The following is a 285,954-nucleotide window of genomic DNA, read 5'->3' as shown; positions in this document are numbered from 1 at the left end:
GAGCTCCTACAAAGCTGGGGAGACCTTGCTGAAATTTTCCCCCAGAAGAGCAAGAAGAAAAGGTGGAAAAGGAGCCCAGCAAAAATGTTCCTCCAAAAAAAACCCACATACTTCAGAATCTGTGCCAAAAAAAAAAAAAAAGCTCTCCTCTGGTTTTGCACACATGTTCTCTAAACCACAAGTCTTCTCATATAAATCCTATATGACATAATCATTCTCCATTTAAATCCTGCATGAGAGTGTTCACTCGTTTAATGCTTTAGATTAATCCAGAAGACTGTTGTTTTAATACTTTTCTCTTCTTGTCCTTGGAAACTTCACAAGAACTTCATTTTTGGATTTCATTTACTCTGCATAAATGGAGTAATGCGTTGGCAAATATCTTGTGTTGCCTCCATTCCCTAAAAGGATTGTGGGGCATGGGTAGGGGGTGTCTATATCTGGTTAGAAATCAGAACAGTTTTTCCAATGCCACTTAGTTATTTGTGGAGGGCCAGGTTCAAAGGATTGCGATGCATTCCATTTTTTGGAAGAACAAGAGCCTGTTCTCCTCAAAGCCTGTCCCCAAAAATGTCAGCAGTGAGGAGGGATGATACAGCAGCAACACACATTGTCTGTCCAGCACCACTGCTAAACACCTTCATGTTGTGTTTGGAGAACTCTGACAAGCTCACCTGGATCCAGGATGACTCCAAGCACGTGGTGAACCTGAGACATGGAGTAGGTGAAGATGGCAGTGAGCTGGCAGATATTGGCTTGTGTTCTGCATTAATCTGGGCTTTTAATAACTCCAGTGTTTCCCACAAGGCTGCTGCAAATGGAGGAGCTCTAATCTTATACAGTTGGGTGATATGAGCACATTTGCGGAAAAAAAAATCTTTACTGGTTCCTACATGACAAGAATCAGTGGAAGACTGTGGAAGACTGAGGGGCTCTTTCCTATGACTGATCTGACATTCCAAGATATCTCTCTGAGCTGGGCCACCTCCAGGACCTGCCAGCGCACATCCTCCCCCTGTTTTGGTTTAGTTCTTCCTAAACTGAAGAACCTGGCACCTGAATCCCACCGTTCTGTGGCAGTTCTTCAGCTAGGAGAGGGTAATGGCTAACAGACCTTGCTGTGTTCCTTCACAGCACACTTCTGGCTGTGCCTTGAGGTTATGAAGAAACAACAGGAAAGTAATAAAAAAGCAATAGTTATGTCTCTGAGGACCTTGTGCCCCCAACCCTGGGTTGGGATTACACAGATAAAGCTCATTTTCATGGGCCAGGATAACGAGGCACTGACTTGAGCATCCCCAACACCACATGATTAATGTTGCACAACTTCTTCCCTTGGGACTTTGTCATCTTTACAAGTAACTAATGCCCACCCTAAACAGAGAGCATAGAGCATGTATTTGGCATCATTTTACTGCCTTCAGCCACGGTCCAGACCTACCATTCTCCATGGGAGCCAGAGGGTTAGTTTCAAAGTCTGCAAAGAGCTGAGAAATTTCCTTCCCAGATTATTTTAAGATATTGAGACTCTGTTTCCACATGTTTGCAGTCAATGCTGCAGGTGGGTCCTTCCTTTCTGAGCATTTCCATGCTGCTCTGTCAGAGTGCACTCCAGATCCTGGTACCAAAACACAGAATAAAACTGCAGCATTGCAGAGATTACATGAGGGCAAGGATGAGCTCTGCATAGATAGATGCTCAGGTTAGCATGTAGCCCCTGGTGGATTTTCATGGCTTTGTTTTTGCAAAGTTGAACTCAGACATGGTCAAAAGTCAGGTTGGAGCTGAATCCAGTTTAGGAAGCATGCCTGAGAGACCCTGGAAAACATGGGTTGGTTTGGGTTTTTTAAAAAATTTGGTTTTCTTTAACACTTCAACAGAAGCAAGTAAGTGTTTGGAATTGGTCTCTCACTTTTAAATGTCTCTCTCAGATACATTGTTAAAGCTGGCTGCAGCAATTTGCAAGTTTTAGGTCCTCATCAAAATACGCACACACAGGTCAGGTGTTATTATTACTGTTATTATTATTATTATTGCTTGAAAACCCTTTCAATTAAAGATTACTTATAGATGAGATGAATATTGAATAAATGTAATCCATGGATTAATTAGCTAAAGCCCTATGTTAATCAGAAAGCAAGAAAGGGAGAAACACTAGCTCATTAAGCATTTACAAGTATGTTGTATGTGCTTCCAGGATTCAGTTACCCTCTCTCCATAACACAACTGTTTTTTATTTAACACTTGGATGTGTGTGAGACACCCAATGTCCTCCTATGCTAAAACTCAAAACTGCCAAATTATATAGTGTTAGTCATCACCAGTGTGAGAAGAAAAAGACTAAATAACACAGTAAATAATATTTGTGCCACAACTCCATAAATTGCATACACATGATATTTACATAAGTAATGGCTGAATTTGTGGCTGTGCATTACTTATTCACACCTTGTGTGGAATAACTCAAGAGGTAAAAGACTCATCCATTAATCTCCTCCCCCCAATCTATAATCCTAAGAAATCCTAAGCCCTGCAAGACACTTGATCCTCTTAGGAAAATCAGGCTCCTGTGCTGAGGATGGTGCTGTGCTTGGTGCTGAAGCACTGCTGATGAGCTCCCCATTCATTGTATGGCTATGCAAGTCCTCTGGGCCCTGCATGGGTCTGTCACCTGTCTGATGGACACACACAGACATGGAAAGTCCTCGTGTGCCCCCTCCCTCACAGCCCATGAAGTGTTTTGCCGCCCTCTCAGGCCTGCTGTGCTGGGGTCTCATTGTAAAATTTTTGTGCATATTTTTCCTTTAATGGAGCACCTTCTACCATCAAAGATGAGTGTCAAACGGATGAAGTGCACTTTTCTTACTTCACACACAGCATTTTGTAGAATATCCCACCATAAGGATTTTCTCCATGAATAATTCCATGCTGCAATATCTTTTTTCCTTTAAAATTTCTTTTTGTTTTTTCACCAATGCTATTCAGTGTCCACAAACTGCAAGCAGACTATCACACAGGCAAACCCAGCCCAGAGGCACAACAAGCCTAAATCTGGGTGGAAATTACAGATTTCTCTGCACTTACCAAAAAACAAGGCAAACAAGGCTGGCAAGACAACCTTTAGCATTTTGCACTTTTTCTTGGTCTCATCTTACATGATACCACTTTGTTGCACTGAGCCCCACTCCTCTCCTCCCCAGGCTGTGCTGCCCAGCCTTCCTCTGCATTACAGCCTCTAGCACTGCCTGGCTACTCCAAAAGTGATGGTTGTTCTGCAAGTCTGCCACATGTTCCCCCAAGGACACGTACCACAAGGAATCAAGATTCCAAGGTTTCTCATCATGCTTGTGTGGCTGCACATCAGCCTCAGGGGGACCATCACTTCCAGAGGAGTGAGACAGCATCAGATGGAGGAGGTTATTTATTTCTCTTGAGGCTCTAAGGCAAAGGGAGCAGCCTGTCATATGCAAAGGGTCTGTTGCACCACAGGCTGAGTTGGAAAGGTAATGTAGGGATTTCTCCTTAGGGGTAAGTTCTTGGGCAGACACTTTAATAACACTCTTCATTAGGAAATAATTGCCAGGCACTATGCAACTCCCTCCTCTCCATGAGAGGGAGTCCAACAGAGTCAGAAGTGTGAAAGATAAAGGTCCCTACCTATGCAAGAGTGAAATTCTGCCACCCTGCCTGTAACAGCACAATTTTATCATGGCCAGTCCTATGACCTTTGGCAGTGCAGGTACAGGGCAGCAAAGCAACAGCCAAGCAGAGCTTATTGCAAATATGCTCCTCCATACTGACCTGTTACTTCATGACAATAATGTGAAACAGCCCCCGTTCCTGCTCTGTCCCATATGCTGGCACCCCTCAGCTGTCACCCCCTCTGTGAGGGCACTCTTGTCCCTCCATGTGGCCAGAGCTGCCCAGGGCCTCTGTGGCTGCTGTGCAAACACCACACCTTGCTCCCACTGCTGTGAGCAGACAGTAAAATCAAAGAGCAGATGTTTCATCTCAGGGCAGCAGACAGGAGTATTACCTGGCCACACATTTTGGTAGTAAAATGAACTTACAGACTCCATCACTTTTCAAAATCACATACTTTATGTGATTGGTACCTATGGCATGCTGAGTGGCACAAGCAGCTTTGGAGCTTGCAGCTGTCCCAGCTCCAGTGCAGATCATGGGTGAATCACTGACTCTGTGGTGGAGTGGAAACTAGGATGCTCAACTCTGCCTATGAGACGCCCACATGAACAGGCCTTGAGCATGCAAAAAGCATCTGAGCATGCCTTGGTGGGAAAGAAGGGGTAAGGTCCATTAAAGGACAAGGGGTAATAGTTTTAAACTAAAAGAGGGTCAATTTAGGTTAGTTACAAAGAAATTTTTGACAATGAAGGTGGTAAAACAGCGGCACAGGTTGCCAAGAGAGGTCGTGGATATCTTATCCCTGGAAACATTCAAGGTCAGTTTGGATGGGGCTATGAGCAATCTAGCGCATGCTCATAGCCCCATCCAAAGAAGGGACATGAAGATGTCCTGGCTCGCTGCAGAGGAGTTGGAATAGATGGCCTTTAAAGGTCAGTTCTTGCCCAAACCATTCTGTGATTCCATGAGGCAGAAGCAGTGCTATCAGTGAGTACACTACCTGGGGGTGGAGGGTGGGGGTGTGATGAGCATCCACAGCCTTTTTGCCTCCTGCCACACGATTCTTCACAAACTTGGTCTTTATTTAACTAGAAGGCCCCTACATCCTCTGTTTGGGATAGAGATGCTTGGCACTGAGGCAACTGAAGTATCCTGCAGAAGATCTGTTCCAGCAGCCTCCAGCAGTTGGGAATTTCTTCCTTTTTTCCTGGAGCAGTATTAATTCAATGACCTAGCAATCACATTGGAAACAAACCACATAAACATATAGAGTTACAGGTGAAACTCATTCACTGGGAAGACCTTCAAAAGGCACTGTCACTGTCTTCAGACCCAGTCAAGCCTACTGGTGTGGGGAACACACAGTGAAAATGCCCTGTGCAATGAACTTGTAGGGTTAGAGCTGTTAATAATGTATGGGCCTATACCATGCATTATGTATTAAGCTCAGGAGAGCTGAGCTAAAGTCAAACATAGATCAGACAATCCATGGGATTGGATTTAAAGTACTTGAAAGGTGCCCCTGGACCCAAATGCAATGAGAAAAAGCAGCAATTGAGAGGTTCAGACGGGCATCCCCTCAGTCACTACCCCTGATCCACAGCAGGAGTCTTCAGCACATGCCAGTGGTGGCAACAGCCCCAAGCTGCTCTCTGCAACAGTTCTCTCTTTTGGGAGGGAAAGGAAGGAATTAACGCTCTCACTGATAATCCTTGGAAAAAGCCATTGTGCCAGGTCCCCGAGAGACGCCTGTGCAAGCCAGGGGTCTGCAGTATGTTTCATAGATGGTGTGAGGGTAAACTCTCCTTTTTGGAGACCAAGAGAACCCCCACACTGTGAATGCACCCTTGGGCGCTCTCTGTGGAAGCTACAGCTCAGGCAGACAGGGCAGGTTTTACTCCAGACATCACTCAGACAAAACTATTCTCGGCCCACTGAAAAACTGCAAGCTGCAGAATGCAATACAATACTTTGTGGTTCTAAAGGACCTTCCAAATGAGGGTCTCACATTAATTAATTAAGCCTCAGAGCACCTAGAAGGAAAATCTATCCTATTTTACCAGCAAGTGGAATGAGTATGCAAAGGTCACACAGAATAGAGGAGCAAAGGAAAGAGAGATCCTGGTATCCTGACTCCTGACTCTTTGCTGCATCTATTAGCTCATGAGTCCCCTCCAAGGGACACACATGGAGGACAAAAGGTGACCCACAGCTGTGTCCCAAGGGGCACTGGCTGAGAGATTTAATAAGATGCAGGAGAATGACTAACGGGGTTACACAGATTGTCGCAGGTCAGTAAAGAATATGGCATTAAGAAAATTGATCCTTTGAAAGCCTCCAGCCACATGCTTATGTCAGAACCAGACGTGACTTGTGTCTGTGTTTCATACGACACCACCAAGTGCCCACCAAAGGGCTTTCCTTCATGTATAAATAATGAAATGCAATGCAATGCCAACAGGTGCTTTTTTCACAGGGAGAAGGGAGAAGAAGGGAAAGTGTTTGGGTAGGCTGAGGCAGAGCCCCAGTTCTCCCTGCCTCTCCCACCCCTCCCTGTCCTCATGGCTCATGAGCAAGAGGTCACTGACGGCTGGACGTGCCCATCTGCCTGCAATGCCAAGGAGACAAGCACATGGGCACTGGAAGAGGGAGTGAGCTGTGTATGACTGGGGTGTGTGTGCAGCGCAGCAGCCACCGTGTCTGGGCTATAGACGGGAGCCTGCCATGGGGAAGAAAAAGAAAAGCTCTCTGCAGGTCATCCTGGAAGATGGTTGGTATCACTGTGAGATCATTTCAGTTTGCATGCTGCCAAATACTTGACTAAACCTCTCGGGGCTTCCTGAGCACACCATTTTGTATCTCTCGAAGACCATACAATTTCACGTTGCTCGGGCAGGGGACTTTCATCAGTCTGCCAGACTAAAGTAAATATTAAGAGCATCTCTGTAGGGAAGGAATATAATGTATAATCAATGAGAGATATTCTGCCAAGCTCAGCTGGAACTTAAGGGTCAGCTGTGTCAAGCATCACACGTGTAAATTCCAGTAACAAATGCAATTACTCCTCGTTCTTTGTTTTGCAGCCGGAATAGAGTTTGATGGAGAAGTGGAAACTGACACAGAGAGTGAAGGTAATGTAGAGATTAACAAATGTGGTCCTGTTTGAAATACAAGAGGTGATACCTTTTCTGTTTCTCTCTGACTTATGACTTGCTCTACAACACAAACTCTTTCATGAGCTTCTTGCAAGCAAGCAGATTTTTCCCTTGAGGTTTGACTTATAACAGTGATATTTAAAGCGCCATTCTTAAGCAGTCTGTCCTGTTTTATCCATGTTCCCAGAGCTGGAGGCTGTCAGAGCCCACATCCCCTGGGAGTCAGCCCCTAGTAAATCAGGCACTGCAGTAAAGCACCACCCTGTGCAGGGCTGGGGCTGCTTTGCGCTACACTGAGGTCCTGCTTGCCCCCGTAATGCTTGCTCAGACCATAACACACTGGGATCTTCATCAGTCATGGCTGCAAGACGATAATGATGAAAATGGATTGAAGGGAGACTTATGGCTGTGAGAGAAACCAGGAAAAGCCATGACAGGACTAAAAACACCTTTAACTCTGCAGGTATAGTATATCTCAAGTGAGAGAGCTAAGAGGTAAGACCATAACAGCACTGGAAAGGTGATACAAATGTAGCTGTTACTGCAAAAACAGTTCACAACTGTGTCTGTATTACTCACAGAATATGAGAAAGTAGTTTACTTTCTCATACTACAGCAAATTACCAGAAGTTATTTTATTAAAAAAATCATAGCTGTCTTTTCCATGTAGGCAAAAGAGGCAGTAAGATAAAGGTTACAAATTAATGCTTCATAATTAGCCTAATACTTGAGAGATTGCAAATAAAAAATCCCCTATATCATCAGCTGTCCAAAATGAACATTTTCCCAAAAAGAGCAGGTGGTCCTTTGATCTATATGATTGATCAAAATTCAGTTTAGATGGACCATTACATAGTAACTGAAACCTGCATGATGCCTCCTGAGAAATTAATTGGAAGCTCCTTCTCATTCCCAGTGTCAAATGTGACAACCACTGCCTACTAATTTTTTACCACTAAAACCCAGAAACTATTTGCTTGTCATTAATTTCTAGATTTTCACCAAACCAAAAATGCAAATACTCATTTTTTATTTTTTTTTTGCTTCTATTTTTCTCACCTTTTAGGCTCCTCATTTTACACTCTGGATCCCATTCCATCACAATTTCCTTCTTCTATTAAAATATCTCCAACTCTTTACTTTCATCAGACAGAAATTTTGGAAAATAAGCCAGAATACTCTGGAAAACTTACTATTAATTTTAATGGGCTTGGTAGTGAAAGAGATGGAGACACTTGGGGACTTTTGAAAAATTTTTCCCCCTTTCCATAAAATTCTGCAATTAAATCATGCTCTACTTCAATACTTTAAGCTGGAAGCATTTCTGACTTCTGGAAAGAGGAGGTTTTTAGCTTGCAATGCCAGTAAGAAGGAAATGTGCCTCGGAGACTGTCTGGTTTTTTCTTCTCTGAATAGAGACCATCCAATATAAAAGAAAACTGAGAGAGAGAAAGAAAACCAGATACTGCCTGTGCTGTGCCTTTTCTCTCTATAAATAGAAGAACTCCATTCCCAGCCTTGAAAAGTAAACATCTTTCAAGGACATTGCATCAACAAGCAAACTACACATTGTGTGACAGACTGCAATTTCTGTTTCCTTTGTTCTGGTGTGTTTACAGGTCAGGGAGATATCTGTCTGTGCTGCCTGATGGATGGGCTTTTGCATTTGTAACTAATTTCCAATCTTCTTATGGTCACATATAAGTCACTGATGTGCTAAATTGTGGTGTCCTAAATGGGAGTTGCACAAGCAGAATTCCACCTGGTTCTTGGACAGGGCATAACACAAAGCCCATCGAGATCAACAGGCACCTGCTCTTTGAATTTGCCAGGGTTTGCATCAGGTGTCCTGTCTGCCCATGCTCTTCTGATGAATCTTTATTCTGCCAGCATGGATTTCCCAATGTAACTGTTTTTTATCACTTGCAGAAGATGAAGCAAAGGACAAGAAAACTAACAAACAACGCCTTAGGGAAACTGGCAGAGCAAGCACACTTCAAAGCAAAAAGCAAGAGAAAGACAAAGAAGAAAAAGAAGAAAAAGAAGAAGATGAGAGCAAAGAGGAAGACAATGGCAGCCAACAAAACAGAGTTTCTAGGAGAAAAAATTACCAAAGGAAAAACAGAAATGGAAAAAAGGCAAGAGAAGAAGGAAGCCAGAAGAAAGACAGAGGCAAAACGGCTCCTAACAAAGATCAAAAGGAATCAGAAAACAAAGAAAAGAAAACAACCAAGAGAGGGAAGGAGGGGGAGAATAAACAGAAGAAGGGCAGGAAGAACAGGTAATTAAACAATCCCTGACTACTGTGCCTTGTTCAGACTGGCAGCGATATTGACATGCCAGCGGCATGTGGATCAGAATGGCAAAACCAATAGACTGCAAAAAACTTCCGGCTCTCCTTAAAGAGACACAGTGGAAAACAGTGTAAAATTCCACAAAAACAAACTGTTTCCAAGTCATTATAATTTCTCAACCAGGATCAGGTCTATGCATGTAGTGGAGTCTTAGTACCTACAGCCGGGGGTAGAAAAGCACCCGTAAAGAAAGTATCTTGAGAAATTTGGGCATGGAGACCTTTTTTTGGTTGGTCTATGGAAACGTTCCAGATAAAATGTATCCCTTGTGTTTTCAATTCTCTTCCTCTTCCAAATCTTGCTTGTCCCAACCTTTGTCTTCTATCCATATCTCTCCCATTTTGTTATGAAGGCATGAAAACCATTTTTCTGGAGCCAGCTGTAGCCCTGGAAGCTGTAGGCAATGTTCTTTAGCTGATATGTGGCCCAAAGCACAATATTGAGTAAATTGTAGTGGGGCAAAACTGGCTCCTCACTATCCTGGCTGGAAACAGCCTTGCTCCGAGTGTGATGGGCACTGGCATCACACTGAGCCAGGGGATGTTGAGGCACTGTGCCCACACTGGAGTGGAATCCCCAGGACCAGCAGCAGCAGTCCGCCTACCCCAATCAAGGTCTTCCCTCTAACCCCTGTGAGGTTTTCTGTGTCCTTTATTTTGTGTGTCTTCCAGTACTTCTTCAGCTTCCTCCAACTCCTCTGATGAGGAGTCACTGTCAGAGGAAGAGCTCGCCATGCTGAAGGAGCAGGTGGAGCAAAAGAAAAAACTGATTTCCACCATGAGGAACAAGCCCTGGAGGATGGTGAAGAAGCTCTCGGTGCTCAGGTACCCATCAAAATGGGAACCCCCCTTCCTGGGCTCTCTGCTGACTGTTATGAGGTGCACTGTGTCTTTCCTTGAAATTACATATTTGCTGCTGCTGTAACACCGTAGTATCAGAAATAGTGACTGGCATAACCTGGCCAGCCTGTCTGGCTAAAAATGACCGGAGTTAAAATATGCAATCTGATTTTCCCCCTCTGTAACCAAAGAACAGACAAAGTGCAAATCTGTTCAACTGATACCCACGGCCAGGACATTCTAGCCTCGTATGTAAAACCAAATGACTCACTACAGTCAGGCTGCTTGTTAAAGCAAACTCGGTACCCTGGCTTGCTTATTCATGTCTTTTGTCAGACAGAAATCAGAGCAGCCCAGTGCCCTGTTAGTGCACAGTCCTGAGATGGGGCTGCTTGGAAAAAATGCTGTATTATTTTCAGAGGTTTATGGAGCAAAGAGAAATCTGCCACACTGACCCTGATGAAGGTGGGAACAACTCAGGCAGCAGCAGAGACCCCTCAGTGCTGGGCAATGGGGGACAGTGGGGCAGAGCTGACCAGAGAAATCAAAACCCATGGGTTGGTAGGGAACGGCTCACAACAAACCATTCCCCTGTCAGGGCAATGATTCAGCTCCCAGCTCTACTGCTTAAGGAACTTCTGAAACCCCTTTCTGCCAGGAGAGATTTCAAAATAGCATTGCAAAGCACACATACATTTTCTTTTTAACTAAAAACCAAGCTATGTTAAACCATGACACAGCCCCAGAGGGAGTGGTGATGCCCCAGCTCTGTATTTGCTGAGAGGTTGCTCAGAGCTGCAGGGACTGTGCTATCAAAGCTGACAGTCACCATGTGTCTTTGTGTCTCTCCTTTATGCCCTGAAGGCCAAGACCTGTTCCATCTTCCAATAAAATCAGGAATCATGAACACTGCCAATTACTTCTGAAAATCTAGACAAAGATCTATAACAGGGAAGCTGTGTTAAAGTAGCTTTTCCACCTCACAGCTGTGCTATGTGTCTGAGCTCATAACAAATAAATTCTTATGGCCCTAAAATTACAAATTTCTGTAAGAAAAAAAAAAAGGAGCAAAGCAGAGTTATTTCTGATGCATTTTTTCCCCTGTGGTGTAGGATACTGACTAAAATTCTGCTTATGATCATGTTTACAATGTCCTTCCATCCTTTCATCTTATTTCTGAGCTACAGAAATCATCACTACCTACTAATGAACCTCAACAAAACTGTTGCACATGTTGTGCAGGGGTCTCCAGAAAGGCTCTCAGCACACTGTACACCCATTAGATATTTTTGGTTGCATGGACTCAACCCTGAGAGAAGAAATTATGAGCCACATTGCACAGATGAGGGGTGTAAAACACAAAGAGAGCAAAACAATATCTTCAAGACTTAGAAATCTCACTTTAGGTTTGCAAATGGAATCACAGGTGATTTTCCCAAGGTTACAGGCTGACCTAGCCAACTATTTATACCAAGTGGAAGTCCATCTTCCCACAGGCTTAGGATGGCATAAAACCTCCCAGCTCCTGAGATTTAATCTCTTTTCATTGGCAATGCCAATATACAATATAATTTTATTCACAAGCTCAGCATAACAGCATCTACCTAGACTATTTTCCTCTGTATTTCCCTTAGATATCCTAGTGTAAAACTAGTTTCATTTTGCAGCTTGATTTTACTCCTGACTAGCATACTCTCATTCCTCTGGCACTGAGATTATCCCCTTGGGCTGTTTGCACATCTCTCATATTTATCCTGGGAGGTGTTCATAAAAGGAAGCTCTGCATCCTCTTGGAGTTTATTTCACTAGGCAATGTTATTTTCTCCTTGACCAATGCATCAGGAGAGAAAAATTATAACAGACACACAGGCTGAGAGAGCTCTGCAGCGAGAGAAACGGGCAGGCTTTTAGTTTGCACCCAGGGAGAAGTGTGGAGCAAGATTTGGGGCACTAACAATACTTAAAGCTAATATAAAACATTTCTATATGGATGTGAGTGCTTTGGGGACCTGACAGCTAATCCTGTGTGGGTGTCTGAGCTCTACATGGCACAGCAACTGATCAGCAGAGAGCAGGTGGGGAAAGACACCAAGTCCCCACCTCACTATGAGCACGGTTGCTTTTCCCACTGGTGCAGGCAGTGGTGAAAAGCTAAAGACCCCTCTGCTGCTTTAACAACCTGCTTGTTTTTATTCCAATTAGGGAGGCACAAGATTTTGTAGAGAAGTTTGAAGGAGCACTGGGAAAAGGAAAGGGCAAAAAGTTGTATGCATATAAGATGATGATGGCGAAGGTAAGTGCTACAGTGATGCCAGAGAAAGGCTTGGGTGCTCAGTTGTGTATTCAGCACATTTCTGGGTTTATTGACCTCTATTTGGTGAAAGAGGCACAAGGAAGTCAGAATAAAACTTCCTGCCCACATTCAAAAAAATACTAGCTGGCTTCAAATCTACAACTAATGCAGAAAGAACAGGGGGAAATTCACACCTACCTGAACCTGATTGTGACCTTTCCTGAAGCAAAGGAGGGTTTACAGGAGCAGGGAAAACCATGGCTTTCTGGCTGCAATCTCCAAAACCTGGATATGTAAGAAAAGACATCCCTAAAGGGAAAAGAGGCCCTGCCAAACTCTTGCCCTGCCCCTCATCCTGTAAAATTTCATCTTCTCCAGTGATGAGGAGATAACAGGGAGAACGATGGCTGTGCTTTGAAGTTGGTAGCCAAGTTGCATGTTGTCATGGAGATTACATTGAGAAGTGCAAAACAGAGCCAGACCTGAGATTATGAAATCAATGGGAGTTTAGCTGCTGGCCTTGGGAGGAAAGATTCAAGCTCAGTGTTTTATCAAACTAAATGTTGTTTTAAGTAGAGTTTGTTCTGAACCAATTCTTTCAGTCCAGAGGCAGGTCTGAATTTCCCACTCTTATACAATCTGATCAAGCCATAGTACAACTGCAGCTTTCCAAAAGCCTGAAAAGGTTAAAACTCTTAAAACTCAAATCATAAATGTGAACACTTGGGAGTGGGAGGGGCGGATTTTTGGTTGAAGGGAGTTTCTGAAATAGTCCAAAAGATAAGACCCAGACCAGAGCTCCTGCTTTGGACTTTACACCCACACCTAATCATGCTATCAAACTCTGATATTAGAGAGCCCTGCTTAAGAGCAGACCCCCTCTTCACACCTCTCTGCTCACTGCAATGTTGTCTTGTTTCAGAAATGGGTGAAATTTAAGAGAGACTTTGAAAATTTTAAAACTCAGTGCATACCCTGGGAGATGAAGATAAAGGAAGTGGAGAGTAAGTTGAAGTTGCTGTGTGGTGGCAGTGGGACATTTTCTAAGATTGCCTTGTCTTCCCTACAAGCAATGTTCCAGCTTCCTGATCCACAGTCTCCACTCGCCCTGGGCATCAGTGCCAGACAGGGGCACACACCCCTGGCAGCTCCAGGTGCTGCTCTCTCCAGCAGCTGTGGGGACTCCTGGGAGGCTCATGGGGAATCTCTCATGGGGAGACCTGAGGGTAAAGGGCTGCTGAGGACTCTTCAACCCTCCTAAACTCCTAACCATGAAATGTCTTCTCCTTTAAGGTCACTTTGGGTCCTCTGTTGCTTCCTACTTCATATTTCTGCGCTGGATGTATGGAGTAAATCTTGTCCTTTTTGGGTTAATATTTGGACTGGTTATCATTCCAGAGGTAAGTGCTTAATTCTCCTTTCAGGAAAATCTTGCCCTTTGCTTGACACAAACATGGCATTGACAGGACAAATGCCTTATAACAGGCATCACTTCAGATAAATGAAATGCCTGAGGACAATTATTTACAAAGAGTTACTGACACAGGAGCAGAAGTCGGATTGATATCAGGAGACATCAAATGCTATCAGAGATGCTGCTCATCCAGCAGCTGAAACAGGGGCTCAACAATCAATCTAATTCAAGGCTAGTTTTACATTTTGAATAAAGTGAAGAACATGACATTCCAATCCTAGGTACAAGATCTGGTCTGCACGAGCCACAGGAAATGGATTGTGCTCTGAAAATAATTAAGTGCCCTCAGTTTTGGGCATGGCCATGGGGCAGCAGCCATGGCACAGCCCCTCGGGGAAGAGACAACTTCCCAGCACTCTGCCAACTAACACTTGCTTGGGAAATAACCCTTTTTTGTACTTCCAATTCATATGATTCACAAGCAATTGTTTTATTTTTAGTTTTTCTATTTCTCACTCTTCTTGGAGAATGAAAAAGATCTCATAGCCAACTTTATATGATCGTTTATTGAAGAATTTTTTAATGTAGCCATTACAGCTCTGGCTAAATTACTCAGTGCAGTATTTAAAGGCTGTGCAATCCACAGACAGTGGCATCTGTTCTGTTCAATGCAGAATTTTATGGAGCAAATATGCACTGCAGAATGTCTCCTGAGGACCATGCTTTTGTTCCTCTTAATGTGCTTGCTCACACTATGGAAAGGGAAAGCTCAGTTTCCCCTCAGGATGAGGAGACATAACCATTAGCACTGAACAATACAAATGTGTTTGGTTAGGAACTCTGCATATGGCAGGAGCTCTCCTCTCTGAAGTGTGCACACTGTTACTCACTGCCTACTGAGCTGTTACGATACGGGAGAGTAGCTGGGCAATAAACATTTAATCATAAATTATTTTGAGTGTAATTAGATAGCCCTAAAAAATAAGTGATAGATGATATGCCTTTCTAGGCTATGAATGCTAATGAGATATTTTGGTATTGGCACCAGTCAGCTTGTAAACATAATAATTTTCCATAGCCCTTAGCATTCTCTGTCTGGACTTCTACTGCTGCTCCAGCTGCAAGACCTGCTTTGCATGGAGCCATCAGGACAGGCTGGGCCATGAAAACTATTTTTTGCATCTTTTTGTCATACTTTTTTTTCCCCCAAACCTAATTGCCCTTTACCTCACCTTGAGAACATCTTTCAATTCAGGACTGAAAAATACAAATTATATTGCAAGCTTGACCCAGTGCTCTTGACTTCTCTCAGAGGAGTAGCTCTGCATAAATAGATGGAGCTAATCCCTTTACTGCATTAGACCCATGAAGTTCAAGCAAAGAACTCCTTGCCAAACTAAGGACATTTCAACTGCAGATGTTCCTTGAGGGTACAGTTTCTCCAAAAAATATTTCCTGTGCAATGGATATGTCCAGGGAAAGGGAAGTCCTCTGGTTATTTGTGTGAAATTAATACTAAGTATAAAAAATAAATGTAATACTGTACATTATTAAATATACTTAGTACTAAATAGTAATAGATATAATTGATACTAAATAATTATAAATTAAATTAATGCTAAGCAGTTCTTTAAAAACTGCTGCTCTAGCATTAAGAAATAAAATACATATCAAAATCAACAGGAAAGGAAAACCAACCAAAAGCAAAACAAGACAGACTCATCAAAAAAAAAAAAAAACCGTTAAAAACTCTTTGGTGTTTTATAGTATACATGCATGATTGTTATGAATGTTCTCCAGGTCCTGATGGGAATGCCTTATGGGAGTTTGCCAAGGAAAACTGTACCCCGGGCTGAACAAGCAACAGCTATGGATTTTTCAGTACTTTGGGATTTTGAGGTAAGCATATAAGTGTTAATCATAAAAGATCATTTGAATACCTCCTAAACCCCTCTGAAGTTAGTGATGCTACAAGGACGATTTTGTTCCAAGCCTAAACCAGTGGAGCACCTATTTCTTCCAGAAGAAGTCTGGAAAGCCTTTAGTTGCAACATAATCTTGGTGGATGCTGAGATTTCTGCCCAAAGCAGCATGTCCACGAGCAGACACCTGCATATGGATTTGAACCACTTCCATGTACAAATGTGCTGCCTGGCATGCATCATGTGTGTGCAGCCGCAAAAGCCACTTTGCTTCCAACTGGAAAGGCAGCAAGCACACAGGTGAGAGGCTGGAGCTGCTCCAAACCCAGCAGCCAGACAGAGACTTCAGCTGCAGACCCCCTTCACAAGCAGGGATCACCTTGCTAGACCGCTGAAAGTGCTTGGAAAGGGGGTTCCTCCCCATGGGCCTGCCCTCCCTGTTTCCCTGAAATATTTACATGAGCCTGAAGTGCAAACAAAGGTTTAGGACTTGTACCCAAAGGAAATATCCAAGTTTCCAGCCATCTCTGGGTGATTGCCTGCAATACCAATCCACCTCCCACCTCAGTTACTTTGAAGATTTAAGCCAAAGGGATTAAGTGTTTTTAGGTGACAGCCCAAGAACAGGTATGTGCAGGGGGTGAAGACTTTCGGATGTAACTGGTGCCTTGGGATCTGACTTTCAAAGTAGTTACTTCTGGAAATGTTTTTTTAAATTTTATCAGCACTGGTCCACATGCTACAAGCATGGGACCACAAGCTAAAGTCCTTCCGTAATAAACCCCTTTGCAATTTCTTTAGCTAAAAAAAAAACCAAACCAGCGAAACAAAAAGCAACCAAACAAAAAGAAAAGCTACTTTCTTGTAAACCAGATTATTTAAACTAATCTATTAATAAGGCTTCAAATACTGGTGTCCAGGAACCTGCCAGGGCCAGGTCTTCATTTACTGCCCCCCCCCCATAATCTGCTGAGGATCCTTTCAACTCTTCCTCTCCCTGCACTTTCCCTCACTGTCAGAATCCAGAATTCAGAGGTGAATTAGGGAGATTTTTAATACAAGTGTAAGGAATGAAAAACTAATTAGAGCAGTGCACAGCAAAAATATAAGAGGTAGTATTTAAATTCATTAAGCCAGAAGAATAAAAAGCAAAATAAAACCCCAAAACAAACAAACCAAAAATTCTGAAGGAGTGCTGATTAAATGCAGCTGCTGATTTTCTCTGGGAGACCATAAGTAATAGACCCATCAGTAAGGAAACTTGTCTCTGGATGAGGCTGCATGCTTCCAGGAAATGCTTACTTCCATGACCTGCCGGTCTCCTGCCTCTGGCTTGGTACACACATCTACATTCCCCTGCTGTCACTGAGGAGTTGGTGCTCTGAACCCCTCTGCTGTACAGGTCCCCATCCAGCACCCATTCCCTTCCTGTCTGACATCAGGGAATGATATTAAAGCTCAAGAAACACCTCCAACCATGGGGCAGCCCAGTACACCAACACCCTCTGCAGCCAGGAGAAGTCAAATGAAGCCCTGTGCAGAGGTTTTCCCCTTTGAAAATGAATAGAAGCTTATTCCAGCATGCTCCACAGGAGAGGTGCAGGGGGGAAATATAAATCAGAGTAGGCATAAATGAGGAGTCAATGCTGTTACCCTGAAAAATACCTTTCAGGAGACAGGAGCTGGGGAAATGTATGCTTTGGCAGGAAGGAGGTCACATCACAGATTTCTAGAGGAGTAGAAAGGAATAAATCTCACTTGGGCACCAGACACCATGTCTCACAAATGGAGTTTAAAGAGCATACTGGATGATGTGAGCAGAGAAACTCATTTTTCAGTCCCTGGCATCTGATGAATCGGGAAGACAAAGGTTTGGAATTACAGCTTGAGAAGCAAACTTCACTAGCGCCTTCCAGGGACATTATATCTCCCCAGGCTTTCTTCCACCACTCCTCCCCAGCAGATACTGTGTGCAGCAAGCCCCAGGCAGCCGTGCTGGGCTGTGCCAGCCACAGGCTTGCTGCCCTGGTAGAAGCACACACAGAGTGGTCCTGGACCTGTGGCAGAGCCCTTTGTGCAGGGCAAAAATGCAGCATCTGTGGCACCTGGGGGTACCAAAGCTTTTTATTAGTCTAGGGATAAAAAGTCAAGAGTTTTTGGGGGAGCTTAGTTTGATTGATCAAGGGAAGGTGGTCAAACACTGGATGAGAGGCCCAGAAAGGTCGTGGAAGTTCTGTCCTTGGAGATTTTCAAAGCTCAGTTGGACATAGCCCTGAGCCACAATACTTCCTTTTCCAATTAGCTCTGCTTTGAGCAGGGGGCTTGGTTAGACAGCCCCAGAAGCCCCTTTCCATGTAAACCCTTCAATATCTCCAGACAAGATCCATTACTCAGGCTCTGATACAAGCTTCAAGTCGTGTCTTTCCAAAGGCTTGATCAGAGGGGAGCTTGCTCAACTATCATGGCCAGACTGATTAAGTACACTGAACTTAGGAGCTGAAAGACAAGGAGCAAAAACCAGAGAAGGACAATGTGCAGTGATACACATCAACTTGGATGAGATATGACAGAAAACCAGGGAGAGATTGCTAATGCGGATTAGGTGATCTGCATTCTCGTTGAATGCCCAACAGATTGCACAGCAAAAAAAAGATTACTTGAGACAACATGGTTGATATTGTGTCTGAGCTCTGCTTTCCTCAGGAAAGTAATGCTTTGATTTCACTCTTTAGTTATATTTGCTCTGCAGGTGGCAACCAGTAAAAGGAACTAAATCTGCAAGGCACTGAGCATCAGCTGCCTCCTACCTGAAAGGAAAAGTTTCATATCATGGCAGGAAGGCCCTTTGCTACTGCTTTTATACTAGATCTGAGTGTTTGATTATTGGCTTAGAGAAGCAGGTGGGCTGCAGCCACAAAGAACAATAAGGATGTTTTTCTAGGAGGGATGAAACAGTGATGAATCAAAACCACATTTTAGTTTTAAGCCACTATCCTCTGACATGGTCTCCCTCATCTTACCTCTCTTAGGAAGATAAACTCTTAGGAATATGGCTTTCAAAGGTGCCAGAGCAGCAAACAGACAAGAATGAGACTGTAAAAACTTTTCCAGGGTGATTTTCCTTGTTTTAAATCTTCAGTTTTCTCTAGAAACCCCTTTCCTGCAGAGAAGAAGCTGCACAGCTTACACAGGATTTCTTTTGCTTTCCCTCCAGGGCTACATCAAATACTCAGCGCTCTTTTATGGCTACTACAACAACCAGAGGACAATTGGCTGGTTGAAATACAGGCTGCCAATGGCATATTTCATGGTTGGGATCAGCGTATTTGGCTACAGCCTGATGGTTGTAATAAGATCGTAAGCGCAGCCGACAACTGACCCCTCTGCAAAATCCACCCAGATGTGTCTCACAGCTGGCTCCCCTCCCTGGGCACCCAGACTTGGTCCAGCCTTGGCTGGATGGCTGGGGGAATGTGGGTAAAGGAGGGTGTGTGCCTGCTGCTTTCCTGCACTCAGCATCCCCATCCACCACCCTGGCTCTGGTGGGCAGAGGGCACCGGGCACTCCCCTGCCTCATCTGTGTGCCCATGTGCACTATTCTGAGCCCTTCCTACTCCAGCCATCCTCTTCCTTCTCCTCCCCTCCAGATCTCTTTAACCCTTCCTCCAACATTACTACAGAGCCACCAAACAGGTAGATTTTGTAAATGAAGGAGGATTTTACTTGCAGTAAATTTCAAATGTTCCTTTTGCGTGCTTTCATTGCAAATTAAACATTCCTGAAAGACAACATGTGTCCCACAGACAGTGCAAGGGTTGCAGAAAAGAGCCAAGTGCTACCAGACTGTGTTTGTTGAGTCCCTAAATTAATCAGTGGAGTTTAAAAGTGGCCACAATTTCTGTCTCTTTTGCACTGTCCCCAGCCTCAGTGAGGCTCCCACAACCAAAGCACTTGTCAGTGCTGTAATGGTCTCTGCAAAGTTAAAAATAAAAAAATAAGCCCCTCTATCTCTGCCTGAAGGACATGCCATGAAAAGTTCTTCCTTTCTTTGGAAGAAAGGATAAGCCCAGAGATTTGTATAGCTTCCTGAAACAGGCCATATTGCCGTGCAGCAGAAGGAGCTACTTGAGCCTTTGGCTGGAGTGGGACATGGGGATTTGCTGTACATTTGCCATGAAATTGCAGCATCTGTTGTCTTGCCTTCCTTGAGGGACTAATGCTAGAAACTCTAGGGGCACTTACAGAAGGATTTCAGGGATCAAATAATAGAGAGGAAACAGCAGAAGCCATATCTGCTCCTATGCTGATTAACAAGAATAATCCTTTCTCCTTCCCTGCATGACTTCCTGCAAGCTCTTTGGCTCCAGCATTGTGCAGCAAGTGAAGTCTCACTAAACCTTTGTGCTGCAGTGTATTGGATAGGACATGGAGGTTTTGACTAAATTTAACTAACTAAAGGTAGCCATAACCATATACTGCAGCCTAGGACCCAGAAGCACTGTGAAAAAACTTTCTTCAGGCACCAGCTGGACAAAGCAATCCTTAACCTCTTTTATCACCTGTGCTAGTTTTTTTCTGTATCACTATTTTTAATAGAAGGCCCTGCCAGTTCAGTCCTCCTTAGACCTAAAGTCCAGTGGCACATTTTAGTCATTCCCAAGCCCCAGGAATGGTTGCCCCACTCCATCTTACCCAAGCTGTGCAAAGCTGAATTGTGTATGATGGCTCTGTGGAGCACTGTCTGACCTTGTCACTGCTCACACCCTCACGCAGGATGGCTCGCAATGCCAACGAGAGCACGGCAGATGGGGATGATAACAACTTCATTTTCAGCTGGAAAATGTTCACCAGCTGGGACTACCTCATTGGCAACCCAGAGACAGCAGACAACAAGTTTGCATCCATCACCACCAGCTTCAAGGTACACCTAACTGTCCTCTGCCTGCTCCTGGAGACACTGCCAGCACCTACCAATGGCAGAGATTTAAGGGGAAATCTGGATACCCACTCAGCATCTCTCCAAAGGAACAGGGCATGGTGCTGATCCATGGCAGCTCCAGCTTCTGTGACCCGCATTCCCTAACTCCCTTTTTTTGGCCTTTAAAAGAATTTGTAGTAATTATGAGTGTAGTTCCCCTGGGATATCTCAGGCTCTTTGCCATTTGATGCCTCTATGGAGGTTAGTTTGAATTTAACCAAAACTGCCAAGTTGGATCTAGCCAGAATAGAAGAAGATTGAATTTCATAGGGTGAAAAACCTTGTGATGTCACCTCATGCATGGTGGTACAAGATATCCATCCCAATTTCTTAGGCACCCCTCCTGTTTTTTTCAGGAGTCCATTGTAGATGAGCAAGAAAGCAACAAGGATGAGAATATCCACCTGAGGAGGTTCCTGCGGGTTTTGGCCAATGTCCTCATCATATGCTGCTTGTGTGGGAGTGGCTACCTCATTTATTTTGTGGTGAAACGCTCCCAGACATTTTCCAAAATGCAAAACGTTGGATGGTATGAAAGAAATGAGGTAAGGAAACTTTGCTTCCAGTTTTCTTTTAGGATAATTTCCTTTGGACGTCAGCAAATTAATTGTCACAGGTTGAGGACAGCATCCAAGGCAGGGGGATTCCCTAGCAGGGCCCAGGAGTGCCCTTCAGTACCTTTGCACGGGTTGTAGCTGCAATGCACATCGATCTCCCTGAAAGTTCCTAGGGCAAATTAACAACTACTGCAGAGAAGGGAAAATACTCTTATAATAAATCACTAGAAAAGTCAATGCTTTTCAGCACTTCCAATACCAATCACCATCTTAAGAATCAAGTTGCATCATGACACTCCCAAACTCTGTTGTACTAGAAAGCTCCCTGGGTGTTAGAAATGTTTGTAATCAGACTTAACTCTAAAATCAAATCTTTGTCATTCACCTTGAATAATGGGAATAAAACTTTAGAACCTGCAAAAAAATGTCAACTGTCAAAGTTTCCCTTGTCTGATTTTGGAATGAGAAGTTCAAATCTTTAAGCTCTTCACATACAGCAAAAAACATTTCAACCTATGCAAAGGTTTAATTTCAATGTCTACTACATTAACATGTATTTATATATCAAAGCCAAATTAAATCCAAAGCCATGCATTTTTAAAATTCATTCAGAAAACTTTAGAAAGACAGCACTTGCTTACCAAATGCTTTATCACAATAGATTTTTACCAAAGAAAAAAAAATCTTATTAAAAAAACTTTAATGTCTGAGCTTTTCCTGGTGATAACGTGAGATCTGAACAAATATAGTGCTGGGTACTGTTACTTCTCCTGGAAAGAAAAGTACAAAGAGGAGTCAGAGACTACCTGCACCTGTACAGATGCAGGCCATGGGCCCAAAGGGCTATAAAAAAATTTAAAGCCTTTAAGTCATGCCTGAGCTAACCTTAACTGGCCAATGACCTCGTTGACTACAGTACAACTTAGTGTCTGGCATCATAAAGAGGCACAAAGATACCACTGGGACACATTTTCTTGAGCTGCAAAACTGAGATCTTGACGTGCTTCTGCTCAAGTCTGTAAATGCCTTCTGCAAAAGCAAAGGTGCTGAACGTGGAAAATAAACATTAGCATTGACTAATTATCTTTATGCACACAAGCCAAGTCTTGCGCTTCCTCTGAAACTAAAATAAGAACCTTGGAGCTGATGCAAGCAATACTGCAAGGTACTTGAGGAACCTAAATATTCATGAGTCTGGACTGACAGGGAGCAAATTCTTTGGAGCTCATCCCTTTGAGATAAGAGCAAAAATGCTCCTGCAAGAGCAAGTCTTGCAGCCTGGCCCTGAAGTCTGACGCTGTGCTGCCTGCACGCTGAGTGAAGCCAGAAGCTGAGGTTGTTTTGACTCCCTCCCCTTTATAAATCCTTCAGAAATATCCAACCAGTTGCCAGCAGCTCCTGCTCTGCCCAAAGTAAGATAGTCACTGTTGTTACTATGAGCAGTTATCTCATTTTCCTCACGTGGCAGGTTGAAATTGTGATGTCCTTGCTGGGCATGTTTTGCCCTCCACTGTTTGAGACCATCGCTGCCCTAGAAAATTACCATCCCCGCATCGGGCTGAAGTGGCAGCTGGGGCGGATCTTCGCGCTCTTCCTGGGAAACCTCTACACGTTTTTGTTGGCCTTGATGGATGATGTCAACGAAAAAGTAAGAGCTGAGCCAAAAAGCCACGGTCAAATAGCATTTCCCAGAGCTGAGGGTGAACATACTCTGTCCTCACAGCCAGCAGGGACAATCACCCCTTCTGCAGCAGGTGCTTGCTCTGTCCCCAGTCCTCTTGAGCAGTGCCCCAGGGAGACTCACCAAGCAGAGTCCCTGGCTTCTCTTTACAGACCTGAAAAGAGCATAGTTGTTGTCTTCCTAAAATCACAGCATGTTAGGGCAATTCTATTTTTTTTTCTCCATCTGACATTGTTTGCAATTTCTATTACTGCACACCCTGAGGATACAATTTATAATCCTCTTCCCCTGCCTCCCCTCTTTAACATTATCCTGGTAGTATGTTGTGGACAGATAACTGCAGGAAAGGATAAATGTCTAACTTATCCACAGAAAAAATTACTCTGTTTTAAACGGGGAAGAATTAGAAGAACCAGGGCGGTTTGCTCTGCCCTGAAAAATTATGAATAATGTGGAGGAGGAGGACTGGGTGAAGGCTACATCTGCATACAGGAGTCTTGAAGGAAGTCTGACTCCTCCATGTGCAGGGAGCATGCTGCTTGTTCCCCAAAAACTCATGGAGACTTGACCCACTCTCAGCTGTTCCCCTGCTCCAGGCAAAAGAGGAGTTTCTGTGCTACTGCCAGCACTGGGACTCCACTGTGAACAGGTATTTGTACACGGGGTGGTAACTGCTAAGGAGCAGGATTCTTCAAGCACCTCCATGTTTTCTATTTTCTGATGGTTTTGTCTGGGGGGGCTGTGGGTGTGTCTGTTCATTGCAGCTGGCAGAAGAGGATGTGGTAAAAAACATCACCCACTGGACACTGCTTGGTCACCACAACTCGTCTGCAGGGAATGACAGCGCTGTCACCCCCGCTCCCCTTGACCCTGCAGACGTGCCCAGGGGACCCTGCTGGGAGACAACTGTTGGCATCGTAAGAAATCCATTTTGCAGCAAGCCTCTGTGTTGGTTTGGGATGGTCCATTCACATTTTTTCCATTGATGCCTTTAACATTTCCAGGCTTGAAGTGTTCCTCACAAAGAGCAGGTCTTTCCCCCACTCTCAGGCAGCATCACCAAGGCAATACCAGCCCTTTGCCATGGTTCTCAAGCCATGGTGGTGAAATCCTCAGCTGGAAGCAGCCAGGGCATGCACAGCTCTGAGGCACAAAAGGCCAGGCAGTCTGCAGCCACACCTGCACCATGTTCTTGTTCAGATCTTGCTCACATCTCCTTTCTCTACACTTACACACAGCTCTTGTTTACAACTGAACAATTTCCTTAGGAGTCCACATGAAAGTCAGGAGGCTGAGCCATACCAGAGCAATGCACAGTCAAACCAACTGAGGGCATAAGTATATTTTACAGCAGCACTCCTGCAGCATTAGCATTCTGCTCCCACTTTCTGTGCTGCCACAGCATGCAGTGCAGTCAATAATGCCAGCAGCAGCTATCAGATCTAAAAGCTGTAACAGAGCTCGTAGCTCCCAAGCACAGAGATAAAGCTTAGGCCCTGCACAGTTTGAAAACAGGCATGGAGTTTGCTCATGGCATGCTTTCCTGAAGATTGCTGTCATATAGAGACAAATAGCTTAATAAAAAATACAGTCCTGAATGTGTTACTGAAATTATAGGAGTTAAATGGGTTTTTTCCTTCTTTTAAATTGCAGGAGTTCGTGAGGCTCACTGTGTCTGATATCCTGGTGACCTACATAACCATTCTGGTGGGAGATTTCATCCGAGCTTGCTTTGTCAGATTTGTGAATTACTGTTGGTGCTGGGACCTAGAGGCTGGATTTGTAAGTATCTTATAGCCCAGTCAGTATCTTATAGCCAAGAAGATAAAAGTAATTTAGGGCCATTTGGTAAACACTACAAATGACTTTGTTTTGAATGCTTCCAGTGGCCCTCTGATCTTGCTGCATAATTGGTATCCATAGTCTGCATCACTTTTCTGGGTCAATCAGCTTCATCCCAGTAAGAACTCTACAAAAATGCAGTTCTCCTCCCCATCTGAGAACTTTAAGACATGAAGCTGACTTAAGAAAGAAATAATATGGTGTTCATTCAGTTGCTAAACCCCGAAACCTTGGGCTCTTCTATATCCCCTTTCAAAGCCCCAGACCTTCCTGTTCATTGGCCACCGTGTAGGCAGGAACCTGCTTTTCTCACAGCAGTGTCTCCTGATTGCTCCTGGAAACTTCTGCTCCAGAAGCTCTAGAAGCTCCAGGTTGCTCCTGGTGTTTCTTCTGCTGCAGTGGAACAAAGAACATTTCCTTCCCCTCTCATGTGCGTGTAACACACAACAGCGCTGGACTCTGGTATTCATAAAGGCTGCATTACCAAACAGTCAGTACTGGAGCTGCACAAAATACCAAATCAAATAATGGGGGGGATGGAGGGAAGTCCATTGCTTCACAGGAGAGGAAACAAAAGCAGATGGATTCAGAGATGAAAATACCTTGCAAGATTACAAGCAGATCAGCGCACCCACTGCCTAGCTGTCATAGTGGGAGGGTTCCCAGGAGTGGTTTGGAGAAGAGCAAGAAGGAGGGCTTTGGTCCAGGAAGAGCAGGCAGGGCACAACAGGCATTCTGCTGCTTGTGCAGCTCTGCGTTTCTTCTGAGGGAGGCAGAGGACATTTCCCAGGGTGGCCTAGGAGGGTCCCCCTAGCAGCCAAGCAGCACGAAATTACTTCCATTGCTTGTGCAAAGATGGTTTGCTGATGGCCAACTAACCCAACCCAGCCAGGGACACCAGCACAATTTTCTGTGTGTTTTTCTAATGCAGATAATGAATAAGCTTCTTGTTTAACCCAGCCTTCTCACCTAGGAATACTCAAGGCAAAGGACAGCAGACACTGAAAGTAGGGTTATTTTCATGCGAAAAAGAAGCCAATATTAACTTCTAGCTGAAGATTTAAAGTAGAAATGGACCAGAATCAAAAGAACAAAAAAAACCCCAGTGTTTACAGCCATCCCTTCCCAAAGGTGTAAGCAGTCAGCAAAGCAAGACTCTGACTAGACTCCCCTTAAGTTTTCATCATAAAGCACAAACATCTTCAACTTTATGAATTGCTGACAGTATTAATAAATGCAAATGGCATAAAAAACAGACATACTACATAGGATTCCAAAGATATAAGAGCATCACTTACCATTTCTTAGAATTCTGTTTCCTGCATTGCAGTTTAAAAAAAATAGCTTTTTTTCAAGAAAACATAACGTGAAAATCTTTACACAAAATTTCATCTGCCAAAAATCACCTAAGTTTTGTGCACACAAAAGTAGATATATATATAGAAGAAGTAGCTTCATCATAGGCAAATCTAACAAAATAATAATTTATAAAGCAACAAATACTGCCAGTAGAAAAGACCAGCCTGTTCTGGACCTGCCACCATTAGCACCCACATCAGATAGCTAAAATAACTAAAATACTGCTTTATATGGAGCAATATATCTGCTAGCACAGAGTAAAATGCCACCTAATACCCATCAGGTCATATATTCCCTTGTATTTCTCTCCCTTTTCCCTGTGTTTCTGCTCTTCAGCAGCTTGGACCCAGGGACACGGACATAATCCAGCATAGCATTTGCCTTCCAGCTCATAATTATCACTGCTTCAAGATTCAATATTTTACCAGGGTGGAACTGTAAGTCCATGACCAGGCACCAGCTGGAGTTTAAATGTGGTCCCGTGCCATGCTCACAGCTGGTGTCATATTAGCAGGGAGAGAGAAACACAGAGCACTCTAAGCACCACCATCGATCTTGGCAGCTTTCTGGAAGCCAAGACAGAAGCAGCAGTAGCTCCAGTTCTGCTTTCCCCACCCTGCTGCTGCTCATTCAGGCAGTGTGCACGCAGCAGGAGCCCTCCCAGGAAGCCCTGCTTGCCAGCTTTGAATAAGCATCATGCACCCAGCAGAAACCCAGCAGGTACCTCCAGCAACAGCACACTCTCCTTTCTTTCCCCACACAGCCATCCTATGCAGAGTTTGACATTAGCGGCAACGTTTTGGGTCTGGTGTTCAACCAGGGAATGATTTGGTAAGATATTTCCTTTTATTTTATTTTTCATGTTATTGAGGAAACCTGTTAGTGGAGTTAGAGAGCTTCCAAGCCAACTAGATAAACCTCTGGGTTCTGTTTTTTCTGATTTGCTTTCTGTGCTTAACTACAAAAGTGTGTTTCTACTCTGGTTACATTCACCTAACATTTTCCAAGCCATCTCCAAGAAATTTTTGTCACAAACTGAAAAACTTTGCAACCCCTGAGCAGTCTGAGGCCTTGCTGCCCTCAGTGAGGGGCCCATACCATAACCACGGGTGCAGGTGACTTCTGCTGTGGGAACACATGGGTAGCACCTATCAGCCCGCTCAGCCTTTGTTTGTGAACAAACTTGTCACCACACAAACACCTCCTTTTCTGTTCTTGAAAAGGGTAAAACCTTCCAGTCTGTCAAAAAACAGCTCCTGTCCTTCTCTTTTCCTTTTCAGGATGGGATCCTTTTACGCCCCAGGGCTCGTGGGTATAAACGTGCTGCGCTTATTAACCTCCATGTATTTTCAGTGCTGGGCTGTCATGAGCAGCAATGTCCCTCATGCAAGAGTCTTCAAAGCATCCAAGTCTAACAATTTTTACATGGGATTGCTGCTGCTGATCCTCTTCCTCAGCCTCCTGCCTGTGGCTTACACCATCATGTCCCTGCCTCCCTCCTTTGACTGTGGACCTTTCAGGTACTGCCAAAACACCAAAAAGGATGTTTTTGTTCTGTGGTACACGGGAAGAAAATTTTCATTTTTGCTTTCATGTTTTGAAAGCAAAATTCTCATATTTTCATGAAATTAGAAGGACGGAACTCCAGCAGAGATGGAGTCTCAGTCCCAGAAAAAAATCCCCAAAAAACCCAACTGGAGTGTCCTAGAGGCTCTTTGGAACATTGAGGAAACAAAATGAGTCCAAAGGATGTATTTTATATGTTGACTTTAGTTGGCAAATAGCAGGAAATGGATAGGGGTGAGCCTGTAAAACTACTGCCTCTTTTTTCCCTTCTTCTTTGGTGTTTGGGGTTTTTTTAAATGTTGTGGGAAATTTTTTTTGTCTTTCAATTAGGACAGAACCAGCACTGCACAAAGCATTCAGTGGACTGGATTAACGTGCCAATAAAGTCTAATTTGATTGAATAACGCCATTTCCTGGGCTTGCTGAATCTGACTCAGCAAGGAGCCAGCTTGGAACAAATTGTTCTTGTAGATGTTTTGGGTTATCTGCTTGCTGACGGAGAATGACATCAGAAAGCTCAAAGGCTCAGGGGAAAGGCAAGAGACCAAAATACCCTCAGTTCCCTAACAAGGACAGGTGTCAACGAGTAATGTCAGAAGATCTGACAAGTAACTTGTTGCACGCACGCTATCATTGGGAGATGACTAATCTGCAATGTGAAAGAGCTATTTCAATTCCCAATCAACCCTTCAAAAGCCACTCAGCCTGATTCAGACCCTTGGCAGCTCGACTGAAAGCTCAGCTCTCCTGAGCTCCTGGCAGTTGATGAGGTTGGGATACTGTTTATCCAAGTTTTCTTTATTGGCTCTCAACATTGAGATAGAGAGTCCAACACCTTCCTGATGGGAATTCTGCAAGCTCCCAGGAAGCACTAAGCCTAAATGGGAGGAATAGCCCTGATGGTGTTGAATTCCCAGACCCAGAGATGCTGGGGAGAGAAGAAGGTCAATTATATAATCCAGCCCTTTTCAGATTTGTTCTTCTTTCATACAGAATACTCTCATCTGCTTTATCAATCCCGTTTGAAATTACTCTTTCACTGAGTCTCCTATTAAGCAATAATCACAGCTTTCTATTTTTGTCATTACTTAGCAGCTCTTCAAGTTGGCTCATTATTTCAGAAAGCTGGAATTTGCATATGGAAAGTCATCCCTACCATGAAAAGGCAAAACTTAACAAGATATTCATCAGAAATATGTAGTTACTGCAGTCTGTAGGGTTTTATCTATTTCAGAGGGGTAAATAGTCAGGACTCATAAAGGAGTCAAGCATGGAAATAAATGTATTGACTCCAGGAGCAAGTTGGCCTAGCAAAGATTAATTGTATAGTCAATGAGGAGAGAGAGTGAGGGAATGAATGAACCAATAGATAATTTCAAATAAAGGCATTTTAAACTCCTTTGTGGCCTTCAGCAAGCTGATGTTCATTGAAAGAGAGGTGAAGCATCTTGCTTAGCACCATGAGACTGGGGCATTTTGTCCCTCCAGAGGATACCTACACTCCTTAACTGGCTGTTTGTCTTCCCAGTGGAAAGAAAAGGATGTATGATGTCATTCAAGAGACCATCGAGCTCGATTTTCCACTTTTTGTTGCCAAGATCTTCAGCTATTTGGCAAATCCAGGACTGATCATACCTGCAATTCTGCTCATGGTGTAAGTTTTCATTGCAATATTACATGCCTGGCTTGGGGGAGAAGGTTGGAAAAAAAATTCTGGTATATTAGTCAGGTCTAAATTCAGGTTCTGCTGAGATAACAGCGTGGATTAGAGCAGACACATACTCCCTACCCCCTTTGCCTTTGCCTAACCCAATTTCCCAAAATTTAATTACCTGACCCAATTAAACACAACTTGGTGGATGAAATGCATTGCTGACAGAGGCCTTGTAGATATCTAAGCTGTCACAGCTTCCATATGAAAAATTTTCTGTAGCCAGCAGGAAATAAATGGTCAGTCTCAGCCTGGCGCCTTTTGGAGAAGCAATTTCTGTCACAGCTGGTGGTATTTAGAGCACAGCCAAGACAGGGCATTCAAAAATTACATGTTCCAAAAATATGCAGAGTTGTGAGCTTTGTTTGGGTTTGGGGGGTTTTACTTCTTCATTTTCCAAGTAATACATCTGGTATTTGTTTTAGTGCCGTTTGATCATTTCAGCTTTGAAATCAAACTTAAATCCCCAGCACCTTCAGCAGTATTAGGATTAGCTCTCCTTTTATTTGAAAATATATTTTTGGCACTGTTCTTGAAGCTTTACAAAGCTATCAAAATGAGTAGGAGGGCTGTGGCCAAATTCTGTAGGCAGTTCTGAGCACTTCAGACTTATCTATGGGAGATGGGGACAGAGCTGGGGAGCCTGATACATACAGAGATTCCTGTTCTGACTCTTTCTGGGCTATCCACACATTGGAGATGAGCCTCTGGGCTGATCCTTGGGCACTGTGATGCTTCATCCTGCATAGCTACACTGAAGGTAATGCCATTAAATTGTATCCAATACTAGTTCCATACAAAGTTTCTTATACAAACAACCTGAGAAAAATCCTAAATAAACTGAAAGTGACATGTCATCCCTCTACCTACCTCAAACTACTTGCTCTTTTTAACTCCTAAAGGATGGTCAGGTACTGTAAATTCTGCAGGCAGATCCTACACCTGTACAGACCAGATCAGATCTGTGCAGGAGACAAGAAGTCTCACAGCACACCCCAGCGTAGCCAAGCATAGATTGAATTAGAAACTCTGGTCCTGTGGGCTTCACAGCAGCACTGGCAGGTGCTACTGCAAACACAAAATGGAGACTGCAGAACACCCCAAATGGCCACCTTAACAAAAGGGCTGCAGGCCATGTTTCTGAGGCTTTGATGCAACCCTGAAAAAAGCTGATGGGAGAGAGCAAAAATAATGTTTTTTTCTTTCCAGTCACAATCTCCTGCCCTTTCCTCCACTGACAGCTGGGAAAAGTAACAGCACAAATTCAGTTTATTTGTTGAAGAGACACCTTTTATCACAACTCCCCAGTGCTGGCTATTCCCTCACCACAGCTTTACCATCAGTCCAACTCTCCTCAAGACACATTTTTGTCTCTGCCCCGACTCCCCTCTGAGAACTGAGAGGTGCCTTATGCCCATTTTACCCAAAACATCCTCACTTTCCAGCCAGATACACTGCCTGTATGGCCTGTATGTATTACACACTTTTATTTCCAGCTGTTCAGCTCCCAGGAGAGTCACAGCCCTAAAGAAGTGGCTTCCCCCATGGTGCCTGGACCAGTCAGACCCATGTCCCCTTGGCAGCAGCTCTCACATGCCCTGAGAGCACTGGGTGCCTTGCAGAGGCATTGATTGTTATCTACGTGCTCTCCTTGCCTGTGATAATCCCAGACAAAATCACAGTGAACAAACAAGGTTGTGTCTTAAGGCTTTGGCCCTTTTCTCTCCTCCTTTTCAGTCAAGTGCCCAATTTCGTGCCTTGTCTCTGAAAATCTTCAACTTCTCCTATGGTGCTGACAGGCAGACAGGGTTAAGCTGGAACTAGTCCTTGTGATGAACCCCATCCAGTTTGCCAGGAGATTTAAACCAGGGAAATGCAAAAGCGTCATTTAGTCCTGATGAGCATGGAGCCAGAAGCTCTCAAAGCAGCAGGCAAGGCAACCTGCAATCCAGCCATACTAAAAATAGCCTCTACAAAGAGCAACAGGTGGATCATAAATGGACAGTCTGTTGATTTTGATTGCAGTCCCTCAAAAAAATGTGTTTTCCACTTACTACGGACTGAATTAAGTAATTTTCTCTAGTCATGATAACCACTTCTCTTTTATCCAGGTGCAATCCAAAATGCATCTTCTGCTTATTTCGGTTCTTAGCTCCTGGTTCCAAACAATGATGGGGTCCAGTGAGTGACATGGATGTCAAGCTTACTGTCTTGCTTTTAACTGCTCAAGGACAAGGGAAATAGGAAATACAGAGAAAGAAGAATGAAAGATATGGTGCCCATGGGCACATCACCTAATCCCACTCAGGCAGAGAGTAGGATTTCAAGCTGTGGCCTGCAGAGCTTCCTGGCAGAAGACAGAAGCATTTTACAGTATCAAGAAGGGGGAAAAATTAAAATTCCTCTGCAGGCTAGAAAAGGACAGTGACCCACACTCTCCCCAGAACTGAGAAAGCAATACATCAAAAAAGAGGGGTGCCAGGGTGTCATGGTTTAAACCCACTTGGAAATTAGGCACTACCTAGCTACTTGCTCAGCCTCTTCTCTCTCTCTCCAATCCTGGTGGAATGAGGAGGAGAATCAAAGAAAAACCTTGCAGATTGAGATAAGAGTAATTCAATAATCAAAACCAAAGTAAAATATAATAATAATGGTAAATGATAATAATAAGGGAAAAATAAGTGTCACACAATACAGTTGCTCACCACCACTGGCTGATGCCAGACCCCCCCTTGCCAAAACCAGACCAGCCCCTGTTAAAGGTAACTCCCCCCTATTTATACACCAGGCATGACATTCTATGATGTGGAATATCCCTTTGGTCAGTTCAGGTCACCTGTCCCACCTATGCCCTGTCCCAGTTTCTTTTGTGTCACTGGCAGAGCTTGAGACAAAAACAAAGGTCCTTGCTCAACTTAGGATAAACAAGAATTAGCAAAACGAAAATATCAGTGTGTTATCAACATGATTCTTATTCACAGCTCTGATTACAAAGTAGTATTCTCTAGACAATGAGCTTGATAACATAAAAGAAATAAAACCATCACACCTTTACAGAAGAACAAAAAGAAAAACAATTTCCAAGAGGATTTGCAGGACAGAGAGCCTAGATTACCAAGACTGAGTTTTGGGTTAATGTTAGACAAAAGGAAGCTAATGTGTTTCCTCTAAACAGACCCCCTAAATAGCCTCAAGAAAGGCAATCCTAAGCACCACTTCCTGATCTTCCACCTGGAAACCCTCATGGTGCCTTGCTGGGCTTAGGACCAGGCACTCAATTGATGAAATCCTTGAGTCTGGTTTGAGTTTGATGAACCTGGGCTGGAGCAACACACATAGGTTTTGAACTTTCTGGAAACCATTTTTCTTTCCCTACCTTTGTTTTCCTTCTATAAGAGAATTTTCTACTTTATTAAAAAAAAAAAAAAAACAAAAAAAAAAAAACAACAAAAAAAAAACCCAAAACAACTATAGCAGTGAACTGAATGGCTGGTACTTTTCCTGGAAATGGCTTGGAGTCCCTGAGCAGATGATGGTGATAACTCCACAAAAGCAGGAGGGGACTATTTTTTACCACCAAGATATTACTGGCTGGTGAGTGTCAGAGGTGGCAAGACAGGCCCAGACATCTGGGCATGTTCTAAAGCACAGCCTCCCTGTGTGCCAGAGGCTGGCAGACAGCATGCCCTCTCCCATCCCCACTGGCCTCTCAGTTCCCTCCAGCTTGGCTCAGTTTTCCCCTGGCTTTGGTGTGCCCTTTTTGAAGAAGAGAGGATCAAAACAAAAGCCCATGGCTCTGCTCCAACCCGGCTTCAACCTTGCTCCCTTCCAGGGATAGAGGATGCAGCTGGTCCTGGAAAAGGGGGAAGGACGACTGTTCCTTGAGCACTGCTTTTCAGGAGAGGTGTCAAGGCCCTATTCTACCACTATTTCCCTGGTTTTCCAGTTTTTCCTGAGGTCCCTGTGTTATGTGGTGGCAGTTCCATCTCAAGGCTGGTGCCTGGTTTCCCCAAGGTTGGTGCAAAGGAAGCAGAGAGAGCCCATAGCCAGCCAAGGTGGAGACACGAGGGCAGGCTGGTCATTTTTCTTCTGTTTGAGTAGAACTGAGCTTTGGATGGGCTCAGCCTGTTTTGGCTAACCCTGCCACAGGCAGCCCAAATTTTTCCTAAACCTTGAGCTTCTAAAAGAAGGTGGGAAAATTAGGAATCAGAGGGTTACATGTTCCTTCCTTGTGAAACTCTTTCCCCTGATCCTATTACTACAGCACCATGTTTTCTTTTCTAGCCTCACCATCTATTACCTGAATGCTGTGTCTAAAGCATATCAGCGTGCCAACGCAGAGCTGAAGAAGAAAATGCAAATGGTAGGTACTGATCTGGCAAAACCACCTTTGAAATACCAGGCACTTAAATCTTGATGCAGAGCGTATGCTTTAAATCACTCTTCACTTTGGTGACACAAGAAGATTATGTATTTTATGCTTGCTCAGTCGCCTCTGATGGTATTTAATGTCTAGCTGTGCAGAGTGGTCATATCCCATAATAGTCTGCTACTTCATACATCAGAACTACAATTGGCTTTGCCATAAACTGTGGTTTTCATCTACAAAAGTAAGCTACCTCAAGGTTCAGACAATGCTTTGGTGTCTGAGATTTCCCAGGAAAAATGACAAGCCCGTGGAAACCAAACCCATTTCACGGGCACAGGACAGAATCCAAGCCAAGGAAGCAGTGCCACATAAAGCAAAACATCACATAAAGCAGAGATTGGTGCAACATTAAAAATGAAGATGTGAGCACTGATAAATGGGACTCCACAAATTACATTCAAATGCTCAAACTCAGAATCAATCACTCAGCTTAAAGGAAGTGTCCTGGTGCAAATGGCACCCTTGAGTACTGCAGGAGATGAACCTGTGTTACAGCACTCTCAGATTTTGGGGCATTCTATTTCACACTGCACAACCTGGCTGGAATCAGGGCTAAAGGGATCACAAAGCAGGACTCAGCCCTATCCAAAAGTACAGATTCCCTCTACTATCCAGAAGAGAATCTTTTGCAGCCCTAAATGTATGCAAGTAACGCCAGAGCCAGCCCTGCAGCCCATCCCTGTGCTGCCATACCCTCTTCCTCTGGCATTTATCCCTGACACCCTCTCTCATGAGATGCTCACATTTAAAACTAACCAGTACACCAGTGAGGGCAGATTGGTAGCTGTAGGAGCACACAGACAGCCTGATGGACCTAAACCATGTTATATACAAGTGCTTTGCTCTAACAGGAGCAGAGCCACTGTTTTCCAGTCCTGCCTGGGATGTACTTTCTTTCCTGGAAACCCCTGATCACCACACCAGGATTCAGCACCTTAATAAAGAGATTCATTCATACCAACAAACACTTAGCCAGGCAAACACAACACAAGGCCACCATTTCCCAGATTACACCTGCAGTTTTTAACTAAACCAAATGTTTTTTATTGATGCAGCAACGAGAAGAGGAGAAAAACAAGAGAAACAACAAAGCCAGTACAAACCCTATGCTGCAAGATCTGGAGGATTTACTTACACCAAGTACGAAGTCTGAAAGTCCCCCCAAACAAGCAGAAGGTAAAAATTAAAACAATCTCCCCATAACACTTCCAAAAGGGCTCATTTATCCACCAAAGTGACTGGTAGGATTGAAAAACGGGAGGGATACACCTTAGCAAGGGATTGGATGAGTATCACTAGCACAGATTTTGTCCTATCTCAGAAGTCCACCTGCCAATGGACACTCAGGAAGGGCACATTTTTAGACTGGATTATATCTCACACAGGCTTGTCACAGTGGGAATTGTAATCTAAAATTATGATTCACATCCCAACTATTAACCATGCTGTTCATGAAACCAGCAATTTATTCTGGGAATAGTGTTTAAACTCAGTGTTGTTTCAGGGCTAGTGAGTTGAGTCAGACTTTTTCTTCCTGAGTTGAGCTTTTCATTGGAAAATTCATCATGAATGAGGCAGAAACTTTTCACAGGATTGGGTTAAGTCTTAGAGTAAATAAATGTGTGCTCTAAGATCTGCTGAAGTCTTAGAGTAAATAAATGTGTGCTCTAAGATCTGCTGTGGAGGTGCATGGGCAGAAAGAACCAGGAGGAGGCATTAGCACCAGGATTGGGCCATTTTCAAAGAAAATGGATCCTCCAGGCTCAATCTCAACCAGCCACTTCCTGACTGTCAGAGCCTCTGGCTCTCACTCGTGAAAATCACCTGAAAGATTTTGATTTTATCCTGGTACTTGTGAGAAAAGCAGACTAGTGCCACCATAGCTCCCATGAATTTGAAGGGATGAGACAAAACTGGAAGGCTCAGAGCAACCCAGGTCAGATCCCCTCCAAAGCAGACTCAAGGCATTCATTTAAATGGATATAGTGCTGGCAGTGTTTTGAGTGCACTGAAAATAAAAACTAAAATCCGGAATTACCTACCACCACCCCATGCCTAGGTGTGTGCCAGCATGGCTGGTAGGATTATTGTGTCTCATCAATGCTTCTGTAAGAAGCTGAAAAGAGGGGTTGGGCAGCAGAGACATGAACTGGCTGTTGAGTTGGGGGAAGAACATTCTTGTTCCTGGTTCCTTCACTCAGATGCTCAAACACAAATCCCCAGACACTCTGGTTATTGCACAGAGAAGAAACAGCAGCCACTGGGGAGAGGACAAAAGGCAGTGCTTGCTACAAAGAAAATAACATTCATAATCTTTGCTCTAGACAAGAAAACAGAGTCTCCAAATGGATCCAGCCCTGCCAGGAAGCTGGGCAGAGGAGAAGGCCTGGCTGGCAGCCCCATGGCCGGCGGGCGGGGAGCAGCATTCACCGCACCATCGCCAGTGTTTGTGACACAGCCACGGACACTGGGCGCTCGGGCACCCTACCCTGGCCAGCCCAGGCCGTGGGGACATCCCCTGGGACCAGTCCCTGGCAGAGGCAGAGGGCAGCCATGCTTCCCACGGGCTGCTGCTGCTCGGTAACCTCAGCAGAGTTTCTCCTGCGCTGCATGAACTGCTGTAGCTTTGGTAGGAAATGATTCCTGCATGCTGGACATCCCCTCGTGGTGCTCTCTATCTGCCCAACACTCTCTAATACAGATTTGTTTAGACACTTAGTAGTGATTCTGAGTTGTTAACCCCAAAGGCTGTGCTGATTTTGATCCCAAGGGAAATGGGAGGTGATCAGAACAAAAATCAGCCGTGACATTGCTGGAATGCTTCACACAGCACGCACCCTGTGGCCACCAACTTGCTCTGTGGAGCAAGTGCTTGCCACTACTTTCAAAGGCTTCTTTAATCAATAAAAGTGGTGTGACTTTACCTGTCATTTAAACAGAGGTTTGTGGTGGGTTTTTTCTTTGTTCCTCTGCCTGAAGAATTTAGTGTTCTTATAAAAAATTGAGTGTCCCTGCTCAGCCACAAGGCAGCTGCTACTAGCAGTAGAGGATTCCTACCAGAGGGAATGTTTTTCAGCTGCATTTTGTCCCTTGTCATAGCTTTCCTATAGTCTACCTCCTCCAAACTTCCATCTTTCAATCTCACCTCCCCTTTCTCTAGGTTCCCACTCCACTCCTCTTTTCACAGTCTGTTGACAGCAGCTTGCACCATTATTTCAATCCCTGTATATGATTCCTAGTCTAGCAACATCACCAAGCACAACTGAGAGACTAACAGTGCCTTGGCCTAGTTTCTGATTATAACCATTTAGAAATTCCTGTTGCCATTTAAGAACAGTAGAGAATTACTTCCAGGAGATGCAAGCAAGAGATAAATAAAAGGAGACTTCAGAATTTCTTCAAAAATTAAATCATTGCATTTTGCTTTCAAATACAGCAAAGTCAATGGGTTGTTTCTAGAAGCAGCTGTTCCTGGTGCACAGCTCAAAGTCAGTTTGGCTGTTCCCAGGACACTGCTGTGGTCAGGGTTGGTCATTCTCCCATGGAGCCTCCATGTGAGAAGCTGCTCATTGGATTTATTTCCTGGGCTTGGAGGGACATTTCTCTGATCTGGGTCCCACAGAAAATGTCTTGCCTTGCCTCTTTACTGTTAGAGTTGCTGATGCAACACTGCTGTGGTGAGCTCTCTGCAGAGATAGCCATTCACTGAACTTGAGAAAAGTCAGACAAGAGAAGGCCTTTTCCAGGGGACATCCTTCCTCGGAGGTGTCCATACTGGTCAGCAAGTGCTGGGGGAAGGTGTTACCAGCCTGCCAACCCAGAAGGATATCACAGAAACAACACAGCGCCCTGATTTTGGCACAGCCTGTCCACCCTGCAGACTCTGGTATCTTAGGGACTGGTTGCATATCAAGGAAGAGCACTCTCCTCCTCTTCACTCCTCAGCTCACACGGAAACACAATTTGGAAAGGGGAGAACGTGGCTTCAGATCTCACTCACTTCTGCTAGCCAACTGAAAGAGGCTGGAAGCTTGTGTGTGCATACGTGCCTGCACACATATAAAGGCAACAAGAAGCATTATCAAGAAGCCATAAAGAACTCCAGACAGGTTTTGAAAACCAGAGAAGGAGAGGCAGACTTATACCAGATTAGTAACTATTACAAGATCTGGATACTCTCTGAATCAGGCCCCTGCATCAGACCAGCAATAATATGGAGCATTCTAAAGCACTGTGGCATCTCTGGAGCACACAACTGCCCATTAGCTAATTACTCCTTCTAGGCTTGTTTATCTCTAATTATAATACATTAGGTTCACCCATTGATCAGTGTCTGTTGCAGGCTCAGAGACTCCAGGATACAAGGGTGATAACATCAGCCAGACAACTCCTGCAGGCCAGTGGCAACTCTCTGCCCCAATCCAGTCCATTATGGGATCCTCTGTCAGAGCACAGGAGTCATGAAAGGTGTAAAAATGCCAACCCTCAGTCTTCATATTGACTGAAATGATTATTTATCTCTTGGAGCTTTGAGTACATTTTCCAGTTATTCACATGCAACTGAAGGTTAAACTCCACAAATCACTGGAATATTCAGTAGTGTTTGGTTTCATTCCTATTTTTCTATTGCTAGAAACAGCAAAAAGCCCTTGCCTGAGCATTGATTTCCAACCCCCTAACATTTGTTGAAAGACTGTATCTCATCCCAATCTTCCTCCAGGGCTCAGTCTAACTTCAAGAGGAAAGAGGAAAACAAAAAAAAAAGGAGAAAAGCTCAGTGGTGAGTACTGGGAACCTCCTAGTAACATCTCTCACAGCTCTCAGCTTGCATTCACAGATCACTGAAGAGCCCTCTGCACTGCAAATTTTTCACATCTTGTACTGCCACTAGCTCAAATAGTGTAGCCAAGAGGTTTTGGTAAAAAAAACACAAGGAAATAACAAAGCTTAATCATTTTATTATTTTTCTCATCAGAGATTTGTTTTTAAACAGGCAGCTCTCATGGGCATCAGTTTTTAGTTTGCATGGCAAGGCAGAGCATCTGCTCAGTGTTACTAATAAACAGGAACCTCAGCAAAATAAAAAAATTTAAAGGGCAATTTTGCAAAACACATGGCTAAACATGAGCTGTGAAGGGGATAACAATGTGGACCCCTCTCTTTTAGGGTCGAAAACATAATTCAGACATTTCTATTATAAAGAGCCCAGCTGTATACAAGATAAGGTGCTTTCTGTACTCTCAATGAGCAGAGAACAGCAGACACCTTTAAGCAAGTTTGCTCATAAAGCCAGAAAAGAATGCAAAGAATACACTGATTTTGTATTTGGTACCAAGGCACCTTAGGTTCTCCAAAGCAGAAAAATCAGCTTTTTGCTGCAGAAGAACAGTAAGTGTTCTTTTCAAAAGGGAACCTTGAAATACCTCAATTTGTATTTTCAGGTGGCCTTTATAAAGCTTTCCAAGAAGAGAAAGGGAAACAAGCACTGGGTGCCACCATTACTGACAGCACTCCTTTTCCTGATAACCTCACATATCCTAAACAAGCAGCCAAGATCATCTTGAGCTTTTATCCTCTTCTCCTATAGCTAACCCTGCACTATGACAAACCCATTTATCACACATTCTGAACCTCCACAGAAATAGAATTGTCACCTTGCTTGAAAATGTGAGCTACAGAGGTCTTGCATGTCACCCACCTCTGCTCTTCTTCGGAATCTTTCTCTGCTCATGGACAGGGGAGAGGGTTTTCCCATACCAGCTAACAAACCAGAGCTCTGGAAATGGATTTTTAGTTTCTTTCAGGGTGCTGAGGAGATTTTTCTGCTGCACATCCAGACTAAAGAAACCTCTCACCTACAAACTGGCTCTAGCCAGCACAAGAGCCATTGTAGGGACAAAGAATACAGGCTGCACTGGCACCAACACCAATTTCTCAGATCTACCCTAAAAAACATCCTCTGACAAATCCAGGTAAGAAAGACAGCCAAAAGCCACTTTCCAGAGAAAATTCCTGATGATGGAGACTGGGATTTTATCAGTTTATCCTGTCCCACAAGCCCCACGAGCTCCTGTCTGGCTGGGCCTGAGCTCTGCCAGTGCCAGTCTGGGAATGTTCACCTTCAGGGAGCTGAGCAAAGGAGTCTGGTTAGGTCAGACACGAGATAAATTCTAAAAGGATTCTGATTTAAAGGTCTAAACCCAAAAAAACCACTTAAGTATCTGTTTCCTCACAGGAATTAAGAGCTTAAATACTGTGTTGTGCTCATTTGTAGAGACCTAGCTCCTTTCTTTACATCTTTGGCTTATAAAAGGCACCAGAACCTTAAAAAAACCCCTCAGGAAATACAAGCAAGAGACAGATATAAAAGAAACTTCAGAATTTCTCCAAAATTCAGGTGGTTGAGTTTTGCTTTCAAATACAGAAAAGCCAAGAGGCTATTTCTAGAAATAGCTGCCCCACTCAAAGGAGGACATTCACACACTGGCACTGGCAGAAGTCCAGTGAGGCAGGAGGGCTCCTGCCAGTGTCAGGAGCACCAGAGCAGCTTCTCTGTTGGTGAAGATGCCCTAAGAATTAATGGAATGTCCTGTGGATCCTTGCCTTGACCCCAGCAGGCCATGGGTGCAGCAGGTCTCCCACCCAGCATGTTCAGACCTCTCCCTGCACTCTCTGCAACCACGAATCAGTGCTTTTGCTGACACTGAAGTAGGTCAGACAGGGACCTTTGAGCCTCGCCCCACCACCTCTCTAAATCACATCCCTTCAAAGTAAAAATGTCCTGGATAAAGAAAAAAAAAAAAAAAAACCTGAGTGCTTGCCAAAAGACTTGAAATTAGTGATTCCCCCCATTTTTGATTCATCTTGCACGCAATGTTATCAGCTCTCCAGCCTGACAGCCATGGGGATTTTTCTGCTCTCTGTCATGGTTTTGCCTGAGCCCTGAGGCAGCAGCTTGTCCTTTGGCAGGTGGCAGCCTGGCTTCATGTGCAGCCAAGGCTTTATCACTCCCAAATGCTCAGATTCAGTGTTCCCCTGGGGAAAAAAGTGACTCTGAAACCCCAGGATTTTAGGTCCTGGCCCATTTCTCACAGAACATAGTCATCAGTGCTGAATCAGAGCCCAGCCTTGTGTTTTAAATGGACTGTACCAACACAATGCTGGGCTGCGCTGAGCTAATGCAGGGAGGCTTGGCTCTGCCACAATCACAGGGCACAACTCCCTGGGGTCCCCTTCCATTCCAACACCCATAAACATCCAAACCCAGTTGTGAGAATTGTCTCTAAACCTTCAATTGGTACCACATGGTGCTACTCAGAGAATACCCAGGCTCTCCACGACCTCAGCAAACAAAGGCCACCAACCTTCCTCATATCAGGAGACAGTCTGTGTGTGCATGTATCCACACAGGCCCCGAGATCAAGAGGAGTGGATTTTTTAAATGTTTGAGAATTTATATTATTTTCTGCACCTCTCCTCCATGATTGACAGCAGAACCAGAAAGCACTGAAGCACAGAGATTTCTCTCTGCAGCTGCTGCTCCAAGCACGCAGGTGGAGGGAGGAGAGCTGACAGGCACCCAGGGATGGTGGATAGACAGATGCCATTTCCCAGCAAAGCTTTATGTGCATCAGCATCAAACCTCCATGGAAAGACCCAATGGACAAAAGTCACTTGAAGGTGGCAGAGAAGCCAAGGAGAGGAGAGGGACAATAAATAAGAGTCTTCCTCACCTCCTGGGGACCAGACCAGGCAGGAGAGCAACAGAGGGGGACACAAGAATCCCCAGTGCTGATCTCAGCTGTGCTCCCTGGAGGCTCATGCCCGAGGAACAAGAGTGGGATTTAACCTTTAACCATCCTTTAACCCTGCTCACAGAGCTGGGAAATCAGGAGGGTAGGAAATTCAACAGCCCTGCACCTGCCTTAGGGCCAGCGTGGGGGTAAGGGCACACTGCACCCACCACTGCTTCACAAGGCAGTGAAAAAGCTGTGCAAGGAAACAGCTGCAGGATATAAAAGCAGCAGAGCTTCTCCATTAGGAACCCAGCAATGCTTGCAGAAGCTGCCAGTGTCATCCCTCTCCTGGCAATGTGGGAGGGAGAAAAAAAATAACTCCAGCTCAGTTGAAAATAAAATGAAAACAACCATAGCAGCACAGCACTGTTACCTGGACTGCTTGAGGATAGACAAAACACCACAGTGATCAAGGGCACAGATCAGGTTAGTAGGAGGTGGAACATTATTTTAACAGCATTACTAACTCATTTTTCCAGGGAAGAGCAGCAGCAGAAACATCCCAAGCAGCTGAGTTCTCCCCCTTCCTCCATTCTCTCTCCCTCAAAGCAAAGCTGTTTGGGGGAGCCAAGGCTTACCTCCTACAAAAGCCTGCAGATCCAAACCTTCTTCTAATTAAGAAACATTTCACACATATGGGACTTCTGGGTTTTTTTGGATAGCAGCAGCAGTAAATAATTCAGTGCCTTGGCAGATATGTAGGATCTTCCAAATATGAAGGCTATTATCAGATTTATTTTAATAAGGTGCCTGGAGGGCTCAAGGCCAGGAAAACAGAAAAAAAAAAAAACCCACAATAATAAAACCCATGTCCTTTTCATTAGCCAGAGCACTTTACTACAGCAGCTTGGACAGAGCAGCACAAACACTGCCTGAACACCAGCAGAGCTTCGCTGCCACCACAACAGCACCACTGCAGCTTGCAGGTCCCCAGCTCCACCTGCAGCTGCTGCAGTGGCCAGGGCTGCAGGGCTTTTGCACGGGGCCCTGGCAAACTCAGCTTCTGCTCCCCAAGAAGCCCTGCAGTTTTTGGAGGAAAAGGCTGCAGAAGCATTTTGATACTGCATTTGCAAATATAACAAATGAGCCACTGGCAAGGTTTTCTTCTCAAGCAGCTGCAGCTCTGCCTGTGGAACTCTCCACAGCTTCTGCTCAACTTTCCCCACCTCTGCCATCACACCCACATAGGATGGGGTTGTGCCACAGCCACAGAGACCAACAGTGGGGAAACATCTGCCTTAGCACCACCCTGAGCATTGACCCATGGACAAAAGCAGTTCCTTTGTGCAGAAGTGGTGGAAATCCCTTGTAATCCATCTCCAGGGAAGGCCCAGCATCATGAACATGCCCTTTCAGCACTTTATGTCCTCCTCAGCACCTATGCCAGAAACAGGGAGGGTAAGTAGCTTCTAAAGACCTTTAGCTGGCTCTGAGGAGCTGAACTAGTCCTGCTGGAACAGCACGAGTCACCACTTGGGTATGCCACACTACCACAGTGCCACTGAAGCCAAGTACTGTACTTGAACTGGTTATCCACCAAACAGCCAAAACCATCCCGTTGTTGGGGATGGGTCAGACACACATTGCTCACAGTACTCCTCCAACCCAATGTCCAGAAGGAAAAACAAATCTCCACCTAAAATAAAGGGTTTCCTCTTTCCTGCTACCACCAGACCTTGATTTCAGAGGAAAGACTATAGAAGGCAAGGCAGAGCCTCTGAAAGTAACATCTGTTTAAACTATTTGTGAAACTGCTGTTCCACCTGGCCCTCCAGGTGAGCAGGGAGCCCCCGGGCAGTTTTGGGGGCTCCACAACACCCAGATGCATCCTAGACAGCATCCCTTAAATCTCATCTAACCAGGAAGATGTGCCAAGCACACGTTTGCCACAGGGGTCCCTGTGGTACCAGCAACTACTGCCTGAGCAGCTACGCCAGCTGCTGAGCTCACCCAGCCAGGAGAGCAAGGAGGCAGCTGCTCCGTGCCTGGTGCCCACCCTGCTCCCCTCTGGCTCACACTGCACCGTGGCAGGAACTCATTGCTCGCCTCTGTATTTTGTGTTGCAATTATCTTAACAGCAGAAAAACAGTACCTACCGAATTGACACTAGAAGGGAAGGTCAATCCACTATTCTTGTAATGACAGAAGATTTAAGATAACATTTAAAGAAAGCTTGACACTTACCTTAAGAGAGCAAGCTCCATCCTTGAGATCCCAGCGGAGACAACACAGGCCACAAAAGAATGGCTTCACAGAGCACTCATCCCACCTGGGGACCATGCAGAGTTGATAACTTGGCTCATTTTAAATCACTAGTTGCAGATTTGACATTTTAATGAAGTTCCTTTTTCTATATTCAAGGTATGGTTTGAGAAATCCCAGTTCTCATTTTGAAACAATAAACACAAACACGTAGCTTTCACAGAACAAAAATAAAATCTAAAATGAGCACAGGCAGCATAGGAATCAAGCAGAAATCCAAGACAGGCTTAGGGAAAAGAATTATTACTTAAAATTTGTCTCAAAATTTTTCAAAGGACTTGAGCCCTTGAAGTCAGAAAAACAAGTTGCTAGACTTCTCAGCCCTACTGAAAAAGCTGATGAAGAACCGCTACCTGCTTACAGCGCACAAAGTGGGTTTGCCTCACAAGCCAAGAAGAAAAGCCAACAAACAGCACATTCACTCCTTCCCCACACCAGCCTTTGTGAGAAAATGGTAGGAGACACTTCAGCCCGTGGCACCTGGAGCTCGTAAAACCTTACCCAGCTGGGAGCAGGAATGAGGCTTAAAGGAGCCTTCTGAAGACGTGCTGCAGAGAGGGAAGTTGTGGTGTCTTTTTTTTTTTTAATCTTTCCTCTCAAATTAGAGCCTTTAACAGCAAAATAACAAGTGAGAGAAAACGGTTCACACCTGATTCCCTCTCTGCATGTGCTGCTTAATTTTTTCGTATATAAACAAGGCCAACAGGTGCAGTGAATTGTATACCTGGGAGCTTTGGGAGTACTAGGGAGAAGACGAGCCATTCTAGAAAATGCTGGAAGCAATAAGCCAAACAGGAAAGATGAGTTAGAAACATGGCTTTCCAACACGGAGTTTCTTCAACTTGGGACACTCACAGCCAGTGGCATCCCACACTTGCTCCCGTAGAGAAATTACAGTCAAGATCAAGGTTTGCAGCTCAGCATGGAGGCAAAAAGTTTAACACTCAGACACTTGGGGAAAAATAGTAGGGTTTCGGTCGTTTGAGGTTTTTTTCTGTATCCTATTGTCCCGGTGAGATGGCACCATTCTGGTACAGGGAGTCAAAAAGCCAGGTGAGGGACAGCTTTGTTCCCTTCCCGGGTGTCCGCTCTGCCCAGCCCTCCTGCCACGCGGGGAAAGCAGGAAGCACACACAGCCCCATCTACTGGGCACTGGGAAGGATTCCCGCACTCGTATTTTGCACTTGTGCAAGGCACCGCCACCATCCTCCTGTCACCTGCCCGCGGGGAGCGATGCTGGGGTGCTGGCCTGCTCGCGGAATGCCACCATGCCGGTGTCTGATGGAAAATACTGGCAGCATCGTCCTGACCTGGTTCAGACCCAAAAGGCAAACACTGAGACCATCTCCCTCACTCTGAGCAGCCCCTGGGCTCTTAAGAAGGTGGCAAACACTTTAGAACCAGTTCCTTGAGCAATGCTAATTAATTCAGCACTCCAGGTGAGAACCCGAGCTTCCCAGCAGCTTTCCCGTCTGTGTGGCTGCATCCCAACATTCCCAGCTGCAGCGCAGGAAGGAGCAGTGCCAGCACGCCCTCGTATGGCAAAAGCTTGCCGCAGTCTTTGGCTCAACTGTGCCCCGTGGCAGAGCAGCTCTTGAGTTTTGAACTGTGCCACACCTGCCATGCTGAGCTCCCTGCTCTGCAAAACCCTCAACCTGACTAACCCACATACCTGGTGGGAGGGTGCACAGTCCCATTGAACAGCCAAATGTTGTTTCAGTCCTCAGCATCCAGCTCTGACCCACGCAATAGACACTGTTCCCCTGCTTCTGAGCTGCTAAAACCCAAGCTCCATACCGGGGGTAGTGGGCACAGGCTGTCCCCGTGCACTGTGGTGCTCCATACCTTGTGATTTCTCATGGGCAGCTTTTTGCAGCACTGACTCCTTGTCTCTCACAGCACAGCCAACGAACTTCAACTCTCTCCTCAGCTAACTCACTCTTTTATAGCACTCTTCTTACTGGACACAGCTGTAGCCTGTTAAGGGCAGGCCTGTTCCTAATCTTTGGTGATTAGTGCAGCTGCAGCTCCTCAGGTGGGAGACTGCCTTCTGCACTTTCTTTTCTTACATTCTATCCCTCCACACTGTGGTACCCCTTGTCCTGCCCCAATGTCACCAGCAAGCCAGTACCAAAACAAAGAGTGAGCTTGTGACTCAACCCCAGAAACCCTTCTGCATGTGGTGCAATGGCATTTAGCATGAAGAGAGAGATTTTCTACCAAGGCAGGTTTCTCTGGCCTTCAAAGCATGGTTAGGGAGCCATAATTTCTGAGTATGCATCTTGCATCCCTTTATAATTTATTTTATTCATGCTTCAAAAGAACTAATAAAAGCAATCTTGTAGCCAGTAAAACAAACATTGACAGAAATATTTAGGACTCCATCACATGAGAAGACATACCAGGCAAACTAAAGTCTTTATTAACACTTGATGAACTGAGGGTTTAAGCAGCAGCCCAGAAAGGACATGTTCTTTCAGCTATAGAGATATCAAAAATGTATCTTCATTATGTAGTTCTTTTCAACAGTGACTACTGAGTGTATAAATGAACAATGTAAAAATGAAAATTACATGCTTCCAAAGTTGGACAGCACAAAAATGGCAGTGAGTATTCTTATAATCATAAGTATTAAAAAACTAAATAAAAACAGGTTCAGAAACCAGTGCCATATAAAGCAAGAAATTGAGAAAATCAGTGTTGTGACATAAGATGGTACCCATCATGCCCAAGGTGTTTATCACAATCTGCCTCTGTGCAGAGCTGATGATCAGTGATGTTCTTCATTCCCAGTGCTACACACAACTGTAACACTGTTCTACCTTTACCCGTCATACAGACTCAATGCAGATCAGGTTTTCACCAACTCTGAGGCCTTGTGGTTTCCACAAGCTTTAGGCTGCAAGGGCTGGGAGCTGGTAGTGCCAAGCACTAGCTAGAGAGAAAAAACTGCCTGAAATGCTGGCTGATGTCTCTTTGGAAGCTGCAGGGTGCAGTGGGAACAAGCTCTAGCAACACCTTGGTCCTACAGCAATAATGATGCAAATCTGGAATGCCTTTTTTTTTCTCCCTCTGCCAGGGAGAAAATATATTCAAGATGCCAGGCTTCATCTGTCCTAAGAAGGTACAAGATACACAACTTTGGAGAGTGCTGCATTTATTTTGCAGATTTACCATGTGCTTTACTCCATGTAGAGTCTATCTGCATCAAGATGCTAGTAATCCAAGAAAAAAAAAATTGTTCCAAGATCCACTCCAACTGCATCCAGCATGCTCCCAGTGCTGGCTGGGGAAGAAGCCTCCTAAGAGGAGCAGTGAGGTGAATTCATCACACACATCTCAGTTTCCTTTATATACTTATACAGTTCACAGATTTGAATAAACAGGCTGACAATATGAGTATATTATACTCCTAAAAGTCAGCATCAAACATCCTATAGCCATTTTCAGTTTCACAAAGTAAAACAGACTACAGATGCAAAGAGTGGAACATCTCTTCAGCTGTGCATAAAACCCTTTGCTTCCTGCAACAGAAAAACCTTGGTGTAATCTGACAATACATGGATACTAAAAATATGGTGATTATTTAGGCAAAGAAGTGACTGGAGAGGAAAAGGAACATCTGTGAATGGTGGCATACCATTAGAGAGGGAACTGGAAAGCCTGCATGTATGAGACATTCATAGATCACACAGTACCATACTGGCAAGGACTGCAACAGCTCATTTGTCCCGAGGGGTTCTACGATGCTCAGAAACCACAGGCAGCTCCTGCTGAGACCAACTCTGGAAGAAGGCTATCCCTAAGAAGTTCACCCAGCCCCATTCAACCCAGTTCTGTAAACCCAAATCAAATACAAAGAGAAGGTCACAGAGAAAGGAAACACTACCATGACCTTCAATGGAAATTGCCACTATATAGAGACCTCTGCCTAAGCCCTTTTGGGTCAAATCAGATCAGTCCAGAGCAACACTTACAATTTTTTCAGTGTTCTTATTCAACATCAACACTGCACCTACCAAAAAAAAAAAAAAAGCAATAATGAACGAGCCAGTGTCTCTGTAGATTACATCTCCCAGGTATTCACAAAGGAAGCTCTGGCAGACACAGGATCTTTTGCTACATCTCTGCTGCTGTCTCCACGCCTGTGGCACCCTGTTCTTCTGGCATGCTGAGGATCACAGAGTTCCTGCAATGAGTGCTCTGCTGTCACAGCCAAGGCTGCCTCCTTTCCCAAAAGGCTGCTATTCACCCCCGCTGCAGTGCTGCAGCCACTCTACCCACTGCCCCACGAGGTGATTCTGAACCCACATGCAGAGATCTGTCTCCTGACCGGGCTGTGCAGACCCACCTGCCACTGCCAGCCCTTGGTTCCAAGAATGAGAATCATGAAAGTCAAAGTGATACTTTAGGAAATACTTAAATGAAAACAACCACATTGCAGTAACATGCCAGGAATATTTCAGCAGCAATTACTCAGAACCAATTGATTTAAAACAGCACCATCACCCACACAGGAGCTGTCTGATGACTTCTACATACTCATTAACAGGAACACATTCACAGGAAAGAAGTTACACAACTGATAAAAGGGGCAACGGTGAAACAGCAACGGTAACAGCAGAGATTTAATGTATCAAGGGGTAAGACTGTGCTCCAAGTTTGGAAATTTTTGAAGGGGCAGAGTGAAAAACAGATCCAGGCCAACAGATCTTTTGGGACAATCTCAGATCTGGGGAGTCAAGTGACAGACCTCAGGTGGCAGGAAGGAGCCTCCCCCTGCTGGATTCTGCAGAGTAGCAAAGGATGTGCCACAAGCACACTTCTGAGGAATGCAGTGAACAGAGCTTCTCTTTCTCTTTCAGGAACAAATGGTGAAGTGCTCACCTGTTCATTATTAACAAACCTTTTAGTCACCTTGCATGTAATAGGTAAAGACAAGAGGAAGAAAGATCAGTCTCCTTTGGACAGATACTGTGCAGTAATATGCATAACTTGCTTTAGGTTTTTTACTGCTAATATGCACTATTACAATAAAATTAAATGAGCACATGCACCAAGAGAAAACATTCTTTACAGGTTAATTGGCAGTGCTGAAGGTACAAAAAGGAGCATCTGCAACCACACCAATATGGGAAAATTGATCCAATCTGAACAATCTTCACCTCCAACATGCAAAACCGCATTTTCTTGGTCTACCTCCCATTATTGCTAATAATCACAGCAATATAATCTTTAAGAACTAAAGCAGATGAATTAATATGTTTTTTTCCTGAACATTACTGCAGTATTTTTGAGGAAGGAACTGGCAATACTGATGCTAAAGCTGGGATTCCATCAGAGGAGCAGCTCCCAACTCAAGGACTCTGTTCACCACACTGTTCAGTCAGGCCACCACCCACACCTGGTCCCCAGAACCACCCTCATCCTGCAAACTTGTGAAACCCCAGGCAGAGCAACAAAATCATTTGGGTGGACCCAGACAGCTGCTATAAAAAAAGCAAAACCGAAAGCAAACTGCTCTGCCTGAGCACACACTGCTGCCTCCTCAATGGGGCAGAGCCAGGGAAGGCAGGAATGTGAGACCAGCTTCACACTGAGAAAGACAGGAGGGACAATCCAGTGAGCTGCTGCAGGCAGGGACAAAGTCCACAGCCCCCAGCTCCATTTAAAAGGGTGTAACAGGCATGCCCTCTCTTGCCTGAGGACCGTGTCCCATGCTACCCACGTGTCACCAGCCAGCAACTTTACAAATGCAGCACCAGCACAGCGCGTACTAAACCAGCCTTTATTTCTCTCACAGTACAGCAGGGCTGAAGTTAAGACCATTCCGTGGCAGTGCCAACCCACTCAGTAGCCTGGGCAGTGGGAGCTGCTGACCAGTCCTCGGTGGCAGGCTGAGCACTCCAGTCCTCTGCAATCACAAACACAACAACACTTAGTGCTCCCCAGCTCCTTCCACCCACGACACCCCCCACTCCTCCCCACAGACACTCCCTGAACTGACCTGTGGGGAACTGCTGGATGGGCACGGATGGGACCTGCACTCCCTCAGACCAATCTGCAACCTCGGGCTGAGGAGGAGCAGTGAATTCAGGTGCTGGGGCTGTCCATTCAGTCTGGAATTCCTCCTTTGTGACTGCTTTCTCAGCAGCTGCCTGCTCCTCCTTTTCAATCTGCAATGGAAGAGCCCAGCCTGAGTCTCCCAGGAACACATCCCGGAACACAACACTTACTTTCAAGTACCAGGCAACAGGTACCAACTGGGAATACAATTAACCAACCACCACAGCAGAGTGTGAAGTGCCATCATTACACTAGCAAAACCTGTCCATGACAGCAGACACACAGGACCATGGGATATGTGCACAAGCAGAACATCCCAGAGAGACACACTCCCTGTCATGAGGATTCCTACCTCCTCGGGATCCCTGTAGAAGTACAAGTCAGGCATGACTTCCCACGGGTGCTCACGGGAGATGGTGCCACGCATGCGCAGCACCTCCCGAGCCAGCATCCACCACATCAGGCCCACCGAGTGCGCTCCCTGGAACACAAGAAAGTAGACAAGAGCTGGCTGTAAAGCTAAACCTTTCCAGAAAGAGCAGCAGACCTATCTGTACCCCAAGCTTGTGCTTGGTGAAAGACATTACTTGCCAATGCCAGACTTAAGTACTTGAACATGAAAAAAAAAAGGTAACTTTTCAAGTTTCCAGTGACATTTTCAGGTCTCTGCAGAAATCATGATGCCATTACATCACAGCCTCAAGTAAGTCTCCTGTTATGGAGTTTCACGTTGCTCATCACCCTCATGTTGAGTCTCATCCAAAAGAGAGGGATGATGTTCACCACATACTCAAGAATGAAGAAACTGAAAACTTGACAAAATAAACAAAGCTTACACACATCCTCACATGTGGCTTACATTAGTTTTGTTGACTGACACTTCGATAGAGATCTAAGATAGATTCTCATCTTCCCAGACTTTACCTTTCAGGTGATTTCTGCCAAGGTAATGTCTCAGAGAAGTTTCTCCAGGAGTTCATATTATCTTTCATTCATATTCATGATCTGTGGCAAGAATGACTATCAAACTCCACTCATTGGGTCACAAAGACCCTCATGGCGTCAGCGAAAAATCCTGCCAGGTTACTATAGCACACGTCCTACACTTGAGAGTTCCTTGGCCAGAAACCAGCCTCAGCTCCAAGCTCCAACTGTGTGCAGTTTATTTTCTCCTCCCCACCCACCTGCAATAGACATTCATTAGCTCATTTCCCCAAGGTACACGTGAGACACGAGCCAACCCTCCCTTGCAGAAAGCATCCATCTTGGAAGCGCACGGCACGCTCCGGAGGAAGCTGACAGGAGCACCGCAGGGAGGCGTTACCTTGTTATTGCAGGGAATGGCGATATCCACGTAGCGCAGCGGGGAGTCCGTGTTGCACAGGGCGATGGTGGGGATGTTCACGTAGGATGCCTCGGTCAGGGGCTGGTGATCCGCCCGCGGGTCCGTCACCACCAGGAGCCGCGGCTCACGGAAAGCTGCTTGGATCTGGTTTGTGAAGGTGCCAGGGGTGAAGCGCCCAGCAATGGGAGTAGCCCCAGTGGCAGCAGCGAACTTCAGGACTGCACGCTGCAAAAGGGACACAGCACAGGTGAAACAGGAAAACTGTATTTCAACAAAACCAGAAAAGTGCATTTCAGCCACATCATCCAGGCAGTGCCAGTGAATTTGCATGAAATTTAACTGAACTATTTGTTTCCATTCCTGTGAAATCAGGGCTCACCACCTCAGAAAGAGACAAAATAAAAATCTTATTGAAAAGAGCTACACCATGAGTTTAAAAACAGTAAGTCAGAAAATTAAAAAAAGCCTTCTCTTCCCCCCAAGTTATTGGCAAGCTCTACTCCAAATTCTCATAATCAAATCAGGGAAGGGTGAATTAAACAAAAAGCTTACAAAAAAAGCAAAGCAGGTTTTCTTTTATTATTTCTACATCTTTTTGTTATCCAGGAACTTCAAGTACACAAAAACTCAGTAATAAATACACACAAATTGTAACTTTGTGCCTTGAAATTGCAGTTGGCAGTTCTCATTTAATTTCAACAGCTTCCAACCTGTCAGGCATGTGGCAGGGCCTACTATCAAACTCCAATCCTAGAGGGAGCCCCTCTCCTGGGGTTAGCGAAAACCCTGCCATCCTTTGCTGTCGCACACTTCCGACACTTGAGAGCTCACTGGCCAGAAACTGACCTCAGCATCAAGCTTTAATAGTGTGCACATCAAGCCCACCTTTTTTCCTTCAGAAATCTACCCCTGAATCTCCCTATACGTCTGTGGCCCCACCTGCAGTTACCTGAACAACCTAACCTCACAAACTCCAGTGACTAATTAAAGGTTATCACCTTCTACAACAGAACATTTTTGCTAATTTAAGAGTCAAAATTACAAATATACTGGCTACTATACCTTGCTCAATGATAGAAAATTTCTTCTTTGACAACTTTCATCTCAGGGGCTTACTGTCCCCAGAAAATCACTACCAATTAAACACAGTAGCTCTGGGAGGAAGGGGTCACCAGGGGACTGACCACTAATATGACAGAAATCCAACAGGAAGAAGGATATGGAAGAAAAACAAGTTATCAAATGCCTGGAAATGGGGAGTGGGTTTCAACTAATCTGTTTAAAGCTGCCAAGTGCAACACAAAAACCATGTTTACAGAAAGCACTCCTACAGTTAAAACTAGTGTTACTGCCTATTATCACCAAGCTGTCACTGGCAGGCAGTGATGCACGCAAGGCAAGGGAGTCCTGCTCCCAAGACTGCAGGCCTCCTTATGTCCATACCTGTCCAGTGTTCCTGGAAGAAATGACGCTCACATCAGCTGGGTTCTCAATGGCAACAATGGCACGAGCTGCCAGGAGCAGCTTTTCCCAGGTCCTCTTCAGATTGATGATGTAAATACCTGCCAGCAACAAAAGGCTTTAGAGGAACCAGCAAATAAAAGATTCTAAAACAGGATAGCACTCCTCTGCCATTAAACCTGCCACATGGCTGTGGTTACTCCAAAATTCATAGAATCAGCATTGTATTCAGGTTCCTCAAACACAACTGGGCAACCTATTCCACCTGTCTGACCATCCAAGCAGTGAATTTTTTTTTATATTATCTAATCTGAATCTCCCTTATCTTAAGCCCATTTCCTCGAGTCCTCTCACTGCTGGCAGGCAGAAAAGGGTGACTTTCTTTCAAGCAGCTGTGGAGAGCAGTGAGATCCCCCCTGAGCTGCTTCTTCTTAAGACTAAACAAATACAGCTCCTTCAGTCATTCTTCATGACATTTTCTGAATCTTTCAAAAGCTTTGCTGCCCTTCTCTGTACATGCTCAATCACGTTAATGTCCTTTATGAAATAATGACACTCTAGTCTCATTCTAGCTAATGGAAAACTATCCTAAAGAAAATTCTCCCCTTATGGTTCTAATGTCACACACTTCCAGCATTTATTATCAAAAACCTAGTTCTCATATGAATTTTAATCTTGTAAACAGGGCAGCTTATATTTAAGACCAATACAAACAAGGAGAAATCGTTACTGAGATACTAAAACCATTTTATTAATATAGTAAAGAACTAGCAAAATTACTGAAACCAGGTGTGATTGATTTACCAGATTAAAGATCAAGATAGTCAAGAACTAGTACAATTGTTCCAAAATCAGTATTTTATTCTACTTTGAGTTAAAACTGGTATGCATAGGCCATGGGGAAACCATGCTAAAGAGATCAAGCGCTAGCGCTTTTCTGCTCGTCCCAGATGTGCCCACAAGATCCCAGCTGCCCAACCCGGGCCACCCATCCCGCCTATTTACCATCGCTCTTCCTTTTGTAGATGTACTGCTCCATCTGGAAGTCCAGGTTGGTACCTCCCAGGTGGGTCCCGGCAGCGAGGAATTTGAGGACATCCTCCTCCTTCATCTGCAGGACATCGAGGCCTCCGGACATTGTGGGGTTTCCCTTGGGAAGCAACGACAGGGAACCTGCGGGCACAGGGACGCGGCTCAGCCCGGCGGGGACGCGCCACGAGGTCCGGCCGCCCCGGCCGCCATCTTGGGCCGCCTCCCGCGCTACAAGCGGCAGGCCTCGGCCTTCCCCGCAGCCCAGCCCGGCCCGGCCTGGCCTGGCCCGGCTCAGCCCGGCCGCCGGCGGTGCGGCGGATGCACAGTGGCCCCCGGTGCTATCGCAGGGCGGGGAACGCGTCCCCGCCGCCCCCGCGCCCCCCGCCCGGCGGCCCCGACTCACGCTGACAACGCCGTATGGAGGCCCGGGCGGCGCGGAGCCGAAAGAGAGCCCGCCCCCAGCTGACGGCCATATATAGGCTCGGCAGCCAATGGGGCGCCTCGGGGGCGAGGCTCCGCGGCGGCCACGCCTCCCCGGCATCCCCGGGCCGCGGCCGCCTCTCCGGCCCCTTCCCGAGACCGGCTCTGAACGAAGCTCGTGGGATTTGTGGGATTGCGGATCCAGAGAAGGGGAAAAAAGCTGGTGAAGGGTCTGAAGTGTGAGTCCTGTGAGGAGCGGCTGGGGGAGCTGGGGGTGTTTAGCCCAGAGAAAAGGAGGCTCAGGGGTGACCCCTTACCGCTCTCTATGGCTGCCTGGAAGGAGGGTGTAGCCAGGTGGGACCGGCATCTTGTCCCTGTCAGCCAGCGACGGGGCGGGAGGACTCTGGTTTCACCAGAGGAGGTTTAGGTTGGACATTAGGAGGAATTTCTTCACCGATGGAGTGATTAGACTTTGGAATGGGCCGCCCGGGGAGGTGGTGGAGTCACCGTCCCGTCCCGTCCCGGGAGGTGTGTAAGGGAAGACTGGACGAGGCACTCAGTGCCAGGGTCTGGTTGACAAGCTGGTGTTTGCTCATGGCTTGGACTCCAGGATCTCAGAGGCCTTCTCCAACTGAACTGATTCTGTGGTTCTGTCAGTCTGGAGCTGCTTCACAGCATCCTGATGCTTTTGCTCCAAGCAACATCCAGGCTGTTTTTGAGGTCCTGAAGGGAACAGAAAGCAGAGATTTATTTTAAACATTTTACAATTCCATTTTCCTGCTGAAAGTGAAATATATGCTCTTAGGGCTGGTGATTATTTCATGGATTATATCTAGGCTCTAAATTACCTGCTGTGGGGGGAAGCTTCTAAGGAGCTGCAGCATCTTCCCTGCACCCAATGTCCCCTCCCTGCAGGGGCACTGCTCTGGCACCACGCAGGAGAGCTTGAGCAGCCAAGGCTGTTCCTGTCCTTTGCAGAAATGACAGTAAAAAGACGTGAAATTGACACCGAACTTACACATCCTTGTTCTGCCGTAGACATTCTTGTGGTACTTGCCCCTTTTTTTTGTGTGTGTGTTGTTTGGTTTAGGATTTTCTTGTTGTTTGCTTTTAAAAAACCACAGAAAGTGATGAGATTTAAGAATCTTCATGGTCTTTCTCATTTTCCTTGTCCTATTCTCAGATACAGGCCTGAGAAAGGAATCTCTAGAAAAAAAAAAGTAGTGATACTTACTTTGCTATGCTTGCTATCATCAACATCTGGATACATTTCTGGACAGATTTCTGGACTGTGCAAATACTATTGCCAGTGCCTTCTGCAAGGGATAATTCATCTTCACATCTTTCCAACAACAGTGCTCCTTTAGTTTTCTCCCTTCTATTTTAACCTCATATAACCACATCAGTATGACTGGGCGTGGACTCTCCTTTTCCATGTCTGAGCCCTGAGTTACTCTAGGGAAGAGTTGCTCAAGTAGCAGGTTACAACATCATCTCATGTATGTTCTTTTTCTGCTGGAAAATGGCTCTCTATCCTTCTTTTCTTTGTGCTTATTAGGTGGTGTTAATTAGAGAGATTACAAAATCAGCTGTAGAATATGCTGTAAGAGAGTAATTCAAACATTTGCCACATGGTGGTGACAAAGTAGGTAAAATGAAACTCAGCAACAGGTTAGTGTGCCCTCAGCCAGAGTGTGATCTGTTACTGCCTGAGAGATTACAGACATCTGTGGCACGTGGGTAAGTGCACTGTGGATGGTGAGAGCTGACCTGATGGGGCTGAGTACAAGCTGTGTCTCTCCTGAGGAGACAGGAGCAGGGTGAATATTAGCTTGGGAAGGAAGAGAAGAGGTGGTGGTGATGTCACCATGCTGTGGGTAATGGATTTTGCCTGGAGAGTTCTTCTGCACAGTTGAAACCCATCTGTATTAAAAATGTATTGAACATAATGATTGTAAATTTAGTATTGAATATTGCAGAAAGTATGATGTTATCAAAAGAGTGCCACTGGTCAGTGTTATAGACTCCTTTGGCATCACTAATACTTCATTTATTTTTTATTGTTACGCGTATGGGTCCTTTCTGGTACATGAGGCCCACAGCCCATGAGATGGTTTGGAAAAGTGGTGATGAAGCTGGACAATAAAGTATTTCTAATTATTTTCTTAAATAACTTGAAAGCTTGCCTTTATTTTTTTATCTGCATGCTGAGACAGTTTAAAATAATGTTACTAATGGACATGTCCCTCAAGTGAAAGTGTATCTATCTTATCACATGTTTTAGCCAAGGTTTCCTTTGTCCAAAGTTCACACTGAACTCTGTTACACAATTACATGCAGAGCTGCTGGCAGCTCCTGGGAATAGCCTTGCTCTGCAGCAAGCAAAGCCAGGAAAGGTGGATTTGAGGCACCGGCCCTCCTGAAGAGGGGACTTGGGGCCCACAGGTGCAGAGAGAAGTGTCACTGAGCTACCACCAGCCTTTGGGGGCTACACTGAGGACCTCAAGTAGGTGCCTGGGGTGGTCACAAAGCCCCAGAAGGAGCATCTCCCAGCCAGCCAGCCCAGCTGCAGCAGAGCAGCAGCCCTGGCCAGAAGCCTCTGAGCAGGGGGCTGTACCAGGGCCCCAGTGCTGGGAGAGAGGGCTCCTCACAGGGATGCAGAGGAGGTGTTCTGTGCTGCCAGGACAGGCCCTGCAATGAAGGGGTTGGGTTGTGTGTCTGGGGAGGACATGCAGTATCTATCCCACCAAACATGTCAATGGGGGTGTCACCCAAGAGATTGTGTAGCACCCTGGAGAAGGCAAAGAAGAGCTGTGAAGATCAACCCACTTTCAGTGTGCCTCCCTTTAAATTGCATTTTGGCTTGTGTTTTAAAGGTTTGTTATTACTTCTCACACGTTTTGGGAAAACATGTTTTGGCACATTTATTTCTAGTTCTACAAAGTTAGAATTGCCTAATGCCTGTTACAAAAACTTGCAGAGGTCACATTTTAACCTCTCATTGGGATTTTGTCATTTTTACTAAAACTCCTTAATGCATTATGATAAAGACTACTAAAGCATTTTACAGTGCTAAAATTACAAATTAAGCAACTGCAATGTGGAAAATCATCTTGCTATTTTGAAATAAGCACCAAAGCCAGAAGGGATAAGCATATTCAAGAAACCCACATGGAGTTCACAAAAGTACACACATATATATATGCCTGTGTGGGATGAGGAATCTTTTCTGTGCAATTCTGGCATCAGTGGTTATGTGTGACACCAAACTCATTGAAATTAAAAAAGCAAGCAAAAGGTTTGCCCATTTTTAATGAGGGAGACCTGTAACTCAATGTTTTGTTAAAACCTTTAAACTTTCTATCTTCCCCACCTTCTATCACCCAGAAGGGTTAGGGATCTTGTCTGCTATCTCTTCTCACAGCTGGGGCAGCTGTCAGCAGCGTGGATGCCAACACCCACTACACAGGAGGTGGTTCTTCAAGGCAGCAGGAGAGCTCTGGGGAGCCCTGTGTGCAGGAGCAGGCACTATCCCAGGCCTAACTTGCTACCAGGAACCTGCACAAGCAATTTAGGCTCAGCTGGCACAAGGCCACACCTCAGCACTGTCTGGTAGGTCTGCCACACACAGATAACCCTCCATGTGAGAACGTATTATCTAAGCAAGTAACGAGGCTTGGGATCTTCACATCTGGAGGTGCACATCTCACTATCAACAATGTTTTGCTTAGCACAACCTGCCTGCCATTGAATCCCAGGACCATACTGTGACAGCAAGAGGAGATTCCAGCAATCCAGCATTCCCTTGCATTATGCCTTGCAGGAGACAATTGTGTCCCAGGCACAATTTCTGGTCCCCTGCTGAGATCAGACTGCCTGAGTAGCAGAAACGTGCTCAGCAGGAGACTAAAAACAGTTTCTCCCTGGAGAGCTTAAAACCCCACTGTCCTGAAGGCAGGTATTTCACCAGCTAGTACAGGGATTCAACAGCCATCTGTCTTTACACACAGCAGGCAGGCAGAGGAAGCTGTGTAAAACACAACATTCCCCAGTGTTGTGTGGTTTCTCCATTTACGCAAAGTTGATTTAGGTTGTACTAGCACAACCTGTGCATATTATACACCACAGAAAAAGAGAATATTCCTTGCCTTTTATGGGCTCTGAACACATGCAACAGTCCTGTCCTCTTGGGAAACTCCTTTTGCCTTCTTAAGTCTCTACTCCCTCCAATCCCTTGTGCATTTAATCAGTTTGGGGCATGTCTGTTTGGGTTCTTTAAAAGAAACACTGAAGAGATTACATCCTTAATTTTAGCAACCAGTTTTTAATAAAAACATATATTACATCTTTTCACATAAATATTTTATATAGATACATACTATATAGACTCACAATACTCAAAGCTATGCAATGTTTCAAAGCTCCAGTTCTGAGGAGACTGAGAGAAAAAACCCAAACAAATCATCACACAGGAGAAGTGGAAACATAAAGTTTCTAAAGCATGAATAATCAGACTATTTCTCTTGTGTCCTTACAACTCACTTAAACACTGCCTACCTCAACATGCCAGCCAGCTGTGTCCTTAGCCACAGCTGCAGGGGCAAGCAGAGACAATGCATGCAGAACAGTGCACTGCCAGCACCAGAGGTCATTCCAAGAGGGATCCCACTGCCATCCTGAAGTGCACAGAGGGAGCACACCCTTGTCTCTGGAATCCAAGCCAAGATGGCTTTAGAAATGATTATCTGACAAGACTGTTAGTGCTGAACTGCTGGCACAATGGAGGTAGGTGATTAACTACCTCTGTCCAGATCTTTTATTTTATTTTCTTTACCTTTAGGCTGTACAGTGACAATTTGCTGTTAAGTATAAGCATTAAACCTCAAGGGGAATACATCTAAACTTCAAGTCCATGCACTTGATTGTCTTGACTTGCTATAGCTATCAAGAAGAAACTTCAATAAATCACTTCAGAAACAGAATGTTTTTGAAGAGGCAAAAGGGTGAAGGACAGTAAGGATCAGAGCTGAGAAATAGTCTTCTGCCTGACCATGTGATAAAGCTTTCAGAACAGAGTGAAGCAGAACTTCAGGCTTTCCCTTCTCCCATATATGAAAGCTGTCAAAAGAAATAACAAAGGGAAACAAACAAGCTTGCATCACAGAATTCATTCTCCCCAACTCACAAGTAGACAAGCTTTTGGATTTGCAGCACTCATGGTAGATAAAACACAGTGCAGTTTAGATTCTCTGTTTCTTAAACCCAGAGGAGCCCAGGTTAATCCACAAGCCAAAAACCATACAGTTTTTCACTCTTCTCCAATAACAAAGCACCAGAGCAGAATGGAAAAACCTTCCCAAAGTAAAAGCTAACACTGCTTTAGGCCCGATTAAAACAAACAAACAAACAAACAAACAACCTCACAGTAGACCTTAAAACATTAGCACATGGAAATAAACTCTCTACTTCTTTTGTTACTTGACCAGGGAGAAGTACAGAGACATAAAAGCCACCAAAGTGTTCCTGAAATTGAGGTTTCTGTTGAGGACTTTATTTAATTCCAGATTACCTCGCATTCTTTGCTTGCCTGCCTCATTTTTAAGAGCTTAAGTTTCTGTCTGCACAGGTTGCTCATTGCTTTGGCACTGCTAAACCAGGAATGAAATATGTGTGAAGAACCTTGCAGGTGACCCCACACACTGCACTTGGCTGCCACAGCCCAGGATGTTCAACAGATCCAACTCACACACCAGATTTATAAAGCACCAAATAAATAAATTCAGGCTCCAGCACAATTCTGGCTTGATCCCATACACAGGGGAATAAAGGACAAATGAGGTAACTCATCTGATTGCCACCTTATTCTGCCAGGTCAGCAATCCCAGACTGTGTGACAGTAGTGCTCAGGATAGCAAACAAGCAGGATGTGCAGTTACCAGGGTTTCATGCACTCTCACAAGTTCTGGTCACTAAGGGCAGAAGGAGCAGCAAAAGAAAGGAACAGGTGTTCACACTTAGGATTTAGCCAATAACGTGCCACATGCCTGATTTGATGCAGTGCTCTGTTGCTAACACATAGATGTGCACACAGAACCCTCCACCACCATTCTTGGAGACTTCTGCACTGCAGAGCACCAGCCTCCCCTCACAGATGGGCTGAGTCTGAAAACAGGCAGCACTTTCCAAGCCTCCATTCTGTCCTCTTACACTTCCCTCAACTTTTACATCAGTCATCAAGCATTCTTGGAGTTGAAATCTGGTAAGGAACACATCCCACATCCCCTCTGTTCTTGCACTCGGGAAGTTGCCTGGGCAGGCAGTGACTGTCCAAAATACAATTTAAAATTTATGAACAACAGGTAGGTAGCACTGGTTGTTCATACAGCTACAGTTTTGTATCCTCAGGTTTAGAGACAGGTGCTCTGGTTCCAAAGTGAATTGCAGTATCCTTAGATATTTAAGAAAATAAAAGCCAAAGCTAAGTCTTCTGCAAGGCACTACAGAACAGGATGCACACTTCCACACCAGCTTCATGGCTATGCTAACAGAGCTGCAAGGGACCCAACCCATCACAGAGGCACAAGTGGAGGGGGGGATCAGGCTGCACCTGGCACACACTGTGAGGTCTGAGTAACACAGCAGGAAAGAATAAGAAGGCACAGAGGATGAAAAGTGTATTTAAACTCAGGCATACTCGAACGTGGACTACCTGATAAGAGAAAAGGATCAGCCAGGAAAATGGGAAGGGTCTGTGTGGAGCCCTAAGGGAATTAAAGGTCACTACCAAGCACCCACAGGATTCAAACCTTGGAGAAAGCTTACAGAAATAGCAACCTTTTCTTTCCAAACCAAAGCATACTCCACATGCAATCAGCAATGTTTTAAGGGAAATCTGAAGTGCTAGTATCTATATCTGTTTCCACTATACATTTATGCATTATGAGCCAAGGCCCTAAAAGCTACATCTAAAGACCAGTTCACACTGAGGGTGTTGATCGGGGATTAACAAATAAAGAATAAGAAGCAAACAAGTCTGTATGACAACTGCATTAAAAATCCAACAAAACCAACTTGAGTGTTTCTGCTGCAGTTAGACCAGCAACTTTTCTTGTTTTTCAGAGAACAAGTAGAACTTTGGTAGCAATCAATTCTAAAGTGCCTTATGCTTCTTAATTACTGTGCAAACTCTGCTGTAGAGGCAGAAGGACATTTCAAGAATGTTAAGGTGCTCAATAACATAACACAGAACACAGCAAGGTGGGTCCAGTTAGTCTGTGATCAACCACAGTACAAAAGTGATGGCAGAGACCATGTTTGTAGCTTTTCCTCTGCACTTCATTTCTCTTCCACCCATGCCCACAATGCAAGCATCACGACACACATCCAGTTTCCCACCAGGGCCTAGTGCTCCCCTGTGAGAATAAAGCACATGAGGAAGGAGAATCTATATCAGGTGGTGGTCACTGTGGCCTTTCTGGCCATGCCCACAAGGAACAGGCTGGCAGGTTCTGCCATCACTGTTTTCTCCTCAAACACTTTTGCTCTAATATTGTCTCATTGCATAAAGGTGGTGAGCACAGAGTTATTTTTAAAAGGGGCTTCTCAGCATAGTTACCAGGCTGTGAAAACCCTGCCATTTCCCATGGCAGTCTGCAAGCTCAGTCCTTCTGGAATGCATTGATCAAACAACACAAAGATCCAATCCTTCCTTTCCTCTACTTGCCCAAAGGCCAAATGCCCTGTCTCAGAAGGGCTTCCTTCCTGGCTGAGGAAGGCTTATTCCTCTGTGGAACTGGGAACTCCTCAGTGCCAGTTGATCACAACAAGCGGGAGAAGGAGTGAAGCTGGTCCTTTCTCGTGCAGCTCAGTCAGGATTTCAAGCCCATTTTTTCCATCATCTGTTCATACACCGTCCATGCCATTGCTGCCATCAGAGTGCGCCTGAGAACTCGGGGCACACCGCCTCGGAAAAAGCCAACTAGCCCAAAGTCCTGCAACAGGAGATAAACAGCAGTTCATCCCAATCTGCCTAGAGGGCTTTAATTTCTCATCATTTATTACATGGAACAGCACAGGATGTATTTCAGCTCAGACCCAGATCTGTCTCTAAAAGACCCAGGCTTAAACAGCTTTTAGTGTTTAGGAAGAACCTGTAGCATTGCACTACTGCAGGGCTACCCAGCAAAGCAGGAAGACCAGTGAGTGGGAAAAAGAAAGGCCAGGATGGAGACAACAGCTGGAGAAAGCCACAGTCAAGTCCAACAAAGAGAAGGCAAGAGTGTAATCATTTTGAGACACTACAGTAAAATAACTAGTCTTTGTTTTAGACCTTTGTATTTACAGAAATCTCCCAGCTATTCTGAGATTTCTAAGTATTGAAGCAAGAAACATTATGATTTGAGGGAAAAAAAGGTACACAAAAATGCATACACAAATAAACACATTACTGCTTAGGAATAGAGTTCAATATGGAAACGGCGTGAATCTGCCAAGATCTGCCCTTCTAACAGCAGGAAGGGAAAGGTGGGCTTTGACTACTTCTCCACCCCATTCCTGCAATAAAGACCTGGGCATTTATTTCTCTTCTGATGCCTAAAGAGCAAAGAATTATTTTGTAGCTGGTTTGTATCTGAAACCAGAATTTCACACTGCACACTATAGTCTTGGTCTACCACAGCATGACCCCCTTCACCATCTTGAAAATGCCGACACTGAATTGTCCAACTGCAAGAGCAGATGAAGCACTGACATTTGTTCACCTCCTTTCAAAGGCAATGACTTCTCCAGCAAAGCTGTGCTTTGAGCAAGGGGATCAGAACTGAGGACGTGGTTGTGCATGTCAGAAGGGATTCACCTCACCTTGTAGATAAAGGCAATGGCCTGGCTTGTCCTGTGGTACTTTTGGGGTGACAGCTGCATGTGTGTTTTGATGACATCAGCAGGCTGCGTTGCCAAAGAGGCCAAAATCCCCGCCAAGATCCCACAGCCAAAATTCAGCAAGGGCATGAACACTGAATCCAGCTGGTCTGTAACAAAGCAAAGGGAAGGCACTCAGACACCACTCAGGCCAGGAACACTCATGCTGTGTGACAAAGTGAAAGCCATTGAATGGTTAGATCAACAGCAGAACCTAAGAGAAGTTAAAATCCATGCAGCTAGAGAAACCTTTCAAGGGGAAAAGTGGCTACTAGTCAAAAGTTAGAACTATTAAGAAGCCCCACTTGCTGGGGAACTGAATTTGACAGAAAATCAGAAAAGAAAAAATTGTACAGAAGTTGCCCCAGAGAGTTCCAATATCAGAGAAGCCTCAGTTTAGTGGAAACTGAGCAGTAAGCAAGACAAGCAGAAGCAGCAAGCAGTGCTTAAGGCACCCTGTCTTTCAACTGTTCACTAACCCAGTTATGCATCAGCCTTCATGGAGACAATCAATCAATTTAGAGCCAGTCTCCATTTCTGCACTGACCTCAGCTATAGGTCTACAGTTCTCCACAGGCACATGTGAGTGAGTGAGTGACCCAAAGCCCTAAAGGAGACTAATTTAACTTCTGAAGTGGAGGGCAACAAGCAGAGCATGCAGGCTGTCAGCTGCAGGGCAGGATCTGAGAAGAGGAACGTTTTCCACTCCAGCATCCAGCATTCAGCCTCACCCTGAGGTGTGAGGTTTTTGGTCTGTGTGTAGAACATCAGGTAGATGCCAGAGAAGGGTGCGTCCCGCAGCAGCGTTGCTGTGAGCCCACTGAACATGCCACGAGGCCCCTCGGTCTGATAGATACTCTTCAGGGCTCCATACACACTCCCATAGCCAAATCTTCCACTCTGCAAGAGCAGACAAAGGTCAGTCATTCATGTGCCAGGCACAGGTTGAGGAGCCCTACACACACCCTGAGGATATAATATCCAAATTGTGAGTTTAACGTGATGCCCAAGATGGCAACACAGAGGACAACCCGAGGCAAAAACTGGGTCTCACCTAACTCAGCCTTTAAAAGAATCCTTCAGAGAGGTAACATATGGAAGATGCTACACAAACATTGCATACAACTGCAACTTATAAATCTTAGGGTGAATTCTATTTCATCTTCTTGCCCAAATTTCATTTCCTGCACAATGTGTGAACTGAGGTGAAATCAGGGCTACATTCCTGGCTGTACCCAAGTGCAGCAACCTTCTCCAGGCAGAAGGAATTATTTTGCATCACAAGGAAGGTGTGTGACTCCATTAACAGGGGACTAACTGTAAAGTCATACCTCATATCGGGTCTTCACCACAGTCACTGGCAACATGCAAATCCCAGAAACTGCACGAGCAGCGGCACCCAGGAAGACAGACTCCAGGGCTGTGGGTGAACGGTCCACAAGAAACTTTTGCTTCATCACGTACAAAGTGCTGAAGTAAATCCCAACCCCAGGAATACATCTTGCAAAGGACTTCAGGAGAAACGGAAGCAGATGAAGAAAGGAAAAGCTTACATAAGACAAAATGTACTACAGAACATTTCTGAGACTGTTCAACTTGACAGGAAGCTTTGTAGAAGACAAACATATCACTAAAGCTAACATGCTGAGGAAAGAAAATAAGGTAGAAATCATTTATGCCACCAACAGACAAATTATTCAAATTATGTCAGGATTTATTGCATTCCTCAATGTCAGTTTTCTAGGAACAAGATATTCCAAACCAAAATGAAGTTCTTGCAGTTGCCACACCACATTTGCAAAAGTATTCAAATGTTCAGCTGCTCAGGACTGTCACAACCAAATCAAAGAAATTCACAACATTAATTCCTTAAAATAGAATGTAATCTTAATTATGTCATTTCCCTCATAATTGTACAAGAGTTGGCTATTAAATTCAGGCAGACATAATTAACAATAAACAGTGAGCTTATCTATTTACTTATTTTTACAGGTCAGAGTTAAACCAGCCACTTACTGGAGAGACACCCTTCCAGAGCCCCAGAATACTCTCAGTACGAACAACCCTAAAAAGCAGCGTCACCATCCCAGCACGACCAGACCTGAAATAAAGACAGGAACTGAAGAAATGACCTGCTTCTGATCCTTGCCAGATCAGCCACTCCTTTCACTCATCTGTGCATTAACTCATCACCTCCAAGGTGCTCTTCCTCATCTCAGTCTGCTTTTCTTGGTCAATCTTTCCAGGGCTTCTCCATCACCTTCTGTGTTACAAGTTGTGTATCTCACAACTTGTAACACCCATTAGCATTTTTAGTTGCTCACTCTCTTTGTTAGCAGCAGCAGATTGTAGGTTGACAATAGCAAGCGGCATGCATGAAAAATTACCTGACAACCACACAGGATTTTTTTCAGGCAGAGGATACCCCATAAAACTGCATGGTAGCTACTCCAGCAAACACCAGTCTCTCAGATGAGAACAAATGTTCAGGTTACAACTTATTCCAGTGGCATTCATAACCACTCACAGATATTTTTGTTCTTCTGGAGCAAAATAACAATCCTTCTCCATAATATAAAAATACACCTCCTCTTTTACAAAGCCTCATTTCCCAGATTACAACTCTGAAATCCAAGCCCCAGCCAGCAAATAAGGCAGAAGCCTATGGCAGAGCACCTCCAGGCAGACACATCCCCCTCCTCTCACCCATTCACAGAAGGCTGCAGAGCTTGCAGACGTGTTTTCAGCAGGTCAAGGGGTTGGAAGAGGAGCGTGGAACAAGTGCCACTGATGGAGCCGCACACAAAGGCCTTTAGGACTGGATGCATCTGGAAGAGGAAGAATAGAACTTTAAATGGCCATTTAATTAAAAATGGCACAAGAGGAAACATTTCAGCTAATACATGGCATGCTATAGGAAAGAAGATGTGCTGATCCCAGATGCTAAGGTCAGCTGCTTAAGGCACAGGAAGCTTTTCCAGACCTTTTCTGAGACTGATCAAGTTTTATTTGTGGTTTTTGAGTTCTCTGCTTTTTCTGAGAGATTGTTCCAGAATCTCCCTGATATTCGGTGGTTGGTAAGAGTCTTCTGAACACCATATCTACTACCAGCCATTAGGCTACCCTTTGCCACGGCAAGTGAAATAGGTGTCCCCTTCCCACCACCCACCTGTACCTTGGCCGCACTCCCATCCACCTCGGCTGGCAGCACCTCCAACCCTTCCCTCCCACGCCCACACCGCGGTCCCCCCGCTGCCAGGGGCACTGGCGGGGAACCCTGCCCAGACCCAGACCCAGACCCGAACCCTGCTCAGACCCAGACCCGAACCGTGCCCAGTCACAAACCCGAACCCGGCCCAAACGCACTCAAAAGCCCCGCACGGCCTGCTCAGCTGAGGCTGCCTTTGCTGCCCACAGCGGCACTTCTCGGGAAATAATACCGCAGGAGGCACAGAGCCCACTGCAGGGTGAAGATTTTTAGGTGTTTAGAGAGGGTTTATATACCACAAACATATAACGGTGTTTGCTAATGAAGAACGAGTTTCTGCGCGAATCACGACAGACTAGAAAGCACGGACAGATCAGGAGCAGTGTGGGGCACGCTCCGAGCCAGCAGTGGTGGCCCCGAGGTCCGCCCTGACCCACCGTCACGGACCCGTCCCCTCGTACCCCCGAGGCCGCGGAACACGGCGCAGCAGCGCAGGGGGTGCAGCGAGCCCCCTCGCCTCCCACGGGGGCGCTGCCCCAGCCTCTCCACGGCAGAGCGAGCGAGGAGGGCCCGGCGCAGCGACCCGACCCGGCCGGGCCCGGCCCGGCGCAGCCGTACCTCCGCCTCCCGGCCCGGCATCCCAGCGCCGCCCGCAGCCCCAGAGCGCGGCGGGCAGCGGCGAGGTCCGGCCCCGTGCCAGCCCCGAGCCGGCCCCGCCCGGAGCACCGCCCACCCAGCGCATGCGCTTCCCGTAACCCTTCGGTCGCCGCTCCCTCGCTCTGCCGCGGCCTGGAGCCGGGTCCCGTCTCGCCGCTTCTGCCCCGCATCGCGTGTTTGTCACGGCTTTTGGACGTTCTACATAGAATCGTAAACGGAAAAGGGGTGAAATGGATCTCTGAAGTTCATCTAGGTCCAGCCCCTGGGCTACGAGAGGGGACGCCTCCCGCTAGACCACACTGCTCAAGGCTACATCCAGTGTTGCTTTGAACACTGCTTGGTGTGGGGGCATCGACAGCTTCTCTGGACAGCCTGTTCCAGTGTCTCGCCACCCTCACAAAAAAAAAAAAAAAAAAAAAAAAAAATTCTTCCTAATAACTAAATAACTAACCTAAATTTCCTCTCTTTCAATTTATACCTGCTACTCCCTGTCCTATCATTGCAGCTCCCGATGAAGAGTCCCTCTTTGGCTTCCCTGTAAGGCCCCCTCCAGATACTGGAAGCCTTCTATGAGATCCCCACAGAACCTTTTCTTCTCTAAGCTGAACAGTCCCAATGCTCTAAGCCTGTCTTCATAGAACAGGTGCTCCAGCTTTGTGGCCTCACCTCCAACAGTTTCATGGCCTGAAGTTGGCGTTGCCAGAATTTACTCAGTTCCAGCAGCTGTACTCTATATTCCAGGGCTTTGTGCTGTATCCAGCAACTGAGCCCCAGCGCACTCTGTCAGACATGGGCAATGGGAAGGGTCAGTTCATAACTGACAGCTTTCATGTCTTCCCTCAGTTCACACCTCCCACATCCCCACAAAACCAGCTTCCTATGGGTACCCACAGTGTTGTTCAGAAACCTGAGATGCACACTGATGCATCCTTACCCCTGTTGCTAGTGTTTCCATTTGCTCATCCACATCCTGGGCCCAGAGCAGAGGTAGGCTGGCTTTCCAGAGCATTGAGGAAGTGAGCACCAAAATGAAGAGTTTCAGTATTAGACCTGTGCCAGCCCTGAGACTGTGGCTTTGCAGTACATGCAGAGCCAGACACTGCTTATCAGCAACAAAACTGGAGGAGCTGGGAGGAGCAAGTTAAGGCTTTGGAAGCTGCTTTTCTCAGAATTGCCTGTTTGCTGGGCCTTGGCCAAGTAAGGAATGACATGTCCAGAACGTCATGCTCCAGGTGTTCCGAGAAAGAAAACCCTGTGTGCAGCAGTAACCATTATGCATAAACTACTTCCTCTCCTGTGCTCACTTTGCCTTGTGGCAGTCCCTGAAGAAAGAGAGAACATACTTCTCTGAGAAAATGTAACACACAGGCTCACAAAAGCACTTCCTTATGGACTCCCTCTTCCCTTTGACAAGCTCCTTTCTTGTTAAGCAGTTCCCTCCTTGGGTGAGTGAATGCCTTTCATTTCATTAACTAACTTTGTCTGCTGACTTATGGAAAAATTCAGCTTGTCCCCTTCCCTCCTAGTGCTTCTTTCCCCACCTTACATCTTGCTCCACTGTGCACTAACACAGATACAACATGCATCCTCACAGGCTGCATAGGAATCTCTGCTCCACTGCCTGGAGCGCCTCCTTCCTCTCCATCTTCACCTGCTGTGGGCTCTGCAGGGCATTTCTTTCACATATTCTCACTCTGTCACAGCTGCTGCTGCTGCACAGTGTTTCTGAATCACAGAGGCACTACCAATATCACCAATGGGCACAGCTTTGAACAGCGACAGGGCCGTCTTGGAATCAGCTGGGACTGGCTACTGTTGAGAGTTTTTTGCAGGACAATGGGCATATGCAACGTATGCACAATCCAGCCTTCATAGAAACTGAGTAAGGTCACAATGCCCTTGAAGGACACGAAAGAAGAAGAACACACTCAGAAGCAGATGGTTCAGGATGCAAAGGCAGGCAAGAAAACCGCAGCGAGACACATGAAGAAGAAAAACTAACTAAAATTAACTGAAGTATTAAAATGCTTGCGTAGAAGGATTTAACCAATCATTTATTAGCTTGAGGCATGAACAATAGAGAACAGTATAAATACAGCTTGCTTTTTGCAATAAATCAGCTTCACTTGATCATTTTGATCATGGTGTGATGTCCAATTACTGATCCTCCACAGGGTACTACCACCACGGGGCAGATTCTGGCATCTTCACACATCAGGCAGCCCTGCATCCCTCTTGCTACCAAAACTTTTCTTTTTAAGCCCAATCTGTTATACAATTGATTGTATAAGGAAGCTGTCTGGGATATATGTGTCATTTTGAAAAAGCCCCTTTGGCTATTTCTTTTGGCGTGTTTCTGGCTGTTCTGGATGGGATTGGGTAAGTAGATTATTTAGAGGGGTAAGCTTAACTGTATTAAGGCTGACAAACTCAAGTGATGCATTTGAAATGTTTCTATATGGAACTGGGGATGGTGTGGCTAGATTCACTTCCTCCATATCTTTGGGTAGAACAACAATTGACATTTTTGTAGTTTTCTGAAGCCAGATGGGCTGCAACAATATTGACCAAGTGGCTTGCATCCCAAGAAAGAGCTCATCCAGCATGAAACCCTGGCAGCAACAGCAGTCTCCGGGTTATTACCTTGCTGTGGAAGCCTTTTCTTCCTTAAAATAAGCCTCATGATGAACGAAGAGGTGAAACAGAGCTGCTGATCTCACACATCTCTGCAGGGATGTGCCTCAATTCTGCAGGGATGCCCAGCAGAGGGAGCCGCGTCCCTGCATGTCGCTGTCCTTGTGCTCTGATAGCCTGTCATCTCTATTTAGGAGATGAAAGATGAGAGGCACAGAACTGCCAAATCCCCGTTTGGTGGACACATCTTTTTCCACATTGAACAATTCCTGGTTGTTTTCTTTTCCACTTTAATACCAAGAGAGTTGTGAGTGCCGTTTTAATCCTGCATTAGGGCAGTGGAGATCAAGCTTCAACACTGCCAGCAACTGCCTGTAACACTGCCTGTAACAGAAGATTGTGTTTCTGGTTTTAATTCCTAGTTTCAGATTTTGTAAGAGTTAATACCCAGCAGAGCTTGGCTGTCATGGCTTGACTCACATGTAAAACTTTGACCTAATGTCACACTGCCCACCACGGCTGAGGAAAGCCATCCACTGCTACACATGCAATAGTTGCAGATTTTCTTGGTTCACAGAAATTTATCCCTCTGCCTTTGGAGCGATGGTGAGTGAAGGTGGACATCCAAAGAGTTTGAGAAAGGGTTTGAATTTCCATTTGGAATGGTTTGTTGAGAAACAAACCATTCCAAATGGAAATTCTAGCATCGCATCTACGGACTGATGCCCAGTGAGGTACTCTTTGTTCAAAAACAAACAAAATGATGATATGACTTGTTGCAGACAGGTAGAAATATTATAAAAGAAAGGTCTTTTTAAATGTGGTTTAGGCCCTGCTACTCTAGTTAAGCTAGCAGTAGCTTCTAAGTTCCCATAAGGAAAAGTCGTGAGAATGAAGACAGCACAACAACCTATTCTAGTAAGAAAAATAAATTTGCACCTGTATAAACAATAGATCTGTCCCAGGAGAATCAGTGAAGAAAATATGTCAACAATCCAAGAATAGAGAGATTTGATGGAAAGGTAAAATGCCAGTTATTAACTAATTAATTGAGCAAGAAAACTAATAGCCAATTGGAGTTGAGCACAAGGTCTGTGAAAAGTGTATAAAAATGAATTATATTAATAAAGAATTGGCTTTTTCTGCTTGAGGAAACTGAGTCCCATCTGTTTATTAATGCAACATGACTTGCCTGAATTTCAGTAATGCACCAAGCTCTAGTGAGGAGCAGCAGTATTTAAGGAGATAACACACACTTCAAATGCTCCCTGTTGCTCAGTAGGGCTGCTCCTTCCCCTGTATCTTGTGTTGTGGGGAAGATTAGGGACAGCTGTGGGATGGAGGCTGTGTTGGGTCTGGATGTGGTTGCAGTGGGTATGTGGTAGGGTTGGTGAGAATTCAGGGCTGTGCAGGGCTTTATTTCAGTGTTAGTCTGTGAGAGCATCCTGCAGCATGCGCGTTCTGGGAAGAAAGGTTCAAATGTACTTGGCAGTGTTAGGATTACAGTTGGACTCAGTGATCTTAAGTGCCTTTTCCAACCTAAATAGCTGTGATTCTATGATCATTTCCCTTAGGTATTCCTGTCTGTGCTCGGGTGGGTGCGGGGGGAAGGTGCCTTCCAAGGACAAATGAAATGTTAAAGCAAACATGGGGCCCTTTGCCATTGCAGGCTATTGGCAGCATTGGGCCATCCCCGTCAGCCATCTTCACCAAAAACCCTAGGAGCAGGGCAGAGACAGCACTACTTACTCTCTCCTAGACACCAGAACTTCAGAGCAGGGACAGCAGGTGCAGGATATGCAGGTGGGAGACAGGAGCACTTCAAAGATGTGGAGGAAATTGCAGATCTCTTCCACTGAAGAATGTAAATGCTCAAAATGAAAACTGTGATCATACAGAAGATAAAGCTGACATTTCCGTTCTGTGGGTGTTAAGTACAGAGGCTGAACTCACTGGCTTGAGGTTTCATACATCTTTAATGTAGCAGTGGTCACACAGGGAAAGCGACTTTAGGACTGTGCACTGCCACAGTAAGGACCTTACCTGCAACTTGGAATTGCAGCATAAGCTAAGGTAAATATTGCCAGCCTATATACACAAAGGTATGCCTGCTGCTTAAAAATACGTGATATAAAGACAGGTTTTTGCACTGTTTCAGACACAGAGTTGGATTATGGAGCAGAATTTGACAGACCTGCTGGGCAGCATTGGCTCTGAGGACATATTGGTGAGTCACTCCCTGCCGGGCTCTCTCCTGCAAGCTAGGGCCATTAGCACATTTTAGAGGTTCAGTTTTTCCTATGGGACACAGTACTGGTGGAGATAGTGGGCATTCAGAAGAAATCAGTGTGATTGTTGTTCTCTGGAAAGAAACAAAACACAGGGTGAAAATATCTTTAGCTGATGACACTGTGCTTGTGGAAGAAAAGTGTCCTTGAGGGTAGAGGTAGTGCTAGGAGTGTCCTATGGAGGACATCCTGTCAGGGACGCTGCTATCCATCTTCTTTAATTGTTTGCTGTCACAAGTACTGCCCTGGGGGGTGGGCGAGCTGCGAGGGGCTGGTGAACAGGAAGGGGATATGCCACTGCTGCTGATGCATCCCATTTCTGGCACTCAGCTAACTGGAAACAAAGCTTTTGGGAGATGAGTGTTAATATGTCAGTTTCTCCCTGGGCCATGCTCCCTTTCCCCTTTCAGAAGGAAACATAAAATAGGACCCCAAAACCCATATCAGGGGCTCTCAGCCTCCTGGCCATGCCCATGTTGTTGCTGGTTTGAGGATGGTCCCTGTCTCTGGCCTCAGTACCCTACCTGGACTCAGGCATGGGCCATGGCCCCACATGGTGGCAGCAGGAGGATGCTGGTAATCTCTACTACCACCACAGCTGTGTTTTCCTTGATCTCCTCTGCCCCTGTGATGCCCCAGGATTCATCCTGGGTCCTACAGGGGGATGGCCAGTCACTCGTGTTCATTGCTCATTATACCACATCTGTGGCACATCTGTTTTGTCCTCATGTAGCTTGGTGTGAGCTGACTCGTGCCTGGTATATCTGCTAATGTGGGATTTGGCTCATATGAATTTCGTTGTCCTTGAACAGATGAGTTACATCTCACCAACACCTAACTCCTCTGCAGCCTATGAATATGCCTTGTACTACTCAGAACTACACATCATCTGCAATCCTGAAGGTATTCCAGCATTTGCATCTACCTTATTTCCAGTGCTGTACTCCATACTGTTTGTGGCAGGCCTCGTGGGAAATGCTTTGGTTGTTTGGATTCTGACAGTCTCCATGAAAATCAAGACCATGACTGACGTGTATCTGCTGAATCTGACTGTCTCTGACCTCCTCTTGATATTCTCCCTGCCCTTCTTGGTTCAGTACTCCATTGTGAGCCAGTGGACTTTTGGAAATGCACTGTGTAAAATTATCAGCTCAGTTTACTTCATTGGTTTCTACAGCAATGTCTTCTTCATAACCATCATGAGCGTTGACAGGTACTTGGCCATAGTCCACTCCCTCCAGGTCCAAGGGATTCGGACAACTGCCATTGGGTTTATCACCAGTCTGGTCGTTTGGGCAGTTGCCATTTTAGCATCAATGCCAGACTTACTTTTTTTCCAGGAAGTGAATGACAATAACCAGATTAAGTGCCTCCCTCACTATCCTGATGGCCACAATGGCTGGAAGACTTTCAGTAATTTTTTAGTCAACATCCTGGGGTGGCTAATCCCTGTTGTTGTCCTCATTTTCTCCTATCACAGCATCTTGAAAAACCTTCAGAAGTGCCATACCAAGAACAAGTACAAAGCAATTAAACTGGTTTTTATTGTTGTCATTGTGTTCTTTCTCTCCTGGACCCCTGTCAATATCGTACTGTTTTTGGACTCTCTGAGGAACATGTCCATCATCGATGACTGCCAGACAAGCCAAAGGCTAGACCTAGCCGTGGAGCTGACTGAGGCACTCTCCTTTGTCCACTGCTGCCTCAACCCAGTCATCTATGCTTTTGTGGGTGAGAAGTTCAAGAAGCATCTCTGTGACATTTTCAAAAAATCTGCATGTTTTCTGTCGAACTGCAAAGGCTACGGGGCTTTCAGTGGGCGCAGCCTGGACAAGCACTCCTCTCTGCACACAAAGTCCTCACAGTTGTCTTATGTTGGCACTGTCTTGTAGAACAAATCCAAAACTATCATCCTGGACAGGTGACCTAAAATTGAGAAATCCTCAACTGTGCATCCACAGCCATCGACTGTTTGAGCAACCTTTTAGGACACGAAAAGTAGAAGCAGCTGCTTGGTTTTGCTTTTATTGTGGTTGCTTTTGGTGTTCTCACTTTTTAGAGGTTTTTTTTTTCTTTAATCATCCTCCCTTTCCCTTGGCACCTCCTGCCTTGCTTGATTCATGAAATTACCAGCAGACTCCCACACTGCCAGAGCAACGTGGAGAGGTACCTCAGAAATATACCATTCCCCCTTCAGACTGAGTACTGAAAAGAGCTGTTTATGCTTCCAAACCCTGGACACTTGGCCATTCCTTCTCTTGTCTCAGCAGAGTGTGATGGCTTTGTGAGCAGGGATGGGACTCACTGCAGAGGTAGAAACTTGCTCTTTGGAGGAAAATGGGGCCCAAGCTTAAGGTGTCATGCCAGATCTGAACAGTGCTTCCAGCCCCAGAAGAACTTACTGAGCGAGTAATTGGATAAGCAACCAAGAAATAAATGCTGTCCATGTTTTGGTAAAATCAATATCAATTAATATCTAGGTATGATCCTGATCATCCTGACTCCCTCTTCTACCAGGGCCTGCAGCTTCTTGGCTGGAAGGGTTTGAAGCTGTAGCTCAGAAATGACACTGTGAATGTCAAGCAACAGCCCCTATGAGAATGAATGAGTGCTGTAGGAATGGATAGAGAAATTGTTACCAGGAAAAAGGCTGAAGAGTGGAAAAAATAGTGGGTGTGAACTGTCACATGTCACTGTCAGGGGACTTTCTGAACAGTTTTGAACTTTTTGGACTGGTAACTTGTGTGCCAGTGTGGTCACTGCTCTTGAGCAAGCATCTGGGGTTGACATTCCAGTTACTGTTCCAACTTGGAATGACTGATTTTATATATGTGAATGGCTACCCATTCGTATAGATATATCTATATGTATCTGTATGTATAGAGCTATGTACATATGCATGCATATCTGTACTTGCCCATGTGTGTATATATACACAAATACACACCCATACACCCATATATATACTTTTATATGCACAAATACTGTTAGATAAATGCAATGGTTTTCTAAAGCTTTTTGTTCTCTTCTGTTTGTCCCTACAAGATAGCACCATATTTTAAGTTTCATAATAAAGACACTGTGTGCAGTATAATTGCACTATCTTTACATCTGAGGAACCTGTTTCATCGTTATTTGTGTCACCATCTGTATTTCATTCTGTCCAGACAGATCTACACAACTGATAGTCCTTCCAGCTGCCTATTCTCAGCCCCCTCTTCAGTTCAGCTGCTGCCTGGCACAGCAGTACAGTCTCTACCTTTCAGATGCCTTACTGCCAGCCAGGCTTTTTTGGATATGCAAACCCTCAGGTTCTCTAAAAAGGGTTTCACAAAAACTCAGGGCAAAGCCAAAGGGTGGTGGGCAGGAGGGTGGCACCAACTCTCTCCCCTGCAGGTTCACAGTGTGAGCCCTCTGGAGCACAAGAGCACAGAAGCACAAGAGATGGGAATGATTTCTGCAGCCTCAGCAGCCTCACCCTGCGCCCCTTGTGCGAGCGCTTTGGGACAGGGGCTGGAACCCATTTGCCCAAGCTGGCAAGATGATGATGGCCTTTCTCTGGTTGCTGAGCATGTCTGCTGGGGGACATCTTCCTCTGCTCAGAGGTTTCATTGATTGCTGTTATGTAGCTGTTGGAGGGAGGCTGTGATCCAGGGCTTCCCCACAAGGACTGTAACCCAGTGGCATGAGGGTAGCCTAAACATGCAGAGCCTTCTTTGCAGTCTTTCACTTTTTGAGCTCTCACTGGAGGAAATCTTGCCCTGTTGTTGCCACAACACCTTCTAGCAAGGAAGCAAGAGATGCTTTCTGCAGCTTAAAGGGTTTTCCTGCCAGAGGCAACTGGGTTCTGTTTTATCTGTTTTATCAGCAGCAGCGGGAGCTCTGAGTTGGACCTGACCTCAACTTCTCCTCACTGCCCAACTGCTTTAAGCTGGTACTGCTGCCTTCCTGTGCAAAGGGAGAAGGTGATACCCACATCTGGGGAGTTCTTTGCTGGTAGGAGCTGCCCTGTGTTGCTCTGGGTGGCCAGAAGCACTCCTGTGGGTCACAGAGCTCCTCTGCTTTCTGAAGGGATGAGCCTGGAGCAGTCTGCTGCCCTTCCAGTGCCTGTGAGAGCATTGAGAGCAGACGACATCTTCCTGTATCTGTGCAAGCCGACAGCTTGAGGAAAATTCCAAATTTTAGGGTTTTTTCAAGAGCAGGGATCTCAGGAAGCTGAAGGTAAAGCATCCAGCACAGCCCCAGTGCCTGCTCACTTACTTGCATAAAAGGTACCCAGCATAGCAGTTCCACCACAGCTGTTCCACCACAGCTGTTGTATGGCTCCTGCTCATATCTGCTGCTTACCTTCACGTCCTGATCTTGCTTTTTCTTTCTGCTGAGATAATGCAGGTTAAAGAGGATTTGGAATGATGTTGGCACATGAAACAGTCAGATGTAATCATGTTTTGGCTTCTGCACATCATCTTAAAGCAGAGACCAGAGTAACTGTTACCCACATTCAAGCTTAAACCTAAAGTGCATACTTGTTTTCTTTTGATTTACTAGTGTTACTTGCACCAGAGGGTTCCTTCTACAGAGGGTCTCTTAGAAAGATGGAGACTTTGTCTGATGCCACTCATGATGCTCTCTGAATGTCTGGCCTTGACAGGCTGGAGCACTGCAGTGGCACCAGGGGTGCTCATCACTTCCCACACTGCAAACATGTGCAGCAGTTGTATGGGCATGTTTAAGGACCATGCTGTTCAACTACAGCAGCAAAAAGTGGGATGTAGGAGGGAGGACATGCCAGCTTATGATGTTGCTAGATCCCTCAGAAAATAGTGTCAAGTGGGACCTAGCAGGTTATTCCATTGTCTCAGCTCTGAGCTGCAGGACTGCCACTTTAGCACAGATAATCATAGTCTGTTGTCCCAAAACAGTAAAATATCCTGGAGTAAGAAACTAGTCCATATCTGGCTTTTTCTGGCATTATGTTGAAGCCTCCTTCCCAAGACAACATGAGACAAACTTATTAAATCCTTGGCAGAATCTCTGGCCTTCAGGCCACTTGTTCAGGCCATTGCATGCAGTTTGGGGATGAGGATGGGACTGACTTGGTGCTGTCTGGAGGAGCCCTGCCAGCCAGCAGCACAACTCTGCCTCTTTCTGTTGTGGTAACATCCAACTACAGCTGGAGGTCAGAACCAGGCAAAACTTTAAGGAGGAGAAAAAGAAAGGTTAATGAAGGGTATTTGCATCCCACTATTCTCTTAGCTGAAGGATGCTCCTGTGCAGGGATGGGCCTCTGCATTAGCATACATGAAACTGCCCAAGCCTGACTCCCAAAGTTAATTGTATCATATCCAGGAGAATCCTGTTTTATTTTCAGCCTCTTGAAAACACATTTTATACATACAACCATATGTGTACCAATTATGAAGCAGCATGGAAATTGCTGACTGTGCCAGAAGAGGGTCCAGAAAGGTGCCTCATGTCAGAAGAAGAAAAAACCCCATGTCTTTAGCTATTCTGTCCAGGTATAAAAATAGTTTGGGGAGTTGAAAGGTAATTATAACTTCAGTCTGAATATATCAGGTTTAACTGTAATGTGTGGGCTGATATTTATATTTGGTTAACGTACCTTAAATGTTAATGTCCCTTAAAAGGCAGCAAGTAATAGTGGGCAAAGCAAAGCTGCTCCTGTAGTGCGTCAGTTTTGACGCATGACTTGTGAGCAGTGTGCTTCTGCTCTAGGTAAATCTGTGTTTCTGCTGACTTGGCTGAAATGCCAAAATGTACGGAAACAGGTCACAGAAATCCCCACCTCAGAGTAGCACTGATTTGGGTTCCTCCAGCCTCTGCTGACGTGTGTGTCTGCTGGGGCCTCATTCTGAGCCCACATAGCTCTCCGGGCCTCCGGGTGTCCCTGCGGCTCTGCTGTGCTTTCCAGCAGCCAGTGCAATGCTGGCGTCAGCAGCTGGGTCAGACTTACCACGCTGGATGATCTCTGTGCAAGAGAAAAGTACCACCGGGCAAACAGCAGTGCCAGCTGTGTCACCCCAGCAAACAGCTCTTCCTCGCCATGCTCCGATATCCAGGCAGATTTCCCACTAGCATTAATGGATGTGCATGCAGGTCTGCATTGCCAAGACATTCATCCCTTTCTTCACCTGGCACCCTTGGAGGATGTGCAGTCTCTGTGATCCTCCACATGCCTGAGTTCAGAGAAGGTGTGAATGTGCGTGCAGAATGTGAGGATGGACAGAAGGAATGAAGGAAGGACAGAGCCCTGGCCTAACACAGACTGCCAGGACATTGCAAAAGTATTGATTGCCCTTGGTGTTTGAGTCAGCACCAACCTTGACTGCAGCCCGCAGCAAGGTAAAGAGATCAGTGTAGCAAGAAATGTTTGCAAACCAGCTGCCTTTCCTATACAACAAGGAGCAGAGGAAACAGGCCTCGTTCCCTAATGCTCAGGTATTCAACTGGGCTGAGGGCAAGAGCAATGCTGGGTGGTTTCCTTGGCTCTTTGTCCATGCTCACTGCAAGGCAGGCAGCATTTCCAATCTCCTCTCTCCCTATGTCTGCATCTGTCTCTGTACCCCTGCACATCTTGCACCACCATCTCTGCGCATCTCGGTGTCCCCAGCACCACCCTTCCCTGAAGTGTGCTCAGCTGCAGAGACAGGGGCGGTGCTGGTGCAAATGTACCCAACAGCTTCAGCCCTCATAAGCAGCACAAGGGAGGCAGAGGGGAGGGGGGGGAGGGAAGGAGGGAGGAAAGGCATTTCTTTATTCAGCATTTTGAACAGCAGCTTGCTGTTGGAGTGTGGCTCTGCAGCCATTCCTCCTGCCTGGATGAGCCTGGGAGGGAAGGAATGTGGTTGCCCAGCCAAAGGCTTCTTCCCATCTTTCTTGGGCCATCTTTGTTGGAGCTGACCTCACGAGCAGGGCAGCCTCACAATGCGCTGTGAGTGATCAGTTAACTCAGGTACACCCTGAAACAGGTGGGTCTGAGTAACTCACAGGCACATCACCTATCCCAGAGGAGGAGGACACCTGCAGGAGACCTGGCTGAGCCTCTGCCACCTCTCCAGGGCAGGACAGCACCATATCTGTGTGACAGCTGGAGCTCAGGATCACAATGGGGTCACCAAGGCATGAGTGAGCCTAAGCACTAAACTGTTTCAATTCCCCTATCCCTTCTGTGACATTTCTAATGTGGGAACAAATGTTTCTCTTAACTTTTGATATCTGTTTGAGCCACGCTCCTTCTGCTTGTAGCAACTGTGCAAACATTCAGCTTTCTGTCCCTCTTCTCTTCAGCAGCCCTCAGGATGAAACATTTTCATCCCTATACATGACTTCTCTCTTCCTCACTGGAAATTTCTGCATCCCCACCTTTTTAATGTAGAATAAATGCAGCTCCCAGTGGTAGCTGGAAAGACACCAGAGCTCAGTTGTCTTCTTGCATGTCTGCAGAACAATGCCATGAAGGGATGAGGCTCTATCTGCTGGATTTTGTCTCAAAAGTGAGGCACAGAAATGATTTCTGTGATTTTTGGATGTGTCTGTGTGTGAGCAGCTGGTGCTCACATCTGCACCAAAAGCTGCTGGCTGGGCTCTGCTGCAGGACAGCGTGGGAGGAACAGGACCCCGATGTGGCAGGGGCGCAGTTCCAGAAGTGCCTCTACCCCCCTGACAGAAAAGATGAGAGTTTTGGAGAAATTATAAGAGAAAATATGTCCAGCAGGGGTCAGTGCAGTCACGGCTATGGTGTGCGTCATGCTGCTGTGCCAAGCTGAGCAGTTCTGCATCCCAGAGATCCTGTGGCGCTCAGGGGCTCCATCCTGGGACGATGGTGCAGGTACCCCCAGGCCACTACTGTTCTCCATTGGCCCGCAGAGGGGACTCCAGTGAAACTCTTGAGAACCAAGAGAGCCTCTTTTCACCACCAAAAGCGCCCCCATCAGGGTTTCCTGCATGGCAGCAAAAGCAGAGTGTGCCGGGGAGCAGCATTTTGATCCTTCAGACTAGACATTTCTTTACCGAGTGCTTTAGTCCACAAAGCTTGAACTTGCCAGTGATACTGTGCAAAACCCTGCCTCCCCAGGCTGACCTGGCAGCCTGGCCACAGAGCAGGAGGAGATGCCAGTGGTGTTGAAGTACCTCTGGTCTCCCAGATATTGAGAGAAATGAGTTTTCAAATTTGGAAGGCCACTCAGAGGGAGGTGGAATAAAAAGAACAGGGTGTTTGCCCCTCTTTATCCACAGGGTCCCTGCACATACCTCCTTTACTCTTGATTTCTTCCTGAAAAATCATTGTGTGCCTCCCAGCTGGGAAGGCAGCACACTGCACTTAGCCCTTCCCAGGAAAAGTCTCTCTGATTACAAGGGATGCAATGTCTTTTTTTTTAGCTTGGAGAAACAAAATATGTTTTCATCTATTGCATATGGACCTGAATGAAGATCTTTTCAGCAGCTTCCTCAGAATTTTTTATTCCTGAGCTGTCCTCAATATGATTGAACAGAGGCTAAAGATGGAGAGCAGATATATGGTTGATGTGGCAGTTGCCTTTCAGGTGGTATTGGTTTCACATCTCTCTATGCTGCACTACGAGTGCACACCATAATAATGAGTAGCACTCTTATCTGGGTTTATCACTCATAGCAGAATACAGCAGAATGCCTTCTGTGTCTCCCAGGGATGCCTGCTGAGGATCTCTGTGAGTCAGCTTGACTTGGTTTTTCTTTAATTGCAGTCTCCAGATAAAACCTGTGTGGGTAAAATTTGGCAAACTTCATTTCCTTTTGAGGGGAATAGCCTGCTCTGTGCTTGGTCCCAGTTAAATTCTGGGCACACAGGAGGAAGAGGTTGATGACCACCTTCAGGAGAACCCTATTTCTAGGAGGTTCTTTCTACCTGGAAGTAAGCAATGCCTGGGGTCAGCCTCTCCTGCTGTTACATATGGGAAGTCCTGACGCCCCTTCTTTTTGGGTTTTGCCTGCAAAGATCTACACCAGAGGTACTGTGCTGAGTATTGGTGACCCAGGAGTGGGTGCCTGTCTCCATGACAGTTCCTGAAAAATCCCTTTGCCAGGACTCCTGGGAAGATGAAAAGCCTCAGCTTCTCCATGTTTTGCTGCTCCGGAATGTGATTTGGAGAGTGGTTTACCCAACATGTGAATTGTTCTTTTTATTTAATGACCAATCCCAGTCCAGCTGTGTTGGACTCTCTGGTCAGTCATGGGTCTTTATAATTCATTCTTGTCTAGCCTTCTGATGTATCCTTTCTCTTTATTTAGTATAGTTTTAGAATATAATAATATAATATAATATAATATAATATAATATAATATAATATAATATAATATAATATAATAATAAATCAGCCTTCTGAGAACATGAAGTCAATTCCTCATCTCTCACCTCATCCTGGGGACCCAACACCACAACAGGTGCCCACCAAGGTGAGGGTGGCTGTGTCTCTCTGGGTTCTGGCCATGTTTTACAGCTCAGCAGCAAACCAGCATGGCATGTGCAGTGGGGAAGCTCCTGCTGGTCTCTCTGTGCCTTCTTTACAAGGCTGAGGGAGGTGGGGGCTGGAGGGACACAGCCCTTCATCATCCCCATGAGGACATGGGAGACAAATTTAGATTTGGGTGTCCTCTAAACAACAGCACATCTACAGACACAGCAGTGCTGCTCTGATAGTATTAGACTATCACTGGCATTGAGGAAACCTTCATTCAACTTTCTGAATCTCATGATTCTCACACAATGAGAACATTTTCTTAGTACCATCTACCAGAAATGATCTTTCCGAAAGTTAAACTTGGGTAGTCATAGATCCTACTTTCAGGATGTGGGGAGAAACCAGCCTTTTGATGTTTTCCTGAAAACAGTGCAGAGTGCTTTACATCTGTTTTTAAAGTGGTCTGCTGGTACTTGTCAGAGAAAAAGGTGAGTTTTGAAAATTCACTGCTCTGGCCCTTTATAATTCCCTACCCTTTAAACTTTCTTTCCAGCAGTGTATCTTTGCTGTCCCTGGCTAACACCTGTCCAGGAGTTAGTTCCCTGATTATTTCCACAGGTGCTTGTCCTGGCTCACTTGGCTGACATCACTTGCATATTTTGGCTGATGTTGGAGGCCCATGGTTTGACCTTAATTACATTGCTATGTAGCTGTTGGGGATGTAACATTTGCTAGATAAAGCATAATACAGTAAAAAACCACAAAATGTGGCAGAAATACCAGAACTGAACTTACATGAAGATGTTTGCCTGGTAACTTGCTAATCAATCCACAAGCAACAGCTCAGGCAACCTGGAAGATACTCTCCACCCACAAAATCCCACCAAGGTCAGCCTGCCTGAAGACAGCACAGCTCTGCCTTTTGGGAGAAGGCATTTTAATCTCCCTTGACTTTTGAGGCAGGGGCAGTACCTGGGGGTGTTTCCAGGACTGCATTCCATGTGTCCTGGGGGCCTTGGTACTGGTGCAGCAGCCAGCTGCATGCAATGTCTGTTTCCCATAACACACCCACTGCACATCCTCCTGCCCTGCTCCACCCCAGAGGAGCTGCTTTTGTGTCCAGGGGTGCCTGGCAGCGTGCTTCACAGCACCCAAATTGTGCTGCACTCATGGTGCAACCCTGAGCAGGATGCTCAGGTCAGGGGCCAAGAAGGGTCCTTGATTTTTGAACATCCCAGTATTTTAAACCTTCTGACTCCACTGGGCTGCAAAGAGAGAATAAGCTTAAAGCCTTGTTTACAGGCAAAGGAGGGGCACAATGTATCAGAAGTAGAGCCAAGAATTTATTGTGAGTTCAATGGCATTCTCAAGGCTCCAATTGTTACCAGTTTAAATCTGCTGGTTGCAGAAGAACAAGAACATTATTGCAGCTTCAATTTTTTGCACACACATAGTTTCTATCCATTTTCCTGGCATTATGCTCACCCTTATCCCTGCTCCTTTGAGTCCTAAGGCTGGTGGTTGTGGTGAAGTGAGGTGTCAGAGAGAGCTGTGAGCACCTCCAGTCCTTCCCTGGGATGAGTGCAATGTTCACCCTGATTTTCCTTATTTTTTTTCCTGGATCTCTTTTGGATCGTTTTTCTATGTTTTTAACATGCTTCTGTACCTTCTTCTCTCTTCACTGGTCTATACACAACCTACCATTTTACCATCTCCAGATCTGCATTTTTTTTACCTGACCATCAGTGAGGTGTGTAGTGCCAGTGCCAGCCTGTGCCCCATCTTCTACCATCCCATACCTGTGCTCCTCTGTGCTGCGTCCTGCATCCCCACAGCTCAAGGACCCTGCTATTGTACCAAACTTGTATTTCTACACACTGTTCTGTGTCTGAGTGAAAAATGTCTCATTCTGCATAGAATGGGGGAAACTAAGGGAGTGACAGCTATCACATGCCGCCGTGGCACCTCAGGCCACTTCTGTCTCTGTGCAAATCCTGTCCCCTGTAAGCACTTCTGTCCCTCTGAGTGGCTGCATCCTACTTGGTGATTTCACAAGAAGCCAGCAGGACCCCAGCACAGCACATCAGTGCTTTCTCAGCTCAGCCCCAAAGCTCTGCCCAGGAAGCCAACACGTTCATGTAGGCACGAGCATTAGAGAAGAGGAAACATACATTTAAATCCAAACAGGCTCATCTGGAAGAAAACATTGATTTTCAATGCAGCTATGAATTAAGGTAAGAGACAATTATATTTCCCCTATAATTTGACAGAGCAAAATGAGACAAAAGGGTGTCTCATGAACTTAAGGAAATTCTTCACTGCTTAGTGCTTGGAACCGAAATGATATTTAATTTGGGTAAAGATGATGTGGGTACTGTTTACAAACTGTGGAAGTAAAAAGGGAAGCACTTCTGTTAACGAAGTGAGCCAGGGCAGATAAATTTTACTCAGTCACTAATTATTTGTGGCATCTTGTGGTACGAGGAATATTCACCCTGGGTAGAAATCCTCAAGGTTAGTAAATGCTGATATATGACTAGTGTGCAACATTAACCTAGAAGGACAGAGCGAGAAGATACCAGCCTTCTACTTCATTAGTAGCTTTTTCTTTGATGTCTGCAGAGATTGCACAACTCACCAGCATTACTTGCTTCTAGTTTTAGTCAGTGAACCAACGTCCTGATAAAACATCACTGATACTGAAGGACAGCCCAAAGGAGAAAATCTGGTAGAGTCAATAGAAAGCACCTGATACAGACAGACCAGCAAGAGAGCAATGGAAATTAAAGACATTTCAAAGCCCTTACCTTTCTGTATGGCATACTTGATTTTCCTGTGACTCAGCTTTCCACAGGAAAGATGTTACATGAAGATGTCTGCCGGTTTGGGTGAGACATTTGAGTAATGCCACAGTGGTGGCAACCCACTGAGTACTTGTGAGATATAAACACAGATCCACAGCAGTGGTTTCCAAAATCTGGTCTGCTGGGGCGAGCCCTGTGTGCAGCCAGAGGCAGGGAACTGGATGACAGGATAAAAGAAGGCAACTGCAATGAATCAAAAGGGCTTCAGCAGTACAGAAAAAGTCCAAAAGGGAGAAAAAAAGGCTAAAATTTGACAAAAGACAGCACATAATAAATTGAGACTAAGTCCCATAGAAAACTTGATATTCACAGGAAGGAGCTGGCAACTCCAGAACATAAATCTCAGCCATACATAATCAAGAAGGTTTAATGTGCTCTGCTCTCAGAAATGATGGAGAAGATGATTTAAAAGATCTCCAACTGCTGAAGAGCTTTCTCCGATTTCTCAGGGATGCTGAGGCAATTTGAAATTTGGCACAAAAAGGGGTGGGGGCAGGAAGCAAATAGATGCCACAATAAAGGCAGCGAGAGGACAGAACCAACAGTAACCATAAACAATTACAAACAGTGCTCATAGCTACAAATAATCACCTGTTTTTGCTGTCCCTTCAACAGAAAATACAAAAGAAATTTGAATGCTTCTTCAGAAGAGAAAGCCTGGGAAAAAGAAATACTGAGGAAGAGCAGGTAAGAGAAAACACTGGGAAAAAGGTCAGCTGTACATTTGAAAAAATAGATACAGAGTGCCTGAGCAACTGTGCAAGCAGAAAAGGCAATTAGGGGAACTTACAGGTTAGATGAAATTACTGTGAAATAAGTTTTCCAAGAAAATCCTGATCCTGGCAGTCACCATCCAGTCACCATTGTCAGATGACAGCCCCAACCATGCAGTTTCCTGGGGGCAGCTCTTGGGAGGGCAGCTGCTCCCTCAGCTCTGCCACTGCTTCCCCAGCAGCTGAGTTAAAGTGCTTCCCAGCCTCTGTGAGGACCAAAATAAGCACTGCTCTACAACAATATCACTATTTACTGAATTTCCTATGCCCTGGCTGATCCCTGGCAGCAGGGCACTGCTGGGAAACCATCTCAGGCTGCAGAAGCTCTGCAGAGGTCCCTTGCCTCTGGTCATAGGATCAAGACCACCCTGAGAGACATGGATGCAAATTTCAGAACCATTTCAGTGATTTTTGAACCTCAATTTTAACATGCAGGGGAGACACGGGAGTCTGAGTCGCACTGTCACATCATCTTTCCTAAATGCATCGAGTCATTTCTGAAACAGCTTCACGTGCTCAAGAGACTTGCTCATGCCCTGAAACATGAAACTATTCTCTGCTCCATTGAGTGTGCAGGCACCAAGGCTCCTGCATATCCACCCTGGCAGCCTCAGAGGGGCTTTGTCCGCCCAGAGCTGAGATGAAACCACTGAAAGCTTCGGCTCCCTCTATAAATACACCAGCAACCACAGGGGAGAGCTGCCAGGGGTTTATCATGACTTAACTTGGACCTGGCAAACCACGCGCTGCTGCGGTGAAGCTGTCCCTTCCAACTGGCTCACTGCCAGTCTGCCTGGTGGGGCAAAATAATCAGCGAGTGGGGGGATGTTTCTGGGGGCAGGATGTGCCCAGGACACCTGGGTTCAGTGCCCTGTGCCTGCTTTGCTGTAGTGGCAGCACAAACAACCTGAGTGAGGCCACCAGCCTGGCCAGTGCACTGAGGGAGCAAGGGCAAGATCTTGTTCAAAATAATGCCTCTGTTGTTGCTCTGAAAGACAGGTGATGTAGCCCTTGACATTGGCAGAGACATCCAGCAGAAAGTCCATGGTTTTGGGTGTTCTTTATAAATCTTGAATACACCTAATTTTGATGTGATAGGCTAATATAAATCTTGTGCTCTGATTACTTGCTGTTACCTCCAGGTATGCATGGAGCATCATTGAGAAAGCACTTTCCAAAACTGTAATGCCCTAGGCAAAGGTGAGAGAGACCCTAGGGATTTTGGACTCTGCATTATCTCCTCCTGCCATCCATGATCAAAGTCTGATCTTTCCAAGTACATTTTTCCACCAAAAACCATTGGTTTAAGTTTGTAGGTTTACATGCTTCTCATTTTCAGCTAGTGGTGTCTGCTTCTAATTTAGTTTGTGGTATTGGTGTAAAAACTGTAGAACTGGATCAGGGAACTGGCATTTTTAAAATATCTTTGACCTAAATACTTTTGTAAGGGGATCCAAGACTTTTACAATATTCAGTCATGTTCTTATCAGCAGTGATTTTATTGCCTTCTATTTCTGAGTCATTTACTTTTGACACTTTAAGTGGCCTAATTCTTTGAAAGCCTCAGCATCATGTTTCTGCACCTTCAACTTCACCTTAAATTGGAAAATTCAATAACAAAGCATCCCAGAGAGCTACTTGTTTTTAAAAAACTCATCCTCAAATTACTGGGGGAAGCCTCCATAAATTAAATTAATTACCAAATTGAAAAGCAATTATTAGGTTTGCAGAATTCTGATGGGCTACAGAAATAGTCCAGTTGATCTGATAGTAAATGATAGAAGAAAGAAGAAAAGCCAAAGAAAGACATTTCCTCATCCTAAAGTCATTAAGGAAGAGCTGGAGGGACAGCAAGCATGTCTCTCCACACTCACTCAGGAGCTGGGGAGGAATGACAAAATAACTGGTTAGGTGGGCAAATACACAGGTTTCAACAGGGTGGTTATTTGATAATAACCTCTCCAAAGTGTGCTGCTTTCTTTCCACAGCTATCACGATAGCCTCACTGCTAACCCCACACCAGCAGCTGCTCCCTGGTTTTCACAGGACCCTCTTCCTTCCAGGGCTCACACCCCAGGATTTGAGCTAGCTGGTGCTGGGCAGAGCTCAAAGGGTTTAGCTTTTACAGTCATTTATCAGCAGGAGAGAGTAATGGTTGTTCAGAGAATTGTGCCCCAACCTGATCTGCCTCCCTGCCTGTCAAGGGCTGTAGGATTTAATCCAGCACCCTCCTACTGAGCTTCTCCACTATGTCTGGCCTAAATCCATTTCTCAAAGTGAAGACCCTCAGACATGCAAAAAATGTCCTTTTCCTACCTGAAGTCTGTTCCAGTCATTAGCCTTTCACTATTAAAAATGTTCATCTTATTCCTGTCTTGCATGTTTCTGGTTTGAGTTTCCCTGCATCACTGTAAAGGATACAGTGACGCAGGGAATCCCACTCAAATAATTAGCAAGATTATTAACACAAGCAAAAGTGAAATCAGATGTTACCAAATTGTTCCTGCAGACCCTGTATCAAGCTCTGCTCTGCATCCCTCTTTTGTTCCTTCCCTCATGGAAGCTCTTTTAACACCTGAGGGTTGCATCAGCTTTTCTTGCAGTCTAGTTTCCTCTCAGATATGCCCCCCCTGTTGAGACATGGCCTGTGTTGTTTAACTCCCAAGCATGTCACTTTGGTTACATATGGCTCCATTAGGGCCAATGTGAATCATCCAGGAAGCCCCAGATTATTCAGATTGTCTGAATCACTCTCTAGTCCTGTAACCCTTCTACCACGTGCCCCTGCCAGCTCTCATTGCCAGTGTGCTTTCAGAACAATGATGAAAACACCAAAGAGTTTTTGGCTTTCAACTTGTCATTTCCACAGACGTTTTTCAAGCAATATTCCCAGTTCAGCAAGGCTTCCTCCATGGATGTCTGTCTTTTGAGATCTGATATCTAACTGCTCCAAATCCCATTGCAATGCTTTGTTGGTCTTTCTTTGGGCTGGAGACGTGTTACCAAATAAGCATGCAGTGCAAGTCAGAGCTCCCATTCACCCACACAGCTCCCTTTTTCAGCCTTGCAATCCCATCAAATGCCCAAACTAAAAATCCTCTTCTACAAAGTCACACAGGTTGGCCTTAGCTGCTCTCTGCCCCTTAACAGTTTAAATTCATTTTGCCTGAGTTAAGGGTTAGGTTAGATCAGCCCTCTCACCTTGCTTCCCACTTTCAAAGGTCTGCATGTAGAGGTGGAATAGGGAAACATCTCCCCACTTCAGGACTGAATGAAAGACTGAAATTTAAGATTTAAAGTAACTGCATTTGTTGGGATGGGCTTGCTTTCGACCTTGGCTATTTAACATGATCCCAACCAGCTCCACAGGCCATTGCCTATGAATGGAACCACCCTGACCTGAAAAATAAACTAAGTTCATTACAGGAACTAACTAGGACTAGCAACCAGGCTCCATCTCTGGTTAATGTATTAACCCTAACACCTACGTTTGGGGTGGTGTATTATTTAAACCATGGGTAGAGGTGTCTGTGGCAGTCTAATTTCTGTGGTAGCTGCTTGCCAGGGTGTTCAAGTTTTACCCAGAGTGTTATCTCCTCCTAGTTCTCACCCAGTTCTGGTTATTTACTTTAATCTCTTTTCTTTTGTGCGTTAGGAGTGCCACCATATCTTCAACATTTCATTTGGAGGTGCCTGAGGTCATCCTTGTGTTCTTGCTGAGAATCACCAGCTGGTAAGAAGCAGGTGGGTGTAGTTACAAATGCGAAAAAGCAAGAGCATTTATATTTGGGTGGGGCCATGGCAGCTCAGATCTAAGGGTGTAAAAGGGATATATGCGCACCTGTAGGGTTTCACAAGGTTTCTCACAAAGCCTACAGCTTTCCAGGGCCAGCTGATTCATCAGGTTATTCAGGGTGCATTGAAAACATGTTTTTCCTAGCATGAGAAAAACATGTAAGGATCACTCAGAAATGCTGACTAAGGTGTGAAAATCTTTGTGGGGCTGAAATACTTTTATTAGCATATTGTGCAAATCTGAAGCGTGACCCTCTAGCAGAGGTCTGGATTTGGTCATTGTTTTCACTTCTTTTAATTTGGTGGTAGGAGCAGCATGACAGGGAGGCAAACTGCTTGTTGTAAAGTGTTGGCAGTAAAGCCTGTAATATGGTACTTGGTTAAAGTGCCAGGGGTGACACCTGGAAAGAATCTGATATATCTGATATAGCTAGACATACAAACAGTATTTGCTCTTATGTCACCCAGCCTGGTGCCAGTGTGGCTTGAAGATTGAAATGCAACTTCTGTTCCATAGAGGAGTTTGCAGAGCTCTCGCAATTTCACTTCCCTCTGTATTTCATGGGGTGCACATGGTGGTTGGGTTGAGAAACAGGGGTCCTGGTCTTGCAGACTTTGGTCTTTGAGGTAGCTACAAACATGATTAGGAGCAGAAGTGTTTGTGAAGAGTGGGGTGTAAAATTGATGGGGAAATCCGGAGAGAGAAAAGTGGTTGAGCAGTTCCATGAGAAGCAGAAGTGAATCTACTATTTCCTGTAGTCAGCAAGGGAAAATATCTCATGGAGAAACCTCAAAGCCTTGCAGTCCTCCTGTGTCCTCTACACTCTTCAGTTCACTTTGAACGTGAACATTTATTGTAAGCATAAAAGAGAATATTGTGTTGAAGCTGATGGTAAGAAAGCTGCAGCGTGTGCTGCAGTGGACTTTGGGAGGCTGACAGAGAATATGTGACAGGAAGGGATGGAGGATGGTCAGATCTAAGTTTCTCTCTTTAAGGTGCAATATCATTTCAACACATTATCCCTGTCTGGCATGGGTTGGGTTTTGGGAGCCCTTTGAAATTTGCAGGCCATCCACTGAGTATCATCAGTTGAAACTGAGCAAAGTGGTATCAGAGGAGCTAAATATTCAAACAGTGCTGGTGGCATTGCCTGTGCAGCACGAGTGGTGCTGGAAGGATATGAGTGACTGCTGATAAATGAAATCCAGGAGACACAGAGTGAATTAGCCACAGACTGCCAGAAGATTCAAACATCAACGTCATTTTAGTAAGTGCAGTCCTTGCTTGCCTCTGGACATGCAGTACACAGTCTTACCTTTCCATTGCTGTAGGTACCACAGACCCCACAAGCACCCAAACAAGGGTAAAGGAAATAATTTGCTACTGTAGAAATAAATGATCCTCATCTGTAAGCTAGAGGAGATTACTTGACTGAAAATGCATTTCAGGAAATATCCCAGCACAAGCAATGTTTCTGTTTACTTCACTAAGGCCAGGAGTTTCTCCTGTACATTTGTGTAAATGTTCTCCAGTGAAGAAGGTTGCCATTCCCACACCCAACTCTCTCTCCAGGCAATGTCCAGTTTAGAAGTCTGTGCAGAATTCTGCCAGACCTGAGGGCTAGCCCCTGGTGGGAGCTGCATTTCCTTATTTGTGTGATATCCTGTGTCCAACAGAGCACAATGAATTCTACAGACACATATGGAAATTCTTCAGACAAGCTTCCTTTCTCAATTAAGGGAGCAAGCATGTTAAAAACCAGCATATCTCAAGGTTCTTAGAGAGGAGAGTAAAGCAATGTGCATTTCCTCTCTCCAGAGCAGGGATTTCCCACTGTGAAGACAGTCAGGGCAAGCACCACCCAACAGCCCTCTCTGGATGACAGCATAATTAGCAAAGGTGTTAAGGAGATACAAGCAGGCTTTGATCAGTTTTTTCCTCTTTGTCTGATGAGACTTCTGGTTGTCATATCAGGAATGACATGTCTGAAACAGGAGCTGACTTGGCAGAGAAGAAGCTGGAGCAGTTTGCAGAAACAGCATGATCTCTGTCTGGCATTCCCACAGAGTCACAGGGATAGGACAGGACTTCTGGAGGTCTCTCGTCCAAACCCATGCACAGAGCAGGGCCAGCTGAGTTTCAAGTACTTCCAGGTATTAGATCCCACAACCTCTCTGGAGCCCCATCCTGGTGTTTGCCATCATGGCAAAAATTTATTTTCAATACATTAAGTAATGATTTCCCATGGCTATTGCTATTTATTCCCCTGAGGAAAGTTGTCTGCTTCACCTTTACACCTTCTCCCTAAATCCCTCTTGAGACACCTCTTGTTCAGACTGACCAAACCCTTCTCGTGGGCCATGTGCTCCTGCCCCAGTCAGTCCCTTGTGCAGCCCTCAGCCACTGCTGCTTGAGTGCAGAACCAGCTGTGGAGCACACGAGCCCACAGAGAAAGGCGTGGGCTCTGGGTGCACAGATGGGTGCAGGAACAGCTCAGTGGCAAAGAAGTTGGGAGGGCTGACAGTGACACATATTCAGCACAGGAGATTTGGTACCCTGCTGCTTTTTCTGCATACATTTAATCTCAGAAAGAAAGAAATCAGGATGGGACAGCAGAAAATGATGAGTTATTGAGATTATATGTGATGTCTCCTGCTCATATCTGTATCACTCAACAGAGCAGATAAAGAGATGGTAACTCTTTATTTATGTCACCAGTAGAAAATAAGTATCTTGTTTGCAACTGCTGTCAGCTTCTGCCCCAGCACCTAAGCTTTTCCAGCTTGTATCCCTTTACCTGTGCTGGTTACCAGAGGCTGGAGAATTGAAGCCACTGTAATCCCTGTATCCCTTTACCCGTGCTGGTGCCAGATACCTCCTCTCCAGAGGCTGGAGAATTGAAGCCACTGTTATTTCCGGGCTGACAGGCAGGGGCTGGACAGACTCTGAACGCAGACTTGGCTCCCAGTTCAAGTGGATAGATACTGCAAGAGCCGCTCTGCCCATGGGCGTGCCTGCCTGCTGCAAACAGCTCTCTCCATTCTGTGCCCATGCCCCAGAGCTACCAGTGCTGAGACAGCCTTTTCTAGCCCACTTTTCCTGTATGTGAACCACAAAGATGTTAGAGTCTGTAGGCAGACATTCAGGTTTGAACATTCAGGTTAAAAATGTTTTAAAATTGAGAGCCTGCATTAGACAAAAAATACACTCTTTAAGATATTGCTACAAAATAAGAGGCCAGAACTTCACAGCCAACACCACAAACGATGCTCTGGCAATGAGGCATTAGGGGAAAATGTCAGTATGGTCACAGTAGCTACTCATGGGGAAGATTGTTGTAGTTACCACCATGTCATAGAAAACTGTCTCACACCTGAGGACATCTTTATTTCAAGTTCAATTTTGAATAGCTTTTTTGAAACAGAAGTTATAAAAACTATTGCTGTTGCTGAAATGTGGATTCCAATCACTTAGCTGTAAGTGTCAGGAGTCAGAGTAGCTATACACCATCAGCACCCACTACTGAGCAGTGTGTCCATGCTCACCTTATATCCAGGAAAAGAAGTTTCATCAGTGTGGTCAGCAGTCTGGAAAGCAGTCTGTCTTGTCTTGAAGCAGATTTGGCCTGACCTGCATTGGATGCATATGCACTGCTCTTAGTTGGCTGTATCTCCCACTAAGAGGAGAGGTAAACATAGGCAGCCTGTGGTTACTGAGATGAGTCCCTTCTGTACAGGCAGCGGGGGGTTCCTGTGAGAAGATGTGGCCAAGGGGTAGTTGTTAGTTGCAGTTTGGTTATCACTGACCTTTTCTTTCAGTCTCAGCTTTAACAGGCCGGTTTGGCCATGTAATCACCTCCCTGGGCTTCTGGACAGTGTATCACACTCACTTTCTTTCATCTTCTACAGTGAGACCAAGTAATGGATACTTCCCAGCTCTTTACCCAACCAGGGAGCAGACCAAATACAGCAACATCTGCACTCCTAGAGGATTTTTGATTCCTTGCAAACAGAAATCTTTGCAGGGACTTGAACACCACATTCTAAAGGAGAGCAGATGAAATGACAGGTGCTCTGTTTTTGGGTGTGCAGACCGCTGAGCCTAGAGGTTACACACACCTGCACCCCACAGTCTCTTTGGATTCAGCCAAGGTAAATTCCTGGCTGCAGCCTCACAGCCAGAGCAGGAGCAGTCATGAGATGCTTTGTTACTCGAGGAAAAGGGTCAATATATTTTCTCTTCTTTTGATCATGGGATGATTTTTAGAAAAGCCTCATCAAAGACAGGCTTGCTGCCAGCAATGTCCCAATGCAGACTTGCTCCTCCCTTATCAGCAAGCATCAGCTCAGGCCTGGCCAAACTGGGTGCCTTGCACCCTTCCAGCCCAGGGTTGGTGAGAGCGGAAGATGGGGCTGTTGGGGTGTTTATAGGCACTGAATCTGCTCAACATTCTACTTGTGAACTATCGTTTCCTGCCAAGCACTGCCCACAGACCTTGATCGTGGTGCTGCCATGCATCTTATGCACAGCTCAACCAGATCTCAGCTCAGCTCCTGCTGCACTTCAATAAGTAGGGGCTTATGTGACAGCCCTTGAAAATCTCATTTATTTTTTCTTATTCTAAAGACTTAATTTTCAGTGAAGTACATGCAACAGCAGAGTCTGGGCTTTTGTCATAACATAACTACCACCAGCTCCACAGTAATACAACCCTCACTAAAATAAATAGTGACAAAATCCCAAAGTATGCTTGGTGCAGTCTTTCAGTATTAACCACGGCACATACCAGATTGCTCTAATGTTATTTTCTTTACTCTTTCCATTTTGCCTCTAGCCAGCAAATTCAGCATGACAGAAGCCTACTCACAAGCCACAACTGAATACGTTTACGATGAAGATGCTTTCTTCTGCAATAAAACCGACATCCAAGAGTTTGGGAAAATATTTCTGCCACTATTTTACATCATCGTGTTCACTCTTGGCCTCACGGGGAATCTAATGGTGGTTTTTGCCATTATGAAAGGCAATAAAAAAAGCATCACTGACATCTATCTCCTGAACCTGGCCATCTCTGACCTTCTCTTTGTGATCTCCCTCCCATTCTGGGCGTCCAACACGGTCCGTGGATGGACCCTTGGGACCGTTGCATGTACAGCTGTTTCCTCACTGTATTACATTGGTTTCTTTGGGGGAATGTTCTTTATCACTGCTATCAGCATCGACAGGTACTTGGCCATTGTCCGGGCAACTTACTCTCTGAGATCCAGGACAGTAAGGCATGGCCTTCTGGTAAGCTGCGGAGTGTGGGCAATAGCGGTGCTAGTGTCGGTGCCACAATTTGTGTTCTCCCAGCTCATAGAAAATTACTGCATTGCTGTCGTCCCAGAGAAGCTGGAGAACATCTGGCCAGTGTTCTGCAATATGGAGCTGAACACCATTGGCTTTCTCATCCCAGTCTGTATCATATTCTATTGCTACTGTGGGATCATCAAAACTCTTCTGTCCTGCAAAAATCAGAAAAAAGCCAGAGCCATAAAACTGATATTGGTTGTGGTGGTGGTTTTTTTTCTGTTTTGGTCCCCCTACAATGTACTGATTTTTCTAGATACTTTAAATCACTATGACTTATTCACAGATTGCAACCAAATTAAGTCATTGCACTATGCAATGCACCTGGCTGAAACCATTGCATTCAGTCACTGTTGTCTCAATCCTTTTATCTATGCATTTGCTGGGGAAAAATTCAGGAAATACCTTTATCATGTCTGCTTGAAGTACTGTCCATTCCTGTGTTTCTGTGGGCCCTGCAGTCACTACCAGGTCTCTCATTCACTTAGTTATGCAGAAAGTGTGGTGAACAGCAACATAACCCAGAACACCAGTGACCAGGACGGCTCTGTCTTCGTCTAAAAGGGTCTCAGAAGGAGAAATGTATCAATACGTGTCTTCTGCAGGGATAGCAGCCACTGAGAGGTTCCATTTGAGGCTCCATATGAAGAGCCTTAAAGGCTGCCCTGAATTACTGACGTGCCTCTAGTTAACCATTAAATGTACTAAAACAGCAAAGATTTTAAAATCAAAAGCAATACAATATGTCAGTATTGGACATGGAATCAAGAGCAAGGAAGAGGGAAAGTAGAAACAAAAGGAGCGCTCTGTGCCTAGAAAAGGAAGAGAGTAGGGAACCTTTCGAACAGTTTCCTCACTGGAACTTGTGCATGTGTCAGTGTATCTGCATGTGATACTGATGTACGTAGACCTAAACCCATTTTTTATAAGGGAAGAGAAATCTCTTTAATGAATGGTGACTAAGTTTTAGGAGAGGGGAATATTTTTGATAGTAAAGGGGTGTATTTTTGATGCTATGTATCCATAAGGAAGTGATTTTGTGGTTATTGATTGCAACAAATGTTTTAACTGTGCTTTCATTTGTAATAAAATCACACTGTTTTAAAAAAAAGGAGGCGTTATTTCTGAACATGTGTTTAGTGTCACCTGTTCACTCTGTGTTTATAGCATGCAATAATCAGAGCAAGGATCTCTAATCCATCCTTTAGGACTAGAGATGTGCCAGTGGATGTATGTCCTGATTTCCATTTTGGCTTGGCCTCAGGCAAATGCCAGCGCTCAGTGGAGCCCTTCACAGAGCACATCCCCAGGGGCTCTGACCAGTGGACATCAGCAGCCTCTGGAACAATGGGAGCTAGAAGTGTGGGTTTGGATGTCCCTGTGCTTGGCCCAAATACAGCACAATCAAGCTGAGCACAGAAAGTCCCTGCCTCTCACCCATGCCCTGCTCGCCACATGTTGTAAACACCAGCCATGACTACACAGACAATGGCTCTGGGGACAAAATAATCACTTGCCCATTCTCCTTACCATAACCTTCCTCAGGATTTGGGGCCTCTCCCACCACAGCTGATTCCGTCAGGGAAAACTGCAGTTGTACCCAGACTTAATGCATCCCAGAGGACACATTTCCCATGTGCACTGCACAGCCTCCAAATATCCTTGTTACTCCTGCAGTAACAATGCACTGGGGATGCAAAATGTCCATCAGAGAATGGAGTCCTTTACCTGGGCATCCCTGTCATCATCTGCTCCAAAAGTAAAGGAGAATTTGTTGGCACTGTGGACTAGAGTTAGGGGAGTGGAAAAAGGAACTGTTGCCAATAATGAAGCTGACATCACCTTACAAGGAAAAATCAAGGATCAGTCTTACAAAACAAGTCCATGACAGGAACCCTATTTCTGTACACAGATGGAACTGGTAATATGTCAAATCTGAAGAAACACTCTCACTTTTGAACTAAAACCAAAAAGTTGATTCAGACTGTCAGGGGGAGGAGTAGGGCCTTTCTTTGTGGACCTTGGTACCACCTTGTTTCCTAGAAAATGTGCAGGAGAGTGTGTCCATTGAGCAATTTTTTCCCATAATTACACAAGTATTCCATTTTTTGCTACTGAACATTCATCACAATCTGCAGTAAAAAACCCAACTGACCCCAATGTTTTACTAAAGCTATTTGTATTTGATGGAAATATATTCTCTATGCTCAACTTTGTAATTTTCAGTTATAAGTAGTCTTCCAGACTCCAGACTTGTTGTCTAAGATTAAGTGTAGCATGGGTGTCACCTGAAATTAAATTATTTTTCAAAATTCAGTCTGCCTAATCAAGTGATATAAGGCAACTTTGTTTGTCACTCCCTCCAAGAAGGTGGTATTTTAAGAAATGGTATTTTTACAATGTTTTTTAAGGAAATGCCAAGATGTGCAGAAAGAAAGAGGAAGGCTCTGAGACTAAACAAGAAGTTATCAGCCTGAAGTCAGCCTGAAGACGGTGGATTGCCAAACTGAGCAACGCAATCACGCTTGGTTTATTTAACTTCCCTTTGATTTTTCAGACAATGGTGAGTTACTGAGAGGGAAAAGGAAAAGGCACCTTTAAATATGATCCATGTGCTGTCTGCAGAATGGAAGGTGAAAACCCAGAGCTTGATGCCAGCTCTCCAGGAAAGGAGAGGTTTTTGCTGCTTTGGCCCAGTGGTTCCCCAGCAATGCTATCAGCAGCACAATGTGTCCCTCTCCTTCCAGATGCATTCCCTCTGGCAGGGCAGACTTGCTACTGTGAGTCAGAACTGCCTTGACAGCCCTGGGTCCCCTGCAAGCTGCCAAAAACCTTCACTTCCAAGCTCACTTCGCTTCTGAAATCCTGCACTCCTGTCTTCTCTGTCACACTGTGCAATGGAATGCTTCCAAGGATTGCCAGCATAACATTGTCAAGTTTTATGCCATGCATTTACAAGTCATTATGGTTGCCCTTTAATTTTCTTGGTTTTGTTGCTCAATAGGTGAGCATTTGTATGAGATCAAAAACTTTAGGTGGTTTGTAGGCATTTGGCTCCACCACAGACTGCTAGTTTTTGCATGTTCCTCCTCATAGGAGCAGCAGTAAATCTTTGAAAACCCAAGTGAAAACCAAAACCACCATTTTCATTTTGTTTGTATTAACAGGAAGAGTATTCTTGTAATTGTTCTTTAAAAACTTCAGCACCCATGGTACATACCTGTGCTCTGAGAGCAGCAAGTAGCAAACTTTACCAGGTCTGGGTTCCGCTGCAAGCTGAGACAGGCATTGCTGCCCTTGCTGTGCTGCACCATTCAAGCCTGGCAGAAAGTCCATTGATGTCTCTTTAAGAACTGGACTTTCAGTTAATTGTAGCCTTTTCTTAAAGACCCAACTTCTCTTTCAAAACCTCTGCAGCAGGGAACTGGTGTTTTCTAACTGCCTGGTTGGTTTCTGACCTGCAAAGCTTTTCTATGTACAGCAGTAATAATACATTTATCCTTAGACTGGATCAACACATCCCTGAGGAGCAACAACATCCAGTTCCTCCCCATTATCCATGAGAAAGTAAATAATTCTCTCAGTATGGGATAAAACCTTTTCATCTGCTATAAATTAAGGGCAGACTCTTGCTTACTTAGCAAGTCACAATTTACACATGGAAATGCATGCACACTTGTATCTATCCACGGAATAGAATTTAGATGTGCAAAAAGAAGGTGAGGAAATCTCTGGGTTTGGGGGGTGGGTGTTGGGCTTTGGGGTTTTGAGGTTGATGAGCTATCTTTGCATCCTAATTTTTCATTATTATCAACTTTTTTCCTTTTTGAGAATCACGCTGACACTTACTATAAATCTTTTCCCAGCTGGGTTAAGTTTGAGGAACTAGTAAAACCTGAATCCAAATGTCCTTGGCAGGTTCATGACTATATTTCATGTTCTACTTAAAAACAGAATAAACAAGACCCATGTTTAGCTGAACTGCTTGCAGTGAGCTACATGGACATCAGTATTTTTCTAGGTGCCACTGTGAATGCACCTCATTCAAATATTACAACACAGTTCCAAAACAATAGGATTTATATTTCTTCTTCCTTTTTTTTTTTTTTAAATTTTGATTCTTGGGGATTTTTTTAACAAAAAAACTTATGCAAAAAGCTTAGAAGTGCAGCTGGTCAAAGCATCAGTTTGGCCTAGGAAATTGCTCAGCAGTGAAAGCTGACATTTCCAACACTGGCACCAGAAGGACCAGTCACAATCCACATATTTCCTTTGGGTTCAGAATTTGGTGGAAGTGGATTTGAAGTCCTGACCCAGGGTAGTCTGAAATTTTAATGATGTTCTTCAAAGAGAAACTATTAATGAATTAATGGGTTATGGGTTAAGTTCTGTCATTTCTGTTTTGTCTCTATAACCTTTGTGAGGTCCCTCACTGTGATCTTGTGAGTGATATAAGGCCCTAGTCTTAGCAGGACAATGAGGGAACAAGTCTGATCTATGCAAGTCCCAAGTCCTGCTATCACTAAAAAAAAAAGATAATTTTTCAAACAAAATCTGAAGTTACTATCTCTACCCACTGTTGCTTTTTCAGGTCCCATCTGGTAATGTCTTTCCTCTGTAGTTATAGCCCAAGCATGATGCATATTTGCCAAAGGCCATTAACACACCACTTCTAAAATAGCCACTGAATGAAATATTTTCTGTATTAAGAATATACCTAGTCCTGCTCAAAGTTTTACTGTTTGCACTTCAGTTTCTTAAATCTGTAGGACACCTGAAACTCTAATGAAATTCTGTGTCATCCAGAGTTATTATTTTGAAATTGAAGTTCAGTAATGAAAGCAAAAATTGAGAACTATTTCTAACTATTAAAAATGTTTTTCTGACACTTAACCACATACATTTAGTTTCTGTTGAAGTTAGCAATAATTCTGCTGTCACTTGTAAGCAGAACTTCCTAATTTATTTCGTAGCCACTGTTAGAGCTTGGTTTTCACCATATACACACCCAAACCTCTAGATCTGTGTTTTGCAGGGTCAGTGTTAACACATTGTTTTCAAAATGGAAAAAAAAAAACCACCAATTTTTCCTGTCTGATTTTGCTTGTTACAATAATATGTATCACAAAAATGTTTATATATTGCATTTTTCATTCCTCTCCCGAAAGAAATACTGTGAAACAACTCCCATTGGACATGACGAAAACGGTTTGCTTTTGAAGAACATTTTGCATTTACCACATTTCTAACCATGATATTTCAATCAGCAGGAAGGAGCACATGAACTTCGCATCACTGAAGGCAGAGGCTGGTGAATGGAATAGAGAATGCCATCAAGAACTCTGGCACTGCTGTTTCACTATACAGGGAATATAATCCATTTTCAAACTGCTGCTGTCATTTGAACAGTCTGTTTCCCACCCCACTCAGATTTTAAGTCTCTGATAAATTGCATGCATTTGTCACTGCCCCATATCCAGCTGCAGCACTGCCGTCCCACAACACGTAGGTCCAATATGCCAGGATAAGGCAGCAACTGAGAAGCTGCATTTCTCCCATGAGGAGTTCACGTTTAGCTGATCAACTTGCTACATTAAAATTAAAGCCAGCGCCACCGAGAGGCATAGAAATGCCAGCAGAGATTGCAGTGGCCCAGACTTGCAGGGCACATCGGAGGACACGGACAAAACTGAAGAAGCAGAGCGGCGGTGGCTCCTGTGACAAGACAGTTCCCCCTGGTGTCAGACACGGGCTGCTGTCCCCATGAGGAATCTCCTGCGCCACGGAGCAGGACGGTTCCGTGCAGGTAATAGCTGCTTGAAACCCTGAGCTGCTGCTGCCTCAATGATTTTTCCAGTCTCCAACCAAGTAGGAGCAAACCAGAAGGAAATGGTAAATCTGAAACGCACCTGGAGCAGGTTGTTGAACCACCTTGTCCGCAGCCCTTTGCCCCCCACTTCACCCCAGGCAATTGCTGAGCAACATAGATCAAGTTCATAGATCCCAGTTTGGCCACAGCTGGAGCACAAGGCAAATGGGAGCTTTTCCCACAGAAAAAAGGCAATCAGCAGTGCTAATGGCATGTAAGCATCCAGGCTTGGGAAGCTGGCTAAGTGTGCCCAGGAATTGCTTCTTCAGCACTTCCTAGGGATGAATGAAATGAAGGATGAAGGAAATGAAATTTCCTTTGGGGAAGGGTAACGAAGTCTTGTTGAAATCAATTGATTTCAATGGGAATCAATTAGGCAAACTTTGGTGCATGTCCCTGCACTTCATGGCATGCTGTGCCTTTTGATGGTTTTGAATTTGGGGAAGATTTTTTCTTTTTTTTTTCTTTATGTATCCATTCCATGTCCTTAATATTTTCCCCTCCAAGTTGTGTCTTCCTCCTTGATCTTTTCCCCTGCTTTTGCAACATATGTGAGGTTAGTTTGGGCCTTTTTTGGTCTTTTGCACTGCAGCTCATTTCCTTCCAGACCTCTTGCTTGTAGTCACAAAATCCCTGGATTTTCTATTTTTTTTGTTTTTTCAATTGCATTTTATTTGATCATATCTCATTTCCAGAGTCTTTCTTTTCTCTTTCACAAGATCCCGTTTCCCTTCCTCAAAGGAAATTTCATTTCCTTTGGGGAAGGGTAACGAAGTCTTGCGATTTCAATGGTGATCAATTGGGCAAGCTTTGGTGCACTTGATGGCATGCCATGGCTTTTGATGGCTTTCGTATCACCTACGATTTTTTTTTTTCAGTATCCATGCCGTGTCCCTCATATCTTCCCCTCCGAGTTTTGTCTTCCTCCTTGATTTTTCCCCTGCTTTTGCAAACTCTGTGAGGTTAGTTTTGGCCTCTTTTGGTTCTTTGCATTGCACCTGATGTAATCCCTGTCTATTTTCTTGTAGTCACTAAATTTCCCAAATTTCTTTTTTTTTCCTTCAATTTTATTTCACTTGGTGGTATCTCCATTCCAGAGGGTTCCTAAATCTTTCTTTTCTGTTTTGGCCTTCAGTGGGGATCAATTTGGGCAAGCTTTGGTGCATGTCCCTGCACTTGATGGTATGCCATGCTTTTTCATAGCTTTCCCTTCACCAAAGATTTTGCTTTTTTTTTTCTTTTCTTTTTCAGTACCCATGCAATGTCCCTCATATCTTCCCCTCCAAGTTGTGTCTTCCTCCTTGATTTTTTCCCCTGCTTTTGCAACATTTCTGAGGTTTGTTTTGGCCTGGTTTGGTCATTTGCACTGCAGCTCATTTCCTCAGAGACCATATCTTGAAGGCAGTACATCTCCCGATTTTCTGCTTTTTGGTGGGTTTTTTCAATTGCATTTCATTTGATCCTATCTCCTTGCCAGAGTGTTTGTAAGCCTTTCTTTTCTGTGTCACAAGATACCGTTTCCTTTCCTGAAAAAATCAACCTAGGTCTCCTGGTACAGATGAAGGACATTCACTTCACATCTTCTTTGCCCTGGAAGGATTGTGTCTGAGGAGGCTCAAAGCCGGGTTTGCCTGTTTTGGAAATGACAGTGTTAGAGTTTACTAAAATTTACCAGGTCATAACCCCTAAGTGGCTTCAGTGCACCTCTGTAGTGAGTCTCTGCTTTATTGTAGTCCCCCTCCCCCTTGGACTCCTGTGTTAGAAAATAGGTATCCTCATACTGTGATATGCTTTTTCTATTTCCTTTTTTGATTGTTTGGTTTTTTTCTTGTGTTTTTTGTTTTGCATTGTGTTTTGGTCTGTTTTTTGCTTTTGGTTTTTGGGGTTTGTTTGTGGTTTGCTTTGTTTTGATTTTGTTTTTTTTTTTCCCCAAGAGAGCCCTCATTTGAATCATTAAGGCTCGCCCTCACTTTGTCTCTTGTTCAGTTCCTTTTTCTTGGTCCCATTGCTGAGCCTTGCTCTCCAGATCCTCCTGGTAGTTCAGGTTTCAGGAAGCTACGGTGAAGGAATGGACAAAATTCAAGTTACAATAAAAGCAACACAGAATGCCCAGGCCAGGGTTTACAGTTCAAGTGAGATTCAGAAGGTGCAGCTGTAGACAGTGGCATATGTCTTTTTGCACAAGGCTAACAGCACCTGGAGCCAAATATTTCCAGAGTCACCACAGCCTTTCACTATCCCTGTAATCACCCTAGCTCACACAGCCCTGACTGAGTTCATTCCATCATTCCTTGTGCCCATCTTTAGTGTCAGTGCTATCTTTGCATTTGCACCAGAAGGTGGCATTATTAAACTCTGCTAGACCTGAAAGTCATTCATGGCTAAAGCAGGGCACCCCAGTCAAGCAAGTGGAGTCACTGATGAGCAAGTACAGAGTGTAAAAAATATGTTTATGAAAAGTAAGAAAAAATTAGTCATTACATTGTGCTGATGGAAGAAACATCAATTTCTCCAAGGTTTTGTTTATTTGCTTGCAAGCAAATGAAAGTCTGTGGATATAAAATTAACTACAGGCAGTTTCACCAACAATTCACAAAACACATCAGAATATCCTGTGAGTCACAAAGATGACAGAGATGCTCCAATGAAAACTTTTTGTTGTGCCTGTTACATTTTTATTTTGGTGTCCTGAGTGGTTTCCCCTGCTACTACAAGTGAGCTGAATATTGTATAAGTTGGCTATACAGATTGTCTTGAACATGCCTTGCAATGAAACAGCTTTTCCATGGGATAACACAGTGCCTGGGCCTTGGCAAACATGGAAAGATTAGTAATCATTAAGATAAGTATTAGTTCTTACTTTCTCTTGATCCTCTGCAAATACCTTAATTCTTTTAACTAGCCTCCTTTATATTACATCTGCCATGGAAGGAACAAGGCAGGAGAGAATTTAAGATGCAGATGTTCAGGATAAGGCCAGTCATTTAATAAGCTTTTAAAGGCTACCAGCAACGGAAGTGTTTGTGACTTGGGGGCACCAACACAAAGCACACAGAACACAAAGCCTTTACACCACACTGCCATCCTTCCTCTGTATCTAAACTCACCACAAAAGTGGCCTGAGAACACTTCTGCTTTCACCACTGCCTTTTTAATTTTTTTTTTTTTTCCGAAAGACCAGCCTTTAAGAGGACCTCATAGTGATGGCTGAGACATTTAGAAAAAAAAATTTCAATCTCGGGTATCAGCTACTCCTCAGAGTGGAAACAGCGCAGACTTCTTACCTACCTGTAGAAACTGCTTGGTGACATTTAAGAGATCACTGAACATGACAAAAAAGCTCCCTGCTGTGCCATTTCACATTTAAGAAGAATAAACTCATCACCCCTAAAAGTGTCCCTTGATGTTTTTGCATCAGTGATTTTTATTTTAAGCAAAATTCAGCATACAAAATGACTATTTCTGTCATGTTTGAGGTAAGAAGTTTCAGTTCTTTTTTTTTAAATCAGGAGTTCTGTCTGTAGCAGCTTTGCAAGCACAGCATGTAGAAAGAAAGCAATGGAGGCTGAGGAAAAGGATGACTGACACCATTCACAGAATCACCAGTGGAAAGAAACAGTAGAATGCACAGGACTGGTCCACTGAAAGAAAAAAAAATGAAGGGAATTGCAGCTTAGCACTGAACAAGGAAAAGATGTTTTTGGCTTAAATAATTTCCTTGTCAGCACAAACAGCTATCTTAGCCAAAGGGAATGCATGCATTCAAGAAGATTGAAATAAATTGTGAGTGAATCACCTGAGAAACAACAATAGTGGATGTCTCTAAAACTAGGAAATTATTCACTTCCTTTTTTAAGGAACCTTCTCTGTCAGATTGCTCTTTTTTGCTACAGGAAATTTGGAATACATTAAGAAATTACAAGGAAAGGAACTGTACAATGAACTGGTAGTGCAAACACTTTGCTAACAAGGAAGAATGCGAGCTACAGATGTGCAAAAAGTGATTCAAATTCACCTGAATTGCAAAAGAAGAACCCCACAAGGCCAGACAACACACAAAGGAGCTGGCTCCTTGATGGAGAGAATGGTTTGATGAGAAAGGTAAATGTTTGCCCATCTGTGACTTTGGCAGCCTGGATCCTGCACCAATCCACATAATCAGTCATAATACTAATTCTTGCAATAGTTGTCCCTTTTATTTACTGTCATCTGCTTCTCTTATGGGCCAGCCTCTTCCAAATGAGGACTTGTCTGAATAATCTGTCCCTGGCCAGCACTGAGATCAGACAGAATGGATGGTGCACTGGCATATCAGTGGTAAGTATCTACTTAGTGGGTTAGCCAAATGTCTGTCTCCATTTTTTCCTTGAACAAAACTCCTATGCCTCCTGTAAAATGGCAAATTAATGATAAGACTTCCCATAAAAGATGGGAGGGGCTGAAATAATCTTTTGGTGGAAAGCAAAGTTTTTTTATGGTATGGGTTGTTCCACGTTTTGCTTTTTTTATTAAGTTCCTTCCTGTTGCAGCTAATGTGCCCCCACACAGACACCATCCCATATAAAAGGTTAATCTCCTTCCAGTCAGGCCAATCAGGTTTGGTCCACCCTGTGATTTATCTGGCTGCTGTCACATATCCTGATGCCATTTAGTAAAGAGGTGAAATGACCTCTTCTTCTCTTCCCCTGCAAAACCTTGAGTTTTACAGCAGCATCACTGAGAATGCTTTCCCCTTCCCCTGTAATCTTGCCATCTCCTGCCAGTCTCCTTTTCTTAGTCTCTGCCAGGTTCTCCAAGAAGCATCTGAAAAAGACAGGCTGCCATGTGTTACAAGGGAACCTCAGAGCTCCCCCACTGGAGACTGCAGTTATGCTCAGCCCCTTCCACTCTTTTCTCTCCAATCAATTGCAGGACCAGCACTCACAACATCTTTCCTCTATTTTCTGCATTGTCTCATTTGCTCAGAGATTTCTTTTGGTTGTTTTTTCCTGTTTTCTCTCCAGTTTTCCATGCAGGCTCTCCCAGGGACTCTGTTCATTGGTAAGCCATCAGAAGGTAATCCAGAATTCATTCACATCCTCTTGATTTTCACGAACTGGCAGATAAATGTTTTAATCTTCGTTTTGTGGAGTTCACACATCATAGGTTTTCAGCATCTGTAACTGCAACTGTTTTTCTCTTTTTTGTGCCTGAGCATTCCTCTTTCTGCAGAAACATTCTTGCTCAATTTCCTTAAAAAGACAGCTCTTCCCATCTGGCAATTTAGCATGAAGTGAGTTGATATTATGGCAGGTGCATTTGCGACTCAAAAGCCTTCCAAAGAAGGACTGGGCAAAAGGCACTGTGCCAGGTAGGTGCTTTCTTCAAACTAGTGCCATATGGATCATTCTAAACTGGAATTCACATGGCTGCAGACTTTTTCCCTGCTGACAGAATACCTGAAAGATCAGAAGCATGTCTGAAGTGCAGCCTGTGTGCTAAGGATAGGTCTCGAAAGACTGGTGATGGATGATGGTCAACACCTCTCACAAAATGTTGTTGCTGATGGGAAATCATTCCTTAACCAAGCAGGGTTCCTACAGAGTCAAAGAGATTTAATATCTGGATTCAGTTCTATTCACCTCTTCATCTGGAAATCAAGAAAAATCATCACTGATGAAATTCAAAGAAGATATCTAGTTTGATAGAGCTGAAAATAATGAATGGGACAACATAAACATGCAGATGCTTGGTGGCTTATTGAGGAGAAAAAATTTACAGCCAGAACTAAGAAACATCAATGCCTAAGAGAGCATTGTAAAGAGCAAGAGATGTTTTCTTTCCTGAAAAGCATGCACTCATAGAAAGATTTTCTGTCATAGTTATTGTGGCTGAAGAGCTGAGTTTGTGGCTCTAGTGCCACTACATGTCAAAGAACAGATTAAGGTGGCCCTTAGAGAGACAAAAGAACAGCAAGAGGAACAGTTCTGGTTTCCGTGAGCAGACCTGATGAAATGGGTACAACAGTGTTGTCAGCTTATCTGATGTCCACATCCTTTAAGGACTTCTACTAAACTGAAGAGAAAATGTAAGTGATCTGCAGAGCAATAACCAGTACAGGAGGAATATCTCCCAGAGACCAATTTTAAAATCTACAGATCCAGCTTGTGAAAGATGACTGACAAGGTCCTTCCCACACAGTTTGATTCTGGCAAAACCTGAGACCAGTAAATCCTGCATCTCATGCTTCAGGCTTTTCGCATTACATTCACATCAAGCTCTTCAGCCAAACATCAGTTATTGGGCAGTGTAACAGTGTCAGAGGCATATGAGATAGCAGCAAATGGTGTAAATGAACAAAAGCTGCACCTGTGTCTGGAATAACACCAGAGACCAAACAAGAAAACATAATCTCTTGTGGACAGAGATGTCTGATTCTTACTACTCTCACTACCATCTTCTGTAGATTTCTTGTGTCTGCTTCTCATTGCGTATTTTCAGTTTCCCCTGTTGAGAAATGGCTTGTACTTTTTCTTGGCTGGCATTTTCTGGGAAACAGAGGAGACCAGCACCTGCCAGCTGCCAGCACAGCTGTTCTGTTGGCAGGACTCACAACCATCCCTCTTGGCTACCATATGTCCTCTGTGCTCTCTTCTCCCTTCTCACGATCCTTCAAAAGACAAATAAGGCCCATCTCACTCTCAAGAGAGATTCATAGAAGCTGCTGAGCTTCCTACTGTGACAGAAAGCCTCGGTAAACCTCAGCACTGTGCACACTCTGCCTTAGACCACACACACGTGAGCACATCCTACTTATTATTCAGTATTCTGACCACTGTTACATTTTGTCCTGGGCAATAGTAGAAGGTAGATTTGCTGTACATAAAATCTGCAACAGAAGACATCAAGAAAAAAGGTGGTGTGAATTAACCTGTCTTCATTTCTATTTTTAGTATGGTAAGTAGGAGTTAGTGATAAGCAATAGTGATTAGAAGGAACCTTCCCTACACTATCTATACAGCTTTTCTCTTCTACAATTACATAATGCAACTTGCAAAATTAGTTATCTGTCAGAGGACTAGAAACACACTTCCCACACACCCACCAAGTGCCTGCCTCCTCTCTGCTCTCTACAGAGGATTCTTTGATTTTTTTTTTCTGAGATTAAGAAAAGAACAAGGTTTCAGTTGAATGAGAGTTGAGTGACATCTGTGCTTAGTGACATCAGTTTTAATGATTGTTGGATGAAATGAAAATGCTTTAATTCAGTAATCAGTCTCCCAGTGGAAACTGTGGGCTTTTTTAAACATTATGTGTTTAATTCTGTTTCTGACTTAAAGAGACTGTCTCTGATGAGCACAGGAGAGAAGTACTTGTGATACAAGTCTAAGGAAGTTGAAGCTTCCGCTAAGAGACACAGCTACCTAGTGATATCTGCTTTTTACATCTGGAGAACACTGCTGTGTGGGTAGCACCTCACTGGCAGAGCTACCTGAAGAAAAGCAAGAGACTCTGCACCCTGAGAGCAAAGAAGATTCTTCAGCTCATCTGAGAGGAAAGGAGGAGAAAAGGTAAAATTCATGAAATGCAATTGCTCAAACATTTTCATATCATGTACACTCATGATATGTGTGAATGTAATACTTTTTCATTTACCTTTTATAGCTGCTCAGGTAATTTTTTAAAGCAGTTTTAAGAATTCTTGCATCATCAGACGTGGTTGTAGTCTGTGAGCATATATTTTTAAGTATTCAAATGTATTATGCTGAACCTAGACTAAATTCAGGTATGTCTGGGTGCAGTTGCTGTAAAGCTGTCTTTTCTACACCACTGGTGTCAAACAGTTCTGTCCTTGTGACTTGTAAATCCTCTCTGTGTAGAATGGAATGGAACTGTAGGCTGGAAAGGTGTCATGCTTGGGAACACACACAGTAGGTCTCAGATTAATGATTATCAATGTTTGCTGGTACATAGCAGCAACACACAGGACTAAGAGAAGTAAATCTAAGAAACTCACTTCTCTTCTGCTTTACATTCATAAAATGAAGACAAAGGGGAAGAAAATAACATAGGCTTAGAGTTCTGATACGACAGGCTAAAAAAATGCCACTTGTGATGTGAATAACACACACAAGTAAGAACAGAACGCAGACTTAAATTTCTGGTATGTTAAGCTAAAAAAATGATGCTGTGATATGAATAACACACAAACTCGTAAGTCAGCAAGATATTTTCCCTGTGTCCAACTTACATCACTTACAACTCTGTATCTGCCTATTAGAAAAGAACATAAATATCAAGATGACAAATTCCTGTTAATCATTTAGCCACTGAAAATAAGCCCTTATTGAAAGCTCATGACAACTTTCAGTAAAGGTAATTTCATAAGAAAAGTCTGATGAATGTTTATCACTGTCTTCCCATGGTGGGTGACATATACCTGATGGGAAAAGTGGGTTAGTGAAATTCTGAGCTGCTATGAACAGTGAGTTTTCTTTTTACTTTGCTCTACATTGAACTTAACTCTCTCTGATTTGACACTGATGTGGCCCACATCTTTCACTCCTATTTGCTTTCCTGTCATCCATTTGAACATCCCTTTGTGCTCGACATGCAAGTTGCACAGCACTGCAAGGACGAAGCTCATGCATGCTAAGGACAATACCTTGCTCAAATGTGCACATGCATCCATCCCATAATGCTTACATAATGTCTGAGAACCTGCAGTGAGTCGTGTCCTGAGCTGTCACTTCTGATTCAGGTTTGTGGAGTAACCATGTGGTCTTGACGCACTGAAAGCCACTGACATTTTTATATTCTGACATTTTTATATTCTGACATTTTTATATTCTTCCCTTCTCAGAACTGGGGGAAAAAACATGAGTTCTTCAAGTACAGAGTCCCTTGAAGTCGAACCCTCAACCTTTTATGACTATTATGATAGTTATTACGATGCTCCAAAACTGTGCAGTAAAGAAGGCGTCAGGAGGTTTGCAGCCTCCTTCCTCCCCGTTCTGTATTCCCTGGTATTCCTGGTCGGGCTCGCTGGAAACATTCTGGTCATCGTGGTCCTCTTCAAATACAAGAGGCTGAGGAGCATGACTGATGTGTACCTGCTAAACCTCGCCATCTCAGATTTGCTCTTCGTTTTATCCTTGCCATTCTGGTCTTATTTCACAGTAGACCAATGGGTTTTTGGGACTCCCTGGTGTAAAATCATTTCGTGGATCTACCTGGTTGGGTTTTACAGCGGGATATTTTTTATTATGCTTATGAGCATAGACAGATACCTGGCAATTGTTCGTGCAGTGCTTTCCTTGAAAGCAAGGACCACCTTCCATGGCTTTATTACTAGCCTTGTTGTGTGGCTAGTAGCTCTTTCAGCTTCAGTCCCCGAGCTTGTATTTAGAGAGTCTTTTAATGAACATAATTTTACTACCTGCAAGCCGAGATTTACAGGCAATTTCACAACATGGAAGCTTTTTTCCACTTTGGAAGTCAACATTTTAGGGCTCCTAATCCCTTTTATAATTATGACATTTTGCTACTCCATGATCATTAAAACATTAGTTCACTGTAGAAATGACAAAAAGAATAAGGCTGTGAAGATGATTTTTGTTGTCATGATTGTGTTTTTCGTTTTTTGGACCCCCTACAACATTGTTATTTTCTTACAACTGCTGGAATTTATGGGAGTCATTAAAGACTGTCAAGTGAGCAGGAATCTGGACTATGCTTTCCAGGTAACGGAAATCCTCGGCCTTTTTCACTGCTGTCTCAACCCAGTCATCTACTTCTTCATGGGGGAGAAATTCAAGAAGTACCTGAAGATGCTCTTTAAGAACTGGCAGCTACCAGGGTATTTCTGCAAGTGGTGTGGAGTTCACATCACTTACCACACTGAATCTACCAGTTCATTTCACACACAGTCTACAGGAGACCAAGACGCTCTGTAAAACATTTCAGACCAGCCACTGAACTCAGCAGCAAGCAAACTGACAACAAACAGCAGGAACTTTGAAAAGCAGGAATTTTGAAAAGCTAAGCAAATGTAGACACATTTAACAATAAGCTAGTGCTGGATAATTACTTACTTCAGCTTTATTTGTGCCTCTAGATTTTCTCAGTATTATGACAGAAGGTGTCCCAAATGTGGAACATGGAGGATGGACATGCAAGGTTTCTCTGCTGTGATTACAAATCACTGCTCAGTTCTGTGCAAAGCAGTGCACTGTGTGCCTTCTTTGTCACCAGCATCAGTAGATTGGCCTGCATGGAGGGGCAGAGGTGAGACGGCACCTTGTCATCAGCACATGCACTTGGAATACATATTAATGTACTCAAGAAGAATGATTGTAACCACACTTTTTTATTCTGCAGTTGATCTGTGTAGGACTTGTTCACCTGTGACTCTTAGGCAGCTATTAGCAGTACCTGCTACTTTTAAGTGTTTCATTTCAGGGGGGATGATATATCTCCTGTCGTTAAGAAAAAGCACAAAATATATTCTCTACGTGCACAAAGACTCAAAGCAAAGCCATTACTTTTCATTGTAGGTGCATTTTCTTTCAGGTTGACATATATGCCTATATGTAGGTGTATATATAGGAATTTTGAATTACTTTATCACTGTAATTCAGAATAGCATGTCTGTATTTTAATGAAAATGGAAAATATTTTGAATATTTTTGAATAAAAGTGTTTAAAAAAACTTATTTTCCAGCATGCATCAATACATTTGAAGCATCTTGGTTAAAAGTACATATTTTAAAATCAATGCCGTTTCTTCCAAAAGTACTTAACCCCAAAACTTGATTTTCATTCACTGGAGATGTATCTGGCAAAACAAAAGAAAGTAAAAACAGAGATTGTGTACAAAGAGCATGTCATAACTTAGAAACCACACATAGAATCCTTGCATTTGATAACAGCACAATGCAAGCAGTGTGATACCCCAGTAGCCGCTCACAGGATATTAATTCATCAGCAATCTGTAACAGGAAGGAAACTCACACAGCAGTGTTTAGATTTTGGCACAAAAATGATTTTAAAATAGGCAAAAAATTAGTAATGTGGTGGCAGAAAAATTAAGAGTTGAAAAATATGTATTAGAATATATTTCTGGTGTGTCTTTTTGCTGGAAAACAACAATTCATATTTCTTACTATAAAAGATGAATTTTATAGTAAGAGATGAATTATTTTCTTACACTGTCAGTAATAAAGGGCCTGCTCAACATTTAGCCAAGGCTGCAAAGAGCAAACAAGGCATTAAAATGTATCAGGAAAGGGCTGAAGAAGAAATGTAAAAATATTGTAATGCCATTGTGCTCATGACTAAATGAGAGACGTAAGTGAAAGCTCGTCTCCATGCCACCTCTCTCATGATACAAGACTGACAATAAAATGCAGTGCACTTAAATCTCACACACACATGTATCCATCATAACTTTGGGAATGCACTACCATTTGCAGTTTGCTGAGAATGACAAGCAAGGATCTGCATTAATGCAGATAACAATAGCTGTAGAAGACATTACTTATAGTAAGAGAGAGCCTTTATATTCAAGAAAAAAGCTATAAATTCTTAATACTCAAAACCTTAGAATCCAAAATGTAATCACTTAGCAAAACTGATAGAAAGAGTGGGTTATGCCACCCATCACCTTTTTTGAAAAGGAAGACAAATTTAAAGTGCGAGATGCTTCAAATTGTCACAGATGACACTGAAGCCATCATAACATCCCAAGTTAGCATGGCACATCATCCTCACAGCAGGTGATGCTGACAGCAGAGGCACTGGGAACTGCTGAGCTATGCACTTGTCTGGGGCACAGACTGCCCTGGAAGCCAGACAGCTTCCACTGCAGTTTCTTTTCCCTTTGTCCTGCTCTGTGATCCCTCTGGTCAGCAACAATGGCCCTTGCTTTCCAGACTAAGGGAAAGGCTGCCTGTGCTGGGCTGGCAAAAATGAGGGTCAGCAAGGAACAAGCAAGCTGAAGGCTCTTGACAGCTGTGATGTGAGAGACATCCAGGGCAAAGAGTGGTACCAGAGAATGGCTGGCAGGTTGGTCCAGGTCTGGGCAAACTCAGTGGCGAGGGATGATGCTGTGGAATTAATGGGGTGCACCCAGCAGCCATGCAGCAATGCCACAAACAGACCAAATGCAGGGCCCTTCTCCCACACAAAACTGCTCAGCTTTGTACCCCATGGCCTGTGCACGTTTCCCTTGCTGCAGAGGGGGCCTGGTGCAGCCAGAACTCCTCCCTGCTGAATGTTGTCTGGCTCTTCTGTGCCAAATAACCTCTTCCAGCTCTCCCAGTAATATTCACAGCTGCTCAATGTGTGTGCTGGACGAGCAACTGAGCTGAGCTGAAAGTTGAGCTCTGAGCAGCTTTGCTGCATTGGGTGCAAAGAGGAGCTCATGTTAAATTGATGGGTTCAGGAAACCAGGTCCTGAGGCTGGAGCTCATTGAACATGGGTGGCTTCCTCTGTCACCTGAACAAACCCCCCTCCCACATGCACCAAGCTGCAGTGGACAATGCCACTCCTCTTTTGAGAGAGGGTTTTGAAATCTGCTGTTGAGAAAGGACAAGATAATAGTATTAATACAGACAAAAATAAAGTAGGGATTTTCAAAATGTCATTTGACAAAGGTGTTATTTTAGTTGAACAAGAGTTTCCAGCTATGAAGAATATTTGTACAAACCCACTGAACCATGAAAGACGATGGATAGACATTTGAGTGAAACAAAGCTGACTCATTCTTAAAGCCACATTTTTACATCAAGGTTCCTCAGAAGGCATCCTCTCTTCAGTTATGCTAAGCAGCCACAGAAAGGTAGACAAAGGGGGAAATCAGCTTATTAGATTGATGAAAAGATAACAAGTTGATTGGTTTTCATAGCGTGCTTAGGCCACCACAGTCACTCCCTAAACAAAAAGCTGAATTACACTTTTACTCTGGAGGACAGCTTTACCCTTTCTAATCGTGCAGAAGCAGCATTGTGGCCAGCAGCCTGCTCCCTGTCAATCTGCTCCTCTCAGTCTGACAGCCAGTGAGGAATTGCAGTTCTCCTTCCTAGACTGCAACTTCTTGTCACTGTCCCAGCAGTGACTGCCTGTCACTGTCCCAGCACTGTCCCAGGAGTGCCTGCCACTGTCCCAGCTCTGCACACCTGCTCTGAAGGGGAGCACAATTCCACAGGCACCACCGTCCTCCTCTGTAACCAGGATGCTTCTAAACTGCCAGCAGGGATGTACATCACACATTTTCCTGCAAGAGCTCTTAATTCTTTGCAGTTTTATCCAACATCTCTCTCTTAACACAACCAGAGACCAGTTTCATCACATCCTGTCTCTTATGCCAACATCTCCATCTGACTTGATTTACAGTTAGAAATCAAGGGCCATTTAATAATATAAATCAAAATAATCATTAAAATAGTGCTTAAGGCAATGCCTACTGAAAGTTCAACTTTGCTACTCCAGTCATGAAAGGAGGAGACTGGAAATGATACAATAGTGGTGAGATTTGTAGCATTTGTATAACTGATAAGACCATTCAAAGGAGAAGGAGTGGTGGTTGTATCTGCAATCACCTTACTGTGACACAGCAAGTGCCAATGGCAATCATAGACAAATCAGTCCTAAAGCAGTGAGCCCTACCACTGAGGAGACACCAAGTTAGAAGCTCCCAAGATGATTTTCTTTTTCACAGTCATCCAGCAGCAACACCCATCACAAAACTAACAAAATCCCATTTTAGGGGACAGTCACTTTTCACAGAAATGAAGCTCAAAAACAAAGAAGTTCTTATCTGTTCCAGATAAAAATCAACAACAAAATCAAGTCCAATCAAGTATTCCATGTTAATGCAGACCAAATACATGATTGATAAATGGATCACACTCCTCTAATTTTTGTACTTTTTAAATTTATTTTTTTATTTTTCAAGTCAAGTTTGAAGGGTTGAAGTTTCTCTGGGTTTTAATTTCTTGTTTCAAAACAAGTTACAGAACACATTCAGTATAAGTATCTCTGTAACTGCATAATGCAAGCTCTTTGTGAATTCAAGTGTTGCAAAATAAAACTACTAAGGCACTAAGAATTTTTTAAATTCCAAGATTTTTGCTTGTTTGCATTTAACAACAATGGCAAGTAATCAAGAATCTGATCTGCAAGAATCAGGTATTTTTCCATAGATACAAAACGCTCATAAAAAGTATTCTTGGTGATGTTAGCAACATGTGAGACAGAGAATGAATGAAGATTGACATTACTAAATAAACTCTTCTTCTCAAAAGAGATTGTGGCATACAATCAGCATTTTCCAAGAAGGTCCAAGCTGCCAAGTTCAGGAAGAGACTTTTGTATCTGGGAGAGTGACTGGAACAATGGGTGGACATCCCTGCATGAAAAGCATATTTGTTTCTTTTGCACAGGAACTTTGCACCCCTTGAAGAACCTCCATGGGAGTATTGTGGTTTGGGCAGGGCAATGGAAGAGAGGGGCCCTCCCTAGCACTTAACCTGTCACCATTACTCACAAACAGAGAGAGCAGTACTGGCTCATAGTCACACAAAAGCATCTTAATCAAAGAGAGGAAAGACCACAACACATCTCTGTACTTGCTTATAACTGGTAAACTGAAATTGGAGCCCAAGCAAGACCATGACTGCAGGCTGAGTGAGTGACTTGCCTTTTCTGCTATCAAAGTATGTGGGAAAGGCTGCAAAAAAGTGCATAGAAGGAATATAAGCATGGATTTTGCTGTTGCTTATGCCCTTTTTGCTCATTCACAAACACTAGGAACAGAAAGGAAATATGTCCCATTGATTGCAGGGAGCAATGGCATGTTCTGCAGGCCCTGCAGACAAACAGCACTGAGAAGCTGCAGAGGACAGCTCTGCCCTTGCTATCAAGATTCTTGTTTATGCTTTCTAGAACAGTGAAACCCATAGTATGAGGTGTCACTTAAAACTCCCCAATCCTACAGAGAAGGGGCTGAAGGGTTTACAAAAAGAAAGATACTGGCTGTTTTCTCCTCAGTTCTGCTTTACCAGCCCATCCTTGCATAATGCAGGTCACTACTCGCTTCCTTTCCTCAGCAATATTAGGGAACATCCAAAACCTCCCACGGGAACGTTGGCCCTGACTGCTGCTGCTCTGGCTTTTTGCATGAACCTCACATGCCATCACCTCATCTCCACAGTCACATGGAATCCATTCCCATGTCAATCCATTCACTTCCTCACTGGCTTAAGCTCACGTTCTCTGCATGCAGAGGTCACACAGTGGGATGCCTGTCTTGTCACAACACCACAGAGTGTTTTCCTTTTGACAAGGCAGCTTCATGAAGATGTCCCTGCTCATTGCAGGCAAGTTAGACTTGATGACCTTTAAAGATCCCTTCCAACCCAACTATGATTCGAAGAAAATATGGAAAGGGCAAATTTTTGATGGCAAGTGTGTTGACTAATGATAAACACCTTTTAATCTAAAATTCCCTCCACATTTTTATAATCTTCACATTAAAACTATTTTAGAGTAAGTCAAGCCTATTTGTCAACATTACTGCAACAAAGTATTTTATAAATTCTGCTCTGAATTCTCATTAAAGTTTTATTCTGATGGGGGAAATAATTTCAGAAGTCCTCATGTAACCAAAAATTGTAGAAAAAAAATCAAGGATTTGTCTTATTTAACACACTTAAACAGCTTAAATAGAATAAGTGCACCACACTGCTCAATAAGTATCTTATTACACATATCCATATGAATGTACCAGAACTTAGGAAAAAAGTCAGCATTAGAAGCATAATTTCAGTGAAGTGATGGGTGCTGAAGACTACTGAATAAAAACGGGGATTTTTTCTGTGTTTTTTAAAATCTACTGCCTATAGTGTAAAAGACTACAGTATTTTATAGACTCCATCAACATGAGACTGAATAAAATTTAAACAACCAATCATCATATTAGCATTTATGAAAGGTCAGTTCTTAAGTGATAACTATTTACAATTTGCGTCAGAGACTGAGAAAGCAAGGTTAGTACTAGATACACAAGGTTCTGCTGAATTTTAATTTGCATGTTGGTTTTTTTTTAATTCCAGGAACGGGTTTGCACAGAGGCAGAGCAACTATTAAATGTGTCAGAAAAAAGGGGGAAGAAAAACAGCCTACCTTTTCTCTAAGGTAATTTACAATGAAGACCTCAGTCATAATATGATACAACTGAATGAGACCTGAATTTTTAGGAGAGCACATGCCAAATTCTTTAATTGTCATATCAGCTTAATTCAGTGGGTACACAGAGGTTTCTAGGTCCCTAGAGAAATGTAAAAAAAACCCCTCTATAATTGTCAACTAATTGTACAGAGATAGCTTTGGAAGGGCTGATACCGCCCAACATTGGAACAAACGAGGCAGCTAGTATCAATGCTAATTTTAGATTTAAAAAATTCTGCCATGTTTTCTAGACCTGAGGCCACAAGATTGTTTTGTTACTGTTTTGAAAAAGTTGCTGCTTTTGCAAAAGCAAAATGAAACACAGTAAAAAACAGAAATTAAAAAAAAAAAATCAGTGAGATCCTTCACAACAAAAGCTCCAGCTGCCTGGTCAGGGAATGGCACGAGAGCAGCAGCTGAGGACCTGGTAGGTGAGACCTCATACAGACTCGGCAGCCAGATGTGACATCTGAATGAGAGTCTGTTTCTCCTTTGTGACTGCAAATGCAGAGAGGCCCACACAGGCAGACTGTGGTGGATGGGGGCAGAATGCAATTGGCACCAGCTGTATTTGTGCAGATAATGGTCATGTTCAGAAAAACCCCATGTTTTATTAACACTGCCCTACTACATGCCCTCCACTGTCTGCACTGGCTTCCTTATCATGGTGGTGCAGATGCCAACCAGGCAGAAGTAACCCAGCCATATCAGTACCTCTCAATCTGAGTTAATATACCCAAACCAGACTGTAGGACCCTAGTCCTATACTTTTCCCTGAAAATAAAGGAACAAAATCTGTTGATGATTGACCTTTAGTTTTGCAAGGGATATTGGTCAATCTGAGTCTTGCATTTGCCACACAGAAATCAAAAGTCTGTCCTCCTTTGTAAAACAAGGCAGGCTGCAGATGAAAAGTACTTCAGTTAGATAATATTACAGAAACAAAAACCTGTGTATTACTTGCTAGATTCCTTGCTTTGCCTCAAGACATCAAGAACCATGCACTCTCATTTACTCACAGCCCAGAAAGTTTAATCTCCTTCCACAGAAGATGAAAACAACTTCATAATGGATTATTCTAAACACAAGTCCTTGGTTTTGAGCAATTTCTTCCAAACATTTCTCAGCCAGTAGGGGGTTGTCCTGAATCATGAAGTTTGAAGATTAAACCCCTACTCTTTTTAACTTGTTTGCCCAATTTAACTGAGGTTTTGACAATTGTAATCAGCAGGGGGTTTCACCAATTTGCATGAACACACTAAAACAGGTAACAGGAAAAAACAGAACTTCACAAGAAAGGATAGGAACATTCTTTCAAAACCAAACCAGCATCACAGGTCTACAGCCTGACAACAAATGAGCAACCTCCCAAACCAGAATACACTATGGAGCACCAATCAAGGCTGTTGGAAAGAACTTAAATTTTTAAATTATTTCAATTGCTGAACTCCAGTTTGCCTTGCAGAGCATGAACTTCAGAGTTTTGGGGTGTTATTTTTGCAAACTGAGTCATGGCAAGTGAGCAGCTGAATCAGCAGTCAAAGTCTGAGTCTGTTGTACTGAAAAGAACTTAAAAACATTGAAATTCTAGCTCAGCTTTGTACAAAAAAAAAGACTTCACCTTAAATTTCCCAGTCCTGAAACTCAAAAGAAGATGATCTGATATGCTCTACTTCAAAACATGATACTGGGCTAGATGGAACTTAGGCAAACTCAGTGCCATTATTCTTATATGAAAAAACAAAGTTCTACTAAATGAGATAAAGAATGCAACAAAAAACATGAGCTGATCTTTGTGTATTTTTAATGCCCTCAGCCTCTGAGACAAAAGGGTTCTTGTGAGCTGTGCCAAATCCTTAACAAACTCAGAGAGAGAAGAAACCTTGGGAATCTCTGAAGGTTCTTTCACTCACCTTGCTAAAGTACAACAGCACAGTTATGTGTCCAGAGAAGGTGCTTGCTCAGCAGCAATCACAGTGAAAGCAAACCAGAGACCATCCAAATTACTGTTTTGTGAACTGAAAATAGATTATGTCCATCAATGACTGACAGAACCAGCACAGTTTCCACATTGCTCAGATAAAATGAAAGACAAGATGGTGATGAGCAGGTGGGGATAAAGTACCAGCAGACCTGGTACTGATGGACATTCCCCATTCTTGCAGTTAGGCAGACTTTATTAAGATTTGGATTAATTTTCCCCACTTTGCACATCCAACCAGGGGAGCTGAACCTTTACTACAGTTCACCTCCCTTCTTTCATGTAAAAATTCTCCACTTGTAGCTAAGAAATCTGAAAACTACAGAGCTCAGCATCATTCGCCTTTAGTGAGATGCAAGGCCACAGTCTGTAGGTGGAGGTACCAGAAGGGGAAACTATTTTCCTTCCCATCTCCAATGCCAAGCTGCTTAATTTAAAAAGAAAAAAAATCCCCAATAAACAAAAAACCAAGGAAAGCAAAACCAACACAAAATCAAAGCCAAAAAAGAACCCACCCTTTACCCAACATATTATTATGCCTTCCCCAGTCCTCACTAGGCTTCACATCCAGATCACACTTTGTAACACTGAATAATCTTTTTAGCTTGTAGCTTCATAATGTTTAAACATCCCCAGTTACAGCACTTTGTACTGTACCTGCAGGAACAGGAGAAACAACTTTCATGCAAGTCAAGTATGCTACTATTGTGATCTCTTTTCAGTATCTTTGCATGGACTGAGTTTTTCAGAATTTAAAAGAAAAAAACAAAACCACAACAAAAAGCCTCCTGGCTCATTTCAGCATAGGTAGTGTCTGCTCTTGCATCTAAATTACTGGCATCTGTCCAAGTTCTCCTTATTTCCTAGGATGGGTGAAAAAGCTTAATTTTGGGGTGATAACGGTATGTGGTCCCTCTTAGCACAATAAAAGACATTAAGAAGAGTATAAAATTTGGCTAATCTAGACAGGATCTATCTTTCTTTTTTTTTTTTTTTTCCAGCACCTCTGAAGCCTTTGAATCAAAGCAAACAGACCTGAGGGGTTAGACTAGAAAAAGTTAAAAATAGGCAGTTTGCTGCTAGCTGATTTTGCTAAACTTTCCTCTACTTCAGCACAAGCTAGATGGACTCAGTGCTTTAAACAAAGTCACATCTGAAAGTGTCTCTGGCCACACTCAAAAGCCTCAAATTGTCTTGACTTCAGCTTTTGAAGCAGATACTGCTCAGGATCAAAGGACCAGCAAAGCAACATAGATGGGGATGCAAGACAACAGACAGTATTTTGCAGGAAATCATGCTAACACTTTGTGAGTTCAGTGTAAGAGTCTTGGGTTCTTCAGCATATTGAATCTACCTATTTATTGTTAGTACAGACCACATCCTAAAATTGAGGAGGAAAAAGCAAAACAGCTTAAAAGAAATTATGTGAAGTGTATGCAGGATCCAGACCCATCTCTCAGAGTTTAAAGTCTTCCAAGAAGCTTTGATGGTACAGCAGAGTGTTTCAACATCCAGAAATGGAATTTATCATGGAAGACACAAGAAAAAAATGCAAATTTTTCTTCTGCACATTTCTGCTTGCCGTGAAAAGAGCAATGAACACTTTTAGCAAAGAGAAGAAAGATCTAAAGTTCAGCAACAGGCAAGGCATGAGGAAGGTTAGGAGCAAGCTATCAGTTTATTTTTCTTCCTTCTCCTCAACAATTCATCCTGTGCTTTGGACAGCCCCTTCACCCATAGCACAGGAACAAAACCAGATCCCACAGCCACAAGACACAACAGGAGTTCACCCTCTCCCAGGGCAAGTGCTTTGGACAGTGTTATTGGACAAGCCCATAGCCAGGGCAGACTTTTGTCAAAATTTAGACTAGAGCCCCATAAAGAGTGCTCACTCTGTACATCTGACCAAGAGGAACTTAAGAAAAGGAACCTCTGAATGAAAGGAGACAGGCATAAGCAAGCTAGATGCACAGCCATCTTCATCCAGCTTGCAAACTGCCAATACATAGGTGGAAGGATTGGAGATCAACTCCATTTTAGACAAATAAAGACATATTGAAGGAAAATTTTTCAGTTCCTCTACATGTAAGACTTCCCTACTATGAGAGGAAGAACCAGCAAGAGTTCAGGAAGAATGAAACAGGAACTAGGTAAGAATTTCTTAGCTACAGCATCAGAAGGATGAGTTGCTAGGCATCTGCCCACTCTGGCCCAGATCTGTGCTCTGGCCCACATTTACAAACACTGAAAATGCTCAGTTAATATTAATATAGAAGCATGAGCCCTACAGAAGCACTAAGTTTAATAAAAATAGTGCATATACTGACAGGGAAAAAGAAAACAGGAAAAGCCTTTCAGAACATAGATATTGCCTAGATATTCTTACTGAATTTGCACTGATATTCAACAAATCTACTGTACTTAAAAAAGGTACCTCCAGTTGGAGTTTCAAACTCAATTCTCAATTTTATAAGGGTGCCAGTTTTTTCCCCTCTCTTGTCTACCAAAAGATTTTAAGAGGCTGAGTTACAATCATGCAGCTGTAAGCACAACAACAGAGTGCAAGACAGTGAGGTAACCATGATGCTGGCACAGGGTCTGCTATCAAACTGCTGGGGAGCCTCAGGAACAAGTCTGTGCTTCCCAGTCCAATTCTATGGAGTTAAATGTGGGACCTTCCTAAGACTCTGGCTTTGGAGCTGTGTATGTACTTGCCTCCTGAGGGACAAGTGCATGTGCTAAAGCCCAAAACAGGAGTTCTTAAATATATCCCAAATTCCTTGGCCACACCATATATCCTAGTGAAAAGGGATTGCATTACTGAAATAAGCTCTGGTTTTGTGAAATGTCTTGAGGTAACACAGACCTTCAACATTTCCCCCAAAACAGGGGAAGGTCACTACTCCCCTATTTGATAACATAACAAGCAACAGGAAATATCTTCTGAAAAGGGATTTTTAAAAATACACACACTTTATTCAGCAAAAGCATAAGAAAGATCCTTGTGATGTACTTTTCAAACATTTTTCCAGTCAGCCCATGGCACCAAGTTCTAGGATAATCTATTTCTGCCTAGTTTTGCCTTCTCATTGAAGGAGAACCACTAATGCAGACCCCATTCTTCTGCAGTTTCCAGTTTCTTCTGTCACATAAGCCCCCAGCCAGGACTTTGAGGTTAAATACTATGCTTTAAAGTCCCAGCCTGCAAGACAACTGTCTTGTAACTCAGCAACTTCTATTAAAAAGAGATGCTGTAGCACCTAGACCAAGTCATTCAGGAGCTGTCTGCCCTTTCACATCCTTCTTAAATCTCTGTGTTAACCTGCACCTCTTAAAATTTCTCTAAATAAGTTAAAAGAGATAAGAAAGTGAAAGGGCACAAAACAGCCTCAGAGCACAAATACACACTTTGTGTTGGCTGTGGACAGTGAAAGTTATAACTGGCTTACACACAGCAATGATGGCTTCAGTTATTACTAGCAAGTTTCCTAATAGTAAACACTGGAATAATTTGCCCAGGAAAGACTGGAGTTTTCATCACAAGAAATCTTGAAGGCTAGGTTAAAGAAACACACTGAGAATATTTAAGATACAAATGATGTTGCCTTAGGGTAGAGACACATAAGGCTAGAACATCTCTTACGAACCTTTCATCATGTATTATCTGTTAAAATGTTGTCACCTTCTCAGCCTGTACAATAACAGCAACACCTCCTTCAGAGCACACTGCAAACCACAGGATTATCCTTCTTCTGCAATTGTCATTTCTGAACACCTGACACACATCTGTCAGGTGGATAGGTTTTCCTGTCCAGGCAGAAGGATTATTTCTAGTCACTCCTGCAAGTATTCAAACTGTGCAAACAAAAAATTAGTATTTCATCCAAAAAACTGCAAAAGAAAACAACAGGCACTGTGAAGCTCCCAAAGGGGAGGAGATTGGAGAGCTGTCTGCACCAAAGAATTACAAAAGGCACAGAGTCTAAAGGACGACAAGGTCAAGTCTCAATCCTGTCATTCAGGGACTAGAAAATGCTGACTAACACTTAGTAAGATAGTTAAATTATGGAAGTCTCATACATAAGTTAAGAAATAGAATTCAACTATATAGCACACAGTCAGTTCTTGTTCCTCTATTTGCTCATTCATCCCAAATAACCACATTTAAAGGCTTTCATTCGTGCATAAAAAGGATTATAGACTAAGTTTACAAACCCCACTACAGAGCTGAAAAAAAAATTCTGTGGTAAGCTGAGCCACTACAGATACTCTATGGGTATCTCTATGGGTATCAAAGGGCATCCCCCTACAGAATTGCAAGCATCTGCCTACCCTCCAGAGGGAATCAGCGATAAACTTCTGTTTTTTATGAACTAATTTCGACCAAATACCATACTTGCACTCTCTGCCAAAATGAGAGAATATTGTGCTCATTACTCAGCGCCTGTGCAAGCAACACACTTGCAAATTCCAAGGAGATGCACCAGGAAAGATTTGAGGACCCACAGTTTTAGCATTAGGAATATTCCTTCTTGCCAGGCCTTCAGGAGGCAGCTGGCTCCACCAGAGGGACCATCCTGTTGAACTCCAGCACTTGGAATAGCTCATACAACTACACCACAGGTTCCAGCCAGGGGTCTGACAATGCTTTCACACCTTGCCTTTCAAAAACAAATTGAAAGTAGGCCCACCAGTGCCTTGTCCACTGGGTGAAAGTCAGCCAGGTAACTCCCTATGGCCCCTCTTCTCTTACTCATTTTCCCTCAGTCAGAAGGTTTAATTTTGATTACATTTCCACTTCAGACACGGCTGAACTACACTTGAGGACAGGTTAAAATAACTGACCTGCCTGAGGCTGCAAAGGAGGAAATGCCACACAGTCCTGTTTTGTATCACACTCAGTCCCAGCAGGACTCCATGCCCAGGCTAGGAAACCTAAGGTAAGTCCCAGGCATGTGCTGTGGGCACAGTGCCCCAGTGTGGGCACAGGCAGGGCAGAGCACTCAGCTGCAGCACTTGCTGACACTTTGGTAAAGCAGCAGCAACTGGCAACAGGTTCCTCCTGCTAGAGCTATATTCTGAAGGTCCTTTGTCACAGGGACCTCCCTTCTGAATACTCAAATAACATCTCCAGCAGTGTTTCCAAGTAGGTAGAAGAGGATTAGGAATCAGGGCCACAATTTTCAGCTCTTTTCTGCGGACAGGAGACCACTTCACTGAAAGCAGTAAATAGGCAAGTATGCTAAAGAAGCTATCTAGAGCCCTACTTGAAAAACTCTAAACCCATTCTTTCCACATTGTTACTATTATTCTTAGAACTAATCAGATGCATGTTTATAATTCTTGATGCAAAGCCCTTCTGCTGGTAATATTACATAATTTTCATGGTGAAAAGTGAAGTCTCACAGATCACACTATGTTTTCAGAAGTACAACATAAAGAAGTTAGAGTGAGAACCAGGAGTTCCACTGCCCTCACAGCAGAAACTGCCATACAAATAAAAATACTGTCAGCTGTAACAGCACTGAGCTTAAATAATACATGAATAGTACTGTCATTCTGCACGCTCCAAGCCACAAAACCCATCAGTTAAAAACTGATTCTGTTTCATCCTTTACTTTCAAGGCCTAGTTCTGAGGTAATTAATACTTGATAATTAATTGCATGCAGAGCATATTCCAGATGCACCATAGGGATGGTGCCAAGAAAGAAAAAAATCTGTGGTCAGAGCAGACCATTCCAAGAATCAATCGTGTCTGGGTACAGAACACACAGCCCTCAGACCCTGGAACTGACATTTGAGGTCCAAATTTAAGAGCAGAACTGCTCTGTCCTGGATGAGCCACATTTGTCTCCTTTGGAAGCCCATCAAACATGCCAAACATGCAGCACACATGAAGTGGGTGGTGCTCTTTTACACCCTCTTCTCCAGTGATAGTATTGGTCTTCATCAGAGGAAATAGCCAGGATCTTGCACTGGCCATCTCAGAAAAGGGTGGCATCTCCAGTTTATGGTCAGCCCATTATAGCTGCTTCATTTTTCTTTGTACAGATCTTCATAACAGAGAAAATGACAAGACATTAACAAGAATAACTCCTCATCCACCGAGACTTTGCAATCTCATTTCTCTCTTAATAAATGCTCATAATTCTCTCATCCTTTTTTCTTTCTCAAACACACAGAGGAAGAATTTATTCTTTAAATAATCATTTTAATAATGTCAGATAAAAATCAAAGGAAGAAATCACAGATCATGAAAATACTTGATTTAATCCTTTCTGTTGTTTAAATATCACCATGGAATTTGCATGACTGACACCAAAATCACAAGAATCAAAAAGAAGATTCTGTCTTCAGAAAGTCAAATGTACTGATGGAGTTTTTGTGCATCTTTGCAAATATCAGTCACTTACAAAGACCATCAGTTTACTGGAACAAAACAACTGATGTGAATTAATGACCAAAAGAGAAATAAAATTCTTTAACTTAAAGCATTCCACTTCCAAGGTGCTGGCCTATGAAAAGCAGGTACACCATGACCAATAGGGAAAAAAAAAGAAATAAAACAAACAAACAAACCAGAAAAAACCCAACTCAAACCAAAAAAATAAAGAAAAAAATCCATAATTTTAAAACCACATTCTGCAGGCAGGTGAGTCAGACGTTGTGGTTCCATCAAAGCAGCCTAAATTTCACTTGTCTTTGTACTTATCAATTTACTTTAAGTCTTCAGAGATAGCAACAGGGAAGCCGTAAATTGGCTTTCCAACAGGGGACAGATGAGACTCCATGCTACTGCTGTTTGGACCAGCTGGCATCTGAATGCTCTCTTCCACAGTTTTTCTCACTGGTCCTATAAGAAATCAACTGAAATTTTCTGAAAGTCACTTGCATTAAAAAATGAGGTCCACTCAATGCTGGCAGTAAGCCAAATAAAATTAAAACGATGTTGACAGTCTAATAAAGTGATTAGGGAAGCTAAAGGGTCTTGTCTATTGGCAGCTCTGACTTACCAGTCCACTTAAGTGAAACCAGCAAGGTAGTGGGGGCTGCACACCTTTTGTGGCTCCTCTCTCCAGTTGCAAAACATAGTGAAAAATAAAAGCATAGGAAGGTTACTGCATATAAGCAGAGTACAAGGACTACATTTTCACTAATGAAAACATTACCTTCCAGTTGAGTTCAATTTCACAGTCCAAGGCAAATTTCAAAGCTCCAGCTTTTATTTTTAAAAAGAAATTCAATATTTAACTGAGAGATTTTAAAAAATGTGTATCTTTGAAGGATTTAAGAAGTTGCCTCACCTAAACAACCTCCCTTTTTCGAAGACCCTGTGTTACACAGTATGGTTTTAGGGAAAGAGAAGCAAAGGGAGGAGGGTGGAAGAAATACTTGAATCATTATAGATACTTCGTCCACAGCTCTCTAACAAAGAGTGGGGGTTTCTCAGTTTCATGCAGTAGGGTTGCATTGATATTAGGTTCATCTACAAACTCTATGTCGCATGCCTGGGGGCTGCAAGGAGAGCGCTCCAGCTCCAGCACGGTTATGTTGTTTGGCGCCGAGGCAACGAGCACATTCCTTGGAACATAAAGGGTCAGCTGAGGACCACGGGCTGGCCAGTAGCGACCAAGATTAAAGCCATTGATCCAAATTTGCCCCTGTTAAGAGAGAAAGAAAAAATAACAACATTTTAATAATCTGTCAGAGGTGAAATGACAAAATAGGCTTAAGCATAACATTCTTAATATAGTAACTGAACTCCTTTCATCTTTCAGTTTGATTGAACACAAGGATAGAAAATCTATGCTAATGACAGTCAAAAGAACCCAAATTCCCTGAGCAGTCAAAGCCATTGCTAATATTTAAAAAGAAAGTGGTAAAATACTGTAGTAACTCCAAATATGACAATAATTAGAAAAACAACTGCAAGCTCCTTGCACTGATTTTTACCCAAGTTTAAGACCAAAACAAATCCAAAAACTGTATTTGCTTGAAGCTAATTGTTAAAAGGAGAATGAAGTCACAGAAGAAAAAAGCAGATCATAAGGCTCTTACAGTTTTCTGTACAAGTATAAGATTACAACACCTTGGTAGTCCCTGCTCTGTGATTTCGAAATCACAAGATACAGCTTGTCTAGACACATGAAATTCAGATCTCTCTTTTACTTGTAATAGCTTGGTCGACAAAGTACTTGTGCAATCACACTGCAATAAAGTACTGATGTAGTTACACACAACCCTTAAAAGCCTTGGGATCACCTAGTATTATTTTAAGTACAATGAATCTGTGGCATACAAATTTTTAAAATTGCTTTTTATACCTGAGTGGTCAGAACTCCTAACTCAAAATACTGTACTAACATCATAAATACCTTAAATTCAAAAGATTAAAATAAATGGGCAAGGAAAAAAGTAAAAAGTGAAAACACTAATTTATCTACAGACACACTGAAGTGACATAAATGCAGATTTTTCCAGAAGTCCATGAATTGGCAGGCTGCAGAATGTTTAGTAAAACTGTAAACTGACTACTACTGAGTCAAGCTGAGTCTTGGTTCTCAAGTAAGACAGAGGGAGGATATACTGCTGATTTGCATAAATATTTTGGTTTTACTCCTCCAAAGTGTCCTTTCACTGTATATCAAACAAGAGTTTAGTGTCAAGAAAAGGGATGGAAACAGATAACTGCATCTGTGTTTCTCCTTCTTGCTTTGGCCTTTGGTAATCAAAACATAAAGGAAAACCAGACTCATGGCATGGATGTACACTGATAAACATAATAAAATTGTCTGAATCAGTGGAAAGTAGGACTTTTACTGCATTCAGTGATTTCCAAAGTTGTCTGGGATAGCTAAAATTAGAATATTTTAACACAATTTACAGAAGCACAAATGTAATATAACAAGTATTGCTGGTTCAAGCTGCTTTAGTGGTATTTTTCTAGTGTTTCCTTTTTCAGGTATTTCTGAAATTAAATTTTACGAACTCACAAGAGAAACTTTTTAAGGAGTTAGTAACATGCAAATGCAGCTGAATTATTTCACCTCTGTATCCACTTCCGTGGTATAAGATCCTATCTTGTTCTGTTCTGCCAAGGTGTCAATAAACCTTGACCTCAAATGCTTTTTTTTAAAATCAAGTTTGTCTTTATTCAAACACATTACTTTTTGTAGTAGGTTTAGAAGAAAACATGGCATGAATGCAAACTCCCCCCACAAAAAATGGATGAGTGAGTGTACCCACTAGACTGTGGCCCTCCTCTCACAGAGAATGACAGCAATCTGTGGGAAGTAGGTGTTTAGTGTGGGAATCAACTGCAGTAGAGTTCTGATGCAGGAGATATGATCAGATAGGTCTCTGTTTCTGATCTGAATCAGTCACTGTAACTCCTTTTTCCAGTAAAGCTAAGAACTTACATTTCTCAACTCCAAACTGTCTTTATTACCACTGCAATTTCTAAAGACTCCACATTCAGGAATTTGTAAGCCCCAAACAAGCAAATTACGACATCATATCTACTAATAAATATGCCCTAGACAAAATAAAGAGGGAGGAACTTCATCTTCACTAGCAAGATTTTCTTTAGCAGGGACAGCAATTATAGCCCATGATTACACAGAAAACAAGAACAGTTTTGACTCAAATCCTCTTTTCTTTTGAAGAAAAAAGGTCCAGTAAATCTAAACATTCACTCAATGGCGTGTATGCTTAAGGACATCGTGATTCCTCATGTGGAGGGTGGAGTAAGTTTTATTACTGCTGAACAGTTTAAAAAGCACTGAAGGCAAGCTAACTACAACACAGGTTAACAGGTTAACAGGTTAACTGTTCATACTGCACCTTTCCTTCCAGGCTGTCCCTCATGCTATATTCCTTGCCTTTGCAAAGGCAGAACCATCATTAGGACTTTAAGTTTTCTTGGTAAGTGCTGCTTCTGTGGTTTTTCAACTACTCAGACAGGTGAATTTTAACCCCTGTTAAGAATCCCACTCCACAGTTAAGTAATTTACACAGTGCCATGCAAAGAACTAAGGCACACATACAGTGACTGGAATTTATACCCATCTACCTTAAAGGCATTTGCTCATTTTTAAAATTATCTGAAAGTCTCAGTTTCCGGGTATCTCACTTCAATCTCTCATCCAATCCATATAAAGCTTGAAGGATAAATTCAACAGTCAAACTAAAGCTCATCTGGAATCTCTCCCCAGGACTGCTTTACAGGGTATACAAACTACATAAAACACAGGTTTCCATAGATCAGAATAAAAGATTTCCACCAGTACCTAAGAATTCTTGGACTACCTTGCCATTTTAAAACTGGCATGTGTGGCCACCTCACTTCCTGAAGAAGATTTATGACTGATAGGGTCACAGAATTTACTAAAAAGGCCTAAGATTCCAGTTGCCATGAGAAAAAAGCTATTTTTTCAATTTTATTCAGTGATTGTGTGACATGCACTATACAGGGACAGGGACTAAGACAGACTTTCTCATCTAAGCTCAGTGTCAGCAACACCAAGAGCATGCAATAAATCACAGCCTTCTGCATATTGACAAGTGCTTTAACCACTACAATACTGGCAGTGGAGACAGACCAAAAGCAGTTCTTTCTCCTACTTTATTTTAATAGTAGCAAATTAATTGTTTCAGAAAAGTACAATTTTGCTACTTAACACTGCCACAGGCATTTCCCTAAAGCCTGGAGTTAAACACTTAGGCTTCCAAAGAGTAGCACTTCAGTGCACACACTCTGCTCCCTGTGCCTCCCACCAGGAGCAGCTGAGCTGCTCCTCACCCATCCTGCATGCTGGTGGTTGCAGACATGGCACTATGAAAACACACTCCTTCCTGCTCCAGCTACACTCCAACCCTGTGAGAAATTCCCATTGGCAAAGATCTGCCCACAAGCTTCTCACAGCAGTGCTTCCTCATCCATTCAGTCCAGGTACAGGCAACCCTCTCCATGCACTAGATCCACATCTGTGGCACACCATCAGCCACAGAGTCCAACACTCTTCATGCTTTGCAACAGGATCCATAGTTCCTAACATAGCACCTCAAGTATGATCCAAAAAAACTCCCTGCACAACCAAATGCAACACTTCTAAACAGCCTGACAGTTAATCTTTCTCACTGTTGAAAAACTTGGGTGGATTGGTTCAGTTGTTTTGGTTTGGGGTTTTTTTTTGTGATGCTCCACTTTCTACATCAATACCATGTATGTTCTGAATATGTTTCCCTTTTCTTAATGTTTCATCCCCAGATTTATTTAATTCATTTCTTAGTAATTTAAATAAATTTGAGACACCCACCTCTATGACCAACTTCTACCCGTCTAGGAGAGGGGGACTTTGATTGTCCATAGAAGTTTCAGTAGCTTTCTAAGTGGATTTGATGTTTTTACAGCAAAAAATGTGTACCTTTGTCCAACCAGGAAAATTGACATAGGTGTCTTGTGGCAAGTCCGGAATCCCTCCAGGAATTGAAAGAGTGCCAGTGTAAAATGTAGGTACTTCATAACTCAGTGCTTTGACAGCAGATGTGTTCTGGTTAGGAAGGGGATAAATAAAGTCATTGTTCACTGCTCCATCTATGTCTAGAGGATAGATTTCCCATCCAACAAGTATATCTTCAGCAAGAGTTAAATTTGAAACTAGACCCTAGGAGGAAGAAAAAAGAAACAACACAAAAATATAATTAGCTGATGTTATTGAAGTTATTTGGGTGTAACTATAAATCAGTCACAAATAAAAAGTGAATCAAAGTAACAACTGGCTCCCAATCTGTGTACAAAAAACACAAGCATCTGGTCTTCACCAAGTTATAAGCTTTGCTTAAAAATAAAGGGTTTCATTTATTCTCTGAGAAAGATCTGTTCCTCTTCAGAGTTTCAGGCTTTCATTGATACACAAGAGTTTTTTTCAAATTCTTTTGTTGTAACTGGAAAAATTTCTGTTTTTCTTTTACATGGACATGATTCCAAAACCTGAGGCTTAATGAAAAGGAGAAGCAACTTTAAATGTCATTAAGCCTGAGATACCATCGCTTGGTAATACTGAGTCACTAACCCAAGACATTAAACTTGTGCAATAGCAGAGAAAGTGGTATTTTCTTCCCACAAATCTTCTCCAGACAAGATAGTACAATAAAATCAATGCACATGCTCAATTCAGTGAAATGCTTTCAGCTTACAGCCAGCTTCAAGCCCATAGAATCCCATCTCATTCCTATGGGACCATGTACACAGTGGTTCACAGCACACTGGGGTGCTTGCACACCAAATGCCAAAGCAAGGTAAGGACATCATTTAAGAATGAAAAGAACATGACCTTACCCCTGCAAACATCCTAACTTTGTTACAGTAATGGTTCCTAAAGCAGTGTTTCAGTGCAATGCAAGGGGCTGGTTTGAACTGCTCGAATCAACCCTGCACAGAAGCTGGTTTTCACAGCTGGTGCAACACTAGTTATGTTGCAAACATCACATGTCAAACAGGAACAAGCTAACCACAGTTTCCATGGCTTTGGAGAGCTGATACTATGTCGTGTGTCTGCTGTGACATCTCCTAAGCATTGCACTGTCTCCAAAAAGCTCACCACCTGTATGAGCACTAAGCGGTTTTCTCTTCCTTTACCTAATGTCCACTACAGAACAGGAGCTTATTTTGCTTATGTCAAAAAAAATATCTGCAAGTGTCAAAAGTTAAGTGACAAAACTTTTCTATACAACCTAGACTCTATTCTCTCTAGCAATCAATTGACGTAATGCAGCATAACTTCAGCCTGAACTTTCTAACCTGTCTCCCTAAGCTCATCCGTAGGCACTATCAACAGAGTGATTTTTCAAATTACATTAAGTACGTACTAAACATTCTTACTTAGGTCTGCATAAAAATACACATTCAATGATCCTTATCTGGAGAAGATTTATAGGAAGTAAATACCACTTTCTCTGCTATTGTACAAGTTAACGTCTTGGGCTAGTGACTCAGTGTACCAAGATGTGGATTTTCCAAGTAAAACTGAGATATAGGTGCCAGCGTGCATGTGAAAAGACATATAAAATAACAGAAACCACACTCTTCCTTCCTTTGTGTCTTTTAACAAGACTTAGATCAACAGGATGTTTTAAAACCAAAATCCTTTCAAGATTCCTTCCCAAAAGCTAGATGCCTAGTTCCATCTCAAGCTCAAAAGAGTGATGAAACTCCAGCCAAACAAAACCCTGAAAACCTATCCTCTTTGTTAAAAAATGGAAGGCTTCACAAGACAGGAATCTCTTCCCCTAATTGATTTTCAAAACCACATGGATTTTTAAAACCCAAGGTATAATTACACCCAGTTTTCAAAATCAACATGAAGGAGAGCATGAGGGATGGAGTCTACAGAAAGAAGCAATGCACATAGTCCAAAGCTACCCAAGGAAGGTTGCCTTTTCTACTCAAAAAGATCCTGCTTTTAGAGGATTATTTTCCCTATGGACATGTCTCTTAATCCTGCTTTCACTCTTATATGGTTAAAAGGTATAAGTTTGAATTTCAGCTCAACCACAGCAACTGAACATCTCCTCAATCTAACCTCTAAACCTCTACTCTCTTTCCTTAATTTAAAACTAAGCATACAGGTTTCCTTATCATCTGGCCTGTTAATAAATTATTAATTAATTAGTTAATAAAAGCAGTGTCTCTGCTGCCTCAACATGAAGGCAAAATACTGGGGTACCAGCTTCCTTCCTCCGCCACTCAGATAAAGGCAAAGTACCTTGAAGAGACAGTATGAACACAATTAGCACTACTGCTACCTACTGCATCCTAATAATATCAAAAATAAAAAAAAAAGGAATGCTGTGAACTGTACACAGCACAAACATAATACAAGACTCACCTCTAAAGCACTCCTGTCTTTTATTGACTGTTAATGCAGCACTGGGGATCCCATTAAGTCTAAAACCAGAAAAGTTTACTTTTTGCCCCTGCCCTTCCTAGGGCTACCTTAGTGGTACCTCCATGGTATGGGGTTTACATGGTTTGTTAGCAAGGGGAGCTGCAGTGGGGACTCTTCTGAGAAGATGCCGAAAGCTGCCCCTTGTTAGACAAAGACAGTTCCAGCTGACTCTGGAACAGACCCATTGCTGAGCCCATCAGTGATTCTGAGAGCATCTCTTTGATGACATATTTAAGAATAAACTGAGTTCCCCAAGTTGAGTTTGTTTTGACCATGACAGTAATTTCTGAATGATCCCCTTGTCCTTATCTTGAACCACAAACTCTTTATTGTATTTTCTCCCCCTCTCCTGTTGGTGGAGGACGAGTGACAGAATGAGCACAGCCAAGGCCAGCCCATCACAGCCTCTCATGCATGGAGGTGACAGTCCTGAAGTGTAGCACACACCCAGAAGCTCTGTGATAATAGTAACACCAGGTCAGTTTGGGTGAACTGGCACTTTTGCATGCTGAAGTGCTCATGGACAGCCTTTCCCAGCCACACACAGAGTACTGCAAGGGTACACTGCTGGCAAATGAAATGGGGCAAGAAGAAAGATACAACAGGGTATTTATGTACACATACATACATCCTCCCAGCCTCCAAAAGCAACCCCAGGATTCACAAGCCTCAAAGTGCAATCAAGTTCTGGACCAATTTCCAACTCATTTTTGGAGTTTATAGAAACAATTTTAATACTACTATTTATAAACTCATCTGAACCGGAAAATCTTGTGGGTAGCACTTTGGCTGACCATGTAAGCGAACAAACAAAAAAAGTTCAAAAGACGTCTAGCAGCTTTTAATTTCACATTGATTCTGGTGTCTGGAAAACTCAGATGGAAACTACTGACTAGATATATTTTAGGTAAAGTTACAGCTTTAATCCTGACCTTTTTGCTCTTCCTAGTTCACTACTTTCTTTTTAACCTGTGGAAAAGACGAAAAGCCATCACAATCCAATAACTCAATAGATTTTACTTACCTTAAAGTCATTATTGTATCTACCAAAGTTGACTCGGCCCATATTCTCTACCAAAATGTCCAGATTTGCTCCAGCTTGCCCAGTTATATTTATCTTAAGTGATTTCCCCCTTTCAAGGATACCCTGAGGTACCTATATGAATTGCAACAAGAAGAAGAAAACAATAAACACTAAAACCCAAGAATGCCCTGTTACTTATTCTTTCAACTTGCATGAAAAGATTAAAAGTGCAAAGGAAAAAAAAAGAGTAAAGAAAATCCCTTTCCTCTCCATCTCCTGCATGTGAGCACATGCACACACAAAGGGCTTCTACATCAACATTCACATTTCACTACATCAACTGGATGTGATAGTGGGTTTTGAGGCATCTGACTCACAAATGCAAGTTCCCAAATTTAGTCCAGTGACTGAAAAGATTTTGGCAATATCAGTGATTTAATCATTGGCTTCATTTTCCAATTATGTGTACAACAATATTTAGTTTTATTTATTCCTATTCCCACAACACAAGGAAAGATGAGCTTGATCTGGACATAAAGGTGATAAGAGTCCATATGCATCAAATATTAATTGACTGTAAAATACATGAATTTATATTCTCATTAAGCAAGGCCAAAACCCTGCTTATGGAAAGAAAGACTAAGTTTACATTCTGTACAATAAACATTTTTTTTTGAAACTGCGGTTAGAAGCCACTTTTATAAGGTAAGACATTGGCTCAGACTTTCTCCTTCTTCCATCCTCAAAGGAAGAAATAAGAAAAAACTAATAAAAAAATCTTTGCAAATATTGCAGAAAACCACCAAGTATATATATCAGTAACATATTCCATAAACCTGCAAGTAAATTCATTCTCTAGGTCTTTTATTCACCTCAGTCATGAATATGTATCAACATTCAAATATGTCAAAAATGGCAAGATAATAGATAGTCAAATTTTCTGCAATACTAATTGGAACATCGGGTATGCACCAAGTCTGTACTTCCTTATTTTCCTCATGTGATTAAATACGATCAGGGTTGCTTTGGTGATCTGAAGGAAGGAGAAAAAAAAATCCAGTCTGCATCCTCGACTTTCATGAAGGCCACTGATGGCATAAATTAATACCAGCAAATAGTGATTTTACCCCATTGACAGAGACATAGGCACGATCATGGACTCCATTTAAAGTTGAAGACAGTGGTGTTGGTTCCACACAGTTCTTTGGAAGTGTAGTTCTATACAATACATATCCAAAATACTAGGAAAAGAAAAGAAAAAAACCCAACAGATTAATGAACCAAGTAATTGTGTTGTTTCAATTCAGGTCATGAATTAAAAATATCGCACGTTTCTGCCTACATGCCTGCACTGAAATGCTAACTTTCATTCACTTCAGACAGTGACTATCACAGATACCATTTCAGGTTAGAGTTTATTTTGACCTTTAGGTAATGGGTGACCTTTAGGTAAACTGGTGAAAATCCCTTTATAACTGAGTTTACATAAAAAACTTGTAAGTTCACTTCTCACCCAGTGCCCAGAGACTGATACATCCATCAAGTCAACATTATCTAGTTATCCATTAAATACTACATGGTTTACACCAGGAACATTTTGGAATAATTTTCACTAAGTTCCCCATCAGGAATGGAAAGAATATAAAAGCCATAGCCATTCCTGAGACATTAGCAGGCTGGAGAGCTGGGTGGAGAGGTAAGTAACAAACTTCAAAAAAAGGCAAGTGCAGGGCCCTGCACTTGGGGAATAATAACCCCATGTACCAGCACAGACTGGGGGCTGATCTGCTGGAAGCAGCTCTGAGAAGAAGGACATGGGGGTCCTGGTGGACAACAAGCTGTTCCTGAGGCAGCAGTGCCCTGGGGACCAAGGAGGCTGATGGTATCATTAGGAAAAACATGGACAGCAGGTCAAGGGAGATGATCCCACCCCTCTTCTCAGCCCTTCTGAGGCCACATCTGGAATGTTGTGTTCAGTTCTGGGCTCCTCAGAAAAAGAGGACACAGAACTATTGAAACAGATCCAGCAGAGGGCTATGAAGATAATTTAAAAAAAGCCATTTAAGACATGAAAATTAATATTTCAGAGAGGAGAGAAATCAAGGTGAAAGCCTAGACAGCACAGACACCTACATCCACAAGAAGAAGAAAGCCCCAGGTGTAAAACACTGTAGAATATGAAAAGGCCTCCAATGCAAAAATCCACAACATCTTTATAATACTATTAGTGTGTCCTAGATAAAGTGTAAGACACGACATAAGAAGAGTAATACCACAGAGGGTTGCTCAAATAAACTCCATAAAATTACTGCAAAGTGACTACTAAAGGAATCCTCACCTGCTTTAGCTCAACAAAAGTCAATGGATATGTGCTTCTCACTGGTCCAGAACGTGACAGTCCATCAAGAACCTCCAACACAGTGCCTGCCTGCAGCACAGAAAAGGCAGATACATGAAAGTCAGTAAGTTTCAGTTGAAATATAACAGCTAGCACATCCACCAATCAAGTCAGCTAGCTCCATGTGTCCAGAAGGTTAACAAATGTTTACACCATGCTTGCAGACATTTAAAATACAATATAGCAAACACAACTGATGAACTCTGAAACATGCCACATGTAGAGCAATGTTTTAATAAAAACAGATGCTCTAATTTTGCTATGCATTCATAAAAACAAAAGTGACCCTTTATTATTTAACTAGAACTACCCCAGGAGTTTCTCACAAAAGTTGTATAAACAAACACAACTGCTCAGGATGATTAATACAAAGCAATATATTATCTAAATTTTGCTCAGTTATACTTAGAATCAACTAGAGAAAATGACAGTGATTCCCACTGAGTTACTCCAGAATCATTCTGAACTAAGTAGGGATACAGTTTAATTCCATCAAGAGCCATCCAAGATGAATTTACTCTATTTAGTCTTAAATGATTTCATAAACTCTAAGGCTGTAATTAAGTTGTCATATGTAAGTAGCTGTACTGGTTTTAACAAGACTGGAGGCAAGGTTTAGGCTAGTCACACACATAAACACCTTGCTGAATAGGGACTTAGATTTGTACAATTAGATTGCCTTTAATTGCCAATATGGAATATTCTACGCATCTATGATTCTCTCTCAAACACCATCATCAGTTTTAAGTTAGTTAAAATGCACACAATATGCCTAATGTCTTACAAGCTCAGAAAATCAATTGCATATGATTTTTCATGAAAGATGTCAGTCTGTTTCCCCAGAACTATTGCCACTGTTCAGTGATAACAACATATTAGACATTCAGACACCTCTCATATACCAGATTTACATTCAAATGCTTAATAAAAAAGGTGTTTAAAAACATGTAAAACTATACTGTAAGAGTACTGACAGCAGTACAAACTTCTGAAGGTACTTAAATAACAGAAATATTCAATAACAGAAAACTGAACTTTTACAGAATTTACATGAAAGTTATACTGAAATATTAAAATGTACATACAGTATTTGGCAGTGATGCAACAGAAGCCAGCATGAATTGCCTATGTACACAAAATTAAGTCTGCAGTTTTGGCTGGGATACAGTTAATTTTCTTCAGAGAAGTTAGCATGGGGCTGTGTTTTGTATTCTTGCCAAGACTGCTGATAACACAGGGATATTTTGGTCATTGCTGAGCAGGGCTGACACAGATTCAAGAACTCTTCTGCTCCTCTCACCAGACAGCAGGCTGGGGATGCTCAAGAAGCTGGGAGGGAACACAGCCAGGACAGCTGACCCCCAGTGAGCAAAGGGATATTCTGTACCATTGGTGTCATGCTCAGCAATAAAAGCTGGAGGAAAAAGGATGAAGGAGAGACGTTTGGCGTAACAGTGTTTATCTTGTCAAGTAACCAACACACACAAATTGTTCAAAAGTTGTGTGATGCGGCACTCTGGAAAACGTGGTTTAGTGAAGAACACAGTAGTGGCTGGGTTAATGCTTGGACTCAGTAATCTCAGAAGTTTTTTCCAACATTAATGATTCTGTGATGGAGCCCTGCTTCCCTGGGAAGGCTGAGTGCCTCCCTCTGCAAAGGTAGTCGCAAATGAGCTCCTTATTTTGCTTTACTTATGTGTGCAGTTTTTGCTTACCTACAGAACTGTCTTTATCTCAACCCACAAGTTTTCACACCTCTACCTTTCTGATTCTCTCCCCTCCCTACTGGGGGAGAATGAGTGGCTGCAGGGTGCTCAGCTGCCTACCAGGATTAAACCACAACAACCATGTAGACACAGATCTAAACAGACTTCTGAAATGAGATTGTCTTAACTCTAGCTAGGAGCAAGCAAGACATAAGTAAATAAAAGGTAACACCAACACTGTCTAGTGGTTGGGTCATCCTTACTAGCCCACAGCTAAGCATGTTCACTTGTGCAAGAAGATTGCTGGTCAAACATGGCTTGCAAAATTTTGATGAAAGTTGCTCGCTCTCATGTTTTCAGTTTAAAAGTCATACCTAAAATCGCAATCATTTTTGATACAGTAAGATCTCCCAAACATTCCAGACTGCATACATGGTCCACTCCTTATCTTGTGCTCCTCCAAGGGAGCCAGTAATATTACAGCAATATGCAAGATTTGCCATGCCACAGGAGAGATTTAGCTAAATCAGGTCTTCTACAAGAGCTGTGAAGCAAGATGTGCACAAACACTGACAAAGGTAATTTACAGAATTGAACAATTCTACGGGCTTTAATAGTCTTAGCCCTAGGTGGACAGCGAAACCAGACATGACTACAAGCAGCATTAAGACATGGTCATCACTTGAGCACTTGAATGAGCAACTAAGTGGCAATGAAAGCTGCTTTGTGCCTTGCTGACCTGAGTATTAGCAGCTTGTACTGCTAATACAGCAGCCTGTTGGACTTTTTATTTTTAAGTCCCTGCTATCAAAGGGGCTTCTCTTCTGAATATGGGTCAACCAGGTATGATTCTCTTAGGGATTGGTAGAAGGTTGTTTCTTTGAAACTCCAGGAGTTTATTTTTGTTCAGCTTTTCAGTCTTTGGTGATACATACAAAAAAAAGCCTTCAAGACAAGATTTGGTCTTGCTGCACATTCCTGTTGACTGCTACTTAGTGGACAATCAGTACCACAAGAGAAATTTACCAGTAAACTTAAAAATTATAAATATTGTCAGGAATTTTTAAAAACAACCTGTAAAACAACAGATGACTGCTAAAAATAAAAGCAATACTTATTTAATCCTCCAAGGCAAAGTCTTCAAAACCCAAGTGTAAAGTCAAGCACGACAGAAAAAAGGAATGAAATAGCTCCAACAGGAATATCAACTACAGGCAGCATCCTGTTTGCTTAACCCCTTTCTAGCCCCAACACACACCAGCACTGCCTGCTACTTGCTATTGCTTGAGCTCTCCACATTTTAAGAACTGAACACTTCTCCAGAATTTAAAAGTCTGCAGGCTGCTGTGCTAGGGCAAGAACTTCCTTGTGACCAAGCACTTCTCAGGGCCCCCCAAGTGCTAACCAGAAACTATCACCTGCTCACAAGCCTGCACAGCCACGTGGATACATCACAGGAACCAAGATTAATTTACTCTCCTCTGGAACAATGCTTCCCAAGTTCTGGGGCATAAAGTCCTTAAAATCTATCATCTTGTTCACACTTCTACTGTGGTTCTGCCTTTGCTTGCCCTCATTCCTCATCTTCAACACTTCTCTTCTGCATCTGTGCATCAAGATTTTTTCCATATCACCTGCTTTCCTGCCTTTGCTCTTACATAGCAATGTCAGCATACAGCATCTTTTAAGAAACCGCATTTTTCCCACCCAGTAGGATTCTTTAAATAAATTAATAGCTCAGAATGCATAACTGTCTCATCAGGGGAGTTGATACTTAAGGACTTTACTACCACAAAATATCTTGAGGAAAACAAAGATGGAGAACATCTTGCTCTGGTTACATGTACCTCTGTAAAGTACATTCATATGACCCCTAAAAATACTCCAGAGTCTCCTTTCTCTCACCCTTTCTGCAAAAGTGTCAGGGGAGTTGGTTCACTGGAGTAGACACAATGCTCTCTGTGGCAGACTGACTGCTGGACCTCAGCTGCAGAGTGAAAATCCACACAGTACCTGTGTGAGCACTGACTGTGACTGCAAATGACATAGCTAGGAAGTTTATTGTTACCAAAGCTAAGCGCTATTATTTAGAATATTCCCTCTCTGATACTCACCAAAATACATTAAGGCTTCTTCCTACAACAAGGTGTATTGCAGCTGGTTCCAGCTGGAGCTAGAAAGGAGTTGGGAAAGCAGCTTTGAGCTGGCACAGTCCAAATCCTCTGTGATTGGAGACTTTACTTGTGTTGCAGGGTCACCCAGCAGAGCAAAAGCTAAGCAGTGGGTCACAGAGCAAAAGGCCACCTTCTTCACAGAAAACAGTTCCAGAGGCTCTCAGTGCAGATGGCACTATATGTACAAGCATGACAGGAACCTTACATCTGGCAGTTTAGACATGCCATCTGCATTCCTAAAACTGATGTCTGGAGAGTGAAATGCTTCCTCTCAAAAAATCACAAGGTGTAGAAGGGGCAGATCAGGTCAAAGATGCAATATTTGACTAAGTTTGGTCATCTGACTCTTGCAAGAGTCCAGCAGCATTTCTTGAAGGCATGAAAGAGAAAGTTTTTCATTCTACTGAAACTGGACAGCCTTATCTGAGAGCCACGGCCCATGACAAGATGGGAGAGTCAAGATCTGATAACTGGGCTGCCAAGTGCTTGCAGCCAAAGACAGCAGCTATGGTGGTGGGTGTAGCGATAAGAGCCTATAATTAGTCACTGCTGCCAGTTCAGTGAAACCTCATATGGGAAGAAGACACCCAAAGGTTGTTGAAAGTGATACAGATCTCTTTCAGCTTCACAGATGAACCACTTTTATGCAAAAAGTTCTTCTGCCCACCACTTGAGCGGAATGACTTGAAAATGCCTGCAAAAGCCTTATCGCTACTAAATTTTGCAATGTTTCAGTTGCAGAGATGAGATACCTGACTAACTGGAAAAATAACTGCCACATTGAAATTACAGAGTGTGAAATCAGAGCATTAGGAGTTACAGTATTCAGCATATCAACTGCAGTAATCCTCCCTCTCAAAACTTGTCTGTGCCCAGCAGAAAGAATATAGTCAAGTTCATATCTGCAGTGTCCTCTGTTGCCCATTAAACCATCCACTTCACTCACAGCAGGAACCTAGTTCTCAAATGTATCTCACAAAAAATTGTCCTCGGTCCTAAAATGATGGTGCTGCAGTCAAACCCCAGATACTTGTGAGCTGACCAGCTATACCACTACTGTCACACAGGCTGGGTTCTGAGTGCTTAGTTCTGTGTGCTTTTCCCTCAGCAGGAAACCAATTTAATTTCTCTCATCAGCTACAGATCTTGTCAGAAACTTTATCAATAAAACTTTCAAATTTATCAAAAATATTCCACGCTCAAAATTTAAAGGTCTTGAAGTATTTTAAATACATATATCCTACTTTTCCTTCCACTTTAGAGGCATCACGAGCTACAAAAACACTTTGCTGTAAGTCTCATGATAATATTCCCCCAGCTACATGAGTAATCCCCCAGCTACTGATATATGAGTAATCTTAAACAACTATGAATCTGTTGTGTTAATAATATATTAATTTCAGTTCAGCAAAGCTTCAGGCACATACTGCATATTGTACACACTATCTTTTTACAGTCAGGTAAGATGCATTTGATCATTTTCTAACATGGGCATGATTCCTAATTCCCAAACTCTCCCTCCTTCCTGAAAGTTTGCTTTCAAGGTTTTCCTCTTTATTTTGTAGGATATCTAGAGTCTGTTGTGACACCCTCATAAATATTTTTAATAAAAAGCAAACAGGGAGCATCATGAAAAGATACACAGTGTATTACAGATGTTAATTTACCTTCTGCAGGCGAACCTTCCCATATGCAAATTTGGGTGTTGTTGGAGGGATAAGACCTTCTGGTAACTCTTTATACTAGAAAGAGAACGAGAAAAAACACAAACAAACACACACAAGTTAAATACAAACACACTTTAACTGAATTCTCACTTTACACTTCACAACTTACAGAATTATAACTTTGGCTAAAAGTAAATAACCCCCCTAGAGGCTACAGATGTATCTAGTCTTCAGATGGAGGGTTTTTTCTTTTTTCAAAAGAAAAAATTTGACTTGATCATATATGGTGAAAAATTTTTCATAACCATTTGACATTATGTAAAGTAAAAAGCATAATTAACAAAGTGAACTACCAAAATTCCCAATGCCCTTGGAGCCCTCCTGTGGCTACAGCCTGAGTTACTCTCTTCCACAGCTTTTCTGCAGTTCTCTCCCAGTTCATGGGAGCTTGAGTGAACCTTTACAAATCTGTACGAGTATTTCCATCTCACCCTTTGTGAGCAACACTTCCTTATAGGAATTACTACCTCCAGTACCTTTCCTTTCAGTGTTACGATATTCCACCACCACTGGCTACTCCATTACTGCCTGGACTGGGGTCTCTGAGAAACAAGCCTGGAGACCACAGCTCCATGAACCTCTGAGGTCCCATCTTTAGCTTCCCTCTGTTCCTGTTCTAGACAACTGTCCAGTCAGTCACAGGTAAACATGACAAAGAAACTCTCTAACCACCCATCTACTTCTGGTTGCTTCTTGTCCCATACTTTTAAGAATGATGACCATAAATCAGCAGAGAGAAGGGATGAAGGGCCTCCACTCACCCACTACTTTCCTGGACACCTTTGAGATGTGGCAGACCAGACAGTGGCTTTCTGCCCAGTACTTTGGCCTTCTCCTTTCTGTGCCTACAACCTTCTTTTCTCCTTGCCATCCTCACCTTCTCCCCTCCTGCCACTATTTAATAGCCACTCTTCCCATCTGTTCTTTCATTAACGAGACATGGCCTGTCTGCATATCAGAGAAAAAACTTCTGCAGATGAGATACTCATATGAACAAGCAATCCAAGACTACATTCTAATAAACATGTACAAAAGACCAACCTTGTGAAGAGTGTCTCCATCTGCAAATTGGCAACTTTGGAGTGCTTACCTTGTCAGGGTTTTGTTCAAATAAATTTGATTAGGGGCTGAAAGAGTTTTTGATTTAGCTGGAGGCTTTATGTTTTGTTTTTAACAGACCACAGCACTGAATTCCCAATGGTACCCTGTCAAGTGTCAGTCATGGATGGATGAAAGTCTGATTTACATTTCCAGTAAGAAGTTAATTTCTTCTCCTTTGTATTGGAACACAATCAAGATTCCCAAATTTAAAGAAAACAGAAGTTGTATTCACCCAAGGGAGAAATCAAAAAGAAATCAAAAGCAGGAAATTTCAACTCCAATAGTAAAAATTAAAAGAATGCTAACATCAATTGAAAGAAACTGTAGACTGAAATTCTTCATTACATTTTTTAACTAATGGAAACTGTAAAGGAAGACTTTAATGTTATCCTTGTAGCACAGCTAACACATTGAACACAGTAATTTGTTACAAGTAACTTTATTTTCTTTCATCAGCTTCACCTCAAAGAGCAACTGAGTGGAAAATTTGTTAGAATTAGGTTTAGAATCCACAGTAGTGACAGGAAAACATCACTGAAAATCTATGGACATGCAAATTAAGAAACCAACCACAGCAAAAAATGACTCAATACACCTGAGGTTATAGTGAACATTTCACATCTTATCAAGGCTCTCTCACTGCACTAGATTACTACTTACATCTCAGAGAGGGGTCTTGCACCTTGAAGAAAACAACTCAAAATTAGGAAGTTTGTGGATTTCTCTGGTGAGAAAAGCTGTATCAACACAGGATACTCCCCTTGGAAAGGCCATCAAAATTATCCCATCAATTTATCCCATCAGGCTTAGGGATAATGGTGAAATAGAAGAAAAAAAAAATCCACAGCAGGCCTTCCACAGTTAAAGAGATTAAGGCGTTCTCAACCCTAGAGAAAGTGTAGTACACTTTTGGGAGACCTACTCTTGGAATAAAAATGTCTTCTAGTGCATAGGAATGTTGCTGGTATGCAACAGGATAGTGATTATAAGCCTGAGCCTTGGGATTCACACAGAACCTGTTTTTAAGCCTCACCTGAACAGCCTCCAATGCAAGGCTATTCAAAACACAGACAGAGGTTCCATGTTCTACTTCAATCTCCACTTTGTGGAGACACTGTGAATTTTTACAGCAAGGCAAAGCTGGTCCCACCCACTAGCTGCAGGTTGTGAAAACACAAAACCAAGATGAGCTCTTTTGAGTAAGCCTGGTCTTTCTCAGAGGCCCAAAACCTCAACATGAAGTTTGGGACAGCCAAAGCACTAAACTGCAGCACAGACTGGGCTGACATCAGCTCGTCAGCCTAAGCTGACTGAATGGCTGACTGATGCTGCAAGGAAAAAGCTCTGTACACTCCTCCTCCATCTCTACTCCCAGCCAAACCCTTCCCACCTCCCTCTGCTCCCTCCCCCTGTGGCAGCACTGGCTCTCATCCTACTGAGTGAGCTCATTCACCTTACTGACCTTGAGAGAAAACAAATGTAAGAAAAAAGAAGAGCTGAACCATGTCAGAGTCAGACCTACACCAGCATCCTCTCCTCTAAAAGGAAGGAGGAAGCCACTGGGACAGAATGAATAGCTAGAGAGGGGCAAGATCTTTTGTTTTTTGTAACAAGAAGCAGTTAAGTTGGCCTAATTATCAGGTTCCATTTCACTTCCCCCAGCTGCAGAAAATAGTACATTGAGGAGTAACTTCCACCAACACAAGAACAAGACAGTTTGGAGGATGTCTCAAAGAACCATTCTAAAAATGTCCTGGGGACACTCACCATACCAATGACTTTTCTGATGGTGAAATACTTTTCTGTCAGATCTCCCGCCTCGCTCAGGGGAGCATCATAGTCATAACTAGTGGGCTGAGGCATATAAGGCATATTAGCACCTAGGGGAGGAGGAAAAAAGAAAAAGCAGTAAAAACAGTGGAAGAGAGGGATTTTTTCCCAAAGGTATCAACTGCCAGAATTCTTTCTGATTTCAGACAGATTCTGCTACATTTTTAGATTCAGTGTAGGCCTTGAAGTTTGGGATTTGGCATAAAAAATTGAAGGAGGACAATGTCCTTGTGAGCTTACACCACTCTGTGAAATATTCCGAAGAGAAACACATTTATTTGTGTTCCAACTGTTTCACAGCACCGAGTGAAGCAGAAGTAGCCTTGGAAAAGACAAATACCATGTGGGTTTGGTACAACATGTTGGCAATAAACAAAGAACAGCTAGTGCAGTCATGTCTTTTGCCATGGGCAAGTAGGCACAGCTCGTTCTTTCACAAAATACATTACTACCTAATTCAAAAGGAGCTCCCCTCCACCATTAGTATAATTTAAGTAATTTCTTACCATTCCAATAGGCAAAGTTAGTCCCCCCTATAAACATGTACCTAAAAAGAAAAAAAATCAGGTTTTGCTGAACTGGGAAAAGAAATCCCCCCAAAATTAAGCTCTACTGAACACACACTTACAGGTTAACGTTAGCACCACGTGCCAGGATTTCATTAAGTGTTTTAGCTACAGTTTCTGCGGGCACAACAGAATGACGGTGCCCCCAGTGATCCAACCATCCAGTATAAAATTCAGAATTAACCTGAAAGGAGGAAGGGCAAAAGAGGAAGGGGAAACATGAAGAGGGAACAAGAACCGAATGCAATGTGAACTAAGGCTCCTAACTGTAAGAGGGAAGGGAAAAAAGGCACCTTGACTAATATGAGCCATTTTTAAACTACTGTAAATACAGCAAAGTACATACTAGATCAGTCCTTTTCAGCAGACTACAGGTCAAAGGAATTAAAGGATTGTTCCAATAATTTTATAGGGACATTTTGAAAAAAATTGCTTAAGCATCAAAGAGTATAGATCTCTTGGGAACCTGGCAACAAGGATGTGTTTCAGATGCTTGGCATTCAAATAAATGATGGAATCAACATATTCTCTGCAGAACAGCATATACAAACTGGATGTAATGAAAAATATTTCAAATTGCTTTCTAAACAACTCCTTAGCACAGAGATAATTTTGTACCCTCAAATGGGCCTTCTCCCTTTCTCAAAATGGCTTCCAGTGTTCTCACATCCCACTATAGCTTGTATAAAACCTCTAGGGTAGCTGAAAACAGGAAACAACTTCTAATCTGCCCTTTTAATTCTGCTTTTAACTTCTACCTACACACATATCTCACTAACTTGTCTAACCATCCTTAGTGTTTCCGCCGCTTTGTAAACATTTGTCTTAGCAAGGAAAACTACTGAAGTGAAATCATTACTTTTTGAGACTAAAATAGCATTTGGAGAGCAGCAGTTAATGTGGATTTTACAAACACACAGAGAAGTTCCTCTATTCACTTCTCTGACTTGGAAATTGTAGCTTCGTGAACAGGTCCCTAAAATTGTTCAAGCAGTGCTGTCAATCCCTCTCTGATTAACAACTTCAAGATTAGACATGATACAAAAAGTTTAAGTGAAAACACATACCAAAGGGCCCATGGGTTCACTGCTCCTTTGAGCTAAGAATGCTGCTGTGACATTGCCACCTATAAACAGAAAGAAATAAAATTGAGTTGCTATATCCATGATTTTCTGGGTCCATCATTTTATTGAAATTGGTGTCTTATCTCCCTTCCAGTCTAGCAAAAAATAATGACAAGAAAGCTGCTCCAGCACACACAGGAATGAATACTTTTAATTCTGATGTTTAACTTGCAAAACTTATTTTAAATATATACATGCACATATGCATGCCTGTGTAAGTGTCTTTGCTTTTGAGACACATCCTTTGAAAACCCAGCTTTTCTCAGAAATGACATCCTGGCACAAAGAAGTCTGAGATGTGTCAGAATTGCTATTGATCATTGGAAAGTCTAAGTCTGGGGTGACGTTACCAAGGCTATGGGGAAGAGTAGAAACCAGGCAACCTCTAAAGAGGTGTTTCACTCTTGATCACTCCTAGCGGCTCAAGCCACAGTGCCTGGAAACAACTTCTCTGGTGGAATGGTGGCTCACCATTGCATAAAGGATATTGGTGTAATTTTGCCTGACTGGTGGGAGGAATGATGAGGAGGACTCCATGATATCAGAAGGCTAATTAATTACTTTATTATACTATTATTCTATACTTAGAATAATAGTATAATAAAGTAATTATTATATATTATACTATATTACACTACATCTAAACTGAAACTGAACAAGCACTCAACTCAACAAAATCTCATGACTGTCTGCTGACCGGCAGCCTGGACATGTGCTTGGCCCTGATAGGCCAAGGAAACAAAACACCATCACTTTGGGTAAACAATCTCCATATTGCATTCTACCTGAGCACAACACAGGAGCAGCAAATGAGATTAAGAATTGTTTTGATCATTCTCTTCTCTGCTTCTCTCACTGCTTGTCTCAGGTTCAGAGAATGTGAATCCCACAAAAGGATATGCATGAAGACATCCACAATTTCATTCAACTTGCAAGAAAACAGATCCCTGCTAAGCACGTGTGTTTGGTTGTAGAGAGAATAAAGTACAGAAGAGGCCAATAAAAAAATAAAAATAAAAAAATTTTAAAATATGCACAATAAAAAACCCAAAAATATTTGTCTTGGGAGTTTGTTTCTTGTGCCTTAAGCCTATTTTGTCAAGTCCATGCAGTATATAAACATTTAAATCCTTAACTCGTCTATCAAAAGGGTACTCTCTGATCACACTAATAATGCTTAGCCATTTTTCAGACCTATAACACAACAAATTGTAGCAGTGTGCACATTTCTAATGATGATCTTCAACAGCATTTTTTTCCTAATAACCTCTTGCGTAAAAAGAAATGTATTTGGATGGCTGGATTCCAGGACAGACAGAGGACATTAAAAATCCTCAACACCAAAAAGGAATATTAAAATAATCAAGGAATCAATGTCAACTATTATTGCTAATTTTTAGGAGATAAGTGCTATGAGCAGCAAAACTGGCTATTCATGATTCCAAGATGCAAGGAAGTGATTATGACATTCTAACTGAGCGGTCATGGGTGATTCTTGAATGTTTAAGAGTATGTTAAATACACATAAATGCCTGTTAACCCATTTAAACAAAGCAGGCAAGTTTGGCAAGCAGTCAAGTAAGGTTGTCCTACAACAAACACACAGAGCTCAGAATTTTTGAACCAAACAGCAGTCTCCAACCTGGAGCAAAGTCCACCGTTGCATAGAGACCCTGGAGAGCCCCACATTTCAAGTGAAACTGGCTGGCACCATCAGTTGTGAAGAGCACCACCTCATCCCCAAGATGCAGGCGAAAGAGCTTCAGGAGGAAGCGCAGGTAGTCGTAGTCACAAGCGAAGTAGCTTCCGTACTCATTCTCTACCTGCAGAGCAAAAAGCAAGTCAGTAAAGCCATAGCCAATTCAGTCTGCATCTGATAACAAAACAGAAAGCACAAATTCAACCCTCTTCTTCCTTTGATAGCAATATTGAAAATGTCATTTTAACTCCAGATGTGAGGAGTATGAGAAGACAAGACTCATTCCTCTCAACAGTACTTTACAGAGGACCCACCACTGTGCAGAGCTAAGCCATTTTCCTGCAAAATTCTGTCCCCCCCCAAAGTATCTGTTTAGCTACAGTGATCATAATAGAGTCTCTATTAAAATCTGAGATCTATAACCCACCTCCCAAGTAGACCAATAAAATCATAGAACAGGTTGTGAAATGATCAAAACTACAACAAAACTGGACATTCAGAACAGAGACATCTACAAAGGGCTCACATGAACCACAAAGCCCTGAAATGGGCTCAAAAGGATTGAAGGGAGAACAACTGTGCTACTACTGCGAGTCACACATCTTGCCCCTTTTCCAAGGTGATGCACTTTTCAGCTCCACATCCAATAGGTTCCAATCCTGAAGGTTATTTCTGAAAATCCTGTTATAAGCATCTTACTTCTGCCAAAGAATCATTTTGCCCAGTGCTTCTGTTCAACAGACAAAACACACCGTTCAACAAAATTGTCTTGGGCATATTACAAGAAGGGTCTCTTATCCCAACCTGTGCCAGTCAAGGAGTTTAAAGAAATTGAAATAAAGCTTTATTAAGATCAAATACTATAAATATGGGACAATCACTCCCACACATCTATCTAGAAGGAGTTTAGGACAGAAGTAAGCCTAATTTAGCACCTAACTTGTATGTTCACTCACCATGAACATACAAGTTAGGTGCTAAATTAGGCTTACTCCATACTGCTTTTGCTTCTATCTAAGGGTATTCTTATTCCCCTTTTTCTTGTCAGATTATTTCAGGCAACTGTATGCATTTTGGCTTTATGTGAGAATTGCCACAAACCTCAAATCTAAAAAGCTACAAAAGTTCCCTCTATTGCCTTATACAGCTGTGGGAAACAACTTTGACAGAGCAGATGAGGGCTCTCTGAGTCCTAGAAACAGTGGATTCAGTTCTTTAGGATAAGGTATTTCATCAGAATCTTGCAGCTACCTGAAAGTTAAGAAACACCTGTGATACCACCACCCAAGACCCATGGTGTGCCTGCAAGAGCAGTACAAGCACTCATGCTGCTTGGGTTCATCTGGTTTTCAGGAAGTTACCTGCACCATGATGATTGGACCTCCATTTTGATAGAGATAAGGCCTCATCTTTGGCAAAAGGACACCCATCCATCTCTCTACCGCTTCTAGGTAATCTGTGATACACAAAGAATACATGTTTCACAATTTTTCTGCCTTTTTCTAATTTTGTTTTAAATTACATATGGGTCATCTTTATGTAATATTCTAATTATGTAATTTATGAACAGCATTTAATGAACAGTTTGCGCTTATACAAATGTGCTCTTCTACTTAGTCATAAATGCTTCCAATACAGTTTACTAAAAAATAAAACATTTAAATACTGATGAACTTGGAAAATTATCAAAAGAACTTCATTACGTCTCACAGGTTGTCGTAATGCATTTCAACAGGAAGACAAATTCAACTGTTGATCTATGTACTATTTTTAAATCGATAATTTAACCACAGTAGAACTGAAGTTGGATATGATATCTATATATTCATCCCCTACATTCTCTCCAACAAACATTAATCTCCTGTCTCATCTTATTCTCCCATGTCTGGTTCTTAAACAGGAGCAGGCGAGAATGCTGTAACTTGTTCTGGATTGCATGCTGACCAGCCAAGAAGGATCCCCATTATGAGTGGCTGTGGCAAATCCAAAAACCTCAAAGCTGAAGCATTCTTTTCCTCAATGGTGACGATGATTCCCCTCTTGGCACCAACTTGACAATACCTTGGAAAACTTTCTCCCCTACTTTAATTGTTCTACTTTTTGAATGCATGCTTCTAATTAAAAGTATTGAAGATTTTACTCACAAGAAAACTTGAGCTGAAATATGAATTATCTAGTAATGGCCTCAAACAGAAAGTTGCCTTGCTGTTACAGTGTATTTTTAATGGCCTTTTCTGAAGCCTCTACCTGAATCAGAAGACCTGAGAACAATAGATTTCTTTTCCAACAGCCATGCAGGAAGACCTCCCTGGGAAAAGAAAGTGAAACAGTGACATATTTAGGAATCCTAAGAATAATTTAGCCTTTTATTAAGACATATACGGAGACAGGAAAATTGATTTTCTACAAGAAAGTAGTAATTCCTAATGAAAAAAAACCAAAAACAGAGTAAGTTTGCATTGTAAGAAGTCACTTAGGATGCATGGATTTTAACACACTACACCAAGACTCTTGTCTAAGGATACATCAATGAGTAAGTCTGTTTACTTTAAGAAATACTTGCACTAGATTTACCCTAGAAGTGAGCTGTTACAAAAGGTTGTATACCATGTCCCATTCTGCACAGATGTAAGGTCCAGCTCTCAGGATAACAAGCAATCCAGTGTCATTGGCAAGCTGCAGGAAATACTCTAGATCTTTACCACCAAAAAAGTCATATGTGCCCATCCGGGGTTCGTGGTAGTTCCATGGGACATACCTATTAAGAGAGAAAATCACCTTCCATTAGGAAACTGAGACTAAACCTGAATTCTGGAAAACAGCTACTTGCAGTACATGCCCCAGAGACCAGTAATGCTGCTGATCCTTTGGATCAGTAGAAGACAGGAGTAACTCTCTGGCCTTTTTTCTGCCAGGTATTTCATACACCAGAAGGCTTTAAAATTGACACTGAAATTAGGGTTATGTCTGCAGGAGTCCCTATCAGAGCAAGAACAGGTTCTGGTAGTGCCGTTGTGAAACCATATCTGTTCCAAAATTAAACAAACAGTTTTGAAGCTGGCAAGGCAGCTGGCAGCTGTACAGTGGTGGGAGGTTGATGAGGAGATGAATGTGGTAAACCACTCATGAAGGAGGAGGCCAAGAACAAGCACAAAACAGCACGTGACCCTTCATGAATGGATCACCCAGCTTGCACAGGGAACACCAACCAGGCTCTCAGGTCTATGCTGCTGCCACTGCAAAGAATCTGAAAAACACTTAAGCCTCAAGTCATATTGCATCTAGGTCCCAAAAGTTTTCATTGACCAGGAACAATGCAAGTCCTGGAAAACCACCACTGGAAGAACAATTAGGTTAAGAAATGTTAAGGTGCCCAAGAACTTGGACAAAGCAAAGCTTAATTTCATCTAAGTAACGAAGATGTCAAACAAGCACATCACCATTTGAAAGAACACCTCTCTCCTACCTCTAGGGCCCAGGAGACCACAGCCTCAGCACAGAACATCTCACAGAAATAAAAAAAACTCACTTGGTTTCAAGACAACAAAGAAATAGTAATCTACCAAATACCATGAGCAGTGTTGTAGCTGATAATCCCTGTTTGACAACCATGTTGTGTTTGCCATGGTATTAAGTGGCAGTCTAGCACAGACAGACTAAAATTAGGGATGAGTACAACCCGAGCAAGGATTCAAGGGAATGTGAAAACTCATTCCTCTAAAATTTCTAAAATTCCCAAAACTGTGTCTAGTCAAGCAAAGATCCTCTAAGGCAACACTTTCCTTACTGCCTGGGTTTGATAGCATGTTCCACATTTAATTTTGCGAAAACCACACAAGAGGGAAAGAAAGTCCCTAAAACAATGCTTTCAATAAGGAAGAAAAACAGGAACTCTTTCATGAGTACACTACTAAAATGGTCATATACAGACAGACATGTACATGAACATCAAATACAAAAATTATAATATTTCAACCTTCATGAATATTATAGCATCTCAAATGCCAAAATTTTAAGCCTCTGTTTGAGAAGATAAAGCTTCAAATTTGAGTGCCAGGATGGAGTCAAAGCAATGCACTCAGGCATCAAAATGCAGATTTTTCTTCTATGTGGTATATTTTATTTCTGTGTCAAGCTGCTCTAATTGTTTCTGAAGCACAATTAACTGACTTGTAAAAAAAACTACATGTTCACTTAATGAATACATGAACCATGTGAAAATAGACTAATTGAATTATGAACTTGTTCAGAAAGAAGTCTTAAGGTTTAAATGCACAGCACAATTAACTCACTTGTAAAAAAACCTATATGTTCACTTAATGAATATATGAACCATGTGAAAATACACTCATTGAATTATCAACTTATTCAGAAAGAAATCTTAAGGTTTAAATGCACTTAATACTGTCTGAGGTGAGGACGAAAGGGTTTCTCCAGTTCCCTCATGCTCAAGATGGAAGAAAATAGAAAAATCCTTCCAGAAACAGTTTTCATTTATATCATATGCTTGATCACAAGATTGAAAAAAAAAGCAGATTCTACCAGAGAAAAAGGGAAGAAGCACAAGAAAAAAACAATCTGAAACCATTGTTTTATATAATGAATCATAATAAAAATTTATTTTAAACACTGGTCTAAAAATGGTTACTACGACACTTTAATCCAGCAATACATTTTCTACAGCTAGTGATGGTCTCAAATGAAATAATTGAAATTGCTGTCTTTAATGAATATATTTGTTACACACCATTGTCAAAATTTACAGTCAGTTGTTAATCCTGTACCACTTCAGCTACAGAATAATAAACTTATAATGGAAAATCTCATCCTTTTTCAAACTTAAAATATGGTATTTATTCTGTATTTGAGTTTACTTTCCATTTACACACAATTTCTAAGCTTCATGCTATAACCTTCCTTTCTTTAGAAGTTACAGCTTTCCTCTCCTATTCCAGATATTATCAACAGGCAAAAAATCACACTTCAACTTCTTTAATGTACAGATAATTCTCTCTGTAATACCAGGGTGGGATTATTTTAATAGTGTAAAATTGAATAAATTGTACTACTTTCATCAATGAGCATGCTAGTTAAATTACTCATATATGAGTCTTTAAAAACAGTAATTTGTGTTTAAATTTTAAATATTCCATATTCTAAACAGCAGCTCCTTCATAGAAGGACTTTGTACAGGTTTACATCCTTCTGTTCATTAGTCAACAAACAGAGTAAAACAAAGAAAATGCTCAACATTCTTTAACTTTCTATGAGCCTGTAAAGGTAACTGTGGATTCTTCCAGGGAGCATGTCCGCTGATCAGTAAATTCTGTATACATCTTCTGCCCCATCTAGTGGCAATTGTTTATCTGCTCTGCACAAAACAAACCCCAGACCTCCCGTGCTTTCCAGATGCCTTCTTCAGCCAGCACTCATTTCCAGCAGGCAGACAAGGGTCAGAAACTGAAAACAAGGACCTGTGTGACCAGACACCTCTGTTGAGGTGGGGAGTGAGCTCCTCAGCATCCTCCTCCACCACCTTCTGGGACATCACACCAACCACAACATTAAATTTCAACCTGCTCTTTAGAAGGGGTAAGCCTTGATCTCTTAGGCTTTAATATAAGATCAAGCTTACTGTCATCTGTTTTCTCATGTTCTGTTATTGCTTAAGGTGTTACCAGGTGCAGACAATAATATTCATGGGCTGACTTCACCTATTCCAGAGACCAGGAGGAACTGCTGCCTCAGTCATGAGCTGAATGATGCATCAAGGCACAGACAGCCTTTTGGAAAAAAGGCTGCAGAGAACAGGAAGGAGAACATGTCTGGTTTGGCTTTATCCACAAGGTATTTACAAGCACAATCCCATAATATAAGGATCCTGTTTCCCTTGAAGTGGTAAACCTCACTGGGAACGCCTTGATAAGAACAAGGAAGGTTCCCATATTTCAAATTATAGCAGGACCATTCCCTGTCTTATGGAAAAAAATCCCAAGCAACAAAATCACAGTCTTCAGATGAGGCCTCAAGATTGAGAATCCAACCACCATATTCTGCCAGAGAGTTTGGCAGTGCTGCTGCCCATTCATTCCAGAATGACTTCACAAAATTTCTATCTCTGTCCCTTACTAGCAGTATTACTGATCCAGGAGAGAGTATGCAGAAGAAGAGAAAACAAAAACCTAATCACACAGACCAATTTCCCTTTTTTTACCAAAATCATACAAAATCACAGAAGATTTCTTATATGAATACTCATAGCTTTATCTCAAATAATCAGTAGCAGAACGACTTGATTATAGACAAACCTCAAAGAAAAACAAAAGGGTTTTTTTGTAGGTGAGGTGCTTTTTTAGCCTCAGGAGAGAGAGTGATTAGTATCAAACAGAAAGACACATGGATTTGACTCTTGTAGAAAATGCAAGGCACAGGAGCACCTTCTGCTTCTAAAGTACACTTTCAGATTTATCTTTCTGCTTCTAAAGTACACTTTCAGATTTATCTTTCACCACAGCAGAAAAAATCCAGATGTGAGCAATAATTGGAGAGAAAGTCAAAGAACCTCAATCTGCTCTTAGAAAAACAAGAGGAGACTAATAAAGCTGTTATGAAGTGATCCAGCACCAACACCTAAAGCCACAGCTGCCATAACCACTTGCCAGTTGCACAGCACCTTTTGTGCCAAAACAGGACACAGCTCAGCTCTCCCAAGACCAACACAGATCAGCTGGCACCAGCAAAACAACAAATCTTCACTCCTTCCTGCACAGCAGAAAGATACTAATGCAAAACAGTAAAGCAGAGTAAGAAGTCTCAACAAGGGAAAAAAGCAGAAAAGAAAGAAGGAAAAACCCACCTTGTTAGTGGGAGATCACAAATGAAGAGGGAGAAAGCAACAAGAAAAAACCCAAACTGGCCTTGCAGCAATTTTGCCATTGAACAACAGTGACAAAGGGAATGGAAAAAAAAATATATCTATCTCAATTCCAGTGATGCATCAGAGACATGAAAAGGCAATTTAAAAAAAATTAAAAAGAAAAAAATGGACTATTTGAAAAAGCTGGAAATGAACAAAGGGCATTGAAAACACATGGGTGTTGGGAGGAGGAGGAAAATTAAAGAGAGACATAAGGGAAGTATGAGACACTGTGGATCACAGGAGTCACTGATCATAGGGTCAGCCACAGGCTGACCTTCAAGCCAGACACCAAAAGGCATAATTTCCATGTCCACTTTAAATTACTTTTATTTCAGTAAAAAGTAATTACTTGGGCAAATCCAGCAACCTGGTCCTGAGCAAGTGTGTTACTTAATCCCATTGCTCTTATTAATGTGAGCAAAGACAGAACTTGATTCCTTAATAGAAAAAAACTAAAAACAACCACAAAACCACTCAACAGAGTGCCTGCATCATCCCAACACAGGCAAGAGTCTTAAGATATGCAAAAAAATAGAGAACCCTAAATTTGGAAAAATTCAACTTTTTTTTCTCTCCCTGCTGTCTGTTCTTCAGCTACTAACTCTGACTAGTCTCATCCCCAAGGGAACAAAGGAACCATGTAACTTGCAGGTCTAACAACAATACAGATTTCAAGGGTGAGAAACCATTCCTACAGAGCCTACAAGCTCTGCACTGTCAGAAGCTGAACTTTTTACAGCAAAAAAGCGGGTGGTTTCAAAGAGAAGCTCTAAGCCTTGCAATGATTTAAGAAAAGAAAACAAACCTGTTTGGGAATTACAATAATTGCCTGAAAAGACTGTGCCTTATACAGTACCACTTCCCTTGTCAATGAAGCCATGGCAAAAATAAGAGAAAGCTGATTTTTTTTAAAATTTGTGCCTCATCTGTTGAATTAAGTATACGACCAGGTAGAAAAGACAAGGACTAGGTGTTTTGCACACACACACACACATGAAAGCTGTTTAAGCTTTTTCTTTTTAAATAAGTACACCTAGCTCCCCATCCATTTATCTAAATTTAAATGCTTCTGGTAAAACAGCTTTTAAATGTTACTGCAGTATTCACCAATATTTTCAAGGCTTCTGAGTGATACCAACCCAGGCTGTACTAACAGATTATTGTTTCCTCACACCTAGTCTGCCTTTTGACCAGAGAGTACAGTGTCCCTGGCAGAGGGAGAGCATGTATAATTGTTCCATAGTTGCCAAAGTTCATAGTCCAACAATTTATTTCAGGTCACGTTTGCACCCTGGGTTGTGAAGCCAGAGGAGTTGCCTATCATCAGGGGAACAGATTGCTGGTTACAACCTGCCCAGCTGCCCCCATTTATGTGGTCAAAAGTCATCCTGTAGCACCCTTCACTTCTCCAGAGCTCCCTCACCTATTACTGGAAAAATAATAAACAAGTAACAATGGCAGGCTCTTAATGAGTTCTCATACAGCTCCCAGGACCACAAATCCATCAGAAATCAACAGCTACTCACGTTTGAATGGCATCAAGCCCTGCCATCTTCATCTTCAGCAGGCGGTCCTTCCAGTAATACGAGGGCACCCGCGAGTAGTGAATGCTACCGGAGATGTAACGGAAAGGTTTCCCATCCTTGACAAAGCTGTTGGATTCATAATCAATCCCAAAACTCCTCCCAGGTACATTCTGTACACAAAACCAAGCCAAAACAAAAAAAGACACAGTGTCATTTTTTCTGCCTTGAAAGACACAGAGAACAGGCTATACAACATCTGTGGGTTGTCTACAATACAATGGTCCTAAAATAAGAGATGGTGAATGACTTTCCTCTAGCTATCTATTGCCCACCTGAGTCTTAGCACAACAAATCAGCAGAAGGGAGCCAGTGCAATGTGTCACAGGATAAAAGAACAAGGAAACTAGTAGATATAGTTGTTAGAAAACACACTCCCTCCTGAAAAATGGAGGACAAAATTGGTAAGCCAATATGCCTATCCCCAGACTGTCATTAAACAGAGCAACTGAGATAGCACTTTACAATCATTTCAAGACTACAAATTCCAAGGAGGAAGACAACAGCACGTTCCATCTGCAACAAGAGCATAATTTTACAGAAAACCTAAAAAATGTAGGGGAAAATGTCCCAAATACACATACCAATTCAAAGCATTCTGCCAACAGGGAACAAGTGAAATTGTGTGGTGGATGTGTAGCAACAAGTATGAGAGGATACAGCAAGGAGCTGGCAGGGAAACACAAAAAGCAAGTGCTGCACAACACCGGCTTTTTATGCTCTGTTTCCACAAACTTGGACCCACTCTTAAGAATACTTAACTTTATTAAGATAAATAAATCTTGATTCAACAAAGGTATGGGCATGTCAGGCCTTTCCAAAATCAGGACCACACAGAATTCAGAAATACAAACCAACTGCTCTGGAATAAATGTAACTCAAGGGTTGGGATTCTCCATAGGAAATTATGATGCTATAGTCACTCCAGGCTATAGTTAGACCTCAAGCAAACTATTGCTGAAAAGATGTACAGGTAGGTATAGCTACTTACTTCCTGTTCAATTTAAATGTATGTGACTTTTTCCTGATCTTTCATTTATAACCTGCATCCTGACAGCTGGGCATGCTGCACTAGGATGGAATTGTCCCTTGTGTACCCATGAAGGAAACTATTACACCCTTACAGACACCAAATAGATGTTTCATATTCTTCAAATGTTTTCACTCTAGGGCACCGTGACAAGTCACAGCACTAATGCAGAGCTGAGTGCTTCAAAATGCACATGACTAAGTGGAACTCTGAAACCCAACACAACAACACAGAAAAGAAACCCAAAAAAAGCACCACTGTGGATAGAAGTACCTTACACATTAAAAGACCATTATCCCTGGAAATAAGGAAAGGCGAAATAAATTGCTGTGGTGTCCCTCTCTAAGAGGATTTTAGCTTCCTCATTCAGACTAATCACATCAAGAAGTCTATGGAAAAGACAGTTCCATTCACGGCAGAGAACTGTTGAGATGATGAATGCTGAAAAAGTTTTACATGCCCTCAGGGACAGACACTTCTGGCAGAGAGCCATGGCTATCTTAAAACAATTAAAGGGAGGTATTAATTATGAAAGTGGTAATCACTGAACCAGTTACCATTTAGAAGTCAGGTTTTTGAAGCTGTGACCATAGGTGTAAATCACCTTCCCAACAGATACACTTCCTGACACAGTGATACTACGTGGGTGAGGAGAGCGAGGAAGCTACCAGAGTACTTCAAATTCACCTCATTCATCATCCATTGTAAACAGACTTCCTTCATGATCAATTCCTCAGCATTAGCTCATTGTCAGTGGATGATCCAGAGCTTGCAACAAAAACAAGAGAGCTGTCCTCATGAATTTATGTCGGGCTCTGCCAATGCTGTATACTCACCCTTGTGAGTATGCAGGGAATTCACTCCCACTTTGTGTCCCTTGAAGATGGGGTAGTGGCTCTGCTTTTTTGGTAAGCAACACAAACAGCACTTCCTTCATACCAACTCATATCAGTGCCCAGCTGGAAATTCAGACCCTTACAGGCAATGGTATCATGTTGCACCCTACACCCTCAGAGCATACCCATATGGAAATGAGAAGAACTTAAGAATTTGTCCTTGCTTAAATCAAGTATGAGTTTATTTCTGCAACCTTAATGCAATTTCAACATTTTATAATGTGCATGTCTCTTGACACAAATTTTTTTTCCATTTTCAACACACCGAATGGTTTATCAGTGGCAAAAATCTCTCATTCTCCAAATTTACAAAATTGGGGTTGTTTTTTTCCCCCCTTATTTAGAAAGCAAACAAATGCAGGTAAAATCCTCCATCTCTGAAGATTTTTAGCCTCTCTTAGATCAGTCACAGAACACCTCTTCCTCCACCTCAAAGCTTAAGTATCAAAATTGAGAACCACAAATCACTCATTTTCTTCAGCTCCTTCCGAAATATTCTCTTAGTAACCTTTCTGTGCCCTGTCAGTGTCCTTTTCTCTCCATCACATCCTCACTCCTGCTGTCTGCACCTTTTTCTCCTAGCAGGCTTTAGGCAAATGTAATAGTGGCCTTTCCCACTTTCCACCATGACTGATTGAGCAGTAAGGGTGTAGGAGTTTACAAAACTAGAAATTGTTGGTAGGTTTTTGTTGGTAAATAGAATGAGTGTGTTAAAACTATTCAGCACAAACTGCTACAATGCATACTGGTACAAAATAACAGGTCATTAGAAGCCTCACAGTTGATTATAAGAATAAAGTTTTATTAAAGCCCAACATTTAAAGCATTTGTTATACCACAATTTACATATTTTCCAATCCATTCTATAGTAATTATATAATAAATATAATTTTCACAAAGTGACGATACTATTATATTCTGCTATTAATTCTGACATTAACTCCTCCTCAGCCCCCAATGAACTGGCCTTTTATAGGATGAAATATATATTCATTTAGTTAAGTTCTCTAGATTAAATACATTACACACACACACATAAAATTTACAAAAAAAATTTAAAAATTAAAAAATAAGCAGCACAGCAATTTTTCTTCATCTGAAATACTGAACACAGGTCTGCATTGTGTACATTCAAATCCAACTGGAAAAAGTATAGAAAAAACCTTGAAGGACAGTTAGAGATTGCTGAGTAGAGAGATTATAGAAATGGTTCATTCCTTTTATCAAACAAAGTTGATATAGGACACTTTCCATCCATAACTAAAAAGCAAAATAAGAAAAGGCTTTGAAGTCTTTTGGCACAGAATGAAAGCATTGAAAGTAAGAAATAATCACCAGCAAACAACCTTTCAGAGGGAGAGACATAAAAAAAAGGGGCAAGAACTAAATTACATCAGGAGAACTCAATGAATGTATGAAATGACAATGACCACTCCTAAAATGATGCATATCTGCTTCTGAAAGGATACATAATTATCTCCTAAGAGAGGCACACACAAAGTAATGAAGAAATTCTGAGATAGAAGGACCCCTTCAGCTATGTTTCTGCATACACTTGATCAGAATGAAGAGAGAAATAAAAAGGGCAGGGAGAAAAAAGTAAATAATACTAGCATCTCACTGAGAAACTGACATGATCTAAAATCAGTCCCACAAATGCCTCCTCTAGAGGAAACTGGCTTAACAATTAGCCTTCTTAGCATGGTAAGAACACTCAGTGCAACAAGTGTAAAAATCCTCCTGGACTACTGGCCAGGTGAGAATACTCTGCACCACTAAACCCAGAACACAGCTCTTAACTGAAGGCGAGTTGACAAGTAACCAGAGAGCAATCAAAATTCCTTCCTCATTCCCTCCTGTGCCACCAACTGCAAAAAGTAGTGTTGAATACACATGGAAACTTTAGGATGCTTAAGCAGATATTATCACACAATCATAAAAAAAAGTTTACAAAATTATAGGTGGTGAGAAACAGAAATTATGTAATCTGGCAAGCAGAGAGCATGGCTGGTAAGATATTCAGTCTTTCAAAGTGGACTGACTTCTCCAGCAATTCTACTAACCTTTGTGATACCTTTAGAGTATTTCTCATTATTCCTGAGTAAAAATGTAAGATGTTCGTACAGAGGAGCAGGTTACAAAACTAGCATAGGAATTAGAAGCTCTGCCTGGGAGATGTTCAGAGTGGATGAAGTCAAACCTCAAAATTTACCTTACAAAAACCCTCAATTTTACAAAGACTATGGTATTTTTTGAACACACCCGTACCTATGTCCTTCAATATGAGAACAGAAGCTGAAGAATGGAACCAATGTTTATGGTTGTCTGGTTCAGGATCATACAGGAAGGCAGGAAAATACTGAATACCACAGCTCAGGTCTCCCATCCTCAGTCTCCTGGATAAGAACCACTCTCTTTTGCCCCATGCTGTGGGTCTGCCTGAGGGGAACACGGGCACTGCTGGCAGAAAGGCAGAGCAAGGAAAGCCCTGAGGCTACAGCTGCAGACAGGAGAGGCAGGATTCCCAGGCTCTAGTGGTTTGTGGTATTTCATGCAGCAGAAATGAGGTGGGAGAGGAGGAGAGAGAAGATGCACAGAAGTAAAGTGTTTCATCGGCCTGGACAAAAGTCACACATTATTTTACATTGTGGCTTTCTTACATGAATGCAAAGATATAGAAACAAGAATTTGTATCAATTATTCTCTAATACCTCAAAAATCCCACAATTATGTTAATTTATGATAAGCCCTCCTATAAAAGATGGGAAGAAATCCTCTATCCATTATCCCATAGCAGTGTCTCTCCTATGTGCCCATCAGACAACCAGGACACTGACATGCAAATGCTCTTAATGAAAGTCACCTGTTGCAGAGTTTAGTCTCATTAAAAGAGGACATAATTTACTTAAATATTAAAGCCTTTAACAAATTTCAAGCATTAACTTATTTGCATTGTATTGAAATAGCATCTACTTACTCTTGCAAGAGAAAAATGATGGAGGAGAAACTGGGCAGAAATTAAAAAAATAAAGAATTAAGAGAAAAGACACTGAGTATTTCAGCTTTGGAATTAGTGCTTTATATAAGGAGGTACGGTATGCTCAGACAGCAAAAGAAATTAATTTTGGAATTCTCCTAATTTGCTTTTGTTAGAGCTATTTTCAGTAAACAATTACTGGATGCCCAACTATTCTGGGGAAAATGCCTGAGAAAGACAGCTACTTTAACCTTTCGGTGTCAGTCTCACCAAATTTTTTGCATGCTGCAGACAGCTAGCAGGATAAAAATATCCAGTCTCAAAAAAAAAAAAAAAGCAACCCTAAACTATTAAACTCTTCCTTTCCTATAACAATTCCAGCATAAGAGTTTACATACTCAGTGCACATTCTTGCAGGCCTTTCTGCAAAGGACACATCAGTGACTTCACTGCACAAGCTCAGAACTTCACCTGCCTGAGATTTGGTAAGGCAGCTGCCTGATGGACACCAAACAGTGGAACATGAAGTGGCTGCAGGACACAGGTATTACTAAACATGCACAGGACACACATTATCTCTGTGACATCAGTGTTATCTTTAAGTGCAGAACCTCAAAAATAATGAAGTCAAAGACATAATTACTTCAATAATTTAACATGTCCTGAATTTGTTTAATAGGCCCAAGACATGATTAGTGTTTTCTGCTCAAACTTAACAGAACCTGCTGAAGTTCAGCCCAACACATCTCAGGCTTCCCCGAAAAAGGATTTGCTTTCATAGTAGAAGAGCCAATATACTGGCCAAAAAAAAAAGAAAAAAAGAAGAAAAAAAATTAGAAGTCTGTCAAATGGAAAACTCCTCAAGGAGAACGTAGAATAATCTCTGTTATTTCAGCTCTGCTGCCCAGCCTCATGGGTATTCCATAGTACATTGTCCCTGGGCTGACGTAGACGAAGGTATTCTGCCCAACTTGGTACAAGCCAACAAAGAATGGATTCAGCAGATAAGCTCCAGCATTTAGAGGGAAAATCTGCCCTCCATGAGTATGGCCAGAGAGAATTAAATTTATGTCTGGTCTCTCCTGAAGGGCCCACTTTGCAGCAATTGGCTGATGAGCTAGGAGCACTATTGCATGCTCACTGCTACACCCTCTGAGAGCTTTTTTCAAATCCATGCCATGTCCCGAATAACGCAACACATCTGCTTCAATATCATCCACGCCAGCCAGGCAGAACCAGTCAGAAGTGCTCTTTGGTGAAACAATCTTCACATTCTCGTTGTGCAATGGCTGAATGTTAAATGATTTTAAGAGCTCGAACCAGTTGCTAACATCTGAGGTGTAGTACTCATGGTTTCCCGTGACAAAGTAAGTCCCCAAAGGAGAATCAAGTTCTCCAAGAGGCTCAACAGCAGGTCGGATGATCTTTGCCTCAGCATCAGACAGGTCCCCAACAATCACGGTGATGTCTGGCTTTAAAGCCTTAACCATTCTCACTATCATGGCAAGCTTGGTCTTCCCAACCGTGGGCCCCAGGTGGATGTCTGAAAGCAACACCACCTTCAGGTTATTCATTGCTGAGGGCAGCTTGTGAACTGGAATCTCCACGGAATTCACAGTAGGGGGCTGGGAAGCATTTAACAGCCCAACAACAGTCAGCACAACAGTCAGCAAGACTGCCAGAACTGGTTTCAGTGCTGTTCTGTTCTTGTTGCCAGTGCTTGCTTTAGCACCTCTCCCAGCCAAGAACTTGTAAGCCTGCTCTACAGAGCCTAAAGTGAAGAGGAAAAAGATGAGAATAATATAGGCTCCCAAGCAAGTGTAGGCAGCTAAAGAAAAGAAATAGGGCTCTTCTGCAACAAGAAACAGCAATGTAAAGAAGCTTGAATGAGCCAAAGCTAGAAACATGAACACAGCTATTTTCCACAGCATGAAACAGAAGGAGCTGGCAGCTGAAGACCTGGTGAATGTGGTGACTGTGCTTCTCCAAACATGAAGAGATCCCATCAACATGAGTGTGTTAGCAAATAGTGCCATTTGCAGCCTTAGAAGCCAGCGCCGCGTCCTGAAATCGAGTTTTTCCGCCAGGTAACTCCGTGATAGCATCATGGAGAAGAAAACCACTCCTGCAGCCACTGCAGCCTTGGCTTCAATGGGCAGTTGCTTGAAGGAGATCATCTTTGCTTCCTGACTGTTCTCCTCTGTTCTGCAGAAGTCTCCAGAAGTCAATAATGTGGTTATGAAGGGATGCCTTGGGTCAACAAAGCCTGCAACCAGGAACCAGTATGAGCCGCTTTAAAATATTACACACATTCCCTTTTTCCCAGACTGCAATAAAGGACTGTTACTCTACACACTACACAAGATGCTGGGTCATGCAGAATCACTGTTGTAATGACAAAAAGGAGATGTCCTGAAGTGGAGTAAACCAGACAACAGAAAAGACTGGATGCTGGAAGTCTCCTTCCAAGCTCCCTGCCTGCTCCCTTTAATCATTTCTCCCCCATACCCCCTTTCCTTTTAAACACTTTTTTCTCATCAAGACTTCCTAATAGTAGATGGCAATACATCACAACGAGGATGCAATGAGTCCTGGGAAAAACTATTATAGCATTTGTAAATCCCATACATGTTCTGGGACTGCTTCTGATATTAACTTAATACATGATTTCTGTTCTTCTTCCCAAGCAGTTGGCTCCATCTGAAAAGCAGGCATCACTCTACATCATCCTTACCAAATGCAAGAGGTTCTACGAACACATGCTACAGCAGCAGAGAAATCCCCATGGAACAGATGCAACTGTGGTCCCAGAAACTGCAGATGATCAGCAGATATCCCTGCCTGCTGTTGTGAATCAGATTTCTCCAAAGCCCTGGAAATCAGTAGGATCAGTGAAACTCACACTGTGTTTTACTACTCACTTCCAGCTCCCTTCCACTACATGTAGAGTTTTCCAAGACTCAACACCTGTTCTAGTATATCCTGGTCTAACAAGATGCAACCAAGTTGAAAAGAGTTTAAAATACCACACCCTGCTCCTTTAGATGGGAGCACAGAATCTAATGCATGACTGCTCACAGACAGGAAACAAACAAGCAAGGATCAGTTATGTTTGAATGGTAGCAGAATTCCCTGTTCTGCTCTGTATTTTGCTTAGTCACGTGTTTCTATTAATGCTCAAGTTGCACATTTCTATTTAGAAGAAACCTATTGTTTTATTTTAGTCATAGATGAAAGAAGTTTGGGTAGTCTTTCATAACATACAACAGAGACCATGTCTGACATAATAGCCCAATAAAGCACAATTATTTTCAAAACACTTCCTGCCACACTTAGAGAAAGCAAGCAATCATTACAGCCAAAAATATCTCAGAACTAGGGCACAAAAGCAGCATTGTAGGGCTCAGCAGTGAACCTAAGCCCAGAAGTCTGCAAACCCCAGTTTGCCTGGTTGCTTATCTGCTGCATACATCCTCTCAAGCTAATTTAAAAGAACATGAGCACATCTGTGACGACAGGACCCTGATCTACTGTGAGGACTAGACCAAGTTTTTTAACCTAACCCCTTCCCTCACTGCTTGTGTCAGGGAACTGCGGGCTGATAAGGGAAATTGTGCCTGCCAGCCTCAGCTCCTCACACCCTCTCCGTTGCTACTAAACTACTCTTAAGAAATAGTGCTATTTTGCACGCATGTGTCTACAGAAAACACCCAGAGCTAGGAAGATAAGAGCACAATAAACGCTCTACTGACTCAAGTCCATAGGTCCTCTAGGCACCATGCAATACGCTGTCTGGACAACAGCAGTAAGAAACACTGTTTAAATAAATGACAGGACCCTGGCCACAGTCTGTGGTCTGCTCCCTCATACTCCTTCAGCTGACACAGCTGCTGCACTAGGGATGTTAGAGGGCAAACCTCTTGCACAGTCATTTCTTGTTGAAAATGGATGTTGGAAAGTCTTGGATGTTGCTTATGAGCCTGAGGTATTTAAATGTGGCAAATCCATTTTTTAAAATTTGTTGAGTACTATCTGGTTTTACAACCTCCCATGGCAGCAAATTCTCAAAACGATGTATTTTTACAGTATTTTATCTGTCTGAAACAAACCTATTAAATCCCCCAAAAGTGCTAATACTACCAAGTTTGAAGAGTATTTGTTCTTGCCTGCTACCTTCAAAATTTTGGAAGGCCCAGCAACAACCTCACCCCTAAGAAAGCACAACCGTGACCCAATCTTCCCTTCCAGAAGGTCTCACATGATGTTGTTCTATTTTTCAAACATCTTTAATCACCCGTGCCTCATGCAACTACAACATGTACCACGGTAAGAGTATCACTCTGCCTTCAACTCGAGGCACAAACCACGAGACCTGTGGAGCATGAGGATTCGTCCTTATGCTGCGGGATCGTGTCCCCCGGGACAAGGCGGCTACAACAGAATCCATGCAGAACAGGAAAAACCTCTTTCCCTCCTCTCACACAGCACAGGAGGAGCACGTTTTCCCACGGCATGTACCAGCAGTGTCGGTACCGGTTCCCCCACGGCCCCGGGTTGCTCGGCGAGGCCTCGGCGATTCCCGGGCGCGCAGGGAGCCCCGGCGCCGGCAGCACCGCTCCGGCCGGGCGGCCCCGCCAGCCCTTCCACCCCTGCGGCGGGCCGGGAGCGACCGGCCTGCTCGGGAGAACCGCACGGACCCCTCCCTGCCCCGGCTCCGGGATCTCCCCTCGGCGCAGCCACAAGCCCGACACCCGCGCCCTGTGCGCCGCCCGTGAGCCCTGAATCGCTCGTGGTTTAAAAAAGCAACGGGGCGAAGCGCCTTCCTCCAGCGGCGGCAGGAGGCCCCTGCCAGCCCTCCCTCGGCCACGGCGGCCCCCGCGCCCCTCAGAGCCGGCCCCCGCTGCCCCCGGGTGTCCCTGGCGGAGGGGGAGGCGAGGCGGGCACTCACCGCCGCCCGGAGGAGCGCGGCCAGGGCGGCCAGCGGGAGCAGGAGCCGCAGCATGGCGGGCGGCAGCCAGGAAACGGCGGCGTCAGCTGACGGCTCCGCCGGGAAACGGCCGGCGCAGGACGGGCATCCCTCCTCCTCCGCCTCCCTCCCCACCCGCACCGCGGCAGCGGCGCTCCACCCTCCGAGCCCGGCCTTCTCCCGCCCTCCCCTCCCGGGACGCCCCCCCGCCAGCCCCGCCTGAGGCCCCGCGGCTGGGTGCGCTGCTTCCCGTGTTCCAGCGCTGCTGTGCAGTGTCAGGAGCTCACGGGAGACTTCGGGATACAACCTCCGATGCTGAGTACATCCAAGGATTTCTCCCACGCAGAAGTTTCCAAGAGGGAAAGGTCTTGCTGACCTTTGTCTCCCCTGAACAGCCCATCATCATGACTGGAAGCACTGGGCCTAGGTGCTCTGCTTCCCATGTTAAAGCACTGTCATCCTCTTTCGGGAGAAATCATGAGACAACCGCCAATGCTGAGTACATCTCCAAAGATTGCTCCCACACAATAGGTGCCGGGACAGAAAGCTGGTTCTGGCCTTTACCTCCAGTGGTCAGACCATCATCTGCAGCAGCACACGCACTCTGGCTGGTCCAAGGCTTGCCCCAGCTCCCCAAAGGAATGACAGTACAGCCTCTGCCACCTTGGCTGGGTAGAAAGGCAGAAAGAGGCATTTTCCCAGGGGACCTCACTAACTAGTTCCCAGAACGACCTGGATTTTGCTCACTTAATATCCAGAGTTGAAGTTCTGCTGGCAGTTTTCCTCCTGTCAGCAGAGATTTTAAACTTGATTGCTTCGTGGTTGCTATGGCCAAGAAAGCCACAAATCATCACTCAAGAAAGTCACAAATCATCACTTTGCCCACAAGTCCCTCTCTGTTAATAAGCAACAAATGAAGGAGGGCACCTTTCCCAGTCAGTTCTCATAGTGCCTGTACCAAGAGGTATAGGTGCTTCAGGAATCTTATGGACCTGTTATCAGCTATGTTGATTTACAGGTACTTCTTAGTTGCTTAAAGACTAATTTGTTGGCGTTGTCATCCTGGCTGGGTGGCCTATAGTAGGCTTCCACAATCACACCCACTTTATTTGTTTGTCCTTTAATCCTTACCTGGAGGCTCTCTTATGCCGGTGACTGTGCATCTCTGGGGCTGAGCCAAGGTTTTTAAGCTCCTCTTGGTTATTCCTCATGCTGTGTGTAGAAGCACTTCAAATGCAGTTCTTTGTACTCAGTGCCTCGTGTAGACAGCTAAGGATCTCACTGGCACACAGCCTCTCAATATTTGGTGTGCCATTTTTTGCTCATTCCTGGTGAGTGTCATTGTGTCCCTTTGCCCTGCACACTTCTGCAGGGAGTTAACTCAAGAATTAAAAGTCATAGTATGAGCCAGCCTGCAGTGTGAGAAACAAAGCCATTGGTTCTCCTAAAATAGTAGCTGGACCTGAGATCTGTAAAGTTTTTCTATCCCTTGGGAACAGATGCAGCCAAAAGAATGTTTACTCTAAAATGGGTACTCCAAACTAGGCAGGCAGGCAGGCACAGGCAGCTCCCAATTTAATTAAGAATATACAACACAGGAATATGAAGACCTAACAGAAAAGAGAATGTTTAACATCAGCCTTTGGGGTCTGATTTGTCTGTCCCTGCTTACCAAGTGCTCTGTAAAAGGAGCTGCTGGTGACATGGCTCTTTACAGGAATTGCTAAAACATTCCATGCCAGCAAACAGGAATTGGGTTCACAGAAATATGTATGTGTGTGTATATATATATATATATATATATATATATATATATATATATAGTGGTAGAAACTGGATAACTGTGTATCTTCAGTACCTAGACTTTAAACTTGTCCTATTTTTGTAGAGGAAAAGAGTTGCTACACTTAGGGTAGTGTAAATAATACTATTTTTCCTTCATGCTCTGTGTTTGCAACCCATCCTTACAGCCAAAACTTTTATTTCAGCTATTTTTAGTTTACCTATGCAGGCCTGGGCTGATACATTTTGTGATGGATGTTCTAATTGCCAGGGCCACTCAGAGAGTTTTCAAGCTGGTTTTGAACTTTAACTCCCCACCTTTCTGAAGAGAAGGAAAATTTAATGACTGTGGACCCATGCTGGAACAAGAGGACCCTTTTGTTTCCTGTTTATGGAAATCCCCAGGGAGTTCTGTGTGTAATCTACATAAACAAGTAACCTGTCTGAAATTGCAATCAGAGGCACTGATCTCACTGTCTGCAAATATCCTCCCCACAGAGGACAGTGAATTGCAGCCACAACCTCTCCCCTAAACGGACCGTCTGAGGAGTTATTGAATCTCTTAAGCAGCCTGCTTGGAATGAAGCAGATTAATGTCCTCTTTCTACTCAAGGAAAGAAAAATTGGCATGTTAAAAGATAGATTTACCTCAAACATGGTGCAGCTTTCACTGTGAAAAAAGGAAACTTCTTGGTCAGGCTCAGAAGAGGATATAGCCCTAAGTTTTGTTTTATTTCTGCAAAATCTTTCCAGTTTTGTTTTATTTCTGCAAAATCTTTCCAGTTAAGTAAAAGCTAATGTCAAGCTAAGTACTTCTCTGCCTATAGTACCTGCAATAAATGAAGAGCTTTAAAAATCATCCCCAAATTATGCTTAAGCACCCCAAAGTTAAAAAGACGACAGAAGAAGCACTGGTGGCTTTAGTTTTCTCACTTTAAACAAAACAAAAACCAGTGTTTCACTTGCAAGTTCTCTTGATGAACATGAAAGCAATATATTTGTAAGGAAAACAGGGATGCTTACTTTTGCATCAATATGAGCTGAAGGGAAACTACAAGTTATCTCACAATGCATGCTGATATTGCAAGAGCTGACTGCCTTGTCTCTGGTTTTGCTTGAAAGGATTTAACTATGGATGGCATTGAGTGAGCATACAAATCAGGAACCAGTTTGGCAGAAATTTGGTAAGAGGACTAACATTCACACTGTTTTGCTTCTATGTGCATTCTTGGGGGCAAAAAAAGCTATTGTTGTCAGCAACACTCACTTAACAAATGTCATGTGGCAGAAAAGTGATGAACAGGATGAGCAGCTGCCTGTGTTCTGGTCTGGAGGTTTATCTACCCTGGGGGTTTTAGTACAGTGGGACTGGCTCTGTAAAGGGGTGGGCTAAATCATACTTATTACTTTGCTGCCAGGGAGAATTAAACTAAGTCTAATTAAAGTCACGTAAATCCTGAACGTGAGGGTTCAGATTCACAAAGGAGAGACCAAAGGATGTGAAGATCCTTTGCATCAGTGGCTTTGCTCATGGGCATGCCTTTACCCTACTGTAGTTAGTGTAGCTCTCCCAATGCTGAATCAGCCTGCATTATACCAAGAGCCAAACTAGCTTGAATTAAGGATAATTACTGTGGATCCACCATCAGGCAGCCATTTGCTAGCTCAGAGTAACTTGTCCCTAATCCTAGAGTCTATGCCTGTGCTTTCTCATGTGCTTTCCTTAGCAGGTGCCCTGGGCTTTGGCTGAGATCTACTCCCCCTCTTCTGTTTTTCTGCAGGATGGCCCAGGAGGTAGAGGAGGCCAAGTCCTGTACAGTGGTATCATCAAACAGACCTATGCCTGTTTCATGAGGAGTTTTAAGATGACAACCAATTATTAGAGATACACAGACACCTTAGGGGACATTTTTGTAATGGAGCATTGAGCATCCTGGTCTCCATCCCCTTGGAAGGAGATGCTTTGCTGCTGACATGAGTACGGTGCCAAGTAACAGCAGAGCCCAACCCAAAACCTAGCCAGAATCACTGTTTTCTCCATAATTGGAACTGAACCTGAACTGTGATTTGGAAATTTCCTTGAAGTCTGAGTCAAACAAGCATTGGTCACAGCTGAACACCATCATTAAAGCAAAACCCCGTGGTGCTCAGACTTCCTGCAGAGAGGGGAACTTAACTCAGCATCATTTGCATGCCAGCTTACCAGAAAGAAGACATAAGATGTGCAAGTTCATATTTTTATTAACCACTTCTCACTGCCTTTTCAAAGTCTTCCCTGCCACACTCTTCTGGATGATTGTCACATAAAGATGTGCCACCAGTAGGGACTTTATGGGACTTTCTGCCATCTTGCCCTGGGTCTCCCAACGTTCTGCAGCAGGAATAGCCTGGCCTTTCCTCTTGAAGGTGGCTTTTGGTTTGCTCCCTTTTGCTGATGTTTGCAAAGCACGTGGTGTTGCAGGGCATGAGACAGACCCCGCAGTCTTGCCTCCTGCCTGCTGGCAGCCCTGGCAGGCAGTAGTGGGAAGCTGGGACCTTGGGTCAATCTGGAGAGGGCAGGACTAGACCCGGCTGCTCATTCCTGTCCCAGCCTCCCAAAAAGACACTGGAAGCTGCCCAGAGGAATCCAGTTCTTGTTCAAGGGTACTTTTTCCTCCCCAGTGAAAATGTTCTGCAGCAGGACACAGCCTAGGAGCAATATCTGATTTGCCCTGTGCTAGATGATGCATATGAGCAGAAAATTGATGGTATGAGACATTGTCCTTTTGGTATCAAAAGAGCTTACCAGGAAAAAAAACCTCAAAATAAAAATAAAAGAAAGAGAAGATTACCACATGTGTTTTAGCCACCTAAAACATGAAAACCACAGAGTAAGCAGCCTGGGACAGGTCTAATCAGGCTGAGGCCCCAGGAGCACACACTCAGCTCAGCCTATAAAGAGGTTAATTGTAGGTGTAAAGAGCAAGCATTACATGCAGAGTGTGACTCCTGGGTGCCACATCCAGGCTGGCCCCCCTGCAGCAACTGTCCCCTCACTCCTCCGCTATTCATGTCTCTCTTTCCCATGAGCAGCCTCCATGGAAAAGGAACTAAATTACAAATCACCTATTTTTTTTTTTCCCCACAGAACTGGCCCAGTTACAATGATCTTTTTGTTTGCAATTTAAGGTAGGTCTGACAGCTAGAAGAAAATAACATAAAAAAGCTCCCTGGGGATACACAGCTCTGCATCCTTCACCAGATGCTTCAGTGACATGTTAGAAGGAAGTTCTGGGGAGAAATCAGGAGCTTACTGACTGCTGCCAGCCACAGCCACAGGTGCTTTTTGTCAGCCCACAATGAGCAGTCAGAGGGAAGTCAGAGCATGAACATGGGTCATTTCTCCATGGAGGAGGTTTGGCTCCATCCACTTCTGCTATGGCTTCTGCAAGGCGACCTCTCAGTTACATGAGCTGTTTTTGAACGGGTCTGGAGGAAAAATCTGTGCTAGTTGAAGGTCCCCAGTAGCCCTGACTCACCTTGTGTTGTCACAAGGCATTATTCTGGACAAGCTGGTGCAGAACATGTGGAATACTTGGGTGCATTTGTGTTGCATCTAGCCCACCAGGCTCAGCTACCTTTTGTGATGATGGACCAACTAGAAAAGCAATCTACAGCAGAAAAAGCCCAATATTTTTTTGTTTACTGGGGCTCAATGATCAGCTTTGCAGGCTAACAACAATGAGCACTGTGTCTAAACTCACAGATAAGAAAGAGAAGTTGCAGGTAGAGATTAATCACTTGCTGCAGAGGATGCAAATATTTAAGACTGCAAAGTACTACTAAAGCCAGGTACTTTTCCTTCTTAGTTGCTAGATAATTTTAGAGGAAAATTTCAATTTTTCTCATGAATCTATTGCAAGATACAGTACTTTTAGATTACTTTTTACATGTGCACACTGGGGAGCCTACAGCTTGATAAAAATGAGATAGCAGTAACTGTAGTGCATCCAAGGACTTAATCAGCACAGTGCCATAGAGAAGCTAAAGACCTAATCTAGGCTAAATGTAAATTTGTAAAATGGAAATAAGTAAATAATTCAAATCAGCAGCATCAATTTCTGTGTGGTTTGTTCATCTTCCGGCCAGAGCTGTTTCAAGGAGTTGAGGTTTTTATTAAAGGTAGAAGAAGAAGAAGTACAAGGAAGAGGGTCACAGTCCTGCTTCAGAGTTGTTTCAAATCAGTTGTTTTCCCCCATCTTTCCTCTCCAGGCTACGGAGCTTCAGGACTGAGGAGCAATCTGGCTGAAGATGGAAGCTGCAAATGTTGTGAGTACACAACTATGTCACTGTTCATCTCCTTTTCCTTCCCCTCCTCTCTCTCCATCAGTTTTCTGCCTCTTTCAAGCCACTGGTACTATCCCAATGTAGCAGTAACACAAAGACTTCTTCTCCACCTCTTTCCAAGCTGGGCATTTTGCCTTTTGTTATGTATTTGAAGCCAAGCAAACCATGGTTTGAGTTATCTGACAGACATAATGCTTTCACCACCCGCCTTTTGCATAACTGAAGTTGGCTGGATGTCGTGAACTGCTCTTTTGTGAGTTTTTCACTCAATGGGTCATTTTTATAAATCTCTGCTGTGCTGCACACTCCGAGCCATCTGAAATTATCTGTTTCACTGGCATCCTTTGCAATTTTTCATTTAAATGGAATAAATTAAGCATTTTAATTGCGTCTGGTGGAGAGGGGCAAATGTACATTTTACTGAGCCTCTCAACACAAATTTACTAGATCTCCTATTGCAGGTCACACATCCTGGCAGGAGTAGCTTGGATTACTGCATAAATGACAGCATGGTGCTGTCCCTGTGTGAGAACCCAGTGAACAGCACAGACTTCAGGTGTGACAAGAGGCAGGTCAGGCAGTTTGCTCAAGCCTTCCTGCCAGTGTTTTTCTGGCTCATCTTCGCTGTGGGCACAGCGGGGAACACCTTGGTCGTGCTTGTCTATTGCAAATACCACTTCAGGAGGAGCATGATGGATCTGTACCTGTTGCACCTGGCCATCGCCGACCTCCTGCTCCTTTTCACCTTCCCCTTCTGGGCCAAGGCTGCTTCCGATGGATGGATCTTTAAGGACTTCATGTGCAAAGTTGTCAACAGCATGTATAAGATCAATTTCTATGGCTGCAGCTTGCTTCTAACCTGCATCAGCTTTGACAGGTACATCACTGTAGTGCAAGCAATGAAAGCCAAAACTTGTAGGCGCAGGTGGCTTCTGCGCAGCAGGCTCATGTGCCTGGCTGTCTGGCTGACATCTGTGAGCCTGTGCATCCCAGAACTCATTTACAGCCAGAGCACACAGGTGGGTGACCTCACAGTTTGCAAAATTATGTACCCACCAAACGTCAGTGTAATCTTCAGAGTTACGGTCCTGGCCTTGAAAGTCATCATAGGATTCTTCCTCCCGCTCCTTGTCATGGTGATTTGTTATGCCCTTATCATCAACACCCTCCTACAGGCCAAAAGATTTCAAAAGCAGAAGTCGCTGAAGATCATCACCATGATCCTCACCGCTTTCCTCCTCTCTCAGTTCCCATACAATATTGTTTTGCTGGTCAAAGCCATCAACACCTACACGGGGGTGGTGCACAGTTGTCAGGTTGCCAACCAGCTGGACATCGGGCTGCAGGTCACCCAGATCATCGCCTTCCTCCACAGCTGCCTCAACCCCTTCCTCTATGTCTTTGCTGGCGAGCGGTTCAGGACGGCGCTGGGCAGGATGATGCAAAGCTGGGGCTGCTGCTGGAGCAGGGCCCAGGAGCACTCCTCTGCCTGTGACAGCCAGGAGCACAGCTCAAACTGGTCCTTTGCCATGCTGGGGGGGCGGCGGGTCAGGAACTCCCTGATCCTCAACACTCACTGGACCTCCTCTGTTGTGTCCCCTCCTTGCAAAGTCATCCTGTAAGTTAGTCCTCACCTTCTCCTCTCCAGAGAAGCACCAAGCTCTTTGGAAACCCTCTGTATACCCCAAAGATTATCCCAGAGGGGCAGAAAGGGTTGGGGACCTGCCCTTGATGTGTGGGAACTAACTGAGAGTTGCTGGCTGAGAGAACAGGAAACCTTTGGCAGATGGGAGCAAAATGGAACCGTATAAAAATGTTCATATGCTATAAACAGAACTGTCACAAAAAATATCTTTGTGACAGCTGGCCCATCTGCAGCTCAGACCACAACCTGAAATAACAAGTCTCACAGCAGGTGATAAACCCAGCTATGGCTGCAACACAGGCAGATGAAGCTTTCTGTCCATAGGAAGCAGCAGGAGGGGGCCCAGCCTTCATTTGCTGTCACACCAGGTTCCCCTATGAATGTGGCCTGACTTGGGAGCCCTGCCAGATTCCTACACCAGATCCTGTCCCGTGTAAAGGAGAATGGCCTTTTGCTCTGACACTGGTTTGTAGCAGTGAGCAAATGTTGCTCTCTGTTCCTGGGCAAATGCAACTCCATTTGGCTGCATAGATGTTTTTCCTTGCACAGAAAAGCCAGTTGTTCATGTACATGAAATGGGCATTGCAGAATGTGGTCTGTCTTTCTCCTGCATTTTAGCTGTGTGATGTCAGGTATGATGGCTCCTGTTTTGATACTGGAAATAAATCACCCCTCACAATAAAAAATAAGGGCTTCAGAGACATTGACTTGTCTGTCCTGGGGATATTTGGTGTATGGTGTAAAGGTGTCATAAACCAGAGCACAAAAACCAAACCCATGGTTCAGCTGACCACCAGTAATGCACCAATATCTTTGGAAAGTATATTTAACCTAGGAGCAGCAAGACAAAGAGTAATTAAGTGTCAAACCTAATGAAATTTGGAATGAGACATCAGGTTGTGGAGGCTGCCATTCCCAGAAGTGGTGTACTGTAATGCACCTCAAAACCTGAGCCCACAGGGCATCATTTATCTGTTCCCTCTTGCTCATCCCCTCACTGGGACGTGACCTCAGCTGTCCTGCCTGACCACAGCCTGCACCTCCCACTCTTCAATTGCAGGATGTAGTGCTCAGGAGGCTTTGTTTTAAATATATAAGCTAGGTTTATGATTAGATGTGTTCAAGAGCTGCTATGTTTTAAATAATAAGAAAGTGGTAAAGGGGTATAATTTTCACTGTATGTATAAGAAAGGTGTGGGGGGTTTTTGTAATTTGTGCTCAGTAAACAGAAGCCAAAATTAAATAAAGGCACTGCCACATACACCAAGGGGATGAACTGGTTGTTTCTTGCCCACACATCCTTCCCAGTTTGGATCCATACACATAACCTGTTTGCAATCACAGCATTTACCCCTCTCAGAAGAGGCCAAAGGAAAACTTTGCTAAGAGGGTCTATTTCAAATATCTAACCCTTGTGGTGTGGAAGCTGCAGCTGAGAGCCCTGCAGGCACCGGGAAGCAGGGCAGGTTTCTGCAGTAGGGGAGGAGGGAGCACATTGGGGGCAGAGGCTTCCCCACAGCAGCACAGTCCCACTGCCCCTTCCTGAGACTGGGGGTGACAGGGCTCTTCTCAGAGGGTTCTCCTGGCCCCCAAAGAGCCCTTGAGTTATGCAAACAACTTAGTGTGCAAACCTTAGCTGCTGCAAGCTCCTCTTCCCTGCACTACATCTCACCAACCCCAGGAACCTGAACTTTGTGGCCATCTCACAGAAATAAAGCTTCTTGAGTCCCCAAAACACAGTGGGAAACTCATGCTCAATCAGCAGGTGAAACTGCTGAGGGTGGTGAAACAGCAATTTGCAGCAGTTTGGGGTGACAGGGTTGTCCCTGGGTCATGCACATCCTGCTCTGAGTCAGGCTGCTCCCATCACTGTGCCAGGGGAAGTTGGTGATCAACCTCCCTGGAGGTGGTTTTCCCTCCTGGGGTTGGTTCCACCAAGGCTGCCTGCAGTCCAGCAGCTGCTGGTGGCTCCCCAAGCTGCTCTCACCACACAAACTTGGGGAGAAGCTGCCTCCCTGCACCCCTCTGGCTGCAGCCTCATCAGCAACCCTTCTTGTTGGTCAGCACACAGCAGGGACTCAGTCATGGAGGTGTTTTCTGCCATTACTCCCTCTTGCATCTGCTGGCGGCCTCCATCTGCCAGCAGCACAGCTCCTTGTAGTCAAACCCTTCTTGGGCTCCTCTGTCCCTCTGTCCTGATATTTTACTTGGATTTATCCCACCACAATCCCCCTTGTGTCTGGCTAGTGTGTCCCCAACCTTCACCTGATGCTGTCTTCCAGGATGGGAGGTTTCCTCACAAGCAAAGGGTATTATCTTCTCCCTTGCTCTATGAGCAGTCCCAGGGGACTCTGCTCATGTTTTACGTACAGCTCTAGCAGGATGGGCACCCAGCAGTTGCTTGAAGTCCTGGGAGAGGCCTGAGATCTTCATAGCTTGGGTCCCCTCCCTTCTCTTTGAAGCCAGTTTTTCCTGGATGTTCCCAGTTTTGGGCTGTAGTTTCCTATGCTGTTGCTGTTCCTCAAAGAGGCAGCTGGGCTCGTCCCTGTCACCGTGGTGCAGGCAGTCACGCAGCACAGCACCAGCCTGCTTGTGGTACAGGGGGTGGGAGAGCCATGGGAAACTTCCACTCTCTGCAGGCAAACCTGCCTACCTGGTGCCTGCTCTACCCAAAACAGAGACATCTTTATGGAAGCACCTCTTCCAGAGAGCAGGGAAATGACGGAAGGGTGTGAAAGTACAGGCATTATTACTATATTTGGACTTAAAAGCATCCCTGTGACACTTCAAGGACTAATGACAGCCTTGCAGCAGCTTCACATTGTCCCCCCAGAAAAATGTTATCCTGTGTGTGCCAAGGTCTGTTCTTGGGGCACAGACTGAGAAATATAAGGCAGAAGCAGGGTTGGGAGAGCCTTTCCCTTAGCACCAAGGGAGGGGATATTACCCAGGATGGATAAAAATGAATTACTGGAGATAAAGACTTCCAACGGCTGCAGCAATTCCCTGCAGAGCTGAGGTACAGCAAGGTATGGTCACTTACACTGGCTATATGTAAAACTCACTCATACTCCAGATTAGGCTTTGCTGGAGCCTCTCCTAGAGGGAAGCTTCTGAACGTGGAGCCAGGTCTCCAGATGCCTCTGGAGATGCTCTGAACCTTCTATTGCTAATTGTAGCTTTGAAGTGAGGGGATGGAACAACATAAATTTCATAAAACCCCCAAGAAGATTATATAATTATCAGATTTATCTTCCACACAATGCTATCTCTACAAGCCAAAAAAGGGACAAACATTCGCAATGATAAAGAATTTTATTCTTAAATTCCTGAGGTTAAAAAAGGAAAAAAAAGCATCAAGAAAAACATTCCAACACAACCATTAACATTTCTGTAACTGTACAGACACTGGTATACATGATTTTTCCCATATCTGGAGCAGGAAGTTTGATGTGAACAGGGCTTGCAATTCTTTGGCAGTTAAGGCCAAAAGATGCTTCTGAACAAGTTACAACCTCAGTGATTGAGTATAATTAAATCTATAGTGCAATTTCAGTTTTAGGAAAGAAGTCAGGCTTTTGTAGCTTTGCTATTTTTTTAATGTGGTACACTCTTGTGCAATACCTCTTTCATTTTTCACAAAGAAACATTGAGTAATGTTGAGTAAAGGAACACTGTCATTTTCTTGAAGAAACTGCATTCTTTCCTGTGCATAAATGTCTTTGTAATAAAAAATCTTACCCTTCATATCTCCTTACCCTTTCCAGCACCCAGAAAAACATCTAATTACTTATGCTAACCACAATGTATAATCTCATTGTCCAATGAATGTGACATCTCCTTCAATTCATTTCATGATCAATTAAAAATATTTTTCTCTTTATTGCATTCCTGCAGATAATAAAAAGCCCAATTCAACAAATCACCTGAGCACCTATAAATAAATAATTTTCCAGCATTGCTGGCTTAGCTCACATGAACAAGAATTTTATGAATGGAAGAATGAGGTGCCTGAATGAAATAATCTCTTGCACAAGCCTGCCCTTGTGCAAAGTCCTTTACTGGGTTTCCATGATTCCAGAAATGAAATGTCTGGGACATTTAAACAAAAGGTCTCTACTAATGTCAGGTTCATTACTGTCTCTGCACAGCCTCTTCCAACAGTAATCATGGATTACTGCTCCTGGGAAGCTTCTTTGTACAGCTGCACTCCTGTCCACTTGCATCTTACCAGCCTGATATTTCATCATTTGAAACTTTTTCTGCTTAGGTACTGTCTTTGGTCAGAAGCAAACATTTTCTTTTCATCCTTAAACTACAGGTTCTGACTGCCACTCTTAGTCCTCTTTCAGAGAGAGAAAAAAAACAGCCATAAAATTACTCTCAAAGGGCAGGAAAACCTGAAGAAAAGGGACCACAAAGACTCAAATGCTAAATGAGAACAATGCAGTGGATTTACTCCCCTTCTCCCAAACCCAGGCTTCAGCCAGTCTCAGGACTGTCTACATAAGAGACCTCCAGAAAAACATCTGGCTTACTACATGGAGACAATTTTTTTGAGAGCTACATGAACAGAGGGTTAAAAATATTTGCCACAGGATAAAAAAATGTCAGGAACTGGATGTGGAGAGAAATCAAGAGGCAAGGCTGTCAAATTATTTTTAGTAGAGAGACTTCAAATACTTTTTAACAGAGATGTCATATTTTGGCTGATACTTGACAGTGTCCCTTTACCTTACATTTGGCATGTTAGAAAGATATCCCTGGTATTAGGGATTCTAAGTAAAATTAGTATTCTAAGTAAACAACAGCAAAATGTTTTTAAAAACCACACCTAAAAGCTTAAAAGAAAACTGCAGCAGACTTCAGCAACAGCTCAGTGAAATTGCATAGCATATGGTACACAGTACTCAATTTTTAAGCAATAAATAATCTCTTCTCGCCTAATTAAATATAAACATAGCTTCAAGATTGACATAACCTGTAATTCGTGAACTGATCCACGCCATTTATTGCTGTTTATTACCCACGTCAGCCTCTTGTCCATGTCATTTTCATGCACACAACCAGGTCAGGGCTTAACCACACTGCAGCCTTCAGGGGCTTGCACCTTCCACTGACCACTCTGCCTGGCAGAGGGTTGGGAGCACACCACCACCATGGGGAAAAAGGCAGCTGAAGGCAAGGGAATGCTATTGATAAGCCAGAGACCTTAATCCCAGGTGCTCCATGAAAAGTAGTCATTCTTTCACAATCTTTTTCAGGATCACTGTATTATAGATTGTTAACAACTGGAATAAATGATGAGCAACCTTTAGCTTTAACTGCAATTATTTTCTTTTCTATGATCAGAAATTTCCCTCTGCCTCAGCTGCTCCTGTGTAAATGTCCAACACTTGGTTGGTGATCTCCACCTTTTAAACAACCAGTCCTTTTGGGTGGGAGATCCCTTATGGGTATTGGATTGGACCAGCAATGCATAAACACCAGCTGGCCTCTCCTGACCACCTTCCCTACCTGAGCTCCTCCCTCCAATTCCCTCTCCTTGCTTTTACAAGTATGCCCCTTTCCTCTCCCCAAACCATTTGCTGCAGTTTATGTTTGCCATTTTTTCTTCTTCCCCTTCATGCTTTATTTCCTGTCTCCCACCAGAACCCCTGTATGTCAGCTATAGCTGGCATCAAGTCTCTATAGGGCTCCTCACAGGTTTTGCTGGTCTTCTACCAACTGCTGCACTAAAACCTTTCAGGTCTGAGGTTTCTTGGGAGAACAGTAATATGAGAAATCAGACACACTTTAATTATGAGGAGGGCTGGTTGGGAGAAAGAGCTTTTCTTCTTTCTCCTGCCAAATGTTTTGCCATTCTATTGGAAGACAGGGTTTTTTTACAGAAAAATCCACTTTTGGGTATTTTGACAAAAAGCTGAAATTCTATATGAAAAGCAGATGGTTTGCATACAAATTTTGTATAAGTGAGAACCCAGTCTTCCCTTAAAAGGCAGTGTTAACAGCCCACAAATCTGAGATGGAAAGCTAGCAGTTGGTTAGGGCAATTGCAAGGCTTAGGAAAGGGATAGAATGCACTAACACCACTGGGTGGAGAGCTCACCAGGCCTGGATATGCAGTCCATTTTGGATGGATGTTCTGAGGCCTGTTCAAACATTATTGCTGCCTTCCATGTGGTCTAGAGACAGAGACGTTGCTGATCTCCTCAGAAACTGTGCTTTCCTGTGAATGCTGATGACTAAGGTGCTAAGGCAGGAAAAAGGAATGCTCCTCTTCCCAGTATCACCCAGTGAGCAGAACTTTATTCCACAGGGGATGTTCTGTGTTCTGCCACTGGTGCTCACCATAGGAACTGGTGGGTCAATGTACTGAGCACGGTGAGCCAAAGTGAAAGGAGTTGCTGCTTCGTGCTTATTCCTGTGTAACTGGTGTTCAGTGCCAAAGCACTGGAAAGAGCCAGTTAAGACTTACCAAATCTTAGCCCAAAATATATAAAACTCCTATGGTTTGCTGCTTATAAAACTTGGAAAAGATAAAAATTCTAGATGGATTACAATAATTGTGAAGACTGAAGTATTGCATAATTGCTGCTCTGACTGTAAGAGCAGTACAGCAGAACAGAGATGGTTATGTTTACATCTCAGTGAAGAAGTCAAAAAATAGGCATTTTTCTTTACATTTCCTTTTGAAGGATATTTTTGGAAGACAAATAGCTCAATTTTCAGCAGAGGATTTCAGTTTGCATTTGGATACCCCCACACTTATTTTTCTCCCCACTGAAAAAAATTGGTTATTATTGACCTGTTAAACCAAACAACATGGCTTTTCAGCAATCTGTACACAGTACAGAACCATTAGTGTTCCTGAAAAGGCTTCTGTTTTTAGTGTACACATCTTCTCTTAAGTGCATTAGAACTATTGCATAGTTTCAAAGTCTTCAAACACAGTGGTAATCAGAATGCTTACACATGTACATAAATAATAGCATATCTTAAAAATTTCATTAAAAATACACAGTATAGTAAAGGCTATGGAAAATCACTTCCATCATAGATGACAGGTCGCTCAACAGCCAAGTGATAAAACACCCTTTTTGAGATAAACCTGTTAAGAAAAGAAACAGAGCAAAAATATCCCATTAGCTGAAGCCAACAAAGAGGGGAAGCCTTAAAAGTGTATTCAGTCTTTTAATTCACTGCTGTCAAAAATATGCCTGTGCAAGGGCCATCAGGCTTGTTGTTAAAAAGATGACAATCCTGACTGAACTGTCTTGGAATGAGTCACCAATGACCTGCTTACTTCTGTTAACCCTCCCAGAGGTTCAGAAAGAAGAGCGGAATTCTGCTGTGGGGGTAGGAAAAAAACCCAAACAAGAGCAAGAACCAAAACTCAGTCTTGAAGACCTCTTGGCAAGCGAGGAAAATTTTCTTATACTTACTTCTGGATGGCAGAATAATGGTACATCTGATCAGTTCCACAGACTGTAAAACCAAGCTTATTTCACCTTTTATGCCTTTCTAGGACCTACCTAGAGAATGTGTTGTCAAATATCAGGGTGTAGATTCCAGCGTTTCTGACTTTCACCTGTCCTCTGATAGTTTCCTTATGAGAGTTGCAGCGAGTCATAGGGATAAGAACCTGGAATTCAATACAAATCAAAATGAAGTTTGCTCTTTGCCCTGTAAATTGGCATTTTATTTCATAAAGCCTTGATTGCAGCCACCTTGAAACTCCCAAAGTGCATCTATGCCTGTAAAACTAATTACTCTGATTAGCATTAAGTACTCCCCCAAACTAAAATCTCACAGTGAGACATCTGTTTTCCTTGGATTATATCTTTACAGCACTAACCTATGGCTACTAATCTCTGCTTTACAGATAGAACAAATTCCTGAACTTTTAAATGTTAATCTAAGAATCTTTAATAACTTAATCAAGTGGTATAGTAAATCCATATATCCAAGAGCAAGATTTACCTAAATATATATTTTAATATATGTTTTTATACTCCCTGTGTTATAAAATAAGCTTTCTCAGCAAATCTTAATTTTTTATATAAGCTTACAGCAAAAAATATTTGCATCTGTGGTTCTATGTGAGTCTGGCTGTAAAACCCTAGCACAGCTGTCAAGAAGAGCAGCTGACATAGATCAAGGATGACCCTGTACAACACAAAGTTTTACCAAAGAAATATATCAAGACAAAAGCAGCATTCACACTTCATTCAGCTTTCAGATTAAAAAAAAAAAGAGATATTTTACATGGAGTTAATAGCTGTGCAGTGAATTAACACAAGATATATAAAGGTCTTATTCCCCCAGTAAATCACAGCCATAGAGTTTACCCTACCATGGTGAATTAAACAGCTGCCTTGTCTTCAGCAAAACTTGCAAATAGTTGAGTAAAATAGATTCACTTAATCTGTAATCCTCATGAAATATGGACAGCACATATAAAACTGGGTACCTTGGGCACTGGCAAAGAGATTTTGCACACCATCCAGGCACTTAAGTATATGCTTCATTGTAAGAAATGCAGGTAAACCAAGAAATGAAACTGTTTCCCTGTGGCTTTTTCTCAAGTGTCTGGCAAAACCAGCCTTAAAGAGTTTACAAACTAAGTGAAATTAAGAAAAAAAAAAAAGGATCTTGCAGATTTGGATGTTTTATTTTGCTTAATAATATTGAGTGAATTTCAGATGCAACCAACAGAAGCTACAGGGCTTTTCAACTCAACTTTTGCAGGCAACATTAAAGATGTATCTTGGCCTCTAGCAGAACTGCAGCTTAACTGGAGAAACAAATCCTTAATGCATTAGCAAGTGGCATTCTGGTGAAGATCTCCTAGCAATACTTGTCAATTCCTGTAGGCTGGATGAGTGTGGAGCAGTACAACCTCTGAGGCAGTAAGGAGACAAAGGCCTTACTTTGCACTGATCCAGCGGCGTGTCGTCGGCCTCTTGGTAGACAACACTGAAGGATATGCTTTTGGGGTCTGATGAGAAGATCCAGCTGATTGTTAGTCCCATCTCTGTAACAGTGATGGGAATTATGCTGTAGGTGCTGGATTTGATGAACAGTTCTCTGTTGCTTTCTCCAAAATTCATGATCTCTTCTACTGTAAGGGGTAATTTCATCCTGTGAGGGAGAAACATATGATTACTTGAAGAGATTCAATCCACTTACTCAGACAAAACCACTAATCATTGATTTTTATTTTCTATTTCAGGTAGATTCCACAGTGTATTTGGGACACATCCAGAAAATGCATGAACATTCAGCCTCAGATGAAGGTAAAAACTACAAAAAAGCTGATTGATATTAAGAACCTTCACTGCTCTGGCACAAGTGGATTTTTTTCACTTATTTATCTCGTTTCAACTGAAGAAAATCAGTGCTGGAATAAAGCTTTTTAGAGTTACTACAGATAAAAAAGAAGTGCTGCCCTCTACTGTTCTTTTTAAACAAAAAAGTAAGTGACCTGGTTTATTCACCTTCCTAGTTGAATATAAAAATTTGCACAGGAAACAGGAGGGATCAGTATTACAGAGGGGACAGGTGGATGAAATGTGACAGCTCCGTTCTGAAACACTTAACACATTTTGGGTCTGTTTTTTTCAGAGCAGGACACCTGCAGAGAATTGTGCAAACACAGAGCTTGAGTTGAGGCTTAGATTAACATTTTATGCAATGGCATGTATCAACCAGAGCGGGCAAAACAGATTCTGGAAAGCCACCAATAAATAACAGATACATGCTCCAAAAGGCCATGAACTCCCTCCCTTTGGCAAAGGTCCAACTAGAGCTGCATTCTCTCATTTGCCCTTGCATCTTCTTTCAGAGACTGTTAGAACTGCACAGCCCTTTCTCTAAACTCCCTTCATGTCGACAGCAATTCCTGTAATAAAAATAGGAAATGTTTTCTCATGTGATGTGGACCTACAACTTTCCTTCTTATTTCACTGGGACTGTTGCATGGGGACTGAAGAGAGAGGACCTGGCTCATTGATGCTGCTCTGTGTGGTTGAGTTACACCCTCTCATCCTCCTCAGACCAAACTCTACCATGGAACACAAGTGAGCAGATCTTCCAGCAGCCTGCAAAGCTTGTGCTCACATAGCTGGTATCTGAGCTCAGCCTTTAGGCTTTCACCTAGAGCACTGAAATTGTTCTGCTTACATAATTTCTCCTGACTTCAACAAGCATATCTCAGCATCTTGAGCAACTTGCCAGTCTTCAGATTCATCGAAAGTTGAAGAAGTGCTGTTTCTAGAACAAGGAAAAGAAGGGAAACCATGATTCTCTGAGTAGTATGTAATCAAATACAATCTGCATGCTGATGCCTTCCCAAAATAGAAAGGTTTTGATAGTCCTGATACCAAATTCTAGGATTCTTAGTTGGCCCATTCCAGTAACAAAACTGGGCAAAACCGCAGCCCCCTTCTGCTCATCACTGCACAAACATAAAACTCTTTTCATCATTGTTTCATGAGCTAAGAGGAATATATATATATATATATATATATATATATATATATATCCAGAAAATCTTTTCTGCAATCATAACATAAATTTCTTATTGAGATGATGACAGGTTTTGAAGATTCTCTGGCAGGTTGAGGGGCAGACACAAGCAAAACAGTCTGCACTTGTCCCTCAAACAAAGCTTGCAAAAGAGTAAGTCTCCCTGGATTTAATCTGGGAGGTGTTTTACAGACATATTATCCACTTCCTTATTCTGACAATGTACACAAAACATATTCTATTGCTGTAGAATTGCTACCATGTGTCTTCTTTTCCTACAAAACATACTGCATGATTCAAACACAAATACACCAAAGATACTTTACAAGATAACAAAGCAGGATGTTTCCTCCACACCATGATGTGTCCCAGTGAGCAGTGAAGCAGAGGGGAGAACCTTCTATCCACTCCTTACCTCAAAAAAGGTGTATGCTCGGGACTAGCACTGGACTAGCCCCAGGTATGAATTACAGGGCTGGACACAGAGAGAAGGATGAGTCTGAGAGTCAGGAAACAAACACTGACAGTTTCCAAGTAAGTCAGAGCTTCTCTGACTCATTCTTGTTTTGTTTCTCTGCATTCCAGCAGTTTGAGAAAATTAAACTCTTGTTCCCAGAAAAAATTCCAAGGATTCTTATTTATAGGGAACCAGATGGTTGGTTCCTTCCAAATCCAGGGGAATCTAATAAAATGTTAATACCATATGTGCTTCTGAACCATCAAGTGCAGTAACGCCCCTAGAGAGCGTAACTGCCGTACTTGCTGTTGACCAATTCTCAAAACTAATGCACAGTTTAGCATTTTCTTTTAAATACAGTGGGATATTGCTCTACAAGCAGCATTGCTGAGAAGAGCCTGAGAAAATATCTCCTTCAGGTGGTCATGAGCATCATCTGAATATACTGTGTCAACAACATGCAATCACATACCATTTTAGTGCAGTGACATTATGGTTTGGAATCAGGACAAATTCACTGTTATGACTGCAAATTAAACTGCACCCACTGTCTACACATTTCCTGAACCGTTATCTTGATATTCCTGTTCTTTTATTTTTGCAGTCTCTTGAATAACTCTTGACTTCTTCAGTCACACCACTACTGTTAATACCCTTAAGTGACAGCTGGGATGTGCATGGGAGACTCAAAGCTGTAATTAAGTGCCAAAACCTGAGCTGTACCCAGACACAAGGAATGTAGGCGTGAAGTACTTACTAGGTGTTGGACCATAAAGGCTAGTACAAAATCTATGCAAATACTTACTGATACAAATAACTTCTTGTTAACTATCTTTATACAACCAGACAAGAAAACTGATTCTGAAAAAACCCTCAAACCAACAAACTAGAAAACTGAACTATAGCTTGTAAACCGACACATACATTTTGCTTGCACAGTGGGAAGAGCAACCAGCTTCATGCTGTGATCCATGTAAGTCTCCCATCCCACCAGTTAGCTACACAGCTTTTATTTCACAGCCTTGAATTCATGCAGAGGGAGAGAACTACACAAATACAGTCAACTACACAATTCAGAAGTGTCAAACTCTATGATTTACAACACAATGCCATTAGAGCTCTTGATTTAGTCCATTAATTTCATCTTTTATTTGGAAACCTAAAATGTAAATTAAATCACAGGACCAATATATGTTCATGTTCTTCTCTAATACATGATTTTCCTTATTCCTGCTGCAAACCAGTACATGGTCAGGTGGTTACATGGCCACCTTGCCACTTGGCTCTACCAACCCAATACATTCACCACACATCTAAGGCTAAGGGGGTGCTAAGTCTCCTGATTTGTGTATTAAACCAAAGTGCTATAATCACAAAGAAAATCCTCCTTCTTTTTATGACATCTCACTGAGTCTAACAGTCTAAACTAAGGTCTGGTAGGCTATAATATAAAAACAGTATCATGATTCAACTGGAGCATTTTTCCCCTGACAAGAGAATTTATTGTTGCATGACCCATTCATCTTTTGTGTTAGCACTAAGGATGTTCCTACAGTTTGCCAGGTCCCCAGATTATGAATATGCAGCCTCTGGTGTATCTATTTAAACAGTCTGTATTCTTTCACTTCTTCTTTTTAAAAGTAAAATGAAGTGGGACTAAAAGCAGAAAGAAGTGAAACATGGAGAAGACACTACAGCAAGAAGAGAACAGCTCTGATTCAGCAAAGCCTCTAGACACAGATTGTTGGAAGCTGGTAGAGCATTTTGAAGAATTATTGCTTCATGCTGGTCTTGTTCTTATGCAATTCCTCAGGCACCTGCTCTTGGTCACTGTCCCTAAGCCTTGTCCACTGTGCCTGTTCTTATACATGGATAACATTTCTTACAAATTATACTAAAAATACTGTGGCCAACATCATAAATGGCTTGGGGAGTTAAAAGTTAGAAGCCACTTTTAGAATTAAAACTTGAAAAAAGATGGTTCAAATCTAGACTCAGCAATTTTCTGTTTTCACAAACACCTGAGCTCTGACAGCAGTAGCTACATGTCAGAGGTGTTGGCTTCATGTGGCTGAGCAGTGAAATCCCAGAAGCCATCTGCCTGTCAGCAGTGCAGTGATTTCTGGAGAGAACTTCTGTCATCCAGGGGAGAGTCTTACCGAATTGTGTGAAAGGCAGAAACCTGAAACGGAGACTGGAGGCTGTACAGAGCCCCTAACAGCTGCTTAGCCCAGCAAACACATCTGAAAATGCAAAGAAACAATCAAAGGCATTATGCTGAAGTGCACCAATGATTCCCTGGGCCTGCTGTTATCTAGCAGGTCAAACCCACCCCAGGCACTCTAACTTAGTTATTAGCCTTCCTCTCCAACCCAACAGAGAGCAGTAAAAATAGAAAGACGACAGCAAGGGATCAGAAGAAAGGATACCACAGAGAGCCCTTGACATGGGCAAGAAAAGAGGAATGATTTGGGATGGAGCAAGGGGGATGCAGAGCTCACTGAGTTTTTAACAGGGTGCAAGACAGTGTCTTTCATGAAGGTGTATGGGTGGGAAAGGGATGGAAGTGTTAAGGGCAAACCCTGGCACATGTTGAGATGGGAAAGCATCACACAGACAATTGTAAAACTACACAGAAAAAGATGGATGGACATGAAGATCCATCACTGTCTGCAATGGGTGAGATGCTTACTGCTATAAATGAAATCCCAGCTATTTCTCGAAAAAGTATCTATGACTTAGCTATGCCACATTCTGTATGAAACAAAGAAAAACAACCAACAAACAATACAAAAGGACTCCCCAGCCTTAAAACTGGACACACTCTATCTTCAAGACAAGAAACTATACAGAGAAAGCAAGCTAGGAAAACAATCATGACAAAGGAATCTTTCTGTGCTCTGAGTGACAACACACAAAATATTTTTTATTTCTTAATTGGTTTGGTTTTGTTTTGTTTTGCTTTTTATTGTGATAGGAAAGATGTTTGGCAAAGGCCATGAGATGAAGATAGCTTTCAAACACTGCATTTGCAAAATGTTCAGAACAAGCAATTAGGGATTACCAGGGTGCTTTCAAGTCCCCTTCCCAGCAGGAGGCAGCAAACAGACGACTGGAAATCAACACTAAAAATACTGACAAGCTGCTGCCGGTATAGCACAAATCCTGCAGCCTGTAGATCACCAAGGCTACAGCTACCTCTGTGGGTAACACTAGTTAAGATATCTTTGAAGTTTCTTTTCACACAGTTCTTTAGAGGCTGTTAAGGGAAACTGAGGCAGAATTATAAGAGAGATATAGCAAAAGCAGTTTCTGGCCGGAGTTTACACCAGTATCCACCAGGAGCCCCATGTCCTTTCAGCAGAGCTCCTGCCCAACCCTCCCTGTCCAGCCTGTAGCTCCACAGAGGCTGCTCCAGCCCAGAGCCTGCAGGTTCCCTGCAGCCAGGGTGGTTTCTGCACCCAAGGTCCTTCACAGCTCTACAATCAAATGTTCTTCAGACTGACCCATCCAGGAGTAACAGCTACTCTCTCAGCCCACTCCCTATAGGGGATAAATTCATACAACCCAGATGTTATTACACAGTTTAGCCACTGCTGTGTCATCCTCATACCTTATTCTGCATCTCAAAATGACTGATAAAACAGGTGGTTATCACAACATATTGCTCCCCTGTTTGACAGGAACAGCTTGTGAATATTTAGCACCTTGCTCCCAGTTTGTTTCTTAGAGGCAGAGAAATTTCTATCAGATGCAATGAAGCACAAGGGAGAACTCAGTTTTTAAAAAGCATTACACAGCCTTACATTTCTTGTGTCAGTAGTGTTCTTTCAATAAATGATGCTGCAGAAGTAAGACAAATTTGGTACTGTTTTTCTTTAAATGCATTTGCAGGTACCAAACTTAAGTAGCCAGAGATACAAGCTCACTGCTCTACAAATCAGAGTCCCAGAAGCACTCCAGCTATGGTAGCACAGGCTGCTGCAAAGATCTGCCTGCATGGGCTTGTTTCTCTTAATAGAGCTTCCCTCTCTTGCAGAACCAAGGGACACTCAAACTGCTGTACTTTAGAACTCACTGGGTGAGACCTTTCAGGCAATCTTGAATCAGAAGTGAGTTCTGCTAATCTTATGCTGAGTAATATCTTGTAGTAGGATTAATCTCACAGAAACATGGTTTTTGTAGCTCAAAAGAGAGGGCATTTAGCTTTTGGGCTAAATCTTTAAAAAGCCAATAAACCTATCTTACAAAACACTTAATTTACCAGGTAAACAGCTTGCAAAGATCAGTAGTCTTAGGGCTGTTACTTTTGTGTGCTGGCAACAGCCCTGACTGCAGTTAAATTGAGTTAAGGAGAGGCTTAAGGGGTTAAGCCTCTCCCTGGAGAGCTGACAGTGCAAAACCCCATCAACCCTTGAGAGGGAGTGTGATGGAAGGGGCTGACAGAGGATTGGTCACCCCTTCCTCTGAGAGTAATACAAATGTAGTGCATTAACAAAAATCCTCCATGTTTCAGTAAGTCACTTGAAATGGGGAAAGGAAGAAATGCTGCCATGTGATGTGACTGATGTGTGAAGAACAAGATGAGGCTTAACTGAAACACAGGTTCTGAAGTACTCGTTGAGACTCAAACCCTGCCTTTTGGGAGAGGTCCAACCCAAGTCAAACAACTCTGATGCTCAGAGTCTGCAACCTGAGCCTAAATGGTAAATTTAGCAAAACAAATTTTATTTCTCTCATGGGTTTCCCCAGAAACCTCAATCCAAGCACTAAATCATGGATGTATTAGAAAGCTTAATCCTTGTACTGTTTTCAGAAGCCTCTTTGTAATTGTCCTTTGAGTATGCTTTTGAATTCCCATCAGTATAAATCTGGTAACAGATGATATGTTCAAATCCACCAGCTGTTGTGCTTGGGTCTTGACTGTCAAGACAATCCTCTTCAGCAAATAAATAGATTTGCTTTTGTCTGTCATGGATGCTTTACTACAACTCTTATCTGTTAGCACTTAGGATTTTGTCTGTCTCCTGGATGCATTAGGATTTAATTATTTGCTGAGTAAAAAATCCCAATATATCTCCTTCCAGGCTGCCTTCAAAAAGAAGGCAACATGGTAACTACAGATACTGCTAACTTTTATTATAACTTCTCCATCACTGACCCCTATAAAAACAGAAATAAGAATTTTCATATTAGTAAGAGTCTTCCTGCCAAATATGTATTTTGTTGTTTTCATCCTTGGCCTACCAGGAAATGCACCGGTCTTTGTCATACTAAGTTTCTACATGAAACTGAAGACACTGACAGAAACTGACAGTACTTTTGCTGAACCTGGCTATAGCTGACCGCATTTTGCTTTGGATGCAGCCACTCTGGGCATACTCTGCTGCTCAAGAGTGAATTTCAGGCACTGTGGCATGCCATGGGGCTTGTATACACTTCAATGTTAACTCTAATGTCTATCACCTTTGACCAGCTTATTGCTGTTACTTTTGCCACCAAAGCACATGTATCAAACCAAACAAATGATATGGGGCAAATTAATCTCTGTCTTGATCTCACAAGCATTTGCTGCACCACACTTTGTTTTTTGGGAAGTGTTAATTTTGATAAGGCAATATGTCAGGAAGAATACCCAAACTATCACACAGAACTGGTTCTTGAAGTGATCCAAGTGACTCTTGCTTGTTTTATTCCCATGCTAGCCATGATCATCTGCTACTCACTAATTATTAAAACCTTACTGTGTGCTAGAAGTCTTCAAAAGAACAAATGTAAAAAAAATATTTTTTGTACTTGTCCTCTTTATTTTTACCCAGATACCCTATACTTTTTTCAGATTGATAAAAATCACAGACCGCAGCTTTAAATTGAACAGCAGCTTTGAATATGCAATTACCATAACAAAAGCTCTTGCTTATTTTTATGCCTGTCTTAACCCTCTATTTCTTCAAGGGAATGAAAATCAGGAAGTACTAACACAAAGTTATTAAAAAATCAAGATGTGCCAAATGGAAAGTTACAGCTCAACAGTGGCAAACCACCGAAGAGGAAGATTCTAAATCTTTTACTGCTTCATTTAGTGCAGATGCCACAAACATGTACCCACTATAAAACTGCCTAGAAAATCTGGCAACTCTTTTTCAGCTTCTTTTATTCTGTTTGCTTTGTTTGCAAATACTGATGTAGGGAGTCTGAGTGAAAGAGGAAATACCATTAGTAAAAACACTGTGATCAGCTTAGAACCAACCTATTTTCATCATGATACTTCATTGCTTCCTGCTTTTTTAGTCCAAGCTGGTAACTGAGTTAACAGTGCAGAAGATCTTCAAAAAGTATAAAAACCAATGAGATAAAATTCCACTTTTCATAAAGGTAATTTAAATTTCCTGACTCCCAAACCTCTGGCCTGCTGGTTTTCTATGAATGGTGTTTATTTTATTGAAAGCTTTTATGAGTTGTTTCAAATATATTACATATTTTATGTAATATCTTCAGCCCATTCATTTAATGAGAATTCCTGAATTTTAAAAATATATGTTTCAATCTTCATGCTGGGTTTCATGTGTGGTTGGGTTTTTTTGGATGTTTTGGGTTTTTTTTTCCATCTAGGACAAGGTCTGTACACAAAATCCTTTAACATTCATCTAAAATTTCTGTAACAAAGCAACATTTTCATCTGCCTTTCACCTGCTATCAGGTTCACAGTCTGAATGTCCCATACACATCTTTGTATCTTAATCTGATAACAGAGCTCATGTTGCCAGATTACCAGGGCCTTTGTAAACAGCAGGAATATCATCACACACACATGGGCTCCAACACTGAGCAGTGTTTCTGTAGATGCAAACTCTCACACTCTGATTCCCCACACATTCTTTGCATCATGACATCTTTCCAGTCTGTTTTTCCTGGCACCTTAGTTCCCTTGTCATGAACCTGCAGATTTCTTGGTTGTTTTCCAACCTTGTTCCACCAGTTCTCCCTTTCCACCTCTGATATTTTCACTTCCAAGTTGGAGGGAAAAAGATGTGCAGGGGGAAGAAAAGTGTGCAAAAGCTCTTGCACAAAGTAGTAGAGTAGGTGTGGAGACTGGAACAGGGAAAAGAAAGAAGGGATGTTGCAGAGGAGCAAAGGGAGGACTTTATACAGCTGTGGGCTGCTTGCAATTAAGGCAGGGTTGGGTCTGGCCCAAAGGGTCAAAGTCCTCCTTTGAAATACCAATTTTAACTGCTTCAAACCATTCTTGCAAAAACCACACTGCCTGGATGTTCCTTTACTCCCCATTAATACCTAGGCCTTCCTATCAGAGCACTGTAGCTCAGAGGTACCTGACCCTTTTTGGCAGCAATGTGCCCATCTCACCCCTTTTCCCTTTAGGAAACAGCTCCTTAGGCAATCCTTTCCTTACTACACAATCTCTTGTTTCTCCCAAGTGAAATATCCTTAAAAACAAAGCTATGAAGCAATGTGGTGTGACTGCATGTGTAAAGGTGCCATCTCAGCACACAGCTGCAATGCAGGCTTTGCCAGCATAGGGTGGCAAGAGGTGCTGCTGTCCCCTCTCCCTCCTGGCTGGTTCTGCGTGGGGCAGGGCACTCTTCAGAGCACATTCACTTCCCCCTTTCGGCCACACCGCACCCTGCCCGGCCACGTGAGCTGAAATTAGGCCAGCCAAGAGTGTTATGAGTCATCAAGAAAAAAACAATCCAAACCAAAGCAACCACTGTGCACACAGGCTGATATGTTCTTTCTACCACTACCAAGGTGTGAATAAACTCTTTGTTCCTGTACCAGGCTAGTGGCAACTTTGGGGTTTTTTTCAGTCTTCTGCTGTCTGTGATCTTGATTTTGCTGCTGCAACATTTACTACATGCATGTTATGCCTACAAAACATAAAAATGGAAACACAGTGCACTGGTTTATCCTGGGGCCCTTTGTTTTAGAACACAATTTGCATATGTGAATGCTTTAGAAATAAGAGTTCAAAAATACAACACTTCAAAAGAAAACCCATGAGCCTTGAAGTAGCAAGATGTATCACAATTGCACAATTAATCTCAGCTCCTCACATTCAAGATTTTGATCAGGTTGGTCCAAACACAAATAACAAACCTGAAAGGCTGAAGTAACTGCTGCTTAATCCTAACCTTTAGGAAATAGCTACTTCAAGGTCAGTCAGAGTTATGTTGGTACAGTCATCTCTCTTATTCTGCCACACACCTCTGCAGCTGATGACTAAGGTGAGTTTTAATTGATTCTCAACTGACCTATACCAATAAAGGCACACTGTCAAGATTTGCTGTTATGAAATAATTTTGTTGTAATTGTGTCATGTCACTTCAAGGAAAGAACAACAGTGGCAGGGCTAAGACACCAAGTGAAAAATAGAGTAAATGTACAGTAGGCACCAAAAGGGAGACAAACAGGAACAGGAATGTCCTTTAAGATAAGTCACTGCTTTGCGGACCAGCTTGCATTTTCAGTCCAGCAAGGACTCACACCTAGTATTCTAGGTATGGTCAGTGTGAGAATCTCTGCTGTCAGCCAGAGAGAGATCCTAAGAAACTTTGTCAACAGAGCATGTCAATTGCAGATCTTCTACTTGGACAGAAAGCCTCCCTTCTCTTCCCTCTCCTGGCTGCTCATCTCCTTCATTTTTAAAGCTCCACCAACTGGTTCAAATCTCTGGCAAAACCAAAATAGCTTGGATTATTTTCAGCAGATCTCAATAAAGAAGTTTAGCCTGAAAACTGACTTATTTGTATGCCTTCCTCAGACCTGCATCTAGCAACAACAATCTTGGATCCTTTGTGTGTTCCCCAGACACTATATCTAAGCAAATTCTACTCCAAATATTCAATTTAATGCAAAGAGAACATTATTGGAATGCCAGTGGAGACTATGTGAAGTTTCCACCTAGAAATCAGGTCACATTTAGCTGGATTCTTTAGAAAGAGAAAAAAATAAAGATGATAAGTCTACATGAAGTTCAAGGTGGTCAGCCCAGTACAGCCAACAATTCTGCAGCAATCAAACCAGTAGCTCAGAAAGTCACTAAACTGCAGGCCCTTGAACTGTGGGAGAAAACACAGTGGAAAATTTTCAGTGCATATCTCAAGGGCTGCTGTCAAAGACAGGACAGAGGGTCAGCAGACAATACAGTGGCTCTGGCACATTTACTCACAAACAACCCAAGTATCTCATGCTGCACTTCCTGCTCCTTCCTGTGCTAAGTGACACTCAAGCTCTGGGTACACCTGTACTCCTCACCACAGAAACAAGTGAGAAGACCTGTGTGCTGTCACAGTCAGCACTGTGCCCTGCTGTTTTTCTTTAACATGCACCACCAGCACCACACCATCATCTGACTCATGTATCAGTTTCTAGATCTCTCCCATAACACAAACCCACAATCAACAAGTCATCTGCAATGCAAGAAGGCCATTCTCCTCTCCACTGCTCAGCCTAGTGAGCCTGAGCCTTCCAAACATTACAGGTGTCATGGGAAAGGGCAGGTGTCATTTGTGTTCTCTGCAAAGAATGCCTCAGGTTCAAAGTACAGCCACAGCAGGACTCACCCACCTGCTCATGAAACTGCTAACAAAAAGCAACAGAGGATAAAGCACTATTTCCTGGCTCTCCTGCTTATAATCTGACAACAAGGGAAGCTGGACAACCTCTAAAAGTTTACATAGTGCAAGTAAGTTGTTCCATGGGTGCTCTTCAAGAATAGTAGCCTCTTGTTAGTGACAATCCTTCCTTCCTGCCTGAATACTTTGTCAGACAAGATGAATTCAGACCAATCTCAAATTAAAACAAATGGTGACCCACACTTATTTCTCTTTTCCTGGTTGTTTTCTCCAGAGCTAACTCACCTGTAACATACCTCCTGCAGATAGCATGAATTAAAAGAAGCAGTACACTTCACTTTTTTCTTCACAAAACAAACAAAAATTCCCCACCAAAAGCTGTCCTTTTGCAAAACACTAAATTCACAAGAGCACTGTGAAGCTCAGTTCATTCCAGCACATGATAAGCAGGAATACACTGTCAGTGTTAACTGTCTACAAAGTAGGAAGAACACATTTAAAGTAGTTACCAAGAAACAAATATGTAGAATTTTGAAAAGTCTTTTTACCAAATAAACAAGTCTGAACTGTTTGTCTTCAACCCAAACTGCAAGTCATTGTGGTTTATACCGGAAATGTGTCTGATGGGTGTAAAAGAGTCTAGGTCTGCTTTCTCAGCAGCAGACTATTTACTCTGTGACTATTTTCACTTCAGCATTTATATTTATCCTGTCTATTTTTCTGCTTAGAAGCAAAGCAAGTACACAATTTAGGTGAAATTTCTCTTTTTGTTTTTTTTCTTCTCAAAAGACATTATATTTTAAAGAACAGAATTTTTGTAAAACATTTGAAAATATCTGAACCATAGTAAAACAATATTTTGCCTAAACTGTACAAATTAGACATAATAAATAAATAAAGATACAAATTAAACTATAATACTACATTGTCATTTGCAAACCAAGTATTTGGACATTCAGATGGCCTTAAATCCTTTTCATTGGTATTTAGGTTGAATTATATATTAAAAAATTACTGAAATCTGCACTCACTCCCATTTTCTTCAAAAAGAAAAGAACAAACTTGTGCCAGATGTAGCTACACAATTGTTCTTTTCTGTAAGCCGTCAACTCTAAGGTAGTAAGGAAGTCTACAGACACAGAGAGCCTGAATGCAGACTCTAATGGTGACAGCTGGCCTGATGACAGCACAGAGCTGGGACTACTCCCCTGTGTTGTGGTGAAGCAGGTGGAGAGAGAGCATGGAGTGGTTTAGATTTACTAGACTGAATGCTGGCTGTGCAAATAGACCAAAATGATCTTGTGTTGCTCTACTGAACACATGGCTTGGGAGCAGAGATCTTCACTTTACACTAAGTGGGTTGACTACTCTCACTGAATGGGTGAAAAAGAAGAACATTCTAAACAAATCCCAAAGAGTCCCCTCTTTGAGAAGCAGTGTTTACTCACAGATCTGTCACACTTTGATCCAGAGAGTCTCTTTCTATCTGACTTTCATTGTGGAGAGAGTCTGATTCCTGTACTTGGCACAGCTCCTCATCAGTGATTATATCAAAAGCTGCATCATCTGGTGGTTTAGAGGCTTCACTTGCAACTGTGTCGAAAAAAACATGAGAAGAAACATGAACACTCTTAGCTGGTTGTCTGGAAAACAAACGAGCAAAACCCTTAAGGGGCAAGCCTGGGCCATTCCTCTTCATTTACAGAAGCATTAGATAACTATTAGAATTAATGGAAAATCTTGGTCTGACTGACACTCATTTCATACATTAATGTTTCTCTCAATATCAATTAAATTCAAAGACAGGGTCAGTCCCACCCTGAAAACTCTCCATGACCTCCTGCAGGTCATTGGAGCAGGAGGTGACCATGTGGTTTCCTGTAGACTGTCAAAGAACAGCACTTATTTCTCCACAGCATGCAAACAATAAACTAACCAAATGCTCTCTCAGATGGTGACACAGGCGATTCCAATGAAGCTGGTGATCCTTCCTGGTTGGCACTGGATCCAGAGTCATCTGTACTGTCCACAATGACTCTAGGCTTATTAAAGCAAGCTCTGCAGCAACGCTCCTTTTTTCCACCAAGCTTTGTTACCATGTAGTTGTTGCAGCAGTAGTAGCAGAAAATGCGGCCACACATTCTAGAAATTATTCAAAACCAGGTGTTAGAAAAATACCACACACAGCCAGAACATATCTCCATGACAGAGGTTGGGGCTCTCTCATAATGGTCTTTTCTGCAAAAGCATGAAAGCTACACCCATTGGCAGAACTCATAACAGACCATACTCCTTCCTGAAGTGAAGCAAGTCTTCTTGACAAGCACAGGATAGAAATTCACATTCACACTTTGCTACCTTAATAAACAGGTAAAACAGAAAAAACTAAAAATACAAAAAGTAAATATAAAAATATAAAACAATCAAATGTTCACAAATATACAATGCAAACAAATTATATTTATATTAAGTATGTAAGAAGAAAATTAACTTAATACTACACAGGTCAAATCTCACAGACAGGTAGAACAAAACTTGATTTGATTATAAGGACTTTAAAAACACATCTGTATGTCTCTGCTTCATAATGACCCTCTTCCCTTCAGAAAGGAAAAAAATCCATTATTGGACACATATGTATACATTCATTCTTCCTGCCCTCTCCAGTTTGACGTTTCGCAGTATTAAACTTGTCAACTACTTTTTAATGTTGAGATTTTTATGAATTAAAGCACCCAACAGGGATGACTGCTACTCAGGAAATTTTAATGGTTTTGTTTTTCTTAATCATTTAAATCATTACTGGGTGAAGACACAAGCAGCTTTCAGAGACCTTTGCAGAAATGAGTAATTTGGAAGCTGTTACTCAAAATGACTTCACCATTCACTAATTCCTATGGAATGTTGTTTACATTCACATGAAATAGACACAGTTCTAGTGCTTCCTTCTTTCCTTACATGACTAATCAGGTCATGAGGCTAAGGAACAGTAAAGAACCAAACCAAACATATCACTAGGACCCTGAAATGTATCTATTTAAATACTTTTTAATAAATCTAGATTGGATAACTAACACTAACTGTAGGGGAAATAATTTAATATCCACTTATAAAAAAAAAAAAAGACTACTTTGCAATAGTGGATTAGCTCTGAACAAACCTAGTGTAAGTAAACAAATTTGTAATTGTACAGCATGTTGAAACATGCTCTGGAATACTTCCATCACAGTAGCAAAGCCATCCTAGTGAATATTGTGTAGAGAAGAACAGAGCAGGGCACAGTCCTTCAAAGAAACACATTATACAGTGTTTGATTATCTTTGTTTCCAGAAATGAGAAACTAACAGACTCCCCAAGTCAGAGCTGCATCCAGATCTTTGTCTTAATACATGTCAAGGGATCTTTCCAATAATGTCTTATCCCCTCACAAACACATGTGTTCTTTCAGCCTCTACAATGTCATGTATCAACAATTTTGATCACTGAACTGTGAATATCAAGAAATATTTCCTCCACACAGACAACCGTACTGAGTTTTACTTTGGAACAGCACAACACAGTTCAACAACTGACCTGCAGTGGTGTCGGCGCACCATCCACGAGAACTCTCTCTGGCAGTCCAGACAGTGATTGACTTCTGTGTCCCCCTGCCACTTCTGCTCTGCACTAAGCTTCTGCTGGAACTCCAGAGCATCAGACTTTTGCCACAAAGCATCCTTATCTCTGCAGTGACACAGTTAAAAGAAAGAAAAACACATAGAAGTTGTCACAGGGTTGGTTTATTGCTAACCAACCTCAACTGGAATGCTGGTGAAAGCTTCACAGTAAAAATTCCTTTGCTCCTAAAATTCTGAGAAGCTTTCAGACATAAAGATAGATCAAAAAACCTACTGAAGCTTCTGCAAAGATAGGAAGAAGAGCACTTTCCATGCAGAGAACTACATATTATTTCAAAACAGATAGGAAATTAAGGAGATATTACTGAGTGTTACATTTTTTGACTATATAATGGAAATGCAAAATTTCAACTGCTAATGATTTTGGCCTTCACTTGTATATTCAATTTGGGAATATAAGCCTGGATGACCTAAGCAGAATCCCTGAACATCCTAAGCAAGGATTTTCATTTCTGCTTGCTGTTCATTTTGATGCCAACCTGATAAGCTCTATCAAACGTTCTTCAAGGAACTGCTTTGTTCTTGTCAGGTCATCCAGCTCAGCAAATAACTTCTGGTCACTACTATCTTTATCTGCTGCCACCTTGCTGAGCTTCTCAGTGTAATCCAGGATCTTCTCTTTTGCTTCATCAGCTTCTTTTTGGATCCTGATCAAATACAAAGGCAATTATTAATCATTTTTAGCTCATGTAAATTCAAGTCTTCCCTGTGGAAGGAAGGGCTCTTCCACCCTGATAAATTGGTAGTTTCAGTGAAATTTTTCTCAGTGTGCATATTTTTTAGAGCTAGGCAGAATCCCCCCAGTTTTCTGCATCACTGAAAATGCACATAGATCCATTATCTAGTGAACACAGCCAGCAACCAGCAATTTCTTGGATGCCCTGCTTATAGTAAAGCTTCTGATGGCATCAACTAGAGATAATACATATGATATCAGCACAAATGTATAAAAATACATAGGCTTTGGTTAACCTGTTAGACTCTGTGTGAGCCCACACACCCATGAAGATCTATTTCTGACTGCCAGATTATCCACACCACATAGGCCCACATTACAGACTTTGAAAACACATCCTGAGTTAGATTATTAAAGCCGATAAGAAACCTGACAAAGACAGGATGTGGTCCCATTCAGATAATTCTTACTGATTCCCTGAAACTTCGCAAAGAGGAGAGACAAAAGAAACTGTCCAAAAGTACAAATTTTGCATTTCTTTCAAAGAACTCCAGCATTAATTTTGTGCTTAACCTGTAAGATAAAAAGAGGTTATAAAAATGTCTCTCATTAATTTATATCAGCTAAATTAACAATACAGTAAAAACTAAGCCGTGCATCACGTGTGCTGTATAATTTGCATGTTTCTTATGTGTAGTGTCAATCTGATATTCCCTGCCAGTGCCCATGAGCTCTTTGTTCTATATAAACCCTGTGACATATGGTACTTCATAAACCATGGTGATTTTCAACATGTTTTGATTATTGTCCTCTTGCTTGGCCTACAAATGAATAGCTTCTGTAAAGAATCCAAACTCTCACCTTTCCAAGAGTTCTCTAAGAGAAGTCACTTCCTCTTCCTTCTGCAGCCGAGCAGATTCTGATTCTGACAGTTGCTCTCTAGCTTCATCCAACTTTCTACACAAACTCGTGTTTGCAGCCTAGTAAAATGAATTACAGTATTTCCTTACATACAAAAACAACATTTTACATAGGACAATTACCAAGATAGCTAACAATGTTTTAAAAGAATCAGTTACAGCCAAATGACCAATTAAGATATTATTGTATAAGCAGGCAGTAATTAGTTGTGTACTAGTGACTGATTACTTCTGTCACACTGAATAAGGGATATACACTAAAGTGACACAGTGTTAAGCCTGTAATTCTTGTTAGTCTATGTCAGTTGAAGTTTTGTCTCCTTATTAAGAAAAATCTCTCAAAAATACACCCTGAAAGCTTTTTCACCACCTAAAAGCTTCAAAAGAAAAAAATTAAATAGGAGGAAAATGTTGTTTATTAAAGGCCATATTGAATATGAAGGACAATCGAAAACAACCCAACTTCTTTCACAGCTAGACTCCCCAGAGAAGTCTGCCCAATTTGGAGTCCTCAGGGCACATAGCTAATTGCATCTAAAGGTATGTATTTCTCCTAGCAGGCAAGGCCACATCCAGTAATCTTAAATTTCTTCTTTCTGGATTCCTTACAACTCAGTATGACCCTTCTAACCCAACCACTTGATAAACTTATTGCAAAAATTCTGTTTTTTTTCTGGCTGGGTCATTTTGGGTCATTTCTCAGCTACATTAATTTTCTAATTCAGCGCCTTTTGCAGCCTGCAAATAGATGGATCTACACATGTGGCTGTATGGGAATGCAGGGCCGAAGAAAAACACATCTCAAACCCACACCCCCACTTAGGAAGAGAACACACAGCCAGGTCTTACATAAAACCTGACCAGCTTTCAAGGCAGGACAAATCCTAAGTGATATCATGCTTTTCATAATCTCTGCTTCAGTGGCTGTCAGCTGCCCAGTATTTTGTTTGCAGCACCTGTATTTATACAGGGCCGTTCTCAGACTCACAGCCAGTCATCAGAAATGCTGCTCACCTTCCCAGCTGTAACACTAATGCCTGCTGACACAAACACCTCTGGTTTTAATTCAGATCAAGCACCTACTTGTAGCTCTGTAATCTCTTCCTCCGCTGCATGCTGTTGTCGCTTTTGCTCCTCAAGTTGCTCTCTTACTTTCCCACACTCCTCACTGACAGCCTGGCAGAGAGATTGAGGCAGTAGTTAATAATCCTCCAGCGGCCACCCCTTCACCTACAAAATTCCCAGCTGTGAATTATGAGTGCTTTACTGCCATGCATGGGATAAATGCAGCGCCACTGGCTCATGAAAGACAGCTAAAAGACACTCTCAGAATCAAGCAAACTCACTTTGTTGTGGCACATTGACTGTGTTTTACTGTTACTTTGCATTGGCTGTTGCAAATCTCAACAAAAAGAAGGTCAAACCCATGCAGTGGCATAAGCCTCTGATCAACCACCAGTCTTAGACAATTTAGAATGGCAAAGCAAACACAATGAAATCTTCAGCCTTTAGGTGTGTGGTTTCATATACACAGGGCTGACTCATGCTGTTTTGGAAGCAACACTTGATCTTCCCAGCTGCTACCTTGAGCAGCTGAAAGCAAAAATACATGAGGGAATTAAACACAAAAGCAACTGGTCTCAGTGTCTAAGTTTCCTTTCATCAAAATCAGTTCTTAGAAGAAGTAGCGTTATAGGTGTGAGGAACAGATCTTGAAATGTTCCTACCAAAAAAGGAAACAACCACAGCTGTGACCAGAGGGACAGAAGATGCCACCTTCACCACCACTGTAAGAAATCATCACCCTTTTGCTTTAGATAGGCTTAGGTCATGAGCACAGAGATATTTTCAGATTCCCAGGCTAAGGCAGGTTGCAGTTAGTCTCAGAGCCTGACCCACACAAACCTCAGGATTTCATGCAGTAATTGCTGTAGCAGATGGCAAAGCAGCTCCCTCAGCTATAATAATTACATTAATTTACCTTGAATTTTGTCTGATAATTTAGAATCTCTGTGCTCATTTGAAATTTTATTGCAGACAGCTCTTCTTGGCTGGTCTCTTGGAAACTCTGTGCCTGTTTCTTTATTGTCTCCAGCTGCAACTGCAGACTTGGGACAGCTGCGGCACACATTTGAGCCTCCTCTAATTTCTCTTGCAGGCTCTTGTTCTCCTCTCTGAGATTAGAGACGTCAAGCTTCAGCTTCTCCTGTTGCTCTGCTGCCTGTTCTTCCAGTTCTTTGAACCTTTCCGTGGCCTGGGCCAACTGCTCTTCTGCATCCACTTTTTCAGAGGTCAAGGCACAAATCTGAATGCCAAGTTCAGCCATATCAGTGTTGGTCCTGTGGAGGAGATCTTTATTTTCTTCATTTTCCACTCTAGCATTTTCCAAATACCGCTTAACCTTAGACAGCTCTTCCTTTAGGTTCATCAAATTACTTTCCAGCTCAGCTTTTTGATGGGCTGTTCTCTCCTGCTCTTTTTTCAGCTTTTCTTCCCTTTCTTTACATTCCACCAGTTCTTGCACATGATTTCTGTTGAGAGACTCACTCTGCTCCTTCAGCTGCTGGACAAGCGTCTTCTGCTCGCTCAAGACAGTCTCAGTGACTGCCAGCTCACCTCTCATCCTCTCTTTCTCATCAGTGGCCTGCTGAAGCTTGACTCGCAGATCCAGGACTTCTGCCTGCAGCCTGGACACTTCACCTCTGTTGACCTCCAGCTGCTCTTCACTCATGGTCAGTCTGAAGGCCAACTCTTTTGCTTCCTTCTCCAGGGACGCTGCCTGCTGTAGTTGCTGTTTTTCCACTGATTCCTTTTCTGATGTGAGAGATTCTATAAGTTTTGTCTGATGAAGGCATGTCTTTTCAACACTGAGCTTTTCTGTCTCAAGAGTCTCTGCTTTCTTCTTGTGTCTTTCAGCTTCTGCTCTTAGCTGCTGACATTGGCTCTCCATGCCCTGCAGTTCTACTTCCTTCTGTGTGAGCTGCAACTGGAGACACTCTTCTCTTTCCTTCAAGGTGTCCAAGCTTTTTTCCATTTGTAAACTATGCTGTTTGGCACTCTTCAGCTGTGCTTCAAGTGAAGCATAAGACTCCTTGGAGGTCTCTTCTCTTTGCTTTAGTTCTTCATATTCTGAGTGCAGAGCCTCCAGCCTCTCCTCTAGAATTTGGCTTTGCCTCCTGGCATTCTGCAAGTCTTCATCCAGCTGTTTGTTCTCACTCCGGAGCTTCTTCTCTTTTTCATCAACAGACACCAGAGCATCATCTATCTCACTCTGAAGTTGTTTCTCAGAGGCTCTCAACTTGGCTACATCGGCTTCTAGGGAAGCTTTAGAAGCTTCCAGATTTTTCAGCTTCTCTTCCATCTTCTTCTTAGACTGCTGCAAATTTTCATTCTCTGCTTTCAGTTTCCTGCTCTCCTCATCCAGTTCACTCACTGCAGAGTTTTGCTGCTCCATCTGCTCCTCCAGCTCCTTGACTTTCTGCCTGAGATGCTCCTTCTCAGACATGAGTTTCTGGTTTTGCTCCTGAAGGCTACACACAGTCTGACTCACCTTTGTTAAGCGACCCTCCTGTAGTTCAAGTTGCTCTGCTTGTGACTGGACTTCCTGCTTCAGTGCTCCTTCTCTCCTACCATACTCCTCCTCAAGTTTTTCTTTTTCCTTCCTGGCTTCCTCAAGATTTTTTTCCAGTGAACCCACCTGAGCCAGCGACCCCATTACCTGGGTCTGAAGCTCAGCCATCTCCTTTCCTTTCAGAGTCAGGGTCTCCTGAAGTGCATCCTTTTCCTTTGCCATGGTCTCCAGGCTCCCAGTCAGCTTTTCACTCTCTTCTTTGGAGTTAGCAGTGAGGCTACTGTATCTGGATTCGAGTTCCTTCTGTGCCTGTTCTTTCAGCAGCAGCTCCTCCCTTGCTGCTTTCAGCTGAGATGCATGTTCAGCATTAAGTCTTTGCATATCTGCCTTTTCCTTTTCCATCTCCTGAAGCTTCTCTAACAGTGCGCGTATTTGTAGGGCAGAGTCATAGTGGGCTGTGGCTTGCTGTCCCTTTTCGTCCAAGGCAGCATCAACTTTTGCAAGGAGGTTGAGGTTCTTCTGTTCTGTGGAACTCAGCTTGGCTTTGAGCTCATCAATGCAAAGATCCTTCACAGCAATCAAAGCCCTAGAGGTCTCCAGCTCCTGATTTGAAACCTGCAATTTTGAGGCACAATCTTCCTTGCTGGTCAACAGCTGCTCCACCTTTGTTGAGTGTTCCTTCAGCTGCTCCGCTGCACTCAGTTCCAGTGACTGTAGGCACTTCTGCAGGTCATGCACAGTGCTCTGAGTGGAGTGTGAGACCTCACACTGCTTCTGTAACTCTGTGATCATCTTTGTCAGCCGGGAGTTCTCCTCACTGTAGTTATTGCTCTTCTCCTTTTCTACCTGTACTTGTTCCTTTTGAAGGCTGACAGCTGCCTGGAGCTCCTGGTTTTCCATTTCTAGCTGGTGAATACGATCTTGAAGTTCCCTCTGCCTCAGCTCAGCCTGGTCAAGTTCTAAACGCATCTCTTCGTAGCCCTCAAGGTGTTCAACATTTAGTGAGTTATTCACATCAGGGCTGGAAGGAAACTCTTGTGCCTAAATGAACAGAAGGGGAAAATGAGAAAGTTTAAGCAGCATTAAACATTCATTCAAATGGTGTGTTCAAATGAAAGCAAGTTCAGGTTCTTAATGTACAGTGACATTATGTGTTGCCTTTATAGCACTACAAGATATCAACTTGTAGGAAATGGGGCTTGTTTTCTCAAAAGATAAATGAAAATATGCCTGTCTGCAGGTAGTCTTATGAACATATTTCTTTCTTTTACAAGATTTGCATGTTAAGTTGAAGCAGCTGACAATTCCCTTTACTTTTAATTAAAATGCTTCCCTTTACTTTTAATTAAAATGCTTTTTGCTGTTTAGATTATAAGACTCATAACCATCATAAAAATTTTCTGAAACTATGTCAACAAAGGACCTACCATGACATATAAACATTTATTTGCAATTTGCTTACCTGCAAATAATTGCTCACTAAACTGCTCATGCTGGAACTGCGACTTGGGGGCTTCCATAAATATGCTGAAGATCCAAGTGAGGACAGAGTCCTCCTGTTTAGAGAAATAATATCTAACGTAAGTCTAAGCACACATATATGTATCTTTCTACTTGTATATGTAAGATAGATCTAATGGTAACTACAACATAAAAAAGGATATAACTGCACCTGCAGTCTCGGCCAGCAACAACTGAAGTTGATGAAAAATAAGATAGAGATATCCGAGGCATCTATAAAAGGTGATGGGGCTGGCAGCTGTCACTTCCCTCATCCACAAGAACCAATGCAGCCTTGCTCTAAGGAATTGCATCGCTGTGTGGGGGCGGCTCAACCAGAGGATGGCAGCAAAGGGCCCTCGGAAACCCCCATCGATACAAATGGCTCTGGACCAGACCTGGGAGTTTTGTTATCCCCCACTTGTAGGTGGGATCACCGTGGCTGCAAGTGAAGCACACGGCTTAGCTGTGCAGTCACTACATGTCTCAGCTCTTGAAACAGAGGAAGCTAAGAAGATTTCTTCTTGTGCGTGTATAGATGAGAATAGCTTGGGATTTGGGCCAAAACTGCAGCTACTGAAGTGCCATATTACAGAGCACCATCTCTGATCCCTGGTTCTCACTATACTGAAGGACAAACAGGACAATTTGGTCATGGAAAAAGCATATACCTGCTCAAACACAAGTGCTCCTACCCACAAAAGCAGGAGCTTTTACAGATTCTTTAGCAAGCAGGTGTTTTATGGCCTTGTAAATACAAAATCACAATGTGGCTCCATCTTACCTGGCAAATGCTGGCCAAGCAGCATCTAAATCATAGCCTCTTGATGCCAAGTCAAATTGAACATCAGTGAGCTCATAGAGTTGACCCACAATGTCAGAACTCATTTTGGAATTCAGAAATGGACTTCTTGCATAGTACCAGTCACTTGAAAACAAACAAAAGAGAAGTAATACTCATTCATAGGCAAAAGGGAAGCAGTAGTTTCTCTTACATAAAACTCCCTACATCATTATTCACTCCACAACAGAAAAACTATAATACAGTATTTTAAACACAAATGAAAACAATTAGACCCACCAAACAATATTCTATCCCTTCAATGTCAATGAAATGAAACAAATTTAATTAATTCCACATCTTTAAAGGAATCCCTGCACAAAATGTTTTTTCCTCAAGCGCTTGGGCAAATCACTGAAAATAAAAAATATTTGCAATACACTGGATAATCACACAGTAACTAAAGCATACATTTAATACATCAAAAATGAGGAACAGAAAGCAGCATCCAGAGATAAATACATCGTGAAAATAGCTGGCTTTTTCTTAAAGCCCTAGCAGCACCCCTCCAACCAAACACAAACTATTTTTGGAATTTCCTGGCCAAGGGCAAGTTGGGTCCTTTGTGTGACCATCCACAGATAGATGTAAATGCTTCGTGGGCTTTGTGCAACACATCAAAATTATTCCTCTCTCATGATGAATAGTCCATCAAACCCAGGATCTTCAATACTTACAAATACATGACCTTTGAAACTGACGTACAGAAGCATCAGCACAACCCACTCCACATATATTAAGCTGTAATAACTTTCAATCTTTACAAGCCCAAGATAGGCATGAACCAGTGACCCAGGCCAAAAGGTCTATGATCCTTCATATCCTATTACCAGCTCTCTAAGCCAAACAACTGGAAGTGTTTCAATTTCTTTCAGTAAGGTGATGTTGCTTGATCACACTGAGCAAACACCCATTAGTTAAAAAGTGCTTTGCTATTCACCTGGTCACTTTGGTGTTCATAAAACATTGCTGCAAGGTGTCTGCTAGCCTTTGGTGAACCAGGGAATAACGAATAAATGCTCTTCCTTTTCCAAGAGAGGTTCGTAGCTTGAAGGGAGAAACCACAAGAAAAAAAAATTAAATATCATTTGTGATCATGTAGAGACATGGCCAGAACAGCCTACAAAGCAGCACAAAAATACTCACAATAAGCCACTTAAAGCAAAAAGTTGTAAAGGAAAAAGTTGTACTGGAAGCCAAGTAAGAACTGCCATTGAGAAACAAACACCTTTTCCTAAGTCTGTCATTGGGTGGAATCTTTTCAGAATAATGGATTTGTTTCTACAGCTGGCTGTTGTTCACTTTATAATAATATAAAAGGCACCACAGGATCAATGAATCATCTAATATATTGAGTACCTGACCACAGACTATGCTAAGAACACTTCAAAATAAAAGGCAAATCTCAATGTGCCCAGCCAAGATGGAAGTGACAGCTTAAGTTACTGAAGATGTGTATGGCCACAGCTGGAAGAGCTTTAGGAAAGATTAAGTCATAGAACAAAGATGTACACATATACAAATACACATCCCCATGGACACAGTAACCCCATACAAATGCAAAAAGCCTTTCTTATTTAGCTGCTAAGTTGATTAAAATCTAATTATTTTTTCAGATCAAGAACAGCTGCAGGACCAAAATTAATGGATCTTTTATGAAAACAGCTGTTAAATCAACATAAGGGGATAACAAAGCTCAGTACTGAACTTTTTATAGCTATTGACTTGAAAAATCAATACTTTGTTTTTACATCTGAAGCATTTTCTGTCCAGCAAAATAGTGAAACACTGAATAGTGGTGTTTCTTCTTTCCATCAAAGTCAGTAATCAATTTAGAAATGGAAAAGGATGAAAGAATTTCTCACCTAACAAAGCAAACACATTTATGATTTAAAATAGAAGCCAAGACAAATAATAGAGAGGCTGAGGCACAAGTTAGTAGGCTACTGTAGACTTTGCTTGAAAGGTTAGTGTGAAAGAAGGCTCAGAGGCCACACAAGCTTTCTTTCCCAGTGATCAGTATTCCACTGTGCTGAAGTGAGAGCAATACCCTCAGCTTCCCTGTTTCTGCTGTTATTGGGCTTCTGCTCTGAAGTAACACAAGCTCTTCATTTAGTTCAGTAACCCACTACATACAAAAATGTTCCTTATAAATGGAACCCCAATGAAATGTAAGCAAAGACAGCAACACTTTTTACTGATTTTTGTTTTGAATTCTACAGAATATAAAGTGCAAAATGCCACGGTCCCTAAGCACTAAGTATCCCAGAAACAGCAAATTTAATTTAATTTACCACCTGGTTTTCACCCTCATTCACCCAGAAGATATCTGAACATTTCTTCAGGGAGATGCTATCCCTACTCTGTGCACAGGAGCTTACAAGTGTTTTTTTCCTAACTAGGCATATTTAGTGAATATCTTAAGAACTGTCCAAAAAAACCCCAAACCCTGGAAGCCACAGAATTAATCCTATCCTTACTCCCATTGGTTTATCAATTTAAATTCTGATACTCTCTATAAGCAATATGGAGACATCAGAAAAAAAGTTACATTACGAGAACCAGAGGAAAATATTCACATTTATGCAGCTAAAAGTAGCCAAAGACTATTTGACTAGGTAACAAAACCATGCCACTTCCTGCTGGAGCCCTGTTAGAAATCAGGGAGGCAGAGTGTCTGGAATTGACACTATTTCCATGTTGCCAGCAAACATTGTAGCTAAAGTGTAGTGTATGGCTGTAAACATTTGGAAAGATGTGTATTCAGTGTAATCACCTTTGGAAAGGGAAAGGGGAATGACCAGAATTCACTGCTCACCTACTGCTCTCAAGAATAAGGCCCTCTACTTAATTAACAGGTAACATTTTCCAGGATATTCTTATTTGCTTCCTTGCTCCACCTCTCTAGCATATTGTGCACCCTAATATTAGAAGCACTGAAAGCAGAGCAGAAGAAGCTGTTGAATGTCTGACTGTTCTTTAACTCAACTGCTATTACTCTTTCCTTTTTGTTAATTTCCAGGTTTGAAAGTCAACTAGTACTGTTCAGTAAGCAAATAAAGGACATTTGGAAATCTTTATGTCCTTCTATCCAACCAGGTTCACAAAATTTGCTGCTGATTTCTACCTGTAATGAAGGGGAATAACAAACATATATTTATGCCATGTGTCGCCTAATTTCTGGGCCCAAGTCTGCCAGTTCACTTATCCAAAACAGATCACTGATTCTTTTTTTAAGAGTTTGTATTTCTAAACCACAAGTCAATAAAGATTAAAGAAGCCTTCTACAAGCTAATTTCTATGGCTGCACATGAATTGAAGTAGAAAATTGCTTCCAAACTATAATTTCGAACATTGTGCTAACAATTTAAGAGCCAGAGGTATTGAAGAAGGAAAAAGCAGAGCAGCCTTTACATGTGGCAGTATGCAGGTGATACCACAGGCAACAAACTGTTGAAGACTACAGCACAGCCACCTTTGCAGAGAAATCTGCAATCACCACAACACTGCCTCTTCTATCCACTAGGAAAATCTTCTTCAAACAATTCTAAAGACTCAGACAGGATCAACACAGAAAGCTTCTCACAGCTTTTATTTCATCAACGCATTAAGCTGAAGACATAATGTGGTTTTTAACAAGATAAAGCTTTTATTACTAATCTAAATCTAACAGGAACAAGGCTTTTTGTGCTGTTCCTGACAGCTTACTCAAGGGAATGACAATCATTCCTAGTCATTGCATCATGCTATTTCACACAGAGGAACAGAGTTCAGACAGAAGATGAAATTGCTGCTCTCAGTCAGTCCTCCTCAACTCTATGGACCAGTTTAAAAAGTTTTAACAAAAGTCAAACATGGTGAACCTTTCATCTTACACTTACAGCCAGATCCTGCTGTAAGCTTTGCTGAAGATGGCATGCTCTACCCTTGACTTAGTTTTTAATTTCTTTTTAGAGAAAATGACATTAAGTTTATGAAAACACAGGGCACAACCAGAGACAAACCGGTCCATTCACTTGTGTAAGTGGTCTTTGAAACAGGAATCAGGCTTTGGAATCCTACATAATATAGTGCCCTAGTAAAAAAAGTAACCTTGCATTTTTATACTTCATGTAAAAATTAAAAAAAAAAACCCAACAGTTTTTTTGCTATATGTTAAAAGCTTTTTTTTTGTTTTTGGTTTGTTGCTACTTGTCTCTGAAAAAACATGGCAAAACATAAACCCCGTATTCTGACGCTTAACTGATATACTTACTTCTGTAATAGACTTGACAAAGCGGATTCCATCATTAGCTCCTTTGATTTTTGCCAGACAATCACAGAAATAATCCCAGTAGTCTTTTCTGTTCCCCAGCAATGTGCTTTTTTCTTTCTGGTCAAACTTAAACCAGGAAAACAAAATACAATGAGAAAAATTTAAATAGAAATACACTTATATATAGCTACTTGGAATCCCATTCCTCTCCCAGCAGCATGTGCTTTCATAATTCCTCTTAGCTTTAGCCAATGCATTCACAAAGGAAAGAGACACTGCCCTGTAGCACTGCAATCCAGCAGTTACAAAAGCTACTTAACTGACAGTAAGAGATAATGATGTTCTGGGTCTCTTTAAAATACAGACATCCATTCAAAGCTCCTGACACAAAGACTGGCAGCGGATTCAGCAGCTGTTCAAGAGCAAGGCACTAACAACCAGCTGCTCAGAGACCTACAATTAAGCATGGCAGTAGCACATGTGTATGTACCAGAAAAACCTGCTCTAGATAAATCATGTTCAGAGCAGCAATACAGCAAGGGTATGGACTGAACCCTGGACCATTCAAATCCCAAAGGATTTTCCAGTTTCTGCTCTGCAACCCCATTAAAACTTCCTTACCTAGATTAAAGTTAGATTAGCATTTGTTGCAAATTAGCATTTGTTGCAATCAGTGGCATAATTACAGTATATGTGGACACCACACTATGCAAACTGAATTTCAGTTTGCCCAGCAGCATCCTCTTTTACTTAAACCTTAAGGGTAGACAAGAAGCAGCACTCCAGATTAAAAATCAGCCTTTTGCCTTAAGTCTTCCACATATAATAAAAAAAAAACCTTTCCGAAATGAAATTGTTGAAAATTCTACTAATTACTTATATCCAGTATTTATTCTTCATTAAAATGTCAAGATATCATTGCCACAGATTTTCAGGATAATTTAGCAAGATATATCTTTAAAATCAAGCTCAGATCTTTCATATCAATAAAGAAATGCCTTACATTTCTCAAGTAAAACTTCCAGCACTGCCTTTTGATTACATTAATTTTCACTTGAAATAAGTATAATAGGCAGCACATATTTCAGTCCTCTTATTACACACACCAAAATACAATAAAAAGAGAGACTCAACTGGATATTTATGGTTATTTGAGTTAAAATCCACAGGGTGAAGAGTCAGCAAGAGAAAATAAGGCCAAGTTTTGCTGGTGGATTACAAACAACACAAATCACTTTTTACCTGTAAGAGGTACTCAAGCTTGTAGGAGAATTTTTGCAAGTTGACACTGTCGTCTGTGATCGGTTCGCCTCCTTCTTTAAATTCTTTACTTAATTCAGTCACTGCATCTTTAAAACAAACAGCAAAATAGTTAACTAATGCAGAGAACATATGGCACTGAATCCATAAACAACTAAATAAATGTCTTCTTCCCAGACACTCTGCATGTGGACTCATTTTCTTTTAGCTGAAATGTCTTAATGACAATATGAAGAAATGACTGATAAGCTTGCAATTTGAGACTACTCATAAGAAAACAGGAGTTCAAAGTGTTTCAATCAGTTGTATAGATTATTTCTTCTTTAAACATACCTAGCACTTCTGACACTTAGCAAAACCTGCTAACAGACAATTGCTAAATTGCTACCTCAGCAGAGGGAAGAGAAATAACTTTTTGCTGTCTCATGTGCACATTAAGGTATTGCCACAGGACAAACAGAATTCTGATTAGAAAGGACAAAGCATGTAATCTGCTAAAGGGGATCAGTAACACGAGAACAGTCATTCAGTCAGCACATTTATCTTCTCCATGCTTTATTCAGGAAGGTTCAGCTTGTGCTGGTTAGAAACACAAATGAAAAAATAATTTACAAAAAAAATAAGCATACAGCAACTCCACTTTTCTGAAATGTACACCTGTAGTGGGTAAAGAAATCTCAAGTCAAAATACACTTTATTGTCCCCCTGGACACTCTAGTCCCAAAAGCATGTACTTCTCAACATCAGAAATTACTGATTTTGAGCTTGCTTTCCCCTTGGTCTTATATTTATTTCAGGTGAATGAGTGAGCTTTAGGTCCCAGTCCCACTCAATAACTCTTTGCAAATTAAAATTTCTTCTTGTTAGTAGTTACATAGATCTCCTTTTTTATGTTACAGGAAGGTGTAGATTTTCAGCTTTGGTGCATATACCTTTTATTTAATAAAAATTAAAAGGAAAAATATCAGAATCTTGGGAGAGGCAGCTGATTAGGACAGAAAGAAAGCAGAAAAACTGTTATGAATCCGATAACAATTCTGCCTTCAGCAGAGCTGTTTAAATAAAGTTGGCTACTTCTAGTGGAGGACAGGTTCCACTGCAGCAAGAACAGCAGGTGTAATTCTCCAGCACCCTTCCTCTGGGTCTTCTTTCCCAGCTAGGTTTGGCCTCCTGGTACCAATGTAATCGATATAGGGTGACTCTGTTTGGGGAACAATGTGCTCTGACTCCATGATTTTAGAAAGTGGAACAATGTTTTATTAAGTTATATTATATAACACTAATACTATACTAAATTACATACTAAAGAAATACTATATTACGAAGATACTAAAAAAAAACTTGTGACTGTCTGGAGACAGTCAAGACATAGCTTTGACCCAATTGGCCAAAGAATCAAAAAAACTTTCACTGGTGTCTAATTAGCAAATCACTTTAGGTAAACAATCTCTGTAACACATTTTGCATTTGCAAAACAAGAGTAGTAAGATGAGAATTGTTTTCTCTTCTTCTCTAAGTTTCTCACTGCCTTCCCCAGGAAAAATCCTGGGAGAGAAAATTATGTGTCTCTCTGTTCAGAGAATGTGAATACTACATCCTGGTTTTTTCCCTTCCCATATTAGCATCAACTCCACACCAGCTTCCCAATAAGGAAGGCTGAGTTTTAGGCCCTTTCTCTTTACTTCACATGAAGTCTTGTAGCAGCACAGCTTTATGCATGCTGATGAAGTACTAATTCACAATGCACACCTCACACACCCCTTTCTTTAAAGTGCAAAACTTATTTTTTCTCTTACATGTTTAAATTTACAGAATTTAAGAACTCAGGATCCTGCAGAAGGTACAGGATTTCTCTCACAAAAAAAAGAAAAAAATCAGTCACACTGCACACTTTGAATTATGTTGCTACAATGCTACAGGAAAAAGTTACACAATAGAAAACACAACTCCTCCTCTCTGTTATCCAAACCCAGGCTGGATGCAGCCCAGCCTCCAGAAGGTATCTGTCAGCATGGCTCTCCGTGTACCTTGCAAGTCTCTGATAATCCGCTGCAGCTGGCTTTCGCCACTCGTGGCTGCCATCTTGGGAACAAAAGGAACTCCCCTCCTGGGCCGGTAACCTTTTCATCCATCTAGATAAAAACTGCAGAGTTCATATCCTTGAAGACCATTGGGTTGTTGATGATTATTTTTCTCAGTGACACCTGCAATTGTAAAAGTCAAAAATAAAATGGAAGTCTTTATCAGCTCAAACGAGTAGAAAAGAAATGCTTTGACATTTTAGATCCTGTTGAGTAATGAATTCCAAAGCCCACCCTTTGTCAGGAATCTCCTTAATGTTTTCTTCTAGTTTTCACTTTCCATTTCAGTTATTTCTTCAGTTATATCTTTCAAAACAACCAAGCAAACCTCAGAGAGCAATTTTCTCAGGCTGGAGTTACAACACATTTGGTAGTACAGCTCAGCTCTGGCTGGCATTTCACTCAATCTATCTTGTGACCCTGAGGAAGGTTCCAATGACACGTGATTTTCCCTCCCCAAACTCTCTGCCAGATCTTCCCTACAGGCTGTAGAGTAAAAAGGTAAGACAAATTTTCCATTTCAGAAGGACTTTCAAGACGCAGAGTAGGCACAAGCCAAGGAGTCAAAAATGATACATGCTTGACTCTCTGACACTGGAGCATATTTTTAATGTGCAAGAACTATTTAAATATTTAATACTGGAGTGTGATTTTAGCACAAGGAGCACCTCACAACCCTTTCTCAGAACCCACTGTTCCCTACACATGTAAGATGACACCACTTTATTTTAAGCTCTGTTACAGCATCCCTGGCTGGATCAACACACCTTGCACCACCTTCTTTGCTTAGGATGAGTTATACTTGGCACACACAGAAAATCTTTCTTAAGGTAAAATTAATTAAAAGCCTCAAACACTTTAATAAAACAACCATGCCTGGGGATGTAATCTTTCCAAAGCTAATCTGGGAACAATCATTCAAAGAAAAAAGCCACATAGAAACTACATAGGGAACCTATACTAAACATCCTATTGAAAGATTGTTCAGAATTCTGTCTGCAGAGGTACAGCCAAAGTTTCAAGCAAAGACAACACCCAAAGCACTGAATCTTTAGAAAAATTGCTGTTACATATCAGTGCTTTTGTTATGATTCAAGCTGAACTACAATGAAATTAAGTTGTAATTAAAATCTTGCAAACTTTTGAATCTAATGTGATTAGGTCACATTATTATATCTCCTTTCTCTTTCCATTCTTTCACTCCCAAAAGAGCTACACTGGCATGGCTGAAGTAAGTGTCTGAATTAATCAAACAGACCATCCTTCCTACCCTATGTATTAAGGTATTGCTAGGAAGTGATCCCAATGTGATCCTGTATTCTTTTCTGTTTGAAACAAAGCAAACATTAACAAAGCCATAGAGACAGAAGAACATCAAGTATAAAGAGAAGGCTGAAACTAGGCTTACTCCTGAGTTTCTCTGCATACCTGTGCTTTGTTACATGCTAGTTTCCATTTCCATGTTTTGATTTTAGTTGTTATGTTATGACACAAGTGTCACGTGGACCATGTGCTGTCTGGGGAAAGGCTTTTGCCTGCAAAATCCCCACCACAACCAGTTGCTTCAGGGACAGAAGACCAGAATCGCATAGACTACCTGACCTGTGGTGCCAAACACAGTTTTTTTACCTTAAATCAATAATGTGACATATCCAAGATTCCTATCTCGATGCTACCCAGAGACCATACAAAGTACCACACTTCTTGGGACAATTTGGGTACTACCGAACAAAAGCAAGAGTAACAAACTCAGTGAGTCAATGTTTCCTTTTCTAAGCACTCACCCTAATATCAGCCGACCTGGTCAGTTTGGCAACTGTTACAGAAAGGAGCTGAAGGGAGAAGACTCTGCCGCGTGGGCAACGAAAGACTAAAAGCGCGTCCAAACCTTTCCTCACACCAAGAGGGAAAAGAGCAAGGACCAACAAGGGGTCGTGCCTGTGCTTCCCAAAGGACAGAATAAGCTCCTATTCAAGGCTCCAGAGACACAAAGGCTTTGGAAGAGGCATGCCAGGAAAACAGCGAGCAGATCAACTGCAGGCATCTACAGAGAGAGTAAGAAGTTGGAAATTGAGCCTTTATTTAGCAATAACCAGCAGGGAGTGGGACCCTGGGCATCCTATGGCAGCCAGGCACAGCATGGGACCTTGTCAAGTGCTAATTCCCAGCAGGGTGCACAGGCAGACATTCACTGGAACAGGACTAAGGCTGTTCAGTTTCCCCAACCCCATTAGCACTGCTTAAATCAGTGTGTATGCCCAGAAGCCCCAAATAAATGACTACTGGGTGCACAACAGCTCAGTGGCATAAGGCAAGAGAAGGCTCTGTGCTCCCAGTGGATTGATCTTGTTGAGCCAAAGCAGCCAAAGATACACATCTTTATTCCTGTTTGGATCTCGAGGTAGAATGTGAGAACCCTGAAAAGAAACCACAACTCAGCTGGAGGCATGAAGCTGCACAGCCCACTCTTCTGCCTACTCCCTGTCGCCTCTCAATACCTGGAGCAAGGTCTCACAACTTCTCCCTTCCTTGCATCAGCTCCCACAGATGACACATGCATTTATCCCCTTTTCCCAGAGCTGAAGAGGATCTTTTGACCTGGACTATGGCATAGGGCAAATGTGCTGAAACTTCTACTTGCCTTCTCCCCTACAAAATGGGGAGAAAGGCTCTTCTCCCCTCCATGGCCCTTCCAGAGGTATTCTTAGAAAGCACAGCTCATCCCACAGAAAGGTGCATAGCTCTCAATTCCTATGGCAAAGAAAGTTGAAAATGTATCTTAACTGGTTTCTCCAGGTTTCAAAATAGGAAGAGCTTCTGTAAACACCTGATCTAGTCCTTCCTGATGGCAGAACATTTTGCCCAGAATTCTTTAGTTCCTCCGGAATTCTCTGTTCCTCCAGCATTTTCTATCCTACTATGCACACCTATAAATATTTGCTATGTGAAAACAGCATGATACATTCCTCAGGCATGAGTGACCTGCTGTGGGTCGGGAGCTTTTTAGATGATGCATTGTCACCTTTTATATAACAGCACTGGACTAAGGCTGATGGCATTAACTTGCCCAGAACTGCAATGACACCAGCACAGCTACGCCAAGGACCTGGCACAGAGGAGGCAAGACAGGGCATGCCACCAGTCCCTCCTCGCACTCCTGGGCCGTGCCTGCTGATCTCTGAAGGTGGTTCCTGCCCTCCCTGCTGGCATAAGTGCTAGTGTGGGGGTGGCAATCTTCTTTACAGAGGAGGATATCCTGGAGATTAAAGAAAGAAGCAGAAAGGAAATAGCCCACATACAAGAAAAGGAAAGATTTACCTGGAGGGGAGTGATATATAAAACAGGCAACAAAGTACAATGACTATAATTAAACTGGTTAATGAAGTAGCTACAATGACCTATATTTAATCTGATTCTATAAAATTTATCTATCTTCATTTTTTACATCATATCTGCATCTCCAACATCTAGCTTTTTATTTTTTTATCAATTGGGCAGTTTTAGGCAACTTTGACAGAAGGCAGCCATCTTCAAAATACTACTTCTCCATGTGCAATGAAAACAGGAAGCAGGGAGGATGTCCATGAGCAAAGTGTTTCTGCATTGTTAAAAATGCTACAGTGAGATCTCTGTTATAGCCTGATACCAGAGAATCCATTCCCCACCCAAATGTGTTTTCAGTGTGCAGTAAGAGCAGAACTCACACTGCAGACTTGGTGTAATTCAGGTAAACAGTAAATCAGATTTGCACAAAATATTCATTGGAAACCAAGATCCTCTACTTTCTACTGCTTACGGAAATATCTCTTTTTAATATGATTACTCTGATCTAGTTGTTCCAAACAAGGGCACTTCATCACATGGCCCCAGATGGCATCACAAGACCTTTAATTATTTGGTGCCCACAATCCTACACTGTTTCTAACATTCTATATGAAACAAAACAGACAAGGGAATACACTGAGAAAAATCCTATGTTTGTAAGTCATAACTTTAACTGCATTATTTCTTTGTGTAGGGTGAACATGATAAGTTCTATAAAAGCAGATACTGACTGATAACTGCAAGGCACACAATGGAAAAAACCTCCAAACAGCCTACCCGGTTATCCAGCTGGCTACAAGACACATTGACAAAAGACACTGAATGCAAACCTCATGGCAAAGATGAAAGAAGAACTGGGGGAAAAAAAGTCCCTAACTCTCAGAACTGCAACAGCATTGATTCAGCTAAATAATTTCATTCCAGTAATCCAGAAAAAAAATACTTTGTACTTTGTTGTTGCAGCAAACAGAGAGCCTCAGTGAAATTCATGGTAGCTGTGCTGCAGCTTTTCTCATTTTGTACCATGCAGGCACATAGAGCCACATATCCCCAAAGCTGGAGAGCTATTTGCTGAAAGTAAGGATCTGAGGTATAAAAGAGACAGCATGATTCTTCTGTCACGCACAAACGTGCTTTTTATAGGGGAACTCAACCCTTTGTGCTTTAACATTGCATACAAAGATATGTAACTGATAGAAGCACATACTGGACTATATTAAATAGGAGGATTAAAAGCAAAAGGCAGGCACAGCCTGAAAGACAGCTCCCTAGCTTTCCATTCTGAGAAGTGAAATTTTCTTTTCAAATTAATCATTCCCCTTCATTTTCTACTCCAACAAAACTTCACATTTCAGTGACAAAAACATGGTTTGGGAATATAAACAATTAGCAATAAAAGACATCTCGCAGAAAACACATGTCCAGAAAAACAAATTCTCAGAGTATCATAACATAGCAGAAGAGAGTAACTAGATGAAAAGCATAAAAACATTCACATTTCACAAATGCTTGGCAGAAAAGGAGCATTTTTGTAGTTAAGGAGTCCTTACAGTAAAGCTTTTTTGTGAGAAGGCTCTTGTGCTCTAGGAATATTTACATTTCACAGCATAAGAACACTAACTAATGACATTCATAAAATACAGGTTGTACCCCTAACCTGACAGAAGAGACTGACACAAAAGAATCAGTAAAGTTTTAAAGGTTTTTTTGTGCAATCTTCTCTATTCTATGGACAACTGACCTACATTCCATCCCTATTCCTTGTATTTGCAACCTCTTCTCAGAAAAAGATGAAAACTAGGTAACAGACAAGAGTATACAGTGGCACAATAAGAACTCCATGAGACTGAGTTAATATTTAACCTTGAGTGGACAAAGCTGGCACCCTAACATTTTTTTTTTAATGCTTCACCTATCAAACTGGATCTTCACTCTAATACCTGGATTGAAACCTTTTAAAACCTTACACTGTACTCTGCCAAAGAGGACAGATGCATCAGACTAGGGACACAGATTCCTGACTTGGAGAAAATTTTGTTTTGTCTCTGATATTCCTTCACATCAATAACTGCTGAACAACATGAACTCAAATGACCACTTTCTGCAAACAACACCAAAGGGATGACCTAGTACGTATCTCACAAAGACAACCTTGTCTCAGCCCTATCTCATGATGACAGAACTTCCCTGTTTGAGGAAGCAGTCAGTTTACAAAGTGAAGAGGTCTCTTCTGATAACAGGAATTTTACAAGTATTGCTTTTAACAAACTTGCCTGCCCTTTTCCCTTAGGACACACCACACTGTGTCCCATGTCAGGAAAGCTACACCTTGTTTACTAACATCTATCACTTAACCCAACCATAACTCTCCCAGAGACTTGCTTCTCCACACTGCTCCCATCCTACTTCACTCCACCTGGGAGAAGGTACCTCTGCTGTCTCAATGCCTGTATGGTGAGCTGAAAAGACAGAATTAATTCAAAAGTGAAAAGGCTTTTTTTCCCCTTCATGCTCTCATTCTCCCAAACAATTCTCCCTGTGTCCCTCCCAGCCACAAAATCTGCTCTTTCTCTCTACAACTCACACAACCATTTAAATGCCTTACACATTCTTCAGGCCAGGCACATGACAATCAGGAGGAGCTACTCTGAGGAGCACCACGTAGACACCTACAGAAACAGAAACACCAGAGGACTTCCAGCTGCAGAGGAGCATTTGGTGATTCATGGCACTCAACTCGCTCATTGTACAAGCTTGAAGATGCCAAAATCTCTTTCAGGTCTCCAAAATTGGTCTCTGAGCCTTGTTAACTTCCTCAGCAAGCTTGGCCTGACTAAAGTACCTCAGCCACGCCTGAGACTTCGGGATAGTTAAAACCAACAACAATTAAATCCTGGATTTTAATGGGACCCTTCCTCAGCAGCACTTTTTACCTCTGTATCTACTGCTGCACACTGTCCCTCCAAGCTGAGGTTTCAGAAGTCCTTGAAAAGGCTTCCTCCAGCTAATGGTTTTGGCAAGTCTGGCAGATGGATGTTGAGCCTGGCCCACTTGCAGCACCTCATGTGTCCTCCCTCCAGCCAGCAGCTTCCCAGAATAACTCCTGGCCTATATGCAGTTCCCAGTGAAATACCAACTTGCAACACTGAAAATTACAGGTTTTGACCACACATGTAGACCAAATAGAGGGTGAGGCAAGCAAAAACCAGGCTGAGACAACCCAAACTGACAGGCCACTGAGTGAGTCATGCTGCCCAGAGTCAACAGAAAGAATTCTTCTTTTCCTTCCTCTGTAGCAGGAAGAATGGAGTATTTCCTCTCTCCCTCTTTTCTTGTGTTTTCCAGTGAGGGTCACCATTTTTGGGGGAAAGAGGAAATTTCAGAGTTAAAAATTCCAAAGATTTAGAAGCATTTGGAGGAGATGCCTGTATGACACTGTCATGCTGGGTGGCTGGGAGGAGACAGGCTCACAGATGACGCTGATTTGGCATGAGCCCAGTTATTTGGGATATCCTGATCCAACCAGTTCACCTTTGAAACCTAAACTGCCTTGTAGCAGTAGCAGGACCTTTCCTGTCCTCATCCTTCTTCCCAGCAGGACTCATTCAGATGTTAACTGTTTGTAAATACCTGCTAAGGTCACTATACCACCAATCAACACAGAATACCAACATGGGCAAAAGTATTAAACCAAAGGAAGGGCATACAAGTCAAGGTCCCGTGCTTGCACTGAGATCCAGGCACTTTGCATAAAAAAGTTCTGCTCTTTCTATCAGTGTTACAAACTGTAAAACCTTCTTCAGAATACATTTGGGCAAAGGTTTTTAAATTATTATTATTAGAGAATTTTTGGACAAACAGCCACTTCTCCATGAACAAAATGGAATGACTACATCAAAATATGAACTAAATTAGATACAAGCTGCTAAAGGGTCCTTGCATTGGCAAAACCAAACTAATAAACACACAGTAATACAAACAAATAAATATATTAAAATGATAATATGTAACAATAAAAACACTTAGGGTTCTTATAGTTCCCTTAAGTTTAATAATCTCAAAAACATGTAAAGAATAGTAGAAGAGTTTGACATTTATCTGATAAATAAACAATTGTTAATTTTTAAATGTGATCAACTAAGAAAAACAAATAACAATCTGGATTAAAAAATTTCAGTATTACTTTCCCTTGAGTCTACTCCAAAATTTCTGCAATTTCACAGACTACATCTTGACTAGTTTTGTCTCCCTAGTTGTTTCTTTAGGTCTCCATCATGCACCAAACAAGAGGAACCCAGCCTCCAGGATGTTAGGACAATTCCTATTCCTTTTATGTAACCCTCTAGCAGTGGAGAGAGGGACTGCAAACATAATACACTCTTTCACTGTTATCAAATGGTATACATAAGAGACTCCTTTATACATGAAAATCAGGCTCCATAACTAACAGGTTCTTGTGAAGTAGTAGTGAAACCAGGTTTATAACAAATGCTGTCAGATATATATACTACAGATATTATATATGTATACTACAACAAGCAGAGCAAAATTGACTATCAGTTGTTTTGCACCACAGTATCTTAAGATACAACTTTTTAACTGCAGCACAGTCTCCTAAATGTGAATGTTGGGAAACACTATTTGGAATGCTAGAACATTTTTTAAATTCAAGCACTCCCACGAGGATCATTGGAAGACTCCAAGAAACTGCCATGCACACCATAAAATCTGGAAAACATAAAACACTACTGCATGGCAGTAAGAGAGAACATGTTGCCATGCTACTGACCAGAAAGAGAACATGTTTTACCCTGTAAGTTTCACCCTGGCTTGCCTTCATGAGCATGCAAAGTCAGAGCTGGATAAAATCATCCACTTTCACTCTTCAGCATTAAAGAAATAAAGGCCTGGTACTTCTCCCTCTGTTCAACCTCAAATTTAAAACTTCAAGCTTGGTTTCAAGTGACAGGCAAAACCAGGAGAGTGAAGTCTACAGCTGACCAAGTCTGTGTGCCAAACCAACCTTGCAAAAATCAGCGGCAGGCTGGATGCAGTGACCCGGACAGAAAAGGGGGCCCAGTGCTGGGGCAGCTGCAGCACCAGGGGATTCACCAGCTTCCAGAACACGGCACAGCCCCTCCACAGCCCGACTCACCACCGCAGCACCTCTGCCCGAGCGGAATCCCGTGTCCAAAGGCAGCAGACAACCATTTCACTAAAACCTTGGGTTTTTTCCTTCTCCTTGCTCACTCTGGATTACCAGGATCAACATAAGCCGGAGGAGGAGGGCCGGCTGCAAACCCGGCATCTGCTCTGGAGACAGCCCCAGCCTCCCCGTGTGCCAGCAAAACCCTCTCCCTATCCATCCGCCGCAGATTTGCCGACACAAGGGCAAAGTGGGATTAGGGCCGCGGCAAATATTTGCCTGTCAGCACTTTACAGCGGGGTGAGGGCACGGACGCGGGCGGGTGTTTGGTTTCCAGCAGGGTGACTCCGCTCTCCCTGCAGCTGCAGGAGGGCAGCAAACAGAGGGCAGCGCTGATGTCGGCCTAAAGTCAGCGCTCACAGCGGGACACGATGACACTTCAGGGGACTGGGTCTAGGTGGTGGCCCTGAAGGACGGGGACCCTCTGTTCCCGGGGGCTCCCAGGCGATGCCAGCCGACATCCAGCCCACCCAGGGCTGATGTACCCCTGCCATGCCCGCGCTCACTCCGCCGCTGAGCCGACGCGGACACCCCCTAAAGCGCCCGGCAACTCTCGCCCCGCCAGGGCTCCTCCCCTCGAAGCCGAGCTCGGCGAAGCAACAAGTGGAAGACGCCGAAGTCACTTCCCCCTCTCCCCGTCAGCTCCCTCCGCCCGCCGCCGCCTCCCCGCCCCCGGCCCCGCCGCGCTCCCTCGGGGGTGCGCGGGAAGGGTCGCTCGGTACCTGCGCGGCCGCCGCCGCCATGTCGCGCACAGGCGGCCCGGGGCGAGGCTCCGGCGCACCCCGCCCGACTACAACTCCCGTGAGGCCGCGGAGGGGCCGCCCCACAGCCGGGGCGGTGTCGGGCTGCGGCGCCGGGAGGTGGCGGAGACCGAGCGCCGCGGGGAGAGCTGAGGGGTTTGGAGCGGCTTTGGGGGAGAAATCGTCGCTTTCGGCTACAGCTGCAGTTTTGGGATGGTTTCCTTTCGGGGAGGCTGCTGTTTCTGGTGGCCTCACGCAAGGGTCGCTCTTTACAGAATCACAGAGTCCTTAGGGTTGGGTTGGACTCTGGAGACTCCTGGTCCAACCCCCTGCCAAGGCAGAGTCACCTCCAGCAGGTGACACAGGAACGCGGCCAGGTGGGTTTGGAATGTCTCCAGAGAGGGAGACTCCATGGCCTGCCTGGGCAGCCTGTTCAGTGCTCTGCCACCCTCAATGTAAAATTCTTCCTCACGCTGAGGTGAAACGTCCCTGTGTTTTGACTTATTGGCCATTGCTCCTTGGCCTGTTGCTGGGCACCACTGAGAAAAAAAAAAAAAACAACACCTTAATAAGTTTTTGTTGTTTGTTTTAATACATTTTAATATAGTACTGACTTGCTTTTACGACTATTCTGTATCTGTATGGGGTACATACAGATACAGAATAGTATCTGGGGTTTTTTTAATGTTTTTTTTTTTCTTCATTTGCACATCAGGTCAAGCTCTTTGCACGGACAACTTGAGGTAAATGTGAAAGTCAGGCATGATAAATCTGGTATGAAGCAGATTTTGCCTCTCTGCTCTTGCCAGTTGATGAAAGGAAAATCCTCATCCCTGAACTGAAGGGATGAGAGGGCATAGTCTCAAGCTGTGCCAGGGGAGGTTTAGGTTGGACATTAGGCGGAATTTCTTCACAGAAGGAGTGACTACACATTGGAGTGGGCTGCCCAAGGAAGTGGAGGAGTCACCATCCCTGGAGGTATTAAAGGAAAGACTGAACATGGCACTCAGTGCCATGGTCTGGTTGACAGGGTGGTGTTTGTTTGTCATGGGTTGGACTCGATCTCAGAGGTCTTACCCAACCTAATTGATTCTGTGACTCTGTGAAAGACGTAGGGAGAGATTACTATGTCCACATAAAATCAGAGACTGGCAGAAAGTGGGTGTGAAACTGGAACAAGAGGTTGCTTCCTGAGACAGGGTGTGGGGACTGCAGGGGCACAGGGTTCCTGACACTCCCAGCTCCAGCCTCCTACAAGCATGCTGTTTCCTCTTTTCAGATTTTATCCCTCCCACAATGCATGGGATTCTCTGAAAGGACATTTATTTTCCAGTGCCTGAAATAGGCTACTCTTGTTTTGCACTTGAAGTGCAAACTTGGAAAACTTCCTTTGCTTTTTTCCCCACATTGCTTTGGTAAATAAAAGATTTTAAATTAAACTCGTGAGCAAGCAGTTTGTCATCAGTTCTTGCCGCAATGCTTGTGACTTTCTTAGTGTCATAAACATCATCTTAAGCTGAAGATCAAAGCATCGAATTTTCAAGGTCTTGAGGAAATATGTGTAGTGTGTGGTCACTGACATGTCATCATCATCCGTCACACATAAGAATGACTAAGTGACCTTAGGTTTTGGTGATTAATCTTCATCTAACGCATGTTTTTTGAATAGCTCAAAAGCATTTTAATGCCCTCAGAAATGCAAGTTGTATGCCTTTGGGATGCATGGGATACAGTGGGATGTCTTACACCATTTGGAAGCAACCTTCAGGCTTACTTTTCTTGGCACACTTTGCTGAATCATGCAGCAGTGCCAGGAGCATCTGCTGAAAATGAGTGTTTGTTTCCCATTGATCTCTAGGCAACTGGGTGTCTTCCAAAAGTAATCTCAGAGTCATCAGACACAAATAATGGTAAATCAAATCCCATATAATTTCACTGCAATGGATTTTATTTTACAAATTTTCAAAAAGTCTGTGTGGAATTCTACTTTTCATTTGAAAATAATCAATTAGAATGGACTGTTCCTCTTTTTAATTATGCAGTAACAAGCTACTTTCAGAAATATTTAATTATTGAAGTATTGCCTGTTTATGTATTCATCAAGTTCTTCAGACAAAAACATGCTGTTTCCAAATAGATCCATGGCTGACCAACACTTTCTTAGAATTTTCCATATTTCTTAGCAATAGAAGATGTTAGAGATCTTTCCTTTTTGGAAGCTACACTAGGAAAAACCCACATTGTCTGCTCAACGTATGTTGCTTTCCTGTATGTTTACTCTGATAAAATTTATTGATTAACTTCTTCATAAACCATGATGGGCTAGATGGGAATTATTTTCAGTTTTACTAGCCAGGAAAGGCAATGTCAGTCATGCCCCCAAAAGGAAAGCCTTTGCTGGGAAAAGTTTTTTCACTGGGTGATAGAGAGAGCCAACTCGGTCAACTAAAACAACTAAAAATTGCTGCTTAGTGGTCTCCTGTGCACCACAGATGAGTGTTTTATGATGGAGTATGTGTCCATAGAATGTGTTCCTTCCATCTGTCTGACACTATTGTTATATGTGCTACATGTTTTCTTTAAGTTTCTTGGAAGAGTTAATTGATGTTATATAATGACGGAAGGGCTTTGCTTCCACTAGCACTTGAGGTATTTTATGAGAGTAGTTAACTCCCAGTTCCCCTGGTCACCCTCAATGGATTAACATACCATTGTAGCTAGACTGAACAACAGGCTGCTGTTCATCATCAGAAACCTTCTGTGACTGCGGGGAGAAAGCTTTGGAAGCACTTTTTTGCATTTGTTTGCATTCTGTTTTGAATAGGTGGACAAATAATTGTCAGTAGGTATAAAGCTGGGACCAGGCAACATAAAAAGAACCAGCAAAGCTCTGGAAAACATCTAGAAGCAAATATGGCATTTAGACATTTTAGGCTGAGGACCTTGGAAGAATATTCTGCTAAATATCAGGTCAGCTTCTGAGACTGACTTCCACCAGGGCACATCAGATTTAGGAGCTAATCAGAAGTGCTTGCATTTCACTCCTGTGGACAAAGTAGGTACCAAGAATTTTATCTAGTTTGGTGCTGGTTCAACTGCACCAGCAACTATGTGGGAGTGCCAAGACATAGACTTGACAGTGCAGTTTAAATGAAACAGAGTCTTTTATATACATCTATATGGGTGGCACAGAGATAAAGAGCTTTTTTTCCTTTTCTTTCCCCCTTTTTTTTCCTGTTTTTTCCTTTTTTTTTCCTTTTTTTTTTTCCCTTTTTTTTTTCTTCTCTTTGTTGGAAAAAAGCAGCATTGTTTAGAGGAATGAAACAAACTCAAATGTGTTTTGGTTTTGTTACCTGAGCAGTTCCTGAGTATGGAGAGAGTACTCCACTCCTCACGCTTTTCTTTGTCCTTCTCAGTATTTTGTTTCTGTGGATGAGCAAGGGCATTTTCAGCTGCAGAGTAACCATAAGGAGAAGATAAAGTAGAATTTTACTTATGGTTGCAATAAACTCAATATTTCAAAACATTGAGAATATGAAAGTTTCCTGACTCTCAGTGAAAACACTTGTGGCAGTAAAGAAGTACAGGCTGGGCTTTGGCAAAATTGCAACATTTGTGCATCTGATTCTTGCTCTGATTATGACCAGAAGCAAAATTTTCATTGATTTTAGTGGAAACAGGTTGTTTCCTTAAGGATGGGGTTAGAGGTCAGCTGTGCCAGAAAAGATCTTGGATTTCGAGTGGACAGAAATGGAACACAGCACAGGCATGTGGCCTTGCAGCAGTGAGGACTAACTGTTTATGGGCCTGTGCTGCCATCAGGCTGAGGGAAACCTTTATTCCACTCTGCCTGACATTCTCGTGGCCACTGACAATGTCTCAGGACTGCAGGTCTCGTGATTTGCAGTAGAGTATCTAGTTTTGGGGCCAAAAATGTAAGAAAGGGACATTGACCAACTGAAGCCAGTCCTCTGTAGGATTACCAAGATGGACAGGGAGTTGGAGCACATGATGTATGAGGACACTAAATTGGCTGGGATATATTTAGCCCCAGGAAAAAACGAGGTTTAGGGGAGATCTGATGGCTCTTTTCCATTCTCTAATGTGAAGACACAGAGAAGGCAAGGAAAAAGCAACATCATCAGGTTGCAGCAAAAGAAATTTTGATTGTATTGAAGCAAAAACATCCACCATAAGAGTCATTAAGCATTGCAACAAGGACTCAGAGGACTTGGATTCCCTGTTCTTGCAGATTATCAGTTTGACCAGATAAAGCCCTGAGTGACCTTGTCTGATCAGGCAGATAAAACTTCTGTGAGCAGCACAGAGCAGTGGATCACCTCCAGAAGTCTCTTCCATGCGAAGTTAACTTATGATAATTTACAATTACGTCTTCAATTGAAAATGCCTTAATAGGTGGTTATCAGAGCCTGAGAATAATAGTCACAGGGTAGAATTCCATTGGATTTCTGAATGTTTATTAGTATTAATTCATTATATCAGGAGGCAGAATATCTACATGCCTAGTTACTTTGTTATGTCAGCAATACAGTTGGGTAATATCAAGAATTCTTTTTACATACTCAGATACACTGTAATATATATAAAAAAATTACAAAATATGCTGAAGTTACAAGCAGATTTAAATAATTTGCTAAAAACTGGGCAGAGCAGGATCAGTTCAGATTTTGTGCTTTTATTGTAATTCTCAGCTTTGCTTTAGACAGATATAAAAGATATGAACAGTAAATATTTCACATTCATGTGGCTCCAGGACAATGAGTTGAATGACAGATTGTTGAAATTATGTGGGTGCATGAGACCTTCTTGCTACTCATGGTCACAGTATTTTCCTCCTGTGGAGATTTGCTGGTACCAATGATAAGGTTCTGGCTTACCAGAATAGAAGAAATTGGACTAATTTGTCCTTCAATAATTTATCTCTTCAATAATTGATGGTATTCAGTCCCCAGCCCAAAGTCTCTTGAAGCCACATTCATTTCAAATGAAATTCAAATTAATTTTTTGTTAGGAAGCAATAGCCAAATGCTGGTCTCCAGCACAGCCAGAAAAAATGACAACTTTTATCTTTCCATGGTTTGTCTGAACATAAGTGAATTGGAACCCTGTAGAATTAATGAGTCCCCTTTTTAATTTTTTACATTGTACACAGTTACTGTAGTAAGTGAGATACCAGGAGTGATCTGTTCAGAAAGGTGCATCTGATGATAAGGGACATGATACAAACACTTTGTTCTGGCAACTAAACCAAAGCACAAACTAGAAACTATGGACAAGCCCTAGGAAGACTGTATTTGTCTATGTCATATATATTCACCTCATTCTTATGCTTCTCCTTAGGTATTCTTGCTTCTGGGTATACTCAGAAATAGGATATTGTATTATGGGCCTATCTGAGTTTCTCCTCTTTGTAAACTACACAGCAGCTGTGAAGAATCTGTTGTCTGCTCCAGATAATCTTTAGAGGTCAAATGAAATAGTGTAGAAACAGCATAGACATTTTACGACAGATGCCTGAAAAGCCAAATTTTGGCTTAGAGCCATTGCTAAACCATTGCTTGGTGCCACTGCAAAACTACTTTGGCTTTCTATATAAATGCTGGGAAATTAAATATTCTTCTTTGCAGGGACTTTGTAATTCAGCTACACTGGAATATGTACTATATGTTACACTGCCTGGGGTTAAAAATATCTATTGAGCTAGTATGAAGAAGGGTATCAGCTTATCTTAAAGAAAACTGCAAAAATCAATTTTACAAATAAAGCAAACCATTTTTATCCTGCTATTTAAAAAGCCATTTTTTCTTGCACTACAACCTATTTATAAGTTTAAGTGTTCTCAGCACTATGGGAAAGGGAGGAAAGGAGGGAGAGAGCAATTAGAGGCAAATATGCTCCTGCTCTGCTGAGAAGATGAGCTGTCGATTTGCTGCAATCATCTGAAACCATATTCAAAAACTGGAAGAATCCTGTGGCAAAGAGCAGTAACAGAAGGAAAACTGATATCCTAGTAAAGTATCTGCTCAGCATCTGTGTTCCTTCTAGGGCTCTCCTAAAGTTATCAATTTCAGACCCAAAAGACTACTTTTACACAAAGCTAGTTTTATATATATGTATCTATCAAAAGATAAAATAACATTTGCCCTGAGAACTTCAGAAACTCTAAGGTCTTGCAGCTATTGTCAGAACAGTTAATCCAGAGACATCTCTCCCCACAAAATAAAAAGACCAATGAGTAAAATGATAAACATTGAAAGGCATTAAAATTTACAAAATATACCAATGTGTCTAATGCTATGTACAATCCAAGTATTTTAAGTCAGGTAAGAAAGAGATATTCAACAGCTTTTATGTTAAAACCCATGTTTTAATGCCCAAAGGAAAAAGCAATTGTTTTCTTTTCAAAAGAGAGTATAAGTGAGAGAAAACCCATCTCACTGTTCAAAAAAATTGTGAACTTCAGACTTTCAGGCCAGTAAAGTAATTTCTCGACATTCTCATCTCTTCATCCCACTGCAAATACATTTTGTTATTGTCCATACACAGCATGTTTGCAAAGAATAAATTTGTGTGTCTTTTCAGGGAAGTGCCTCTAAGAATTAGAGGCTATCCATAGCATGCAAAATCTGAAAGTTCATTCAAGATTGGTCCTAATAGTGAGGTCTTGCTTCAATAGAGGGATGTCCCTTCATGCTGGAATTTGCCTTCATGGCAGATCCTGGTGCTGGAGGCTTGACCATTGCTGCAGTGTAAACACAGACTGCATAACTGTGCCAAATGCCTCTTGAACTTGACTCCAACAAATACATAGAGCACAGGGTTGAGGCAGCAGTGGGAGAAAGCAATTTGACGGCTGATGTGAAAGGCAAGGTTGGAGTCTTTCACATACTGACAGGTAGGTGGTGGAAAAGTAGTCAGGAAGCTGAGGATGTTGTAGGGTGCCCAGCACAGGAAAAAAGCCACCACAATAATGAGGATGAGTCTCACAGTTCTGTGCTTTCTGCGAGATCTTGCTCTAAGCAGGATTATGAGTATCTTGAAGTAGCAGAATACAATGACTCCAAAGGAAAACAGGAAGAGTACATTTCTCATGTAAATGTCCACCTTTTTCCAATTCCCGTTGGCATAATCACAGTACCTGTGCTGTTCCAAGTCTTCTTGCACTGTGGTGTGTATCACCTCAGGAACCACAATTAAGATGCTAACAGTCCAAACAGCCAAGGACACGAGAACCCCACAGCACCACGTCTGGGATCTCAGAGTTGAAAGTGGATTCACCACAAACAAGTATCTCAGGATAGTCATGAGAGTCAAAAAGAAAACACCGCTGTAGTAGCCAATGGAGAAAATAGCATTTGATGCTTTGCAAAGGAACTCACCAAAAATCCATCCAAAGGACTGGTCCACTACCCAAAAAGGCAGCATGCAGGAGAAGACTAAATCAGAGATACAGAGATTCATGATGAAGATGTTTGTTAAAGATGTAAGGTTTTCATATTTCAGTAGGATCCATAACACCAAAGCGTTTCCTAGCAGACTGAGGAAAAATACCAGAATGTAGAGGACAGCAGTGAGATAGATGTTAAATATGAAATAGTCACCCATTTCACAGACGTTGGTTTCATAAAGGTATTCATATGAGGAATTATCATCTAAATAAAATCCTTCATCCATTTTTCTATGCAAATCTTGTGCTGTTCTCCAGCAGCTACTTCAAAGGACTGTAGCAATCAAATCTTTTGTGAAAATCAACTCAATAACTAAAATCCTGCTGTGGAGGTTTCTGTTTTAAAACAGAAAAAGCAGCAGTGAAACTATTCATTTGGGGAGACAAAGGACTCATTTCTTCTTATGACTAGAACATGAACAGGTAGATACCAAAGACTTACTGCAAAGCGCTCAAATACGTAAGTCAGAAATTCGGTTTCTGAACCAAAATGTTTGGTGTCAACTTTCAATTACCAAGTTTCTACTGTATGAATGTGCATTGTTTTTTGATAGAAATGTCTCAGGTGCCAACAATTTCAAGTATGCTATTGTTTTTTTCAGTTTTCTGGAGTGGTATCCAACTCCTAAGCACTTCACTGTATAGATGCTTCTTGGTCACTGCAGCTCTGCACTGAGTAAACCTAAAAAGCTGAGCAGAACCAGTAGCAACAACTATAATCACTAAGAGCAGGAAAAGTCAGGTTTCTTACAGATTTTTATCTTGAGGTTTGTTGATATCTAAATATCTTGAAGCTGTGGCAGAAGTGTCATCATGCTGGGTGCTCTGGGCACCTCTGTGGCCTGGTGATTCTCAGGGATGCAACAGAAGCAGAAATCACATCACAGTCCTTTTCTGGGAGTGGTGCTTCTTTGTCTATATGCGAGCAGGAATTTAATCCCAGGTCAATGGTGAATTGAAACTGGCCAACAGAATCAAAAGTTAGTGGGACTAGGAAGATGGCATACAATCAGGCTACAGTAGCCTAATTTCTTTATTAAATTAAGCTTAGAAGTAGGCATAGAAAAATCAGTCATGCCTCTGACCAGTGGTTTAAAGTCTAAATGCACTTAATCCTAGAAAAAGGCTTATCTGCATCACCATGTTTGGATCCTGTTTTGACTGAAGCCAGTGAGAGACCTGCCACTAGGTTCCTTCAAAGTACAAAGAAACCCTACAGCTCGGGCCAAATTTTACTGGTGATATTTTCCCTTTTTAATTAGTGAAGGAAGAATCTGCCTTCTACAGCCAGACAAAGACATGCTGTCCTCTTTTGGAGGACAGGAGAGCTATTTCTACACCAGGAAAGCATGTCTGGAGCACTCCTTACTGCCAGAATTTAATGCCATCTGTGGGGGTAGGTGGTTCAGGTCAGCTGGAACATGACACAGGCAGCACAGAACAGGAACCGACCATCCAATGCGTTGTGATCAGCGAATTTTGGAGGCAAGGGATGTGTAGGATTCAGTACTGTGACAGCAAGTGGCCCTGGAACATTTACCACCAGAGTTTCAGTTCTAACTGGAAAGATATTTGTGGCCCTCAGTTTGTACAATGCTGCCGTTTTCAGGCATGCAGTGTCAGTCCTTGCAAAGGCAGTCATCCTCTCTGGTTTTACATGATAGTACAGACAACATTTAAGTAATGAATAGTTTAGATTGAGGTCCTGACCATCACTGTGTCCTATTTCAGCTCAGGCTGGGGTATGCCTCTCCTTAGCTGCTGTCCTAAGGGAGCAGAGAAGCCTCTTTGTTAATAACCAAGCATTTCCAGAGATGAGAGGACAGTATAACCTGTGTCTTCACCACTTACTCTCTCCTTTCGTGCTGACTACTCAGTGACAGAAAACCCCAGAGCAGGTCTGCCCACAGGCCAGGAGCTTCACAGCCAGCAGGACTGCTCCTGGGCTGCTCCTGGGCTGCTCCTCATCTCTGCCACAATTGCTGCTGGCCCCTGACACAGGAACCTTCTCACAAAGACCTCAGCCCTGATGACTGCCTGGGAAGTATTCTGACCAGCCCATGTCCTGTCCCTCATCACATCACACCATTCTGCTCTTCACACCCTTGCTGCTGGGTAGGCAGTGGTTAGAGAGCAGGTATCTGCTGGGGAGCTTTGCTCACCCTCCTGCCTGCTGTCAGGAGCTAAGCAATACTTGCAAGGCAGAAAGAACCATTTTACACAGGTGTTTCGAGATTATGTCAGAAAGCAGTTAACTGCCAAAATAAAGAAGTATACCAACAGATCTATTTTCTCCACAGTTGACAGGAGATGGTAAATAGTTTCAGCAGTCCAAAAAGTCTCTATTTTTCTCCATCCTCCCCAAGGACACATGGTGAGTGTGCAGACACTTGATTCATGCTGGCAGACAGCTGTGATTGGAAACCCTGTTAGTAACTCTTGCTATTTCCAGATGCCACGGAATCTTACCCACCTGACCCAAAAGGTTCTGTCTTGCACTTTGGAAGCAGCCAGAGGAATGCTTGGTTACATGGGGACAGGTATCCTCTCTCTGATTTTGTGTCCAACATTTCCAGAGAATGTAGGAAAATACTTCTGTGAGGTAGCTTGTTCCTGGTGGATTTTTAATGCTGCAAAGTTAGCCCTTGGTTAATGCCACATTTCACAAAACAAGTTCATCCATCATCTTACCTGGTGCAGGCTCCGTGAAACTACAGACGGAGGCTCCAGCCTACAAAGTATCAGACCTTGTGGATGGTTGATCAGGATTATATGCTCTGATATTATGTTTATATCAGCTGAGGAGACCTCCATCAGGTCACTGATGGTGAGGAGAACCTTGCAGGAACCTAACGCACTTGAATATTTTTCTTTTTACCTCAAAACCCCTTAAATTAAAACCTGTGGTTTTGTTCTACTGTATTTTATCTTCTCCATTTCAACTCTACAAGTAAGAAAAGCTGTGTATGGATTTTCAATTAAATATATGCAAAGGAGATAAAAAATATGTGATTGGATCAACAGATAAAAAATATATCAGTGTCACACAAGAAATACAGATCATGCAACTGTTTTCAATATATATATAACGGTACAAGTGAGAGCAGAAGTTGGTTGAAAGAAGGAAATTACCTTAATTTCAGTTGTCAGGACAAATAGTAATAGGGAAACACATCATACAGTTTAAAGTCATTCCTGCCCTTCTGAAGAGCACTCAGCAAGGCATTCAACATTCATTTCACTTTTATACAGAAAAACTGCTTCTCCAGAAGCCTTCATTTTCTAACAGGGCTGTACTTTGTCTTGTATCATAATATTAAAAAAAGATTCTAATACAGAAATGGGGAAACAATGCTATGAGTGATCTCCAGTTCATTTTTCTTTTTCCCTGAAAATTCAGTTCTACTTCTGTCAGCTGAAGGTACAGATTATTCATCAGTTTATTCCTTTTCATACTGAACATTTGAAAGGGTGGCTGGGAGGAGTTGTCTGCTCACTTTGCAGTCAGTGGAGGGAGAGGGAGGCAGTGGCAGAAGCCACATCAGCCCCCACTCTGCGCTCTACCAGTCTCCTCGCCAGGCAGAGGCAGCTGAGACAGCCCCTTTAAGAAGATTCCTGGCATTTACACAGACAAGCTCAGGTTAATCTCATCTTAATTGGAAAAGGCAAAGGGAGTACAGTAGAGAAGCTCCCTACTATAAGGCATGCACTGATGGCATTTTTTATTCACTTTATTTTAAAAGCCTCTGGACTTCACAACTTGTTCTCCATGTTGTTTTCCTTTTTATTTTTTCCTCAGGAAAAAAAAAATTAGATGTTTTTGCAGACTGGTTTACACAGGCAACAAGCTTTGACACATAAAATAAATTTCTGTTCCCCTAAACTAAATTTATCTGGTAGCTGCTTCCTTAGCGAATCTCTTGTTCCAGATGTGACCTTTTCTGGCAAGAAAAGGCTTTAGTTTTTCAAGCATGTTTATGGAGCAGCCATTTAATTTAAGGAAATTAAAGCACAATAAATAATATTTCTCCTTCCCTAACCATGACTGGCATCTGTCTTGGAGCACACCCTCAGAGTCACATGTAGGAGATGGACAGGAAGTCATAACTGGCAGGTAGACTTGGTCCAAAGCACAAGTGTACTCTGGACACAGTGTGGTCTGTGCTGGTGGATGAGATTTTTGCCTGCTTTAGAGGAAATTTGCATGCGGTAACAAACTCTTCCAGGACATGGATAAAGCAAAAGATCAAGGTAAAGTGAAAAGTCAGTAGGAATTCCCTTGTCCAATTCAGTTTTGCAAAGCCTTGAGAAGCCCAGCTCGTCAAGGAATCTCTTATCCTATTGTTAAAGCAAAACATTCTCTTGGGTTGGGATCATTTTCTGAGACCAATGCTTCCACTTGTGCCCATGGGTTTCACAACCAGATACAACACTCACAGTCAGCCCAGAATTTTGGTGGCCTCCTGGTCCCCCTGAGCTCTGTCTCTCACCATCAGACCTGTGATAACCACAATCTCTGGAAGCAGAAACATCCCAAATGAAGAGTCTGGAACCCATCCTGAAACACACATTTGAGTTCAAATTTCCCTACTAACTTGGCAGCCCCTGGCTTGGACAGGTGCAGCATTTGCTGGGTTAAGAATTGGCTGGATGGCTTGGCCCAGAGGGTCATGGTGAATGGTGCCACATCCAGTCACTAATGGTGTCCTCCAGGGAGATGTGTTGCACCCAGTCCTATTTAATATCTTTATTAATGATCTGGGTGAGGGAGATTCAGACTACCATTAGCAAGTTTGCAGTTTTATTGTGCTAAGGCTGATTGGAAAGGATGTGGTGCTGGCAGCTGGGCAGCAGCTGGGCAGCAGCTGTTCCACAGAGCACAGGCACGAGCAACCTTGGCCAAAGAGGTTTGTGTGGAAGTGGAGGTGATTGGTATCCTGCTTGTGGTTTCCTGCAAAAGGCTTTGTGCCAGCAGGATTGCAGCTCTGGGTATTCTCTATTCTCCTCTAGGGCAAGGGCAAAGAGAAATCCAGCCCCTTATTTTTGTAGGATGGTGCAAACGAGAGCATTGCTCCCTGCTTGCAGTCAGGTAGGGCTTGGCCGTGGTTTTCCTGGTAGTTCATGCAGAGGTGGGATGAGTAAGCAATTCTGCAGGATGATAAGAAGTAATCATTTTGGTAATAATTGGCTGTGAGGAAACAGAAAACAGGAGCTTTCTGGGTTTTTTTGAGTGGAGAAATTGTCAATATTTTTCCTACAGTGTAGATGAGTGCGAGTTTAAATGCATTTCTTGCAAGCAAAGAGCTTGCATTGATCTCTGTGTCTGATATGTAATTCTGATTTTTCTTCATAGCAGCACTCCTGCCAGGCCCAGGACACCAGCCCATTTCTCTTTGCCAGGCAGCAGTGACATGGCATGCCACTTTCCCATCTGCTCCATAGAGAACATAAATGCTCCATTATTTGCCCATGAAAAAGACCATCACTTTGTTTCTTAGTAGCTGTTTTTCTTGGCAGTCGAAACCAAACAAAACCACTTCTTATTTTTCTTGCTAAAGCAGAGCATATCTGCAGGTTTCTGCTGCCAACAAAATATTGACCCCTCCCCATCTCTCTGTGCAGATGCACACATACCCTCCTGACAATATACTGGAAGGTGGGGCTGTCCTTGAGAGATCTCACCAGCCACTGCACTATATTTAAACAAAAATTTTAGAGCTGATAAGGCATCTCTGTTAAGTAAAATGTGTGTAAAGAAGCTGACTCTATTCCCTCACAGATTCTTATAGACAAAAAACAAAGACAATTATTAAGGCAAAGGAGCACATCACAGTTTGGGGAGAAATAACCTCATGTCTTTCTCTAAAGCGTAGCAAAATTCAAGCCTTCACATAAAGTTCATGAACTCATTTTTTATAGCTCAGAGACCACATAAACAATAGGGTTGTATTTTTCTACAAAATTCCATTCTACTGGTGTAGTTAATCTATATGACCCTATTTTTTTTCTCCCAAGAGGATTATAAGCCATATGTCAAAAGAATTTGTGTACAACATTTTGGGTGGGATTTCCAGTGTTCCTGCTGGGCCCATTGCTGTAGGAATGATACTGAAACAGGTGGAAACTGTGCTGACAGTTATTGATGTGACCAGTATGCCCGGCTCCTGAGGCTCCTGAGAGATAATGGGGGCAGCCTCAGCATCTGCGTGTGCAGGCAGAGGGAGATGTATTTTCTGGGGAGATGGATGAGCAGTGCCACTGCAAGGAGCCCAGCTTTGTCACAGAGTCTGTCCTTGTCCCTGGCAGTGCAGGCACAATCTGGTTTTGTTGGCTGTTAAATGGGCTCACTCGTATCAGACCATGCCCACTCATGAAGCCATTCTGATGCTGAAGTCCCAGAGACTTCAAGGCTTTAGCAAAAGAGAGAATCCTACCCACTGAGCCATGCTTGCACACAGTGAAAGGCTGGGCGTAGTCTAAGTAAGCAACAAACAAAGAATCATGGAATGTTAAGGGGTTGGAGGGACCTTAAAGATCACCTAATCCCAACCCTCCTGCCTCAAGCAGGGACACCTCCCACTAGATCAGGTTGCTCAATGCCCTACCTAACCTGTATTTGAACATTGTCAGCATGGGGGCATCCACAACCTCCCTGGGCAACTTGTACCAGTGCCTCATCCCTCTCAGAGTAAAAAAATTATTCCCAATATCTAACCTAAATTCCCCCTCTTTCAATTTGTCCCCATTACTCCCTGTCCTATCACTGCAGTTCCTGATGAAGAGTCCCTCTCTGACTCCCCTGTAGGCCCCCTGCAGCTGCTGGAAGGTTGCTATGAGGTCTCCACACAACCTTCTCTTCTCCAGGCTGAACAGCCCCAACTTTCTCAGCCTGCCTTCCTAGGGCAGGTGCTCCAGTCTCCTCAATTTTGTGGCCTCATCTGGACTGTTCCAACACTTCCACATCCTTCTTTTGTCAGGTTCACCAGAGCTGTACTCAACACTCCAGGTGGGGCCTCACAAGAGCAGAGTAGAAGGAACAGAATCACCTTTCTTGACTTGCTGGCCATGGTCCTTTTGATGCAGCCCAGGATTCATTTGGCTTTCTGGGCTGTGAGTACAAACTAGGCTCATGTTGAGTTTTTCATCAACTGTCACAGAACTGTATATGTCACTGCTGTGATATACATCTTCTCAGCACTTTCTAATCAGTTTCTTTTTCTTTCCCTTCATCACATCTGTTATGCAGAACATCAGAGAGTTTCAGTTTGCCTTATTCACGCCCCTTGTACTCACTGGCATCAGCTACTCCCTACCCTGATCCTGGATGGCTCCTTGGCACCCAGACCCAGCTGGGTAGCAGCCTGTGTGCCTCCACTGCTCCCAATGGGCTGCCCTGGCCAGGTTGGGAGCCCTTGCACACTGCCCCCAGCGTGGAACTCACCTGAGGGAGCCTTTTCATGTGGATGCAAAAGCAACACTGAAGAACAAAGGGCTGCAGGCAGGTCAATGTATGAAGCATCTCTGTATCCCCCTCTCCTCTGGCTATATGATGGTCCCTCCTCTGATGGTGTGAATTGCTACCTGCTCTCTTAGATGAACATGCTGCAGCTCTCATGAAGACTAAACCCTGATTTACGAGCAGCCTCCTGCTCCCAGAGGGGTAATGGGCCTCAACATGAGGCAAGTCACAGTATGGCATTTGCCTATCACCAGGACAAATTTGTTGGCTGCTCTGTCAATCCTGCTTTTTCTCAGAGTGGCAGCTGCTCTGTGTTCTGACAGGTTTGGATGGAGCAGTCTTTGGCACAGGTCTCTTGACACTGCAGACCTGAAGGGCTGCCACTGCCACGGAACTGCAGGACACCTTGCAGCAGTTCTGCTGCCCCCTCTGCTGCCACCCATCTGAGTTACTTGGCTCCCAAAACTGCCACTCTGCATTGCAGCCTGTGAAGAGGGTGATGCTAGAAAACCAGATGAAACAATAAAGGAAGACAAAAGAAACCACTCTGCTCACCACTGACCACTCATTTCCTGTGAGTTTTGGAGAAGATTATATACAGGTTGCATATATATAATATATATATGTGTTCTCCTTGCCCCTGGTGGCCATCTACTTCTGGAGAGAACCAAAGGCTGGGGCTGTTCTTTGGGTTAAATTTGGAGTCAGAGAAAAGAGGTGCAGGATGCAGGGTGGTCAGAACCATAAAAGCTTTAAAAGAAAATGCAAGGGAGAAGCAAAAATTGCAAGGGAGAATGGCCTGAGACTTTATTTGGTTGATAACCTGTTGGCATCTCAAATGGTGGTCTGGAAATAGCTCACTGAGGGGGTGGCTCGGGGCTCAGTCAGACTTTGGGAAAACAGAACTGACTGGGGAAAACAAAGCTTTTCATAATTAAAATTACATTTTCTACAGGAGACAGAGTTGGAGGAATTTCCTTGTGCAAGGACATCTCCAGAGCACAGCCAATTTCCCAACACTCTTTGTCTGATGAGTCAAAGCAAAACAAATCACATTTGATAAGACAACCCCAAAACACAGTACAATCAGAGCACTGTTTACGTTAACAGTGAGGTAATTAATAGCTTGCACCAGAAACACTTGACCACAACCGAGAACATTCCTGTCCTGTTTCAGTCCCTACTTCCCCAAACCCCAGCACTTCCTCCTGATGTGCCATGTCTGCTCACGGGCTGGAGGAACAGCCCAGGCATGGTGCATCTCTTCAAATGTTTTCCCCCAGCTCCCCCAGAACAACTGCAGCAGCAAGGACTTGTCGAGCTGATGCTGCAGCGACTGCAGTTCAGACAGCCCTGGACTGCATTTGGTCTGTGGCACCAGGTGAAATCCATCTCCTGGCAGAGTCAGTGAATGCTTTCCTCTCAATAGGCTTTTCAGAGAAATGCTTTCATTTGGCTACCCCCGTGAGCACAGCTGTTCTTTTCAAAGGTTTGGGCTGAATATCTCTGGCTGAAACATTCAGTCTGAGCTCAGAAATCCTTAAGATCTTGCTAGACCTGGCTTGGACTCACACTCCCACATCTTTTTCTCTAGCATTTTGCTCATTTGTTTATATTGAAGATTTACTGTTGTTACAAGAGGCATCTCAAAGTGCTTTACCACTTTGCTGAAAGCATCTGCACACTCCCATCTGTCACGGTGTGCTGCTTGTACACACATATTTCAGCACCAGAGTATGAGCAAGCAGGTGGCCAAAAGCAGCAAGTCCACCCAGAAAAGGGGCTCTTTAGCAGAAAGTCAGCTGTAGCCCACATTCCCCAGCAGGGGATAACATCAGGGGCTCTGTGTGTCAAGCACTGGTGAACCGAGACAAAATCTTAATATTCCAGTTCCTGAGCCATTTCATAACATCTCCGGCCATCTGTCCTTTGGCAAGATCCTGTGGTAAGTGCAGTGAGGGCAAACAATTCTTTATGCAACAAGGGCTGGCATGCTCTTCCCAAAACTGTTCCCCAGCTCCTAGACTGCCCTACACTTACCCCAAGAAAGCTCCAGTTACTTAGGCCACCTGTCCTCTTTAATCCACCTGGCAGAGGCATGTTCTTCTTCTTTAGTGATATTATGCTCAACCATTGTTGTGCCTTTCAAGGAAAATCAAGTTTGTGAGCTGACAATTGTGCGGAGCTCCTTCACACAAATTAAAGGGGAAAACCAAAAGGCAAGAAGCTGAAGGCAGTAATGTAATTGGGAACTGTTAGCAAGAGTCTCCAGGCCTGCATAAAGGTGAAATAATCTAGAAAAATGGTCTCCTTGGACACTTTCCCTTTTCAAATTATTCCTTACTTAAAACAGACTTAAAATATATTTGTGGACGATAAGGAAATTCAGGCTAGTTAATCATAGATGACATGATGAATCCACACAGGACATAGAATTCACAAGCACATTTCCTTCTTCAAAACTCGGATGTGATCCCACCTATCCCCTCCCGATCCAAAGAAGCAGCCCCATGGTGTCTCAGCATGAGGGAGCACGAGGCTTTCAAGTTCCCCTGCAAAGGCTTTAAGACTCAGAGACAAAACTCTTGATTTTTGCTACATATTTTAGCCACCACCCCAAGTGACCAAAGCTACTTCTGTACATGTCAGTACCTCTTCTCTGGCAGCTGAGCTGACTGAGGTGCAAAGAGCAAACCTTCAACCCTGATCTTCCAGCAGGCACTTGCAGGGCTGTGCAGTGCAGTGGAATCAAGCATGCATTTGTGAAACCACCTGCTGTGGCTGCTGAGGCTGCCTCTTCACTGGGGAAGAGGCAGCCAAGCACAAAGGATGTGGGTAATGCAAAGCACTTGGTCCTGGGGGTCTGGAGCAGCCTGTCTGTCTTGGAAGGTGTAGCCAAAGCGCTGTGTAGTCATGGCTGTGTGAAATGCAGCAAGCAGAGTTTGTGAGCTGCTCCTGAGCTCTGTGTCAGTTCTTGTGTAGCCCTGCCCTAACCAGGGTCAGGACCTGGCTGGGACAAACTCCCTGTTCAGCTCTGAATGCCAGAGATCACTGGAAGTGTAAAGCCCAGCTCTAAATGTGCATTCCCATCTCAACCAAAATTGAAACCTGCATTATTTCAGAGTAATGCCTGTTTTTTGTTCCTTTTTGTCACAAACTACCTCTTCTTTTCTTGAAACTAAATGCAATTCTCCCTTACTTTGGAATTTCCCACAGCACCAAAAAGGCCAACTTCCGCTGAGCCATTAGTGGTGTATAAAATTGGCAGTAGCACTCTCTGGTTGAGGTGAGCAAAGTGAGGTTTGCAGAAGGAGGTTTTTAATGAACAGAAATGACGCAGAAAGAAAAACCAGGATGCTTGGAGATCTTGTCTGCCAGAAGAGGAGCCTCAGTGAGTCCTTCCCTTTCTTCTATGACTGAGATATTTGATATCTCAGCTTCATGCACTCATTGTCGCTTTTCCCACCAATATCTCTTGCTCCAAGCAAAAGATGCAACCTGTTGCTGCAGGTAAAGTCTGGTTGACTCGGCTATTAGGAAGAAATTCTTCATTATGTGGGTGTTGAGGCACTGAAACAGGTTGTCCAGAGAAGCTGTAGATGCCTCATCCCTGGCAGTGTTCAAGGCCAGGCTGGATGAGGCTGCGAGCAGCTGGGTCTAGTGGGAGGTGTCCCTGTCCATGGCAGGGGGACTGGAACTAGACAGTCTTTTCACTTCAAACCCTTCTATGATTCTATGACTCCAGGTACAACACAGCTCCCTAGAGCACATGCACGTTGTGGGAGGCACCCTAAGATCCAAAATGATTACTGAGATGTTGGCTTCAGTAGCTATACTGCTCAGCAGGAGCCCACCCCACTCATGCCCTTCAGTAGCAGCTCTGTGCTTCTCTATCCAGGTTAAGGGTGTGTGTCTGTGTAAGTTTGACTGCATATTTATAGATATGATTATTGGGTTTTTAGATCTGTAACTGAAGCTGTAGAGATCTGTCTGGGATTTCCATGAGGACCACCGGATTTGGCTCGAGCTCCACACGCACTGTTCCTGCAGTGCCTGCAGAGGGAAGCAGGCTGCAGAACAATGCACTGGCCATGGTTAGCTATAGGTGGCACGCTTGAACAGGGTAACCCTGCCTTCCTCCGCAGCCTGAGAGATGCATGCTGAGGGACCTGACAGTCAGAGCTCTCCTCCAGAGGATGGATTAGATGAACATCTATCTGCTCTTCAGCAGGCAGATACAGCCACACCTACATCAGCTGCTGATAAACAGAGCTGCTGGGAGCACATATTCGGTGAGGTCTTGCGTGTGGTTGCAGGTGACCCCAGGTCCCTTGTGCTATTTGCAGGGTGCTGGAGTGCTGGTGGTGTGCTGTCCATCAATGCTGTTATGACAAGATCTTTTGTCTCCTTCTCCACTCCCCTACTCCCCTCAGTCACTCTCGGTGAGCCTCTGCAGGACTTCATCTCCCATCCAGCCTGGAACTCCATCACAGCAGCCTGGAAGCTGGCTGCCTTACTGCTGCCTCACCTTCTCCCTCCCTGCTGCCTTCAAACCATCTGGCTGGGATATTTCTGGGACCTGTGGCTTTCCCCAGATGACCAAGTCTCTTCTGGAAAACCCATGAGTGACTCTAAGTACTGCATGCATATGCATGGGTAATTTATAGTTCAGTTTGTGCAGCCAGACTAAAGCCTCGTCAGCAATAGTGTATTTTCAGATATACTGGGAATGAAAATATTTGAGGTTTGTTCTTAGTGAAAAAGTAAGAAAAACACCCACATGTTTGGGACCAAATACTTCATGAGGGACAGCAGAAGGGCATTCTAATTACCCAGAGGTTTTCTTGTTTCTAAAAGTGCGAGCAACATTTTCAAGAAAAACCACAAGAGCGGAACATGAAGAAGGGCAAGCCTTGCATTTAGAAGATGAAGTCTTGGATGTCAACTTTTCACAAAATTTTTATTTTCCTGCTGAAGCTGTTCACTAAATGCTCCCCACTTCCCAAAGCTGCTGGAAATGAGTCAGGCGTGCACAGGGCTGGCAGGGCACAGCTGTGGCTGGGCAGGGACAGATGCTGCTGACTCAGGCTGGGCCCTGCCCCATCTGCTCTGCCTGCCCAGGCTGGACTAGCACATCTCCAGGGCAGGGACCCCTTCTTAGAGCAAGTGAAGACCACCCTGGCCCCATGGGAGGTGCAAGGTGCCCTTGCTCCAGCATCCACACCATGCATCCTTGAGCCTCACTGGTCCCCAGCTTGCCCCTGGGCAAGAAGAATGACAAATTGTTTCTAGAAGCTTCACTGTGTTTCCAAAGTGGAGTCTCAGATGAGAGGCACCATATACCCAAGTGTGATGGGCAAAAATACTGTGGTTTTGCTTGAATTTTAAATAAGAATATGGAATTTTTCATCACAGCTCCTCCACCAACAGCCACTTTCACATGTCATCTGATAAAAATCCCACAATTTGATAACATGGTAGATAGGTTTCAATGTTCCCTTTCTCAAAGATACCCTCATACTTTGTCCTATCTTGGCTTCAACCTGGGTGTATCCATGCTGCTGATTAACCCTAAAGTTCTTAAAATACTCTTAAATTTTTCTTATATTAAAAAACTAAATTATTCTTAAGACATTATTTAAAATTATTGAAGATATTCTTAAATGATTCTTTAAAATGGCCTTAAACAGTTCCAGAAGGCAGGTGATAGAAGCATGCAGAAAAGAGCAGAAAGAGACAAAAGGATTTTATCAGAACTGCAGTCATTAAGGCTGTTTCTACCATGTAAGGACAGTCCCTTGTCTTCAGTGGTACTTCCAAGATAACAAGTAAATGACAGTGCTACAGTCAAATGGAGCTCAGCAGGAGGAGAGTTTAAACATATTGATTAAATACTTGATGTGAACTTCTAGTTACCTCTAGTGACAGGTCTGAATTTGTAATGCAGACAAACCACAATTTGAAATTAAGGTATTTTTGTTTCAAACCTTCATCTAGGATTTTATAAATCTGTCCCTGGAGGTGTCAGAGCAACAGGGTATAACTGTGTTCTTTTATGCTGAAAGAGCAATGTCTAGCCTTTTTTAATGTTGGAAGAGGAAAAGTGACAAAATTTGCACCCTGGCTTGTATATCCTTATAAGATGTAAAGGAAATTCAGAAATTTAAATATGGGCAAAAAAGATGGGGAAACACTGCCTGTGTCATGGCAAATGACAGATTTGACTGTTCTGGTTTTCCTGAAGTGCTCTACAGCTTAGTGTGGAGATCTTCTGATACCTGGAAAAGGAAATATGACTAATTGCGGAAGTGGTTTACCTGAGTGTAGATTTACCTTAATATCTCTCCACCTCAAACGAACACTTTGAAGAAAACATGTTTGTTAAACTTCTGAGTTTTATTTTCACTTCAGAGCTGAGGAAAGCATTGACCCCAGGGAGTCAGGGACTTCACCTACTAAAACCAGAATTCTCAATCACAGTAGAGCTGAGGCAGAGAGTGAGCAAGCTTGGAAAACTCCTTAAAATGGCAGCAGGTTTACATCTCCTGCTACAAGGAGCCAGCCAAAAATAAAGCCAAAACCAAAGTTTCCTGAAGAAAACATCACCAAAACAGCTTCTGCAACACTCCAAAGACCGGTCTTGGCCAACCCTAGGGCAGGGTTTGCATCCCCTGGTGAGATGAAATATATGCTCACACCTCTGATGCAGCTGTGCAAAAGTCAGGTGGCACACCTTTAACAGGTTCAAAGGAAAGTGAGTTCAAAACCTTTGTCAGCAATGACTGAGCACCCCATTTTGTTGCTTTAGCAGAAGTGAGGGAGGCATTTGAGATGCTGGGAAAAGAAGCTAGGAAGCTTTGTTTGACCATGCACAAAATTGATGTTCATGAGCTGATCTAGCTAAAGCACTACAAAACCATGCAAATAAAATTTCAGTTTAAGTCCAGTTCTGTCTATTTACGTATTTCTGCAGCAGCTTTGTGCCTTTCTAGCATCAAAGCAAGTGAAATTAACATAAGCCACATTTACCTCAGCTTGAGTAGAATCTTTTGTATGCAGGTTTCTCTAAAACTTGCTTTTAAACTGCCTTGAAGACAAAACACCATACTCATCTTTCCTAGAAACTTAGTCAAAGCACCACCACGTGTTCCTGGAGCAGGGACTGGTATCTTTCTGTTTACTTCCTGCACTTTTACGGAAGTCAGTATGAAACACCTCTGGAGCACCTCAGCCAGCGCTTTGCGCAGTATCCCTGCTGTTGTCAGAGGCATTGCACTTGTGGGACTAAATTTGGCCCTGTGGGTCACTGTCCTGCTGAGCTGCATTGGGAAAAATGAAAAATGAAAAGGAAGGAGAAATATGCAAGGGTGAACTGGCATTCTGCTGTGGAATTGGAGCCATCATAATGATTAAAAATATTTATTCTTAATTTTACTCTTGAAAAATTAAAATCAGGCAGGGAAAAATCTAGGCAGGGACAATCTGGACCTTCATGCATCTTCCTCTTCCCAGTGCTCCTCTTGCAATTTTAGCTCTGGCCCTCTTTTTCCCGCAAGTTGTATTGCAACCTCTGCTCCTTGTTGCACTGTGTGCCACAACACAAACAGCCCCATGATGACAATCAGGGTCTAATGCATGATGGTGAACAGTCAGGGTATTTAAATAGTGTGGGTTTTGGAGTCAGGACCTCAGTCCAGTATCTGGTTCCCAATCCAGCTGCATTACCTCAGAAAACTAGTTTTGTTAGCTCTCTGGAAAACTCTCCAAAACAAGAATAATGCTAGAGCACAAGTTTTGCTGTAGCTGACCCAGGTTGTCCCATCTGTTCCTTCTTTAGTTAATTTGGACCACCGGGATCAGTGTCGGAGCCCCCATATCCTGTTGTTTTTTGGGGCTGTGAGCTGAAACTGTCCCCAGATGGAAAAACTCCTGTAAAGATTTCCCTATTCTTCTCTTCCTGAGACACCTCAGCTTTTTTTTTTTTTCTTTTTTTGAGAAAACAGCATGTCTTAAGGGTGTCAAAAAATAACCCTGCAGAATGAGCAGTTGAGAGTGAGGTACAAGGGAGGAAGACAAAGAACTTGGGCTAAGGTGGATGGGGGAGTTTGGCTGCACCCTTGGTTACCATGACCTGGCTCAGGTTCCCTGCCCTCTGATGAGCAGGTCTGATCCTCACAGTACTTTGCCCACACAGATTTGGAGAGCTACAGGGCAGTGGGAGAAATTATGTGCGTTTTGGTGGTTTTGCCCTGTTTTCTGGAGGCCATGTGAGGAGGAACTGACAAGAGCTGGCAGCAGAGCAGAAGGCTGGTCTGCAGAGGCAGACAGCTGCGCAGCTGCTTGTGCACATGCCAAAAGTGGCAGACGTGGACTTGCCAAAAGTGGCAGCTGGGGCACGCAGCCAAACTGGCTTTGCACAAAGGGGAACCAGCTGCAGGCTGGGGGCCCAGATCCTGCTCTCTGCTTACAGCAGGTAAAGTTAAGGGTTAGCTAGTTGCAGAATTAGAGCTCCACACCCAGCTGGCGATGGAGGTAGCAGAGCTTGATTCCTTGGGTCAATGTGGTGCAGCAGAAGAGGAAGAGACACTGGAGCATCTGAGAGCACAAAAAAAGAAGTTTGGCAAGATGTTCATCCTCATTGCCTGCATTCCATTTCCTTCTCAGTGCTGCACCAACCATTTTGCCCTGTCCCTGGCTGCCTGTGGCCTCCCTGGATCTCCCCTCAGCATGCCACAGGCTTGTGCTCCATTGCTGAACGCGTGCTACCAAGGGCAGGCAAGCAGCTGCATGCAGGAGTGAGGAGCTGGCACAGGAATGGCTGCAATCAATGGACTGTCACCCTGTATTGTGGAGATGTCTCTTGCTGGAGGGCTGTGGGCAGCAGAGGCAGAACCAGGCTGCATTGTGCCACGGGCTGGTGAGCCTCAGAACAGGTGCCATACAGCTGTCTGTATTTCTCCTATGGCTCTTCCCTGAGTGCCTTTATAGCCCTTGCCATCCTGTGCTGGAGGCTGCCCCTGATGTCCTGCGGTGGGGTCCAGCAGACATGAAAGGACTGCTCAGAGTAGATGTGACACAGGGAAAGAGGCTGTGCAAGCGTAAAACCCCCTAACAAGTAGCTGTCTGAACTGAGGAACTCACACCGTGCTTCCTATTCTGGCATTGCTCCAACATGGAGCATTTTGCCTGTTTTAATCACGTACCATGAAATCTGTAGGCACTCTAGGACCACATTCACAATTAGAGACAGAGAAGCTGGGTAACAGCTGCAGCTGCCAGGGAGACAACAGCTCACATATATTGGAACATACAGAAACACTCTTTCCAGAAAACTGGACTATGTCTGACTGTTTGCTTAGGGGGGGAACCTCAATGCCCAAAGGCAGCCAGTGCTGTCTCCATGCCAGCTTCCATCTCCATCTGGGCATCCCTACAGCCTCAGGAGCCAGCAACTGCTGAGCACACCACAGCACTGAGAGCTGCTCCTGCACGGGCTCCTGCACAGGTCCTGCTACAGCACACGCTGTCAGCTGAGGAGGAGGAGGAGGAGGAAGGCACTGAAGCAAAGCCAAGCTGAGAGGTAGGTAATGATCAAAGGCATGGCAATTTGCTTTACCTACCAAGCACTGAGGAAAACTTTCCCAAACCCTGACACTTTGCTACAAGGCGGCTGACCCGTGGTAGTATTTGATCTTTAGGACAGCCTGTTGTTTTCTTTCTGACCCTCCTCTGTTGTTTCTTTGGACTCTGGGAAGACTAATTGCTGCTCCTGCAGCTATCCTTGTACTGTCTTGGAAGAGGCTATGTTGAAAGTTTGTCACTTCTTCCCTGGCTGATCCCTCTAGTTTTGCACCCATGGCTATGGATAGGCTGGTGCATCTGTCAGCTCTGCAGCACCTTCTCACCTTTGGTAATCCAGTTCCTATTGTGCCAGGATGTGAAACACAAGCATGCTGGGGATGCTTTCAGCTCAGGTTTTCAGCTGTGTGTTCTTTGGTAATGGCCAAAGGGCTGATCTTTTCTCTCCTGTGTAGCTCTCTGAAAACACTTCAAGTGAAGTGTAAGACCTATGTATCCCTCACTGCCAGCAGAGTTGGCTGCTTTTTATGGCAGGCAGGATTTTCTTTCTGCATGCAGCAATTCCCTGCCCTCTGTTGTCACACCACAGGTAAGCCTCCTCCTTGCGGTGCAATGTGCACCCAGCGGCCACGAAGAAGCCACAGTGGGATGTCAGGGCAGCATCAGGAAGCAGCTGCCTGCCCAGCTGCTTCAGCCCCAGAGTCTGTGGGCTCACTGCACCGCACAGTGAGTCAGTCACGTTGCTGATGCTGCTGAAAACTTTTTGTTTCCTGGAAGATTGGATACTCTTGCTTTTTGAATAAGATTGATTTTCAGCCAGACCAGGCTGAGCTCCCTGCTGTGCCCCTTGGAATGCTCCAGGAGAGTACAGACACGCTGAAGCTGGAGCAGTGCTAACAGGAGCTATTGCTGTTTTGCTAGACCAACCTCTCTGAATCCCAAATCCCTTCAAAGTTCCTCCATTATTTTCGTATTGGTTGTGTGATTTTTTTTTTTTCCCAAAGAGTTTCTTGGAGGATCACCAAATACCCTTGGGATCATCAGGATAGAAGGTGCTAAATGCTGTTTCTGGTAGGGTTGTGCTGTACCTGAAGGCCATTTGTGTGATCTTGTTAGCCACCAGCACCTTAAGACAGACCACAGCTTAGGATTCTAGACATAAGTTTAACCAAAAACCAACTTTGCATTAAAAGCAAGACTGGATGTCAGACTTGCAGATATTGCCAGGGCTGAATTTTTAACAATCCCAGTGATTTAATGATGCTATTTTGTCACAGGTTTCTAGAGATTCTGGAGACCAATGTGTAATTTTCCTGAGCAGTCACTTCCTTATTTTGTGCAAAGAGGTGTGTTTCATACCAACCTAAATGGCAAGAGCATAAATGAAATCATGATGGGAGCACACTCATACTCTTGAATAGCATGCCTTACCGGGATGTACATTATGAGTTAACCTCCCTTGGTTTATGTGGTCAGTTGCTGTTTGATGTCTTATCACAACACCAATTCACATTTCAAAGGGCAAAGAAAACCCCAAAATGTTGTGACTTTTTTTTTTAATAATGTGATCTCACTTTGTTGCCTTGGACTGAGGATGTATTTTATTATGTTACAGAGAAGAACTTCTGTTTTAAATTTGCTTTAAATTTTCCAAGCTGAAATGAGCCATAGCGGGAACAAACAAGAGTTGGTTTGCTACATCTTCAGACCCATTTTGCTGATAAAAGTCCTGAATAGTTAAAAAAACAAGTTTACTTTATCCAGTTTATGGCAACTCTCACTGACAAAGTGAGGTACAAAGGTTTCCCAATGCTGACTACTCCCACCTGCATGTTGGGCTTTTCTTTAAAGAAAGCTGAAGAGTTTTCTTTAAAGAGTTTTCCAAGTTTGGAATCACTCACTTTGCACATATTTGATAGAAAAAAGGTAAAGCAAGCAGACAGCATTTTGGATTAAGGAAACTTAAACATCCAAACCACTAATTTGTTTTTTCTTTTTGTTTTGAGCATCATTTGAGATTAAATCAAGAGCCTTCTTTTTCTTCTAACAGTGCCCAGCACTGTTACTCAACTCGTGACTTTAGGATTTCTCAGATGTCCTTTGCTCTGTCCAAGAAATATGGATGCATTACCATTTTTCTTGTCTATGAATTGGGTCTGGTCTTGAGTTAGGTCCTGCTCAGAAAGACCCTCAAAAGGTTAATGAAACTTTTGACCTTTTACTCTCCCGCCCACCAACTTACAACGTAGGACGTCTTGAATTATTGGTCCTTGGAATTATTTGAGCTTATCAGAAGAGTCAGCAAAAAAAACCAAGCTGTGTTTTGTGAAAGGAAAAATGAGATTTTCACTATGCAGTGGAAAAGTTCTTCTGCTTTATCCCACTCATTTGAAACCCACACCAGAAAAAAATAAAGCTGCAGTTTGATATCAAAAAGGAAACCTTACCTACACATCTGCATACCGGAAAGTGACTCGTCCTTCTCTCATTTAACCCAGCTTCTTGCTGGATTTGTTATTTTTTGAACATTTTTAGGCTGTATCTATTATCTTCATTGGGCTGTGCGTGACCATCCCCAGCCCACAGGAGAGGAGGATGGTGTAGGTGGTAAGAATCTGTTTTACCCTATCTAGATTTCAGGATCTTCCTCACTGCCGTGGTGAGCAGCAGGTAAGAAGGTGACTGCAAAAAGCAAACTCCTTTCTGTCAGTACATGGTCAGCCAAAGTCACATTTGCAGCCCCAGGCTGCTGCTGGCAAGACTTGACATGGCTCAAGGCTTGTCAAGGGCTCAATGTGGGGTTCCATTATTTGCTTGTTCTCTTGTGCAGGATCAGGAGAGAGTTTAAACATAGTGAGCACTGATCCCTACAGGTTTTGTACCTGCACTGCTGCCTTCAGCTTAAGACAAGACAGGGGTATCTGATGCACAGTAGAACAGTCTGCCCTGCTTGCTCGTGGCGTGTGCGGACACTAAGAGCAAAGGCCTTCCCTCTCCCCACCAACTCTGGCTCGTGAATCCAGCACGGCAGGATTTGTGCTTGTTTTGCTTGCAATGGTGTGGTTGACGGGCGTGCCTGGTGTGGACAGCAGGGTGGGTCTTTGGTGTGGAAAAGGAGTTCCCAAGAGCGTGGTGCCACACCTCGCTAGAGACCTTTGCCCCTGGATGTCCTGGCCAGAAAGGTCTGAGATTCTCTCCCTGATTTGGTGAAAAGCCCCCACAGGTTGAACACAGCTCAAAAGTGAGTAAGTGTCTGCATTCTGCATTGTCAAACTCTTTTAGCCTTATGTTTATCATTGTGAGCTGGACCCTTACACTTCCAGCTTTTGCCAAAGACATTCTGATGTTGCCAGGCCCTTTGACTCATCACCTCTTGTAGAGAGGGCTGAGCGAACCTTGAGGTTTTCAGCACTTGGTATCTTGCACATTTCCTGTGAGAGTTGGCAGAAAAAATGTGTTTCCTGAGATGAAGTAAGTGAAGAAGAATAGCTATGAAAATCAGACCAAAAGAACCTAAGAAAGTAAGAAAAATAGTAAAGCTCTTCATCAGCTTCCTGTTTACCAGCAACTCAAATAAAGATTTATCAGTGGTGTTGCCAAGCTCTCCTCACACCTCTGCTCAAACAGCAGCAGCTTAGGTGTGTGCTACCCCAGAAAGCCTCTTTTCGTGCCCCTGGCCAGGGCAGAGGCCTGACAATGCCACACAGATTTGAGATTGTAGCCACCGTGGTCAAGATGGGAAATGCCAGATGACCACATTTCAGTGCATGATGCTTTTGTGCTGAGAGAAGCCTACCAGTGGCAGGGTGCACGTTTGAATCCAGGGCTCCTGAGTTATCAACCCAGTTTTAAACTACACAGACTTCCCCATTTTAGGAGCATGATTTCATGTGTTTTATCTTTTTCCTTTAAAAATCTGATAATCATCAGGAGTTTCTCCCAGAGGAGGTTCCTGCAGCATAAATGGAGACAGACACAGGCCATGGTACCCATATGGGGAGTTTCCCACCCTGAAGCCTCTTGGCCCCTCACAGCCACTGGGCTGGCATGGTCTGAGGCCACTTGAGAGGCAGAAGTGGCACAGCCACTTGGGCTTTTTGGTGGTTTCTGACAGGCACTGCCTGCCTCAGTGCTGGGACCAGAGCTGTGCCCTGGCTGGGCTGCGCAGGGTGGGGCAGCTGCAACTGGTGCTACTGGTGCAGGGCCACCCAGCTGTGGTGCTGGTGCCTGGTTGGCCACCTTTGCTCTGAGCCAGTGCTGTCACCGTCATATTTTCTGAAAAATCTCCTTGCCCAGAGAAGCTGAGAAGTCTTGGAGAAAAAGGAAAACAATATTATTTCATCTGCTTCTCCCGTGTTTTGATGCTTCAGGATGTGGTTGGAGATTGTTTATCTAACATGTGAATTATTTTTACTTATTGGCCAATGATGGCCAAGTTGCGTCAGACTGGAGGAGAGAGTCACAAGTTTTTCAGTTTTATCTTCTAGCCTTCTGTAATTATCCTTTCTGTATCCTTTAGTATAGTTTAGTATTCTTTTATATAACATAGTATCATAAAATAATACATTAGCCTTCTAAGAACATGGAGTCAGATTCATTCCTTCCTTCCAACAACAGGGGTCTCGGAAAATATGAGACAGTGCAGCCAGTGGCAAGGTGTGGTGGTGAGCTCTGGGCAGCCAGTCAGCACAGGGACCCTTGAGAATCCATCAGCTTATGCCAGAGAAGGAATTATGTGCCAGTCAGTGCAATTACATTTGCTGGGAAGCACTAGAAGGAATAAGCAGGCTGCAGGAAAATAAAAAGAGTAGGGGCTGATATAGATTTGCCAAGACTCAGCTATGTCAAATCAGCCTCAGTTACAGGCTCATGCCACCTGGCAAAGCAGTGGTGTCCCATGCCTCAGAGCTAGCAAGCTTTCTGAGCACCTCAAACAGCCTTTGTGTGGGTGCACAAGTGCTCAGACAAACTCCTGAGTGCTTGCCACTGGACAGGAGAGCTGCCCAGAAGGATCCTGCATCCAGGACTGCACCCTGCCCTTGCACAAACCAGCATTTCCTGCACTTTGCTGCTCTGGATGAACCTCTGGTGCACAATTTTGCTACTTTTACACATGCCATCATATTGGGAAGGGATACAAATGTACTGGGGGACAGGATGACTGCTTAAATTGCCCTTGATAGATGGAAAGCCTGGCAGCAATGGGCTGCAGTGCATTAAAGACAAGTCACCACTTCTCCCCATGGGAGGGTCAGCTGAGGCCACAGACACAGCATGGGGAAGGCAGCACTTCTGGGGAAGGCAGCACTTCTGGGGAAAGCATCTGGGTGCTGAAATCCAGCACAAAAGAACTGTGAATCATCAGTGCTACCTGACTGCAGAAGAAAACAGCTGACAGACGACTCTTCCAGTCTGCTTTGGCAGTTTGGGGCACTGCAATGCAAAAAAAAGACTAAGAAAAATTGGACAGTCATTAAAGAACAGAAACTACAATTAGCAGTTTAGAAAGCTTGACTTCAGAGGAAAAAACCATTAAGTGTGAGCTGTTAAGACTGAAGAAAAATGTTGTCTTGTAATATTTTATAATAGCTAGAAGCAATTGTTCCTCCATGGCTAAGGTAAATAACTGGCTCAAATTATACCAGAACTGTTCTGGATGAAGACAAATTTACCATGAGTAGATCTGGAGAAGCACTAGGATGGTTCATCAGGAGAGGCTGGGGGAAAGCAGGAGCTCTAGGAACAGGTGGAACAAGAGCATAGCAAGAATAACAGAGGGACAGTGGGACACTGCCCCTGCCTTGAAGACAGGGGACAGACTCCACGATCACCCAGTGTCCCGTGCAGCCCTGTCTTCTGTGCTTTCTCTGTTTTAATTGATTCTTGCTTGCAGCCTTCTCTGCTCTCCACCCTCAGCCAAAGCCCTGTCAGATGCAAATCTTGGAAGTACCTGTGAACTGCTGAACCAAAACTTGGGACAGCAAAGGTTTAAAAACCTAAGTGCTCCATGGTAAGAAAAAAACTATCAAGTAAAGGAGAGATGGAGAAGATTTTTGTTCTCAAAGACTCCATATGCAAGAGATGTATTTGTTTACTCCTTTGTGTCCCACAATTACCCTGTCATAACGCTTGGGTGAGAAAATTCCCCTCGCTGCTGACACTGCTGTGAATGAGTTACTGTGCTGGGAGTTTTGCAATGCACTGATTTCTGCGAGGGTGAAACCAAACGATTGTGCAAGGCTGCAGCTGTCACAGCCATAATCCTTGTGGCTATGGGGCTGGCAGCCAAAAGCAGAGCTTGGAGCAGAGTGGGCTGGTCCAGACCTCACCAAGCACCTCCAGCTGCTTGTCCTACACAAACTCAGCCACAGTTTTTGGAGGATTCTCTCTCCCTTTTTTATTGCACTGAGCATCTGCTGCAGGGGGGAGAGCCAGAACAATGCCCAGTAGGTTTTTCTGGTGCACATTTGTACAAGTCTGCATACACAAGCACTTTGTTACAGCAATACAAATCCACATTTTAGTGGAGGGTGTCAATTTTTTTTGCTGATCAAGCTGAGAAGAAAAATGAAAATTTCTGCCTGCTCTCAGCAGAACAGAATCATCCTAGTTCAACTGGAAAGTTTTTGAAGCTTTGAAGTTTTTGAGAAAGAAGGGTTAAAAGAAGAGGTTATTTATAAAGCAAAATGCTATATTTGAAAATGACACTTTTGAAAATGAAAAATGGCAATGTTCTGTCTGGGTCTTCTCAGAATAAAGTATTTTAATTGTTCTTCCTTTTTCTTTTGATTTGGAGAGGGAAAATCGTTCCCCCAAAGTTGGCACTTTCAGAGATATTTTAGTCAACAAAAATAGACTTTTTTATGTCAAAAAAAACATCACTCAGAATTTTACCTGGTCACAAAGTCTGACCCCCCACACCCCCCTCTTTGTGCATGGGCATACAATTATGTTATTCTCCTCAAGAAAAGGAAGCGAACCATTCTGCCATATGACAGATTTTTACCTCTACACTGGCAGTGGTCTGATGAAATGAATTTTCATTAAGATAATGCGGTCATGCTAAGATGGTGTGTTGATAGCTGATGCTGATAGACCCAAACATTGTGAAAATAACTAAAGCAGGCAAGGATTCCTCAAAACATAACTCCTGTGTTGCATTTCTTCTTGTACCTCATAGGTGAGTGCCAGCCCTGGACACCCAGGGCTCAGTGTGCCCCTTGCCCACCCCTGCTGCCCTATGGAAGAGGTGTGAAGGGGATTCTCTGAGGGTGCTGCAACTGGGGAAGGGCAATTGCTGGTCCATACAGGCAGCAGAGAGGTTTATTGGGACAGAGACATGGCCAGGAAGAGGAACCTGGGGTGGGACAGTCATCAAAACGCTACTTGCCAAGCTGCTCCCATGCTGCAGAGAGCATGCTCAGCCTGACTCCCCACTGCTACCTTCTCCTGCAAAACTGAGCTGTCCTCATAATTTTTCTCACTAACAGTGATGACTGCTGGTATTTTGCAAGGCATTTCAGCTGAACAACCCAGCATCTCTGAACATCCCATAAACCCCTGTTGCAGTTAATCCTGTTTGTTTTCCTCTGCTGAACTAAGTAATCTCTTCCCTCTTTCAGTATGAGACAGCAAGACTTCTGAGAAGTAAGATGAGTGTGGATATGAAAGGGATAAAATAAAATAAGTTTCTTAATCAAAAGGATAAGAAAAGTTCCTTTTGACTAAGAAACTTATTTTGTTTTGCTGTTGAGCAAAGGCAGAGGAAAGTGATCTTCTTGGATAACAGCACCTGACTTGGCTGCTTACCACAGCTCTGAGACAGGTGGAAGCTGAGCATCACATTGAGGTGAACACGTCCTTCTCTTTCTACACGGGTGCTGTGACAGCAAGCAGATCCAGGAAATACTTAGCCTTTTCTTGGGAAATACCCTACCAGGCAGGCTCTCCCACTCTGCTTTCTTTGCCATAGTTTCCCTAATAGCTGCTAGCAGAAAGGTGCCTCCCATCCACCTTGGCGAACAACAAGAACAATACCAGGGCTTGCAGCCTGCACTCCTGAGGCCAAATCAAGCTCTTGCTGGTGGTGTCTTCTGTGGCAACTACAGTTTCTTCTCTGTGTTCGAACTCCATTCATCTAGACCATCTGCAGAAAGAAGGAGAAGTTCCTACAAGAGCAGCATAGCAGTTTTGCAGCAGCTCAGCTGACCATCACCCCCAGGCTGAGGAGCTGCAGGGATGGCAGGATAAGGAAACCCTCTGGGACTGATGCCAGAGGCTGAGCTGGTGTGCATGGGATGTCTCCACTGCAGTGAACATTTCTGGCTGTAGGAGCTGGAGATGTGGCCATGCTGTTTGTCTCACAGCAAGGTTCCTTTTGGTTGCAGCATTTGCCACAGTCTTTCCATGTAACACAGGGCTGCAGTGAAGTGTCGCTTCCCTGACCCTGGGGCTTCTAGTAGTTTGGAGGAATGGAAGTCTGCATTACTCCAATGTGCTGATCACTTTTGGGCTGACAGTGTCTTCAGCTATATGAAGGATTGCATGGGAGTTTTTCCCACACTGAAGCAGCTCTTGTGACAGAAGATAAACCAGCAGAGACTGCAGCTTCTAGTGCAAATAAAGGAATGGCTGTGGTGGCAGCTGGAAGGGAAGTGTGGGCAGTGTGGTGCACAGACTCTGGAGACTCCCCAGCCCTGCCATCTGTCTGGGGCTGTGGTGGCTGCTGCAGGCTGACCCTGTCAGCCACTGCCAAAACACGAGCAGACAAAACAGAAAGCTCCTCACACAGCGATATTGTTGCTATGTTTTTAAACTTGAATGGGGACTGCCTGCATCAGCCTTTTCACAAAGCGGTGATGCCATTTTGCTCCTCCTTTGCTCTGGTACCCACAGTACTGAGGGGTGCATGGACCCAAAATGGCCCTAGACTGGAGCACCAGAGATACCCACAGCCAGTTGTCTCTGTTTTGCTGTGAGGTATTTCTTTCCCACAGGAAATCCCACAGGAGTATAGAGAGTATTCACTAGGCCTGGTATTAGGGACCAGCTAAAATTGAGCTGGAGGGACACCTCAGGGCTACAGTCAGGGCTCCTGGAGAAGGAAGCTCTGGGGTGGATTTTGGCTAGGTTCTTAACAAACAGATTTGAGAACTTGCTCCTAAGCTCCCATCCAGCACCTTGGGAACATCCTGAGGCCCTGGGAGGGATTGCCTGGTGCCTGCTATCCTATCCCTGGCTATGAGACCCCTGGGTCATGCATCCCCTTCAGACATTTAACCAAGGACCATTTTACACCAGCTGACTGTTTCTCCTCCCACAGCAAGCCTGTTCCACAGCCCCAGTGCCCCAGCAGCAAACTCACTTGAGCCTAAGGAGTAAATATTGCTACCATATGGCTGTAGTCTTTTATCGTGAGAAAATCCTCTTTTCCCCTGGCCATGTCTTCACTGGCTTGTCTGTATGAAACAAACATATCCCTTCCATGATCTTGCTTTACCACACTGAGCCCTTGCACTGCCTGTCCTGCCACCTTGCAGCCTCTCTGCACCTCTTTCCGCCAGGGTTTAGCACTTTTGAGTGTAGATGACCTTTATCTTCTCTGTTCCTAGCTTACCACTCTTGCTGGTTTACCACACTTTCTTTGTTATCCTCCTCACGTGAACTACAAGGGGCTGTGTGCTGGCTTGGCAGAAAATTCAGGTCTGACTGTGTAGCCCCTGTGTAACTCAGGGCCTTGGTGTTTGCTGCTCACAGACTGAAAATGTGCTGGGAAGGATACAAGTCAGTGCAGCCTGGCTCACAGCTGATGTGAAGGAAATTGGAAATGTGTACCTCTCCTCCTCCCTCCACCGGCTATCTCCCTCTGAGCTGTCAAGGGAAGTTCAGCACACCTGCATCTTGCAGCACCCCACGTCTGTGAACATATTGCTGGTTATTTATCTCTACTGCCCTTCAGCCCAGCAGGGCTCTGTCTGCCCATGTCCCTCTTGGATTGCCTGTAGGAGAGCCAGTTGGACTCAGCGTGGAAAGAAGACTAAAATCTGTTTGTGGGTTTTTCCTGTCCCTCAGCATAGGCATCTCCATCTCCTATTAGTTTCCATCATTGTAATTATCTCCATTTCAGCCAACATCATAATTATATTCTCCTCAGTTCTCAAGCCCACTCTTCTGGGTTTTACCTCCCATACACCCTTGCACCTGCCAGTCAGAACCAGCACCTTTCCTAAACTCATCTCTACTCCATTCCTTTCACTGCTTTTGACTAATGACATCCTCTTCCTCCTTTCATGAATTCCCTTTCTCTGCTGAGAAAACCTCAGGTTCTGGCTGAGTGTTAGGAACACCAACCACCAACAACTGGTGGTTTTGTCAGGAACGGAAGCAGTTGCAGGAACATAAACCTTCCTGAAAGCCAGGTAGGCCAGGATCTCACAGTTGTATATTGTGGAGAAATGGCTACATGAAAGAGGTCACGTAGACATTCGCTTGTCAGCTGACCAGGAGCTGGGAAAGTACCGAACACAGCTGGTTTGAGCTTTTGCACCTGCAAGATAGCATGCCCTTGGGCCTAGCTGGGTGTGATAACAAGTGGACAGAGGGACGTGGGAAATAGAGAATGTAGGCCCAAAGGAATGAGGAAGAGATGATGGTACAGTTTAACCAATAGATCGCTTGGCTTACAGAATATTCATAAGCTTATTACTTGCTGTATAAGTGTCTGATGCTCTCTTCAATAAACAGAACTTGCTTATAACTCATATTGAGTGTCTGAGTCTCCCCTCACCGACAAATGGCTCATCCCCGACAAAGGCCTCATTCTGCAACAGTATATCACTGCCCAAAAGATAGCAGAGCTACTCTTGGAAATGTTGCATCAGACTCCAAAATTCTACTATTTTCTCCAAAACACTGGCACTACCACAATTTTTCCCTCACTCTTCTTATCAATCTCCAAGTTGTTATCCATGTGCCTTGGTGTGCCCAAAGTACAGCAGCCAGTGCAGCCATCCTCCAGCCATATCAGTCACCAGGCCTGCTTTAGCTTTTGTTCTCTTGAGTTCAAGCTCTTTTCCTCACCTTTTAGGTAATCTTCTTGCTTGCTCCAGTTTTCTCCAACTTACGGAGCATTCCCCTACTGCCTCTCCCAGCTTTATGCCTCTCTTTGCCTGACTGTGCAGAATTGTACCTGGTAAAAGTACACAGCTGGGAAATTTCCAAATTAAAAATATGGATTTTGAATGAACTGAAATCTTTTTGCAAGATCATAACTTGTGCAGCAGAAAATAACTCAAGAAAAAATTCAAGATTTTTTCAATTTTAGAATATGTACTAATGTTCAAAAATGACGAAATGTTTTATTCCTTTATTGGTTTCATGTCAAACTATTGTTTTATTTTTTGTATGTATTAATGACTTATCAACCAAACTATTGCAAAAAATCGGAGGCATCCTTAATTTATTAATGTTTTGTTCCTAAGAAATAATGAAAGCTGACTTTATTGATTTCTAAACAAATATAAATAAACCTAAATTGAATAAAGCTACATTATGTCATACTGTGTGTCTATAGCACCAGGACATACTATTGACATATTATTAATAATATAACTAATATCTATACAATACAATAAAATAAATCTCAGTTGTAACAATTTTCAAAAAGTAGTTCTGAAAAAAATATAAACAGAATAAGAGGAGCTGGTCTCTCTTGTGTAATAAGACCAGCTGGGTACTTGGAGGCAGGATGGTGCCCTGGTCACTGTTAATATGTTGAATACTTCATGGGACAGGTGTTTTCTGACTGTGCTACCAACTAGTGCCAGGTCCTTCATTAAGTTACTCTTTTTATCCTCCAGACTGTTTTTATTCCTTTTAATCCTCCAGCCTGTTTTCTCACTTTTCTTTTTCTTTCTGCCTGCAGTATTTACTTTTTTTTTCTCTTTGAGACTCTTTCACTACTCACTTGTGCAACAACAATCAGTGACCTGTAAAGGTACTTTGGACTGGGACTGCAACCAAAGAACCTGCAAATAACTTCATTAAAAAATGGTGTTTTGGATCTGCCACATACTTGTTTTGGACCTCTTGAGTGAACCTCTGGTATTCCTTGTCCTCTTAAAAGTCAGGAAAATTGTGCCTGTTGAGATTAATGGATAAAAATTGTATCATCTGTCTGACGTATAAAGCACCACAATGTACAATTTTAGTGTTCAACTAAACATAAGTAATTCAAAGCAATTGAATAAAATACAAAATATCAAGCCTGTCTTTGTTTCAATATTTTGTCCTTTTCCATCCTCAAGTAACTAAAATAAACTTGGAAAAAACCCAAGCAAAGAAACAGAAATACCCCCACTAAATAAGAACTGATTAGAAAACTATGGCTAAGGGATATCAGTAGCTTTGAGTTCTTGTTTTGCTTAAAATACTGATGAGGTTTTAATGGGGAGGGATTTAAACAGACTGCAGGATACAAGTTGCTACTAGCTGAAGGAAATGAAAAACTAAAACAATCCAAATTAAAACTATTATAGTTATATATCAGCTTCTGAAAAAAGCTGCAAATTTATTAGGGTGTTTCCTGTGATGGAGACATGTGAACTTTTAAATTTTTCACTTAACTCTAGGTGAGGCTGTGAAGAAGTGAGGTTTAGCAAACACGTTCAAACGAGTGCTACCCATTACCGTGTTAAAGAAGAGAGGTATTTGATATTTTTTTTTTGCAGAAGGTGCCTGATACCCCCCTCACTCTTTTCCTGTTTACCAAAGATACAAAGTCTTCTATTTGCCCCCAAGCCTATCCTGTGTCTGGCAGCTGCCCATTCGACAGCAACATATCACAGAATCTCAGCTCTCTGCGCAAGCAAAGTGAAAGCCAAGTAAACCAAGTAAACCTTCTGGAAAGCCCTGAGCCCAGGCAGCAGGGTACAAGGAGAAGGGGGCCAGGGCCATCTGAGAGAGGAGAGTCCTCCTGCTATCAGAGGTAAAGTCCATCCATATTCATAGTGCTGCTCCTGGGCTGACTGTGGCAACCAGGGGACCTGCAGCAGCCGCCTCTCCCTTGGTACCTTCCATGAAATTGCTTTTTCACTTGGACTGTTCTGCTGAGTGATGTGGAGAGGGGGGGGGAATGGAAAATGTCATGGCCTGGTTGGGAGCTGTGGTGTAATGGTGTAAGGATGGTCTGAAGTAGAGCATCTCCAGTCTCTGTTGAGCCCAGGAAAAACACTTGAATTTTGCTGGGAGTAGATGCTTTTTAGCTACAAATCTTGATTTATGTATCTCTACATATCCATCTACATGTTTACAGATCTATTATCTATAACACAATATTAATTATTTTTTGACTATTTTTTAGTTTTGGTAGTTGGATCTATGCACTGCTTTTAAGAGGTGCTTGGCAGACAATTAAGAAGCGGGAGCCAGTGCTGCATCGCTCAGTCACGGTGTATCAGTTTCACACATCAAAAGCTTTAGCAGGAAATATTTTCTACCTTTATCTGTTGCAGCAAGAAGAGTCACATTATCTAGTCGCTCACCAACTAAATATTTGAAGATTTATGCTTTATGTAAAGTTAAAATTAATAATGCAGATGTCTTAGCTATAGCTAAGAGTTCAATATAGTAGAGGATTACACTGTCAATGTGTAATTGCAGTTGCAGCACTGCTTTTCTCTCATTATTTGTTATTTCTGAACACGGAATTCTGTGGGGTTGAATGCTGTACTTGTAACAGTTTTCCCTTCATTGTGCTTAACAATTGAAACAGTTGTGGTGCCCCAAGGACAGCTGAGGCAGGTCAGTGAGGCATGAGCAGCATCCATACCTGGAGCAGAGGAGGGACACTGGCACTCCTCTGGGCTGTACATACAGATTGCTCTGTTCCCTCCACAGGTGGCACAGCCAGGCAAGAAGGGGTGAATTGTGATTTCTTCCTGTCAGTACAATGAGTTTTCACTGTTCTCTCTTTTTTTGTATCTCCAGGCAGCAATCTTTAATTCAGGAGAGCACATAATCTACTTCTATAGAGTTAATCACCTCCATTTATGTTATTGCTTCATCTTAACAGCAATGATTATTACAAATTATTCTTTCTTCCGAGAAATTCTGGGTCTTTGAAGCTCTTTCAAGATGTGATCTGCCTGTAAGCAGGTGCAACAGGGGTGCAGCACAGCCTAAGCTTTCAAATGTCTTAGCAGTGAAAAGCCAAACTCTTTTGAAATAACCATCACTTCTTAAAATGTGAACACTCAAGTCTGGAAACCCAATCTGCTTTTATAGGGGTCATGAACTGACATCTGAAACAATTAAAAGGTTGGCTGAAGCACTGACTCACTCTTGGAGAGCACGTCAGATTATTTTACTATTTTGAGGCCACCTTCATTACAATTCTTCAGAAATGAAAGAGAGGAGCCACTCCTGCTAATGTTTTGGTTTTCTCTATGCTAGAAAACTGAAGTTGGACAGAACAGGCAGGAGCACTAAGCTGCTGTGCTGTGGCAAAAGGCACAGCCAAGGTGCTCACCAGCTGCCCTGGAGGTTGGTGGCATCTCAGAGCTTGGCACTGCAAGTGTTGCTGTGCAGTCTTGTCAGCTCCTTGTTGCTGCAGAGCTTTTTGCATGCAATCCTGGACCCACCCATGGAAAAGTAGCTTGCATGTCTCTGCACTCTGTGCCAGTACCTAGCCCTGATAAGCTCTGCTAAAAAAGGTTATGATGCTTGGTGACAGCTTCATCAGGCAAAACACTTTTATCAGAGTCTTTATGCTGCAGGCAAAAAGCTTCCCCACCCCAGGGAGCACAAGAAAATTGAGATCCTTAGGTCAGATGCAGGATTTGTATTTTTTTTTATCACTATGGCTATTCAGAGACCTGAATTTTCCCCTGTCATTGTAATGGTGAGGGGCTGGTCCGCTGGCACTAAAGCAATTTCAGGAAAAACAGAGAGCATCCCAGAGCACACACTTACACATGTGTAGGAGCAATCAGCAGGCTGCAGGGCAGCCCTTTGGGTGGCAGAGCTGTTCTCATCCAGCCATTGATACCAAAACTGCATTTTGTAGTCCCCCTCTGCCTGGAGGCTGACCCACGGGCTCAACACAGCCCACACAGAGACAGAAGGCACTGTGGGAGTGCTGTGCCAGGACAGCCAGACATTTCTAATCCTTTCTCTTTCCTGCACAGGCATCTAAGATGAATCCCACCAGCCAATTCACTGGCACAACAGAATATGACTACGGATACGATGAAAACACTGCTCCGTGTAACGAAGGAAACAACTTTCGCAGGTTTAATTCCCTCTTTCTGCCAATTCTTTACTGCCTTGTGTTTGTCTTCTGTCTCCTGGGAAACTCCTTGGTCCTCTGGGTTCTCCTGACGAGGAAAAGGCTGACAACAATGACTGACATCTGCCTGCTGAACCTCGCAGCCTCTGATCTCCTCTTTGTTTTGCCCCTCCCTTTCCAAGCCTACTATGCTTCAGACCAGTGGGTTTTTGGCAATGTCATGTGTAAGATAATGGCTGGCATTTACTACACAGGTTTTTATAGCAGTATTTTCTTTATAACCCTCATGAGCGTAGACAGGTACATAGCAATTGTCCATGCTCTCCATGCCACGAGGATAAGGACAGCCACTTGTGGCACAGTTATCAGCTTGATCCTGTGGCTGGTGGCTGGCTTGGCTTCTGTACCCAACGTCGTGTTCAACCAGGAGCTGGAGGTCGAGCAGGCGTTGCAGTGTGTCCCCACGTACCCCCCAGGTGACAATACCTGGAAAGTTGCTTCTCAGTTTGCAGCCAATATCCTGGGCCTCTTGATTCCCTTCAGCATCCTTGTTTGCTGCTACACTCAGATACTAAGAGACCTGCAAAAGCGCAAAAACCGTGACAAGGTCAAGGCGATCAAGATGATCTTCATCATTGTCATCGTCTTCTTCCTTTTCTGGACTCCTTTCAACATCGCGCTGTTCCTGGACTCTCTGCAGAGCCTGCACGTCATCAATGACTGCAAGGCGAGCTCCCAGATAGCGCTGGCCCTGCAGCTGACAGAAACTATCTCCTTCATCCACTGCTGCCTGAACCCCATCATCTACGCCTTTGCTGGCGTCACCCTCAAGGGCCATCTCAAAGCATTCCTTCAGTCCTGTGGCCTCGTCCTCTCCAGCCCTGCCGGAGGTGCCGGGGCTGCACACTCGTTCTCGGCACCCACCCAGCTCTCCCTGACAGCGCAGGGGTCCTGTGAGCACACCTGAGCCACCTTCTGCTGGGGCGAGGGGCTGGCCAAAGGTCTGCTGTGGTCCTGGGGGTTGTGCCACGTGTGCAGCATCCCCTGGGAGGTGCAGTATGCTGTGCCTCCTGTTGGGATACGCTGTGACCTGCCACACAAGAACTTGTGACATCGATTTCCCAAGAGAACCAGTGTTTGTGAAATGGTGACCATACATTGCCACAGAACAATTTTTAATTAAGTTTTGGAGCTCCTTTAATACACTTCAGCAAGTAGGCTGCTTCCTCTAGTATCTACTTTCTCCTCTGACAAAAGCGTCGCGTCTGCCTCACCCCCAAGTATGCTGTGCCTTGTGGACGCTGAATCTCTACATCCCTGGGACAAGTGTGTGACACCCCTCTGAAAAGTGGGAAGAGGACAGGCATGGGATTGCCTCATACGGCAAAGAGGGAATCACCTCAGACACTGTCACGGTTTTCCCTTTCCCTCAGATCCCAGAGGAAAAACCCCCTCAGCTCAGAGCCCTGCTTGTTGTGGGATGGGCCCAGGGGCAGAGCCCTGGAATCCTCGGAACTGCTGTCACCCAGAGCACCCTCTGGTAGTGATGCCTCCAAAACTAACAAAGCAATGGCTCCAGGTGTCCCCTATACTGGTCACTCGTGGAGGCTCCTACACTTGAAAACGTTGTCCTCAGAGCAGGCGGGGGCTCTGCATCACCTCTGGAGCTGTGGGAGCTCCAAATCTGTGTCTTCTGTGCTCGCTGCTAAATGTAACCATCATAAATGACCTGTAGCAAAGCAGGCTCCTTCTCTTTTCCCAAATATCTTAATTTTCTGCCATTTGAAAAATGCTTTCTTCGAATAAACATTAGCTACACCTTTTTGTCTTGGTTCTTGATAGTCTGCCTGATGACTCGCAAGCCTTGATTAGGATAAGAAAACTGAGTTTGTGTATTTTTGAGTGGGTATCACATAAATGCATCTGAAGGAATTGAGAGGCACCCTGAAGCTCTTCAGCAAAACAAGTCTTATCTCCACTTTTCTGCTAAGGAAGTTTTGTTCTCCAAATCCCAATAAAAATTCACAGGGAAAAAATATAATTTATATTTAAGTAGTATTGCTTCAAACACATTTTTAAAAGTTAATCAAGAGAACATCCGAAATCAGGGAAAACCCAGCCTGGATATTGTAAAAGATTTTCTTTTTTAAGGTAATAAAAATTTTAAATATTTTCCTAATTTTACCTTTCCTTCTGAAAATATAATTTCATATTTTTATCCTTCCTAAAAATTAAAAAAGGAAAAAAAATAACCTTGGTGCCAAAATATTCTTGCTATTAACTATATAGTATAGAAAATTCTTCTTTATTTTATTATAGATAGCATGAGTAACATTTCTAGGCTTTATTCCCCAATGAACAAGAAACGCCCTGCAACTCAATTATTATATTCTTTTACTTCTCAAAAAACTGCTGTTTAGAAACAAAGCTTTCTGTGCATTTCTGTGGGGCTTTTTGGACTGCATAGGGTCTTTAATGATTGAAAAGAAACGTGGGTCAGCATCTCAGGTCAGGTTATCTTCTCTCTGTGGCCAGATTTTGGAGTTTGGATGAAATTATTTCTGTATAAAATATTCAGTGACACTTACCATCATTTTTCCTGTAGGAAGGGACAGGCAACAGAGCTTACATTGCTTTAACTGATATTTTGAGAGGAAGGGGTAATGGAAATGTTGTTTGACCAGCCCTGACCCACTGGCACTTTCCCAATGAGCAGTAAGAGTCTCTCTAGGTTACTAGACAAGGGTCAGACTCTGGTTTCTTTCCTTTTTTTTTTTTTTTTTTTTTTTTGTGCAGCTTCTACTAAAATAATGCTCTGTGTGTGTAAGTGCAGTAGCAGAATTTAGCCCAAATTATATGTGAAGCCTTAACCAAAGGGTAAAACATGTGCTTTGCTGGGCTCACTGAAGAGTTCTCCCCCCCACTGCTGTATTTAAAATACTGGTGTTTAAGAATTCAGGAGTGTAGATCCAAGCCTCACATCCTCTGCCCAAGAACAGCCAATCTCTCACAGAGCCAGACTGCAGATTCTGAGGACACTTTTCCCTTCAGCAGGCTCCTCCTCTGTATAATGTGGCTGTGAAAAGGAATAATACGTGGAGGTATTTTGCCCCTTTTGTTGTAAAAAACAGAGACACAAACACACCCAGCATTGCCTCAAAGCACCTGTACACAGCAGAGCATCCAGAAGCATTGTGCTTCTTCTGTAAACATGAAATTTTATTTGCAATGGTTTGGATCACAAGACTTTATGCTGCTCTTCTTATATGTGATGGAAAGAATCTATGGAGACACTCAAAATGTCCAAAAATTTTTGCACTTTTACGCACCAGAAGAGTTCTGGAAAAGAACACTACGTTCTCAGAATAATAATAATAATAATGAGCTGGTAGTGCTATTTCTTCAATTATACATTTTTTTTAAGGCAGAAACTTGTCAACAACAATCTACTTTTTTCTGCAGGTGTAATAATCTTGAAATAAAGCAGGTAGCAGTTTCACTGTTTCCTCTGTTTGAAGGTTTTGACACACAGCAAAATTGGTAAAAGAAATTTTGCAATCAACTCATAACCAGATCAGTTAATTTTCATGTGCTCAGACGTTGTCAGCTGCAAATAGCACTGCAAAAGCACCAAGTCACAGTTGGGGTTAATGTCACCTAGATTTCCTGGGGCTTGATGTGATACTGTGAATATATATGCCAAAATATATAGCACAGTCTTGTTCCACTAAATTAGTAGAAATGTGATCACTGTTCAGAAGAGGAAATTATTGTCATTTGTAGAACAGATCTTCTAATGAGATGTTGCACATCCAAAGCAATTATTGTCCCTCCAGAGACCAAGCTCTATTGAAACTGTTGATAGCAGATTGCCAGTTAAACTACTGAATATCACTTTTCACATTTAGTAACACTTCCCCACTTGGTTCTGAACTGTGTTCTCTGTGTGTTCTGAAGGGCTTGAGCTTTCATCTATTGATTTTCAGCTATTGATTTTCATCTAACATGTTTCACTGACTTTTCTGTCTCATGTTTCTCTCCGTCCTTTTGTAGCCTGATGCCTGTGGCACTGTAACCTTATCCAGGTCTGACCTTACTCTACTCTTGTCAAAATGTGCACATTTTTAAAAACACCTCCCAGACCGTTACAGTAAGGGAAGCATACTAATACTGTGCAAATACTGAGCACTGACAGTTAGAAAAGCAAAATAATACATATATATAATGTGTATTGTGGTGCTATTTGTGACTCCTTCTGGCTTTTCTCCAGCCTATGATTGCCAAGTTCAGAGCTTTCACAGTGTCCCTCAGTTCTCTTCACTTACCATGGGATAGCCCAAACTTAAGAAGGTGTGAGACTGAATTTCAGATGTCCTCCATTTTGCCCACCCCCCACATTAGGGTTATGAGAAATCTGCCACATGTTTGAGAACCACCACTGAATTCAGTGTGGCAGGATACAGCATTCATTAGGAAATTCCATAATATTTCTGGGGCTTGACATCAGAGTTAAAAAGATCCAGGTAAGAAGTATGTATTACCTCCTTCTCTTATTTAGTTTCCAGTTATAAAGGATAGTTGGAATAGCTAAAATCAATAACATTGCTCATTCGTGGCCACACACTGTAACTATTTGTAGTCCTTACACCAGTACCTTGGCTACAGAAACACACCTCACACCACCTTCTGCCTCATACCTTGTGTGGGTTTTGCTCTTCTTAATTAGAAATATGTTATAACCAAAATACATTATCCAGTGCAAACTCCAAATGCTTTATTAAATTAACCCAGAAGTGAGATACAAAACTTTCTGTGGTTTGCAATTTCTGCTGAAATGACCTCATAATGCCACTGAGTTCCGAAGCGTGCCTAACTATAACTTTCTTTAAGAACCCCAAAATCTCAGAGGTCTGCTCACCTCTCTGGTTGCCCTTAGATGACTCCTGTGCCCAGCTGCTTGCTCTCGCTCTCTCTCTGTCAGCAGTTCCTTTCCTTCTCTTGGCCTGAAGAGGAGAATCAGGTGTCCTCCCTCATCCATCCCAGTGCACTGCAGTGTCAGCTGGCCAGTCCAGTCTCTCCCCCTAGTGACTCAACCTGTTCTCTTCCCTCACACTGATTCTCAAGCTAGCTGACAAACTGTTTTCACTTGTCACAGTGTCCTGACACAGATTCTCCAGGCTGTATTTTATGTCCAGAACCTTTGGCACTGATTTTTTTAAGCTTCTTTGTCAGGCAGAGAAAATGTTAGGTTATACCTCAGGAGAGACTCCCTGATTTCAGATTAAAACCACAAAGGCTGGGGTGGCTTAGACTTCTCTGAAAGTATTTTCAGTGAAATGTGTGGAGGGAGGGAAGTTGGAAGTGTCAGTGGTGAGCACCTGTAAGCATTTAATGTTTCATGCATTTTAACATATGAACAACTAGGAGATAAGAAATGGTCCCTGGACAGTGTGAAAAACAGTAATAGACAGTGAACTTCTCCAATATCCAGTAGTATTGAAAATAGTGTCACTTGATGAAGTCTTGTAAAATGGAGCACCAGTGTACAAGGTTAACTCCCCAAACAAACAAGCCAGTGATAGGTTTTGAGATTTCAGGTGAAACCAAGTGCACTTTAGGCAATAAAAATACTTTTTTTTTTCCTTAGGATTCATGTAGGTGTTTATGTAGGTGTTTATCTCAGCATACTTCAGTACAACTGAGGCAGAATTATCAGTTTTCCTTTAAATTATCTTACATAGGTTTTCGTTGAAGTTATTTTCATCACTTACTTGTGGTTTGCTTTCATCTTAAAGCTTACACAATCTTTCCAAGAAGAATGACAAAATAGTTTGCACATGCTAAATATAAAGCAACTCCTGCAATGTGATCTGAGAGCTTTACAAATACAGATGGACTTGGCTTCCTATCACTCTTGCTGGGACTGTTTTGCACAGTGGCACAAACAGCCTATCTAGAAGCATTCAACTGACTGCAGGTGTGAAATATCTCCCTTATGACAAAGCTGTAAGCTAGCTCTTCCATTCCCATTATGAGACAGCAATTAGTACTGTCTTGAAATTAAAAAAAAAATATATAAAGAGGATACAATCTACCACAGTACAGAAAATATCACAGTTATCCTCTTTTGGATCAAGGATGGAGAAGAATTTGAAGTCTGTAGTACCACATCCTCTATGTATGGTTAGTTTGCTGTGGACTGTGAAAAAAGATTTGATGGCTTATCTGAAGCCCTGTGTATTCTTCTGTTTTCTCTATAGAAGTTACAAAGGAAGTGGTCTCTCCACCCATAAATAAAACATGCCAGAAGATGACTGACACCAGATTCACTATGTGTGTAAGTTGGTGTAGTGTGGCTCCCAAGCTGGCTTCAAGCTGCTGGACTGTCCCTGGGGAGTTTTCTCAGAACACAGCAGGGTCTCCCAGGTAGGTGCACAGGAGTGTGAAGCCAGCCTCTGAGAAGACTGCAGGCTATTTGGAGCCATTTGTGTCTTTCAGGTTCCATTTCACTGATCAGTCCTGCAGATACCTGAGAAACAAAATCAGGGAAGGCTTCCATTTCAGAGATGCCAGGTCCTGTGCCACAAATAATGCTGGAATCTGCAGGCTTATCACAGGACAGGCACAAGTTTCATCAAGGGAGTGAGACACTTAGAGCTGATTTTATCCTACTCACCCCAGAATAACTAATTCTAGCATACAAATTAAGCACCTTCCCTTTCCACTCACACTAAGATCTTCATAGATAGCCTCCGCTGTTGTGATCCTCATGTTCCAAGAATCAATGTGAACACCAAGAACCAGCAGCTACAACAGATGAGAACCCTGCTCCAGCACAGTACTTTGCTTTGGAGAAAAGCAGTTTACAAACCAGGTTCCACAAATTAGTGGGTGCTGGCAAAATGGACATAATTGTACTGCTTCACCTCATAAATGTGTTAAGAAGGCAAATACAGTAATAACTGTGAAGGACTCAGAGGTTAGCCTGATAGAATCAGAGACATGATCATGAGAGAAAAGCAAAATTCTGCAGTTCAAGAAAGGCCTGGATAATGTGCATTAAATAGGGCCTGCTCCTGCACTGTGGTGAAGAGCAGTAAAGATAACCCCAAATAACCAGTCCCTCAGCTGGGAGGGTGCATTCTGCAAACTGAGCCAAGAATTGCAGTGGGGGACTGAGCACCTCAGTGTTTGTGAGGAGAGGTTCACAGATCGCATTGATACGTCCTTGTGTCATTCTTCTGTGAGTAATGCAGAATATCTTAAGAATATATAGGACTCCAAGTTTACTTACATCTCTGTTGCCAGGTCTTACTCTCCAAGGCTCCGTGAAGTGCCCCAAAGCTGTAAGGAAGTATTGTGACACCTGAGCAGCTAATGGCAACTTGCATAAGCCACCAATAGAAACTGTTTTCCTTTTATGTTCCTACCCTCCCTCCCCCACCAAAACACAGTTTTAGAACACCTGCATGGGTATGAAGATGTAGAGAAAGAGGAGGACAGGCTTTGTCACAGACATATTTTATGAAAAATCCTTCTGCTAGGATCTTTTCTCCTGAGAAGCTGAGAGGCCTCAGAAACGAAATGTAAACAATAATTATCTGCTGCTGTGGAATGCAACAGGTGCATCTTTGATTGTTTTTAATTAATGGCTAACCACATGGCTAATCATGTGGTTGTTTTTAATTAATGACTAACCATAGTCCAGCTATCTCGGACTCTCTGGTCAGTCACAAGATTTTATTATCATTCCATTCCTTTCCTTTCCTTGCTAGCCTTCTGATTAAATCCTTTCTTCTATTCTTTTAGTATCGTTTTAATATATAATTTTCTTTTAATATAATATATATCATAATAAATCAGCCTTCTGAAACATGGAGTCAAGATTGTCATCTCTTCCCTTGTCCTGGGACCCCTGCAAACACCACCACAAGGCTTTGCAGCTTTACTTCTGTGCCATGATAGGCAGCACATGCAGTTTTCATGGGCATGAGCAGAGTACAGTCTTCATAGTGCCATCACAAATGTATTCCAGCCTCTGGGTGCATCACCACCTGGGCTGGTCTTTAGATCTACCTTTGATCTATTCTTCTTCAGCAATGGGAGTAGACAGCATTACCAGGCTTACCGGCTAAAACATCACCTTGGCCCCAAGGAATGGCAAAACAAAAATGTTTTTTGATTTTTGATGAGAAACTTGATGGTTTCTCATCACCAAAAGCCCTGAAGTATTCATTCAAGTTACTTGAAAGTTTTGCCAGAGCACAGGCTGGCTGTCTGTTCTGAACTTGTTGCCTAAGGCTGTTTATATCATTAAAGAGAGCTCCCAACATTAGGTGATTCATTCCAGCCTAAGGTGGAGTAGCTTAAATCAGCTTGCCACCCTCTGCAAATACCTACCTCTGTCCCTTGACTAGAGAAGGAGCCCTTGGATTAGCTAGCCAACTACCAACTAAGGGTGGGAGAGAGATGATTCCTGCAGCCTACACCTTCCAGTTTGGAGGAATTGGGAAAGAATTCCCTACTAACAGACCTTGCAAAGGTCTGCTCTGTGCTCGTCCTTGTGCTCAACCAAAGTTGCCACATGGCCATCCCTGTAAACTTGAAGACAGTCAGCAAAAGGTCTGATGTGAGCTGCTGTGGGTGAGGGTGCTCGAGAGGAATCTGCAGCACAGGTCGCAATCAAGATATTTATTGGATTCCTCTTTTAGCACAAAAGATCTGCTTCATTCATTTAATCATAAAAAATGGCTGAGGCACTTTGGAAAATAACTCCCTCAGAATGCGCCTTCCCTCGTGCTGTCCTGCTTGGCCTGAAATTCTTGAACAGGCTTTGACACAAGGACTGAAGTCAGCATTTCTCCTTCCTTGGAAAGCCTAGAAAATGAGATGAACTGCAAGGCCATCTCTTGTCCTTGCTACAGTCTACCTGGCATATAGCTGAAGACCAGTCATTTCTATTTAGGGAATCTGGGTTGTAATATTACCAATAGTTTTGCCATTAGTGACCTGTCTCCAGCATCCCTTTTCCTCCACAGGAAAAAATACTTCGTCAAGAAAAAAGGAAAATTATTTCAGTGCCTTCAAGTGTATCCCCACAGCCTGACTTCATTGTCCACAAAACATTGTATTATTGTCACAAAAAGCTAGTCTACTCTTACATTCAGTAACTGATGGAGTAATATAAGCACATTTGATTCCCTTGCTTTAGTTCTCTCAGTGGTACTGTTGTGACAGCTTGTAGAAAGCTCAAGATGAAGTAAGACAGTTTTGTTGCAGATGTTCTTCATTCTTTTTTGATTCTTCCCTTTGGTCCAGCAGCACTTCCCTATTTCTAGAATTTCAATGGATTAGCATGCCGAAGTTTCTGTACTCTTTTCTTACTGTTCATTCTAATTTTTAATGAAGATGGAGAACCTAATTTTAAATGGAAATCTTCTCCTGGCAATGTCGCTGACTTTGGGAGACTTTTCTCCCACTGCTTTCTCTGCTTGTATCTCTTAGGAAGTTATATGAATTAGTTAATGTTTATAAAGCCCATTAAACCCATACAGGAGAGATACTATGAGTAAATTCATAGAAATTAAGTCTGAGAAATCCTCTAGTCCTTTTGCAATCACTTCTCACAGGCCATGCTTTCTAGACCAATAAACACAATTTCTTTCCTCTGGATTTCTTCGGAGTCTCAACATGGCTGAAAAAGACATTTTCAGGGGGTTCTGTCTTTTGTAACAGGCTCTATCCTCTAGATAATGATAGTAATTTGGCTACAGGTCAATATGTAGTCACAGGTGCTTAAAATTAAGTGCCTGATATGAAATGTTGCCTTTCCTTTGAATATGTCTTCTTTTTTTCTCCTGTATTTTAATCTTGCTCAAACTTTTTGAAGCTTCAGATTATTTGCATTAGCATTTTGGAAAGACACCATTCCTGATTTTCAAAGATTAGAGCAACAGGGGCTCAGGCAGCCTGAAAACACTTGTCCACTTGTCTTCAGTCTAAGCACCCACAATGGGAGCACAAAGAATTAAAATTCTTTCCAAACAATATGTGCAAAACCATGCTTTTGTCCTCAAGTTAAAATACACTGGTCAGTCAGGAGTGATTCATTCACCACCACAAGCATCCACCAAACCCATTATGCCAAACTCAAAACTGCTGTTTACCCCCCAGGTTATGAAAATAGAACAGAGGTCTTCCAAGGAAGACTTCTCCTGTGATCTTTCCTCAAACTAATTGGGGTTTGATGACTCCAGAAAGACTCTGAGCAAGGCAGAAGGAAGCCCCAGTTTCACAGGACAGGGAGAGAAGAAGTCAAGGACTAGTCAAGGACCTCTGCTATTCCCAAAAGATTACACCCATGCAAAGACCCTGGACAGTGCATTGCAAAGGAGTTTCTCCCTTAAAAGCCAAGCCCCTTCTTGGTGACACCCTTCATTTTCACCAGGCAGTGAAAATGAAGTTCTTTAGGCAGGATTTTGTATCCTGAAAGCCAATTAATTTCTTTACCAGGCATAGCAGTTCATAAAAGATGAAACATGCAAACGAGACTGCTGAGCTAGCAGCCTGTACAGTGAGTAGGAAGACATGTCCTGAGCTGTAAAAAAGAATTTCAAATTCAGGCAGCAACACAGAGGGAGATGGTATAGAATGGAAATATGTCTTGGGTCTCCCTGTTATCCACTGTGTCACTGTAGAGAAGGCACTTTCTGCTCAGGCTTGAAAGTTTTCAATGGTTTTCTGTCTGCACTTACAGCAAAATCTACACAGTCGCTTCCCTTATGTGATTCCAGCCATCACATCCCTCTTCCTGAGTGCTTAGGCACTCTTTCTGAAACAGCTTTATGAGTCTCTTTTATACTCCCTGTAACAGAGGTGATCAGGTTATATATCGCTGGGTTTATTGAAATAAATTTTTTAAGAAATGAAAAAATCCAGCTATAACTGTAGCACAAACCAGTCTTAATGATTTTCATATATACTTTAGGTAAGCACTCTACAGTCTTAGAGAGAATGGTCAAGAGCTGCTGCCAAAAGAGTGCAAATTTGAAATAATTAGCCTTGCTATAAAATTGAAAAAGACTCCATAAGGAGCAGAGAAGTGGTCATATTATTCATAAATCCTGTTTTATAATGATCTAGGGGACCCAGTGAGATGCATCCCAGAGTCCTGAGGGAATTGGTTGACAGTAGTTGCCAAGGCCCTCTCCATGATATTTGAAAAGCCATGGCAGTCAGGTGGAGTCCCAGGTGAAAAAGGGAGTTGCATCTTTTTTTTCCAGTCTCTTGGAAAAAGGGAGGTACATTGCACCTATCTTTAAAAATAGTAGGAAGGATGGCCCTGGGAACTACTGACCTGTCAGCCTCACCTCTGTGCCTGGGAAGAACATGGAACAGATCCTCCTGGGAGCTGTGCTAGAGCATGTGGAGGGCAGGGAGCTGATTCAGGACAGCCAGCACTGCTTCACCAGGGACAAGTCCTGCCTGACCCACCCAGTGGCCTCGTGTGATGGAGTGACTGCAAGAGTGGCCAAGGGAAGAGCTATGGATGTTTTTTATCTGGTCTTCTGAACAGCCCCCACAACATCCTTCTCTCTAAGTTGGAGAGAGGCGGATTCAATGGGTGAATTGTTATATAGATTAGCAAGTGGTTGGACCGTCCTGTCTGGAGGGAAGCTGTCAATGTCTCAGAGTCCCAATGGACATCAGTGACAAGTGGTGTCCCCCCGAGGTCTGTACTGGGACCAAGTGCTATTTAATATCTTTATTATCAAAGGGACTGAGTGGACCCTCAGCAAATTTGACACCAAGCTAAGTGGGGCTGCTAACACACCTGAAAGATGGTATGCCATCTGGGGGGCTGGACAAGTTTGATGTGAGGTCTAACATGTCCAAGTGCAAGGTCCTGCACCTGGGTTAGGGCAATCCCCAGTATCAGCACAGGCTTGGGGTTGAACTAATAGGGAACAGCCCTGGGGAGAATCCCTGGGGAGCTCATGGATAAGAAGCTGGACATGACCCAGTCCGGCTTCCCAGAAAGCCAAATGCATCCTGGGCTGCATCCAGAGCAGCGTGGCCAGCAGGGCAAGGGAAGGGATTCTGCCCCTCTGCTCTGCTCTGCTGAGACCCCACCTGGAGTGCTGTGTCCAAGTCTGGGGTCTCCAGCATGGGAAGGGTATCAAACTGTTGGAGCAAGTCCAGAGGAGACCACCAAGACAACCAGAAGGATGGAGGACTTTTCCTGTGAGAAAAGTCTGAGGAAATTTGGTTTGTTCAGCCTGAAAAAGAGAAGACTTCAGGGTGATTTAATTGTAGACTTCCAGTGTCTGAAGGGAGCCTCCAAGAAAGGAGAGGAACCTTTTACAAGGGCATGGGGTGACAGCATGAAGTGCAATGGATTCAAACTGGAAGAGAGTAAATTGAGATTAGAAGTTTCCAGAGCAGGTAGAAATACTTATTGACATGAGAATGGGATTTTATTGAACCAGCCAGTCTTAACCCTGTAGAGATGGAGTAGAATAAGCTGGAGCAGAATAAGCTGGCACCCATAAAGTCTTCATCCACCAGATTTGACCTCATCCTGGAAACCAAGCTTTTTCAGGGTAGAAGAAACTTGCCCCCCTTTTGCAATATGTCACAGGAAGTGCTGTTTCCTATTTTCACATAAATGTTCGTTCACAAAGAAGAAGCACCCACAGTTAGACCAGCTTGATGAAACAGTGAGTAGCTGATTTTTTTCCCTTATCTTTCCATCTAAGTGTATGTATGTTTAAGATTAATTATCTGGGTGGGGAGTCACTGTGCCTAATGACAATGGCAGTAGAGCTGACATTGAAGCAGAGATAATATATTTGGGAAAAATTGGGTCTTGTAACTAGCTAAAGCTAAATGTAAAAGCAGACAATTCAACTGGACAATTGGTGTAGAAAATGATAACCTGTTTTTGTACCAGAAACGTATTGGATCTTGGTTTTGAAGCAGTTCCAGGAGACTGATAGCTTGAAGTTGCATTCTGCTAAGGATAAAAATTGGTCAGAGTTGAAATCCTTCATGTTTAACTTAAATGCTCCATATCTAAATCACATCTTGCTCTGTCAGATGCAGTTGGCAGGAGTTCTCCATCCCTATCCTATCCTATCACATGGTTTCTCTGTATTATTCAAAGATTTAATCTGTTAAAAGTGTTATTTCATTGTAATTTTTTAAAGGGATATTATGACTGGGTCCTCTTTTTAATGTGATGTCTATGAGTCACCACAGTAGAAAGTTTTTACTCCATACCTCAGTTGATACCTTGATATCTCAACAAGATATCAGTTTTATACCCAGATGGCAATTTTTGTTAATGAGGTTTTACATTAATAAAAATCGTTAGTACTACCCTGGGATTTTTCTACTCACACACAAGAAAAGGTGAGCTCCTCTGCTTGTATATTAGCAAAAAAACTACAACAGCCTACAAATTCTTTTTAATTTTTTTTTACATTCCTGGGAGAATTGCACTGTCATTTGCCTGGAACAGCTGGCAGCAACAGAGCAGGGGGCTTGAATTGCTTGACCCTTGGAGCAATAACAGGACATCACGTGATCCTATGGCATATGCTGGCAACCTCCACTCCAAGCTATTAGCTTTCCATTTTGTACTTGAGTTCATCCTCAGAATGGTTGTGACTACAACTGCTGCCTGAACTTCTCCAAATTCAATGTTTTATCAGATACTGAAAAACCCCCAAACCACATCAGAGCAAAAAAACCCCTAACAGACATACTAGCACAGAAGTTAACTTACCCAAGAGAAGAGCCTATATACTCATTTACTCATGATTTGGAGGAAGATACTTAATCTATGTCTCAAATTTCTCTTTCTCAGAACGCTAATTTTCAGTGCTTATGATATTCTTTTACTGCACATTTGTTTAGGTAAGAACACATCCTCCTTCTTTTGTCTTGAGGCCTGAGACTGACTCTGTTTAACTGCAGAAAAGCTCAGAATTTTTGCCAGACTGTGTTTCTGGTTTAGCTGGGGAACATAAACAATCAGATCCTGAGGGCTCACAGAGAGTTAAGCCTGCACTTTTCAGCCCAAAATATATTTTACTTTCAAAGTTTTGCAGTGCAGAAAAAACCCATCAGCTAGGAGGCAAGTAATTCTGAATGTTTCTAATGCCCAGCTGTTAGAAAAGAGGAAGAGGTTTCCCAGGCAAAGTTTAATTTTGGAAGGGGCTCTTTACCCAGTCAAATCCTAGAAAGAAATCCTGTGGTCACTACCATATGAAAAGTTGTTTTTTGAGGGAAACTATCAGTTTAGAGTCTTACGCAGAGTATTTAGTTTACATTTCCATCTTTTCATTCATCTTTCCTGGTAACTCAGGAAAAGTTCTTACTTTTATGCTTGCTCCCCAAGCAAGTGCAGGTGTTTGTGCATAGATTTCTCTGCACTTTTGCTCCTCCTAGAAAGTCAAAGGCAAAGTTAAAGAGGTAGAGCAGGAAACACTGGGTACCCTCTTGCAGAGCCTGCTGCCAGAATATGTGGTATTATTTTTTGTTATTTAAGTTTCAGTATTACTCAGTGTTATGTTGCACTTCTCTCTCTTCAAAAATGCCCTAGATGCTGCTGACACATACTTTTAAGCTGACTACAAGTCATTAAGCAATTTCTTTTTCTGTGTGCCAAATGTTGGCATTTGTGAAAGAAGGAGAGTGAGGGTGAGGGCAGTAGCACTGTGTTACCTGCTCATACATTTCTAAAGAGAAATCTTTTCTTAAATTGAAAAAAGATGAAGGGAATTTTAGGAAGGTCATTTGGTTTTGAGATAAGGAGCTCTATTCACGCACAGATGCTCTTGTAAGTAAGTTGTAGTTACTACGAGTTCTGGTTTCTGAGGGGAAGCTTTGTCCAAATCCCCTCTAGACCACAGCAGACTCATTGGGCTGTGACAAATGTCATCCCTGAATAAGTAACTGCAGCAACTCAGGAGCTGCTTTGCTTCAATGACATGACAATATCCTGTCTGATAATCCTGCCAGCACCTAGACATCTTCTAGCTAAAGTGACACTGTAGATAGCAGCTAATGCTCAAGAGCTTATGAGGCTCCTCCCAAAGCAGCCAAAATACAGAAATCTGGAAAGACTTCAGGGCTGCACCTTCATTACAAGAATCTCTGATATTGCCGTAAGTGCAGCTTTGTTAAAACTTAGAGAAATGAAATTACATTTATTTGGGCTCACAAATTTACAAGTATTCAGCGAACCAAATTTTATCTCATCTAAGATGTAATTCAATGTTCTTTGCATGAATTTTTTTTTTCAGGGTCCTGGTATTTGGCCCAATGCTTGGCTAAACCTCTCTGTATCCAGCTTCTTTGGCAACTCAGAACACAACCAGTCCTCCAAGGGGAAACAGCTGTAGCCTCTTATTGGACTGTTCATGAGTTTAGATACTCTTACATGGTTAAACACATGATAAATTAGTAAGTTCTCCTCTTATATGTCTACCTTAACCTTGGCATGTTGCCTACTTTTGCAAAAATCATTCAGAATTTCTGTTAGCAAACAAAATTACTCTCTTCATGCAGAAACAGTGGGATTGTGGTCAGAACAGGGGGCACTGATGGCCACATGCAGTATAGAAAATTCAAATAATTAGGACTTTCTGAATATTCATGTGTAGTTTTGGACAGAAATAAAAGGAAATGAAATAAGTAAATACAAGTTCTCAAATCAGAATTGCTCCAATTATGTTTGAACAGCAGAAGAGCAGAGATAAACCTGGAGATCTCTTTGCTGTAGCACACTTATTTCAGAAGACATCTAGATAATCTAAGAGCCAAAACCAGATATCATGTCAAGGGCTACAACTTCTGCAGAAGATGCTTCTTTCTGCACAAAAATGAAAATGGGAAATATGATTAGAGATAAATGAAAAAAATTAAAATCAAGTGCAACCAGTAATAGAGTTTTTTATCCAAGTCAGTTTTCTAGAGTTCTTTGTGATTAACGCTGCTTGTGTGCAAAAGAGAAACATTTTTTAAAAAGCATCTCAGAAAATATTTGCAATATTTTTTGCTTGTTTTGAAAAGGAGGACCATACAAATACTGTGAGATTTCCTACCAGGTCAGAGCCAGTGAATAAAACAACCTCAGCACAGTCTGTCTTTCTAGGGTCAGTGTCAGTTGTACAGGGCAAGAGCTAATATGTGATGGTGGGAAGGTGAGCTTGGTCTGCCTGAGATGGACTTACATTTCTTCCCAGCAGCCCTTATGGTGATGTCTTTTAGGTTTGTGAGCACAGTTGAGACAGGTGACCCAAAGTGACCAAAAGGATATTCTGTGCCATAAAACATCACACTCAGGAATAAAACTAGGAGCAGAGGGAATTTTTTTCCAGAGTAGGTATTGCTCAAGGACTGCATCTGCCTGCTTGTTGAACATGGCAAGCACTCCTCTCTGTATTTATTACCTCTTGCAGGTTTTTTTCAGTTTAATTTTATTTTCAGCTTTTTCTCAACCTGCAAGTTTCATTTCTTCAGCACTTCTGATCCTGCTGTGTGGAAGTGAGTGGGTTGACCAGATGGGGCCTTAGTTGCTGGCTGGGCTCAACCCTTCACAGGACACAAGGCTTGGACAGCAAAGGAGACAAATCTGTAGGGAGTCAAACTTCAGTTTTGTTGCTCCCACAATTATTTCCTCCTGGTGTTACTACTCAAAATAAATTCCAAACTTTGAAGAAAATAAAAGTTACTTTCTTTTTATACAGATACAAAGATTCTACAAGGCTAAGTGCACCAAGGCAGGTTTAGATCAAATATTAGGAAAAAATTCTTCACTGAAAGGGATATCAAGCTCTGGAACAGGTTGCCTGGAGAAGTGGTTGAGTCACCATCCCTGGAGATATTTAAAAGCTGTGTAGATGTGACACTTAGGGACATGATTCACTGGTGGACTTAACAGTGTTAAGTCAATGGCTGGACTCAATGATCTTAGAGGTACCTGTCTGTCATGAAGTGTCTGATAAAAGCAGTCATAATGGCACAGGAAGACAGAGCAGCCCTTTAAACAGACAGCAAGTAGCTCTCTCTGAGTGGCTACCAAAGGCGTTGATTGCATTTCCTCATTAAGTGAGCAGAGAGCACTTTTAGTCCTTCTGACACTTCACAAAATCCTCTGCCCAGCTTCTCATGGGACACACAGGAATTCTTCTGTATTCTTCTGGGGTCTGTGAGAAGACAGTAGTCCTGAGCTTTTCAGAGATCAAGTTAAACAAATCTATGCTTCTGCATCTGGCTCACAGTCCTACCAGAGTCTTGGGAAAAGGGGAGGCTTTGGGTATAGGGGAAGTCCAGTCCCTCCAACCATCCCAAAACCAAAACAGAAGGGACAGAGGGTTTGCACAACCCTTGCACTTCCTCATTGTTGCCTTACTGGAAACACTGACTGACAAAGGGTGAAGAACAGCATCACATGAAGAACTGTAGTGCACACTCTTAGCCACAGCCATATCGCTGCCTTTTGCCTTTGTGCCCCCTCCAAGACACTCTACCAATCTGAACTTTGCAACTCCTGAATAAGGCTGTAAACAACTACTGAAACAAGGAATCAAAACTCCTTACATCCCCAAACAGCAGTGGAGAGGCCTTTCAGCAAACAGGAAGATGCCACAACAGAAACAGGTATTAGAGGCCACTCCAATGGAAACTCTTTTGCATAGTTTGCGAAGGTCTTTGTCTGTTCTCTCCACAGGACCATGAACCAATTTCATTCCAGAAGTAGCTGAAACCAGCACGCTTCCACTGCCTACACCTGCCCTAGGCTCTGTGAAAGACCCAGTGTTTGCCATTTTAACCCAGATCAACACTGCCAACTTTCCACTCTTCAACACCCACAATAGCACAGGTAGATATGTTTAATACTGTCCTACTTCCCACAGGCATTAAGGCTCCCAAAATGTCACTTGAAGCAACCCAAGGAAGTGCTTGAAGTCAGCTGTTTTTCACCCATTTCACAGTGCCTTTGCAGGCACGATTTACACCTGACCAATGGCTGGTCCTCCATGGGTAAGGGCTACAGGATGGACCAGCATGATGAGCAGGTAGCCAGATCCCAATGAGAAGCAAGACTATGCTCTGCAGGCCAGGCACAGTGCTCTCCTTGCCTTCCTGGCTTTCTACACTCCTCTGGAAAGCCGCTGATGAGAACAAGAGCCCCAAACTACCCACAACTCATAAATTCATCCATCCTCTCCCTCTGGATCAGGCAACTGACAGGCTCTACTGAGGAGGAAAAATGCACATGACAGTGTACACATGGGAAACGACACACTTCCAACATGCAACAGTGTGACTCCCCAGATGTATAGATGGGTTTCCTGGGAGCTGTGCAATTTCATTCTCTTTCACACCTTGACATTATAATGCTTGTGTGCTCATCAACAAAACTCATTTCAGATGAGAAGATCACCATGTTTCATTCTCTTCACTGCTAAACTTGGAGATTCTTCTAGTTTAATGGTCTTTTATTCCTTTCCAGACCAATACACCATGGGAAATGAAACCACAGACTACATGGACTGGTCAGTGACAACAGAAATAGACTATGGCGATTCGGCACCATGCATGGGAACTGAGGAAAAGCACTTTGCAGCAAAATTTTTGCCACCTCTTTATTCTTTAGTGGTGATATTTGGCCTGACAGGCAACCTGCTTGTTGTCCTTATCCTGGTCAAATACAAGAGGCTGAAGAGTATGACTGACATCTACCTGCTCAACTTGGCAATTTCTGATCTGCTGTTCGTGTTTTCTCTCCCCTTCTGGGCTTATTACGCAGTTCACGACTGGATTTTTGGGGAGGCGCTCTGTCGAATTCTGTCAGGTGTCTACCTCCTTGGCTTCTACAGTGGCATCTTCTTCATAATCCTGCTGACCCTGGACAGGTACCTGGCCATAGTGCACGCGGTGTTTGCTTTGAAGGCCAGGACAGTTACCTACGGCATCCTCACCAGCGTCGTCACCTGGGCTGTTGCTGTTTTGGCTTCTGTGCCTGGGGTACTATTTCAGAAAACTCAGAAGGAAAGTATAGGCTATACATGCAGTGCTCATTATCCAAGTGATTCCATGATAAATTGGAAGTACTCTTTTATTCTAAAGATGAACATCCTGGGACTTATTGTTCCAATGCTCATTATGATTTTCAGTTACTCACAAATTCTAAAAACATTGTTGAGATCCAAAAATGAGAAAAAACAGAAGGCAGTCAGACTTATTTTTGTAATCATGATTTTTTACTTCATCTTCTGGACACCATTCCATATTTCTTCTTTTTTGCATGCATTTCAAAATCCACTATTCACCCCAACTTGTGAACTTCAAAGTCAGCTGGAGAAAGCAATTCAAGTTACAGAAACAATCTCAATGATCCACTGTTGCATTAATCCTGTGATCTATGTATTTGTTGGAGAAAAATTTAGGGCATATCTTTATATCTTTTTCCGAAAGCAAGTTGCACCTCACCTCTGCAAAAAATGTCCAAGTCTGTATCGTGAAAAGTTGGAAAGAGCCAGTTCCACATTCACACAATCCACTGCGGAGCACGACATCTCTACTGGACTGTAAAAGTACATCAGAACATTAATTAATAAATTTTGCATCACTTGCTTTGCCTTAAGGAGTGGCACATCCTTAAGGCATCCTGGGTCACATCAAGATTTAAATAGGGCCCAGACAAATATGATGGTGCTTTTTTACAAAAATCTATCCACTGAGGTTTATTGAGAGGGGAATACAATATTGACAAGTCTAAGGGGTAATAAGATCACAAGATCCTCCTGGGACCATTTAACTCAAGAATTTTTTTGTTCTGCCAATAGTGCAGTCATTTTTAAACATAATCCTTTAACAGCTATTACTAAGTTATAGCATTTTGGTTTTCGCTTTTTAATTTTATGTCTGCCATATCACCATTCAGTTGCTTTTTTCCAAATAGTGGTTTTAATCAGCAACATTGTGATTTTTGTGGGTGCAATTCTTCAAGCAAGTTTACTGACTGTACAACAAGACAATGATGCACTCCTAAAAAGTGTGAGCTTGCTTCTGACAATTCATATCCCTCCAAGAAAAAAATAAAACAAAACTAAACTAAACCAATAAGGGCCCTTCAGTAAAGATCTGCAAGACCTGAATGAAAATTACCTTGGTGTGTGAAATGCAAGTTTCTGTATGATCAAAACATCAGGACCCTCTGAAGGATGTGAGCACAGTACTGAGAGCAAGCCTCCCTAGTTCTGGACAGGTAAATCATGTGCAGAAGAAGAGTTGACACAGCAACACATTACACTGGTGCTCAGGTTAGGCTCCTGCATGGGAAAAACATGCTCTTCACATGCACAGCAACTCTCCCTTTTGGGATACGCTTCTAGGAAGACAGTGGCCTTGGAACTGCAAAATCAGCCACTTCCAGACAAGGCATATCTTCCTACCTTCCCGGGAGAAGAGTGCCTCTTGCCAGCTGGTGCCTCAGTGAGACCTGCATGCTGATTGAAGACTCGAGACCCTTGGCCTTCTGGTGTACAACGGCCATATATTTATTCCACCATTGAGAGCTTCCCTGTAAAAGAAAGGAATTCTATGGACATGGAGTTAGCAAAGAAGAGGAAGAAGGAGCATAGTAGAGAATTTCCTACTTCAAACTGTAAAGAAGTGCAGGTGAGCACTCCTTACGCAAGTGAGCTGGCCTTCTGGTTTTTTTCCCTTTACTTTGGAAGGGCACAGCTCATGTGTGCAAGGACTTGCTCATGAAAATCTGGAAGGGCAGGTTCAACTAACCTCCAGCAAGGACACCAGAGGGAATTCCATGCTACTTAAGGTCAGGCATGTGATGTAGATGCCTGAATTAACAGCAAATCTCTTCAAGGTCCCTCAGTGGTCAGTAGAGAATAAGAAGTGCCTGAGCCAGAAGCAGTCATGGGATTTAGTCTCAGGGGAAGATTAACTGTCCAACTGTGGAAGGAACCTGAAAATGTCAGCCTCTTAATTTGGCTATCAGATGCCTTAATCTAGGTGGTGCAAATATTCTTCTTGCTATTGCCTTAAAATGCCTGGGCACTGCTTCTGTTTGTTAGCTTTTATCCCATCAGCTATTGTATCCTTGTGAGGTTAATAGCCACTATTAACCTCACAAGGTTATCAAAGACCAAACTATCCTCACAGTAAACTTTCTGGTGTAAAAATAGTAGTTTTTCTTTCTTTCCTGCTTTCTTTACTGAAACAATGTGAAAGCACCTTTTTCATTTTAAAGCATAAATTAGTTCAGTGCAATACAAATCTGACTGTAACAGTGATATTTCTATTGCTGTGTTTAACTGTAAATCCTTCTCTTGTTGGAATTAAATTTCTTCCTGTTTTCATGTTAATGCAGTGAAATTATTAAAATCAGTGTCTGGAAATCGGTGTATACTCATGTTTTCTTCTGTAAGCAAAAGGGCATTGGCTCTGCTCTCAGAGTGGAGATGAGAAAAAGACAAATGGGCACTTGCAATACCACACTGCAAACCAAGGAAACACAGAAGTCCAGAAGATTTTGCAGCTGGCCCAGCTTTTATCCATCATCAAACTTCAGAAGAGGGACATACAATAGCTTTGGAAAAAGTCTGGAGCCACAAATTTTAAATTAGTGACATTTGGAGAAAGAGGTTTGTGTGCGTTATAAACAGAGTGGCAATAAAAGATGTCACTAAATTAACATTGGGATAAAACCAGGATTCTCCATAGATTCTCTGCATCAAATTATAGATCTCCTTGCACCATATAGACTGATCCCAGATAAGCAGTGTGCCTGTTGTCCCAAGTTTTATGTGTAAGGAAATTAAGCCGTCAAAGTTCAGTATCGAAATGTGCTTCTGCTTCACCCTGCCATTCTCCCTGCTTCATTATGCCCATTCCTTTTTTTTAGCCTATTATCCACACCTCCTTCTCTCCACTGCACACTCTTCTTATCTATCCACCACAGGATAAGCAAAATTCTATAACCACTTCCCACTGCTCTTTTTTTTTTTTTTTTTAAATCTGATTCCAATCTTCTATTTTGTGCTGTAGGAGCACAAATAAACTAAACTTAAACATTATGCTGTTGTTATGTGCCCAAGCAAGATAATCCTTGATTCTTCATTGCAGATTTGCACTGTGACATGGCCCTGCATGATAAGAAACACTTACAGTTATGAAGCTCCAAAATAAACATCTGTCCTTCCACTGAAAATTACATGAGGGATAAATAAAAGAATATAAGAATAAATTTACATGGTATCTTGTTGCAGTTAATTAGAAACAAGGAAAGTGCCAGGAGAATAACATGACACTGACCAGGTTAAACAGCACAACAGGCAGATACTCCTCATTTTGAAATTTAATTTTGCTGCTGTTTTCAACTGCTGATGCCTACTGCCCTTCACTAGGAAGTGTTTAGTGTGGTCACTGGCGCCTCAGAAGCAACACTCCTTAATAAAGTAATAAAAAAATTAAGCTAACAGAGGGAAAATTCTGATGAATTTAGAATATTTATAGCAACCAGGCCAGAACAAAAGGGTGCAATATGCTTTGTACCCATATTTTGGTGACACTTCCCTACTAGGAGCTGTACTTTATTGAAAAAATTGAATAGGAGGATTTAAAAAAAAGATGTTGTAGTTTGTGTCACTGCCAAGATGTTTTGTGCGTCTGGTGACAGCAAGAGCAATGCTAGTTTGAATGTTTGAAGTCTGGAATGACTGATGCTGGGAAGGTGGGACCCCAGCACTCAGAGAGAAGAGGGCAGCATTTTTAGAAACACAGTTTTGCCAATATGCAAAACTGCACAAACCTCCAAGTGATGCTCAGCTCTCCAGAACTGTCTACAGGGTTGTGCCAGTAGGATGCTACCCATACAACACAACCTATCCTGATACCAGACTTTTTGGATGGAATGCAAACCAAATAGATGGAAGTAAAAGAGCCATCTGGACACAGCTTGCAGGGACACTAATATAAGGTATGGGAAATTACAGACTATATCTAACCTTTGACTCTTGAAAGTACTTTCTGGTTTCTAAGGGCTGGCATTGTCCTGAGCATGGATTCTTTCACCTGATGTGCAAGCAGCCAATTCACACATGCAGTTGAGATATTTTTTTCTTTTATATCTGGGCAGAGATGGTTGCTAGGTCATGAATCTGCAAAGTTAGCACACCTTCAAAATGCCAGGTGATCATTTTTATACACTTTGAACAATAAAAGATTGACATTTCCCATATATGTACCAACCTAAAGCTGAAGTCCTTGGCTTTGCAGTCTCTGATCTTCATTTAAGGGAGTGCACACTTCCTTCACTCTGCCTGCCCTTTGAAAAAGGGGGTTTTGTGAGTAAGAGGCAATCATAGTCATAGGCAGGTATTTAACTCTGTTAATGACTTAGCAAACTTCTTTGGCCTTATCAAAAGTTTCATTTTCTTTGTAGCTTAAATTATAGTGTCCTCCTGTTCTTACTTCTCAGGTTTTAGATTTTGGTTCCTGCATGTTTGGTTTCTCCTTCACTTTTCCTAAGTTCTTTTATTTATCCTGTACTATACTTCAGTGAATTTTTCACTCTCTCAAGCTACTTTATTGCCTTACTGGCATATACTTTGTCATCAAACAGACTCTGTTCACCCTTTGTGTCACCTAGTTTTCACTGGGAAGAAATTTGGTGTGTGATTTTCCCAGCCTGCTTGATAAAAGGTCCAGGATTTACAAGTACACAGGAGGAGCATACCCAATGCACGGACAAGATAGCCCCAAAACACCAAACTCTAGACCTAGAATATATGTACTATTAATGTACCTGAAAAAAAACCCAAAGTGTGTGAATTAAAGGCCTGTGTAAAAATTAGATTCTGAGAGATTAAATTTTGTGAAATGCAAAATTGTGGAAATGCAAAATTGTGGCCCAAAAGTAAAAACTATTTTATGCTTTA

At 42.9% G+C, this 285,954-nt stretch overlaps 13 protein-coding genes, 1 long non-coding RNA gene and 2 other non-coding genes across 28 annotated transcripts; 7 read left to right on the top strand and 9 right to left on the bottom strand.

Annotated features, from left to right (window-relative positions):
• The first annotated feature begins 6,369 nt into the window (after window positions 1-6,369).
• TMC2 (transmembrane channel like 2) lies at window positions 6,370-36,540 on the top strand. Its single transcript, XM_064704819.1, has 20 exons — window positions 6,370-6,415; window positions 6,729-6,776; window positions 8,730-9,081; window positions 9,826-9,978; window positions 12,196-12,286; window positions 13,209-13,290; window positions 13,580-13,686; window positions 15,501-15,599; window positions 18,837-18,979; window positions 20,396-20,543; window positions 20,957-21,145; window positions 22,626-22,805; window positions 23,603-23,755; window positions 24,492-24,620; window positions 26,803-26,870; window positions 27,320-27,559; window positions 29,134-29,259; window positions 33,601-33,679; window positions 34,801-34,921; window positions 36,070-36,540. Exons 1-20 carry the CDS (start codon window positions 6,370-6,372, stop codon window positions 36,327-36,329), a joined length of 2,814 nt encoding a protein of 937 aa, XP_064560889.1. The 3' UTR covers window positions 36,330-36,540.
• Window positions 36,541-42,360: 5,820 nt separating this feature from the next.
• LOC135443928 (uncharacterized) lies at window positions 42,361-45,671 on the bottom strand. The gene is made up of 3 exons (XR_010439134.1): window positions 44,528-45,671; window positions 43,726-43,810; window positions 42,361-42,919 (listed from the first exon to the last, which is right to left on the bottom strand). It is a non-coding gene; the product is annotated as an uncharacterized LOC135443928 (long non-coding RNA).
• A 3,901-nt stretch (window positions 45,672-49,572) lies between these two features.
• RPSA (ribosomal protein SA) lies at window positions 49,573-54,227 on the bottom strand. Its single transcript, XM_064704818.1, has 7 exons — window positions 54,111-54,227; window positions 53,681-53,848; window positions 52,658-52,776; window positions 51,194-51,439; window positions 50,222-50,350; window positions 49,811-49,979; window positions 49,573-49,717 (listed from the first exon to the last, which is right to left on the bottom strand). Exons 1-7 carry the CDS (start codon window positions 54,178-54,180, stop codon window positions 49,623-49,625), a joined length of 996 nt encoding a protein of 331 aa, XP_064560888.1. The 5' UTR covers window positions 54,181-54,227; the 3' UTR covers window positions 49,573-49,622.
• On the bottom strand, window positions 50,873-51,031 carry LOC135444744 (small nucleolar RNA SNORA62/SNORA6 family). The gene has a single exon (XR_010439272.1). It is a non-coding gene; the product is annotated as a small nucleolar RNA SNORA62/SNORA6 family (small nucleolar RNA).
• Window positions 51,932-52,089, bottom strand: LOC135444745 (small nucleolar RNA SNORA62/SNORA6 family). The gene has a single exon (XR_010439273.1). It is a non-coding gene; the product is annotated as a small nucleolar RNA SNORA62/SNORA6 family (small nucleolar RNA).
• A 4,214-nt stretch (window positions 54,228-58,441) lies between the features above and the next one.
• On the bottom strand, window positions 58,442-67,942 carry SLC25A38 (solute carrier family 25 member 38). Of its 5 annotated transcripts, none has more exons than XM_064704813.1 (7): window positions 67,843-67,942; window positions 65,750-65,871; window positions 65,060-65,144; window positions 64,375-64,554; window positions 63,775-63,943; window positions 62,987-63,153; window positions 58,442-62,118 (listed from the first exon to the last, which is right to left on the bottom strand). In XM_064704813.1, the coding sequence occupies exons 1-7, from the start codon at window positions 67,915-67,917 to the stop codon at window positions 61,996-61,998; spliced, it is 921 nt and encodes a 306-aa protein (XP_064560883.1). In that variant the 5' UTR covers window positions 67,918-67,942; the 3' UTR covers window positions 58,442-61,995. The 5 variants fall into 5 exon arrangements, with proteins under 5 accessions (XP_064560883.1, XP_064560887.1, XP_064560884.1 ...); XM_064704817.1 differs by having other exon boundaries at window positions 58,442-59,245; XM_064704814.1 differs by lacking the exon at window positions 67,843-67,942 and adding an exon at window positions 66,870-66,956.
• Window positions 67,943-68,292: 350 nt separating this feature from the next.
• On the top strand, window positions 68,293-74,164 carry LOC135443129 (C-C chemokine receptor type 8-like). Its single transcript, XM_064703362.1, has 3 exons — window positions 68,293-68,353; window positions 71,701-71,769; window positions 72,643-74,164. The coding sequence occupies exons 1-3, from the start codon at window positions 68,297-68,299 to the stop codon at window positions 73,720-73,722; spliced, it is 1,206 nt and encodes a 401-aa protein (XP_064559432.1). The 5' UTR covers window positions 68,293-68,296; the 3' UTR covers window positions 73,723-74,164.
• Window positions 74,165-83,323: 9,159 nt separating this feature from the next.
• Window positions 83,324-95,174, top strand: CX3CR1 (C-X3-C motif chemokine receptor 1). 3 transcript variants are annotated; one of them, XM_064703359.1, is made up of 4 exons: window positions 83,324-83,522; window positions 84,768-84,839; window positions 88,581-88,669; window positions 93,556-95,174. In XM_064703359.1, exon 4 carries the CDS (start codon window positions 93,570-93,572, stop codon window positions 94,629-94,631), a length of 1,062 nt encoding a protein of 353 aa, XP_064559429.1. In that variant the 5' UTR covers window positions 83,324-83,522; window positions 84,768-84,839; window positions 88,581-88,669; window positions 93,556-93,569; the 3' UTR covers window positions 94,632-95,174. The 3 variants fall into 3 exon arrangements, with proteins under 3 accessions (XP_064559429.1, XP_064559430.1, XP_064559431.1); XM_064703360.1 differs by having other exon boundaries at window positions 88,581-88,658; window positions 93,556-95,080; XM_064703361.1 differs by lacking the exons at window positions 83,324-83,522; window positions 84,768-84,839; window positions 88,581-88,669 and adding an exon at window positions 88,796-88,829 and having other exon boundaries at window positions 93,556-95,080.
• A 12,200-nt stretch (window positions 95,175-107,374) lies between these two features.
• CCR4 (C-C motif chemokine receptor 4) lies at window positions 107,375-110,466 on the top strand. Its single transcript, XM_064703358.1, has 2 exons — window positions 107,375-107,489; window positions 108,782-110,466. Exon 2 carries the CDS (start codon window positions 108,798-108,800, stop codon window positions 109,872-109,874), a length of 1,077 nt encoding a protein of 358 aa, XP_064559428.1. The 5' UTR covers window positions 107,375-107,489; window positions 108,782-108,797; the 3' UTR covers window positions 109,875-110,466.
• Window positions 110,467-124,322: 13,856 nt separating this feature from the next.
• On the bottom strand, window positions 124,323-165,899 carry GLB1 (galactosidase beta 1). The gene is made up of 16 exons (XM_064704810.1): window positions 165,783-165,899; window positions 155,875-156,044; window positions 150,037-150,187; window positions 149,677-149,737; window positions 148,791-148,885; window positions 147,373-147,553; window positions 145,674-145,732; window positions 144,669-144,790; window positions 144,547-144,587; window positions 143,978-144,090; window positions 141,050-141,124; window positions 135,443-135,532; window positions 134,232-134,345; window positions 133,105-133,236; window positions 129,558-129,797; window positions 124,323-125,792 (listed from the first exon to the last, which is right to left on the bottom strand). Exons 1-16 carry the CDS (start codon window positions 165,834-165,836, stop codon window positions 125,532-125,534), a joined length of 1,959 nt encoding a protein of 652 aa, XP_064560880.1. The 5' UTR covers window positions 165,837-165,899; the 3' UTR covers window positions 124,323-125,531.
• Window positions 161,596-165,892, bottom strand: TMPPE (transmembrane protein with metallophosphoesterase domain). The gene is made up of 2 exons (XM_064704812.1): window positions 165,783-165,892; window positions 161,596-163,100 (listed from the first exon to the last, which is right to left on the bottom strand). The coding sequence occupies exon 2, from the start codon at window positions 163,009-163,011 to the stop codon at window positions 161,695-161,697; it is 1,317 nt and encodes a 438-aa protein (XP_064560882.1). The 5' UTR covers window positions 163,012-163,100; window positions 165,783-165,892; the 3' UTR covers window positions 161,596-161,694.
• Window positions 165,900-171,336: 5,437 nt separating the features above from the next.
• On the top strand, window positions 171,337-173,629 carry CCR9 (C-C motif chemokine receptor 9). Its single transcript, XM_064703356.1, has 3 exons — window positions 171,337-171,413; window positions 171,834-171,890; window positions 172,370-173,629. Exons 2-3 carry the CDS (start codon window positions 171,873-171,875, stop codon window positions 173,528-173,530), a joined length of 1,179 nt encoding a protein of 392 aa, XP_064559426.1. The 5' UTR covers window positions 171,337-171,413; window positions 171,834-171,872; the 3' UTR covers window positions 173,531-173,629.
• A 3,220-nt stretch (window positions 173,630-176,849) lies between these two features.
• Window positions 176,850-222,246, bottom strand: FYCO1 (FYVE and coiled-coil domain autophagy adaptor 1). Of its 5 annotated transcripts, none has more exons than XM_064704805.1 (19): window positions 222,167-222,246; window positions 212,861-213,037; window positions 210,816-210,922; window positions 209,574-209,699; window positions 206,259-206,365; window positions 205,262-205,405; window positions 204,440-204,533; window positions 201,388-204,018; window positions 200,490-200,582; window positions 199,348-199,466; window positions 198,290-198,457; window positions 197,707-197,856; window positions 196,070-196,275; window positions 195,582-195,726; window positions 186,700-186,783; window positions 183,739-183,828; window positions 182,487-182,697; window positions 181,089-181,198; window positions 176,850-180,664 (listed from the first exon to the last, which is right to left on the bottom strand). In XM_064704805.1, exons 2-19 carry the CDS (start codon window positions 212,913-212,915, stop codon window positions 180,589-180,591), a joined length of 4,716 nt encoding a protein of 1,571 aa, XP_064560875.1. In that variant the 5' UTR covers window positions 212,916-213,037; window positions 222,167-222,246; the 3' UTR covers window positions 176,850-180,588. The 5 variants fall into 5 exon arrangements, with proteins under 5 accessions (XP_064560875.1, XP_064560876.1, XP_064560877.1 ...); XM_064704806.1 differs by lacking the exon at window positions 222,167-222,246 and adding an exon at window positions 221,262-221,899; XM_064704807.1 differs by lacking the exon at window positions 186,700-186,783.
• Window positions 222,247-228,874: 6,628 nt separating this feature from the next.
• Window positions 228,875-229,879, bottom strand: XCR1 (X-C motif chemokine receptor 1). Its single transcript, XM_064703355.1, has one exon. The coding sequence runs from the start codon at window positions 229,877-229,879 to the stop codon at window positions 228,875-228,877; it is 1,005 nt and encodes a 334-aa protein (XP_064559425.1).
• A 16,728-nt stretch (window positions 229,880-246,607) lies between these two features.
• Window positions 246,608-263,466, top strand: LOC135443124 (C-C chemokine receptor type 8-like). 2 transcript variants are annotated; one of them, XM_064703353.1, is made up of 2 exons: window positions 246,608-246,691; window positions 261,876-263,466. In XM_064703353.1, exon 2 carries the CDS (start codon window positions 261,885-261,887, stop codon window positions 262,941-262,943), a length of 1,059 nt encoding a protein of 352 aa, XP_064559423.1. In that variant the 5' UTR covers window positions 246,608-246,691; window positions 261,876-261,884; the 3' UTR covers window positions 262,944-263,466. The 2 variants fall into 2 exon arrangements, with proteins under 2 accessions (XP_064559423.1, XP_064559424.1); XM_064703354.1 differs by lacking the exon at window positions 246,608-246,691 and adding an exon at window positions 259,470-259,675 and having other exon boundaries at window positions 261,876-263,460.
• An 11,180-nt stretch (window positions 263,467-274,646) lies between these two features.
• On the top strand, window positions 274,647-283,404 carry LOC135443123 (C-C chemokine receptor type 5-like). 2 transcript variants are annotated; one of them, XM_064703351.1, is made up of 3 exons: window positions 274,647-274,695; window positions 279,717-279,869; window positions 280,503-283,404. In XM_064703351.1, exon 3 carries the CDS (start codon window positions 280,514-280,516, stop codon window positions 281,582-281,584), a length of 1,071 nt encoding a protein of 356 aa, XP_064559421.1. In that variant the 5' UTR covers window positions 274,647-274,695; window positions 279,717-279,869; window positions 280,503-280,513; the 3' UTR covers window positions 281,585-283,404. The 2 variants fall into 2 exon arrangements, with proteins under 2 accessions (XP_064559421.1, XP_064559422.1); XM_064703352.1 differs by lacking the exon at window positions 274,647-274,695 and adding an exon at window positions 277,294-277,447.
• Window positions 283,405-285,954: the final 2,550 nt, after the last annotated feature.

The sequence above is a fragment of the Zonotrichia leucophrys genome, chromosome 2 (genome assembly GCF_028769735.1).
Source record: "Zonotrichia leucophrys gambelii isolate GWCS_2022_RI chromosome 2, RI_Zleu_2.0, whole genome shotgun sequence".
NCBI classification, from domain to species: Eukaryota; Metazoa; Chordata; class Aves; order Passeriformes; family Passerellidae; genus Zonotrichia; species Zonotrichia leucophrys.
This window is presented reverse-complemented; position numbering and strand designations above follow the sequence as displayed.

Coding starts and splice junctions, on each gene's coding strand:
- LOC135443129 (XM_064703362.1), top strand. CDS start 68,297: ATGGACTCCCTCTTCCCTTTGACAAGCTCCTTTCTTGTTAAGCAGTTC. Junction 68,354..71,700: donor TTAAGCAGTTCCCTCCTTGG/GTGAGTGAATGC, acceptor GCACTGTTTCAG/ACACAGAGTTGGATTATGGA. Junction 71,770..72,642: donor TTGGCTCTGAGGACATATTG/GTGAGTCACTCC, acceptor GTCCTTGAACAG/ATGAGTTACATCTCACCAAC.
- GLB1 (XM_064704810.1), bottom strand. CDS start 165,836: ATGCTGCGGCTCCTGCTCCCGCTGGCCGCCCTGGCCGCGCTCCTCCGG. Junction 150,188..155,874: donor GGGCTTGATGCCATTCAAAC/GTGAGTAGCTGT, acceptor CTCTCTTAATAG/GTATGTCCCATGGAACTACC. Junction 144,588..144,668: donor CGTGGTGCTAACGTTAACCT/GTAAGTGTGTGT, acceptor TTTTCTTTTTAG/GTACATGTTTATAGGGGGGA.
- RPSA (XM_064704818.1), bottom strand. CDS start 54,180: ATGGCCGTCAGCTGGGGGCGGGCTCTCTTTCGGCTCCGCGCCGCCCGG. Junction 51,440..52,657: donor CTTCCAGGAACACTGGACAG/GTATGGACATAA, acceptor TCCCTTTTGCAG/CGTGCAGTCCTGAAGTTCGC. Junction 49,980..50,221: donor TCTACAGGGATCCCGAGGAG/GTAGGAATCCTC, acceptor CTTCCATTGCAG/ATTGAAAAGGAGGAGCAGGC.
- LOC135443123 (XM_064703351.1), top strand. CDS start 280,514: ATGGGAAATGAAACCACAGACTACATGGACTGGTCAGTGACAACAGAA.
- SLC25A38 (XM_064704813.1), bottom strand. CDS start 67,917: ATGCTCTGGAAAGCCAGCCTACCTCTGCTCTGGGCCCAGGATGTGGAT. Junction 65,145..65,749: donor CTGCAGCCTTCTGTGAATGG/GTGAGAGGAGGG, acceptor TCTTTATTTCAG/GTCTGGTCGTGCTGGGATGG. Junction 62,119..62,986: donor CCATTGCCTTTATCTACAAG/GTGAGGTGAATC, acceptor CTCCTGTTGCAG/GACTTTGGGCTAGTTGGCTT.
- TMPPE (XM_064704812.1), bottom strand. CDS start 163,011: ATGATCTCCTTCAAGCAACTGCCCATTGAAGCCAAGGCTGCAGTGGCT.
- CX3CR1 (XM_064703359.1), top strand. CDS start 93,570: ATGACAGAAGCCTACTCACAAGCCACAACTGAATACGTTTACGATGAA.
- LOC135443124 (XM_064703353.1), top strand. CDS start 261,885: ATGAATCCCACCAGCCAATTCACTGGCACAACAGAATATGACTACGGA.
- CCR4 (XM_064703358.1), top strand. CDS start 108,798: ATGAGTTCTTCAAGTACAGAGTCCCTTGAAGTCGAACCCTCAACCTTT.
- TMC2 (XM_064704819.1), top strand. CDS start 6,370: ATGGGGAAGAAAAAGAAAAGCTCTCTGCAGGTCATCCTGGAAGATG. Junction 13,687..15,500: donor GACTGGTTATCATTCCAGAG/GTAAGTGCTTAA, acceptor AATGTTCTCCAG/GTCCTGATGGGAATGCCTTA. Junction 27,560..29,133: donor TTTGACTGTGGACCTTTCAG/GTACTGCCAAAA, acceptor TTGTCTTCCCAG/TGGAAAGAAAAGGATGTATG.
- XCR1 (XM_064703355.1), bottom strand. CDS start 229,879: ATGGATGAAGGATTTTATTTAGATGATAATTCCTCATATGAATACCTT.
- FYCO1 (XM_064704805.1), bottom strand. CDS start 212,915: ATGGCAGCCACGAGTGGCGAAAGCCAGCTGCAGCGGATTATCAGAGAC. Junction 210,923..212,860: donor GATTATCAGAGACTTGCAAG/GTACACGGAGAG, acceptor TTTGTTTTAAAG/ATGCAGTGACTGAATTAAGT. Junction 204,534..205,261: donor GCTTGGCCAGCATTTGCCAG/GTAAGATGGAGC, acceptor TTCTCTAAACAG/GAGGACTCTGTCCTCACTTG.